Source organism: Cnephaeus nilssonii (genome assembly GCF_951640355.1).
Source record: "Cnephaeus nilssonii genome assembly, chromosome: 17".
In the NCBI taxonomy this organism is placed as follows: Eukaryota; Metazoa; Chordata; class Mammalia; order Chiroptera; family Vespertilionidae; genus Cnephaeus; species Cnephaeus nilssonii.
The window spans coordinates 32,506,277-32,767,536 of NC_137088.1; the positions used below are offsets into that span (position 1 = coordinate 32,506,277).

The following is a 261,260-nucleotide window of genomic DNA, read 5'->3' on the forward strand; positions in this document are numbered from 1 at the left end:
ACAGGGGCATGGGCAGGGTTCAGGAAACCAGCAACAGGTGAAGCACCTGGGCTGGTATCCGTGGAAGGGGAAAACTTACCATCCCTAGGGGCAGAGGGCTAAGGGAAGGAAGCGGTAATTAGTAAAAGGAAACTGTACCTATAAGAGAGCCACCCACCCAACTGCCAATGCCAACCACAGCCTGGCCGGGAGGGAGCCAGGCATAAATACCCTGACCTGTCTCTTGTCCCGCCTCCCATCTTCGATCAGAGCCTCCCATTGGCTGAAACCCTTGGGAGCATAGCAGGCCAGGGACCCTGATTGGTGTCATCCATAGAGGTCCTAACAGAGCAGGGCAGGGAAGGAAGGATAGTAGACCTATGGGTATCAAGAGAAGAATATGTGGTGGACTTTATCCTGTAGATCTGCTATGTTTATTTATTTTTTTTAATGGCAAAGATCCCAAACTTTAGTGTATAAATAAGGAAAAGCTAATTTGTTCCAAACGTGTGTACTAAGGGCCCAGTAGCTGTCCCATCCGAACATCAGATGCTAAACACCTGAAACCTCTCCAAGACGCCTTAGGCCACATCACAATGGCATTCTTCCCAAAGTACAATCCACGGTGTAGCAGGAAGCAGCAGGGCCAGGGCCTGGAACTGGGTTTTTAAAATGCTGTTGCAGGAGCCATGGCAGGTGTGAATACTCCCACCACAGCCAAGTTCCAGCTCCACTGTGATGCCACTAAATGCAGAGTTGGGAAAAGGTGATCAGTAGTATTTTCACCATTTAGATACAATACATGGAAATTACCTGAAGGGCAAAGATGATAGTAAACGAATCGAAACAGGATGAATTTTGAGTATTACCTTGGTGTGTTTTTTAACCTTTGTTTTTAATACCGCTTACTTAATGGTGAGTTTATATGATTTAATTTTTAATGTAATCAGTAACCAACTTGCAAAATTTCTGAACGTTTAACCATCGGCTGTTGCAAGAGCCAGCTCCAGGATCCCAACCGAGGCTGTGGGGGTTGGATTTAACCGGTTACAGTTTAATTCTGATCGCCTTTGGGTGCTCCATCAACTTTGCACACATTTCACTTGGCCTATGATTTAAGTGGTCTCTTTCCTGAAGTGCCCCTCATGTACATATACCTAAGTGTACACAAAAAAAAAAGGAAGGAAAGAGCAGGATCCCTAAATTTCTGTTTTCAAAAAGGTACTTCTTTCTCACTAGAAAGGCTTTGGATGCAATGCAGTATTTCCCTTGGCAGCAACGTTAGCACAGTTATTACATCTGAGAACAGAGATGGTTCCACAGCGGGGAAAATGAAAAAAAGGAAGCTGAGAGATTTGAAGGTTTTGAAGAACAAAGAATCCCAGTGTCTCGTGAAAACATCTCCAGAGAGCCGATGTCCTAGAGGCACTCACAGGAGCACAACATCTGGTCCGCGATTTCCCGTATCAGGTGGCCTCCTTCAGCAAGTGCGGATGCCCCTACGAGCCGACTGCGCACAGGGACTAGATTCTAGAATTTCACATTTCCATCTAAAAATGCACATTCCTTTCCTGGATAATGGTCGTGTTACTCAACGACCCCTGGGACTTCCACATAGAGCCTGAAAGGATATCACTGCCACTAGTTACAGAAAAACCAACTTTTTTTTTTGTAAACAGAGAAGATAAGCCTTTTTTTTTTCCTTAAGGAAAATTTCTTGGCAGGTAAACCCTTCTCCTTTATCAATGTGTGAGAGAAGAGAGTCCCACATTCTTTCTAAACCCCGCCAAGGTTTTCAGATGAAGTTGCCAGGACTGGTTCTGAATGATTAGGAATTTAAAACAAAGACTGAAAATAATTTGTTTCTTGTAGAAATACAAACAAATATTTCCAGGTGAAATGGCAAGATGTCGGGCCTGATACGTACATGAAACAAGATAGGCAATGAGCTGAAAATTGTTGAAGCTGAAGAATGGGAGCATGAGAGTTTATTATAGTGTTCATTCTACTCTTACTGTTTAAAATTGGAAAAAAGGACGAGTTCTCTGCAGGTGACTTGATTTGGAAAGATGAACATTTACATCTGATCACATGAGTTAATAATCAAGGAGACTCTGACTGTTGAAATCAACTTGCCATTTCTCACCAACCTTTGAAAATAGAAATAAAATCCCCTGGTTTGATCTCCAGGTCACTAATAATTTTCTGTCATTGATGTGCTCGTCAGTACTGGTATCTAAGCTTGGAATTTAGTATCTTGTTATTTCCATTTTTAATCACTAACAAACATATTTGGGTTTTAATGTGCTCTTTTTATCTAGGTTCTTTCATTCAGCATAATTATTATTTTTTTATTATCTTAAGTTTTACATATGTCTCCTTTTCCCCAATTGACTCCCCTACCACCACCACCACCACCACCATTCCCACCCTGGACAAGCCCCTACCGCGCCAGTGTCTGTGTCCATTGGTTATGCTAATATGCATGCATACAAGTCCTTTGGTTGCTCTCTAACCCCCCCACCCCCCACCTCCCTTCTTTTTTTATAGCGGCATAGTATTCCATTGTGTAGATGTACCACAGTTTTTAATCCACTCATCTGCTGATGGGCACTTAGGTTGTTTCCAAACTTTAGTTATTGTAAATTTTGCTGCTATGAACACAGGGGTGCATATATCCTTTCTGATTGGTGTTTCTGTTTTCTTGGGATATAGTCCTAGAAGTGGGATTACTGGGTCAAATGGGAGTTCCATTTTCAGTTTTATGAGGAAACTCCATACTGTTTTCCACAGTGGCTGCACCAGTCTGCATTCCCACCAGCAGTGCACGAGGGTTCCTTTTTCTCCGCATCCTCGCCAGCACTTGTCATTCGTTGATTTGTTGATGATAACCATTCTGACAGGTGTGAGATGGTACCGCATTGTGGTTTTGATTTATATCTCTCGGATGATTAGTGACTTAGAGTATGTTTTCATATGTCTCTTGGCCTTCTGGATGTCCTCTTTCAAAAAGTGTCTACTTAAGTCCTTTGCCCGTTTTTTGATTGGGTTGTTTATCTTCCTTTTGTTAAGTTGTATGAGTTCTCTGTAAATTTTGGAGATTAAACGCTTATCTGAAATAGCATTGGCAAATATGTTCTCCCATGCAGTGGGCTTTCTTGTTTTGTCAGCATAATTATTTTACGATGCCTCCATATTTTTATTGTGCAGCCATAATTCATTCCTTTTTACTACTGAGTAGCATCCCATTGGATGGATATACTATAACTTGTCCATTCACCGTTGATGGGCATTTAGGCTGCTTCTGGATTGGGGCTTTTACAAATAAAGCTGCTATAAATATTCACATATGGTCATATGCTTTCTTTTATCTTGGGTAAAAATACCTAGGAGTAGAATGCTGGATCATATAGTAGGTGTATATTTAACTTTTAAAGAAACTACCAAAGTTATTCGGTCATTTTACCTTTCTACGATGAGAGAGTTCCAGTCCCTTCACAGCCTTGCCAACATTTGATATGATTAGCCTTTAGCCTTTAGAAGTTTAGGTATGAAGTGGTATGTCTTTATTGAAAAATATGTTTTTTTTATTTCGGAGAGGAAGGTAAAGAGAGATAGAAACATCAATGATGAGAGAGAATCATTGATTGGCTGCCTTCTGCACACCCCCTACTGGGGATCAAGCCTGCAACCCCAGCATGTACCCTGATCAGGAATTGAACTGTGATTTCCTGGTTCATAGGTCGATGCTCAACCACTGAGCCACACAGGCAGGGCTGAAGTGGTATTTGATTGAGGTTTTTAATTTATAGATCCCAAATGACTAATGATGCTGAGCATCTTTTCATGTGCTTATTTACCATCCATCTATCTTCCTTGCTGAAATATCTGTTCAAATCATTTGCTCGTTTTTAATTGGTGTGTCTTCATTATTAATTTTTGAGAGTCCTTTATATATTCTTGATGCACATTCTTTATCAGATGTATGCTTTATTTTCTCCCAGTGTAGAGACTGTCTTTTCATTCTCTTAGCAATGTCTTTAATTTTAATAAGGTCCAAATTACTTATCTGTTCTCTTATAGACTGTGGTTTGGTGTCTTATTTAAAAAAATCTCTGCTTTACCCAAGATCACAAAGATTTTATTCTATGTTTTCTTCTAGAAGTTTTAAAGTTTTACGTTTTTCATTTAGTTCTTTGGTCCATTTTAAGATAATTTATGTATATTGTATAAGGCATTGATGAAATCATAGTATTGCATATAGATATCCAAATGTTCCAGCACCAATTGCCTTTGCATCTTTGTAAAAACTTAGCGGTCCAAATATGTGTGGTCTATTTGTGGACTCTATTCTGTTTCATCGATCTGTTTGTGTACCTTGATACCTTAGTAGTCATTGTCTTGACTCCTGTAGCTTCATAATAATAAGTCTTGAAATCAGTTAGTATTAGTCCTCTAACTTCATTCGTTATGAAATTCATTTTGACTATCCTAGTTCCTTTGTATTTCCATATAAATTTCAAAATCAGATTGTTAATTTTTCCTGGAAAGAAAATTTGCTTGGATTTCACTAAAGATTGTATTGAATCTGTAAATCAATTTGGGAAGAATTGACATCTTAACAATACTGAGTCTTCCAACTCATGAAAAACATAGATTTCCCCATTTATTTGAGTCTTCTTTAATTTCCCTCACAGGTGTTTAGTAGTGTTAGTGGATAAGTGTTACACATTTTTTTGTGTGAGATTCACCTCTAAGTATTTAATATGTGTTGATGCTGGGAGCCATTCAACCAACAGCGAACAGCACTTGGCTGGTAAATACGCCATCTCCTGGCACCTGGGTGGGATGACACCGAGCTGTGCTTCCCACAACCGCCCAGTCACCCACGCAGCATGCAGCCCGGAGCGTGTAACCTGCTCATTCACACACCTGCACTGGCTCCCTTTTCCTCGTGTTCTCACTTCGTCACTTTCCTGTCAGTGACTCCTGGGATCACCTCCTAGACTGTCCCCAAATGCTCGTCTCAGGATCTACTTCTTAGGATCCAACCTAATACTCCTGGGAGTTTCTGTTCCAGCCTTGAATCCCCAAAGCTCTTAACATGTGTGTCCAGAGGCAAAGGCGTGCAGAGCCAGCCTGCCCTCATCTGTTACCAAAGGAAAACTACCTTTTCCTCCTCCTGAGAGTTTCCTGGTGTGAAGAGGAGATGAGAAATGAACAACACGACCCATTTTGCTGCCATAGAATAGTTACTTACTGAATACTCACTGCAGGTCCAGCTTGACCCACAGCCATCGGGAGATAAGAAAAATAAAGAGAAATTGCTGATGACCCAGACCTCAGGAGAAGAGAATCCACATTCGTGGAGTGGGAATGAATGATTAGAGATCACCTAGTCTGTGTGGTGTGTCTTCTATTCACAGCATCAAGTATTTACGGGGAAATGAGGGCTCAGAGGAAGGCAGTAATCTGCTCGGGCTGAAGGCCAACAGCTCCAACCTTGGTGTGACCAGACATTTGTAGAGTTTATTACCCTGATTTGAGGTCTCTGGGCAGATAGGAGGGGACCATGGCAATAGCAGCCCTCCCCCCCCCCCCCATTTGCTAGCTTTTTAAAAACATGTACTCCAACCCCACCTAGCTCTTCTAGGGAAGGTGTGGTTCAGGGAAGAAAATAATGAATATTCGTGAAATGGGTAAACAGCAGTTTACCCATTTCCTACCTGCCTCATTGCCCACCTGAGTGACCCCAGGCTTATAGGGTCATACATAACAGAGGGAATTGGTGGACACTTCTCTGTATTCAAGTCAACAGGGGCCCAAGTCACTGAGATTAGGGACCTGTAGGCTCCCAGAGCCATGATTGGTGACTGTCCCCTTATTCTAACCTCCTCACCTGTAACTTGTATCAGAGGGCCTGGCAGGTTGGAGGTCACTGCTGAGACCAAGTACAGGCTGTGTTTGGCTTCATGGCTTTGATGTACGGGGAACTGGGATAATGGCGAGGATTAAGACTGAGAGGATTAGGGCTAGTACACTGAGCGCCTTCTCAAACGCACCGTCTGTTTGGAGCCTGGTTTCCCTCGCTTTCCCTCTTCTAAAGGCCAAGAGCTTGCAAACACTGCAATGTGAACTATGCATTAAAATTTTATACACTAATATATATTTTACTGAACTTTTTAATAACCCAAGGAGAAATGGCTTTAAATAATTCAATATGGTGTTGGCCCCGAGCTGAACCATGCTACAAGTAACCATGTATAAAATATGACACTAATATTGCATACCTTAATATAATAAATGTTTATCTTGATAATAAGCCATTTGAATTCTAGTAATATGGGAGTAACGGTTGCCATGGCACGGTCTTGTTAAGGTTTTAAATGAGACGTCAACAGCAACAGCGACATAAATGCACGCATTCACCTACTTGCTGTTTATAAATGAACCAACTGGACAGTGAATAGCTTATTCATCAATAAAAAGTTTTAAATGCTATTTATGAAGCAATTGAATGACTGGAGGAAGTGTGGTGCCAGTAAAGTATGTTCTTTCTCAGAGCCAGCTTTGGGATTTTACAGAAAGTCCAGCATGAGGGTGGAGGTCACCCTCCCCGCACAACAAGAAGGCCATTGTCAGAAGAAGGTGCCACTCACACATAGTATGTGCTAAGTAAATTCCTTTTGGATGGATCTTTAAATGGCTGCCTTAAGAAAAAGAACTTAAGCATCTGAGTGGTTTCCAAACCTGGAAATGTATCAAAACCACCTGGACATGGCATTAAAATTCCAGATTGCTAAGCCCCACCCAGATGCAGAGTCAGAATCTCCAGTTTTGCAGCCCAGGAATCCCATCCCAAGTCTAGGGATGGGATTTAGGCCTTTCTACCTAAATTCATGAAATTTGCCTTTCGCTAAAATTTCATGAAATTTTCAGGCAGAGGATCTTACAGTTGGAAAAAACACCCTGGAGATGATCGAATCCAACCTTTAAAGTCACACGGCAAGTGTGTGGGAAAGCTAGGACCCGAATCCAGTCTTCTGGATCCCATGCCAAAGCTCTAAACTTCTTTCCAACAAGCCTGGGCCTCCATGGGGGCATGTGTCCACCAGTTGAATTAGTCAGAACTCTTTTGGTTCCAAGGGAAAGAAACCTAATGCAAACCAGTTTAACAAACAAACAAACAAATTACACGGCTTCAGGGATGGCTCGACCCAGGGACTCACATGGCCCGTGGGGACTACGCCTCTTTCCCGGTTTCAGTTCTGCTCTCCTTTGGGTTGCTTCCTTCCCAAGGCAGCTTTTCCGTACTATGTGGCCTCGAAGCTTCTAGGCCGTTTCCCAGAAGTTTAACCGTCCTCGCTGCACAGGCCTTTGGGACAGCTGGTCTGATATAAAGCAGCAGAAGCCCTAGGGCTGATGCTCCGTGGTGTAGCTCAGGCCTCGTGTTCACTCCTGAAGCAATCACTGTGCTCAGAGGAATGTACGCTGAGCTTTGGGTCTACCCCCGGGACAGAGGGCAGAGTCGGCCTGTGGACAAAGAAAGAGGAGGGTTAGTTCCCCTAAAAGGAAAGTGGACCACGGTACCAGAAAGTGGTGGGAGCCGGGCAGGAAGAACAACAGAACGGCTGTCTCCTCACCAAGCCTGTGCCGGCAGATTGCAAAGTCACGGGGGGGACTCAGGCACCCGTCCACAGCTTCTATTTCATTCATGAGGAAAGTAATTTAACGCAAGATGTTGCATTAAAACAAGCCCAGAAGGAGAGTGCAAAATTCTCATGAATTTTTAAGGTGAAACAAGTCATTTCAAAGAGCCCTCCAGCTTCTAGCAGGCGGTCTCCCAGGGGTCCCCGGCAGGAACTCAGTAGACACCTCACTGGTGGAGTCTGGGAGGCCGGAACCATAGGGTTTGGCCCTGAAACAATCAGCGGGTCTGCGTGATTCAGTATGTATTCTCATCACAAGTCTCCCATCTCCCCACCCGGGCTATCCCTCCCCCTGGCAGGGCCTGTCCCGTGTGCCCCCTTTGCTGTGGGGAGCAGATCTTCCTCTGGGTAGAAAGGCCTGGAACGCCCCACGCCCACCTCCAGCCTCAGGTGCTTTGCCGAGACCGGGTCCTCCTGGAGGACAGAAGTGGGGGAGGTGAGGTGCTCTGAGCCCGGGCTGAGGGAGCTGGAGACTGAGCCACTGTGGCCCTGGCACCATCGGGCAGGCCGGCGGGGAGGTGCAGTCCATGGGTTTTCTTGTCCTTACTTTGGCTGCTGGGCTGTGATACGGCTGTGAGGCCATCCATTCATGCCACTGCGTGCCAGGCCCCGTTCCTGGACACGGAGCGTCAGAAATGAACGTGGCCGCGTGGGAATGGAAGTCGGGAGGCTCAAAGAGAACGTCCACACACCTGTCACTCAATGCACTCCACTGGCCCCAACAGGAGGAGAGTAGCGGTGCATCTCCCCCAGGAAGCGGTGCTCCGCTACCTGGGCAGGCAAAGAAGACTCCTCCTGCCCACAGCTGGGCCAATGGGAGACGCCATAACTCTGCCAATGGAAAGTCGCCACTTTCTGTTTCCTCCAGTGAACGCTTCGCATACAACAGCCTCTCCCGAGTCCGCAGGAGAGCGCTCTTCTCCGTGTTCCTCTGGATCTCTGCAAGGTTTGCCCGTGGGCCGCGTGTCCCTAACCTACAGTTCATTCTGCCGGAGAAATGGCTGGCTATCTGTTTATTTAAGGTCAGCAGCAGTGCCTTTGCCCTCAAGGTGCTCCCTGCCCGAGCAGAGGGAGGGGCGGGAGATTGGGCATCAGGACGCCAGGTGTGGGCTCTGCACAAAGGCTCCCCCTGAGGAGCTTGCTCCTCTGTGAACCCTGGCCCGGGGTTTGCCCTGAGGAGGAGGAGGTACCAACCCGCCAAGTGGGAAGCCCTGAGGGTAGGGACCATGGTCCCAAGACCAGAGTCAGATATGAGGAGGAAGCTGGAAAGCGGAACTGTGGGGGTCCGAGGCACTGGCCCCCAAAACTGCGTCTCCAAATCCAGCAGCAGGAAGAGGAGAAAGCAAATGTGTGTCCGTTAAAAACCGGAAGCGAGAAAGAGCCAGGGAGCCAAGAGAGACGAAGAGAAATCAGAGGAAGCAGGCTGGTGGGGAAGGGCAGACTAATGCCCGTTTGCTCTCTGGCCCCTGCCTGCCTTCCCCCGCCCTGCTCTGGGGTGCAGGGACCGCCTTGCCCGGTCCTCTTGGCCTGGCTGCTGGGTACTCTTGTCTGCAAACTCCCTCTCTGCCATTCATTCCAGCCCTGGTTGTTGCCTCTCCCTTCTCCACCAGCCTAACTTCTTCAGAGCTCAGCCCAGGCATCACCTCCTCTAGCCAAGCGTTTCCTCCTGCCCAGACCAAGCAGCACCTCTCTGCTCTGACCCCCAAGGCCCCAGCCATAACCAGCCCCTATGTCAGTTTCTCCCAGGGCTCCGACCTCTCCAATGGCATGAAGTCATCTCCCATCTCAACATCTACATCCCTGGCCCAGGCCTCCAAGATGAGAGCCCAATAATGTCTGTTGGGTTAGGGACTTGCATATCTTCTCATTGAAAAATAAAACCCCAGTGGTAGACACTATCATTCTCATTCCACAGATGAGTCTATTGACATGCCCAAAGTCACCCTCGTAAAAAGTGGTTCTTGAGTTCACCTCAGTCTGTCTGTCTGTCTCTCTCTCTCTCTCTCTCTCTCTCTCTCTCTCTATATATATATATATATATATATATATATATATATATATATATGTGTGTGTGTGTGTGTGTGTGTGTGTGTGTGTGTGTGTGTACTGATTTCAGAGAGGGAGAGAGAGAGAGAAATATCAATGATGAGGGAGAATCATTGATCGGATTCCTCCTGCATGCCCCCTACTGGAATCAAGCCCACAACCCAGGCATGTGCCCTGACCAGGAATTGAACCGTGACCTCTTGGTTCATTGGTGAATGTTCAACCACTGAGCCACATTGGCCAGGCTTCACCTCAGTCTTGAGCCCTGTGAGTTTTCTAGAGTCAGATCACCAGGCTTCAGACCCCTGCTCTTTGCTGTGTGACCTTAGGTAAGTTGCTTGATCTTTTTTCAAACGTTAGCTTCTTCATCTGTGAAGTGGGTTCAATAGAGTCCCTACCGCGTGAAGCCGTGTGAAAGTTAAATATGACAAGACATGAAAAGCCTTAGCACACAGCCTGACACATAGGAAGCACTTGAAAACGTTGGCTAGTTGTAACAGTGTAAGTTGATTTATCAGATGGTGTATTCTAACTCACGGCTTCTCGGACATTAATGTGCATGTGAATCACATGGTGTTACTTTTATTTTTTTTATATTTATTTTATTTATTTATTTTTAAATAAATCTTTATTGTTCAGATTATTACAATTGTTTCTCCTTTTTTCCCCCCATATCTCTCCATCACCCGGTTCCCTCCCCCCCCCGTTGTCCTTATCCATAGGTGTATGATTTTTGTCCAGTCTCTTCCCGTACCCCCCACACAGACACCCCTTTCCCCCTGAGAATTATTAATCCACTCCCATTCTATGCCTCTGATTCTATTATGTTCACAAGTTTATTCTGTTCCTCAGATTTTTAATTCACTTGATTTTTAGAATCACTTGTTGATAGATATGTATTTGTTGTTCATAATTTTTATCTTTACTTTTTTCTTCTTTTTCCTCTTTTTAAAGAATACCTTTCAGCATTTCATATAATACTGGTTTGGTGGTGATGAACTCCTTTAGCTTTTTCTTATCTGTGAAGCTCTTTATCTGCCCTTCAATTCTGAATGATAACTTTGCTGGGTAGAGTAGTCTTGGTTGTAGGTTCTTGCTATTCATCACTTTGAATATTTCTTGCCATTCCCGTCTGGCCTGCATAGTTTCTGTTGAGAAATCAGCTGACAGTCGTATGGGTGCTCCCTTGTAGGTAACTAACTGTTTTTCTCTTGCTGCTTGTAAGATTCTCTCTTTGTCTTTTGCCCTTGGCATTTTAATTATGATGTGTCTTGGTGTGGTCCTCTTTGGATTCCTCTTGTTTGGGGTTCTGTGCGCTTCCTGAACCTGTAAGTCTATTTCTTTCACCAGGTGGGGGAAATTTTCTGTCATTATTTCTTCAAATAGGTTTTCAGTATCTTGCTCTCTCTCTTCTGGCACCCCAAAAATTCGGATATTGGTACGCTTAAAGCCATCCCGGAGGCTCCTTATGCTATCCTCACACTTTTGGATTCTTCTTTCTTTCCGCCTCTCTGGTTGGGTGTTTTTTTCTTCCTCATATTCCAGATCTTTGGTTTGACTCTTCGGGTGCGGTGGTCTACTCTGTATATTCTTTATTTCAGACAGTGTATGCATAAGTTCTGACTGGTCCTTTTCCATTTTTTTGGTATTCTCATTTAGGTCCTTGAAGGTCTCTTCAAGTTTCTCAGCGGTTTTTAGAAGATTCTTGAGTAACCTTATAAATATGGTTCTGAACACTGTGTCGTCCATTAGTTTGCTTTCATCCATCTCTCCTACTTGTGGCATACTTGGATGTCTCCACATTTTGGCTGCCTCCCTGTGTTGATGGAGTGGCTTTGTGTGGTCGGTGACCTATAGGGGCCGGTAGCTCAGCTTCCCCAATCACCCTAGGTGGTCGCTCTTGGTACTCCCCTTTGTGGGCTAAGTGGAAAGTCTTGGTGTAGTTAAAAGCCCTGATTGCTGTTGGTACACTGGGAGGAACTGACCTCCAGTCCAATTGGTTGTGAGGGCCTGCTGTGTCTATAACGGAAGAATTGCTGTGCTGGAGACACAGTAGGGCTTTGGTGCTCACTGAGTCTGCCTCTTGAATGTGTCCCTTCACATGGTGTTACTTTTAATGCAGAGTCTGATGCAGGGGGTCTAGAATGGAGCCCAGGATTCTGCATTTCCAATAAGCTGCCGGGTGGTGCCTGTGCTGCTTGTCCAACAACCACCCTTTGCGTAGCAAGTTTCTGTATAACTAGGAGCAGGACCCTGAGAGTCGGGGGTTTGGAGGGGGGTAGTGGTGCATTATTTTAAAATCAGGGGCCTTGTCCTTGGGCGGAATCTGGGTGTCTGGGCGGGGCCTGGGTGGGCCGAAGGGAGTAGTAGGAGGGGCTGGAGGATGCAGTACAGACTCGTGTCCTCAGCTCTTCACATTGGGGTGGGCGGGGAAGAGAGGAGAGGAGAAGGAGCAGCCTTCCTGGGGCCTGCCCTCCCACCTGCAGATGGACAGGCCTGTCTCAGTGTGCGTGTGTCTGGCTGACAACTGCCCGGGTGGAATGCTGGGGCTGCAAAATGTGCCAGCGGCTGGAGCAGCAGGTCCAGCAAGCAAGTAGCCCTGGTCCTTGTTCACTGGCCAGGAATGACCCTCACCCTGTACTCCCCCTGCCCTTCATCCTAATTAGGGGTGTGTGGGAGGTGCGGGGTGGGGGGCAGATTTCTGAGTGCCTACTGTGTGGGATCTGGTCTGATTCCTTCCCTGCCCCCACACACAGTATGCAACCCAGAGAAGAGCCCTCAATTCTTTTCTGACCTGAGCAGCAGCCTTCCAGCCCTGGGACCCCACCTGGCCACTTCTGTCAGACCTCACTTGATGAGGCCCAACAGGGAGAGAGAGGGCAAGGTTTTGCGGGGAGGGTCTTGAGTTGCAACAGATTTCTAAGCAAAGCGTCAATACGTTTTGATTTCAAGAACCACCATTGAATGGAGTGTTGTCAAATAGCCTCCACTTCATCCACTTTAATCACAAGAAAGCCCTTGCTCGTTTTGAATTTTTAGCACATGCACACGGTTGGTTTAAAAGTCAAGAGCACAGAAGAGCTTGTAAGGGAAAGCCCCCCCGCCCCCCACCAGCCCCCAGTGGGGCCACTCTGAGCTCTTGCTGGTGGTTCACTCCATATCCCCAGGAAATATAATTTTAAGATGCTTTTTAAAAATATTTTATTGATTTTTTACAGAGAGGAAGGGAGAGGGATAGAGAGTTAGAAACATCGATGAGAGAGAAACATCGATCAGCTGCCTCCTGCATACCCCCTACCGGGGATGTGCCCGCAACCAAGGTACATGCCCCTGACTGGAATTGAACCTGGGACCCTTCAGTCCGCAGGCCAATGCTCTATCCACTGAGCCAAACTAGTTAGGGCTTAAGATGCTTTTTAGACTTATCAATGTTAGGCATTATCAGTTAGCTTACTGATTAACCTGAATTTAAATGATCATATGCATTCCTTTGTAAGTGTAAATACTCTGATCTTTCTACTCACAGGCCCACCATCATCCTTCCACAGTATCTTTCTGACACTCCCTTGGTGAGGTGAAGATATTAGTTTCTCTCCCTATTTAATTTCTCTTCCTCCCAAGCCTGGTCAGCTTTACTTAATGATTTTAAGATTAATGTTTCATTCTATAACTACAAGAATGGTTTCTGTTCTTTGTTTACAGCTTGAGTCTAAAAATGGAAAATCTGGGAGCAATGCTCACGTGATTACAACTAGGCAAATATCGATGGGGGTTCAGCAAGGTAGGGTACCATACTATGAGCACACTGTCTTTCTTTTTTTAAAAAAATGTATATTTTATTGATTTTTTACAGAGAGGAAGGGAGAGGGATAGAGAGTTAGAAACATCAATCAGCTGCCTCCTGCACACTCCCTACTGGGGATGTGCCCATAACCAAGGTACATGCCCTTGACTGGAATCGAACCTGGGACCCTTCAGTCCACAGGCTGACGCTCTATCCACTGAGCCAAACCGGTTAGGGCCGTGGTTGGCAAACTGCGGCTTGTGAGCCACATGCGGCTCTTTGGCTCCTTGAGTGTGGCTCTTCCACAAAATACCACGGCCTGGGCGAGTCTATTTTGAAGAAGAGGCATTAGAGGAAGTTTAAGTTGAAAAAATTTGGCTCTCAAAAGAAATTTCAATCGTTGTACTGTTGATATTTGGCTCTATTGACTAATGAGTTTGCCGACCACTGGGTTAGGGCTACACTCTGTCTTTCTTGCAAGCTTTTTGTTTGTCCTGGAGTTTCTCTTTGCCTTTGTTTTCCTGTCCTACTTGCCTATAAGGCATCCTCATTCTTTCTTCAAACTTTCCATCATATCGGATGTTCTAACCACCAGGGAATCACAATAAAAATATTTAATCACCAACCAACCCGATTTAATTCAATAATTAAATTGGATGATTTATAGCAGAGAGCAACCAGAACGGACAAAGCACTGGCCACCAAAGCTCAGGGCAGAGTGCGGGAAGCCCCCTGCTCTGCCAGGGATTAACTCCTCAGGATCTGCGTTGGGGTGAAGTCCAGGGGCAGTGGAAGAAGAGTGGCTCATGTTAGCTGCTATTTAACAACCAATTCAGCAGTGCTCCATTTGGCACGTCCTGTCTAAACACCGGGCTTGCCAAAAGTCCTTTTCCTCGAGTTCTCCGGCCATCAGCTCCATCTGAGCTGGCTGCTTTCTGGGACCTGCTGCCCAGTAGCTGGCCATTCTGGACTCCCCTGCCCTGCTAGGCTGTGTCCTAAATTCCATGCTTTCTGTCTTGGTTTACCCTCTTGTTTTTGGTAAATATAATGCCCAGTTTTGCCCTTTGATATTCAATTCAGGGGACGATGTTAAACACATTTAAACACCAACTAATTAAAAAATGTTAATCACTTGACATCTTGTTACAAAGTCACATAAATATTCTAATATTTAAAAATCTCGCTTTTGTAAAATTAACATCAATGACATAATATGGCTGAAGAAATACTGCATTTGCAATTGCTTGAAAGCCAGCGATGCAGGACTATCCAATATATCAGCTGTGCCACTACCAATCAGGGTATTAAATATCAGGAGATGATTAATCGTGCTCTTGTTATTTACTCAAAAATGAAATGCAAATGGAAGATCTAATATTGTCCTCCTGCATTCCAGTGGATCATCTTAAACCCTAAGGTGCCAGCTCCCACTTGGGGCTTCTCTGCTTTATTCAACAGCATTTACTGTCTCATGCCCCAGTCTCCTGTTCTCAGGTAGCTCACTGTTTAGAAGGGAATACAGCAATGAGAACAGACTATTAGAACCAAAGCAATCAGTGATGTGATAGGGGTAAGCATAAGTAACTGTGGGAGCATTAAGGAGAGACTTCACTCAGAGGAAAGAATACCCAAACCATTGTTTAGATGGATGTACAGACAAGTGGGTGGATGGATGAATGGATGAGTGAATGAGTGAATGAATGAATGAATGAATGAATGAATGAATGAAAAAATAGATGGAGCCTGGCTGGCGTGGCTCAGTGGTTGAGCCTCGAACTGTGAACCAGGAGGTCATGGTTTGGTTCCGGGTCAGGGCACATGCCCAGGTTGCAGGCTCAATCCCTAGTGGGGGGCATGCGGAAGGCAGCGGATCAATGATTCTCTTTCATCATTGATGTTTCTGTCGCTCTCTCCCTCTCCCTTCCTCTCTGAAATCAATAAATATTTAAAAAATAGGTGGAAGCGTGGATGGATAGATAGGTGGATAGATGAAGACCTCAGGTGAAGGAATTGGTGGATGAATAGATAGACTGGTAGGTGGGTAGATGGGTGAGTGGATGCATGGGTGAATTGGTAGACAGGTCAAATAAAGGGATGTATGCGTGAGGTGACAATACAGAGGGCAGTGGGGATGAGAACATAGTCCTGATGATGACAATCATCTTTTCCCAGAACACCTGAAAGGAGGGGACAGTGTGTGAGTCATCCCTGTTTTCCGGTGCCTAGCACAGGCCTGATACATGGTAGTCTTCAAAAAATGTCAAGTATGTGAGTCAATGAGAATTAACGAACACCTCCAATTCAGAAAGTTCAGCCAAATCTTTCCCTTTCTGTGCCTCAGTTTCTCTGTGTAAATCAGGTACAAAAACACCTGCCATCAGAATTTATAATGCTCCTGGTGGTGCAGAAGGGAGACTGCTTGGGGACCTGTTTTAGAATTCACTACGTGACAGACCTCAGGTGACTAGCATCTTCTACTTCACCCACCTTAGCAGCCACATCCGTGCCCTCTCTGAGGCACTTCATCTACATTATCTTATTCAACACTGGGATGTGTGTTATTATGATAATGCCCACTTAACAGATGAGGCTATTGAGGCTCAAAGAGGCTAAGAAACTTTGAAGTTGGACTGATTTCGATTGAAATCCTGGTTCTGCTGTGTAAACTTGGGCGAGTTTCTTCACCTCTCAGAACCTTTCCACGATGTACAGATTAAATGAGACAATGCATGTAAAGTCTCTGGCACTGGGCGGTAATTAATGGCGCTCTTTGTTGCTCAAGCCAGAAGTTACACAGTGAGAGTCTGGTTTTTTCTATTAACCACACTGATGACTTTACGTTAAGAAAAAATATTAAAGTTCTGCCTAAGACTTTGGTGCTTCGTTATATGTAAGGAAGATTTCAAGGACACATTTTGAGAAGTATGTTGAGAATAACTAAAATCATCAGTGAGCTACTCTGGCCTTCCCCAGTTGGAAGGTAATGGGGTCCCTAGTTGTTTGCAGCTAGGCTGCCCCTTGTGACCCTATGTGCCATTTCTTTTCCCCGCCTGCCCCCTGGTGGTGAATATGGGCACCTCAGGCTCAGCATCCCATCAACATTACCGTACTTCCAAGGAAGCCTGGCTCGTGGTCGCCTCGCGACGCCATCTAGTGACTGTTACGAATTCTGCAGAGCAGGAAAGAAAGAATTAATGCCTTGCTTAGATCTCACTCCCCTGCTCCATCATTCACTGGCTGTGCGGCTTTGGGCACATCGCGTAACTCCCCTGAAGGTTAGTTTCTGCATTGATAAAATGGGCATGGAAAATTTTTGTGATGAATAAGATAACTGAGGTAAAACACATAGCATAAGGCAGATGATCCATAAAATTTAGCTCCTCTTCTAATAAAATGAAAAGTTACGTAGCCTGATTAAATGATCACATACTGGCTTATCAGTTTCATAGAGGAGTAAAGGGCCACAGAGCAGGTCAGTTTTGAGGGCAGGTCAAGAAGGGCAAAGGGTATTGTTAGGACAATCCAGAGGCATAGCGGGGGAGTGTGTAGGTAAGGAATCAAGAAGACATTCAAGAACTGCCTGATGACCTTGAGAAGTGACCTCTGCTTGTTGTTAGGACTCAGATGTGTGAAGGTCACAGGACACAGCATAGCAGGAGACAGGAACAACAGCGAGTGTTCCAGGAAGGACTATGGGCCAAGCCAGTCAGGGAGGGCACCCTGGAGGAGGGGATATTTAAGCTGAGATAGGATCTGGAGAGAATAAGGAAGATCTCCGGTATTGCGGGTCATGGAGGGGAAGAAAGGGAAGAATGAGCAAGGCTCCAGGGGTTTTGTGAAAGAGACCACCTGGAGAAAAGGCAGGAGCAGAGGTCAGGCCATACTACCCTGGGGCCAGGAGTTTCACCTCTAGATGGGAAGGAGCCCATGAAGGTGTTCAAGTGGAAGGATGGGGGCAGATGCTGTGCACAGCAGCTTAACTTGGCTTCTCTGCGCAGGACAGATGAGAAAAATGATTATATTTGGTCAAATGCACAAAAAATTCCAAGTAACAATCCCTGAAACTGGTATTGGGCAGGAATGGCAAAGGGACACAGCTGTCTGCCAGCGCCTTGCAGGGGATTCTGCTGGGCCTGCTGCTGGGCACAATTTTTCATACTTGGCCAGACCTCCATGCAGGGCTGCAGCTGCCCTGTCAGGGCCAACAGAGGGGCCCCTCCCCGCTGCTGTACCGGGGGAAGCGGCAGCTTCTGTCCCTGAGAGGCAGTGAGGCCTGAGGCAGAGCCAATCCTAGACCTACTGAGCATCAGGACTAACTGGGACAACCGGGGCATTTGTGAGAGCACAAACTCCCCAGCTCCAGCCCCAAACAGCTGAGGCAGTTTTTAAGTCAGTTTTCCTATTGATGGGCATTTGAGTTGTTTTCAGTTGGGGCTATAATGGAAACGGCTGTGGTGAACATTCTTATACATGTCTTTTGACAGATGTATGCACTAATTTCTCTTGAATATATACCTAGATTTGGGACTTCTGGATCATGGAGTAGGTATTTATCTTTCGTAAGTACTGACAATCAGTCTCCCAGTATTGAACCGATTTATACCCCATCCACAAACCTCATTTAAATGGCATGAAAACCTTAGTTACTGGCGTGACGGCTCCTAAAGGTGAACTCACAGGTGTTAGTTAGTAAATGACAGGAGTGCCAGAACCAATGGACCTGGAAAGGCAGCAAGAAGGTGGGTGTGCCCACCTGGTGTAAACACGGATCAACTGGATGGCATCAGTGCCGTATACAATGAACAGTGGCTCCCTGCACCACCTGGGGAACTCGGGCCAGGCCTGGGCTCAGCTTCTCAGGCCACTCAGAGTGATGTCTTTCCGTGTTTGGCTCACACTAATCATACTCATAAGACACTGATGACTGCCTCCTGCAGAAGGGCATGTATTCGCAGCGCTGGGATCCTGATACGGACCCGGGAAGGTTCTCAATGTGTCAATGTGCTGAGAAGGCAAAGTCTTCATTATTCAGCTGCTTAGGAAGCATCTACCCTGAACCAGAAAGTCCTAAAATAGTCTCCCACTCCATGACTGAGGTCATCTCCTGTGGCAGCCCTGTCCAGGCCCCCTCTTTGCAGGGTCTGTCTTCCTTGGACAATAACATAGTTTTCTCTTAGGTTCTCTCTGCTGCTCACCCTTTCTCTGCTGTATGCTTCTTAAGATCGGTTCTTGTTCCTGAATTAGCTATGGTCTCTCTATGCTAATCTGGTCAGCCCAAAAGATTTTCCCAGTGGATTACATTCGTCAGATCTTAGAGTTCTGGGATACTTGCCAAAAGAGTTTGGTTTAGGACAGATTGAGTTTCTATCCCCTTTGGGACATGTGAGTCCAGCAGGAAAATAGATAACACAAATCCAGGGCTTAGGAGATCAGGTCAGACCAGGACTCAGCTCTGGTAAAGGAAATGGATGAGATCACTCAGGGTCCATAAAACGGAACACTTCATCTCCGGGAACACACCAACATTCTAAGGCGGAGTGGGTAGAGAAGCAGGACCCAGAGAGAACCATGTACTTTTTGAAAATAAGGACATACCTGTCCATCCCGCCAATATGTGACAATTAGTCAACATCTGTGAATGTTTCTTTCTTTTTATATATATCTATATATATAGATTTTATTGATTTTTTACAGAGAGGAAGGGAGAGGGATAGAGAGTTAGAAACATGGATGAGAGAGAAACATCGATCAGCTGCCTCCTGAACACCCCCCACTGGGGATGTGCCCACAACCAAGGTACATGCCCTTGACCGGAATCGAACCTGGGACCCTTCAGTCCGCAGGCCGACCCTCTATCCACTGAGCCAAACCGGTTAGGGCAACATCCGTGAATATTTCTTTCGGAAGGCTTTGTGGTACCTGGAAGAGCCTCCCCATTCGTTAGGCACCAGAAGGACTTTTGACCAGATGCTGAGATCTCTGATTGTCCACTCTGACCACATCCAACTCAGAGAGTGCTTTGAAGGAATCCCTTCGAGTCTGCTTCCCAAAGACTGGGGAGCAAAGTTTACCTGGAGTGACCCAGCAAGACTGAGATGTGTGACTGCATAAATGGGAGCTCAAGGGAAGTGGAGGAAATGGTGCTTTAGAGAAGGTTCCCAGCGTGGCGTGGAGAACAAAGATTAGACTATATGAGGGCAGAGGCCATGGCTGCCTTGTCTCCAGTTTTCTATTACAATGTTTTCTATTACATGTCTGGCTCTGTTTGGTTCTTAATAGATATTTGTTGCCTGAATGGGTGGGTGAGTGGATGGATAGATGGGTGAATGGATGCTGGGTGGATGGTTAAATGGATGTATGAATTAAGTGGGTAAATAGATGGATGAGGGAGTAGATGGAGAGTGGGGTGAAGTTTCAGTCACTTATCTTCCACTAAGGTTAGGTTTGGTTCCCTCCTCTCCTGTGGCCCACTAAGAAAACATAGAGGTCCTTTACTTAATCTCTTGAACTTCAGAGATAATAATACAGGTGTCTCTTTTAAACCTGAGGTTTACATTGATTAAAAAATATTGTACATGTGGGACTCAAATATTACAAAAAATAAGGTCAAAGAATTAATAGTATATGTGAATATATAAAACTTGTAATATATTTATATAGCCTGTAAAAGAATAATACAGGGTTGGGTAAAGTAGGTTTATAGTTGTTCACATGGAAAATAATATAATAATTAATAATAATACAAGAATAAACTTTGTGTTTCGAATACTCACAACTATAAACCTACTTTTGCCTCACCCTGTATAAAGAGAGTACCACTGAAAACACACACACACACACACACACACACACACACAAATAAACAACAATCCAACATCTTAATGGTATTTGAAACATTTTAGGTTAACAGTAATGGGCCCAATATAATTCATAAGAAATACTTTCAAGATATTATTTCTCTGAAATTTCAAAAAGATTCCTACCGACTAGGTATCTAATCAAGATGGTAGAGTAGGTAGATATTGTACTCATCTCCTCCCATGACCACAGCAAAATTACAACTAAATTATAGAACAATCCACTTGGATAACCAGCTGAACAGAAGGAAGACAAAGAAGCATGCCCCAAATGAAAGAACAGAAGAAATCACCAAAAGAAAGAGCTAAATGAAATAGGATTACAAGCAAGCTACTAGATACAAAGTTCCAAACACTGTTTATAAAGATGCTGAAAAGGAACTTAGTGAGAACTTCAACAAAGACATAGTAATCATTAAAAATGACATAGGAATTATAAAAAAATAACCAGTCAGAAATGAAGAATACAATATCCAAAATGAGGAATACACTAGAAGGAATTAATAGCAGGTCAGATGAAGCAAAGAATTGAATCAACTATTCAGAAGACAAGGTAGGAGGAAACACCCATTCAGAAGAGCAAAAAGAAAAAAAGAATTTTTAAAAAGGACACCTGCAAAAAAATAAAATAAAGGATTTCACCCACTAAACATCCTGGCTGCAAATACTGTGCATCTGAGAATCACTGTTTTTCATCTGTTTCATTTCCCACGCAAATGTTCAGAGCCTCTTTGACATTATGATCAGTCATGAGTTGGATGACTCACCGTTTGTCCTGCTTCCATACTAATAACTCCTGAGTGTGGGGAAAGGACCCAGAAGTCCAGCCACAGAGACCAGCATTTGGAACTATAGGGATGTAAAGTTGGGAATGAATTCCTGTACCTGCCCCATCTACATCAGAGGGTTTCTGAAAGAATCCCTGAAGAAAATCGACGAGAGGCTCTTTGTCACTTTCCAGGCCCTGTGCAGCCTCTGTGTAATTCGTGTTGTGAATATTAGATGAAAATCATTCTTTCAAACATACAGTCAGTCGCTTGGCTGTTCAGAAGCCTCTGCCACCTCCTCTCATGGCCCTGCAGGACCGTCTGGGATCTGACTCTACTAACTGAGTTCATTTCTTACGACATTCCCTCTGCTAATTGGGACTCAACTTGCCCAGCTTGCTTCCACCCCAGGACCTTTGGACTTGCCATTTCTTCTGCCCTGAATGTCCTCTGATATTCCACTTCTTCAGTTCTCTGCCCAAATGCCTCCTCCTCATAGAGAACCATCTCACCAACCCTATCTAAAATACCACCCACCTCCTGCTCTAGTTCTTTACTCTTCTTTCTTTCTTTTTTTGGCAATGATTTATTGATAAACTAGTGGCCCAGTGCATGTAATTCGTGCATGGGGGGTGCTCCTCAGCCTGGCCTGGACCCTCTCCAATCTGGGATCCCTCGGGATCCCCTATAGGGATCAGGCCTAAACCGGCAGTCGGACATCCCTCTCGCAATCTGGGACCGCTGGCTCCTAACTGCTCACCTGCCTGCCTGCCTGATGGCCCCTAACCACTCTGCCTGCTGGCCTGATCTCCCCCAAATGCCTCCCCCGTCAGCCTGCTCACCCCCAACTGCCCCCCCACCAGCCTGCTCACCCCAAACAGCCCCCCCAACGGCCTGCTCACCCCCAACGCCCCCCCATGCCAGCCTGCTCGTCCCCAACTGCCCCCTCAGCTGGCCTAATCGTCCCTAACCACCTCTGCCTTGGCCCCGCCACCATGGCTTTGTTCGAAAGGTCTCCCGGTCTAATTAGCATATTACCCTTTTATTAGTATAGATAAATCAACTAGAAGGGAGTGTCCATAAAGGCTGGGAATTGTCTATCTTGTTCACTGGTGTGTCCATGGCATTTGAACATCAGTAAGTGCTTGTATTAAAGATCTATTGTAGTGTAACAAGTCATCACAAAGACAATGGCTTAAAACAACACATATTTATTATCAAAGAGTTTGTGTGGATCAGGATTCCAGGTCTGGTTTAGCTGAGTACCCTGCTTCAGGATTTTTCATGAGGCTTCAATCAAGGTGTTGGTCAGGGCTGGAGTTTCATCTGGAGATCTGATTGGGGAAGAATCTACTTCCAAGCTCATGTGGGTTGTTGGTCTAAGGGTTTCAGTTCCTCGCTGGCTATTGGCTGGAGTCCGCCCATAGAATAGCTCACAGTATGGTATCTTACCTCATTATACCAGCAAAGGGGAGAGTTTGCTAACAAGACAGAAGTTAGATTTTATGTATTGTGATCACAGAAGTGTCATCTCATCACCTTTGCCATATTCTATTGGTTAGAAGAAAGTGCAGGTCCTGACCACACTCAAGGGGAGGGGAATTTTCAAGGGTGTGAACACCAGTAGTTAGGGTCATTGGGGGCCATTTTAAAGTCTATTCACCACATTATTAGCTCAAAAAACACTGAATCTTATTAAATCCAAATGTCAAAAGGTGATACCACGACAGGAGAGGAGTAAAATTCCAAGATTCTTGCAATTCAGCTCTTGCACAATGTACAGCTAGTGTGAGATTTCCTTGTTCTCAGCTTTCCTCTGAGACGTTGTGACCAGCCTGATCCGCTGGCCTGTGTGGGCTGCCCCAGCATTTGAAGATTCATCCAACAGAAATGACCCACACACAGTCCAAGCCCTTCAAGTATCTACAGCCCAAAGAACACCATTCACAGAGCTTCTTCCTTATCCACCAGCATCTCTGAAATTGGTGAGCTGCATCCTTATTCATTCCATGCTGGAAGTGGTGTTCTTTATGAATGGGCACTTTGCATTGATGAGGTCTTGCTGCTAGCCAAGTTAATAATGCATCTAATCAAAAGAAAGAAAGAAACACATTGTTCAGTCGAGTAGATCTTATTAATATGATTCCATTTTCAAAGAGCCATTACTTCAGAGTCTTGATGTCTGGGATGCTGATAAAGAGAAGCCTTTGGGTTTGTTGTGTGTTTTTTTTTTTAAGCATCACCATGACAACAGAGAGACCCCCACACCCCCAGATCTGATTAACGATTTGTCCATGGAGAGGGCTGCTGGAACACATCCAGCTTATTGGGTATTCTTTGCTGCCTCTGTTGGCAAAAGCCCTGGCTTGCTGTCCAGAGGGAGCAGCAGTCCCATTTCATCAATATTCACTGATGAAGCCGTCTCTATTCATTAACAGCGACTTGATCAACAGACATTGATCGCCAGGCATGTGCAAGGCACTCTGCAGGATTCAGGGAGTCCTCTGAGGAGTTGACAGGCTCACCGTGGTGACAAGTCACAGCCACGTGAGCCATGTGGGTGCTGACCTCTGGGTGGTGCAGACCCTGAGGGACCTGGGACCTGAGTGAAGACCCTGGTGAAGAATCATGATGTCACGATGTGCACACTGGACAGTTCTGACCTGTAAATGGATTCTTTTTTTTTTTTTTTTAATGTTTTTATTGATTTTTTTTTTTTTTTTTTTTTTAGAGAGAGAGAGAGGAAAAGAAAGTGATAGATAGAAACATCAATGAGAGAGAAACATCATCAATTGGCTGTCTCTACTGGGGATCCAGCCCATAACCCGGGCATGTGCCCTGACCAGGAATTGAACCATGACCTCCTGGTTCATAGGTCAACGCTCAACCACTGAGCCATGCTGGCCGGGCTTCAATCTGTCCTCTTGTTACACCTTTTCTCTTCAGAGGACACTTGTCTCCCTTATCCCAGTGCCTGCCAATTACATGCACCCCCTTTCCAAGTCAGAAATCATATCCATCAGAATGACTGAAATTTAAAATATTGACATACCCAATTGTTGGTATGTTGCAACAGGAATTCTCTAGGCTACTGAAGTGTTCACGAAGCCTACATCCTAGTCCTGGCTCTTGCATTATATCACTGTGACTGATTTTGAACAAGTAGATTACCCACTGTTTCTTGTTTTCTCTAGAATTCTGTGTCGGCAATGACTTTCTTTCAGCATTTTAAGATTGTTTTCAAGCTTCCATCTTTTCTGTTTTGGGTCCTATCTGGAAGTCTGGGGTGTTATCTGGTTCCCAGCTCTCTCATGAACAGGGAACTCGTTTTTGTCTCCCAGGGGGCCATGAGACTGCAGATTCCCACTCTCCTCTTGTCTCCTTTCTGATTGGTTTCTAATTATAAAATGAGAGGGATGGACTCTTGGTTCATTCATCTGTTCAGCCAATTTTTATATGGTATGTGCCAGGCACTGTTGTTGATGAAATTGCCCAAATCCTTGTTGTCCTTTTATGATTTCTCAATGAGATTTTTGTGAGTTCACCAAGTGCTTGTTTCTTTTTTCTTTAGAAACATTTTTTTTTTTTTTGGTTGGGCTCAGAGTTTAGAGGACAAAATGAATATTTAGACCTATGATTCACCAAATTGCTTCAGTTCTTTATAATTTTTTTATTTTTTTGCTCAGGGTCAGTTTTGAGAGCCATCTTTTATTTCTATTTAACATGGTCATTTTGTGTTCTGTTTTTCTGTATTTGCCTTTCTAATTAAATTTCACCCAGAAAAAAATGGTAAAATGAGTTTGCCCTCCCTAGATGCTCTCAGGAGGAGAAGGGGCTAGTATAATAAGCCTGCTGGGAGTGGGGAGAAGGGATTGCAGCTGGTAGCTGGGAAAATGAATCATGCATACATAAATAATAGAGAGCAGACCACCCTGGAGCTGGGAGGCTCAGATTGCAGTCTTTAATCATATACATGTGCCAGGGAGAATCCGGCATTTTTGCAAGAACCTAAGAAATGACCTTTAGCCTTTTACAAGATATCTATTTCCCCATAAGACCCTGCGTTTGCCAGCAGTGGTGTGGAAGAATATCTTGGTTTGATAGTCTCTACTATATTAATCAACACAAATTTATTTTGGATAATTTTAATTTTCACCTTTATTTTTGTGAACTTTGTATTTTTCCAGGGTTTTTTTAAAATAAGGAATGGGCACTCCTTTTATAATCAGAGAAACAAAATCCATGGTAAATGGGATTTAAAAATATTTGTCACCTAGATACTGTAGGAGACACAAATAAAATGTTTTGTGCAGATGTGGACTTCTGTTGTAAGGCAGGGTTGCAGGCAGCACAGACTTTGGAGCTTAGAGCCTGGTCCAAGCAAAGCACCCCGCTCCCTCCCCCAAAGGACTCCCTGGTATTGTTACCTCCATCTGCATCCTAGCCTACTTGTTTTCCCCCCATAGGAAAATCCCTTTAATGGTGAGGACAGAAGCCCATTGTTCCTCTAACTCTACAGCACAAACCAAAGGAGGCTGTGCAAATATTGGCTCAATTTTTGCTCAATGGATTGAGACGGAATTGAAGATGGGCACCTGCTCCTAGCTGCTCTCTGCCTGTGCCGGTTTGCTTGTGTAAAAGGCATGGGCATGACTTGGGTGAGCCTGGGACTGTTTTTACAAGATGGGTGGGTTCAGATTCCGATGAATTCTGAGATTTTCCCTGGGGCCAACATGTGCATGTGGAAAGGACAAAGCCGCAGGCTGGGGATGGAGGGGGAGACCGTGGCGATAAGCCAAAGACACTGCACTTTGTCCTTGCTACTGTTCTACAGTCATCAGTGGGCATGTTTGCTCCTTTAGCAGATGAATGATGACGATAGTTACTGTTTTTGCAGGAACCAATGCGCCAGGCACCGAGCTATGGGCTTGACCTACTCTGGGCTTTCTTGCTTGCAAGTGACAGAAAAAGCAATTCTAAATCGTATGGGGTGATTATTGGACATGGAATTGAAAAACCCAGGTCCTAATTTCAGGCATGACAGGAAGCTGCCTGTCTGTTGACTCTGCTTTCCTTTGGGTCAGCGACAATCTCTGACACGTGCTAGCCAGATGGTCACTGGCTACCTACCTCCTCAACAACCACAAAGGAAAGAGATTTGACAGAGGTGATGGTCTTGGGATATTTATATTTATTTATTTATTTATTTCCCTGTAGGAACCTTTTCTTACAGCCCCTTCCTCCTCTATGGCTCAGCCATGAGGTGTTATTGCCCTGAGGGGCAGGGCAGGGTGGGTACCACTCAGAACCCAAAGTCCACAGGGAGGAGGGTGTGGACACTTCCTCCAGAATGGGAGGGGCATAGAAGCTCTCAGGGAATAGGGGTGATAAGGAAAGATACTGGAGAGAGAGAGTCTAGAGAGAGCCTACCAGGTTCCCTGAGGGGCCGAGGCCACCTCTGTGCTAGGTCTCCACCTAGGGAGGCACATGGTACAAAGACAGACATGCCAGGTAGTTTGAGGAGGAAGATGAAAGCGGAGAGAGCCCGTGCCCCACCTCCTGTTTGGAACTCTACCCCAGGATGCCCTGTACCAGCACAGTAGGGCTGCAGCCAAGGGAAGTGGTGGTGTGGCAGGTTTAGTGGGGGAACGGTTCCAGATGGTGTCCCTGAGTCACCTTTAGTCCCCGTGACCGAGAAGGGATCCAGGAGCAGCCACACGTTCCCTGCGAGGGATGAGGAGGTAGCTGAGAGAGAGGGGGAACCACTCACCGTGGGGTCACAGTGGCTGGGGAGCAGGATGGACAGGTGACTTAATAGGTGCCGATCCGAACCAGGCCCACGGCTTGTGGGATGGTTGGCAAAGAGAAGCTGTTTTTCTGCTGGACTTGATGCTGTGAGGTTGTGAGCTTGGATCTGCCAGGCTCTCACACGTGATGCCCGAGAGTGTAGCTCACGTGGAAGGAAGCAAAGCTGAGAGAGGGAGAGTCCCTGACATCGTTAGTCCCTGGAACTAAATCCAGGGCCTTTCATTTACATGAGTCAACCAATTCTTTGTTAAGCAAGTGTGAGCTGGCTTGTCTGTCATCTACAGCAGAAGGTGCCCTGACTGACGTCTGTCGGGGAGAGGGAGGCAGTGCCAGCCAGGGGGAGAGCCTGGGATTAGTGGGAGGACACTGGGGAGAAGCCTGTTTGGAAGGAGAAGTGCTGGGTGTGGTGGGTGGACTGAGAGCCAGGTGGAAAAGTCTGGGGTGATGCTAAAGGGACAGTGAAAGATGTTGTGCTGGGAGATACAGGGCTCACTGGGAGGGGTTGTCCGTAGCCAGGGCAGGAAGGAGCTGAGGACAGTGTGGCACCACGGAAATGTGAGACTGGCAGGTTAGCGGAGTTTGGAAGCAAACACTGACTGGACATGGAGCCCCGAGGTGAGGAAGGCGTCCCAGGTGGCAGGGGGAATGGCGACACCACAGGGTAGATGAAGTTGGGTGTTGGGGAAGAGATAGAATTTGCTGACTTGAGATGGGGTGTTCTTAGCAGAAAACCAGAGTAGGTAGGAATAGGGGTAAAATACGCAGGGGTAGTGTGTGGCTTTGGGAGCCATCAATACAGGAGTGGAATTGGGAGGCCAATGACAAGCTCCTCCAGATAGTGCGCCTGGAAGGGAAAACGTGGTGACACGGATGAGTATCTATTTTGCTCAAGGCCAGCTGTGCTGGGCACATAGGGTCACTGTCGACTTCCCACTGACACCGAAGACCTACCCTTGGAAGAAATGACCCACAAATATGGTATCAAATCAAGTTCAACTCTCGGATGCCCAAGTTAGTTACAGAAATAGGCCAAATGCTCTGTGAATCTTCAGTAGCCTCGGGGGAATCCACGGAGCAGGGAGGGGGGAGGGGAGACCGGCTGCTCAGCCGCGACCTCCCCCGGCGCCTGCAGACTGTCCCGGAGACAGAGCCGCAGGGAGGCCTGCAGTTGACTCACGGGCCGGATGTGGTTGGCGCCGGAAGAGAAGCGTGGAGTAGGTGAAAGAGGGAACGGGGACACGGGGACGAGACTTGTAGCAGCAGTTTGAGTGCACGCGGCAGCAGTCACCCAGCCGTGGCGGACCCCAAACATGCGCACCAAGCCCAGCACCGGGACCAGGGCGGCGCCAGGCCACGCGCACGGCCCAAAGGCACCCACACTAAGGCCCCAGGCCCGGGCCGGGGCGGTGCATCCCGTCCGTCCGCACAGCCCCAGATCCCGAGTCCGGCGGTGTGTGGCGCGCAGCGGCCCTGCACGCAAGTGGCCGCGGTCTCTGTGCACTCAGACGCCCGTGACCGTAGCTTTCGCCCCCCGGGGGGGTCTGCAGACTGGACCGTCTTTGGGGGCTCCGTTTGGCTTCCAAGAGTCTGCGTCCTCTCCACAAGCACTTCTGCACCCTACTCGCCCGCGGGGCAGCGGGACCGCCTCTCCGCCTTCGGGGCGGAGCTCGGGGACGCCGGACGCGGGGCGGGCCGAGCGCGGGGCGCGGCGAGGTCGGCAGGGGGCGCTGTGGGCTGTCGCGCTGTCCCGCGGTCCGTGCGCGCGGTCCCAGCCTCCCTCCGAGCCCGGCGAGCAGGCGGCGAGCGCTGAATCGGCGCGGAGCGACGGAGTCGGGGCCGGGACTATGGGCGGTGAGCGTGGCGCGGGCCGGGCCGGGCCGGGCTTGGCTGGTCGCCGTTGAAGCTGAGCGGCGCGGAGGCTAGAGGCGGGCAGGCGTCCCAGGGCCCGGGGTTGGGAGACCGAGGGGTTCCTCTGGACGTGCCGAGGCCGGGACGACCCGTGTCTCCCGTGGGAGAGCCAGTCAGGCGGGTCTGAACCCGCAACTAAGCTGCCTCCCCCTACCCGCGTCCTCCCCAAACCCCAGCCTTACTCGCTCCCTCTCCCTAAGCCACCCCCTTCCTCAAGCCTCCCCCGCGCGCCCCTCGTCCCAGCCCCCGCCCCCTCTCCAAGCCCCAGCGCGCCCTAACCCTGCCTGCGATCCCGCCGCCCTCTCCCCCGGCTCTCGCCCCCTGCCTCCTCGCCGGCGCCTCGCCCACCCCACCACCTCCCGCTTCTCCCGGTCCAGTCCCGCGCCCCTCTTGCCTTGCCAGCCTCCACCCGAACCCCCGCCCCTCCAACCCTCTCCCGCTCGGCCCCCGCACTCCTGCCGCCGGATTCTAGCCCCAACTCGAGCTCCCCGGTACCCCTTCCCGGGCAGTGCCCAGCCCGCTGGCCTCCGGAGGAGAAGGCGGCGGCAACTTCTCCGTGGCCTTGCTGGGGGCGGCTCTTCTTGGCTGCTCCCTGCGCCCCGCGCCTGCGGGCGTCCTGGGGCCCCGCGGAGAGGTCACCCGGTGCGCGCGCGCCTGGGAGCTCAGGTTAGGACCCCGCGGCGTTGCTTTTGCGGGCGAACTCGACTAGGTCGCGATCTTTTAAAGAAGCCGGTTTTGTCTCTCTCACACACAAAACTGCATCTGCGTAGAGCAGGTTGCTCTCTTTGTGGCTGCGGCGGTCTTTCAAGTTGTACCTGCGGGTGGTTCGAGGATTAACGATGGAAGCGGATTGGGAGCCATATTTTCCCGCTTCGGCTGGGCGTTACGCAGAGGAGCGAGGCTATACCACCGCCTGCGTGTCCAGTGCCTTCGTAGGAAAGCAAGGATGCTTTGTGAGCATTCCAGAAGTAAAACCAGGAGAGATGTGGCATCAGATCGGTGCGAGGGGGGAAGGAAGGGTGAGGTGAATGGCCCGGGGGGGGGGGGGCCTCAGTGGGCTCTCGTCGTGGGGACATTTTTTGCAGAATGCCCTCGGATGAACCCCAATCTGTGGAGCTGATAGTGCCCAAGCCAGCCTTTACAAACGTGACGTCACCGCAGCCGGGGCTTGGCAACAACTCCTTCTCCTCAGGTGTTGGTGCCCAGCCTGGACTTCTGTGGGAAGAGTTTAAAACAGATGGTTTGACAAGCCTCGTGCTCCCTCCCTGGAGAGAGGTGCAGATGCAGGGCTGCGGCCTGAAAGCCAGTCCCTGCATCTCTCCCTTCCCCTCTCCTGGCTTTCATTAGGTCTCGGATTGAATTAATTGCCTATTGCAGAGAAATGACATGCAGGGGGTACATCTCTGTTAGGGATTGGCTCCTGGCCAGCCCACCAGCACAGATGCGAGGGAGGCTGCCTTTGGGCACCAGGGACAGGCTGGTCCACCTGCCTCTGGAGCACCGTGTTTGTGAGGCTGCAGAATCAGCAGCTATTTTTTATTTTTATTGATTGGCTTGAATAGTAATTAGCTCACTATCCATTCACCCCTGAATGGTGAATTAATAGAGTAATTAGTCCCAGATCACAATGGGACACAGAAGACTCCCTCTGAGTGTCCACAATTCCGGTGGGCATCTCCTCAGCCCTCACCACTCCTCTCTGTGATAAGGTGTTGACTCTTGGATGCCCCACTGGCCAGAGACGGGGTGAAACTATCTCTGTGGCCCCCTGCACCCAGCCCCTGGCACCCTCTAAATGCTGGTACTCAGTGTTTGTCTAGAAAAATGGGTCACCCTCTTAAATCCAGTCTGAGACCATAACCCATGTTTTTCCATTGTGCTGCACTATTTTCAAAATGTTATCCTTAAATTAATCAAACACACACACACACACACACACACACACACACACACATTAGTCTTACTAGAGACAAACTCATTTCTGTGTGTATTTGGGGCAGAGAGCTCAATTTATGGGTTAGGCTCTGCGAGCTGGGTTTCTAACCTGAATGGGGACTCCATCATTTCCAGGAAGGAAATTAGTTGTCCTTTTCACAGAATTGGGCCCGTTGGGGAGCTAAGGCTGTTTGCTGAGAGGTGAGTCCTCCCCAGCGTAACCAATAGGACCTTGAGCTGTGGCCACAGCCCCCTTCTGCATCCCTCATCCCTGCCCATGAGGGAGGAAGCCCTTGGAGATGCGGTGTGCTGGTGGAGCCTGCGGGCTACTTCCGATTGCACCATCTTCACTCCAGTGGGCACTGCCCACCCCACATAACGGCTCCCCACGCAGAGCCGGGAGTGCCCCTCCTTGCACAGGCCTGGCCGTGTGGTTGGCAGCTCCGTTGGGGGCGGGGGGGGGGGGGAGGAGGCAGGTGGTTCTGTCAGAGGTGACCGTGACCACTGGCAGATGGAGCCAAGTGCAGCGCTGTGTGAGTTGGCTTGTCTGTCCAGGGTCAGCTTGGAGAACACAGCCAGAGGCTGAGGGGGCGGAGCCCCCGGTGCCCCCTTTTTCAGAGGTCCAGGAAGAGCTGGAATTCAGAACAGCCCCTTGAATGCGGGAACCCGCACTGCCCACAGGCTCGCGCTGTGGTGGGCTTATCTTTCTTCCCCAGACGGTGTCTGTCTCCAGGTCTGGCTCTTACCCAGGATTCCTGAAGCTGGTGAAAAGCTGTTTTCTAGAAGAGGTTTAATTAATGCCTGCAGCTGTGGGTGAGGAAGGGAGGGAGGGAGGGAGGGAGGGACTGACTGAGACTGACTCTGCTATCTGGAGGTGGGCAGGTAAACGGTCCTACACACTCAGAGGGGAAGACTTCAACCCTGGAACAAGGATCTTGGTGGGTGGATTAGGACTGTGTCCACATTCAGGTCTAAGGGTTACCTTTAGGAGCAAAGGCACCGAGGGGGAGAATGGCCCTGCAGTAACCTGAAATAAGGTTTGCCGGGCCCTCCATCCTGGTTTCTAGAAGGCTTTGAAAGGCCGGCCGAGAGTTGAGCTTAGCAAGGTGGGGGAGCACTGAATGAGGGCTGTGGCCCCTTTGGAAGTGATGGCTTGTGTAACATTGGTCTGGGGGAACCACCTTACACCCAAGATGCTGAAGCGGGAGTCCAGGGGATTGGCAAGGGGCGAAGCAGCCAGTAGGGCTTGTGCATCTGCGCTTAGTGGGTGAAGAAGGGGCACCAGCCGCCTTCTGCTAGGGTTGTGGCGTTTTGACAGAGGTCATCTCCCACGGCCCCTTCTTGAATCTCCCGGGCGGCTTGGTAGATGGACTATGGCCTGGAGATACTGCAGAGCAGCTAAGGGGAAGCAGGAATGAAATTGCAGGGTCTGCTGAGTCCAAAAGGTAGGTAGGCCAGGGTAGCCTAATTGAGCCACAGACTCTGGCCCGCTAGCCTCCACCCCCAGCTCTGCATGCTAGGGCCTTCAGTGCGGCAGCCACGGGCTTTTGGAAAGGAACAGGCCAGTCAGCTTTATTCCCGAGCATGGAGGAAGTTAGTGATTAAAAAGGCACCGAGAGCCCCACCGGTGGCTCAGCGGTTAGAGCTTCAGCCTGCGGTTTTGCTCCCTGCCCCTGGTCAGGGAGCAAGTGGGAGGCAACCAGTCGATGTGTGTGTGTGTCTCTCTCTCCCCCTCCCTCCCTCCCACTCTCTCTGAAGAGCAACGGAAAAAAATATCCAACAAAGGCACCGAGGAAAGAACTTGGAGGCGCCTTGTGAAGTAGTTGTGCACCCGTATCCTCTTGGCTGGGTCATCTGTGCATCCCTCTGTCCTTCCGCCTTCTCTTCCTCCCGCTCCCCCAGCCCTGTCCGTCTGCACTTAGCACATCAGCGGAGCCATCTCTGTGCTGGTGCTCAGGGTAGGGGAGAGTTTGGGCAACTCAGACACCTAGTGGTAGCAACGGGTGGAACTTGAAAATTCTGTTTGTTTGCACAGTCACTTCCCCAACTTCTACATTCATGTTTTTGTAATACGAGGCATCCCTTTGTCATCTGCCTGCCACTCTCGGCCTCCGTGTATAACTGACTTCCTCAGAAACCAGAGCTTTAAAAAACAGACTGAGTTGAAAATTATCGCACCTAGTTTTGACACCCCCATCCCCTCCCCTCTTCTACACTCCTTTACGTGGTTAGAGGTATCATTTATATCAAATTTATGAATAGTTTGAATATGACTTTTCCTCCCCCTCAATTATATGGAGACACATGTCTTTCCAACCAACAGAACCACAGCTGACTTTCCTAGACTTACCTCATTCTTGGGTCCAACCCCAAACTTCAGGCCTTCAGAGCTACAGCAATATCATTTTGAGCTTTGAGCCTTTTAATTATATTTTAAAAAATGAAGCTCTTGCTTGCTAATTTTGTCATCTGCTAATATAGGAGAATCTAAAGTTAGACTAAAACATTTACTGCCTTATTAACTCTTTATGCTTCTTTTTTTAAAATAAACATCTTTTTATTGATTTCAGAAAGGAAGGAAGAGGGAGAGAAACATTAATGATGAGAGAGAATCATTGATTCTCTGCCTCCTGCAGGCCCCCTACTGGGGATCGAGCCCACAACCTGGGCATGTGTCCTGACAGGGAATCAAACTGTGACCTCCTGGTTCATAGGTCAGCACTGAGCCTCGTTATTCAGCTCTTTATGCTTCTTAAGTGAATGAAGCCGTTGCATTAAGGTAGAGAAAAATTATTAAAGTTATAGTAGAAATGTACAGAAGCTCAGAGATAATAATAAAGGGAAACCATCTTGTAGGAATAAATTGTTAAGCTTTAAACATGGTTACTAAAACGTGGAGAGATAAATAGGAACTTTCAGAGTAGTATAGATAAGTATAGAATTTTGACAAGATTGATGAGTATAGAAATTTTGATCCACCATTGTATTGAAATATACTAATTATTATGATCATCCATCATGCTTCTATAATACCTTATCATATAAATAGGCAACCATCTCTGTGATCTGGTTCAATCCTTCCAGCAAGTCTGGGACCTTCTTAGAGATGGGAGAACAGGACCACAGGGTGTTTAAAAGACTTCCCCTGGAATTCAGGTATTTTGAGCAGCAAATACTATGTAAACCTAGATATTCCTGCTAATGTGGCTTGATAATCAAATATACTTAATAGTTATTTGAGCCCGGCCGGAGTAGCTCAGTGGTTGAGGCATTGACCTATGCACCACGAGGTTGCTGGTTCGAGAGCTGGTCACGGCACATGCCTGGGTTGCAGGCTCGATCCTCAGTGTGGGGCATGCAGAAGGCAGCTGATCAATGATTCTCTTTCATCATTGATGTTTCTACCTGTCTCTCCCTCTCTCTTCCTCTCTGAAATTAATAAAAATATATTTTTAAAAAATAGTTATTTGAAAATTGCAAGTGGTCTCCTGCTTAGGTATCAGCTTTCATTAAAAGTCAAGCAAACAGAAACAGTGTGTGCCTAGCACCACCAGAAGCCGCCTGGGAGGATGTCTCCGGGTTTGTGGCTGTCGGCTGTTCTCCGCTGATGACTTCCTAATACTAGAGCGCCTGCGTTTGGTTGTGCATTCAGCGCATTGCCGTGGTTAAGAGAGTAGACTCTGAAGCTAGACTGGCTTTGAATCCTGGATCTACCATTACTAATCCTGTACTAGGCAAGTTACTTCACCGTTCCGTGCCTCAGTTTCCTCCTCATTTATAAAATTGGGATGATGATAATGATACCTACCTCGTGGTATGGTTGTGAAGCTGAAATGAGATTGTACGTGACCGGACTTAGAGTAGTGCCTTGCTCATGGTACGTGCTTAAAAAAACGTTAGCTGTTATTACTATTTATTCGTTCCTTAAGAATACATCCTTGGTGCGACGAGCTGTACTGCTATAACGAATCTATGACAATGGATAAGACACACAGTCTCTGTCCTCATGGAACAGCGGACACTATACTGAAGTTCATAGCAAAGGGCGTGAATGGTAGTGCAGACATTTCCCAGGCACTCGCCTGGCTCTTGGCCACCTGTCATGGCCATTAGAGCCTAGGGCGTGGCCTGCAGAGGGTTGGCCTGGGGGTGGTGTGTGATGATCTTTACCTGGTACACACTAATATGATGTGGCCTTGCCAGCTATTTAAGACAGGCGCTCATTTGATTGGTACGTGTCTGACACATGCTGGTTGTTAATGTTTTAACTCTCCCTCTTGGCCTACGGTTGTTAGTGGGAAGTGTAACACGAGACCATAAACTCAATATTTACTTACCTGGTTTGCCAGCACTGTTCTTGGTCCTGGTCGACCGCATGCTGGCCTGGCCACGTTTTTGGACTTGGATCTTCAACAGCCCCGGAAGCCCACGAGACCGCCGGGGGCCCAGTTCCCTGAGTGAGGAACGGAACAGCTGCTCCCGGGGGCAGGTAGGGCGCCCGAGGCGGAAGGCCAGACCACCCCATTTCTTGGCTCTGCCATAGCCGGAACCTCCTTGACGGGAAGGTCTCTGGGAAACTGTGCTGATAGGCGTGCGTTTCATAAACGGGTCCTGGAAAGGGAGGCCCTTCCTCCTCAGAGCTCGCCCTCGCGTGTTCCGTGTGTCCTACAGAGACACTCCCGGTGGCAGCCTGCCCAGCTAGCCCCTGCCAAGGTAGAGCTGGCTCAGGACTCGGCCATGGGCTGGGGACTAGAGAGACCTCCCGTGATCGCTGCCTCGGGACCCGGAGCGCCGCTCTGCCTTGTGAGTGTGGTTAGCGCGCGTCTGCTCTGCTGGGCCCTGGAGCGCTTCAGACCAGTAAGTGAGCAGTCAGATCCGAAACCTGATCATCAGGTCTCTTAATAGGGAGCCTGCTTATTTTTATTCGTGTTTAATCTACTGGACTTTGAAGTCAATGGGGCTTTGTCTTTGTTTTGTTTTTGTTTTTTTTAATACTTATCCCACACTTGGAAAATAAAGAAATGGCAAATTGGCCCTGGTTGATGTAGCTTGATTGGTTGGAGCGTCATCTGTACATCAAAAGGTGGTGGGAGTGGGATGGGGGGCGGGGAGGCAATGGGAAGATATGTACACATGTAATACCTTAATCAATGAAATAAAAAAAATTGGGGGAAAAAAAAAAAGGTGGTGGGTTTGATTCCCAGTCAGGGTACATACCCAGGTTGCAGGTTCGATTCCTGGGCAGGGCATGTGGGGGAGACAACCACTGATGTTTCTCTCCCCTTCCTCTCTCTAACATCAAATTTTTAAAAATCTTTTTAAAAATGACAAATAATGCCATTCATTTTTTTTAAAAAACATTCATTTGTGTGAAAGATTCATTGAATTAAAAGGAGGAAAACCTTTTCTCTAGTTTCCAAACAGTTCCCCAGGTGCTCTGACTTCTCTGGTCTCGGCTGCCTCTTGATTTCCCAAACGGGTCATCTTTTGTCGCCAGTTTGTCTCCATCGAAGTCCCTAATGGAAACACAGACCTGAACGATCAAAGCTTGGACGTTTATGGTCAGAGGTCATGGCAATGAACAGTTGTTGGTTATTTTGTGGTGTGTGTGTTTTTTTGTGGTTTTTTTTGCTCTGTCTTCTAAGTGAAAAATTAGTGTGTCTTCTTTGAAAAAGAAATTATATTTTAGACGATGGCTAACGTCAGCAGGCAAGATCTAATCAAGGCTGCCTCATCCACGGTTCACATAATTTCTAAGTTAATGGTGTGTGATTTTTTTTTTCTCCTCTTCTCCTTGCTCTAATGACTGCTGATTATTTTGAAACAGCTGCATTAATTGATGGTGTTTAACAGCTCGGTGTACAGTGAGTAAGCGCAGTTGGCTTGACTGAGCATAGCACATTCTTCTCGCTTGCTCTTTAGCCTGAGGAGTGTTTGTTTGCTCTGCCAGAAAGGGAGTTGGGAACTCCTTGCCTCTGCCCGCCCACCACCCAATGCTCACACTTCCCGGCGACGACGTGTGTCCTCACGGTATCCAGTTCCCACCGCATTAGGATTGTCCACTCAGGGGCCTGTCCTCCCCCCACCCCCAGCTTGACTGGGAGCTCCTTGGCCACCCCAGCTCATCTCTAAGTCTTCAATCCTTAGCACAAGGACTGGCATGAAATAAGCCTTGATAAAGGTTGGGGGAATGAATGAGCGGTTGCCACGCAGTTAGGATTGGGCTTGGCTTCAAGTAACGGAAAGCCCTGCCTCAGTGGCTTAAGCAAATAATGGTTTACTTTTCTCACGTGATACGAAGTCTGAAGGTAGGTGGTTGCTGGCCTTGGTTTCAGCGGCTGATGTCTGTCTGTCTGGCTGGCACTTCTGTTATGGCCTTGGCCTTTCCTTCCGGAGGGCGGAATGACTGCAGCAGCAAGGAGGCGCCAGCCACCGTGGTACCTTTTATCAGGAAAGCAGACAGTCTCCTCAAAACACCCAGCAGACTTCCCCTGACGTTTCGTGGCCAGAACGGTCACATGGCCATTCCCAATTAAAAGGGCCGTGTGCGTGTTTAGCCAGGCACATTGCTGCACAGGATAGTTCGGTAGGCTCACTGCTGAAAAGCAACCCCAAAATGCTTAATGGCTCAAATATGATAGACATTTACTTTTTGTTCGCGTAAAGTTCAAAACGGCTGTTCCTTCCAGAGGTGAATTAGGGACCCAGGCTCTTAAGGCTGCCATGCCCGTTCGCATTCATCAGCACCAGAGGAAGGCGCATGGAGGATGGTGCAGGGGAGGAGCTATGGGCCAGGCATGGAGGTGGGGAATTATTCCATTAACCAGTGCTCTGGCACAGGGTCACACCTCCTGCAACAGAGGCTGTGAAAGGTGGCCCAGCCCTGTGCTTAGGAGAAGGAGGGTACGAGTTTCATGATTAGCTGGCAGTCTCTGATACACTCTTCTCCCCGCCCCCAAATCAGGATTCTCTTAGCCAGGAAGAAGAAATGAATATTGATGGGCAAATGGGGGCCTGTCCGAGAAGGAAATACTGCGCTAAGCAGGCTCCAGCCAAAAACAGGCTTTATTCCCAGATCATCTGTCCTCAATCCCTGCTTCTGCTCCCACTTTTGGGAACTGGGCCAGCAGGACAATGGAAGGTCCTCATGATCCCCGTTTCTTGAACCAGGGCATGTTCTTAACAGCTTTGAGGAAATGAGTTCTAATCGGTGTCCCTCAGCAGTTGTAGATGACCCCAGGAAAAAAAAAAAAAACACTAAAAACAACAGTCTCGGGCACCCCCAACGCCAGAGGAGCCTACGAGAGCGCCAAGCCTGAGAGCTCCTTGCTCGTGAGCCTGCAAGTGCCCCTACTCACCCAGCCTCCCAGAGTTCCTCCTGCGATTCAGCCCTCGCCCCAGCCCACATCTGGGGGCAGGGTACAAGGTTCCGAGGTGAGGACACAGCAAACAATGACCTCTGCTTCCCACTGAGATTCACTGAGAAACGCTTTCTCAACTGCTTCCTGCTGTTTTCCCCCGGTAACATTAATGAATGATCCATTTATCTATTGGGTTTGAATGATTTGTTCTTATTCGGTTTGTTGTAGGTTTCTGTGGCAGCTCCGTTCTTGGTGCCCTCCCTTCCTTCCCCCCCACACCTACTGAGCACCTGCTGTTTACTCAGCTCCCTGTCCACCCAGCCCTGGGGGAGGCAAGCAAAGAAGCTGACTCGAGCCTGTGGTGGTGATGAGGGTTGTGGGAGGGCTGTGGTTGCTCAGTGCTGGAGGAACTCACCCAACCTCAGGGTCAGGGAGGACTTCCTGGGGGAGGTGGCATTTTGAGCTGAGTTTAAGGATGAGCAGGAGTTAACCAGATCAAGAAGAGTGAAATGGACACAGACTCTGAGTTACGGGAAGGGGAATGTGGGGTTTCAGGGAGCAGCGTCCCGGAGTCGGGCAGCTATGGTGTGGCCCTTCACTCATTGAAGACAGAGCTGAACACGGCAGATGAGGTGCCAGCCAAAAGGGAGCCAGGCTCTGGGGCTAGAAGGGCGACGGGGCTGCAGAGGACGTCAGCCAGGATCGGAGGAGCCCTGGCTGCTGTCCTAAACAATGCTCCCGAGAGTTTGCTGTTGGAGGCTGAGTAGGATCTGGGCCCCGTTTCTTGTGCCGTCACCTCTCTTGCCCTGCCCCCCTGTCTCCGATTCTCATCTGGTCCTTTGCCCAGGCATTACTCAGGCTGCAAAAATAGAGGCTGGCATCAGAACACCAGCATGCGGTTGGTGGGGAAAGCTGAAACTGTCATTACATGTCACCCTGTGTGCCAGCAAGTTTTTTGATGGAGTGCTTTCTTGGAACCCCAAGGGCGGTTCTGAAGTTGGCTTACAATTTATTTTTTTTCCTTTTAACTCATACCAATAATCCTGACCACTCGGCTCAGAATATGTGCTGCCTGTGCCCATTACCCACTCCATGAGCGCATTGAAACGAACCTTTAACGCTGAAATCCACCAGGTGAGGCCTTGCCTTGCCATGGGCCAGCTGGTTGGAGGGGCCAGGTCACCTGCCTGAGGCCCCTGGGTGCTGCCCTGCAGGGTTCTCCGTCAGTGAGTTGAGGTCGGTAGCCCGCACTGCCTGAGCTGTCCGGGAAGGGACGGCCCGCAGTTTTACTCCGTCTCCCTGAGGACTTGAGGGCTGAGAGGGTTTCTAAGAGCCGGCAGCAGCATTTATTGTGATGAATGGCCACAAGGGTGATCTCCTTCATTCTCGATGCCCTGCCCTGTGTGTTAGTGTGGGATTGACAGTGCTAGGGGCGGGGCAAGGCGGGGGTGCAGAGAGAGGACCATCGGGCTAGTCTAAGTAGGGCCAGTGCTAATGGTAGGGCACTTTGTTTCTGGGTAGAAAACTTTCAGAGCTCTGCTGTTTGCTGGGTGCCTTTTTGGTATGAAGGGCTGTAGGGAATGCATAATAATAAATTACTACTTTGATATTGTGACTTATAGTAAGACATATATATATACACACACACACACACATATACATACATACATATGTATGTATATATATACTAGAGGCCCAGTGCATGAAATTCGTGCACAGGTAGGGTCCCTAGGCCTGGCTGGCAATCAGGGCCGATCTGTGGGGCGACTGGTGGAGAGATCGAGGGCCCCCGCTGGTACCTGTCTTAGCCGGCCTGGCACCGCCCGCTCATGGACCCCGCCCCAACTGCCACTACTGGTCGCCTCCCTCTGTGGGGCGATCTGGGAGCCCATGCTGGCACCCACCTTGGCCGGCCTGGGGCCTGCGGGCTGGGGGCAGCTCCTGCATTGAGCATATGCCCCCTAGTGGTCAGTGTGCATCATAGCAAGTGGTCATTCTGCCAGTAGTTCCACCCTTCAGTCGATTTGCATATTAGGCTTTCATTATATAGGATATATATACACATATATATATATACATATACATATATATACATACGTGTGTATATATGTGTGTGTGTGTGTGTGTGTGTGTGTGTATATATATATATATATATATATATATATATTCTTCTCCCTGTTTCTGGCACAGAGCTTCAAAAACCCATGGGATTTCCTGTGATGAGAGCAATAATGGTGTAATTTATGTTAATGAGGTGACTTTGGGCAAGGCCTCAGGCAGCCTAAGGATGGGGCTGGTTGCCAGGAAAACCAAGCTTGTGATCAGAGGGTTGGACTCCGTCGCACCCCCAGAGCTCTGGAGAGAGGAGCTGGAGGTTGAGGCAGTCACCAGTGGTCAGTGATTTAATCAATCCTGCCTACGTAATGAAGCCTCCTTAGAAACCTAAAGGATGGGGTTTGGAGAGCTTCCAGGTTGGTGAACAAGTAATATGTTTGTTTAAGAAAATTTGGAGAAATGTGGAGATTTGAGGAGCGTGGCACCCCAGGAGAGGGCAAGAAGACTATGCGACCTTTCCCACATACCTGCCCTGTGCATCTCTTCCATCTGGCTGCTCCTGAGTTATGTCCTTTTACAATAAACCAGTAATCTAGTAAGTAAATGTTGCTTTGAGTTCTGTGAGCCACCTTAGCAAATTAATCAGACCCAAGGAGGGGGTTATTGGAGACTCCAGGCGATAGCTAGCTGGTCAGAAGTACAGGCACAACTGGATTTGTGGTGAGGGGCAGTCTTGGGGGACTGAGCCCTTCACCTGTGATGCCGTCTCCAGGTAGATAGTGTCAGAATTGAGATGAACTGCAGGACCCCCAGCTGGTGTCAGAGAATTGGTTGGTGGTGATGTCGGGGGAAAAGCTCACACAGGTTGGAATTAGGTGCAGAATTGTTACTGCCATCAGTGCTTTCCAGGAAACATCCCATCTAGTCTCGTTCACAACCCCATGAAGTGGGTAGTTCACATCCCACTGGAATATAAGCTCCATGAGGGTAGGAGTTTTGGAATGATTTGGTCACTACTGACCCCCAGTTTCTAGGACTGTATTTGGCATATAGCAGATGCTCAGTAAATACTTCTTGTATGAATAATTGAATCACCATTTACAGGAGCAGAAACTGCAGCTCAGAGAGAGTAACGTGCCCGCGGTACCACAGCTGCTAAGGAGTGGAGTAGGCCTTGGTCTCAGTCCCAGTGAGGTATGTACCATGAGCTGTGACTTGGGGTACCCAGCCTGGTTGCCCTTAGAATGTAGGTGGCCTGAGGCTAGGACTGTAGGAAGGTCCCTAGCCGGTCTGGCCTGTCATTCTGACCAAGTTCAGCACAGCCTTGGCAAAACCCATCAGTTATGTAGCAGTGAGCTGCAGGCCCTCATATATCAAGGCCTAGAAGGTTGCCTGTCTTCTTGCTGCCAGTGCCTGGCTATAGCTCGAGGGGAGGGAATGAATATGCAGGAGCATGTTCATCAGCAGCTCCTTTGTTCTGTCATGCATGTGTTCAGGAACCTTCTGTGACTCCCTGTTCCTAGAGGGAACCTAGTCTGGCCCCAGCAGTTCTCCGCCCTGATCACAGATGAGTCACTGCATAAAACCTGCTGTCAGTCAGCAGTGCTGGGAGGGGAGGGCTTGTACCGGAGTGCACACATTTCTCCTCCTCGAAATGCCTGTTCACATCAGGCACGCCCACGGACATCCTTTTAGCTTTAACACTGTTTCTGCCTCCTCCCTGAAGCCCTCTCTGACCATCCCAGCACTCAGCCTGCCCCCAGCCCCTGAAGCCTCAGTCTGTCTATAACAGTGCACTTCCTAATGGTGTCCTGGAACCCTGGGTTCTGCAGGTGAGTGGGGCACGAGGCCCCTCCCAGTAAACTCTGCGTTTGTCTTTCTTACACATCAGGTCCCATGTTGGGTTGAGTTTTGAAAGGAGGTGCTCTTTCTTTCTTTCTTTCTTTTTAAAATATATTTTATTGATTTTTTTACAGAGAGGAAGAGAGAGTGATAGAGAGTTAGAAACAACGATCAGCTGCCTCCTGCACACTCCCTACTGGGTATGTGCCCACAACCAAGGTACATGCCCTTGACCGGAATTGAACCTGGGACCCTTGAGTCTGCAGGCCAACTCTCTATCCACTGAGCCAAACCGGTTAGGGCAGGAGGTGCTCTTTCGAAACATCTGATCTCTTTATAATTTATCATGTACCTGCCTGGTGACTTCTTGCTTGACTACATTCTTTAAAAATAATTTAAATGAGTTTACAGCTTTCTTTTTTTTTCTGATTGTAAAAGTAAAAAAAAATAAAACGAAAAAATAAAAGTAATATGTTTGTTTAAGAAAATTTGGAAAAATGCAGAAATCTACGAAGGAGAAAATAAATCTTCCAGGATCCTATCACCTGCTTAAGTGTTGTAAGTCAACCTTACATCTTGTAATTTGTTTTAAAGAAAATTAAAATTACTTGTAATTCCAGCCATAACCACACATAACATTAAGGGCATATTTTCTCTTTCCAGTTTAAAAAAAATTGTTACATTCACTCACCTTAAAAAATAGTAATAGGTTCAAAATTCTGAAGAGTATAGAATAAAAAGTCCTATTCCCACCCTGTTTCAAACCACTCAGTCCAGTTTTGTAACATATCTTTTTATAATATAACTAGAGGCTGGTTGCAGGAAGATTCCTGCAAGAATAGGGCTTCCTGTGGCCTCCTCCGCCACCCCGCCTGCTTCCCTCCCTTCTCCGCTGCCGCGCCTGCTTCCCCGCTGCCCTGCTTGCTTCTCCGCAGCTTTGCTCCCTTCTGCAACGCTTGGTTTCCTTCTACACTGTCTTCAGTCTTCGCTCTGCGCCTGGATATGCAAATTAACCGCCATCATGGTTTGGTTAATTTGCATACTCGCTCCTGATTGGCTGGTGGGCATGGCTTTGGTGGGAGTGGCTTATGGGCATAGTGGAGGTACGGTCAATTTGCATGTTTCTCTTTTACTAGATAAGATTGAGCTTCAACTGTACATGATGTATTGTAGCTTGAATTTTTGACTTAATATAACATTTTCTTTTGTCATTACAAATCTTACTTTTTGTTATTTGTATACACCTTGTAAAAACAAGGCATTAAACATATAAGTGAAATTCTGAAAAGTCCATAATAGAGATGATCACTGTTAATTTGGGGGCTGTCTCCTTCCAGACCTTTTTCTATAAGTTTATATGTTTCCTTAAAATTTCCACATATATATCAAGATATGCAAGTGTATGTTTTACCTACATGAGATCATACTTATCTTATCTAATAAAAGAGTAATATGCAAATTGACCATACCTCCACTACACCCACCAGCCATGCCCACCAGCCAATCAGGAGCTAATATGCAAATAAACCCAAACAAGATGGCTGGGGCATGGAGAGCAGAAGGGAGGCTTGGGTTTCCCCAGCAATGGAGGAAGCCAAGCTTTCCGCTTGCCCTTGCTGGCCTTGGCTGGGAGCCTGTCGATCAGAGCCAGCTGGGGGTCCCTGCCCATTGCCCGAGCCTCGACCAGAGGTTTGCGGCCTTGGCTGGGGGTGGAGCCAGGTGATCGGAGCCAGCTGGGGGTCCCCTGCAGGCGATTGGAGCGAGCTGAGGGGTCCCTGCCCAGGGCCTGAGCCTTGGCCAGAGGTTTGCGGCCTTGGCCAGGGGCAGAGCCGGGCAATCGAGCCAGCTGTGGGTCCCTACCCAGGGCCCGAGCCTTGGCCAGAGGCTTGTGGCCTTGGCTGCAGGCAGAGCCGGGCAATCGGAGCCAGCTGGGGGTCCTCTGCGGGCGATCTGAGCAAGCTGGGGGTCCCTGCCCAGGGCCCGAGCCTTGGCCAGAGGCTTGCTGCCTTGGCCTGGGACGGAGCCAGGCGATTGGGGCCAGCTGGGGGTCCCCTGCCCAGGGCCAGAGGCTTTAGGCCTTGGCAGGGGTGGAGCCAGAGATCGGAGGAGATAGGTGTGAACTACAGAGGAAACACCTTTTCTGACCACTCATTGGCTAAGCTCCTTGTATGCCACTGGTAATATTCTTAGTAACTTGGGTATAAGAATCCAAAAAGGTGATCTAGGGCTTTTCTACCACACTCCTGGAGAAAAAAAACAAAGGTCCCACTGCTGGAGGGCTAAGAAATGTCATAACCTGCCCTAGGCGGTTTGGATCAGTGGATAATGCATAGGTTTGCCAACCGCAGGGTCCAGGTTAGATTCTGATCAAGGGCATGTACCTAAGTTGCAGGCTCCTCCCTGGCTGGGGCCCAGGTCAGGGCTCATGCAGGAGGCAACCAATCAAAGTGTTCCTCTCACTTTGATGTTTCTCTCTATCTTTCCCTTTCTCTTCCACATTCTCTAAAAATCAATGGAAACATATCCTCAGGTAAGGAGAAGGAAGGAAGGAAGGAAGGAAGGAAGGAAGGAAGGAAGGAAGGAAGGGAGGGAGGGAGGGAGGGAGGGAGGGAGGGAGGGAGGGAGGGAGGGAGGAGAAAGAAAGAAAGAAAGAAAGAAAGAAAGAAAGAAAGAAAGAAAGAAGAAAGAAAGAAAGAAAGAAAGAAAGAAAGAAAGAAAGAAAGAAAGGAAAAGAAAGGAAAAGAAAAGAAAAGAAAAAAGAAAAGAAAGGTCATATCCTGTGAAAGACACATCTTGAAAATGCCTATAGAAAGTTGTCATTTTTTCATGGTGAAGGGACCAGAGTTCGTGTTGATGAAAACACCTTGGTGGCTGTGGTGACTGGCAGTGGCTGCAGCAGTGGGGTGATGGGGCTGGTGCCTTTCCCTGATCAGCCCGGTCGTCTCCCATAAAGGGAGCGGGCCTAAGCCGTCAGTAGGACATCCCCTGAGGGCTCCCAGTATGTGAGAGGGGGTAGACTGGGCTGAGGGACCTCCCCCCCAGTGCACGAATTTTGTGCACCGGGCCCCTAGTCTATTATGCTGCTGTTTATACACTCGTGTATTTTTTTCCATTTTTTAAAAATATTTTTTCAGTTACATTTGTCACACAATATTATATTAGTTTCAGTTGTACAACATAGTGATTAGACATTTACATAACTTACAAAGTGATCACCTCAATAAGTCTAGTACCCATCTGACACCATAGATAGTTATTATAATACTAGAGGCCCGGTGCATGAAATTCATGCACTCGGGGAGGAGGGGGGTCCCTCAGCCTGGACTGTGCCCTCTCACAGTTTAGGACCCCTCAGGGGATGTCCGACCGACGGCTCAGGGAGCAGGCCTAAGCAGTCAGTTGGACATCCTGAGCGCTGCCGCGGAGGTGGGAGAGGCTCCCACCACCACCGCTGAGCTTGCTGTGAGCCCGGCTCAGGGCTTCTGGCTGAGTGGTGCTCCCCCTGTGGGAGCATCTGCCCCCTGGTGATCAGTGCGCGCATAGCGACCGGTTGTTCTGCCATTCGGTCAATTTGCATATTAGCCTTTTATTTTATAGGATTATTGACTATATTCCCTAAGCTGTACTTCACATCCCCTTGTCTATTTTTATAATAGGCAATTTGTACTTCTTAATCCTTTAACCTTATTCACCCATCCTCCCAATTCCTTTCCGACCTGGCAATCATCAGTTTGTTCTCTGCCTCTATGAGTTTGTTTTCGTTCTGCTCGTTTGTTTTTTAGGTTCCACATGTAAGTGAAATCATATGGTGTTTGTCTTTCTCCGTCTGACTTATTTCACTTAGTGCAATACCCTCTAGGCCCATCCGTATTGTCGCAAATGGTAAGGTTTTATTCTTTTTATGGCTGAGTAATAGTCCATTGTATATATGCAGCACATCTTTCTTCATTTGTCTAACGATGGACACTTAGGTTTCTTCTCCTCATGTATTTTTAACTTGGTAGTATCTCCTGGAGGTTTCTCCCCGTGCTCACCTAAGTCCACCTCTTTCTTTTTACGGCTGAATCACGTTTCATGGCATGGACAAACTTTAATTTTTCAACCATTACCCTATGGATGAACATTTTTATAATTAGTCCCATTTCTGCTTTGTACATATGAGTGGGCATATTTTGAGGATACCCAGAATGTGAATTCTTGTGTGTTTATTGTTTTAATGAGACCACCACTTTTTCATGAATTCTATCCTAGTTAACCCTGAGGGGGAGTGAAACCAAACAACTAATGGGTCCGGGCTGCCTGTCACTACTTAGGCAGAGACAGGGTTGAATCATATGTGAGCATTTATTCCAGTAATGCCGGCAGTATGGATGAACAGCAGGTCACCCACGAAAATCTGCTCTACTCCTCCTACTAGCTGGCTGTTTATATAGGGAGAAGGAAGAGAGAGAGGCTGTATGCAAAGGGAAAGGGGAACGGGGTGGGGGGGTGGGGGGGTGGGGGGAGTGGATGGCAGGGATAGAATAGTTGCAGGGTCTGTGGTCCATGTGTCTCTTTCCAGGATCTTGAAGTCCAATAACAAGGTAGTTAATTTTCAGTGGTGTTAAAACCAGCTCAGGAATGGTCAGTATTCCTGAAGCAAACTCCCAGAGAGGGTCAGTGTCCAGGCACAGCAACCATATCAAAGCATGTCCTGGCCTTTGTTCTCAAAATGTATTTTCTTTTCTGAGCAATGGACCCATCTGGGCCCCAAGGTGTCTCTTACCTTTCTCCAGCTCTGGTTTTCTTCCTGCAGCACATCCTCCGGTTTCCTAAGATAGTTAGGAAAACGTGTCTATAGTTAGTAAGGTGAATAATGATTAAGTAACTGCGGCTCTGTTCTTATGATGAGCCCGTCCCTATCAGGAGCAGTTTGCCAACCACAGATTTACCTTTTTGGGAATTTCACTCTTTTAAGTTGGTTACTTTTAAGACACTGTAGAGGTTCAGAACGAGTCTCCCAGAATGTGTCACCCTAGCATGCAGATTATTTCCAGCTAAAGACAAAGTCTAACAAACTTACGAAGAGCTTCCCCCGCTTACCTGCCTAAAGGATTTCCGATAGAAAAACCTGCTTTAAAGCCAGGGAACTAGCTGTCACCTTAGCATAATATGAACTAAGTGTGGCCAACAGGGAGGGACCTCGCAGTCTGTTCTTAGAGCCCTCTCGGTGTCCCCTTGCTTCTGGGTGGCCCAGCAAGAATTTGTTCACCAAATGTTTGCTCCTTCTCATCTTCCTGTGAATTGCCGACCTTCCCTTTGAAGTCTAAGCCACTACCCTTTTTCTCCTTAGCTCAAGATGGCCTCGAAGCCCCAACTGCCTGATTTTTCCCAGGGTCCCATATTTTCACAGACACCCCCCCCCATATGTACATATGTAATTAAATTTGGTTATTTTCTTCTGTTAATCTGTCTCATGTCAGTTTAATTATTAGACTAGCCAGAAGAACTATGAAGGGAGAGAAATGTTCCCTTCCCACACAACTCTCTCACCAACAGTGTGTGAAAGAATTCATCCTCATTGATACTAATATTCACTAGACATGAATGATGTTTTTATCTTTTGCCAATCTGAAGCATGAGAAATGTCATCTTAAAATTTACATATCTTTCCATCCTAGTTTTCTAAACAGATACACATTTATTTATGTATTTATTTTTGTTTTTATTCCTCACCTCAGGATATTTTTCTGTTGCTTCTTTAGTTGTTTTTGTTTTTAAAGAGTGCAGAAGGGAGGGGGAACGATAGAGAAACTCGATGGAGAGAGACACATCCATTGGTTGCCTCCTGTATGCGTCCTGACCTGGGATGGAGCCTGCAACCGAGACATGAGCCCTTGACTGGAATCAAACCTTCGACCGTTCAGTCCTTGGACCGACACTCTAACTACTAAGCCAAACCTGCTAGGGCTACATAAACACATTTTTAAAAATTATAGTCATGCAGTGCATGGTTCCGTGTCCTTTTTTTTTCTTTTTCACATTAAAGTTTTCACATTTTCTTTTCCAGGTCATTGCCTTGTCTTCAAAAACTCAGTTGTTCAGGGCTGCTGTCTTACTGAACTGTTGCAATCACCTGGAGTATTCTTTACCTTAGTTTATGTCTTTAATCTTCAAAGATCCAGCAAATGACCAGTCACAGGAAAGCAGAAGGAGCATCCTCTGTCCAGTAAATAGGAATCAAATTAAAATCTGAATTAGATGTTTGCTCAGGGGCCTGTCCCTTAGGCATTTGTCAGGGAAGTGCCTAGAATATTGCCGTGAACTCTTGTTATACACAGACACTGAACACTATTTGTTAAAGAAGCTTCACCTTTTTCATAGTGTCCATTATGAAAAGTGCACAGCTTGTTTGTTTAGATGGAGGGATTGTGATCCTTCAGAGCATTGAACATCAGTGAAAATGTTGGCGATGAAAATAGCACCAGGTGTTAGGTCGGTGGAGTCAGACAGGAACTTGGTTCAGCAATCTTGGTACTTGATGCAAGAATTCAGAGCCAAGACTCAAACTATAAGCCAACGTTTACTTAGAAAGTCACAGAGCTAGAGCCCTAGCCGGTTTGGCTCAGTGGATAGAGCATCGGCCTGCGGACTAAAGGGTCCCTGGTTTGATTCCGGTCAAGGACATGTACCTTGGTTGTAGGCTCCTCCCCAGCCCAAGCCCTGGTCCGGGTGCGTGCAGGAGGCAACCAGTCGATGTGTTTCTCTGACATTGATGTTTTTCTGTTTTTCCCTCTCTCTTCCACTCTCTCTAAAAATCAATGGGAAAAAATATCCTTGAGTGAGGATTAACAACAACAAAAAAGAAAGTCACAGAGATAGAAGTGAGCTGTAGAAGAAATGGGTTCAGGAAACAAGTGACAGAGACAAAAGAAGGGGCCCTTGGAGCTTAGGAGAGAGAAAGAGCAAGGTAACACACCTAGGGGAAGAGGAGGAGGATGGGAAAGGTTTGAGCATGCTCCTGAGATGGAGTGAGGGCTGCATCCTCTGTCCTAAGGGCTTTTAAGGGTGGGGACTTCAGGGGAAGTCCCTGGGGAGGATCCCAATAGACTACTCAACAGCTTTCCAGATGTGTCCTTTCAGGGTCTCTACTGATGGGTCGGCACCAGGGCAGTGGGTCATTAGTCAGTGAGATTGGTCCTGATGTCAGCCATGGCTTCGCTTGTCTGATTTTACTGCTCTTCTGGGCCTGGAGCTGAAATACAGCTGAGGCCTAGATGTTATTCTTAGGAGTTAATGTTTAAGGGAATGGTCATGCAAGGGCCTGCATGGGAGTTGAAAGAGGCCACTCTTAGGCCCCTTGTTCTTCCTCCTCTGGGGTCTACCACATGACTAGCTACATGCCAGGGGAGAAAGGTCAGGGGAGGGTCCAAATCACATGACCAATGATATGCTAGGGGAGGAAACGTTACTCTGGTGGCAAAGTCCTGGTTTTCCCAGTCTTGACCATTGCTACAAACCTGGAACTTTCCACCCTAGATGATCTTCTGTACCTGGCCAATCATACTTGCTCTGCTTATGTCTGTCCAACTGCCTACCACAAAAATATCCAGGAGGCAGTGTGGTGTAATGGAAGCAGTCTTGAACTGGCAAGTCAGAAGAGCTGGCTTAAAATTCTAGCTCTTACTCTGACTGTGGTGTAAGCCTGAAGAAGACACTCACCCTGTTGGGTTCTGTGTGGTGAGGATGACCTGGGTGTAGGTTTGGAAAGCCTGATAGAGGATAGGCAAGTAGTTAGAGACCAATTCTAGCTCAACGTTAATGAGAATTCTAAGAATTAGCACCTTCTGATAATGGAATTGGCTATTGTGGCATCATATAAAATAATGGTCTTTGTCTCTGGTTCCTGGCACACAGCTCCTAAAACCCTTGCAATCGCCAGAGTCCTGAGAGTGTCTTTTATGTGCCAATGAGATGACTGCAGGCTGGGAGCCCCCAAACAGCTTTAGGATGGGGGTTGGTTGCCAGAAAAACTCAGGGAGGTAAGAGGGGCTGGAGGTTGAGTTCAATCACCAATGACCAGTGATTGGATCCACAGTGCCTACGTGGGGAAACCTCTATGGAAACCTCTAAGCAGCAGGGTTTAGAGAGCTTCCGGGGCCGTGAACATTGAGGTGCCAGGAGAGAGGGCATGGAAGCTCTGCCTTGCCCCACACCTTTCCCTGTGCATTTCTTCCATTGGGCGCTTCCTGAGTTGTATCCTTTATAATAAATCCACAGCAACAGTGAGTAAAGTGTCTCCCAGAGTTTTGTGAGCTGTTCTAGCAAATGATTGAACCTGAAAGGGGTGGGGGTTGTGGGAAATCGCCCCGCTCCCTCCCCAAACTTTGTAGCCACGTTGACAGAAGTGGGAAATGTGAGGATCCCATACTTGCAACTGGCATGTGAAGTGGGGGCTGTCTTTGGGACTGAGCCCTTAAACCTGTGGAGTCTGATGCTAAGTTGGGGTAGTCAGGGTCAGAATTGAATTGAATTGTAGGGCACCCAGCTGGCGCCCAGAAAATTGGAAAATCAGTTGATGTGAGACAGAGGAAACCCACACATTTGGTGTCAGCATTGTTGTGAGTAAAAACAGCTGAACTCTATGTTGCTGGTCTCCAGAAATGTTCTGACGTGGTCAGCCAGCCCAGTGCAGGCTTTGTCCAGCCCTGGAGATAGGCTTGTGACCAGGCCGACATCATCACCACTGTCAAGTGGCTTATGATTTAATGGCAAGAGACAGCCAGCCAAGAATGTCAACGTGATTATTTGCTTGTGTAATGACAGTCCTGGGAAGTGTCATGAAGGAGAAACACAAGGTGACTTGAGAGTGTCAGGCAGGATGCTGATCTAGACAGGGGAGTTCAAGGGCAGCTTCCCGGAGAAAGTGGTCTTTGAGCTGAGGTCAGGGTTGATCAGGAGTCAGCAAGACGGGAAAGGTGGAGGGTCAGAGGAGAAGTAGCATGTTAGCTGGGGGAAGGCAAAGAAGATGGACTGCTGTTGACTGTAGTGAGCCTCTCCTCTGTTCATTCATCTATTCTATTCATTCATCCAACAAATACTGACTATCTGCTCCGGGCCAGGCACTGGGGATACAAGAGTAGAAGCAAGTCCTAGCCGGCTTGGCTCAGTGGATAGAGCGTTGGCCTGCGGACTGAAGGGTCCCAGGTTCGATTCCGGCCAAGGACACATGCCTGGGTTGCAGGCTTGATCCCCAGTAGGGGGCGTGCAGGAGGTAGCTGATTAATGATTCTCATCATTGATGTTTCTACCTCTCTCTCCTTCTCCCTCTCTGAAATCAATCAATCAATCAATAAATAAATAAATAAAAAAGAGTAGAAGCAAGACTGACAAAGTTCCTGCATCATGAAACTCACTATTGCTGCATAACAAATCATCCCAAACCTGGTGGCTTCAAACGACCAGCATTTTACTGTTCTCGTCCTGGTCTGGAGGGGGACTGGGCCCAGCTGGTGCTTCTTGCTCCGAACTCAGTTATACAGGCAGTGGCTTGACTGGAATCATCCGAATGTTCCCTCACTTAATGTGTGTGATGCCTGGGCTGGGAAGACTCTAACCGTGCAGGCTACTTGGGCATTCCTGCCTCTGGGTGGCCTCTGGCATGGTTTCTCCAGCATGGTAGCTTCAGGGCTCCAAAGCAGGGTTCCCAGGAGAGAACAAATCAGATAGAATCTGCGTGGAATTGTCTAACTGGCCTCAGAGGTCATACATCATTTCTACCCCATTCTACTCATCGAGGTGGTCCCAAAGCCAGCTCAGGAGGCCCAGAACCCTCTCTTGATGGGACACGTGACAGAGAATTTGTGAAAGTGCTTTAAAACTACCACCCTCTACTCTCCTGAGCGTTTTCACCTTGGCTTCAAATCTTCCTACCTGCCTTGGCCACCCAAGTCCTCCCAAGAAGGCTGTATGGCCTTGTCTCCTGGCTCTAGCCTGTTCCTTGTCCCCACTCCCCCATCCCAAGCAGATTCAGAGAGGCACAGGTTTCTTCATCTCAGGTTCTTTCTTGTAGGGGGCCGGTGCCTCTTGAGGACTGGCACCCCAGGTGCCTGCCCCACTGACCCACTTCCTAATGGGGTTGTCAGAGGACATGCACGGATGGACACAGGTCCCCAGTCCCCACGGAGCAAGGCTCTTTTGTGGGTCTGAGAGATGGCCAGGATGGCTGGAGGTTATGGTGTGGGAGCTTGAGGTGAGGCTGGACTGATAGTGGGGCCTTGTAGGCAGTGGGCAAGGTTTGATGGTTATCCTAAGAAAACATAAGAAACCACTAAAGGGTAGAGTTCCAATGCCACCTGCCGGGAAGTTTATAGAAAGCAGTTTTATGGGCTCACTTATATGTGGAATCTAAACAAGTGAACGAACAAAACTAAGTTCATTGATACTGAGAACAGATTGGTGGTTGCCAGAGGCAGGGAATGGGGATGGGTGAAACGGGTGAAAGAGGTCAAAAGGTACAAACTTCCACTTATAAAATAAGTCATGGGGATGAAATGTACAACATGGTGACCTTTATTAATAATACTCTATTACATATTTGGGAGTCGCTAAGAAAAGAGATGTTAAAATTTCTCATCACAAGAAAAAACAAATTTCATAACTATGTATAGTGACAGATGTTAACTAGAGTTATTGTGGTGAGCATTTTGAAATATATACAAATATCAAATCATTATGCTGTGCATCTGGCACTAATAGAATGCTATATGTCAATTATACCTCAAGTGGAAAAAACAAAGAAGTCAATTCTTCTGGAACAAGATTTTGCATTATGTTTTAAAATTAATCTGTTAGAATGATTTCTTTTTCTTACAAAAGAAGGCTTTCAGGTATGTTCCTAACTTGGGAAGGGGAAAGGTAGATCTCCATCCTGACTGAATCCCTGATTGGCAGTCTGTGGTTAGTTATCACACGGTTGGTGGACAGAGCCAGTCTTCCGTAACCAGCAAAACTCACAGCACCATCCTTCTTCTATTCTATTCATTCATCCAACAAATATTGACTGAGTATCTGCTCCGGGCCAGGCACCGGGGATACAAGAGTAGAAGCAAGACTGACAAAGTCCCTGCATCATGGAACTCACTATTGCTGCATAACAAATCATCCCAAACCTGGTGGCTTCAAACAACCAGCATTTTACTGTTCTGTTCCTGGTCTGGAGGTGGACTGGGCCCAGACCGTTACTAGACACAATCTATGACGTGATGTCCTATAACACCCAACTAATAATGCAACAGTTGACAATGAATAGTGCCCAACTAACACCGTAACAGGCCTGGGAAGATGATTGTTTAAACAATAAATACCCTCTAAATATTGCAGGATAACTCTTTACCTTATTTAGCACACATCCTCAGAAACACAATTTAGAAACTAAATTTTATGGTGGTAATGCAGAATACGTATTTGCTCATTTAGCTTAGGTTTGTGGAAACGGTGTGTAAACAAGGATCATGACCACCCACCCCAGTGCTTTGCATTCTCAAAATCACTTGCGTCAACAGCTTCTTCCCCCGCAGTTTCTCATTAAGTTCTGTTGACATTTTTTAGAACCCCTAGTAATTTACAGGTCAGTGTGACTTGCTCTGGAAAAAAGGGCCCACCATCCACTGAGTAGGGTGGCTCTCTTAGTTTCAGGATCTCTACCTATCTCAGTTTCAAGTTAGGTTTCAAGGTAAGCATCATAGCCCAGATCACAGTGGTTTAAAGATGTAAATGATCAGAACTCTTCCCAAATGTTGCCTGATAATAAGCCTAAAGGGGTAGCCTCAATCTCTACATTTAAATCTGTACTAGAAAGCTGTTACTCCAAAGCAACAAAATTGATCTTCTTGGTGTATTTTCACTCTATTGGAAGACCCATGAATGGGAAGGAATTAACTGTTATTGTGCTATTGTGATTCAGGTATAATAAAATAACAATATATAACAAAATATATTATTTTGTTTAATCTTTATCAAAAGCCTATATATGGACAAGTATTAGTATTGATGTTAAGCTACTATAACAAATAAATCCCCAAATTTCAGTGGCTTAACATAATAGATTATTTTTCCTTCATTAAAAACAGCCCAGTTTGTTTCCAAGACAATGGTATCAGGATGGGAATGAGTGATTATTCCTGGAAGCAATGTTGCAGTGAACATGGGGTACAGATATCTCTTCAAGATAGTAATTTTGGTTCCTTCAGATCTGTACCCAGAAGTGGAATTGCTGGACCATATGGTATTTCTATTTTTATTTTTTTTTAGGAATCTCAATACTGTTTTCCATAGTGGCTGCATCAATTTACATTCCCACCAGGAGTTGCACAAGGGTTCCCTTTTCTCCACATCCTCACCAACACTTGTTATCTCTTGTTGCTTTTTATGGTAGTCATTCTAATAGGTATGAGGTGGTATCTCGTTGTGGTTTTGATTTGCATTTCCCTGATGATTACTGATGTTGAGCATCTTTTCATATACCTGTTGGCCATTTTTATGCCATCTTTGGAAATATGTCTATTCAGTTCTTCTGCCCATTTTTAATCAGAGTGTTGTTGTTGGTTTTTTGGGGGGCTGTTGAGTAGTATAAGTTTTTTTAAAAAATATTTTTAAATTTATTTCAGAGAAGAAGGGAGAGAAAGAGATAGAAACATCAATGATGAGAGAGATCATTGATTGGCTGCCTCCTGCATGCCCTCCTGGGGATTGAGCCCACAATCAGACATGTGCCCTGATGGGAATTGAACCATGACCTCCTGGTTCATAGGTTGATGCTTAACCACTGAACTGCACAGAGTGGGTGAATAGTATACGTTATTTATATATTTTGGATATCGACCCCTTATCCGACATATGATTTGCAAATATTTTGTCACACATCATAGATTGCCTTTTCATTTTGTTGACTATTTATTTTGCTGTGTAGAAGCTCTGTAGTTTGATGTAGTTCCACTTGTTTATTTTTGCTTTTAAGTGTCAAATCCAAAAAATCATTGACAAGACCAATGTCAAAGAGCTTACCCCTATGTTTTCTTCTAGGAGTTTTATGGTTTCATGTCTTACGTTCAAGTCTTTAATCCATTTGCAGTTAATTTTTGTTTATGGTGCAAGATAAGGGTCCAATTTCATTCTTTTGCATGTGGCTGTCCAGTTTTCCCAAAACCGTTTATCGGAGAGACTGTCTTTTCTCCATTGTATATTTCTGGCTCCTTTGTCACAAGTTAATTGACCACATATGCATGTGTTTTGCTTTGTGTTTTTAATCTGGGTTCTCTATTCTGTTCCATTGAACTATGTGTCTGTTTTTATGCCAATGCCATACTGTTTTGATTTTTGCTTTGTAATACAGTTTTAGATCAGGAAGCGTGATGCCTCTGGCTTTATTCTTTCTCAAGATTGCTTTGGCTATTGTGGTTCCATACAAATTTTAGGATAGTTTTTTTTTCTATTACAGTGAAAAATGCCATTGGAATTTTGATAGAACTGCTTTGGTTAGTATGGACATTTAATATTAATTTTTCCAAATCATAAGCAAAGAGCATCTTTCCATTTATTTGTGTCTCTGATTTCTTTCATCCGTGTCATATAGTTTTCAGTGTATAGATATTTCAACTCTTTAGTTAAATTTATTCCCAAGTATTTTTTTCTTTTTGATGCTATTATAAATGGGATTGTTTACTTTCTTTTTAAAAAAATACATTTTTATTTATTTCAGAGAGGAAGGGAGAGGGAGAGAGAGATAGAAACATCAATGATGAGAGAGAATCATTGATCGGCTGCCTCCTACACACTTCCTACTGGGGATCGAGCCTGTAACCCAGGCATGTTCCATGACAGGGAATCGACCCATGACCTCCTGGTTCATAGGTCGATGTTCAACCACTGAGCCATGCCGGCCAGGCATGGGATTGTTTTCTTAATTTCTCTTCTGAAAGTTCATTGTTAGAAATGTGTATAGAAATGCAATTGATTTTTGTCTTGTAGCTTTACTGAATTTGTTTATTTTAACGGGTCTTTTTTTGTGTGGAGTCTTTAGATTTTCTGTATATAACATGTCATCTGCAAATAGAGACCTTTTTACTTCTTCCATTCTGATTTGGATGCTTTTTATTTCTTTATCTTGCCTAATTGCTCTGGCTAGTACTTCCAGTACTATCTATCTACACTAATAAAAGAGAAACATGCAAATTGACCATCACTCTGCTACACCCACCAGCCAATCAGGAGTGAGTATGCAAATTAACCCAACAAAGATGGCGGTGGCCATGGAGCTGGAGGAAGCAGGAGGCTTGGGTTGCCCCTGGTGATGGAGGAAGCCAAGCTTCCCACCCGCCCTGGCCAGCCCTGGCCTCCGCTCAAGGCTACAAAGTTTCAATTATAGAAGATAAATAAATCCCAGATACCTGCTTCCAGCCGGCCCTGGCCTTCGCTCAAGGAGGCGCTGAAAAAAAAAAAGAAAAGAAAAAAAGGAGGGGCTGGAAGCTTGGGTCACCGGGGGGTGTGGCCAGCCTGCAAACAGCCCTCAGCCCCTCACCCAGGCTGGCCACACCCACATGGCCCGATCCCTGTAAATGGGCAGTCGAACATCCCTCAAGGGGTCCCAGATTGGAGAGGGTGCAGGCTGGGCTGAGAGACACCCCCCCATGCACGAATTTCATGCACCGGGCCTCTAGTATATATATAAAAGGCTAAGCGTTCATCCATCTGACCGGTAGCTATGATGTGCACTGACCACCAGGGGTAGCAGACGCTCAACGCAGGAGCTGCCGTGATGCACACTGGCCATTTAAAAATAAACAGTACACAGACCTGGTGCTGACAAACCAACACTCAGCTTCCCCAAGTGGGACACAGGCCCCGCCACCACCCTGGAGCGACCCCCTCCCCCCCCAAATCACAGCCAATGCTGCCAAGACCCCTGGGGCAAAATGCAGCCCGCAGCCCACAGCCCAGCCCGGAAACGGTTGCTGTGGGTGCCGGGTAATGACGTCATGTAACAACACCCGGCTTTCTCTCCCTAGCCACTAGCCTCCTTGGAGTTTCTTCAGCCCAGGAACCTGACTTGCTTTATAGCCAAGTGCAAACATTTTACAGTTCAACCAAATGTTTGTGAGGTGTTTTCACGTGCCTCGTCTCCTTTGATCCTCACAGAAGTCCTAGAGTAGGTAGATAGGAGACTCGGTAGAATCTTATTTTCTTTTCATTAGCCAGAAAACAGAGATTTCGAAAGTTTAGAAACTTGACCTTACAAAAAAGAAGTAAAAAATGGTGGAACTTAAAAATGACTTTAGGTTTTCTCACTGCACAAAATATAGTCAAACACTGCTACAGTAAAATATTTTACCCTTTATTTTCCCTGCGTGATCTACAATAATAATCTGCTTCATGTTGATATTTACTGCTGTGTTGCTGACAATGACCTGAAAGAGAAGTTGGGGTGCTTCACTGGGCTGGAAAATCAGAAAGCTAAACCAGAAAGCAGATCTAATTAAACAAGTTTATCTACATATATAAAAGCCTAAGTGACCATCCTACCGTTTGGCCGTCCGATCAGTAGCTATGATGCGCAATGACCACCAGAGGGCAGATGCTCAATGCAGGAACTGCCGAGCTGTGGTGACTTGGCAGCTGCGGTTCTCAGATTATGCACCTGGACCCAGAGAGGAGGGAGCCCAATTACGGGGTGCATCACCCGAGAACACCCTCTCGCAATCCGGGACCCCTCGGGGGATGTCGGAGAGCCCATTTCGGCCCGATCCCTGCAGGCCAGGCTACGGACTCCACCGATGCACATCGTGCACCGGGCCTCTAGTTTATATATATAAAAGGCTAAGTTGACTCGCGCATGCGCTATACATATAAAGCTCTCGCTGGCGCCAACCGCATGCGTGTGTTTCAATCTGTCATTGTCGATTGTGAATTTAGTTGACACTTCTATTATAGAGAAAGGGGAAATAGCAATATTAAAATATTTCTTCTAATTAATTTCCTTTCAATGTGCACGAATCCATGCACCGGGACACTAGTGTTGAATAAAAGTGGTGAGAGTGGGCATCCTTTTCTTGCTCCTGATCTTAGAAGAAAAGCTTTCGTTTTTTCACCACCGTGTATGATAAGAACCACTGATGGGCTTGTGTTTCATTACAGCTTTAACCTAAGCTAAATCAGAGTTTTGGAGCTTATAACAGTGTTCCTCCCTGCTTTACTGTAAGGGAGCTGGAGCTAGATAGTAATTTGCATTCCTCCCCGAGCTAAATGCCTGTGATTCCTATGTGACATCACTCTTAGCTCTCTTTGTTCTACCTGTCTTTTCATAAGTGCAAAGGCAGGGGAAAAGGTTTTAGAAGCTTGTTTTGGTATCTGAATCGGAGAATCCTTGGATCTCAGCACATGGAGGGCTCCTAGAGGCCACCCATGTCAGCTCCCCAGAGCACCCCCAGCCAGTAGCTGCCCACACTACCTCTTCGAGCAGGAGGGCTCATTCTGTACTGACGCCGATGCTGCCAGCCTCCCACCGAACCACCCAGCCGTTCTCTAAGAGAGATTTTAAGGGCATGGAGCTCCTGCCCACGGGCACCAGCATTGATCACTGTCCGTAGACAACCTGGAGCCCTTGTTTTGTCATGATCAAGCCCTGGAATGGGCTGGCAGGGAGCACAGGGTTTTGTCAAAGCTCTGTCGGTGAGTGTGCTCCCAGCCTGAAAAAGATCGGGCGCCGTGCCTTGATCTGTGGCGTGCATGAGTGCTCCCGATCACGTATCCATCCAGAGCAAAATCCCGTTTCTGTGTGGTGTTGTTAACCTAGGAAATGCCGCCTTCAGAGTGGCCTGGGCAGCCGGGCCGGTCAGGTGTGCCCGGTTCTCATTGCACAGCTGTGATTCTCAGGCCCTGCTAAGTGAGCGCTTTGTTTTCGCCTTTCAAAACGTGGCTTTCACCACAGGAACCTTCATTGTGCGCCACTTGTATTTGTAGTTTTACGGCCCTGCCTATTTAATCCTCGTGTGTTTTCCTTGACATTTTGATACAGTTTGCTGGCAGAATAAGAAGGATCAGCCATATTTTAAAAGTGGCTTTGTGGTGAGTAAATCCTGCCAACTGCGTGTTCTTCTTTTTTGTTGCTGACGTACTCATAGTGGTCCTCGGCATATTAATGTAAGAATGTCGGTTTCATCTGTAGCTATTCCTAAAACTTAAGAAAGAACAAAGCAGCGAAGTTGGATGGAACACAGCTTCTCCCAAAATGTCAGGGGGTGCGGGGGTGGGAAACACTGAAGTACATAAAAGTGGAAATCCTGGCTTGATGAATTAGTTATTTCAGTCTGGTCTGGTGCTAAGAAATGCTCAGCCACCTTGAACTGGAAAAAAAAACCTCAAAGGAGAGAGCGGTAGGAACGTGTCGTTCACACATGAAGGGAAGAAACGTTAATGTTTCAGAGATCTGAAAAAAATCTAAGTCTGCAGATTATCTGCCTCCACTCCTTTCTGGAGAGAAACGGTTGGTAAATAATTCATGCTGCCCATCTAAACACATGTCAGATAGGCATCAAAGGCCTTGTTAGTGGGATGTATACCATCAATAGGCTGACGGATGCTGCTCTGCCGTTTGTCACTGCTGAGTTCTGCCTGAGCAAACCAGCACTGATGTTTCTCAAACATGTAATTATGACTGTATGCGCTTTGGTCTGAAAAGTACTGGGACCGTCCTCAGCAGGCTGGGTTTGAGGAGGAGTTTTTAGAATAATTGTGTGTGTTGCCGAGTCTTCTCCACATGCGGGCTGTTGCAGACACCCCCTCGTTCCTAACAGAACTCCCATTCAGTTCAGGTCTCCATCCTCTCTCTCCTGGGAGCCTCCGCCAGGAGGTGAATCCCGATGGTTTTCACCCGATGGTTGTGGCTGGTTCCTGGGGCCAGCGATTGGTTAGGGCATGAGCCCGTGACCCAGCGCTGGCCCTTAGACGTTAGGGGAAGTCCGCTGGAGAGTTTCTGGAAGGCCTTCCTGCTCCCAATAGGAACGTGCAGCTTGCCAAGTGTGGCTGTGTGGCCACTGTCTTATGGTCCTTGAGGGTAGCTTCGTGGGGCTAGGACAGTGGTCGGCAAACTCGCGAGCTGCAGTTTGCCGACCACTGGGCTAGGACAAACACAGAAGATGGCAGAGGCCAGAGATGGAAGGAGCCTGGCTTCCCGATGGTGCCTTTGAGTTGCTGAATTCCCTGACCCTAGAGCTGCTCTTGCTAATACGGTGGCTCCTGGTGTGAGAAGGTTGACCAGTCCCATTACATTATCTAGTGTTTCCTGTTACCTGTAGCCAGGCCATCATCATAGATGCATGAATTAAGATAAAACAAAAAATAGAACCCCCAAAGAACAAAGGTTACCATGACCACGTCTCATTTATGTCACATCTAAGAGTGCCGTTCAGCCTGGTCAGGGACCCAGCTCCCTGCCTGGTGCCGTTCATCGTGACCGTGTACAGTACGTGCTTACTCATCACTACCCAGGAGGGGCCCCAGGAGGGGTCCAGTGCTCCTAGTGCCAAGGCCAGTTCTGGTGAGGGTGTTGGTTTGGCTGCTATAACGTAAGTTGAAATATCAACTTAAAAAGGTTGTGAGACGGGTTGTGCTCTCGCCAAACAATGTGAGACAGTAGGCAGTCAAGAACATGGGTGGCCTGCACCCCGGGGTCATCCATTCGGATGTCTCTCATGTGCTGCAAGAAAGCTGGCCCAGCCCCACACCAGTGGTTCCAAGGATGGGAAGGGGAGGAGGAAGGTCAGAGTGGGATTCTGACCTTCCTCTTCCAGTCACTATTCCTCGGCCAGGACTTGGTCATATAACAAACTAGTGACAACCGGAACCGTGAGCCGCGGTGTTTTCCCCCTGGGTCTTGTCTCGCTACGCCGAAGAATGAGCTCCATGGACCAGATTTATGCAAAAGTGTGGAAAACTCATTCCAAGCAGATTCAGACTTCCCACAGGGAGGGGGCCCAAATAATGGGTTGCCCCCCTTGAAGCCTTGTGGTCTAGGGGTATATATTTGCCACAAGCCTGCTCTGTAGCTACCTGTGTCGCCACCTGATTGATTCCCTTAATTCTTGCCCAGCAACAGACCTGGACTTCCCTGTTTCTGTGGATCAGTTCACCTTATTGTTGCAGTCCCTCCCTAGTTTCACATTCCTCCCGCTTTGAGTCCGAAAACATTTTGTTATTCCTGCATGGCTGGTTTCTGTGGTTAGGCTGCTCAAACTGCCCGGTCTGCCCCTGCCTGTGTTCCGTCTGCCTTTGTTTTCCACTGGACCCCTGCCCTGTCTGCCGGGGTGTCGAGCTAACCCTCTCACTAGTTGCACGGGAGTCTGGGGAATACGGTCTCGAGTGGGGTGGCCCTGTATCCAGCTAAAGCCTAGAGGACTCCGTTAGGAAGAAGGAGAGAATAGACTTTGGTGGATAGTGTGTCCTCCACAGTGAAGAGGAATAATGTGACAGAGTGCTGGGTGCCACGCTCTGGTGTGCAGCCAGGGTCTAAGCCATGAGAGCCAGGCTCCCCGGGGCCACCTGGAACTTGGTGCTACTTCTGACCTGTCCTGGCCGCTCTTCTGGTCAGCCAACCAAGTGGCGTTTAGAACCTCTCAGAATCTGACTTTGCCTGTCATGGTCCCACAGGCATTCTGTTTCCGAAGGGGGGTAAAGACAGGGGCAAGAAAGGTGAGTATTTCGTACGTGGGTGGTGGGTATTAAAGCCATAGGAGAAATCATGGCTAACTTTTACCGAGCGCGTATTAGGAGCCAGGTGCTCCGCTGTGTCCCTTACACATGTTAACCTCCCCTTACGCAACCTGTGAGGTGGACTCTATGCTTGTTCCCATTTTATAGATGAGAAAACTGTGGCTCAGTAAGGGTTGGAGATGGGCTTTAGGCCTAGCCAGCGGACCCCTGAGCCCGTGTGTTAACTATGTGGTAAAGGAAGGACTGGGACATGGAGTGGGATTTGTGGGGTGAGGCCAGATCATAATGAGCCCTAAAAAGCAGGACCAAAAAGCATTGGGCCTGATGCTACCTTTGCCCTGAGCCAGCTTTGGGACTGATCTGCAGCATTGATGGCCCCCCCACCCCAAGTGGTTACCCCATAGCCAGGAGGTGGTTGTTGCCATTCCTGTCATGGATTACGTCACCTCTCACTGGCCCAGAAGACGGGCTGTTCCACAGGGGCGAGGACACGTGTGAGAGAGGAACCCTGGGAGTGTCCGCCGTGGGCCAAGTACTGCGTGTTCAAGGGGAGCCCCCATGACTAATGGGCATCCTTTAAGGTGTTGGGCCTGCTCCTGTCCAATATTCCCGAAGGAGGCTGGTGAGAGAAGAGACAGAACCCTGGCTGGAAAATGAGGGTCAGTCCACAAGGTGGTTCTGTCTCTCAAGCTGGCACTGCTTGGTGGCACGGATCCTGGGATCAGTCCCCCAGCCCCGCTCAAACCTGGAGGTCAGTGGCTTTGTGTCCTGAGGGGACTCCAAAGGGTATGTTGGGTCCCCTTAGTAATGCCACTCCTTGGGGTCAGTGTGCATGCTGGCCCGGGCAGGGGGAGTGTGACCTTTGCAGCTCCCCTGCCTGTGGGGGCCAGGCCAAAGGCAAACCCTTCCTATGGGGAAGCAGACCCAGACAAGGAGGGGTTCCCCTGTCCAGTCCCAAGGGGCCTCTGGGCAGCCATCTCTCCCCTGACATGGCAGACTCAATTGCACATGCAGCTGTTGAGTCGTGTCTGAACTCACCCACCTCCCTGCTCTGGCTCCTCTCATTCACAAACGAGGCAAACTCTCCCGCTCCCCCAACAGTCAGTCCATCAGTGCAGTCTTACTCAGTGCTGTTTCTTTGGTTCCTTCTGTTTCTCTAAAATGCAGTTACAAAGGCAGTCGCTCCAATCTGCTCTTCAAGAATGAGCTCTGGCTGAGCCTCCTCGAGGAGACCTACCACCCTCTCTGGGCCTGGGTAGGCCTCCTCCCCTCCCCCATCCTGCTTCCCGGTGCCACTGGTTTCATATGGCCTAATGGTCTCCACATATTAACTCGCTGTTCCACTGATCAGACTGGGAGCTTCCTTTTATTTTTACACCTTTTTTTTTAAAAAAACACAACTTTTCATTTCAAATGTACACAAAAGCAGAGCAGATCATATAACACACCCTCAATGTTCACCCAGTTTCAACCGTTGTCAACATTTTGCCAATCTCGTTTCATTAATTCCTCCTTCACCCCGCCTCCCAGTATTTTAAAGCAATTCCTAGCTCCCGTATACTTTTTACCATAAATACTTTTGTGCATTTCAGCCGTGCCCTCTAAGATGGCAGAACCTGTGCTCGGGGTCCTGCTTCCCGTGTCCTCGGCACTTGAGATGCTGCCCGACACATACCGGCTCTTGGGAAATACGTTCTTTTGAATCGACTGGTTCAGTGGTCGGCAAACTCATTGGTCAACAGAGCCAAACATCAACAGTACAACGATTGAAATTTCTTTTGAGAGCCAAATCTTTTAAACTTAAACTTCTTCTAGCGCCACTTCTTCAAAATAGACTCACCCAGGCCGTGGTATTTTGTGGAAGAGCCACACTCTAGGGGCCCAAGAGCCGCATGTGGCTTGCAAGCCGCAGTTTGCCGACCACGGGACTGGTTGACTATATGAACAAATTGCTTTCAACCGTTAGAACTGAGCCTGCAAATGAGCTGGGATTTGAATAGCTGGAATGTGAGTAGCTGCTGGGAGCCCACGGCCTCCTTGGTGCCTGTCCCCCTGCCTGGGGTTTTCATGAGGTTCTGGAATCTGTCATTCAGCAGACTTCACAGTTGGTTTATTCTTAGCCAGGCATCTCCGATATTGTAGTTAAACTCTACTTTGGGAGGTGACCTTGGACAGGGAGGACTATTAAGATACAGACTTTACCTTTGCTAAGTTCATATTTATTTCACAATTATAGACTTGGGTTTGGGTTTTTTTTTTTTTTAATTATATAACGCTGTATTTACTTAGGCCAAAATGATTAGGACCAAAAAAATAAAATAAAAGTACATAATACATCTAAAGCATTTTCTTTAATACCACCTTTCTCTCTTGGTAACGGTATTTTAACGACACAATCGAGAGGAGATAATTGGATACACGTTTTTCTTTCAAGCAGTTATGGTCATATTTCAAACCCGGACTTCTGTACACATCCGAGGGGACCCTGAGACCAGTCACTAGGCGTGGCATGTCTAGCTCTGACACGGCGACAATCAGGCCAGGGCTCGGGCTGTGGACGTCTCTGGTGGCGGAATGGTGGCTTGTACAAATGCCGTTGAGGTGTTCCTTTTTCCTCTTAATTCAGAAATACTGTTTACCATAATATAATGGGAAATGCCTATTAACTAGTACTTCTTTTTTTCAAAATTATATTCTAAAAGATTTCCTTTCACTGTTCAAATCTGTTGTAAAGTTGCGTTGCAGTTGGCTGTTTTATTGTTTGCCGTTTCACCGGGAATTCAGAGTTAACGATTTTATTTCTGGATTTAAGATATTTTTACCGCGTGGGTTTAGCACACCAGACTCAGGCCGTGCCCAGCACACATCTGATGACTGGCCACTGTTGTCTGTTCAGCCTCGGAAGTGTTTACAGGAATTGGGTTTGGCCGTGATGCCATCTTGGGTCTAGAGCACCTTTTGCACGCAAGGCCCTGGGGCCTGAGAGGTGCTGGGATTAGCAGACGGGGGAGCCACGCCGAGGCAGGTGGCAATCCCAGCGTCTCCGCCTGCTGAGGGGCCAGCGCGTCTTCCCAGGGACCTTATCCTCTGGGCTGCGAGTGAGCAGGCTGTGGACCCAGAGACGTGGCTGTCACTTCGCATGATGTGGACGGGTCTGGTGGAGTGTCCAGAGGAGCTGCAGCCTCCCCTGGGGGGTGGGGTGCAGGCCCCCGTGGAAGGAATATGGCCAGAAGGGACCCCCAGATGGTGTGGCTCCCTGCATGGCGGCCTGAGCCTCCTTGCGAGGGACGGAAAAAGAGAAAGGGGTCTATGGAGAGTGGGGCCCGAGCTTGGGCCAGAGACGGAGAGAACAAAGTAAAATAAAAGTGTATAATTACATGTAAAGCGTTTTCTTGAGTACCACCTCTCTAGCTTGGTAACGGCATTTTAACGACACCAATGAGAGAGAATTGAATGCACATTTTTCTTACAAGCAGTTATGGTCATCTTTAAAACCCTAAATTCTGTACACCATCTACAGGACTTAGGGTTTTAATTGGTGATCTCCTCTTTTTAGGATGGGGCCCAACAGAAGTGGGCACGGATGTGCCCGGCCGGAGACCCCGCGGCACTGTCGGGCACCACAGCTGAATCAGCCCCGGGGAAGTCTTGCCAGGAACCGGCTGCAAACGTGGCTGCCTGCCCTGGCCGTCGGGGCTGGGCCGGGGAGTAGGGACGTGGCCAGTGGCCAGGGTTTGGAAGAGGAACAGCCTGGGACAGAAGCAGCAGCTCCAGGGAACGGGCAGATCTTTGTGTTTTGAGGGTGGTACGGAGTCCCCGGGTCCCTGTGATTCCCCCAGAGCGGGGGAGCCCAACACAGGTGCCACGGTCCTGCAAGTGACCACAGCTGTTCCTCACCACCCTCCTGCTTCGTTATACTCTCAGCCCCTTCTTCGTGAAAGAGCGGATCCTAGGGCCTGAGCAGCGAAGTCAGTCCGTTGTGAGGAGGGCACCCAGAAACCACGTGGCCGAGCAGGGAATTGTCACAGGTGTGCCAGTCCCCTTTCCACTGTGTCAGGGCTCCTGTCAGTCCCTTTCGCCAAGGAATTGTTCCCCGTGAAGACACACACACACACACACACACACACACACACTGGATGGCGTCCTAGTTCCAGCTGCAAACACAAACATCTTCCAGTCCGTGTGAATTTTGGATTATGTCATCATTATAGTCATTTTTTTTTTTAAAATTAAGAACAAAGCATGGCCTTCCTCTCCCAGTTACCTGAGGAAATAGGCTCCAGAATCAAGCATGTGTTCGTCACTCTCAGGGCTGTGGTCACGCCAAGCTGGTCCCTAGCACAAGCGGAGGCAGCGAGACCCTGACCATCACCCGGCATTTGGCAGCTGCCTGGGGAGAGTCAGAAGGGGAGTGGGGCACAGAAACCCAGGCAGCATCAAGGGGAGGGGTGGGTGCTCCCAGATCGAGGCCCGTGTCATCAAATGCAAAGCATCAGATACGCAGAGATGTCAGTAGCCTGAAAGCTAAAAGCAGTAAGGCAGTCACGTGATCCCAGCCATCTGGTTAACCCAGCATGTCCTCAGTATTTTAAGTCTAGAACTAAATATAGCCCTTTTTTTTCCCAAATAGCGCTCAGCATATTGAAGAATGCAGACAAGAGGGAGCTTTGCAAACGACGCCTGCAGATGAAGATGTGGGGACTAGACCCTGGCTTAGAAATTCCTAGTGCCCTACCTGGTTCGGCTCAGTGGATAGAGCATCGGCCTGCGGACTGAAGGGTCCCGGGTTCAATTCCAGTCAAGGACACATGCCTAGGTTGCAGGCCCGATCCCCAGTAGGGGGCGTGCAGGAGGCAGCCAATCAATGAGTCTCTCTCATCATTGATGTTTCTATCTATCTCTCCCTCTCCCTTCCTCTCTGAAATCAATAAAAAAAAAAAAAAAGAAGAAGAAGAAATTCCTAGTAAAGGTGCTAGGCATTTCCTCTTTATTATATCAGTTTCTTTGTTTTATATCAAGCTCCCAGAATGTAGTGGCTTAAAACAGCACCCGTTATATTTGCTTGTGCTGTGTGGGTTGGCCACGTGGTTCTTTTAGTCTGGGCTGACCCTCCTGATATCCATCTGCCGGTGGCGTGGCTGGGCTGGATGATCTGGGATGGCCTTGCTCACATGTGTGGTGACAGGCAGGCGGGTTGTCTGCAGCCCGGCCTGCACCTGGTCTGTCACCCGCCAGCTGCTGGTCCGGTATCTTCACATGGTGGTCTTAGGGTTCCAAAAGCAGCAAAGGAGGACAAACCCCAGTACACGAGGACTTTCCAAGCCTCTGCTTGCTGCTCACTAGCTGTTGTCCCATTGGCCAAGACCCCTGGTCGGCAAACTGCGGCTCGCGAGCCACATGTGGCTCTTTGGCCCCTTGAGTGTGGCTCTTCCACAAAAGTCCACAGCCTGGGCGAGTCTATTTTGAAGAAGTGGCGTTAGAAGAAGTTTTAAGTTTAAAAAACTTGGCTCTCCAAAGAAATTTCAGCCGTACTGTTGATATCTGGCTGTGTTGACTAATGAGTTTGCCGACCACTGGCCAAGGCCAACACCTATGCTAAGCTTAGAGTCCGTGTGGGAGGAGACTATACAAGGCCATTGATCCAGAAAGGCGCGAGCAAATTGGGAGTCACCACGGCAGTGAATCCACCACGCTATCAGCCTGAGATTTTACTCAGCAAGTAGCAGTTGTTTCCACCTAATGCCCGCGTGAAGACAACTCGGAGCCATCTTGCGGCTCCTCCCCGTATGCAAAGGCAGTGTCTGGTAAAACCAAAGGGCGCAGACTTAGTAGTTCCAATAGCCGCAGCTGCCAGTAAGTGTGATGGAAAAAATCCCCTGAGTGACTGGAGGCAGGAAGTGGTGGTGGTGGGGGGGGGGGGGGCGGGCAGACCGGGCCCAGCATCAGAAGGAAGGCCCTGACCTCCCCCGCCCAAGTGCAGAGCAACCAAGAGGCAGGTCTGCTCTCCGAGGGGCTGAAGCAAGAGACCCCACCAGGGCAAGGAGTGGAGTGTCCCAGGACACGATGTCCTGGGACAGGAGGCACTGGCCCTTAGTGGGGGGCAGTAACTAAAGGGACAGAAGCCGTGTTCCTTTGAAGGTGTAAAATGGGGATCTGTTTGTTGACAGAAATGCTGGTTGCCAGATGTCCAGACCCAGTTGTGAGGTACGTGTGTATTTACGTCGATCTTTGAGCAAATGTTCTCTGACATAACCCTGAAAGGAGTGGTTCTCAAACTCCTTTGCAGGGCCCTTGTGGGGGTGGGGATGGGGACGAGGGGACTCCAGGGCTCTGGCTGCTGCTTCATGCCCTGCAGATAGGCTTTAAAAAACAAAACAAAACAACAGCTTTATTGAGCTAGAATCCACAGAGCGTACAAGTCACTTGGTGTGCAATTTAGTAGTTTTTTGTATATTCACAAAGTGGTGCAACACTCACCACATCGGCAGGTGAGCTTTTATCCGACCGTGTCTGTCTGGGCTCTGAAGGAGATTGTGTTTGAAGGTGGAAAAGATTCTGCTGATAAAATCCAGTTGGAAATGACTGTTCTAATTTTATTCTGGTTGAAGACCCTTTTCTAAAGAGTGTGATGTTCAAGTTCTACTTCAAATGCAAATGAGACCAGGAAATAAACTTGGTATCTAAGAGTGATGGGGGAAAAACCTATAGGGAACATTAACTTTTTCTTTCCTTCACAGCAGGGTCATTTAGGGCCGTATGCAACATTTTTTTTAGAGCCCTTGTGCACAGTTCTGAGGTGGGTGGGGCTGCAGGAAGACCTGTAGATGCAGCTGAAATAGCTCAATGGTCAAGTGGGGGGGAAGGTCTCTAGTTAACAGAAAGGGCTGCTTATAGGAACAGGTCCCCAGGTACACCCCACCTGTCCCTAAAGACATTACTGTGCCATATATCGCAGTGATTGGCGTTCAGGTTAATGTGAAAAATAAAGAAGACCGGGGTCATCTTAGCAAAACGTTCATCAAAAAAAAGAGAGGCAGCCTTAGCTGGTTCGGCTCAGTGGTTAGAGCGTTGGCCTGCGAACTGAAGGGTCCCAGGTTCGATTCCAGTCAAGGGCATATGCCTGGGTTGCAGGCTCAATCCCCTGTAGGGGGTGTGCAAGAGGCAGCCGATCAATGATTCTCTCTCATCATTGATGTATCTATCTATCTCTTCCTCTCCCTTCCTTTCTGAAATCAATAAAAATATATTTTTAAAAAGAACATAAGACTGGAAGCTAGGGTAATTTAAAAAGAGAGAGAGAGAGAGAGAGTAGTTGGGGGTCAGAATGGGGTGATCGTGAGCTGGTCCCAGAAACACTTCACTGCCCTGCACACTGTACTAATAGGTGCTCAATAAACTTCCTTTACCTTTTTCTCTGGAAAGGTCACGCTGTAAAGTATCTCATTCCCTGTCGATATCAGATAAACGGACCATTCACGAACTGGTTTCCTCTTATTAACTTGACAGACCCGTTCTTGGCGGCCTCATTTGGGGGCAGAGACGGAACCCGAAGCTCGCCATTGTTCTCCCGCTGGGACTCACGTCTGCCTGCCGGAGGCCTGGGCTGATTGGATTATTTTCATCAGTTGCCAAACTTGGTTTTTCCAGGTCAGAACACATGCTTATTGCCTCTGCTTTATTCACAGGGCACGTTCCCGATTTGAGGTGAAACCATGAGGAGGAGACAGAACAAATAATAATGCTTTTCCGCAATCGCTTCTTGCTGCTGCTGGCGCTCGCTGCGCTGCTGGCCCTCCTGAGCCTCAGCCTGCAGTTCTGTGAGTATCTGGGAGGGAGTGGGGGGCTCACTCTGAAACCGAGGGCCCTCCAGGTGAGCAAGTAGGCCCAAAGCCCCGGTCCTCCAAGTGGGCAGTGGGGTTGAAAACAACCGAGTCTTTTTATTTTTGGTGCTAATGGCGGATGGCTGGGAGCAGGAATCCTCAGCCCCTGAATGGTTCTGGCATCTTTCTTGGCCGAGGGACAAGCGTGCTCACTAGGCCTTGTGACCCATGTTTGGCTTCTGCACAGATTCCTAAACTGCCTGGTTATTCCCGGATTCTTAGATTCCCGGAGACACTGAGTGGCCCAGCTTGTTTTCTCGTCATGCCAAGCCACTCAGAGCTGAGGTATTTGACCCTCTGGCTGGTTCTTTGTGGGTTGTGTCTGTTTTATGTTCAGTGGGCAGTGGGTTGGAGTTGTTGGGGAGGGTGGGGGCATTAGGTATGAAACTCAGCCCCCTGGGCAGCAGGGAGATTGCGTGTGGCGAGGCAAGAGTTCGGCCGGTGAAGCCAGGCCCCAGACCTCCCTGCCCAGCACTTTGCCCTTCACTGGGAGCCCGTGCTCAGGCTGGGCCCAGATTCGTGCACCATCCTCAAACACAGATCCGGCCCTACAACCCTTGGTTGTAACCTCTCAGTGGTGGCCCATGGTCTCGGAGGCTCTTCGCATTCCTGTGGCCTCTCTCACCTTGGACTTGATGACACAGCCTTGCCCAGTTGCCTGGCATTCTCTCCATATCCAGCTGTTCTGTGCCCAGATCCCGCCAGCCCCTCCGCCTGGAGTGCTCTCCTCCTCACCTCCCTACCTTCCTCCCCCTCTCCCTCTAAACTCAGCCCTTTTCGCCTCCAGGAACCTTCCAGGGCCCCCAGTTGAGAATGGTGCTTCTTTGATGTACATCGTCTTGACCCTGTTTCCTTTTTTATTTTTTGCTAGAGTTTTTATTTATTTATTTATTGTCTAAAGTTTTACATATGTCTCCTTTTCTCCCAATTGATCCCCTCCCCCATCCCTTCCCAGCCCGGGCAAGCCCCCACCACCCCAGTGTCTGTGTCCATTGGTTATGCTAATATGCATTCATATAAGTCCTTTGGTTGCTCTCTAACCACCCCCCCTACCATTTTTCTCTAGATCGATCTATTCTTATTCATCAAATTATGTTGATCATTATATCCCACACTAGAGGCCCGATGCACGAAGGTTCGTGCAAGAATGGGCCTTCCTTCCCCTGGCTGCCGGCACCGCCTTTGCTCCGGCCCAAGCCGCCATTCCACCTTTGCTCTGGCCTGGAGCCGCCTTTCTGCCTTCCCACGCTGCCCAGAGGCCCAGAGCGGCTGGGGCGGTGTGGAACACCTGTGTCCACAAGTGTCCTGCCCCGACCGCGTGGTGCCTGTGTGTGCAAATTAACCCACCATCTTTGTTGGGTTAATTTGCATACTCACTCCTGATTCGCTGGTGTGCATCACAAAGGTACAGTCAATTTGCATCTTTCTCTTTTATTAGTGTAGATATGAGTGAGATCATGTGATATTTATCTTTCTCTGACTGGCTTATTTCGCTTAGCATAATGCTCTCTGGTTCCATCCATGCTGTTGCAAATGGTAAAAGTTCCTTCTTTTTAATAGTGGCATAGTATTCCATTGTGTAGATGTACCACAGTTTTTTAATCCACTCATCTGCTGATGGGTACTTAGGCTGTTTCCAAATCCCAGCTATTGTAAATTGTGCTGCTATGAACATAGGGGTGCATATATTCTTTCTGATTGGTGTTTCTGTTTTCTTGGGATATATTCCTAGAAGTGGGATTACTGGGTCAGATGGGCGTTCCATTTTTAACTTTTTCAGGAAACTCCATACTGTTCTCCACAGTGGCTGCACCAGCAGTGCATGAGGGTTCCTTTTTCTCCGCATCCTCGCCAGCACTTGTCGTTTGTTGATTTGTTGATGATAGCCATTCTGACAGGTGTGAGATGGTATCTCATGGTTGTTTTGATTTGCATCTCTTGGATGACTAGTGACTTTGAGCAGGTTTTCATATGTCTCTGGGTCTTCTGTATGTCCTCTTTCGAAAAGTGTCTATTTAGATCCTTTGACCATTTTTTTATTGGGTCATTTATCTTCCTTTTGCTAAGTTGTATGAGTTCTCTGTAAATTTTGGAGATTAAACCCTTATCAGAAATATCATTGGCAAATATGTTCTCCCATGCAGTGGGCTTTCTTGTTGTTTTGTTGATGGTTTCTTTTGCTGTGCAGAAGCTTTTTATTTTGATGTAGTCCCATGTGTTTATTTTCTCCTTAATCCCCATTGCCCTAGGGGCTGTATCTGTAAAGATATTGCTATGACATATGTCTGCTATTTTGCTGCCTATGGAGTCTTGTAGGATTTTTATGGTTTCCCATCTTACATTTAAGTCCTTTATCCATTTTGAGTTTGTTTTTGTGTATGGTGTACGTTGGTGGTCTAGTTTCATTTTTTTGAACATATCTGTCCAAATTTCCCAGCACCATTTATTAAAGAGACTATTTTGACTCCATTGTCTACTCTTACCTCCTTTGTCCAATATTAATTGAGCATAATGGCTGACTCTGTTCCCTTCTTGCACTAACCATGCATTATCATCATTTTCAGTTCTTGTATCTTTTCCTCCTACGAGACTGTCTGCTCTGAGAGAGGGGTCCACGCCATGTTTCCCTCGGTACCCGAGGAACTGCACTGCCCACCACGCAGCAGGTGTTTCATGATGTTTGTTAGGGGAATGAATGAATCTCTGCCTGCTCTGAAAAGCAGGCTGACCCTGCTTCCCTTTCCCCGTCTGCGTCATGCTGGGAATGGTGTTCTCGCTGTCGCCCGCCTTCCCTCCGTGTACCTCCTCACCCTCATGGCAGGGAGACAAGTGGTTGGCACCCGTCACCGCCGCGGATGGCTCTGTGAGGAGGTGGCGTTTCTGCCGCAGTTTGAATGATGGAAAACGAGCAGGTGGCCTGGCGAGTGGGATGTTCCACGTGCGCCGAGGAACGTGGGAAAGACGTGGCATTTGGAAAAAGTGGTCTGAAGAGAGGAGGCTTTGAGCAGGTTTCCCTGATTCACCTCCAGTTTGTGGCAGATTCCATGCGCCCCTCTGGTGCCTATGACAGCCTGTTTCTAACCCTAGAAAGAATTTGAAGTACTCATTTATCCGTCCAGAATTGGAAAAGCCTTCAAGATTAGGCGCACATAGGAAGTTTAAAGATACCCCAGATGGCTAATGAACCATAAAGTAGGAATCCTTTCCAAAAAGCGTGCCAGGACTCTCGGTTGTTTAATTGTGTATAACTTTTCATTAAAAATTTTCCATCCTTTGGCTGCAGAGGTGGGAGGTTCCAGTCGGCCTGGATTTTTATTCTGAGAAGCTGCCGGGATCTGGGACGTGAATGGGGGTTACTTGTGTTCGCCGCGTTGCTTTTGCATGAGGTGGTTCCCACGTCACTGAATTGGCCTGTGTGTTCTGCTTATATAACTCTTGTGAAAGTCCCTTCTGTTTTAGGAGAGCCAATTTGCAGCCATACTTTCTGAAAGGAAAATTTTTCAGGGTAAATTAGCCTGCGTGGGTCTGAGCTCTCTCCTTCTTGGATGCGTTGCGGTTCGGAACGCTGTTGAGATATGGATGCTCTTACTGCTCTTCTACTTCTAGGTAACATGTAATTTTGGCATTTACCCATGTCTGTGGCAATGGAGTGTAATTGCTTTGTTCATTTAATTGCTTGGTTGGGTGCTCGTTTTTAGGGTGTTAGAAACTTCACTGATTTATGATACAAAGATATATGCTTGCGTACCCCTTGCGTTTTTATTCCTACCCTGAAATACGGGGACTTTTTCTTCACCATTTCTTTTGACGAATTTTTGAATATCAGATTAGCACTTACAATTATTTTAAGGAATATGGTTGAGGCAATCAGATAGAACTTGGTTTTCTCTTGCTTTACGTAAGCCGTACAGTTTTACGTCTGCAAATTGGACTGTGTATTTTCTTTTGTCCTGTTGGTAATTTTCTTCTTCTGATGTTTTGAACATGAGAAAGTTATGACACGGGTTACAGTTTTGAAAATCAGGTTTTTCAAATAAGCTTTTTTCTCCCCCTTGATGCAGAAAGTGTGTCCGTGAACCCACGTATATTTATTAAGTGCTTATGTGTGTTGGGCATTTCTCTACAATGTCAGGGGTAGAGGTGGTCGAGAAAGGATAAAAAAAGGTTAAGATAGTTCATAGTTTCTCAAAATACATTTATTTTAAGTGGTACTAATATCTTGCTATATGCTAATAGCCTTTAATGAAAATCATTCATTTTGTATTTTCAAGTCCTTGATGTTTTTGAGTTTTGAAATGGGGACATTCCGAAATTCCTGATTTTTAAATTGTAGAAGGGAGCCACTAGGCATGAGTATCTTTAGTTGTTCCGGTTAAAATGAGCACAAGGGGGAAAAATAACACCACAGACCGAGGGACTCCTTGAGCACAACAGGGAAAGGCCATCGGGCTGCGAAGACTCGTGAACAATTCGTTGTTTTTCTTTTTTCTGCTCATGTGTCATCGTCCATTTTCCTGCTTCCGCGCAGCCTTTCCTGGGCGCTTATTTCATGCGCATTTCACTGTTCCAACCCGCATTCCCCAAATGGCAGTGGGACAGGAGCAGGCAGGCTCTGGAGTCAGCGCCCTGGGTCTGAAGGATGCTCTGCCTCTTGGCAGCTGTGTGCCCTTGGGCAATGCCCTTGGGCAAGCGTGACCTCCTGGAGCCTCTGTTTCTCCTGTAAAATGGAGTTGATCCTTGTTGTTGTTATCGTGGTTGTTGCTTCGCAGTGTTGGTGTGAGAACAGAGCGCTGTGGGAAACCCCTTGGCTCCTGAAGCCTAATCAGCACAAACCTTTTCAGCAACAGTACAGAGTCCTGGGCGATGCACCGTCCTCGGAAACCAGGGCTCTTGCTGTTTCAGAGGCTGCAGAGGCTTATGTTACTTTAGCTGAGTGTGTGTGTGTGTGCGTGTGTGTGTGCGTGTGTGTGTAAAATACATCATACTTTTATTTGTTTTTTTTATCAGAGTTCATTGGCCGTGGTAGGAGTTAATCTAAATTGGCACATGGCACCTATGTCTGGGGTCACCTTCTTCGGCCCAGTTGACCAGAGCAGGTTCCAAGGGAGAATCCGATCCCCAGGCAGTTGCCCTGCAGAAGTGAAAGCGAGGGTTGTCTGTAGGAGCAAGAGGAGTCGGGCCTGTTCTGCGTGGCCGTGGAGACACACTTCAGTCACGCGTCCGCGTCACTCGGAGGTGGAGCGGGTGGTGTGCCATCCCTGGAGCGTCGCTCTCTGAAGAGCAGACTGTTAGGCAGCTCATTGCACCTGATGCCATTTGAAGTCACTTCAGACACTGAGGTTTTGTGACTTGTGTGTTCCTTGTCGATCCAGGGTCCTGAGCATGCACAGCTGTGTCCTTCAGCGGAGGTTCCTTGAGTTTGCAGTTTGCGAGGCCCTGGGCTGGAGGAAGGTTGATCTCCCCCGGGCTGCAGGAGCTCTCTGCCTAGTGGAGAGTCAGGAGCAGGTGCCTGGGACACAGTGTGCAATGTGCTAGGACCCGTCAGAGGCGGCAGCATGAGAAAGAACAGGGACTCTGGAGCCAGACTGCCTCGATCGAATCCCTGTCCTCCACTCATTTCCCTTCTCTGTGCCTCAGTTTCCTCATCTATAAAATGGGGATAATGAGAGTTCCTATTTCCTAAGGTCGGCAAAGGATTAAGTAAAGCGATAATTATACAACACTTAGAGTAGCGCCTGGCACAGTAATCACTGTGTGCGTGTTTGTTAAATAAAATGAAATAGAGAATTTATGGCAGGGTGATATGGGAGGGCAGAGGACAAGAAACTAACCTTGGGGGTCAGAGAAGACTCCCAGAAGGGATTCATCTGAGCTTCATCCTTGAGCGATGAGTAGGAGTTGGCCAAGGAGGAAGCCGGGATGGGCATTCCTGGCGGAAGGAGATGGGAATGCAAAGGCAGAGCAACAGACATGGAGGTTAGCCACCTGTGTGTAGCTGTGACAGTGGACACAGGCCAGGGCACCGCCACCATCACGTTGTATCTTGCAGGTGCGGGGAGCCACGGAAGCAGGGACGACACCATCAGATTTGTGTCTGGGAAAGGCCCCAGTTCGGTAGAGCGTTTGCCAAAGTGTGGTCTCCCGAGCACCTGATCAGAGTGGCCCAGGGGCTTGTTAGAAGGCATGTTCCAAAAACACAAAGAGAGAGCACCTTCTGGACCCCTCGCCGCAGACTCGCAGTCTTGGGATGAGTGGGACCCAGAATCTGCATTCCTAACAGGCCCCCGGGGTGAGTGTAGTGAACACAATGTTGGGGGCTCCCTGTTCAGAGGCTGGTGGGTGGGTAATGCTGGAGGCAACCCAGGGGCACGTAGGAGTTTGGCCCGGGTAGTTCAGTAGATGCTTCCTTCACCCGTGCATCCACGCATTCGTTCACTTAAACGTCTCATGTCCAAAGGGGATACGTGTGCTGAAGGCTGAAGGAAATGCCCCGGACATAGACTAGGAGGTCAGCCATGCAGGGATGATGGCTCTCGGGTCTGGACGAGGAGGCCCAGGGGGAGCACGCTGAGCAAGAGGAGAGGCAGGACAAGGTCCAGACAACGAGGAGCTGGGGGCAGAGCAGGAGGAAGAGCGGGGGCACTGGGGTCCTGAAGGCCCACGTGGGTGGGGTGTGAATGGGCGTGGTGTCCCGCCAGAGGGTGGACTTCAGGGACTGAGCGAGCCCAAGAGACCCTGTCCGGAGCTCCTGTTTGGGGACTTGGTATCCTCGTGGGGAGACCAGGTCTCCCAGGAGCATGTGGAAGCCACTCCAGACCGACAGCCTGTAAGTTTGTTTTTGTTTGGCTCAACCATGTTTTCACATTTTAAAATTTATTTACCAATGTTTTAAAACTAGGCAATTTCACCTAAACCTCCAACCCCTCCTTTAAAAGCCAGACTGCCCAGCAAGCCAACACCCACAGTCCCTGAGCAGCTGGGTGGGGCCGCCTCTTAGGGCGAGTGAGCTCTCTTTTTCCGCATTCCCACCCTCCCAGCCTCCTGGGCTCAGCTCCAGGTTTGGTGCCTGGTGGTGCAGATCCTGGGCAGATGGGGGAAGAGAGGCCGTGCAGGAGACAGAACAACAGCAGAGGGGTGGGGCCTGAGCCACGGGAGGCAGGTAACTGCCCCAAGTTCTCAGGTGGGCAGCTGAGGAGCCCAGCTTACCCAGCTCTGTGTGTGTGTGTGGGGGGGGGGGGGGGCGGTATATGTGGGATGTGAGTGTGTGAATGATGTGTGTGTTCTGAGTCTGAGTTGTGTGTGTGTATGTGTGTGTGTGGTGGTGTGGGAGTGGGTGGTATGTGTGTTGGGGTGGTGTATGTGGGGTAAGTGTGAATGATGTGTGTGTGGTGAGTCTGAGTTGTGTGTGTGCATGTGGTGTGTGTGTGCGCATGTGGGTGTGCGTGCGTGTGGGGGTGCGCATGTGGTGTGTGTATGCATGTGGGTGGGTGTATATGTGGTGTGTGTGTGCATGTGGGGTGTAGGTGCATGTGGGGGATGTGTGTGTGTGCATGTGGGGTGTGTGTTTGTGGTGTGTGTGTGTATGTGGAGTGTGTGGGGGTGGTGTACTAGTATGTGGTACGTGTGTGTTTGCATGTGGTGCGTGTGTGTGTGCATGTGGGGTGTGTGTGCATGTGGGGGATGTGTGTGTGTTCTGTAGTTCCCCAGCACCTTTCTTCCCTGCAGAGCCATCATTTTCCTGAGTCTTCCAGCCCCCATATCCCCTCCTTAGGCTGCTTTGCATCTACTATATGCTAGGGAGGAGACCCGCCATGCTTGGTAGCACAGCATAGAAATTAGAAGAAAATTGCCTCTGAATAGGAAAGCCGGGGTCCCTGCAAGGACACACACCACGCCGGGGGGTGTGGCATGCGCCTTGCCTGGTCCTTCAGACCCTGGCTCCTTCAGCCGCCGTTGCTCGGTAAGGCCGCTCTCCTGAGCGCTTGCAGCTCCAACTACTTGTGGGCGTCCCTGAAGGTCCGAGGCATGTGGTGGGAGGCACCAATTCCGTAACAATGGCCGAGATTGAGCTCCTCAGTTGCTGACCAGGCCGCGTCCCACCGTCCAGTCGGGGGACTTTGTCCTTTCCTCTGTGTCCGGTGTATATTTTATGCAGAAAAACATATGCCCCAGGGGTATGTGCAAACTTGGGGATTCATGAATATCGCTACGTTTTGGTGGCAAAGGTTTGGGGATGCAACCCTTAGAACACAAGGGTGGCATGTCCTGTCTACTCTATTTTATTTTATTTTTTTTTAAATATATTTTATTGATTTTTTACAGAGAGGAAGGGAGAGGGATAGAGAGCTAGAAACATCGATGAGAGAGAAACATCGACCAGCTGCCTCCTGCACACCCCCTACCGGGGATGTGCCCGCAACCAATGTACATGCCCTTGACCGGAATCGAACCTGGGACCCTTGAGTCCGCAGGCCGATGCTCTATCCACTGAGCCACACCGGTTTTGGCTACTCTATTTTAAAAGCTACAATAAGGTGCTTCCCAGGTTTTTATTTTGGTGAGTTCGAGTCAAATAGAATGAGGAATTAATAATGAGGGCTTGCATTTTTAACTGAAGAGTCCTGCCATGATACCCTCATAGCGTCATTATCACTAACATTTTTTATTTAGTATTTTTAAAATTAACTTTGACCCTTTTCTCGGAGGTTTATTTTCTGACTAATTTCTGAGTTTCCTCTGAACACTTCATGTGCAGCTACCACAGAGTTAAGTGTCTGTGGGTGAAGAAAATTCTGTAGATAAGCGACAACATTTATTCTGATGAATCAACTTTCATCGCAACATTTTAAGCTCAAGTACTTACATGGAGGGGGTGGGAACACATGGAGCAGGGCCTTCGGACACAGTGTGTCTGTGGGTCATGGCTTCTTTCTTCCTAGGTGGCCTCCCTCCTTCCTTCTTTCCTTCCTTCCTTCCTTCCTTCCTTCCTTCCTTCCTTCCTTCCTTCCTTCCTTCCTTCCTTCCTTCCTTTATTTCTTTCTTATCTTAGAGAATTTCTCCTAAGAATAGGTGTTTATTGGCCTTGCTTACAACAGGAAGAAGGGGGAAGGCAGCCAGTGCCCAACAGTAGACACTCTTACATCCTTTACACCGCGATTACGTAGACCTGTCTCCATCGACTTGGAGGCTTGTCATAAAATATTAACTTTACATGGGAATACATGTGTGTGTTGTGTGTGCACGTGTAGTCAGCAGTATTGATAAGAAGGGAATCTCCCATTTAGAGGAGATAAACTAGTAAAACTAGAGAGTGCTAGTGACTTAGGGAGAGTATTTGCGGATCGCCAAGGCTGTATGAAGAGAGACAGATTAGGAGAGAAAGCTCCAGGACGTGTTTACATGGCGGTGTCCACGGAGGGGGCGAGCCAGGCACACGGGGAGCCTGCCCAGGTGGCGCTGCGTCACTGCGCGCGCTGACCAGCTCGGGACCCCACTCCCTGCTGTCTTGGCCGTAGAGCTGTTCCAAGCTGATGGCATTTTTAACAAAGAGAGAAAGTCGTGGTGAGTGCAGCAAGTGGTCATCACAGTGGACCCCCGTGGTCTTGACAGCACCCCCCCTTGACCCCCCCTTGAGGGAAGGGTTTGGACGGGGCAGTGTGGGAAGCTGATCAGGAATGAGGGCTTGAGGGCAGACTCTTTTATTTTTTTTTTACATTTTATTTTATATTGGTTTCTGGTGTACAGCTTGGTGGTTAGATAATCATATACTTTACGTAGTGTTCCTTTTGATATTTCCGGTACCCCAGCTGGCACCATACATAGTCATTGTAATATGTCTTATTAACTGTATTTCCTGTGCTTTGCTTACTTCCCTGTGACTGTTTTGTAACTACCCATTTGGGCTTCTTAGTCCCTTCACCTCTTCACCCAGAGCAACCACCAGTTCTCTGTTTCTATGAATCTGCTTCTGTTTTGTTCATCAGTTTATTCTGTTCTTTAGATTCCACATATAAGTGACATCATACGGTGTTTGTCTTTCTCTGGCTGACTTATTTCACTTAGCGTAACGCCCTCTAGGTCCATCCATGCTGTCACAAATGGTAAGATGTAATATTTTTATGGCTGAGTAATATTCCATATATGTATAGGTACATATATACCACAGGTGTGTTTTTTTTATCCACGAGGGCAGAATCTGAACCCTGAATAAGAGGGTCAAGTCAGGTGTGCACAGAGAGCTTGGGTCCTTAGCCTGAGTCCACAGATGTCCATATTGTCTCGTGTGTTTTCAGGGGTCCCAGAACCCCCAGAAATCAAAATCAAAAGTTTGCGTATATGGTCCTTTTTCCAGGGTGAGGATCAGTAGCTTTTATAAGATTCTCAAAGACAAGGCAGAGGGGATGTAGGCCCTGAGATGGTTAAGGAGGCTGACATTCTCTCCACTGTTATGTGGGAAGGGGGTGGGGTCCTGTCCTGGAATCTCGGTGATGTCTAGTTTCTGTCTGATTTGGAGACCTTGGTGCTTGCATCATGTAACCCAGAGGACCCCGTTAGGTCGAGGCCAGTCGTCAGGGGCCCCCTGAGAGGCTGCACACGGGCTCGGACGCAGGCCGCGGTGGGCTCTGCCCCTGCACTCTGGCAGTCCCGGGGACTTGGGTCTCAGTGGCAGATGTCAGAGGGAGGGCTCGGGCAGAGAGGAGATAAGAGCTTGGGAACAGCCTAGGGCAGGAGCTGAGCCCCCAACCCCGGGCGTCACCCCTGTTGTGATTTCCTGGCTCTCATCACGGGCACCCACAGCACTGACTGGATTCTGACAGTGGTTCCCCGTGAGGCGACACGAGTGAGGAACGGGGAGTGATGAAGAGTGAGGGTAACAAGAAAAGGCTGGTCTTCTGTCGTGGCCCAAAGTGGGTAGGTCACAGTGGGAACCGTGGATGCGACTGCTCCGCCTTGTCTGTGTGAAGCCAGATGTCTCAGCATGTACCGATGGGGGTTTGATTTTCCCATTTTACCTGTAAACCCGATTTCTACCCAGGCCTTTCCAAACAAATAGCCTGAGGCAAATAACAACGCAGTGGGCTCTGGCGTTGTGGTTCTGGTTGGTACTTGAGAATCACACGCAGACATTTTTATATGCAGTGCACGGTAGAGACAGATTGGGCATTTAAGGCAACTTAGTGGATTGAAGAGCACTGAGGGAATTGTGGGAATTGCCTGTGAGAACAAATCATTATTCCTTGGCAGGCGGCGAAGGAGAGGGGATGGAGGAGCTGTAGATTACTGGGAGGAAGAAATCAGAGAAATCGGGTGGCAGCACTAGGGGCCATTTTACAGACGAAGGACGTGATCCACAGCAAGCAGGAACGCTTGCCTGAGGTCACGGGTAGCGAGGCAGTCACAGAGCCAGCACCTGACCCCAGGTCTTCGCGACGGTGAGCCCCCAGCCCCACGCCGCCTCCCTGCCTTCAGGACCATGGACAGCTGTGGGGCAGGGGTCACTGCGGACAGGCTATGATGACCCTGGAAAAGAGGAGTCCCCAGGAAGAGGTGACTACAGACCCCCAAGGAGGCAACCAGCTCAGACGGAGGGTGAGGCAGGCCCGGGAGCCAGGAGGGTAAAGGCCGATGGTGGGGCCACACCTGGGTCCCCTGCTCTCTTCTGGTGCAGTCCGTGGTGTGACTTGTGGGACACCTGAGCCCAGAGCAATCGAGATAGAGTTGAGCCAACACTCCAGCCCCACCGTGCTTGCCTTCACTGGACACCTATGGATCCCCAACAGCTGCCTTTCATCTGCCAGGTGTCTGTGTGATCAGACAAGAGCTGACTGACTAAACAACGTGAGCAGGTGTGGTGGGGGCAGCTCAAGGCACGGGCGGCAGGAGGCAGGGGTCTGGAGGCTGCCTAACTCCCTGTGAAACGGACTCTCCCCGTGGGAGCCTCTCTTTCTGGAAAGGGCCTTTATCGGCACAGTTGGCTCGTGTCAGGCCCCCATCCCTGGAGCAGTCAGCATGGCAAGCACAGGGTCCTGGAGGAGCAGCCTGGCACCCCCCCACACACACACACACCAGGCAGCTGGCATGGGGGAGGAGCCACTCCACCGAAGGAAAGGAGGGGTGGTAGTCTGACCCAGGGGTGGGGGCCCCCACAGTGCTCTATCGAAGTCAGTATTGAGCCCTGGCCGGTGTGGCTCCGTTGGTTGGGTGTCGTCCCATGCACCAGAAGGTCGCCAGTTCAATTCCCTGTCAGGGCACGTGCCCAGGTTGCAGGCTCAAGCCCCAGTAGGGAGCATGCAGGAGGTAGCCATCGATGTTTCTCTCTCATATCAATGTTTCTTTCTCTCTTCTTTTCTCTCTAAAATCAATAAAAACCTATTTAAAGGGGGGAAAAATCAGTTTTGAGGCACTTGTAAAGGGCTTGCATACAGCAGGTTCTTAAGGATGAAGAAGGCCAGGTATGCAGCTAGATTTTTGTCCTCTGCCCTGGCCAGACCCCGATGTGGGGAGATGAGCCAGAGACCACGGGCATTGGCTTGGTGCCCTGGAGGAAAGGCGCCGGCCTGTCTTTGAACACATCTGTGACGTCCAGCTAACGAGCTGGCTGCAGACCCCTGGCTGTACCGTTACCTGCCGACCCTGAGGATCGCTGCGTTTGGGGAAGTAACTGCGGTGGCCTGAGGCCCCAGGCCAGAGAAGGGCTGTGGGCTAGGTCCTGGCCCTGCCTTTCTATCCTTTTCTCTATTCCGTGGGGACCATCAATACAGTAAACAAAAATGAAAAGAAGCAAATCATCATGAGATGAGCCATCTCCTTCCGGACACGTTCGTAGTGCTGGGCTTGGGCTCTGGGGGCCACACAGTGCACAGCAGATGGCATTAAATGGGATATGTCAGACACCTGTGCCTAGCTCTCCGCAGACACTCAAAAGGCGATGGTTTCCTTCCTTCGTATTTACTAGAATTCTAAAGGGTGTTGGGAAGGAGTTCATCCGTCTGAATGAAGTTCTTCCTTCACCACCGTGAGGGAGGCCCCTCTGGTGTCGCATAATTATTAGTGAGCAGAGGGTCACGGCATCGAGAAAGAGGCAAGGCGCAGTGGGGGCTCAAGAAACAGTTCTTGGAGGGCACGCGGACTTCTTGCTGCACTGAAGTCTATGCCGAGGGAAAGAATCGTTATTCAAGGTGGAAATCCAGCCACGCTCGGTGCCCGCCTGTGACTGCATGTGCCGTGACCTGCTTGACTTTCCTTGCAGTCCACCTGATCCCGGTGTCCATAGCTAAGAATGGAGTGAGTAGCAAGAGTCGAAAGAGAATCATGCCCGACCCTGTGACGGAGCCCCCCGGGATGGACCCGGTTTACGAAGCTCTCTTGTATTGCAACATTCCCAGTGTGGCCGAGCGCAGCATGGAAGGTAGGCCTGCCTGCGCTGCCCAACGTGGTACCTGGACGGACACCCCTCTGAGAACTGGTTCTTCACACAGCACAGCCTGGGGGTGAGGAGCTCCCCGGCCGGGGCGCAATTCCTGCAGCTGCCACTAGGCTGTGCCCTTGAGTGAGTTCCCAGGTCTTCGCTTCCTCACTTCTAGTGCATCACCCCCAGCTTTTCTGAGTAGACACTCTGGGGCTTAGGACGTCCTGCGGGTGTCTTGCAGGAAAGGTGTGGGGAAATGTGATTTCCACGTTGAATTTTGCTTTTTTGAGAGTGTGCCAAAGAATGATGTTGAATCTGTTTGTGCCCCGCCTTGTTGGATGAGAGATTTCAAGAAGACATGTGTTCTCTGTTCACTGTTTCTGGGCCTCCCGTAGTCTGTGGATGTGAGCGAGGACACAGGAATATTCCTGCCCACGTTTCCCTGGCCTCCAGTTGGCCACCATAGCCTCCCCGTGACCTCTGGTGGCCTGGGGCATAACCAGCCCACTCATGTCCCTCTGCCCTGCCAGTGAGTCTATTCAGAGGCGCCCCACTTGGACCCCAGCACAGCACCCTGCTCCCAGTAACCCCTCCTCACTTTAGTGCAGTGAAAAGAATCGACACTTCGGAGCGATAACAATACAATGCATCCGTCTCTCTTTATGTCTGTCTGTCTCTCGCAGGTCATGCTCCGCATCATTTTAAGCTGGTCTCCGTGCACGTGTTCATTCGACATGGGGACAGGTACCCACTGTATGTCATTCCCAAAACAAAGCGACCAGAAATTGACTGCACTCTAGTGGCTAACAGGTAAATTGCACTTTTTAAAAAAAGTTCCTTTCAAGAATCTGTTCTCTCTGTCCGAATCATGATGCTGATGGGGAAACGAATGACAGGATGGGGAGTGGCCTGTCATGGAGTGAGTACAGTTCACCAGGAGTCTGACCTTCAGAACAATCCTGCATGTTACTGCCGTCCCACAGTGGAGAAAACAGAGGCCCAGGGAGGTGAGGACACCTGTGTGAGGCCACACAGCAGATAAAGCCCTGGCCAGTCTGAGGCCCGCTCTCCCATCCTGCTGTTCTTCAGTTTGAGAAATGGCTGGAAGTGGTGCAGTGAACACTGGGTTAGGAGTCCTCAGACCTGGCTCAGCTATTCCATTCAGAGCAACAGGTCTCTGTGAGCCTCAGTCTTCTGTCTCTGAAATGGGATGGCGATGCTGACCATGCAGAGTTGGGCTGAGGAGTACGTGAGATGACAGAGGAGAAAGAACACTATCATTTACTTGCAAAGCCATATAAATGGATGATGTTACTTTAAACGTCCACAGGGGTAGAGACAGCCTGCTCTTGGTTGAGAGTGAGCTCTTAGGATGAGAAATGATGGAAAAGAGTGGGAACAGTGCATATGGAAATGGCATGGCTCTAAAATCGGAGGCACAGTTAGCCATGAAAGTGATGGGCCAGGCCTCCGCAGACGTGTCTGGGGACACGTAACACCCCGCACAGAACGTGCTGAGCGCGGAGAGGAGACGGAGGGACGTGCTCCGTGGGGAAGAGGTTATGTCGATGGAATGCTCCTGGTTGCCAGCCTGCGCCGGGCAGCCCGGTGGGACCACGGATTGCCTCCCCGCCGCCCGCCGGGCTGTTCTTTCCAAGTGGGCCGCAGTGTGAACCGGGAGGTCCAGGTTAACTCTTCGACTCTCAGGCCGTCTCGTCGTCCAGCGTTACGGAGAAGGTGAAGCGAACCATCTTTGGTAGAAACATGAGATACTGTGTGACCTCCTGTGTGGTTTCATTTCCCGCTGGAGGTCGCGATGCTCGCACTCTGGGTATGTGTGTCTTCTGTGCTCGGCGAGCCTGGAGGCGTGTCCCAGAGCCCGTGCCAGGGTGCCCTGCAGGCCCTGGCTCTCCTCCTCCCTTCTCCAGCCTTCCGTGCCAGCCTTCCCGGGGAGGTCCTCTGCCCCTGCCACTCCCACCTTTGCACCTGCCACCTGGCTTGCTTGTCCCCCAGGCCTGCGTGGCCCACTCCCACAATTCCTGCAGGGCCCCCGGAGATGCTGGCTCCTCGAGGAACCCTCTCCCTGTGTGTGAGGATGGGTCCTCGGCTTGTATCAGGCACAGCCAGGGCCTCGCTGCAAACCAGACAGAAGGACACATGGGAATGGTCTCTGAACAAAACGTTTCATCCTCAGACCTTAGCTGGCCTGAGGACGAGGGCAAGGGTGGAGGTCACTTGCTGTGCTGGGCATTAACTTCTTCGTTCCTGGATCATGGGGATGGGCTAGAGCCGTGGTCGGCAAACGGCGGCTCACGAGCTACATGCGGCTCTTTGGCCCCTTGAGTGTGGCTCTTTCACAAAATACCACGGCCTGGGCGAGCCTATTTTGAAGAAGTGGCGTTAGAAGAAGTTTAAGTTTAAAAAATTTGGCTCTCAAAAGAAATTTCAATCATTGTGCTGTTGATGTTTGGCTCTGTTGACTAATGAGTTTGCCGACCACTGGGCTAGAGCATCCAGAGTGGCAGGAGGGCACAGGGTGGGGTGCAGGGAAGGCAGCTTGGGGACGTGGGTTTGCTAGATCGGGCACAGCAGAGGTTCTTTGTGTTAACAGCTGGCACAGTCCTACCTTTGCATGCTGGCTGGATACCCACCCAGTGAACAGCCCGGGCACAGATAGGCTCCTGGGCCTCTGAGCTGGCCGGACCCAAGACAGCCTCCCGGACTCATGGACAGCGCCCTGCGTTGTCCCTGGCTCCTTGCCGCTTCTGGTCCACTTTCTCTGTCTGCGCTTCCACTTCTCAGAAGTGAGAATTTGAGAGGCTCGGCTCAGACTAGAGGTCAGTCCCTGTTGCTAGAAGGTCCCCGGTCACTTGAAGCTCGGGCAGGGCCACCTGGCAGCGTGCAGGGCCCCCCCCCCCCCCCCCCGTGCAGCCTGGGACTTTACAGCTTGCCTTCCCAGCGTGATTGTCTCCGCCCTCCCCCCATCACCAGCTTCTCCCGGGCATTGGGTCTCACTCCTTCCTGTATCATCCGTGCCCAGCTCGAGCCTGGCATGTAAGTAAGAGTTGTTGGACGGGTTTGGTTGCAGAATGAATTCAGGATCTAAGTGAGAATCACAAGTCATAACTGCCTGTCGTGTGCTCCTATCAGACTGAAGGCTCAGCACGGACCCCTGTGAGGCCGATCAGCCTGTGTGTGCAGGGAAGATCCTTGCGCTCTCTGAACCTCAGTGTGCAGACCTGGAGCATGGGGGCAGTGATGCCTCCCTTCCCACGCCCTTGTGGCGTCTGACTGAGGTGGGAGAGCCAGGCTCTGAGCCTGGTCCATGCTAAGAGCTTGATAAGGGGGTGACGTGTCATTTAGCACCGCAGCCGGGAGGTCTCCTAGGGCCAGCCTCTTCCTCCCTGAGTGGCCGTGGTCATGAAGCAGGACAGGTCCCAGGGCCCCTCGTTCTGTCAGGGCGATGGCAGGAGGCACGGATGGGGCCGTTTCTGGGGCTCCCATTTGAGAGGCCATAGTTTCTGGGGACCAGCTGCCCTGGCTGCTTCTGCCTTCCTTGTCCCTGGCCTTGATCTTGCGGCCTAGTTTGATCAAACATTCTGTATTTTTAGGATCTACTTTAAAGTCCTTTGCAGAAAGTGGGTGGGGCATGCATGTTTAATTAATTAGTGTCATTTAATTAAGTCCATCTTTAAATAAAAACAATAAATGTCCATTCCTAAGAGTGGACAGGACTCCCAGCCGTTAGAATCCACTTCAGGCCTCTGAATCCGCTGGGACTGTGGGATCGGGGTCACCAGCAGTGCCTGCCGCCTCCCCAGGTGCTAGTTCAGCTTCAGGAATTATTCATTTTTACGGCCTCCTAAAAGGCCGTGAGTACCAGGAGTGTGGCCGTTCCTCTAGTCCCGTGGAAGGGGATGTCTGGGCCGTGGACAGCGAGGAGCTGGATGTCCGTTCCAGCCGGCCACCCCAGCGTTCCCCTTCACAGTGACACATTGCGTGGCTCCCTAAGTCTTTGGAGTAGAAGCCGTGTCAGCGTGAATGCCCTGTGCCTCATGACAGAGGTGCTCTTTTTACCCTCACGGGACTATGGTTAGCCAGCAGTGAGGTTATTAGCCATTGCTATGTTTAGTAAATGGTTTCTTTTGCATTCGTGAATATGAATTTGATGTTCTTTTCTACACCCAAAGAAGAAAAAAATAAATCACTATTTTTATCCAATGAATTTTATTCTTAAATGCATGTTGTGTGCCAGGTGCTGTCCCATGTACCTGGCTCATGTTCCAGGAAGTGGCATGTGAGCAGGCACCTAAAGGAAGTGAAGGAGCCGGCCCTGTGAGGATCTGGGGGAAGAGTGTTCCAGATGGCGGGAACAGCACGTGCAAAGGGCCTGAGGCTGGAAGAGCTGGGCATGTATGAGTAACAATAAAACTAGTGCCTGGCTGAACAGGAGGCGTGAAGGGGAGAATGGGCTTCTAAGGATTTAAAGAAGGTGATGGCCCTCAGGGGGCCTTGGAATAAATAGCACATCAGCCATTTGTCTTCTCTTCCATAAGCGAAGTTTTTCTTCTGTGAATCCTCATCTCGCCCTACCAAAAGCAAGTTTTCATGAATGCAGTTAGAAACAGACGCCTCATTAAGCAGTCGGATTCCCTGAAAACCCGGGACATCTCAGCAAACACTTTCAGTCGTGAAATTCTGTTTCTAAAATTGGCGGCCACGCTCCCCCAGATCCTCAGACCTCACCAGCCGGAAAGAGTGGCCCCAGCAGGGCATTCGCCTCCTGTTGACGGCCTTCGTTTTTGTGCATGCCTATCGGCGGCCTCGTGATCAGTTGGAAATTTTATTTCCGCGTTTGCAAATATTTACACGTTTCAGCCTCGGGATGAAAAGCACACCCTCCGTCTGCATGCAGAGACAGCCCGGCCCGGCACGGTCCCGGTAAATCACCAGGCCGTCCTGAACGACAGGATTCACATTCTCTAGTTCCAAAGCCTATTTTTATGAAAGATGGATATTTTTTTTTTAGCTTTATGTTTTTGAAAGATATTAAACCTATTCTGGCAGCCATTTTTAAAGCATTGTCAATGTTAATTGGGCTTTCAACAGCAGGGGTCGGCCATTAGAACAATTTCTCTTTGCTGCTTTTCATGCTGATTTGGTTTAGCTGGGACTAGTCTATCCGCTTCTGTTCAGCTGGAAAATGTGTACACATTCGTAGGCCATTCTACTATTCAAAGAAAAGGTGTAAATATTCATAAGTCACCTCATTATTCAGAGGAATTGTGTCTATATTCATAGGTCATTTCATTATTCAGAGAAAATATGTATATATTCATAGGTCATTTCATTATTTAGGGAAATTGTGTATTAGTGACTAGAAAGATAAATTAAATCTTGATTTACCACATGTACTCCATGGGAGAAATATTTAAAAAGTCAGGTCTCATAAACATACCGGTGTTGTTATTGTTTTGCTATTTGTGACCACCCCACATGAAATACATATTGTATGTGCAAAATATATAGTGAATTGTATTGAGAGCTATAGAGATCTTGGTTATCTTAATCAGTTCATTTTCTTCAAAAGAGCCTTTCCAGAGGTCAGATAAGTTAAGGATTAAGAGTTACCCAGGTAAAGGTTGGGGTGGGTTGTTTTTTAAAAAAATATTTGTTTTCGTTGATTTTAGAGAGCGAGGAAAGGAGAGGGGATAGAGAAATAGAAACATTGATGAGAATTATCCATTGGCTGCCTCCTGCACGCCCCCTGGTGGGGACCTAGCCCACAACCTGGGCATGTGCCCTGACCCGGAATACAACCAGTGACCTCTTGGTTGATGAGTTGATGCTCAACCCCTGAGCCACACTGGCCGGACAGGGTGGGGGTTTTTAGGAGGAAGAGGCAGCATGTGGGAAGTCTTGGAAGCATGAAAGAACAAATATGTTGGGGGAACAGAAGTCGGTTGGTGGCTGTGTGTGTCCAGAGCTCAGCATTAGAGTGGAAAGGGCTGGGGAGCCCTGAGCCTCCATGCGAGGTGGGGCCAGAGCGGACCAACGGGAACGCGTGGCCCCTTCCAGAAGGCAGCATGTGGAAGAGCAGTGACCAGTGGGGTTGCCCTTTACGGAGATCGCGCTGGCAGTGGAAAAGGCAGATGAGAGGGGCAGGAATAGGCTGCAGGCAGTCCGAAGAGGAACCCGTGCCATCCAGACAGAAGCTGCCTGAGCCGGAACCCAGCTGGTGGCTGCAGGGATGCAGGAGAGAGGTGTGCATCCCCTAGAGGACACGTGTGCAGGATGGGGGCGGGCAGGTGGCCTGTGTAGGGGCAGGGGAGGGACAGGTCGAGGACTCCCAGCCTGGGCATGGCGTCTGGAGAGGGAGCCTGGAGGGGCGCAGGTTGGGAACCGACAGTGGAGGGCAAAGCTGACTCCCAGCGTGATGGGCACTTCAGCAGAGGAGAGCGCTCGGCTGGCCTTGCAGAGTGGGTTATGCGTAGCCATCGGTGGTGGAGTAATAACGAGATTGGAATGTAGAAGGGATAGAGCGATTGCCTTTGTCGGGGAGGAAGGGTTTTGTTTGCTGAAGCTGAAACCATCGCAGACTGCTTTGGCGCGTGCTGACCTCCGGGTCTGTGTTGTCTCTTCAGGAAACCGTATCACCCGAAGCTGGAAGCTTTCGTCAGTCACATGTCAAAGGGATCCGGAGCCTCTTTCGAAAGCCCCTTACACTCCCTGCCTCTCTTCCCCAACCACCCGCTCTGTGAGATGGGAGAGCTCACACAGACAGGTACGTGTGACCCCCTCACACACACTGAGCGAAGAGCCAATGCCCCTGGGCCAGGCGCTGTGGGCTCAGAGGGCAAAGAAGGACTGGCACGCCACAGCTCTGAGTCCACCAACATTCCTAATTAACATCTGATTTCTCAAAAAAACAACAAAAAACTTCTTTGTTATTACAAAGGCGGTATATGTTCATGGAAGAGAAATTAGGAATGACAATTAAGCAAAAGGAAGAAAAATAGCACCCATAATCCCACCAAAGTAATTAGTTCTCTTTCTTTCTGTGTTCATGCATGTGCGTGCATGTGTGTGCGTGTGCGTGCGTGTGTATTCGCGCGCGCACACACACACACACACAGTGGTATCTTACTAAACACACTATTTTGTTACCCACTTTTCCACTTAGTATATTGTGATCATCCTTCCCTATTCATCAACAACACCATTTCTGATTGCTCCATATTATCCCACCGTGGCTGGGCCATAATTTATACAATTAATCCCATGTTCTTAGATTCTTCAAGCAAAACACCTGGTAAGTTTCAGTGTGCCAGGTCTCAGGGAGAAACACAGGGCAGATCCCCGCTGAGCGAGGAGTTTGTGTGGCCAGACCACCTTTTCCTGGCAGCCCTGTTTGCGCTGTGGTGCAGCCAGTTCCCTGTCAGAGTCGTTGGTGAGTTAATTGTGGGATCACCTTGGTCGGGAAGAGAAAGAACTGGTGGGTCCCCAGGAGCTTCCAGTTTCCTACTTCAGTCTGGGACCTCAAAGGACCTCTGCTTGGTCCCAGCTTTTCTGGAAGAAACGGGAGGGCCTGTTGGCCATGCTGTGTCTTCTTGTTCCCCAGCATCGTAGGACCTCAGCTTTGCTGGGAGGCAGGTCTCTGTCCTGTCGCTGGGGAAATGGTGGTGAGTGGCAGAGTGGGGCAAGCGGAAGGCTCTGGAGGGCCAGCCTTGGAGGAGGAGTGTTTTCAAAAGCTTTTGATAATTAGCCCAAACTGGTTTGGCTCAGTGGATAGAGCGTCAGCCTGCAGACTCAAGGGTCCCAGGTTCGATTCCAGTCAAGGGCATGTACCTTGGTTGCAGGCACATCCCCAGTAGGGGGTGTACAGGAGGCAGCTGATCGATGTTTCTCTCTCATCGATGTTTCTAACTCTCTATCCCTCTCTCTTCCTCTCTGTAAAAAATCAATAAAATATATTTTTTAAAAAAGCTTTTGATAATTAGTTCCACGCATACAGTTTCTGCATTGGATTAAAACAGGAGTCATCCTACTAGATCCAGCACCCCTTTTATTCACAAGTGAAGGCGCTCCCTTAACTATCCTCAAGTGAAATTCGAATGTAATATAATCTTCCTACATACATAATCTTAAAATATATCAGATGCCCTAACTATAGTATAAAGGAGGGGGAAAGGAAACTAATTTACTATAGAATTCTGTGTGCCTCGGTGTAAATGCTTGGGCACACCTACACTGGAAACTGGAATGACGCAATCAGTTGCTTACACGTAAATGCAGATTGCTGACTGACAGCTACGCATACAGACCGACGGAGAGGTGTGTTGGTGACTTTAATACCAAGTGTTGGAACATGTTTGTTTTTTTTACAAGTTCTGATCAAAACAAAATACAAGTGTCCCTCCATTAATATCATGTTTCTTGGAAATTCATTGGATGTTAATGACTTTGTGTTTATAGATTAAAAAAAAAAAAAAATGGGTTCGCCCTAGCTGGTTTGGCTTAGTGAAGGGTCCCGGGTTCGATTCTGATCAAGGGCACATGCCGAGTTGAGGGCTCAATCCCCAGTAGGGGGTGGGCAGGAGGCAGCCGATCAATGATTCTCATCATTGATGTTTCTCTCTCTCTCTTCCTCTCCCTTCCTCTCTGAAATCAATAAAAATATATTTTTCAAGTGGGTTCTAGGCCAGTGGTTGGCCAACTCATTAGTCAACAGAGCCAGATATCAGCAGTACAACGATTGAAATTTCTTTTGAGAACCAAATTTTTTAAACTTAAACTTCTTCTAACGCCACTTTTTCAAAATAGACTCGCCCAGGCCGTGGTGTTTTGTGGAAGAGCCACACTCTAGGGGCCAAAGAGCCACATGTGGCTGGCAAGCAACAGTTTGCTGACCACGGTTCTAGGCTATATAAACAGATTGTTCACGTGTGGGAATGTCTTATGACACATTCAGAAGTTCTGTGGGACCGAGAACAGTTCCTTGTGAAGACTGTCCAGCCCCCTGGCCACCACCACTGGGTGTCAGGAACATTATTGCCCATATTATTGTGACAGCTCAGCTGCCAAACCCTCCCTGAGGGCAGACCCAGGCTTGCTGAGAACCACTGCTTAGACCCTGGTTGCAAGTAACAGAAACCAACTCAAGCACAAAAGGGACATTATTGTAAGGATTCACAGTGAGTCACCGACTGTGAGGGCAAGAATATGAGCAGGCCTCCGGAGACTGGAGCCAGGAATAAAAAGTCTGCCTGTTGCTGCCTCCGTGGTTTTGCAGGGTGTCTGTCAACAGAGTGACAGTCCTAGCCACACCCACAGATGGGCTGGCAAGTCCACATTCTTGAGAGAGAGAGAGTCCGAAGGGGTCCTTGAGGGTCAGGGCCATCACCTGGCAAGAGATCAGGGTGACTGTGCATTGAGAGTGGGACCCAGCCTTTGGGTCCAGGGGCCGCCCCTGAGAAGAGTGGCGGGGGGGGGGGAGGGGGCCTGAGGGGTTCACACACTTAGAGACAGTCGTTCATTCTGACCTTTCTTCTCATTGATTTATTATCATCGTGATCATATTCTACTAATAAATCAGCATTGCTCTAGAAATTACTTTTGCAGTATTGTTTGCTCCTGTTCCCTTATTCTCTCTTAACGGCCCATTTCATCTCCTATTTTAGATTTTATTTTAAGAGAGCCTCGCTGTTAGAGCAGTCATTTGTCCCTGGCACACTTTGGCACCCACAGCGACTACGTAAGAACAGACTGATCGCTGGGGCCTGCTCTGTGCAAGGTGCTTTGGCAGCTGTTGAGTGTGTGTGGGGGGGCGGGGGGGATCTGGGGGAGGAAGATGCTCCCCTGCCTGTCCTAGCGGATCCCTCAGCTGCAGTGGGACAAGACGCACGGAGACCAGCCTACTGCTGCAGGCCGCAGGGACGTATAGGACACACACAGGCTTTGGAGGAGAGACAGCCCCGTAAAATGGGGCTAACATCTTCCGGGCAGGGCTGGTGGTGAGTGAAATTCGCTAGCATGTGGAAAGGGCCTCGCACAGCAGGAGGCTCAGTGAAGGCTGCTAAGGGCCCAGAGGTCCAGCGGCCTGTGGGAGCCGAAGGAGTTGTTTGTAGGACCTGGGGGAGGGAGAAGGAAGACCACAGGGAAGGCAGGAGGGGAGCCAGGCACAGGAGGGGGGTTTCTCTGAGCAGAGGAAGGTGAAGGGCAGGAAGAGCAGGCTGCGTTTGGAGAGTATAAGAAGTCTTCAATGGCTAAAACTTAGTATTTCTGCGTGAAAATGTAGGACTGTGACAAGGGACTAGGAGCACAAGGTTGGGGCCAGAGGGGGGCTCAGTTCTGCTACTTCTCAACTGTGAAGGGCCTCCGTTTCCTCACCTGGAAAATAAGAGAAGTGGGGGGAATCATAAGCCCTTACTGGCTTTTGGTGAGGAGTAAAGGAGAAAGGTCTGGCCTGCAGTTAGCACGCCACCTTTAATACATGTAGCTGAGAACGTGAGGCAGGCCCAGAGGTGAACTAGGCCCAGATACACATTCTTAATGTTCGTCACTCCAGGTTTGCCTCAGTTTGCAAATCGTTTTGGAAATGCTAAGGCTTGTCCCAGCCCCGATCTCTGAGGGACTTCCGCTCTCAATCCATATTCTTCATTCAGAGCAGGACATCCTCTGCTGGGGGGTTTTCTGAGCTGTTCCCCTTCCTGGGCCAACAGTGCGGAGGCTCCACCTCATGCATTTCAGCCTTAAGTTGTCTCATCTTGGCGGTGGAGCTGTTCAAACCGTGTGAGCATCTGAGTAAATGATACGGCCGGTCCTGCAGCCTGCATATGGTTCCCACTCTCAGACAATGCATGTTTGTCACTGAAATTGCAGTTACTGAAATTGGCTTGCCTTCTCACTTGAAGAGAAGACTTTTTTAAAAAAAGGCCATGGTTACTGTACTGTGGTTCAACACTAAAACATCTTAAAGGTAAACCTGAAATTCTTGCTCCTACCCATGTTCCAGCCACACCATTTCTGTGCCCCCATCATTCCCAGGTAACCACTGAGATCAGTTTCTTGTGCATCCTTCCCAATTTTTTTTATGCAGAGCACAGACACCTGCAACTATACATTCTTATTTCCCCCATTTTTATTTGCTGATTTTAGAGAGGAAGGGAGAGAGACAGAGAGAGGGAGAGGAAGGGAGAGAAAGAGAGAGAGAGAGAGAGAGAGAGAGAGGAGAGAAAAACATCAACCGGTTGCCTTCCAAATGGGCCCCAACCGGGGATCGAACCCACAACCTTTTGATGTATGGGATGATGTTCCAACCAGCTGAGCCACACCAACAAGGGCCCCCCATTTTTATTTAAAAGGAGCACAAAAACATACTGTTCTGCACTTTGCTTTTTTCCGCACATTCTCTCTGTGTATCTGCGAGATCATTCCATATTCATTCAGAGAGAGTGTCCTTATGGACGAGCTGGTAAAGCCCCAGCAGGGTTGGGCAGAACGTACCTAATGTTAGCAGAGGGGACTTCCCAGCACCGAGAGGACTAAGCAGCCAGCAAGCGGCCTTTTCTCTCCCTGATTGAGTTCCCGGAGTTCTCCCTGCAGGCTGAGGAATGCCGTGTCCCTGGGCCCAGGGACAAAGCTCTCCTTACACCTACAGCCTGGGCACCCACCCACCGGGTGACTCCTTCCGTCCGAGGCCTGCCAGTCACAGGGTCTCCCACAGGAAAGGGGCTGGTCTAGAGGGAGGGTTGAGGCAGACGGTCATTGTGCTCCCCAGAAAGGCTGTGGGTCCCCAGGACAGGGCTCCCTCGGCTCATCCCTTCGTGGGTACCTCCAAGGTGCCTCCCCGCCCCCCTCGTCAGGCTGGCGCGAACCCGTTCTCACAGCTCCCACACAGTGGGCAGCAGGCTCAGTCACATGACCTCACCCTGCGCTAAGGTGTCTGGCGCTGGGCCCTGACTCGTTCCCCTGGCCGTTCTCTTGGCTGAGCTGCCTGGTCAGGAAAGCTTGTGTCGCTCTTGTTTCAGGAGTCGTGCAACATTTGCAGAATGGCCAGCTGCTGCGGGACATCTACCTAAAGAAGCACAAACTCCTGCCCGCTGACTGGTCCCCCGACCAGCTCTACTTAGAGACCACGGGGAAAAGCCGGACGCTGCAGAGCGGGCTGGCCCTGCTGTATGGCTTCCTCCCCGACTTCGACTGGAAGAAGGTTTATTTCAGGCACCAGCCCAGCGCTCTGTTCTGCTCCGGGAGCTGCTACTGCCCGGTGAGAAACCACTACCTGGAAAAGGAGCAGCGTCGGCAGTACCTCTTGCGCCTGAAGAACAGCCAGCTGGAGAGGGCCTACGGGGAGATGGCCAGGATCGTGGACATCCCCACCAAGCAGCTGCGGGCCGCCAACCCCATCGACTCCCTGCTCTGCCACTTCTGCCACAACCTCAGCTTCCCCTGCACCAGGGACGGCTGCATTGACATGGAGCACTTCAAGGTGATCAAGACCCACCAGATCGAGGACGAGAGGGAGAGGCGGGAGAAGAAACTGTACCTGGGGTACGCGCTCCTGGGCGCCCACCCGCTCCTGAACCAGACCGTCGGCCGCATGCTGCGAGCCGCCGAGGGCAGGAGAGAAGAGGTCTTCGCCCTCTACTCTGCTCACGACGTCACCCTGTCCCCGGTCCTCAGCGCCCTGGGCCTGACGGAAGCCAGGTTCCCGAGGTTCGCGGCCAGGCTGATCTTGGAGCTCTGGCAAGACCGGGAAAAGCCCAGGGAGCACTCCGTGCGGGTTCTCTACAACGGGGTCGACGTCACGTTCCACACCTCCTTCTGCCAGGACCACCGCCGGCGCTGGCCCAAGCCCCTGTGCCCCCTCGACAACTTGGTCCGCTTTGTCAGGAGGGACATGCTGGAGGCCCTGGGGACTGGCAGCACCAGTTATTACGACGCCTGTCACCGGAAAGGACTCTAAGAGGCACAGAGTCCAGCCCTTACAGAGTCTGTGCCGAAACAGAGGGATGGGGAAGGTACACTTCTAGTCCTAGCCTTCGCTAAGGGTACCAGGTTGTTGATCTTCGTGGCTAGGAACTGTGCTTGGGAGCCACCCAGATGGCTTCAGTTGAACAATGAGTACATTGTTGAATTCGGGTTCGGGAGTTTCTTGATACACAATGGCCAATTCACAGAAAAAAGGAAGGTACTTTATCATAGCCAGACTTTGCTTACGATGCCAGACTGTTTGAATGCTCCAAGCTGCCAACCCACGTGTGTATTCTTCTGACCTGCCGTGGTACTTAACTGTACAGTGGGACCAGCAAGCCTCAGCCCACATGTTCTTAACCTGGGACCATCTTACCTTATCCTTGTTCTGTGAAAAATTTCCCCAAGTAACTTATGTAAAACAGGGCTTGACAGACTTTTTCTGTACGAGGCCAGAGAGGACATAGTTTAGACTGTGCAGGCCAGAAAGCCACATCCCAGTCTCTTGTCACAGCCATTGCGTTCTGCTCTTGTCACGGGAACGCACCCACAGACGGTACACAAAGCGTGCACAGGCCGCACCACACAGGCCGCGTGTCAGGCGTGGCCCCGGGGCTGTCGCTGGCCGGCCCCTGATCTGAGACACAGGCTCTCCTACAATTGCACTCTCAGCACTTTGAGAACCGGGTGGCTGCCAAGAATTCTTCAGCGGTGCCTCCAGTCACTCCTGCTAGAAACACAGAATTTGGTCTGTATCTGTTAGAACACAACAAAGGGAAGTACACATTGAATCAGAAGCGATCACAGGAAAGTTGCCAGAATAATACTTGATGTTCACGATGATTGTGGTATGATAGTTTTAAGGGTGTTTTAAACATGTGTCTGCTGTCGTCTGTTTGCTGTATATGCTGAAATTTTTGTATTCCATTTGGTATTTTTATAGCCTAGGAAGATATTTTCTGAGACCAGTTTTAGATGTGCTCTGATTGCTACGTAATATCCCATTTGCTGTCCCTGGTTGGTGTTCAGAAGGGAGCCAGCACCTGAACACAGGCACTTCCTCCCAATAAAACGAATGACGGCTTATTCCCTTGGACAAGCTGTAGAGTCGGATCAACTTTTAAATCCTTTTTGTGAGTTTCAAAAGGTACATTCTCACTGATTTTTAAGTACGTTTTTGGAAGAACTTTGGTACTAGATAGTGAAATAATCTTTCTAAGGTATTTTATATATTAGAAGCAGTGATGAAATCTGTGGTTTCTGAACGAATGGTGCTAGCTCTGTGCGAAGAGATGTAACGTGCAAGTGCGGTTCTCCAGCGTCATTGATATTCCCGTCACTTCTCTTTGTTTCTACCCAGTGTTGCGGTTTAAATACATGTTTCTATGAATAAATTTTGATGAATACGTGTTCGTGCCACTAACGGTTTGTACCTCTAAGTCACTCTGGTTCTTTTCAAGTGAGTGCCAATATTTTTTAAATTTATCTTTTTTTGTGTATAAATAAAAATGTGCTAAATTAGAAAACTCTAACAGCACAGGTGGGGAAGGGAGGGCCAGGCCCCCGTGGCGCGCTGTGGCCGCTGACAGGCTGCGCTGGGCCCAGCAGGGACAGCGGAAAGGGACGTCCTGCTTCCTTCTCTCGGGGCAGCAGCGAGCTCGCTGGGCCAGGAGGACGCGTCCCAGCCGGTGGCCGAGGGCCGGGTGAGCATTTATCTTACCTGCTTCTGTTAGGGCTGACCATCTTGTGTTGTCTCTGGAGTATTTAAAGCCTAAACAGGTGTGGGTTTTTTTTTCTCTCTCTCAGTATTTGCATTAGAGCTGCTAAACACAGCTTGAAGAACGTAGAATTGAATCAGATGTTTTAAAAATTAATTTGCAACATCTGTTGGTAGAGGTAAATATTTTGGAGAAGAGCCCACATTAAAAGTGTTGTCGATACAGGTTTTGCCTCTGTGGTGAGAAAAACGACCTTGGAGGAAAACAGCTTTGTTTTTCTGAATGGTTGCCACGGTCTTTTACAACATGGCAGCCCTGCTCACACCCAGAGTCCAGACACTGAGGTAAGAACTTGAGCTTAGGACGCCCACCGTCAGTTCCCGCTTGACTTTTCCAGGGCGCCTCTGAGGATAACCGCTTAGAGTTAAGCCCGCAAAGGGTTCGTGGCCCCCGCCCCAGCCACCTTATAAGTCCAAGGTGTTTGCTCTGCCGCTCTCTGCCTCCTGCTGCTCGTGACCCGGATGGAGGACGGCCATTCCCCCAGCTCGGTGGCATCCCCCTAACTGGGATCTGTAAGTAATAAATCTTGTGACTACTTCCTTTGTGCGGATGTATTGAAACTGCGCCTTCAATCAAAACAACCCGTGGGTGGGTTTCACTTCCCCAAAGTGGGCGCTTGGATGCTGGGGGAGCTACCTGCTGCCTCCGTGGGGGTGGCTTGTGCTTCCTCATTCAACAGATCCCAATCTGTGTGTTCCTCCCACCCCCTCCCCCAGCATAAAATTTTTTAAATTTTTATTTTTTTAATTATGGTTCACATACAATATTATACTAGTTTCATGTATACAGCATAATGATTAGACATTTATATACTATTCTTTCTTATTTTTACTAGAGAGAGAGAGAGAAACATCAATGATAAGAGAGAATCATTAATCGGCTGCCTCCTGCACGCCCCACACTGGGGATCGAGCCCACAACCCAAGCATGTGCCCTGACCAGGAATCGAACCGTGACCTCCTGGTTCATAGGTCGATGCTCAACCACTGAGCCACCGAGGCTGGGCTATACTATTCTTAATATGCAGCTCCAGCTTCTCAACACAGCCTCCCAAGACATTGTATGTGCACAGCATTAAAATGTCTTCCTTCAGATCAAGTGCTAAGACATTTCATTCCATAAACAAACACTGAGCATTGAGCTGAGCTGAGATTATTTCATTCTTGGTGTCTGGGTTCATAGCAAGTGTGTGTACATGGGTATATTCAGCTTTCTGTTTTTTTTATTATTAAAATCAACACAATGCACATTGGAAAACAATCAAATAATGCTGAAAACTTCTAAGTGAAATTCTCTTCTAATCCCTCCTCCAGAGGGAACACTGTGAGAGCCTGGCAGATGTTCTTACAGAAATTTTCCATGCAGATGCAGAAATGTATAATTTTTAAATAGGAATCATTTTATATATATTCTATGACTTGCTTTCCTTATCAATATTTTTATCTGGTTGTTTCCTTTAATAATGTGCCTTATTAACTTGCTCCTCTTAATCTGGAAGATATTTCCACATTGAGATAGATTATAGATAGATAGATAGATAGATAGATAGATAGATACCATATTTTCCGGCGTATAAGACGACTGGGCATATAAGATTTTCCTGGGTTAAAAAGTCGTCTTATACGCCGGAAAATACAGTAATAGTAAATAGGCTTTTCGCCCAAGTCTCTCTCATGAATAGAGTGTCAGGTACCGTATTTTCCGGCGTATAAGATGACTTTTTAACCCAGGAAAATCTTATACGCCCAGTCGTCATATACACCGGAAAATACGGTAGATAGATAGAAAATAGAATAAGCTCTTTTTATAGCCACTGTATAATATCTCATGATAGAGATGAAACATTTTTAAATCTTTAAAGATGTATGAAATTGAACCTTAAAACCAAGGCACCAAAACAGGATGACAAGGCTTTTGATCAAAGTTACACAGAACAAAGCAGAGGCCAGCAAATGTATGTGTTGATTTTCTAGCTTACCTGAGCAGTTAACCCCTTTCCAGTGTAGCTATAGGTATTAACTAAGATAAGCAGTGCATTTCTCTAATTTCACTAGTAAACAGAATCGAAGAACTTAATCTGATATTGCTATGAAGCCTTTTTGAGGATCTTCGCAGCTGTAGCAGAATTAGGCTTTTGAAAGATTTGAGGGATTCCCTCCGGTAGAGCTCATCAAGACCGATGCAGGAGCTGCAGGGATGCAGGCTTCTGTTTCTCTGAGTCTTCGGGAAGCCTTCAGAATGGACGTAGCAGCCCAGGCCATGGTGGGTGGACCTAGCGTGTTTAAACACAACCGCAGTAGAAAGCAGAAAACAGGTGGGGTTTGCACTGCAGTCCTGGCTTTGATAGTGGCTGGCACGGAGTTCTGGCCTGGGCATCAGTTAGCTCCCACTGCTCAAGGCCACGGACCTGAGTGTTGGGGTTGTACGCCTGCGGAGTGCCTGCCCAGTGGCCAGCTCAGATGACTAATAATAGCTTCTGTTTAAGGGGAACCAGCTGAATTCATCAGAGTGGCTGGCCAGGCCTTCCTGGTCTCTGGAGCTGAGAGTGGCCTTGAGGAGGTGGAGAAGGTATGTCCCTGAGGGGCCAGCACGGAGCTGCAGAGCCCCAGCCCCTGGCAGAGATAACTGTCAGTAGTAAAGGCATGTCTATTAATCTAAACAACTTTCTGAGGAAGGTCCTGTTACCCCTAATACAAATGAGGAAACCGGCTCAGGTGTGAAGTCACTTTTCCTAAAGGAAAAGTCAAAGCCCAGAGAATAACACAAATTTATTAATCTTCCCAATAGCCATACAAGATACTGTATTTGCTGGTGAATATCAGTGAATATTAAAACATAGTAGGGTTGCAACAGTTATAAATGTAAAACTAAATGGTTAGGACAATATCCTTACCCTGCTTCTTAACGTTTTTTGTTGTTGTTTTTATATATATATATATTTTTTATTGATTTCAGAGAGGAAGTGAGAGAAACATCAATGATGAGAGAGAATCATTAATCGGCTGCCTCCTGCACGCCCCCTACTGGGGATTGAGCCACAACCGGGGCATGTGCCCTTGACCGGAATCGAACCAGGGACCCTTCAGTCCGCAGGTGGACGCTCTATCACTCACTGAGCCAAACCGGCTAGGGCAGTGGTTGCTGGTTATTTTTTGTTGTTGTTTGTTTGGTTTTTTGGTGTGTATTTTTTTGTTGTTTTGTTTTTGGTTACTATTTTGTTTTTTTGGTTGCTGTTTTTTGTTTTTTGGTTTTTTTTAATATATTTTATTGATTTTTCACAGACAGGGAGAGAGAGGGATAGAGAGCCAGAAACATCGATGAGAGAGAAACATCGATCAGCTGCCTCCTGCACACCCCCGACTGGGGATGTGCCCGCAACCAAAGTACATGCCCCTGACCGGAATCGAACCTGGGACCCTTGAATCCTCAGGCCGACGCTCTATCCACTGAGCCAAACCGGTTCGACTTTTGGTTGCTGTTTTTAAGAAAAAACTTTTATCATGTAAATCTAGCCTTTGCAGTGGTGTTATATTATATTCAGCCACTAGGGGCAGCATTAAATATAATTTTTAGACTTCAGGACCCAGTCTTCCACATAAAGGAGGTAGGGTAGTTTTGTGATGTGTTTAATATGGCAACCAGTCATCTCGGTTTGTCTGGGACTGAGGGATGAAGGAGTTCCAGTAATAAAAATAGTAAAGTTCCTGACAAACCGGGACAAGTTGATGACTTTAGTGTTGACATGCATTAGATGCCACTGTTAGACTTTATAGAAATGGGGACGCTTGATGGAGTGACTAATCTGAGATTTCACATAGCTAACTAGTATGCATCAGAGCTTGGACTCAAAGCTGTTGTCCATTAACTTGAAGGACCATATTCTTAAGCAAGGTATGAGAATGCCTCTCTCAACCATTTGGGACTGTTTGGTCACGTGCAACGCCTAAAGCCATGGATAATACTGAGTCCTATATATACTATCTTTTTTCCTACACATTCAGACCTATGATAACGTTTAACTTATAAATTATGCACAGCAAGAGACTAACAACAATAACTAATAGAACAATTATAGCAATATACTACTGTAATAAAAGTTATGTGAATGTGGTCTCTCTCTCTCAAAAATGTAATTTTTTAAAACTTTCCACCCACAAATGTAATGCCTTTTCCATCTTAACTAAGCACAGCACTTATCATGCACTTTGGCTACAACTTTTGAGTTTGAGGTGCGACAGCAAAACTAGCATGAATTTCTTTATTACCAGAGATCTTAGCAACCTCAGCATACAATTTTTTTTCTTTCCCTATTAAGTCGAGAACTTTCACCTTTTCACTGAAAGGAAGTATTTTACGGCTTCTCTTTGGCATTATCTGAATTGCCAGCACCACTACTCTTGCACTTTGGGGTCATTATTAAATAAAATAAGGGTGACTTGAACGCAAGCACTGTGATACCACGACAGTCCATCTGATAACCGAGATGGTTACTAAGTGACTAACAGGCGAGTCGTGGATACACTGGACAAAGAGATGATTCATGTCCTGGGTGGGATGGAGCAGAATGGTGCGAAATTTCACCATACCACTCACAATAGTGGGAAATTTAAAACGTATAAAGCTTATTTCTGGAATTTTCCCTTTGATATTTTCGGACCATGGGTAACTGAAACTGGAGAGGGAAACCGCGGATAAGTGGGAGACTCCTGTCCCATTATAGTAAACATTTCTCACAGGGCCAAATTTAAGGACGTATGATGGCTTACTAATACATACTAAATATATACTCAATATTTCTATCCAACATATATAGGTTGTACATTTGTGTCAGCACAAATCAAACCACTCCTTGTTAAAAATCCTTGGCCCCCCCATTGCCTTCTAGAGAAAATCCTTGCTCCCTCAGCTGACTCACAAGGCCCTTCAGGACCTGGCTCCCACTTACCTCTGCAGCTTCATTACCTGCAATAGTACAACGCGGAAGGGGCTGTACCGAGACGGCGGTGTTGCATTTCTTGCACGCCTGGGAGAGAGAAAAACGGGTGTCAGTGCCATCACATGGCGTATCAGATCTGCAGACTCTCTGAAGGGGACAGGCCTATCCAGAGCCCCCTCAGGACCTAGAAACCTCCCCAACTTGCCCCCTCCTCCCTTTCCCCATCCGTGTCTAGAGTGTGATATCCAGGCAAAGGAAAGAACTTTAAAACTGTGCAGACTTAGTTCAAATCCGGTTCTGTACCCTCCCAGCTGTGCGAGCTCAGGCATGATATCAAGCCTAGGCCTCAGATTCCTCCTCTGTAAACCAGGAATGACATCTCTCATAAGAGACCGTAGATAAAGTGTGAGGCACGTGGGGTGTCTCTACCATGGTAGCATTCATTATGCCCCAAGTTACTCTTTTCTTTTAACTGCTCTGAGTCACAAAAACCAGCTGGAACCAGAGTATGTCCCTGCCCATTTTTGTAAGCCAGGAGGCCCCCCTGGAGGCCTAGCATTATGATCTAAGCATGACTAGGAGACACTACTTTCTGGCCTCATGCACTTCCCTTTGCGGGAGAAAAAAACTCAAATTTTCTGACTCTTGTCTTTGTGCCCAGTGGCATGTTTGACACCTTATAAAAATACTAGAGGCCCAGTGCACCAATTCGTGCACGGGTGGGGTCCCTCGGCCTGGCCAGTGATCAGGGCCCATCAGGGCCGGCCGGCGGGGGAGAGGGACCACGGGAGGTTGGCTGGCCGCAGGAGGTTGGCTGTGGGAGCGCACTGACCACCAGGGGCAGCTCCTCCGTTGAGTGTCTGCCCCCTGGTGATCAGTGTGCGTCATAGCTACTGGCCGGTTGTCCGGTCCTAACGGTTGCCTAGGCTTTTATATATATAGATCTGTGATTCCCAAGGTAAATGAAACTCACTGTGTGTCCTTTCCCCGTGTTTCCTTCATTGTCGGTAGCTAACCGCCACACTCCTGCTGTAGTCAGACTTGCCATTCGTTGCAGAAGCAGCAGCTAACCATGGAGTTCAGCCAAGGAATGGGAGTCTGGAGGTTTCAGGCCATTGGTCTGGCTCCTCCTTGGCCCCTAGAGATGCTGAAGGAGACGCAGCCTGGGAGGTGACAGGTCCTGCCCTCCATGCCTCAGCTTCAGGGAGCTGCTCCCCTCCTTGCTCCTGGGGCAGACTGGTGAGGCGCGCCTCCCCCTCCATTCCCGCTCTTCCCCGGTGCTGGAGTGCCCCTGGCCGCAGCAGTGCCCAGGAAAGGCAGCTAACCAGTTTCCTCCCAGCTCAGAGCCAAGCATGTCTTGCTTGGTTAGGCATTCCCCAGATGAGAAGTCCTCTCAGGAGCCTTTCCTCAGAGGCTAGCCGGAGACTGGAGCTCCCAAAGCCTGAAGTTGAACCTCCGGTGTGCCCAGCGTGGAAATTAAGGGATGCCACACTGCCCTCTAGTGACAGCTCGCCCTGGCCCTTGCTCTGCAGCTTTTCCTTTCTTTGTTCCCGGCACCAGTTGAGCCTTATTTCCCAGCAAACCAGAGCCTCCTCTGGTGGCCTCAGAGTCTGTTCCTCTCTCCACCTTCCTACATTGCCTTCAGGATGTAAAAGTGGAAACACGAGCCAGATGTTCCCACCCCAACTGCCCTTTTGTCTCATTGCTGAACCAGCTGTTCAGCATTCCCAGCCACTGGCTCCCTGATGGACAGACCAACCACTGCATTGACTGATGGATACTGTCCATCTGAAAAACTAATCCTGAGTGACTAACAGGATGGTTGGCTGATTAAGTTTTTAAACTACAAGTGATTTTCTTGACCTACTGGCTCTCTAATTGACCTACTAACCCTAAATAACTAAACATCTGATAAGTTTGAACTGATTGCCCGGCCGACTCTTCCACTCACCCACTGAACGACAATGCCCAGCAGAGGGCCTGCAAGACTGACAGTCTGGGTGCACAGCTAAGAGTAACATAGATGGGAGGAGAAGGTGCCCTTTTCTCATGCCCCGACTCCTCTAGGTGCTTGGAGCCCCCCTCTAGAGCCACTGGAAGGCTGCGGAGAGGGCAACCAGGAAAATGCCTTCCGACCTACCTCTAGTGAGGTTCCTAACCAGAGCCTCACAGATGGGTTTTCATAGTACGGATATGAAGATGTGGTTTACTGGGAAGAGGGCTCAGCTTTCAGTGGACTCTGAAGAGTCCAGCACATACAAATACGTTCAGAACTACTGCTCTGGGAAGACTCTCAGCAAATCCATTCAGGTATGCAAAACCTTTGCCTGAATTCAAGCACCATTTCTCCCTCCCATCAGGCCAGGTGGCAGGACGGTGACTAGGAAGAGTCAAAGTCATAGTGGACATGGATGTAGTAGGAAGGACAAAGGCTGAGCTCTATGTGACGTTTCCAGAAAGAGGCCCAAAGAGGCCCAAAAAGGCCCATTGTCCTTTTGGGCGAACACACTTAGCCCAAGATGGCAGGGCACTCTCAGCTCTGGGCAGACTGTCTTTGAGCTGAGATGAAAGATACATTTACCAGGACCCGTGTCTGAGGCAGTAAGTACGTGTGTGTGATCATGAGTAGCTATGTGGCTGTGTGTATTTTCATACCAGTATGCTCACAAGGGTGGGTATAGCTGGGAGTTGTGTAGCTCTGTGCATGAATGCCCTTGGGGTCAAAGTGTGCATCTCAATAGTTTTGTGAATGGATTTGCACATGCGTGCTCAGTCCTTGACCCCCTCAAGTGTTTTTTTGGAGGGGAGGGGTTGAGACAGATTATGAGTAAGAATTTCACTAAGTGTAAATATCTGCAAACATGCAAATATTTCCAGAAATCTGGAAATCCTCAACATGTCCCTCTCCCTGAGAAATCATCACACTGCCATTGCCACGGTTGGCTCTTATCTCCCTGGACTAGTGCGAGGTCCTCAATGCCCTCCCCTCCCGACCCTGCGGAAAACAGCCACAGTGACCTCAGTAACATGATGTTAGGGTCACAGCGCACACCTGCCTAAACCAACAACAGCTTTACAATTTCAGGGGATAGCGCCCATCTCTACAGTCCGTGTCTCAAGGGTCCTTTCAAGGTCATAGCCTTGCTCATTGGTGACTCTGCACTCTCGAGGCCCCAGAATTTGGGGGTGTCTCCCCTCAGCCTGGTCCTATGCCACCAAAATTCGGCTCAGATGCCTCTTCTGACAGTAACACAATGCCGCTAGGTCCTGCATCTCGGAGTTAGCACCTGCCGCTGTAATTGCCCAATTACAATTGGCAATTGTAATTGACAGGCACCCAAGTCCATCCGTCACATTCCACCCCGGGTCCCCTCCCCAACGGACAAGGAACCCGAAGGGCAGACGGTCGGAGGCCGGGTGGGCTTGGACGCACATGTCTCTTTCCTGTCCCTGGCCCCCTGCCCCACGCCCCAGAGCAATAGACCCTCTGCTGTAAAAACGGAAATGCGCATGCGCAACGAACAGTGTGAACTACGACTCCCAGAATCCTCTTGACCGAGACTCCATTTCCCAGAAAGCTCCTGGAGTTCCTACTCCGGAACTGCGCTCTTTTTTTCCAAAGCGGAAAATGAGGCAAACCTCACCGTAGAGACGGATTCTGAAAGGGGTAGAACGCTGCGAAGTGCCGCGGAGTATTTGCCTCCAGGGGTCGTACTTGAGTCGGAGAGACCCGAGCTCGGGGGAAAGGACCGGGCCGCAGCCCTTCCCGCGCTTCGCTGCGCAGGGTCCTGGTTCCCTCAGCCGCGCCGGCCGCCCGCAGCCCGTCAGCTGCTCCGGCTTTGTCGGCCTGAAGCCGCTGCAAACTCTCTGCCCACCTCCGGGTGTCCCTGGAGACTGAGGCCAATAACTAATGCAAATAGTTCCTGGGACCCCTTGTTCCCAACCCCGCATGGCCCGTTTTCCAGTGGGAAGAAGCGAAGACCTTGGCCCTAAGGGCATGACCCACAGGGCTCCCCGTGTGAGTCCCTCAGCTCTTCTGCTCCTTCCAGCCATGGCCGCGGGAGTGCGAGCTATGGGGAGGGGGGCGGGGTGGACAGGAGCGGGGAGGGGGAAGATCTATGGCTCCTGACTGCCGCCTCTGTTCTCAAGAAGATGACCTCCGGTGACACTGGCCCTGTGGCTTTACACAGCCCGTCCACTGCGTTTCCGATGCCTGGGTGCTGGAGAAAGCCTCCTTCCTCAGCCCCCAGCAACGCCTGGGCTCCCACTGCCTGTTTCTCCTTCCCCCCTCAGAGGCCGCTTAGGTCACTGACCCAGAAATGAGAGCAACTTGGTGGGATTGGGGTTGAGATAGGGAGTCTGGAGCATTGGAAGGAAGGAGTGGACTGAGAGGGAACACCTGCAGGACATTCGGGCTGGAAGTGACTGGGTCAAAATAGGAGGGTTAGGGTACAGGGGCGCCGGAGTGAGGGAATGTGACCTGTCATCACTGTATATCTCAAAAGGAAGAAATATAGGCAGGCAGAGGATGAACACATGTCTCAGAGCTCTGTTTCTTTATGAGAGGCACGAGTCAGTAATTTAGTTTTGTTCCAAACTTTTTAAGTGAAGTAAACACTTGCCCATGGGCCTGTGGAGTTAAAAACCACTCCCCCCACCTTCTGCTAGTAATTCTAAGTTTCTCAATATTGCCCCACTCCTCCATGCTAGCTGTGGAGGTCCCAGAGGCCCTTTTAGGGGACCTGCAAGCTTAAAACCGTTTCACAGTAATACAAAGATTTATTTGCATTTTTCATTGTATTGACATTCACGTTTAAAATGGTGTGTACCGCCCCTCCCCAATAGGGGGCGTGCAGGAAGCAGACAATTTATGTTTCTCCCTCTCTCTGAAATCAATAAAAATGTATTTTTTAAAAATAATAAAATGGTTTGTAGGCCCTGGTGGGGTAGCTCAGATGGTTAGAGCATTGTCCTGATATGCTAAAGTTGGGTTTAATCCCCAGTCAGGGCACATACAAGAATCAACCAATGAATGCATTAATAAGTGGAACAATAAGTCTCCCTCTCTCTCAAATCAATAAATAAGAAAACTTTTTAAATAAATAAAATGGTATATAAAACCGCTAGCACCTTGGCATGAATCAAGGCAGTGGCATTGAGCTATATTTGCAGTTATTGTGTTTGTCGCCAATGCTCTTGGAGGGAGGGAGAGCCAATTTCACCTAAGAATGTCCTTAATGAAGCTGTTGAAAGTAGTCATTATACTACATTTTGAACCTTGAGTACATGTCCTTCCATATTCTGTGTGGCAGGATGAAAAATAGGCGTTAAAGCAAGTCTGCTGCATACCGTGTTCTATATTTGTCTTGAGGAAAAGTGCTGGGAAAAGCAATCACGTATGCAGTCTTTCAATCCCTGTACAGTTGCGTAAGAATATGCCTGTGCCTAGAGCATTTCCTTACAGAGAGAAAGGGCTCTCACAGCCCGTGCTGGCCACCTCTCTTCTGGGGACATCTTTCCCTGTTCTGGACTTGATGTGTACTTCCTCCTCCTGCTAAAGCACGTGTGTCATATGGCACCTGACCAGCCCTACTGCTGTATCTGTTCCCAGCAGGGAGGGAGCGGGGGTCCTTCAGTTGCAGCCAGAGAGGAGTACATGCAGTTCATACATGCTGACCATGCGGGAAACTCACGATTGAAGCTGATCTTGCTCTTCCTCTTCTCTAGGCGAGTCAAGTGTTGCTCCATCCAGCGCCTGTGTGAGTCTTGCCTTCCTTGGCAACCCCAACACCTGCCGACGATGGAGTGGGTTGATGTCCCGGGACTGCTGGTCCTGATGGCAGGTATTGTTATGCTATTTGCAGTGGGATGCCTCCTCCTGTGGAGGTAGTCATAGGTATCACTTGGTTGGCTAAAAGCAGTCCTGTGCTTGTTCAATATGCTAGCTGAACTAGACTCCCAAAACACACCTCTTTTACTTGGATGACTGACAGTGTGATTATTTATTTGGACTTGGTGTTTGGTAGACATTTTCCACCAAATGAACAAAATGAGATTGTCACTTCAAGGGGAAATAACTGACATTATTTGTTGCTAATGATAAAATTTGATCTTTCAAGCATAAATTAGAATTTTGAAAACCACATCTGCCACATAACTTGACAGTTTCCCAATGTTTAAAAGATTCTTCTGAGGAGCTGGGTGATGATATCTGCAAGTGTGATTTTTTTTTCTTACATTGAATCATGTGTCAACATTTGGAAGACCTGCATAATTCAGATATCTGTTGTTGCAGAACAAATTACTCCAAACATAGTGATTTAAAACAGCAAACATTTATTATCTCTCCGTTTCTGTGGGTCAAGAATTTGACTCAGGTAGACGACGGTTCTGACTTAGGGTTTCTCCTGCAGCTGCAGTGAAGATGTCTGTTGAGGCTGCCGTCATCTGAAAGCGTGGCTGCATGCAGCTAGAGTATGTGCGTCCAAGAGGCACACTCACATGATGTTGGCAGGTGGCCTCAGTCCCTCACCACCTGGACTTCTGCACGGGGCTTTGAGTATCCTCACAACATGGCAGCCAGCTTCCCCCAGAGCAAAGTGACCCAAGAGAGAGGGTGGAAAATAGAAGCCTTATGATCTACTCTCAGAAGACACACTGTGTAATTTCCACCACATTCTGTTCATTAGAAGTGAGTCATATGTACAGCCCACATGCAAGGAGAGGGAAAATAAGCTCTGCCTCTTAAAAGGAGAGGTACCAAAGAATTTGTGGACATGTTCTAATAACACTTTGCCTAGTGATCCAGTGTTTTCCAAATGACCTTCATGAAACAACAGAACCAGGATGCATGGATAAAAACTATATTCCAATTCAAAATGGCCCAGTGGATTTTTATTGTAACAGCTTGAAAAGTTCATTGATATAGTTATAGATTCCACATTGCTACTAACCAATAAGAAGCTATCATTTTTGTGTTTTGGTATAGTATCAAAAAAGAGTACCCATACTTATCTGAAAAGGCTATTAAAACACTTCTATCATTTCCAACTACATATCCCTGTGAGGCCAAATTTTTTTCATGTACTTCATTCAACCAAAGCAACATTAGAACAGACTGGAATGCAGAATCAGATATTGAACCAAACAGAGATTTGAAAAAATATAAAACTGAGGCTCTTCTCACTAATTATTTTTTGCTTTGGAAAATATGTGGGGGTTTTTATGTGGGGTGTGTGTATGTGCATGCACATGTGTATTAACATGTATTGGATTTATTATTGGATTTTTAAAATGAATTAAATATTTTTAAATGTTCTGTTTTAATTTCTAATATGGTAATTACTGCTAGATATAACCAATCCTATATAATAAAAAGGCTAATATGCAAATAGACCAAACAGCAGAACAACTTGTTGCTATGACACGAACTGACCATCAGGGGGCAGATGCTCAAACAGGAACTGCCCCCTGGTGGTCAGTGTGCTCCCACAGGGGGTGTGCCACTCAGCCAGAAGCCGGGCTCACGGGTGGTGAGTGCAGCGGCGGTAGCGGGAGCCTCTCCCACCTCCAAGCAGCGCTAAGGATGTCTGACTGCCAGCTTAGGCCTGCTCCCTGCACGGGCCTAAACTGGCAGTCAGATATCCTCCGAGGGCTCCCAGACTGTGAGAGGGCACAGACCAGGCTGAGGGATCCCCCCTCCCCCGAGTGCATGAATTTTGTACACTGGGCCTCTAGTATAAACAGAAGCTCTTTGGGGTCCTCAATAATTTTTAAGAATGTAAAGGGGTTTGCAAACCAAAAAATTTAAAAACCTCTTGTTTAAGCAATCCTGATGGTCCTGTCACCATTGAAATAATATGTTTTGGTATGGGCATGTGGTGCAACTCTGCCAATGACATACAAAGCGAAGGTGTGGTGTTCAGTTTTCAGTTTAGGGTATTAAATAGAAAAATATACCTGGGTCTTCAAAGAGATTGATAATGTTCTGTCTCTTAAGCCAGATGACTGATGTTTATTAGCCTTCTTTATCTCTTACATATTAAATTATTTGAGGTGTGAAATATTTTATAAGAAAAAGATTAAAAGAACATGTGGAAGAAGAGTCCACATCTTCTATGTAAGCATCGTGTCTATTTTGCAGCATATTCATCCGTATTTAGACCTGAATGTGCATTGTTTGGCTCTAAAGAATTTTGTGCACATTTCATGGCTCTCTGAATCTGTGTCTGCAACATGTTTGTGATATTTTACTTGTAACCTGAGAGCCAGTCCCCAGACCTCTAGCCACGTAGGCAATCTCATCACATTAACAAGACTACCATTTCAAGCCATACAAAGTCCCTCATAAAAAGACATTCTCTGCTTCTGGCTTAGTCCCTCTCTTCCCTAGGGTCAGGCAAGATACCGACATCTGTCCTATGTCACATCGCATGCCAAGTTCTCTCACCTAACACCCTCATAACAGTAGATGTCTACTGAGCTTGCCAGTCCACCAGTTCTGAAAACTGCCCCACTCAGAATCCATTTTAGACCTTTTTTAGGAATTTATCTAGCACCTTCTAACTGGAACCACAACAGATACAAAGGCAGGCTCACTACACTGTTAAATGTAAACTTCTCCCTGTATGCTCACCCGCCCCCCTCAGCCCCCGTAGTTCCAGGCCCCTCAGTCTCACTGAAGGACCTGAGGCTAGGTTTTTTGGTTTATCCTACCCCTCCCCTTAATGTAACTTTTTCAGAACTTCATAAATCAAATAATAAAATTAGAGAATTACATAATCCAATTAACAAGTTTGAGAGGCTGCCTGAACAAAATCTGGGCTTTACCACCATGGATGGGGGAATGACTATTGGGTAGGCAGAAAGAATGTCTGTTATTGTCTATACATATGCATATTTTAAATCTTTACATGTGGCGCGCCGGCGCCGGCACGGCCATGGCATACTCAGCCCCAGGGCGCCTATGTGCCGCACCAGCATGGCCAAGGGTGAACCTGAGTGGGGGCGGCTGAAAGGCTTAGAAAAGACAGACAAGAGAATGCAAGCTGGGTCTCGGTGAGAAGCTGCTTCCCTGGTAGAGAGACAGAGCCATGAACTACAAGCCGTGTTTTTATTTTATAGCGATGCCACGAGGCAAAGTAAGGGCATGGTCAAGATGTTTACAACATTCTCGTGGGTTTCGATCCTACTCAATTACATGCACCTGATCAAGCTTTGTTTACTTGCAGCCTATATCACTTAGGCACGTGGGGCCACGTGTTCGGGCCATAGGTTCAAGCTTACAACTACAGCTGTTGGCTATAATTGTGCGGGGAGGGCTCTGCCCTCCAAGCTGGGACTTGCACGTGGCCACGAGAGGACTGTGCCCTCTCGTCAGTCCAAGGCTTGAACCTGTCCAAACACTGTAGCCGCGCCCCACATTTCCACAATAAAATATATTGCTTGTGTGATTAAAAAAGAAAAGAAAGGTAATGAATATGAGGGGGAAATGCATATATACAACTAAGAAATGCAGTCCCACTGTGAGATTTTAAGACAGATATACTGGAAAGGAAGCAGTCCCATTTGTTGAAATCCAATTCACTGATCAATGTACCGTATTTACTTGTTTCTTTTACCTTATAAAATTTACAGCAATTCATACTGGATGGAATTCTTTTTTTAATATGTTGTTTTATTGATTTCAGAGAGGAGGGGAGAGGGAGAGAGAGATAGAAACATCAATGATGAGAGAGAATCATTAATCAGCTGCCTCAAGCATGCCTCACACTGAGGATTGAGCCTGTGCCCTGACAGGGAATTGAACCATGACCTCCCGGTTCAGCAGTCAACGCTCAACCACTGAGTCAAGCTGGCCAGGCTCATTTAATAGCATTTTAAGGAATATTCAATTTGTCAGCCCAGATAGTTAGAAGACAAGGGACATCAATGAAAAAATATTCATGAGATATATAAATGATAAAAGTCTAATAATCTGAATATATAAATCAATGAAAAAGGCAACCCAATTGAAAAATGGACAAATATGAACAGGCAATTCACAGAATTAGAAATACAGTTAACCAAAAAACATGTGACAAGATTTTCAACATTACTAGTAAGAAAATTACAAGATAAAACAGCAGTAAGATGTTTATTTTCACAAAAATATTACCAGCTTGTTATAAAAGAGTGATAATGTTGGTGAAGAGGTTTCTGAGATCAAGCACTTTCATATAATTCTCTGTTGATGTGAGCATAAATTGGTACAGTGTTTTTGATAGGCAAATGGGCTTTATTTATCACCATTAAAATGCCTGTGTTCCCTTTGAGGTAGTGGGAGAGTCAAGGACTAGTGGGAGGTGCTAGGGCAGTGATGGCGAACCTATGACACGCGTGTCAGCACTGACACACGTAGCCATTTCTGATGACACGCGGCCGCATGCCGAGGATGAAACATTTGCTGCTCCTGAGGATGAAACATTTGCGACTAGAGTCTTGGAGTTAGTTTTTTCCTCAAAGTGACACCCTACCCGAGTTATACTCAGTTTTTTGGCGAAGTTTGACACACCAAGCTCAAAAGGTTGCCCATCACTGGGGAATGGATATAATGTAAGCATGTCAAACTCAAAGGCTAACACGGCCAAATAAACAAAGTTTAAGTTTATGTGGGCCGCAAAAAAACAAAAGCTTCAACTTTTATAGAAACGTAGATTTATTTCAAGAGACATGCTGAATACAAAGAGCTGAAATAAATGAGTAATCGTTAACATAAAATAATAGAACATTTTAATAAAAATTAATATTTTTCTTAAACATTAACTTACCAGACACTGAATAACTGCACAAGGTAATAACCATAACGCAAATAAACCTATTTTTCTTGTTCTCCGAAAGCGAAATATTTCCTGTTGCACACACCTAACAAGTCAATCCAAGACTAATGACATGGCAATTGGCTGCTAAAATGTTTGCTGCTAGTATTAGTGGAGGGAAATGGTGTGCCTGAGCGTAACGTGCCTAAGGGAAATGAATGCAACAAGATTATAGTAATCAGTCATTAGTGAACATTGTAGTTCGTTATTAATAATTATGTATAACAGGATATTGTAAAAATTAAGTTATGAAATTTTTATTAAAACGTTTCTTATGTACCATTATATTGGCTGGGCCACAAAAATATTCGTTATGGGCCGCATGCAGACCATGGGTCGCAAGTTTGACATGCTTAATGTAATGGGAGGTCCTAGACTAGAGGAAATGGGTTTAATTCGAGGGGCTAAAGACTGGGGTGTAAAGGGAGGGATCTGTGGGACTGGGAGTGATTTAGGACCAGGATTGATAAAGAAAGTGGGAAAGTGACAAAGGCTTGGAGGAACCAAGAGGTACTTGAAAGGGGAAAGTGAAAACAAATGGCAATGGGAGGATTGGAAACAATGAAGAAACTTGTTGGGAAGGACAAGGAGGGAAGGGGTGGGATTGGCCCAGACTACACAGGTGAAATGGAAACAACTGGTTTTCAGTAAATTGACCCAGAGCCACTGGCAAACAGGACCTGAACAAGGCCCCTTTGGAAGAATGAGGTTTGTTAGCAAACAGGAAACAGTAACTTTCGTAGTGCTGCTAACTGTGCCTTGCAGAGTTCTTTTTGCTTCCTCTCCTCTTGACTCTGTTTTCACATTGTAGTTTGCTTATAAAAGCAACCTGAGATCTTTGAAGACTCCTTAGTCTGAAGCCTCTGATAGTCATTGGTTTGTATCTTTCCCATGTGATCCTAAGGTGTAAAATACAGAGACATTTGAGCTGTCTCTAGTAGAAACTGTCAGGGAGATGCCCCAAATCCTGGAAGGTCATGAAAGAAGGTTCTCTCTGCAATGTAGTGCAGGTATGCATAAGGGGGTATAGAACCCAAGACTTCCACTGCTCTATTGGTTTGAGGTAGGCATTCTCTCATGAAGTAGAGGGCCCTATGGCCACTGGCTTTCTCTGTGGCGCATGCTGCTTTCCACACAATGAATCACAAGGCAATCAGCAAGAATCTGCGGAGGGGGGCTGTTATGGACTGAATTGTGTCTCCCCCAAATCTACATGTTGAAATCCTAATCTATAATAATAAAAGCATAATATGCTAATTAGACTGGACGTCCTTCCGGATGACCTTCCAGAGGAAGCCGGGTCCCAGGTGCCAGAGGGAAAAACCCTGTTCTTTGGAACTCTACAGAAAGGTCTCTTCCTTGGGAATGCTTTCTTTGACCTTTCTGCAAAGTAAGGGATTGCCTACCTTCTGAGGTCCCTAATTTATAGTATTTTAATTAGTTGTTTATAAGCCTGCATTTCTCATTAGTCTGCGAGCTCCAAGAGGGAAGACATTATCTTGTCTGTTGACTTCAATGGTATCTGGACCTACTCTTGCATGAATTTCTTGCATCGGGCCTCTAGTACTTTAGAATGTGACTGCATTTGGAGATAGGCCTTTAAAGAGGTGATTTAGTTAAAATGAGGCCATGAGCGTGAACCCCAATTCAAACTTACCTGTCTCTTTATATAAGAAGGGTAAGTTTGAGCACAAAAAGATACACTAGGGATGTGTACACACCGAGAAAAGGCATGTTAGGACACAGAAACAGGACAGCTATCTGCAAGCCAAGGAGAGAGACCTCAGAGGACACCAACCCTGCTGACACCTGATCTTGGACTTCGAGCCTCCAGAACATAAGAAAATTAATTTCTGTTGTTTAAACCTGTGGTATTTTGTTATGACAGCCCTAGCAAACTAATACAGGGCCTTCAGGTATGAAGGCTTAGGCACTAGGGAAAATAAAAATTAATTCAAGTCCTCCCGCTATTACTGAGAATTATTTGGAAGTGCTTCCTTTAAGTGTGGAAGAGCCCCTGCTGCATTCCCATACACATTTTACTTTTAGTTCAGGAAATGTGGAGCTTGCTCTTACATTTTCCTAAAGCTCCCAGGTTGATCCAGTTACCAATCATAAATTGGTAAAGAGAAATAAGGATCTCTGGCCAATCAGGCCAGGTCTCTTAGTTACTATGTCTTCTAATGCTGCTTAAGGATTTAGCCCTTGACTTTGGAGATTCAAAAACTTTTTTTCAGTTCCGGCCCAAGTGAGTGATTTCCATACTGGTTCTAAAAATGAACTGGAATTTTAGTTTAACAATGAGAGCTATACTTGCCTAGAAAACTGTACTATTCATGTAGACTAGTTCTTAAACAATCTTTTCCCATTAGGAAGAGCTAAGTGGAGACACACACACACACAAAATTCCACCATGGAAAAACCCTGTTCTTTGGAACTCTACAGAAAGGTCTCTTCCTTGGGAATGCTTTCTTTGACCTTTCTGCAAAGGAAGGGATTGCCTACCTTCTGAGGTCCCAAGGAACCTAGAATCAAAAACCCTAATTTATAGTATTTTGATTAGTTGTTTATAAGCCTGCATTTCTCATTAGTCTGCGAGCTCCAAGAGGGAAGACATTATCTTGTCTGTTGACTTATCTTCAATGGTATCTGGACCACACAGTATATGCTAAAAAAACAAAACAAAAACTAGGGGAATGGCTCTGGCTGGTTTGGCTCAGAGGATAGAGCGTCGGCCTGCGGACTCAAGGGTCCCAGGTTCGATTCTAGTCAAGGGCATGTACCTTGGTTGCGGGCACATCCCCAGTAGGGGGTGTGCAGGAGGCAGCTGATCAATGTTTCTCTCTCATAGATATTTCTAACTTTCTAGCCTTCTCCCTTCCTGTCTGTAAAAATCAATAAAATATTTTTTTAAAAAAAACAAAAAACTAGGGGAATGAATAAATGAAATAAATTATTATATTACATGTCTCTTGTATGGGATATGCCTTCCAGATGGACCAGAAGACCAGTCACCTCCCCACTTGCATAGTATTGGAGACATAATGATAAAACCCTCCTCCTCAGTTTCTCCTTCTCCGTTCTCTTCAGTGATGGTCACCTTTCCACAAGTAGTTTTCCATCCTATATTCTTTGTTTTGTTTGAATTTACAAGTGGTCTTTTTTCCCAATTTTATTTACAAAGAGACCCTTACTCTTACCACTAAAGTATCTCCAAACCACAACATGGGATGGATTATTTCCGGGAATGTCTTTCTAGAAGCAACATGTCCCTACAAATAGATTCCTATGGACTATTCTTACATTTGGGTTTGCTCACCTCTGTCCCCGGCTATACTCCCTAAGGCACTGCCCAGGCTATCATACTCCACACTCCAGTTCTTCAGGGCTAGGTTAGGGATTTGAGTGGGATCATGGAGATTGATGGGTATCAGTTAAACAGAGGATGTTGGGTAAATATTGAATCTGGATGTCCAGGAACTTGAACTCAATTTGTAGAAGTCAAAAAGAGTGAAGAAATTAGAAATTAGGGAAGGATTGGAGGCCTGAGTACAGAGGGACTGGAGACATGACAGGTCTTGCTAAGCTCAAAGAATTAAAAAAAAGGGGGGGGAGACAACCTCAGACTAGGGAAAGGATGAGGGGGTAAGGGACAGCTTGTTACACTGGAAGGTTTTTGGAGCTCTGGTATTCAAAGCACTAGGCAAACTCAGACTTAAGTTTGAACATTGCCATTTTCCTTATAGAATCTCTACCTAAATTCCAGTTGATTACTCAGTGTACCTTCCATATATTGCTGAATTTTAAGGTCCATGAGGGTATTCTCACTGCTGTATCCTCAACACCATAATCTAAAAACAGTAGAACTCAACAAGTATTTAATGAAATTATCAATAGTTGTATGCATGAATATGTAGAGAGCAATGAATGTCCAGATCTATGATGGTCCAGTTTACAGTGCCTGCTCCTATTTCTCACAGCAATTTGTGATTCTCTCTGTGATGGTTTCATTTCTCCATCCACCTGCCCCCTCATAGCTATGAAAGCCCTTAGTCATTTGGTTCAAATACCCTAGCTTTGGAGAATAGCTATTTATTAACTAAACCGTTGCACCACTCGCTCTTATAGCCTTAAATGAATTTGGGTTAATTCTTAACTGTTTCCTTTCTGTACATGTGTCATTTAATGGCTTGCCTTTATCTGATTTTCTCCAATTTCCTGTGCATTTGTGGTTTTCTACAGGAGCTCTCTACCAGAGGCCTCAAGCAGCCACTCCAAACTAGTGTGGGCACCTACGTTTTCTAGGAAGGCTCTCCTGCTGCTCTGGGTTTCATCAAACTGGTGTCCATCCAAGTATTCCCACCCAATGTTATTTATGCTAGAAGAGGAGGAATGCCCTCCCCAGGGCCAGGTCTTGGAGAAAAGAAGAATTGTTGATATAGCCAGAGCCCCAACAGAAGAAAGATTACTCTGCAACAGCTAAAGGTTGGTGACTTATTTTTTTTCCAACTCAGTGAAAGCTGCCCATGTTTGCTTTCTTTCCCGTGAATTTCATTAGTGTATTTTCTGCACATGACCTTTGGAATAAACAGGAAGGAAAGGTGTTAAATCAATAAATAGCTTCATGGGGGACAGAGAGTTTATCCATCATCGATTCCCTACATCTAGCGTAGTGCCTGACATGTAGATTCTCAATAAATGTTTGATGAAGGAAGGAAAGCAAGGTAGGAGGGAAAGAGAGAGAGGAAGAGACTTAAAGAATTGGCATGAATGGAAAGGATGTGAATGTATTATTCAGAAATAATACGATGATAACAGTTGTATTTTCAAAGTTAATCAAGTCCATTGTCACTGACACCTAGAATCAATTAAACAAATAAAGCCACTTTGTAAAATGAAGGGTGTATTTATAAAGGTAAAAGAACAGTAGACAACCAGAATAGCAACAAATGTACTCTGGAACTTAGGCATAACAATAAATAACTGGTTATATTTTAGGATAAATTCAAAACTCTGTGATGGGATAGTCATTTGTTCTGTCTATGCCCAATTCTCAAAAGCAAATTAAAACAACCAAGAACTTTATTTATGGATAGATGCAAGGTGATCAGGGAGGTGATAGAATTGATGGCAACTGGTCGGTTTGGTATTTAGAAAAGGTTAACTAATCAGAAATGGTGCACTGAGGAAATTTACAAATACCTAGGCTTCCTGCAGTTGAGAGGAATTAACCACATAGTAATTCACCAAACGTTCAAACATATGTAATTATGTGTTAAGGAAGAACATCTTGGTGCAGAAAAATATTAAGGAAATTAGCATCTTCTTAATATTAGTCTTGCAATTATTTGATATCATATGGGCTACACAATGCAGGTCCAGCGAGCCAACCCTAATGACACATACATCACAAAAGAACACACCACCATGGTGGAGGTAGAGAGGAACAAGTAAGACAGATCATTTTAATAAAATCAAGATCTCAAAACTAAGGGCTCGATTCTTCAGCAACATAACTAATGTTAGGAAATGTCACTATAATCTTATATTATTTTAATTTGTGGCAAATAAAGTGTAGCCTAGGAAGAAATCTCAAAACATATCCAAAGCAAATGCAGAGAAACCTCCCTTTTCCATACCAGTCTTGCAGAGATTGTGTTCATGAGGCATGTGATTTGTTTTCAAGGATTTGCCTGAGTGGTTTAGATTCTAGCGATCAGGACAATTGTATTATAAAGGAAAACTGTTGATAATGTGTTTAGATAATGACTGGTGACTAGCAAAAAAATAGAAAGGTACCATCTTAGCTGCTGTGGGTTCTTCCCAAAGTTATAATAAGATGATTCAGGCTTTCTGTGTGCAGTAAGTTGGACCTGTGAAACGGATTAATGTAAGAGTTCAGTGGGTTCCAAACTTCAGCCAGTGTGATCAGTTTTGCCCATCTGTACTGCTATTCAACATGCTTTTTTAAAAATCAAATTACTATTTTTTACCTTAAATATATTTAAAAAGCAACTTAATAGATATTTCCATCTGAAATAATCTCTGATAGACATTCTTTGGAAAACACTTCAATTACAATAATAATGATGATGATAAGTCAAGACTATTTTAAAACTAATTCTATGCGATAGAGACATGATGGCAGAGAGAAAATTAGAATCCTTAGAGCTCATGGGCAAGTATTTAGATAAATCATATGCTCAGGTCACAGTTTGCTCTTTGTGGCTTTATTTAAGAAGCTAGTTAATGTTTACATGACATTGAACTTCAAAGTCCCGGCAATAAGGAGGAAAACGAGTGTAAGAGAAAAACGGTTTATGTTTGTTACCTCCTTGCTTTTCCTTACTCTGTGGAGAGGCCCCAGAGGGCAGAGGACACAAACTCGGGAGGGAACCCAATTAGGGTGGTAGGGTCTTAGCTTACCAGAGTACAATAATTTTTTAATTAAATTATAAAAATGTATTATGCTAAGTTCCCTTACATGGCAAGTATTCTTGTTGGAGTGTCATTGTGTTTTTAAATTATAATCTTCTTTCCTACAGTCTTGGTATAAAAAATTTTTTTAATCCTCACCCAAGGATATGTTTGTTGATTTTTAGAGAGGAAGGGAAGGAGAGAGAGAGAAAAACATTGATGTGAGAGAGAAACATTGATCAGTTGCCTCCCATACATGCCCCAACCAGGGATCGAACCTGCAGCCTATGTATGTGCCCTGACTGGTAATCAAACTGGCAACCTTTTGTGTATGGGATGATGCTCCAACCAACTGATCCATCCGGCCAGGGAGAAATTCTCTACCTTACTTTTTTTGTAGTGATATAGTCTCTGGTCACATTGTGTGCCTTTATTGTGATGCTCTTGGTTTATAGAAGTGAGTGCTGTTAACGTAACAAAGAAGGACATTATCTGCAAAACACAATGAAACATCCTTATTTTTCTCAAGTACTTCTTTCCGATTCCTCCTCTTTTGGGGGTTCTTAACTTATTCCTGACTTTTAAGTTAGGCCCGCCTCATGCATGACAATTCAGTAGACAACCAGAATAGCAACAAATATACTCTGGAGGGCTTGCCAGATGGGCCCCTAGACCAGACATCCTTCCAGGCTCGCCCCCCGACCGAGGATCCAGCCTGTAATCCCATCATGTGCCCTGACTGGTTGTCAAACTGGCAACCTTTCGGTGCACAGGACGATGCCCAGCTAACTGAACCACACCGGCCAGGGCAAGGCAGGATGAGATTTAGAAAGCTAACTTCCTCCTCCCTCAAGAAGGGGAAAGAAAACTCTTTACTCTGTAAGTGTGGTCTGCACGTAGTGACCTTCCAAAGAGCACAGTGTGGGAGGAGGGTGGGGAGTAACTGTACAGTGGAGAGACCTGACAGACAGGACTCAGTCACGTGACCAACGTCAACATCAACTGTGATAACTCATGTTGACAGCATATACCTTGAAATGATAAGATGAAAATGCCACCTAACCTCTATGTGCTTCCTCTTGACAACCTATAACCCCAGTCTGATAATGAGAAAAACATCAGAAAAATCTAAACTGAATGAAATTCTATAAAACTTGACCAGTACTCTTTAAAACTGGAAAGATCATCAAAAACAAAGAAAATGTGAGAAACTATCACAGCCCAGAGGCACCTAAGGAGACATGACAACCAAATGTAATGTAGTGTCCTGGGTGCTTTCCTAGAACAACAGAAGGACATTGCTTAAAAACTAAGGAAATCTGAACAATGTATGGACGTTATTTAATAATGCATCAAAATTAGCGTACTAGTTATGACGAAGGTAGCACACTAAGGTAAGGTGTTAAGAATAGGGGAAGCTTGGGTGTTGGATATATGGGAATTCTCTGTACTGTCTTTTCTACTTTTTTCTCTACCTAAACTATTTTAAAATTAAAAGACATTTTTCAAAAATCAAAACGAAGTAACAGAGAAACCCATGGTTGGAGAACCCATGGTTGACTTCCAACATTTCCTAAAAATCCTAGAGAAACTTTATAATCACATCCAGAACTAAGTTGTGTCTCTCATGGCTGTTAATCCAAGATTAACGGGGACAGATTCTGGTTTACAATCTAGTGCTTGAAGCTACTTCAAGGAGGGAAACCCAGAAGGAGAGGCAGGGATGAGATATACAGGGTGGGACAAAGTAGGTTTACATTTGCTCATATAGAAAATAATACAGTAATTAATAAATAATAACACAATAGTAAACTTTGTATTCTGAGTAGTCACAACTGTAAACCTACCCTTGTCCCACACTGTACTCATTCCTTCATTCATACACCCTGCACCGAAACAGTGACACCCTCTCCCAGTTCAGCAATCCCAGTCTACTTCATGGACTTCTCTGAGTCTGTCCATCCTTATAGGTAGTGTTTCTCATTCACTTTCATACTGCCCTACAGCTTTCTGCCTGTGGCTTTACCTACCACTTACTTGCCAATAATTCTCTGATATGTAAATAGACCCACCTGTCTAAAGACATCCCCAGCCCTGGCCGGTTTCGCTCAGTGATTAGAGCCTCAGTCCTCCGACCAAACAGTCTTGAGTTTGATTCCTGGTCAAGGGAACGCACATACCTCAGTTGCAGGTTCAATCCCTGGCCCTGGTCGGGCTGCAAGCAAGAAGCAACCAAATAATGTTTCTCTCTCTCTCTCTCTCTCTCTCTCTCTCTCTCTCTCTCTCTCTCTCTCTCTTTCTCTCTCTCTTCCTTCCTTTCTCCCCCCCTCTCTTCCCCTCCTCCCTCCCTCCCACTCTCTCTAAAAATCAATGGAAAAAATATCCTCAGTTGAGGATAAAAATAAATAAAAAAATAGAGACATCCCTAGTTGGATATCCCATGTACACAACATACAGTGGTACTTACTGATTTCAGAGAGGAAGGGAGAGGGAGGGAGAGATAGAAACATCAGTGATGAGAGAGAATCATTGATTGGCTATCTGCTGTACACCACCTTCTGGGGATTGAGCCCGCAGCCCAGACATGTGCCCTGACCAGGAATCGAACCTCGACCTCCTGGCTCATAGGTCAACGCTCAACCACTGAGCCACATTGGTCGGGCCCACTGCTCTTCTTTCAGTCCCTCTCTTTATAAATGATGCCACCACCCCATCAGATCATGAGCTCACCCACAAAGCCCCTCAGCTACCAAACTGTCCAGATTCTACCTTCTCCATGTTTTTCAGGGCTGAGCTCTTCTCTCCATCCTCAGGCCTTAGTTTAGCTTCTTACCTGTCTCATTCCAGAGACAGCTTCATCCTCTAGCTGGACTCCCACCTCCAGCCCCATCTACCCCAACCCTGCCCAAGCAGGGGTGTCTATAAAACACAGACCTGACCATGCTGTTCCCCTCCTGACAGTCCTCCAAGATTCTTCCTCTCACCTGGAGTAAAGGCAGTCTTGTCAGCCCAGCACACAAGTCCCTTCATGAAATGCTCTCTCTTGTCATTCTCATCTCATTTCCTGCCATGTTCCCATACTCACCTTCTGCTTCTATCCTACTACTGGGAATTCCCTTTCCCATTTCTGCCTCCTACTTGGTCTTCAGTATTCAACCCAAACTCTCTTTGGGAACCGTCTCTGAGCATTCAAGCCTGAATCACATGCCCTCCAGACCTTCTCTTACTGATGTCACAGGCTTCCCCTCCCTCATTCTCCCTTCCACATTCCATAACCTCCCTCCACTATTAACTCTGGCATTCATTCATTCATTCATTCACTCATTCATTAAATCATTGGCTAGTCTAACTACAAAAAATACAACAATGAACAAAATAGAAAAAAAATTCCTGCCTTCTAGGAACTTTCACTCTTTGTACACGCTTTGATTTTCCTTTCTCTTCTTTAGGAGCTCTTTGTAGGCAGGAAATGTTCTCCTATGCATATTAAGTGCTTCTCATTGTATCTTGCACATAGTTGGTGTTTGAAAAATACAGAGGAATATGTAAATGAGGGCCCCTAGTTTTGTTCCTTCCATCCTTCATGATCAGAGTTAGAGAAACGCTTTCAACTTCTGAGGAAAAATAACTTTCATACACTCTCCATCCCCTCCCCAAGTCCTCCTCCCAACTCAGCTGGTTTTATTCCCTCTGGGCAACACAACTTCAGTGACTTGTCTGCATGTCTTCCTCTGAGGGTCTCTACTTGCCTCTGGAGGGAGCAACTGGCACAATCAAAACATTATAAGTGCTGATTGTTGTTGTTTTTTAAATTTTAAGAATCAAGCTCTAGCCTTAGTTGGTTTGGCTTAGTGGATAGAGCGTCAATCTGCAGACCAGAGGGTCCCGGATTCAGTTCCAGTCAAAGGCACGCACCTCGGTTGCAGGCTCCTGCCCTGCCTGGGCCCTGGTTGGGGCTCGTGCAGGAGGCAACCAATCGATGTATTTTTCTCACAGCAATGCTTCTCTTTTTCTTTCCCTCTCTCTTCCACTCTCCCTAAAAATCAATGGAAAAATAACCTTGGGTGAGGATTTAAAAAAAGAATCAAGCTCTAGATGAAGCACGAATACCTATATTTCTAGAACAGAGCATAGAAGTTGTAAACCTTGGTGCCATGTAGCAGTGATGGTAAAGAGGTCAGCGGTTAGGGGCAGGACAGGGTGGAGGAGAGCAGAAGTGGAAGAACATGCAAAGCGGGTTAATTTCTTCATCTACAAAAATGAGGTCACATGATGCTGCCTTAAATGGATGCACCGAGAACTAGAAAATTATACTTAAACTCTTGCTTTTCTTTCCATTGGACTGCCTTTTGTCGCTGTTTGAAAATTTTAAAAACCAGGTATACATTATTGTATTAATAATTTTTGGAAAACTAATTGGCACAGAAAACCAGTGAAGGAGAGATTGCATGTTCATTGTGGAAGAGGGCCTCAGTCACCAGGAAGTTGGTTTAAGAGTTTCCTCCTGAGTGTGGGACCGGCGCCGGGTGAGTCCAGTGTTGACAGCAGATGGTGACATCAGAGAGGTCTCAACTTCCCAACAGTGCTGAGTCACTGGCTGAACTGTGGTTGACACGCTCTCCTGACTGTAAGGCCACCACAGGTGCTCCCTCCCCTGGGCCCCCAGAGCCTCAGGAACAGGCTCCTGCGAATTCAGAGGGAGGTGCTGGGAAGTCCAGTGCGACCTCCTGGAAGGCCTTCCTCTGCTGATAGAGGATGTACGGGCAGCTCTCTTCTTTCTGCTTTGTCCCCTTTTCTGATGATGTCATTCTCATCCGCCCTGCAGAGCTCTTAGACAGAACACAGTGTCTGGGACTGGAGGACTGGGACAGGAGGGTGGCCGTTCACCACCTCGTCCATGAGCCTTGTGTAGGGCATTCAGACTTTTGATGCCTTATCCCCACCCCCAATGTGCCCTCTTCATGTTTCTGGATTATGGAGAGAGAGAGAGAGAGAGAGAGAGAGAGAGAGAGAGAGAGAGAGAGAGAATATGAGAGCGCGCTGACCAACCCAAACGTGTCACCATCAAATTGTGTCTAGTGAGGGAACATCTTATACCGTATTCCCACGGAAGTTTGTAGCATCCGGCCCTTCCTTTGGGGCAGGCCGGATAGAGTGCAGCCCCCACCTTTCCCAGTTCAGCAACGATGCTCATGCCTGCTTCAGGGATGACTGTGTGCACCTGCATGTGTGTTCCGCTGTGATGGTTTGGGCCATTTTTCTTTGAATTCTTTGGCTCTAAGTGTGCCGTAGTTGGCTCAGGCTGAGGCTGGGTGAGAGTTTGGGTGTTTCCCTTTCCCCAATTTGAACAGAAGGAAACAGATCTGAGAAGCACGGGTCACAGACTATTCTCACTGCTGCTGGTGACCAGGTGTTCTTGCTGGAGAGGATTCTTCTGGGAAGGCTTGTGAGTCAGGATCCCCGGAGTCCTCTAATGGGTGACTTCAAATGAGTCAGCTTGCTCTGCGATGCTTGATGAATAAGGGGAAGATGATGCAGCTTGCCTTCACCAGTCCAGAAGGCTTGTTACCCGTTTGGGGGGAGAGTCAGCAATGGGGAAATGTGTCATCGCCGTTGACCCTTCGTCTTTCAAACACCACATCTGAGCAGCGTGATGTCTGATATTGGTCTTACCTTGTTTTTCTTTTTCCTAATGTGTTTTTCCTCCTAAGTTGAATCATGCAGGGCTCTTACTGATTTCCCAGATGAGTTGGATTTTCCTAACCTGTCATTCAAAATATGGCCCCTTCTCATCTTCCCAGTTGGAATGCCCTCTTATCTGACCTAATTCACGAGCTAATTGGTCCCTTTTTCACCCTTATTGTTGCTTCTCCTCCTGTCTGGATGCATCCATTACCCACATCCCTCAGTTTACTTTCTCTTTTTATGTAAATCTGTTGAAATCCTACTGAAGCGCCACTAGCTCTGTGGAGCTGCCAACTGCTCTAGCCCTGGCCACTTCTCCCATCTCTGAGCCTGGAGGCCTAACTGTACTTGTGGCTGCCTTGTAACTGGGCACAGGCTCTGCTTGCGGGCTATTGGCGTCTTATCTACCCCTCCTCTCCTTTGTGTTGGGGACATGTCTTTCATTTCACTGTGTTTCAGGACCATTTCCAGAGCTTGAGATGGGCTATAGTATGTCTATAACATGTAATGGGTGCCCCTGGGTATTTGTGAGATAGGATGAAAGGATCTGCCACCCTGAGCAGTGCACCAAATGTTTGTTCCTAGAGCACCTGGGTTCTAGAAGAACCTTTGGCTGTGAGTGGGGGGAGGGGTACAGAGAGAAGAAACCCAGAGGTGGTTTGTCTTATATCGCTTCTGTACTGAGGTTTCAAGTAACATTAATTAATTAAAAAAAAAAAGATTCTGTGCTGAAAATTCAAAAACCATTGGGGAGGAGAAAGTCATGCTCGCCATTAAAGAGTGTGCAGGTAGCACTGAAAAGCCATCAGAAAAGGAAGTATTTGGCCCAAAGAGTTGGCATTATAATAGTACCAAGAAAAAATATCTGTCCCGTAGAATGGGATTTCTTAGGCAAATGCACTTGCCCAAGACCTTCTAAATTTTAGAAGTTTTCATTTTAGGTGACAAGTGATTGAAGCTTCACAGTGAATCATCCAAGTGGTTAGAAGACCTGTCTCTTCAGTACAGGCCTTCACAGGCCTTTGAATCCCCAGGGTACAGTGTGAGGCACGCGGGGAACAGTGTAAAGTCCAGGCCTCATCCTGTTCGCTCCAGTAAAACCATGTTTGTATGCAGGAGACAGAATCCGAGGCCAACCAGCTCATAACAAGGGGGTGAGGTGGTATAAGGACACGGTAAAGGAGACCTAGGACAGTGAGTGAGGTGCACCCAGGCATGGAACACTGGGTGGGAAAGCCGCTCAGCAGGATGATTGCTCCCTGCATCCCTGCCTCTCTCTGCCTGTCTCTGCCTGTCATTCACCCACCTCTGTGTGCTTATGGTGACCACCCGCCCAGGGACTACAGGTCCTCCTGGCTGCAGAGCCTGCTGCCATCTGATCACCTCTCCGATCTCATCTGAACGAGGGCAATCCTGGGTTGACTAGGTGCTGTCCGTGCTAAGTGGTTCACTTCCTGCCCAATCAGTGGAGAGGGCGGGGTTGCACAGGGTCAAGAAGCACCAATGGGGCAGGCCAGCAGCAGGAGGTGAAGGGTGGGAGCCCTGGTTGTCCAGCACAAGAGAAGTGTGGTGGGAAAACCGTGCTTAGAGTGACAGTGATCCCTTGACTGGCATTTTCAACGGACACAGACACTGGTACTGCAGTTTGCTTGGGTATTGAGCACCTCTACTGGGCAAGTACAGTGATGTCGCAGCCAATATTTTCACTGCCAGATTCATCAATGATTGTAAGGCTCTCCTCCAAGACTTCATCTCCTCCTCACAGCATGGACTTTGCAGCATAGGATGGGGCCTGCTGGCTAGTTTCTCTGCTTTGGCAACATAAAAAGTCAGAAAATATGAGGCCTCATCCAAAGTTGCATCTTTACATAAAGGGTAGTGACTCTGGACCATGACTGGAGAAACAGTCCCATGTTCTCATGCAAGAACTACTAGTAATGATAATAATACTCCGCAGTGTCTGGCATTCAGGTTTGTTGTGACAACAAAATGATATAACATTTACAAAGTGTTAAGAGCAGTGCCTGATACTAAATAAGTGTCATACAAGTGTTAATTATTAAAGTAACAATAATTTTTGAAATCCCATGCCAGTTACACTCTATTCCTACACTTTGATTCAAATGAAATCAGCTTCTTCAAGATGTGTGTGAAATCTTGGGTGGAATCAGCTGGAAAATAAAATAAGAAGCAGCATGAATGTTCCTGTGATGAGTTTACAATGAACTGCCCAGGAGCACAGACCACCCACAAGATGTGAGCCACATCTGCTGTCCCAGATGGCAGGATGCCCTGGCCGGGCTGGAAGAGACAGGAACAGCCCCCACAGGCATAAGCCTTCCACAGTGGCCACCCCCTGCACAATTATCATTCTCCCCAGAACCCAGCCCATGGCCTCAGCTCCCCTCCCAGAGAGGGCTCTGCTGAACTCTATCATATGCTGTCCCCACCAGTCTTTGTCAATCACATCACTCATGTTGTTTCATCATAACAATTATCATTATTTAACATTGTCTGAGCCCTGGCCAGTTTGGCTCAGCAGATAGAGCTTCAGCCTGCAGACTGAAGGGTCCTGGCTTCGATTCCGGTCAAGGGCATATACCTCAGTTGCAGGCTCGATCCCTGGCCCTGGTCAGGGCACGTTCGATGTGTCTCTCTCACATCGATGTTTCTCTCTCTGTGTGTCTCTTCCCCTCCCTTACACTCTCTAAAAAAATCAATGGGGAAAAATATCCTCAGGTGATTAACAACAACAACAAATTTTAAATCATCTGATTACGTATATCTGTTTATGATGTCTTCGCCAATAGAATGTAAGCATATCTGTCCCATTCTCTGTGTCCCAGCACCTGGCACAGTGCTGACACTTAGCAGATGCTCCATAAATATTTGTTGAATGCCTATACCACAGTAGTGTCAGAGAGGATGGAATTGAAAGCACGCATAGAACACATTCTTCTGTTTTGCCTGTTATCACCATTCTGTCTCTCATTACTGGGAGCTAAGAGCTGCTTCCCAAGGGCTGGGGGTCTGAAGGCAGACGGTCCTGTGTGGAAACAGCTAACCACTGGAGAAGGGCCCTCCCAACTTTCTCTTGAAGGCTCTCAGCTTTTGCCTGACTACTGCTCCATGGGACCTATGCCTTAAAGTCCTGGCTAAGTACAGAGTTGCTGGATGGTGCCTGGACAGCCCTTTTTCTCAAAGATTTTGCATACTCCTGAAAGGAGACATAAAACCCAGGCCACTTGGGCTTCCTGGCCAGAGCACCTGCCATGCTTTTCAACTCACTTCTCTAGCCCATTAGTTATAAAATTTTATATGTCCAGATGGAACAAGGGCTGGCATCTCAGTAGTTCAAATCAAAGACAGGAAATTCTTAATTCGGGGTCACAGATGAGTTTATAAGTACAACCAAGCCAAGATTTTGTTGCTGTGCCTGAGATGCTACCTTGTGGAGTGGGACTTTCTCTCACGCTCGTCCCCGGGGAACTAAATGCCAGCAGCCTGGCAGTCAAATACTGCCAGCAAGCATTCCTACACACCCACTGGGGTGAGATGCCCCATCTGAGGACTGCTAGTTAGGGGAAAGTAAATTGCTTCACTTACTTTACTTTAAAGGTGGTGTTTTGGTATCATCTTGTTTGGGCAGTTTTAAAAATTGGTTACTTACAGAAGAAATACATTCTCTTTGAAAAAGTCTGTTTCAGATAAAGCTGAAGCCTTCTTTGATATCTGCTTCCAGTTTTAATAACCTCCTCACTTTTCTGAGGAAATGAGTGTCACTGGTTAGTTTCTATCGTTCCAGACCTTTTTCTGTATGTTTACATACATATATAGAAACCTGTATACAAAACAAGTATAGTGGAGCGTTCTGTGTGTGTGTTTGTACCGTGCGTTTCATCTCAACTTGAGCTTTGTCGCAGCAGCACCGTATTTTACTGTGTCAGTGAGTCTCCTGGTGAGAGCTGCAAAGGACATTGCTACCCTGGATGAGGTGTCCTCTGTGGTCTAGTCACAGGACCAGATTAGACAAAAGCTGAGGTCATTTTGAATCATTGCCTGTAACCATGCTGCTGTCCCCAGGACAAAGCGGTGCCTTGACTTGAATCTGAAGTAGCATCTCTAAGCTCGGGTATTCCAACTGCTGCATACACCCAGCTCTGCATCTCCTGCACCAAAATGGGTTAATTTCCTGCCCTAGCCTCTCATGTGCCGCTTTCTGTCAATAGGTTCTGGCTCTAAGAGTGCAGGTTTGATGATCATCTTTGTCCCTTAACCAAATAATGCATAAAGAGGAATGTCCGCTTTCATGGTTAATTATTTGTCTATGAAGTGAGCGCCTAATCTCAGGCACTTTCATCACATCTCTAAGCCTCACAGCAGTCTTTCCCATTAGGTATTTCTAGCTCATTTTTATAGATGAGAAAACTGAGACAGAGAGAGATTAGGTGATTTATCTAAGTCTGTTTCGTTAGTAAGTGGAGAGCCAGGGCACAAACCCTGGGCTTGATCTCAGATGATTAATAATGATCCATCAATTTATTTACTTATTCAACAGTATTAATGAGTCTGTATAACATGCTGGAAATGGTACTCAGCACTAGGAATAGAGCAGTAAACAAAGTAATAAACAAACTTGAGATCTCTGCCCTCATAGAGCTTACATCCAAGTGAGGGAGACAATTAAGAAGTAAACAAACACATACTGTAATTTAGGGACTGTTAAGTACCATGAATGAACATAAAGCAAAATTAGAAAATAGTGAGCTACAGAGGGGGCTTCTTTAGAAAGAGTGTTGATAAGGCCTCCCTGAGGAGGAGACCTGAATGAAGCAGGAGAGTGAGCCATGCTGCAGTCTCAGGTGAGCCATGTTGCAAGCAGAGAGCAGTAGGTGCAAAGGCCCTGAGGTAGGGCCTGCTGGACATGTTCAAGGAACATAAGAAGCTGGTAAGATCAGACTGGAGTTGGCGAGGCAGAGAGGTGGAGGGGAATCAGAGAGGAAACTGGGCCCTGATCACTTGAGCTTTCTAGACCATGGTTAGAACTTTGGATTGATTCTGACTGTGATGGGAAGCCTCTGGAGAGTTTTGAACAGGGGAGTGGTATGATCTGGCTTCAGATTTTAGAGAATCATCCTGGCTCCTGTGTGAAGAAAAGATTGTAGGTGGAGTAGACTAGATTCGGGGACATAAGTTAGGAGGCCACCGTAGGATTCCAGGGAAGAGAAGATAGCGTCATGGGCCAGAGTGGTCAACTGTGGTCAACTCTAAGTGTGGTTGGATTTGAGATGTTTTGAAGGTAGAACTGGTAAGGATTTTTGATAAATTATAACCTTTAAGGAGGAAGAAGAGCAGTTAAGAATGACTGCTAGGTTTTTGCCTGAGCATCTCATTGGAGGAGGTACCATCTACTGAAATTAGAAAGCCTGGTCTGGGGTGGGGAGTGGGGGAGCAAGTTTGGGGAGGTGGAGAAGCAAGAGTTCTATTTTTGACACATTAAGATGTAAGGGATGAGGGAGACCTGCAGATTGAAGTGCTAAGATGACAGTGAGTCCATCGGGAAAAGAGTCCAGGCTAGAGAGACAAGTTTAGAAGTCATCAGCATATTTACAGGTATGGGACTTAATGAGTTTAATGGGGACTGAATGGAACTATTAATTTAGTTTATTGCCTACTGTGTGTAGGTCACAGTGTTTTGTACTGGGAACATAGCAGCAAGAAAAACAGACATGCTGATTATTTGTAGTGGCTTGCCCTTAGCCCAGCATGCCACCAGGAGTGGTCTTGACTTTTGTTATTATTAAACTTATTAAATGTTAGAGTAAAAACAAGCTTAGAGATGATCAAGTAGAAACTCTAAAACCTCTCTTCCATTTACAGCTGAGGAAACTGGGGCCCGGAGAGGTCAGGTGATTTATTATCAAGTAATAATAAATCTATTTAAAATCTACTATTTCAAAACTGCTTACATGGCTCTCACAGTAAGTCCAAAACACAAAATCTATTTACATGTCTCATTTACCTTAGGACCCTAAGTGTACTTGTATTCTAGTAATAGCAGTAGAGGAGACCTCAAACTGTGGTCAGCTTTAGCCATGTTTTAATCAACTCTGCATTAGTTTTCCATTGCTGCTTTAATAAATCACCGTGAACTTGGTGGCTTAAAACACACATTTATTATCTTATAGTTCTATGGGTCATAAGTCTGACATGGGTTCCACTGGGCTAAAGTCAGGGAGTCTGCAGAGCTGCGTGTATATTTCTGGAGGCTCTAGGGGAGAATTCGGTTCCCTGCCCACCCAAATTTTAGAAGCTGTCCCCATTCCTTGGCTCATGGCTTTCTTCCTTCATCTTCAAAGCCAGCGATGTTGTGTCGCTGTGGCCCTTCTTCCATAGTTACATCTCCCTCTCACTGACCACAGCTGGGAAAGGGTCTCTGCTTTTAAGGACTCCCGTGATTACATTGTGCTCCCTCAGATCACCTAGGACAGTGGTTGGCAAACTGCGGCTCGCGAGCCACATGCGGCTCTTTGGCCCCTTGAGTGTGGCTCTTCCACAAAATACCATGGCCTGGGCGAGTCTATTTTGAAGAAGTAGTGTTAGAAGAAGTTTAAGTTTAAAACATTTGGCTCTCAAAAGAAATTTCAATCATTGTACTGTTGATATTTGGCTCTGTTGACTAATGAGTTTGCTGACCACTGACCTAGAATAATCCCCCATCTCAAGGTTCATGACCTTAATGATGTCTGCAAAGCCCCCTTTTCCAGGTAAAGTGACATATTCACAGGTTCTTGGGATTAGGATGTGGACATCTCCGGGGAGCCATTATTCTGCCTACCACAGCTGCTTTTGCCAATCCTAGGGAAGAAATGAAGGTAATTTCCCATCATCTCAAGAGGATAGGCAGACCTGATGTATTTCTAGACCCTTCTTGTAATCATGGATCTAGAATTTACTGTATATTGTCAAGAGTTAGCAACCTCCTGTAGATGTGCTACTGAGGACTTTTGCAAAAGAAAGAAACTGGATAAAACTGCGTTTGGGTGAGTTGAAAAGATGAGGCTCCACTCTGGATAGATGTCTGGCCCTGAAAAAAGCTCTGGTGGTTTCCATGGGAAAGAAAGATGCAATGTTCTTAGGATGGCAGGACATAAAAAAAGGCTTTGGGGAGGTTGGTCAGGGTCAGTCCTGGGGACACAGGTATGGAGTGATAACAGGGCTGCCTGTGGGTGAACGTATGGGCCTGGGCAGCTGGTATTGGATATGTGTGAGAAAAGGTGAACTCTGGCGTAGGGGGGGATGCAGGGATGTGAGCATTAAGGAATGATGGAGTTCTGCTTGGGCTGCAGCTCATGCTGTCCTGTGTATCTAAAATGAAGCAGAACTCATGCTGCAGGATAGATTTTTCTTTTCCCAACCCCTTCCATCTGCATTTGAGATTCACAGGGCGTCTGTTAATTCAACGTTGACCCTATTTCATGTGCATAATTATCCTGGCCTTTTATGCAAGGGCAGTGTTCTCTCATCTCGTCCCTGGGTTCCATCTCTGAGCTTCCCTGCACTGGCATATTACTTTTCCCTGAACTTAGAAGAGCTGTATAATGTGAGGTGTGTGAGTGTATGTTGGGGTGAAGAAGTGCGAGGGTGGACCTCTCTCAAGGGCCCATCCATAGTGCCTAACAAACAACAGGTTTCCAATGTGAGTTTCCTTCTGAGGCCCTGCCCTCACCCATTCTGGCAGCTTAGCTTTTCCCCATCCCTGGCCCGCTGATGATGGTGGCAACTAAAAACAGCCCCAAGGCCTCCTGGGGGCAAGATCATTCCTACTAAGCACTTCTGTTCAGAGCACGTGAGTGGAAGGCAATGCCAGTCCTCAGCAGGGCTGGGGGTGGCACTTTCTGGCTTACTAAGGGCGCCGTGCGGGGAAAAATTTCCTAGGACAACTCCCAACTGGAAGCCATTGCTCTAAATAGCGATTGTGATCTCTTACCAGTTAACACAATCCCCCCCAAAATTCCTGCTACTCATGTTTGGCCACGCTGTACCCAAGTGGGGCTCACCTCAGAGGATCTCTTAAAAAATACTGACACCTGGGCCCCACCCTAGAGAATCTGATTGAACTGCTTGGAGCAACTATTTTCATGTTCCTGGTGACCAGTTAGCAGGAGACTTCCTTTGTGAATAGTGTTAAGGCTGGGGTGAGGGTGAGGGTAGCAGCATTGAAATAAACACTTCCCTTTGACTGGCCAAGTTTTTCATTAGCTCCTTCCTTTAATTTATTCTACTCTTTCTTCTTTCTTCCCTTCTACCCATTTTTATTATAATTATTTGGAATTCATTGTACAGGTCCCTTTTGTTCATCCAAGCTATTATTTCATTGCAACAAAAGGTGAATGAAAAGGCAGCACAATCTACAGCTTCTTTAATGTCTTTGTTTCCTTTGGCTTTAAGTCTAGCCGAGGGAGCAGAGGGAAAGTTGGGGTGAGATGCTCGACTCAGAATAAATAGGAAATGAGTCAGTGTCCAGCTGGGCTCAGCCTGGGCCACTCCATGTAGCCAGCCAGCCGACTTTCTAAAAAGCACAGGTTGAAGGCATTTCTCAAACTCTCCAGGTTTCCTTTATGACTTTATGCTCAAATCTGAAGGAGACCAAGACTCAAGACTTCTCCATGTGCCCCGTATATTTCCGAGTCCCTGAAAGAGGGCACTGTCTACTGTGACTGTTTTATTCTGCCATCTGCCAGGAGGAAAGGAGTGTGGGAAAACAGCCAGCTCAGCATTTCCACCACTCGCATTTATAAAGGAGGAATCAAAGATTCTTCTTATTATTTGTGAAAAGTTTTCAGAGTAGTATTATTTTATAGTCTTACCAAAGAATCTTAAATGTAGGTGATGTTGGTTTTAAAAGCCATACAGGCCCTTGCTGGTTTGGCTCAGTGGATAGAGCGTTGGCCTGCAGACTGAAGGGTCCCGGTTCAGTTCCAGTCAAGGGCACATGCTCAGGTTTCGGGCTCAACCCCCAGTGGGGGGTGTGCAGGAGGCAGCTGATCAATGAGTCTCTCTCATCATTGATGTTTCTGTCTTTCTCCCCCTCTCCCTTCCTCTCTGAAATCAATAAAAAACATTTTTTTTTAAAAAAAGCCATACAGTCTGTGAGTTCTATATGGGTGGGCATTTATGGGAATTGTAGTTTTGCATCTTAGACTATATGCCTGCCCCTAGTGTAGGATTAGAGATAAAATGAGAGGAGGAAAAGTTGCCATGTCCAAAGGTGGCTGGTTGATGTGTTTCCTGAGTTTAAAAATATATATAAATAAATTGTCATTTAATTGATAGATATATTAGCAATAGTCTATGTGGGGTAGGCAGTTAGACAAACATGAGCAGAGCTAGTACGATGGGCCAGTACAGAAAGTCACCAGGACAGAAAGCTAGCAACAGGTGCCTAGCAACAGGCAAAACTGGGAAAACAAGGCCCTTGCCCCAGGTTTACCCTCCCCCCCACCCCCCAGCACATCGCTGGGTCATTCGGTTTTGACTCCCAGACCTTTCATATCTCTGGTCATGCAGTTCAGACCCTCCCCTAACCTTTCCTCCCCTGGCATGTTGCTAGTCATGTGGGTTAGACCCCCTTAGAGGGGAACAAATGAGAGGGCTGGAGAATAGCCATTAAGCATTAAACCCCTAGGACCGTGGTCGGCAAACTGTGGCTCGCGAGCCACATGCGGCTCTTTGGCCCCTTGAGTGTGGCTCTTCCACAAAATACCACAGCCTGGGTGAGTCTATTTTGAAGAAGTGGTGTTAGAAGAAGTTTAAGTTTTAAAAATTTGGCTCTCAAAAGAAATTTCAATCGTTGTACTGTTGATATTTGGCTCTGTTGACTAATGAGTTTGCCGACCACTGGTCTAGGACAAGGAGGTTCTGACCCTCATCAAATACATCTAGGCCTCAGTTGCGTTTCAGCTCTAGGCCCAGAAAAGCAGCAAAACCAGGCAAGCGATGCCATGGCTAACGTCAGGACCAGCTCCATTAACAATGACCCCTTGCCCTGGCGCTGACTAAGTGGAGACCAGGACCTGAAAGGTCACACCTGGAAAGCTGATTGGGGTCCTCCCCTGAGACCTCCAGATAAATACCCTTAAGCTGGAGGACCCAGTGCAGCTCTCCCTTCTGGGAGCATGCCCATGCCTTTCCCTACCCTTGCTCCCTCCCCCCAGGAATGTTTTCTTTGCCTCTCTCTTTTTCCTAAGCTCCAAGGGCCCTTCTTTTGCCCCTGTAACTTGTTTCCTGAGCCCATTTATTCTACAGCTTACTTCTTCCACCTCTCTGACTTTCTAAATAAACTTTCCCTTATAACACCTAGTGCTGTTTTCGTTTTGCTGCCAACATATGGCTCATTTGAACCAGATCTTAATCCATTAAGATAGTCCTTCTCGCCCTTGGCTCAGTGGAGAGAGCAGTAGCCTGCAGACTGAAGAGTCCCAGGTTCGATTCTGGCCAAGGGCACATGCCTGGGTTGCGGGCTCGATCTTCAGTGGAGGGCGTGCAGGGAGCAGCCGATCAGTGATTCTCTCTCATCATTGTTTCTATCTCTCTCTCATTCTCCCTTCCTCTCTGAAATCAATAAAGAAATTAAAAAAAAAAAAAAAGATAGTCCTGCCTATGGCTCCAATTTAATCTGAGTACATACAGAGCTGCAGAAGTATATGTACATATAATTAGACATCCACACTTGTCATCTATCTTAAAGAGTATTCATTACTGTGTAGAATACTACGTATATGCTGTGCAGGTGGTGGGCCCATTTGCTTTCAGATCCATTTCTTACCTTCACTTGCTCTGCTCCGTGTCTCAGGGGAGCTGACCACTGCAGCCGCTGAGAAGCAGTGGAGGAAGGGGAAGGCCAGGGTGTTTCTCAGTAACTTCCTGCCCTTGGATGGCATCTCTCACAGTAGCTGCAGCGAGGCTCCAGCCCCAGCCAGAAAGGCCTTCTGTGGCTCCAGCTGTCATCAGTGACGCCCACCCCTGGGCTCCCGTGACGCCATCTCTTCTGCCCAGGGTTGGGAGTGACTTCCCACTCTCACTAGACTCCGTAGGTCATCATCAAATGTGTAACCAATCCCCTGCACTGGATTCCCTCTTTTATCAATACGTTCGTGGTTTCTGTTATTCTGGTTAGACCCTGACTGCTAACATGTGTCAGGCTTAAAACACCTTTTCCTTTAACATAGATTAGCCATTAGCAAATTGTTTAATTAGGGTTGTGGTTACCAAGCTATTATTATCTGTAATTGTTTGTTTGAAGGGTAGTATGTAATTGGTTGGCGTTATTATTACTTGCCAGTAAGATTTTAAAATACTTACATTTCATAAATGTGTGTGAAATTCCACCATCTAGAGCTTCAAAGCAGTGTCCTAATTTTACTCAGTATGTTCATATGATAAATGTAATGGAAATAGTGTGTCATAAGCCATTATTATGTTTTTCATAATAGAACTACTATTGTATTTTGCAGAAATAGCCCACATCCATTCTTGAATTGATATACATACTGGCTTCCAGCAATAACATCCTGGAGGAATGACTGGGTAGTAGTTACAGTAAAATGCTCATAATAACTTGCAACTCAGAAGTACTTTATATCTCCCTCTTTAAGTGATTTATTTTGATCATTACTTGCAAGATCTTTTCTGAACCTTTGCCTAAAACCCTTTCTCCTGCTAACTGCAAATTCATATTGACTGTATCATTCCAGGAGGGGAATGCATTAGTAGGCTGTTTTCTAAGAGCCCTCAACAAAAGCAAGTCATTTTGGCTACCACTTCCTTTCTCTCCTCCCTTCCTCATCTTGCCCAAGTTTAAAGGATCCTACAAGTGTAGCAGGTAAAAGAGCCAGGATTTCAAACATGGGACCTGGCCCTGTATCTGTCAAGAGAGTATATGACTATCTGATTAAAGATGCCAGATTAAGCATGCTTGATTTTATCCTCACTGAGATTCCCCCAAAAGATAATAAGTGCATTTAAAAGGTGATAAATACCCAGTTATGGCAGAGGAACTCTCAGCAGATAAAGAGATTTCAAAGAATTTCTGGTGGGTAAACAGAAGATGGAGGAGCAGTGGCAGAAGAAAGAGAACAGAGGAAGCTAAACTTATATTACATAAGTGGAAGGTTGGAGAAGGATAAAAACGAGAAGGAAATCTTTGGCAAAGCAGAACTTGGGACACTAGGCAATTCATTAACATCAATTGAGTGAGTGATGGGGCTGAAATTATGGTGATTGACAAAATAGCACAAAGGAGCAGTTGGCTTCTCACCTCACTTGGCAGCCAGATGGGCTCTCCCCTCTACATCCCCTCCCCCAATAAAACACAACAACCTTATTCTCTAAAAAACGCAGTGGTCCCAAGGATAAACCCCCTGACATACTGGCATTTAGGAGCTCCTCAGCTAACAGCAGGGTGTCTGCCAAATAATCATAGTAAAAGTAATAGAAGTAGCAAATAGTTACATAGCACTATAGTAAATATATTATACTAGTAGCCCTGTGCACAAATCTGTGCGCCAGTAGCTCACCAGTAGCTCGCTGCTGCCCTCCAGTAGCTCTCCGCCCACTGCCCCACCCTCCTGTAGCTCCTCCCATCCCCCCTCTCCCCACACCCTCCTCATAGCTTGCTGCCCTGCCCCCTCCTGTAGCTCTCCGCCACCCTCTTGTAGCTCGCTGCCCCACCCTCCTGCTGATCCATGATCCAGTCGTTACGCAGTCCATCGTTACGCTTCATGGCGTAATGACCATTTGCATATTACATCTTTATTATATAGGATATTAATTCACTTAATGCTCACAACAACTATAGGAAGAAACCAAAGCACAGAGTGCTTTGAAAACTTGCCTAACACCACACAGCAAGGAACTGGTGGAGCTAAAGTACCACAAGTAAAGGCCCAACTAACAAGCCCCACCCAGGTGCAAAAAGCACAAAATATCAATTAGCATCTTATAGACTCATTTTGAAGTAAAGACAACTAAAGATGACCAGATATTTGAAGAAAGACCATAACAGGAAAAATGTGTAAAAATCAACACAAGAGTGACCCAAAGGAAAGAGTAAAGATAAGAAACAGAAGAGAAGAAAGAAACCTCCAATTAATATTCTCAGAGATATCTGAGGAGATATTGCATCCTGAGAGAACAGGATGCAATGAAAATATTGTTTGCTGTATGGTTAATAATCACTGAAAATAGCCCTAGCTGGTTTGGCTCAGTGGATAGAGCGTCGGCCTGGGGACTGAAAGGTCCTGGCTTCGATTCCAGTCAAGGGCATGTACCTTGGTTGCGGGAACATCCCCAGTAGGAGGTGTGCAGGAGGCAGCTGATCGATATTTCTCTCTCATCAATGTTTCTAACTCTCTATTCCTCTCCCTTTCTCTCTGTAAAAAATCAATAAAATATATTTTTAAAAAATAATAATCACTGAAAATATATATCTTATCTTGTGATCCCTCTTCTCCAGCCTGTTTCATTTTGCATCCCTTACCTCAGCTCAGACAAACCAAGACCCTTCCTCCAATCCACACCCCTTAGAAGGAAGGGAAAAGTAAGGAATTTTAGAAACTTCTCATTGAATGTCCCCACGCCTGTTACTAACCAAAAAGCAAAAGTTGACATTGGAACTCATGGAGGAAAACTGAGAACCAACCACCTACCAACACAACAAATATTTCACTTTTCCAGTGCATGGGGGAGATGGGGATGGGACACAGGGGCATGAAGGAAAGAGAGAACAATGGCTCTGAACTGCCACTATTCATGTGCATGTCTGTCTCTGCCATTGATTGTTGAAGTCTGCACCATTCACAGTGCCCCAGCAGATATAAATACTTGAATGAATGAATGAATGAATTTGAGTGAATGAGTGAATTTGAGTGAATGAGCAAATGAATAACTGAACATGGCAAAATCTGACACTGGGTGCAGTGAGGCTGCTCCCAGATGTTACGTTACTTACCTTTATCTTAGACTAGTGACCCAGGGCACATATTCGTGCACATTGAAAGGAAATTAATTAGAAGGTGGCTGGCAGGGTGGGACTGGGCAAGATGGGCTGGACATGCCCTAGAGCCAACCTCCCATGGTCCCTCCCCAGCCAGCCGGCTGGATGCAGCCGTGGCTCAAAAGGCTTCTGTGGAGTGAGCAGGGACCCTCCGGCAGGTGGGTCCCTCGGCCTGGTCTGTGGGGAGTGGGCCGAAACCGGCTCTCTGACATCCCCAGAGGGGTCCCAGAGTGTGAGAGGGCACTCTGCAAAGTTGCTGTCATACAGGGTGTGGAATGCAAATGCAAGTGTGCAGTAAACCAGATTTGGGGCCCAGCAAAAACATAACCCACGGCCAAAGGTAGAATTGCACGGCCCCTCTCTGGTTTCAGGGTGCATCACCCGAGAACTGCCGCTGCGAAGTCACTGCAGCTCAGCAGCTCCTGTGTTGAGCATCTGCCCCCCGGTGGTCAGTGTGCATCATAGCGACCAGTCAGACGGACACTTAGCATATTAGCTTTTTATATACTAGTATATTGATGGTTTCTCAGAAGCTATCTTGGACTCCAGCAGTTGTCTCTAGGGACACTCCAGTTGTTCCTCCTGCAAGTGTGGTCTTACAGAACAACATGGTGTCAGCCAACTTCTGCAGCTTTTCATAACCTCCTGATGAAGTCAATACTTGTGCACCTGGTCTTAAGCTAGCTCCCAAATTTCTTCAACCCAGCTCCGCCTGATTGCACTTGTTGATTTCATAAGTCAATAATTCCTCCCTTCTCTCTTACTAACTGCATGGATTAAGTCATATCTTGGTATAAACCTCTTTAGAAGTTCTATGCACAAACACACACAATGTTTGCATCTCAAAGTCAACTTTTAAGAAACACCATAAACATTATTACAAAGAAATCATTATAAAACCAGGGAACTGCTAACACTTGGTATCTCCCATGGGAGCTGCCTGCTAATCACCCTTAAATCCTGCACATCGTGTAATTCCCATGCTTTAAACCCAACTGCTTATGTCTGAACTTTTCTGCTCAGTGATGAAAGCCATCTACAAGCTGGTCTCACCTTCCAGGTCTAACTCCATGTATTCCCCTTTACTCCCAACACGCATTGTCTACCTCATAACCAAGCAGTGACCTTTCTCACATCTGTCACTTTGTTCAAGTCCTTGAAACGTCCTCCTCTTTCCCTTCTACTTTCCTTTCCAGCCAACCGAAATCAGGACATTGGATGGTCAAGTGTTTTTTCCCAGTGCCCCTCCTCTAGGAAGACATTCCTGACTCATCCAGTCCTTTTGGCTCCCCATGTCCTACCTACAAGCTCAGCCCCATTGAGGACTTCATGGTTCACAGTCTTATATCTCCAGTGAGCCGGTGCCTTCCTCCTGGCAGGACCCATGCCTTTTTCTTCTTGGTATCTCCAGAGTGCCTAGCACTTTGCCTTTTTGTGTAGTGCTGTTACTTTAAAACTCAGAGTCAAAGGAACTCAATCCATTTGCCTAGGGACTTGCAGTCCACTTAGTTGTTCCCCATTTGGTTCCTACTGGGCACTGGGAGAATCGCTAGTGTAAGCGAGATCTAGGTGTAGGCTGGCGGGCCCCAATTTCAGGCCGCATTTTCATGATTCTTCTTGAAGATCTGTTTTTATCTATTTTAAAATGGGGATTAGAGCACTTGGGAAGGTCCTGAGAACTCGTGTTTCTGATAAATTAACATATGCGTATTATAATATGCATAACTATATCTGTTGTTTAGAAAAGGGAGGATTTCTATGAGGTAAAGATTATGATGAGAGGAAGGAGTGAAGGAAGCTCTGCTCAAAATTCAGGAGCCCCTCTCTTCCCAAGGAGACATTCCATAGATTACATTATAGAGAGAAATGTGGGTACCAGATAAGAATTGCTACACAATACCCAGGTGCAAAGCATGCCACATTTCTATATGTATCTAACATCAAATTAAACTTGGCTTCAAGTTCCTACCCCCCAAGGTTGGGGAAGAGTTTAATATCAGGATTACAGGGTCTCCCTGTCCCTGTCCCCCAGGCTTTCATGGGCCCAGGAAAGTGGGACTATCCTGATGGGTACCATGGTGGGTGCCATGGTTACCACTGCTTCTTCCTCTAACCCCTGTGATAGCCTCTTCCGCCAGTCAGGGAAGGCCCTGGGAGGACCATGGAGCGGCTTTTTGGTGCTGTGCTCCTCTCTCCACTGGCCACAGTTTATCCATGGAAACCCTCACCCAGGCTGTCAAGCAGGAGAGTGTAGTGTCCAGCCTCTGCAGGCTTTTAGGTAGCCTCCCACCTGAATTCCTGCAGGGGTGGGGGTACACGGACCCCTGCCACCCTGGAAACCTGCACCCACTACCCCTACACACACACACACACACACACACACACACACACACACACAGGGATTTCTCCATCTCAGGGAAGCACCATAGGGCTGGGTCACACTTCTCTTCTTTAATTGCAGCAACTGTCTTCCGCGTCCTGAGTAATTCTTAGTAAATATAGTTTCCGAACAAAGATCGGCGTGGAGGGGCCTAGAAACTTCTCTCTTTAAGACTCTGAAGCACAAAGGGCCATTTGTTTTTCCCTGAGGAAGGGAAGCCTAGAGCTTAAAACTCAAGGCCAAGAAGCAAATTACCTTATCATTCCTCTTTGCTGATAAGAGCTCAGCAGTAAAAGGGTGAGATACCAGTTAACTTCTCCATCACATTCTGTCTCACGGGTGAACACTGAGCCTGCAAGGGGTGTGTTAGTGTGCGTGTGATGGGGGTGGGGGCAGGGGGACTAAACGCATTAACAAAGGACCCCTGATGAAATCTCAGAGGGCCCCTTGGAGGGAGAAGCCATGGAAAGAAACCCGAGCCACGTGTCTGCAGCATTAACTGTAGCAGGTGCCACTGTGTCCTGTGACCATTGGAGATGAGGAAATGGCAATTTGCACACATTTCCTGTGCAGCCGTTGGACTATGGCTGGTGTGAGGAACAGGATTGCTAGTACAGAGGCCCGTGAACAAGGGGGCCTGGACTCCCTCCCCTCACAGAGCCCTGCAGCCTGGCTGGCACTTTTCTAGCTCACATAAAGAAAGGTGTTATAAGGCTGATAAGATCCTGTTCAGAAAGGATAGTGGGTTAAGGGAATGTGCCAGGCTCAGGAAAAGTCTGGGTATTTGGCTGACTGTAAAGATCGTTAAAACTCTGTTCTAAGACCCAGCCTTATATTAAAGCTCAACCAAACAGCAGGGGAACAAAAAGCATTTATACAACTGAATGTTGATAGAGGGAAGCCAGGGAGAGAGAAACCCAGACACAGTAGCTCTGCCCATCCTCCCCTCCCCTCCCCCCAGCCCTCATCCTGCACCCTCCTTCCACCCCCCACCCCTCATCCTGCACCCTCCTTCCACCCCCCACCCCCAATTCTCCTCTTCCTGGACCACCAATCAGTGGGTGATGCACCCTGTTAAGAGCCAGGTAACAGCTAATATTGCTCCAGGCAAATATGGAGAATGCTTATAAGGAATTCTCACTTAGATAGAGTTGGGCTTTTTTTTTTTTCCTTATAATATTTTTATTGATTTCACAGAGGAAGGGAATGGGAGAGAGATAGAAACATCAGTGATGAGTGAGAATCATTGATTGGCTGCCTCCTGCATGCCCTCTACTAGGGATCAAGCCTGCAACCCATGCAGGTGCCCTTGACCGGAATCTAACCCAGGATCCTTCAGTCTGCAGGCCGACGTTCTATCCACTAAGCCAAACTGGCTAGGGCTAGAGTTGGGCTTTTAAAGATGATTATCACTGCCAGACTTCCTTACTCAGTATTAGAAGCAACCTGAAAATTATCTCTAAAAGTGTGTTCTATATAAACCTCTTAGAACGAGGGAATTGGAAAAGAAAGGATTTGAGATTTCCTCCATTAATCATTAAGAGTGGCTTTTTAGGAGTTCACTTGGGAATTATGAATGTGCTACTGTTCATTGTAGAAAATAATTAGATCCTACCAAATTGCTCTTGAAAAATATTATATATGTTATAATATAGTATATGCAACACTACTATTTATGTGAGATCTTTTCCCCATACACTTGACACCTATGGATAGTCTCAATCTTTTCCATGTTTGCCTGTCTGATAGGCAGATGACCCTCATTGTATTATTCTCTGTTTCCCTGATGCTGCCAATGTTGAATTTATATTCTATGATAGTTTGTCATTTCTATTTTTTCCTACACAAATTACTTGTTCATTTTCTTTGCCCTTTTTAAAAAAATGTGTTATTTGTTCAGTTAGTACTGATATCCATCTTAACCAAACTTAAATCAGTCTTAAAACATTTTTATTTGAATTGGCTCCAGCGTTCTCCTGAGAAACAGAGCTAATAGATACATATAAAATGCAGGCAGGGAGGGAGAGAGGGGGATTGATAATTGATTATGAGGATTTGGCTCACACTTTTGTGGAGGCTGAGACATCCAATGTTCCACCATCGGCAAGCTATAGACCCAGGAAAGCCATTGTAGTCCCGAGAACCAGGCGAGACCATGGTGTAAGTGTGTAAATCTCAGCCTGTGGGCGCGAGAATAGGATGACTTCGCTCAAGCAGTCAGGCAGAGAGGCCAGATTCCCCCTGCCTCTGCCTTTTTGTTCTATTCAGGACCTCAACGAATTGTATGAAGCCCACCCACACTGGGGAGGGCCATCTGCTTTTACTCAGTCCACCCATTCAAATGCTCATCTCATCCAGAAACACCCTCACAGACACACTCTGAAATAATATTTAGCCAAATATCTGGGCACCCTGTGATCCAGTCAAATTGACACATAACATTAACCAGTACATGTAAATTAGTTATAAAACAAAGTTTTATAATACCACAGTCAGTAGAAAACCAGCATTACTTTATCAAACTAGAAAGTTCCTGTAATAATAAATACAAAGGCAAAAAAAGGATGTTACTCATTACTAATTAGCTAGCGTGGCCTACAGTAGATTCTAATCCTGAGCCAAGCTTTCTAGAAAAGTGTGAAATCTCAAGTGTCGGAGAGATGAATATTAAAGACACACACTAGGTGATTCGGTGTCATTTGAATGCCCTGCCATAAACCATCTTAGCTCCTTGGAACCCATATTACTGAGCATTCCAAACTTCTGGAAACGTACAAGAGATCGTTATTTTTTATTTTACAATTTATTAAATAGAAAAAGTAAGTTGTAAAGTAATGTGTGTTTTTAATCCAACTTTTGTACAACAAGCAAAATCAAACGAATCCTTTTGTTCGGTACAATGGAGAAGTGGATGAACATCTTAAATATAACCAGAGGAAATTGCCATTATTGTAAGTAAAAAATGATCTAAAGTTGGGATTTCAATATAGTCCCACCTAATAAATCACCAGGGATGTTAACATTGATTATGGGAAGCAGTGATAGAAAGATTTCTAATATATTGCTTTAAATTATAAGCATGTATTGCTTTTGAATTTTTCACAATCCTAATAAAAACATTCTAAAAGAAATTTTTAAAAAAAGAGAGCACTTAGCCTTAACTGCCAAAAGCTCTGAATAAGCTGCAAATCTTTGGTTATATGTCAATCTACACTAATAAAAGAGTAAGATGCAAATTGACCATACCTTCGTGACACCCACCAGCCAATCAGGAGTGAGCAAATTAACCCAACAAAGATGGCGGGTTAATTTGCATACGCAGGCTCCGAGCGGCCGGGGGCGTGACGCTTGCATCTTCACCATGGCGACGACGCAGGCGTTCTGCACTGCCCCAGCCGCTCCAGGCCTCTGGGCAGTGTGGGAAGGCAGAAAGGCAGCTGGCAGCCAGGGGAAGGAAGGCCCATTCTTGCATGAATCTTTGTGCATCGGGCCTCTAGTTATCTATATTAATAAGAGCTTAATATGCTAATTAGACTGGATGACCTTCTGGACAAAGCCGGGGCTGTAAGGGAAGCCTGGGTCCCAGGTGCCAGAGGGAAGCTGGTGCCAGCAGCAGGGGAAGGAAGGCCTACTCTTGCACAAATTTCGTGCATTGGGCCTCTAGTATCTTCATAAAGCTGGTGGGGAAAGCTGCAAGCCCTAGGTTAGATCACACCATTTCTTTAACCCACCTAACTATTGACATTTTGGGACAGATAATTCTTTGTTGTGGGGCATTGTCCTGTGTATTGTAGCATGTTTAGCAGCATGCTGGCCTCTACTTATTGATAACCACAGCATCCCCACCCCCTAGCCAAATAACAGCTAAAAATGTCTGCAGAAGTTGTCAAATGTTCCCTGGGGACAGGATCAACCCTGGTTAAGAACCACTGCTCTGCCCTCAAGTTTTCATCATTGACAGGGGACCTCCAACCAAGTGCTCCTGCGCTCCCTGGAAGCACCAACATCCTCTGATTGCATCAGCATTGACTCTATAAATGTTTTCCAGAGGCTGTTTTCCTCCAGAGCCACTAGAGGGGACACTGCCACACAAAGGACAGAGCAGAGCACTCAGGGAACTTTGTTTTCCTCTCCTCTCAGACTCGGTTGTCTCTGTTTCCGGTGGCCTGGCCTCTAATAAATAGCCTTTGATGTTAAGAGTGGTAACCTTTAACCACAAGGCATGAAGAGCTATCTGTCTTTGTGCTTTGTGCCATAAAAGTCTGTGTTTTTAGATTTGGTGAAAGGGAGCAAAATGTTATTTGCTTTTTAAACATTCTTCATCAGGCAGTCATAGATGAGTCATAGCTCTAAAAAGTTAGGCCTTATAAATACAGGAAAAGTTTTCAATGCCCCCAAATCCTTCACTGCTGCTGAAACTTCATCCCTGGGACAAAAGGGTTTGATCCACATCAAAATGGACAGACCACTTGGTGGAGTGTTATTTTATGCTCTTATGAGTTGTTTAAATATTGTAATACTGAAAGCAATGGAAGTGAAAGATCTCCAACACTGTTTTTTAAACATGTTTTAAAACCCTGAACCACAGTAAGAAATGTTTCACAGAGAGACCCAGCTTACACACACATTACAAAACTGAAACAGAAGTCTTACTTGTAATGAATGCACTTGGACACTTCACGTTCTGTTTTATTTTGTCACTTGAATCAATACTTGTTCTGACTCAATAAGCAATGGGTCCTAACCTGTAGTTTTTTTTTAATAATTTTTTTCATTATAGTTGACATACAATATTATATTAGTGTCAGGTGTACACTCCAGTGATTAGACATTATAAAACTTCTAAGTGATCATCCCGAATAATCTCACATCTGAGACCATACATAGTTATTAGAATACTAGAAGCCCGATGCACAAAATTCGTGCAAGAGTAGGCCTTCCTTCCCCTGGCTGCCGGCACCGGCTTCCCTCTGGCACCCAGGACCCGGGCTTTGCTCTGGCCCCGGCTTCATCTGGAAGGACGTCCAGTCTAATTAGCATATTACCCTTTTATTATTATAGATTATTGACCAAATAACCTAAGCTGTGCTTTACAACCCCATGACTATTCTGTAACTACTAATTTGTACTTATAAATACCTTCACCTTTTTCACCCATCCCCCCAACTCCCCTTCCATCTGGCAACCATCAAAATGTTCTCTGTTTCTATGAGTCTGTTTCTGTTCTGCTTATTCATTTATCTTGATTTTTGGATTCAGTTGTTGATAGATATGTATTTATTGCCATATTATTGTTCATATTTTTTATCTTTTTCTTTTTTTTTTTAAAGAAGACCTTTAACATTTCATGTAATACTGGTTTGGTGGTGATGAACTACTTCAGCTTTTTCTTGTCTGGGAAGCTCTTTATCAGACCTTTGATTTTAAATGACAGCTTTACTGGGTAGAGTAATCTTAGTTATATTTCATCAATTTGAATATTTCTTGCCACTCCCTTCTGGCCTGCAAAGTTTCTTTTGAGAAATCAGCTGACAGTCTTATGGGAGCTCCCTTGTAGGTAACTAACTGCTTTTCTCTTACTGCTTTTAAGATTTTCTCTTCGTCTTTAAACTTTTGCATTTTAATTATGTTGTGTCTTGGTGTGGGTCTCCTTGGGTTCATCTTGTTTGAGACTCTCTGCAGTTCCTGAATTTGTATGTCTATTTCTTTCACCAGGTAAGGGAAGTTTTCTGTAATGATTTTTTCACTTAGGTTTCCATTTCCTTGCTCTGTCTCTTCTTTAAGCGCCCCCATGATGCAAATGTTGGTACACTTGAAGTTGTCCCAGAGTCGCCTTACACTAACTTCATATTTTGGAATTTTTTTTTCCTGCTGTTCTGATTGGGTGTTTTTTTTGCTTCTTAATATTCCAAATCACTGATTAGATTCTTGGCCTCTTCTACTCTACTGTTGATTCCCTTTATTTCAGTTAGTTATTGTTCATTTCTGACTAGGTTTTTAAATAGTGCCTATGCCCGTTTTCATGCTGTTGAAGTTCTCACTGAGTTCCTTGAAGTTATCACTAAGTTCTTGAGCATCCATAAAACCATTGTTTTGAACTTTGAATCTGGTAGTTTGCTTACCTCCATTTAATTTAGTTCTTTTTCTTTATATTTCTTCTGTTCTTTTGTTTGGGACATGTTTCTTTTTCTCTGCATTTTGGCTGCTTCCCTATGTTTGTTTCTATGTATAAGTAGAGCTGCTATGGTTCCTGGAATTGGTAGAGTGGCCTTGTGTGGTAAGTGACCTGTAGGGCCCAGTGATGCAGCCTCCCTCAACAACTGAGCTGATAGCTCCAGGTGCACCCCTGTGTGGGCTGTGTGCACTATCCTGTTGTAGTTGAGCCTTGATTGCTGTTGGCATCACTGGGAAGAATTAACCCTCAGGCCAATCAGCTGTGAGGACCAGATGTGACTACAGGGGAAGAGCTGTTGTGCAGGAGTTGACCCTATGGAGCAGGTCTTGCTTCAGTGGGGCTTTGGTGCTCACCGGGTTTGCCCCTTGAATGTGTCACTCATGGAGGCAGTAGGGTTATAATCCAGTGTAGGCTAAAGTTTTCCACTGGATGCCCTGGCTTTGGGGCATCCTGGAGGTGCAAAATCACCCTGCCTGGGGACACTTGGCACAAGCTATAGAGTGATCTACAGATGCCTGCTAATTGTGTTGGGCTTGGAGTTGCCTATGAGAGGCTAAGCTGTGAACCAAGGCTGACTGCCACTAGCGTCAGAGCTGAGGCCACTTAGCAAGAAGTACAGGGTATGCAGAGGCTAGATGCTGCTTGTTTGAGAGATTTTAGGAAAGTTTGAAGCATGAGCCAAGACAGGCCAATTGTATGGAAAAGCCACTGGAAGCAGCTTAGATGAACACAAAATAGATTGGGGCAGGGTCTCAGGGAATTGCCAGGGTGGGGCAAAGAGTGTGAGCCAGGTTGACAATGACTCAGATATGGCACCTGCTTGTCGGCTCTTTGGGGGAGAGGCTTCAACAAAGGAGCAGTGGCATGTGCCAGCACTTTTGTCTGACAGGAAGCTGCTCCCTTCCAGCTTTCACTCCGATAATGAAACAATTGAGTACCTCCCCATATGTCCCTGGTTTCTTTCAAGCTGCTGCCCCAACTCTGGAATTTGAGTAAGTCCTCACATGGGCCCTTTAAGAGGAACTGCCTGGGACTCCAGCAGCCTCTGTGTCACTCAGCCACAATAACCCACTAGTTTTTACAGCCTAAAGTTATGGGGACTTCTCTTCTTGGTACTGAAACCCTGGGCTGGGGGGTCTGGTAGGGGGTTGAGACCCCTTGCTCCTCAGGGAGGGCCTCCACAGCCAAGATATCCCTCTCAATTATAAATTGCCACATGTGGGTGTGGGACCAGCCTGTCCTGTGTCTCCACCCCTCCTACTAGTCTCCATGTGGCTTCTCTTTTAATTCCCTAGTTGTAGGACTTCCATTCAGCTAGATTTCAGGCAGTTCTGAATGATGGTTGTTCCAAGTTTAGTTGTATCTTTGATGTGATTGTGGGAGGATTCAAGTACTGCATTTACCTATGCCACCATCTTGATCGGAAACCCCTGACCTGCAGTTTTAGAAGCACTGCACTAGGAGGTTTTGTGAGAGGAGAGAAGGAAGCATAGGGTTCTGGTGCTGGGTGGGTGGAAAGAAATAGGAGATAGGTCCTCAAACATTACTCAGGAAGCTTGAAGATAAACTTTTTAAAAAATATATTGATTTCAGAGAGGAAGGAAGAGGGAGAGACAGATAGAAACATCAATGATGAGAGAGAATCATTGATCAGCTGCCTCCTGCACTCCCCCTACTGGGGACTGAGTGTGCAACCCCGGCATGTGCCCTTGACGGGAATCGAACCTGGGACCCTTCAGTCAAAAGGCTGATGCTCTAGCCACTGAGTCAAACCGACTAGGGTGAAGATAAACTTTTAACAATTTTCTAGGAGTTATTCTCTGAGGAATGATGTAAGACAAGCATGTCAAACTCAAAGGCTAACACGGGCCAAATAAACAACGTATGTGGCCCACGGGCTGCGAGTTTGGCATGCTTAATGTAAGAGGAGGAAAGATGAACAACAACCCCAAATTCATCTGAATGAGTGAGGATGGGCACCTGGATAGTAGCCTCTAGGCTAGATTCTCAGAAGCCATGATCTAAAGCCCACACAATTAACATAAAGTATAGATGGGCATAATGCAACAATTTTCAACGTTTTTTTAATCTCATGGCACACATAACTAATTATTAAAATTCTGAAGCACACCAAAAAAATGTTTTTTGCCAATATTACAAAAAAATAGGTATAATTTTGATTCATTCACACCGGACAGCTAAGGTTGTGTTGGCTGTTGTCATTTTTTAATACGACAATCTAAGGGAAAAGAGGTCGGTGCTCCTGACTAAATAGTCAGGTATTGCATTTTAAAAATTCTTGCATCACACCAGTTGAAAATCACTGACATAATGCAACCACCACCACAACAAAATTAAAGCCTGAACATTTATTGAGCCCTTATGACATATCAGACATTGCACTAAACACTCTATATAAGTGATGAGACATAAGTTAAGTTTGAGTGCTTCTTTTCTTTTTTCCTGCCCACTAAAAAGGGTCCTGGCTTTGTCCAGTTTCTTCTCCTGCCCCATCAGTACTGGGCAGAAGGAGAAGGACTTGAGAAACATTGGGTAGGGCTGGAGAAGAAGCTTTGTAGGGAGCTTGGGAGAAAGGAGAGGCTGACGCTGTGGGATGTAAGAGGCTTAGGTAGAAGGGAAAAACACGTTAGGAAGGATTTCAGGGGCCTCTATATGGTGCTTGAGAAATGCAAGTATTGAATGTGACTGGCCCGTGTGGGTCATGGTTCCAATAGGATAGCATAGCATTATCTTATTTTATCTGCATAACAAACCCATGAGGTGATACGTTATTTCCTTAGCTCAGATTAAAGAAAGGAGGCTGACACAGGCTAAATAATCTTAAGGTCATAGAGCTTCCATAAATGGTGGAGCCAGGACTAAAATTTATGTCTTTCAATCTCCAAATTATAAACTCTTAACAAGATCATAAGCAAAGATTATACTATCAATTAAGAATAAAATACAGCCGAAACCGGTTTGGCTCAGTGGATGGAGCGTCGGCCTGCGGACTCAGGGGTCCCAGGTTCGATTCCGGTCAAGGGCATGTACCTTGGTTGCGGGCACATCCCCGGTGGAGGGTGTGCAGGAGGCAGCTGATCGATGTTTCTCTCTCATCGATGTTTCTAACTCTCTATTTCTGTCTCTTCCTCACTGTAAAAAATCAATAAAATATATTTTAAAAAAAAGAATAAAATACATAGGATGAGATTTAACAAAAGGAGGGTAAGACTTGTACACTGAAAATGGCCAAACATTGAAATTAAAGATCTAAATAAATGGAAAGGCTACCCAGGTTCATGGATCAGAGGACTTAATATTGTTAAGACAGATATCCTTCCCAAATTTATCTACAAATAGAACACAATCTCTATCAAAATACCAGCTAGATTTTTTTCATAACTTGAAAAGATAATCATAAAAAATATGTAAATGCGAGGAATCCAGAATAGCCAAAATAGTCTTGAAAAAGAACAAAGTTGGTGGATATGAAACTATAGGAATCAAAACAGCATGGTACTAGCATAACAACAGATATCTAGGTCAATGGAATAGAATTAAAAGTCCAAACATAACCTTTAATATTTATAGTTGGTTGATTTTTTACAAAAGGCCAAGGCCTTTAATGGGGAAGAGAATACATAGCGTGTATCAAAAAATATATATACACACTTTGATTATAAAGTCAGTGTTTATTAACATACAGTTTATTTTCAAAATCTAAAATAAACTACAGAAATTAAAATTTTTTTGGTCAATGTCTGTTTTCGAACTGATGACCCTTCTGGTCCAGGCACTGCTGATAACATGAAGCAATGGAATCGCAAAACATCAACAATCATTTCATTTGGTAGTTTTTAGCCCTCAATTTGTCAACTGTTGTTGGTTTTGTACTGTAAACTTTATCTTTTATGTATCTCCATAAAAAATCTAGTTGATAAATTTTCTTTGTTCAAAGTTTAGTTTGGCTTCACCCATTATTTGAAGTCAGTTAAACCTGAAAAGGAGTGAAATTAAGTGAGTTATCAGCTATTAAAGTGTGTAAACATTTTTGGGGGACAGAGGGTGTCCCAAAATAATTATAAAGGCAGTGTTTGTACTTCAATTGCATTTTCAATTTTCCAGTAGCATTTTAGGATGAATTTCCTTTGTTCAAAGCTTAGTATGGCTGAAAAGAAAGAAACATCAATTGAGTTATCAGCTATTGAAGTGTGTATATATGAGAACACCCTGTATTATTTTTAAAATAAACTTTTAATTTTAGAACAGTTTTAGATGTACAGAATTATTGTGAGAATCGTTTTTTCAACAAATGCTTTTGGGACAACTGGATATCCACATGATAAGAATAATTTGAATTCCTACCATACACCATAAAAATTACCTTAAAGTGGATCACACACCTAAATGTAAGAACTAAAACTATAAAACTCTTAGAAGAAAACTCAGGTGTAATTCTTTACAACGTTGGGTTAGACAATGGTTTCTCAGATTTGATGCCAAAAGCACAAGTGGTAAAAGAGAAGATTGATGAGTTAGACTTCGTCAAAATGAAAAACTTTTCTACTTCAAAGAATACCATAAAGAAAGTGAAATGGTAACCCACAGGAAGGGAGATAATATTTATAAAGCATATGTATTTATATCTGGAATATATAAAGAATCCCTACAACTCAAAAAATAAGACAATTAATCCAATTTAAAAATAGACAAAGGATTTGAATAGATAATTCAGCAAAGAAGATATACAAATGGCCAATAAGTTCATGAAAAGATGCTCAACATCATTAGTCTTTAGGGAAATGCAAATCAAAGTCAAAATGAGATACTACATCATACCCACTAGGATGGCTAGAATAAAAAAGATAGACAATAAGAGTACAGGTGAGGGGAGGGGCATGGAGGGATGGGTGAAAATGTAAAGAGGAATAAGAGGTACAAAATTCCAGTTATAAAATAAGTAAATCATGTGAATGTAATGTATAGTATAGGGAAAATAGGCCATGGTATCGTGATAACTTTGGAAGGTACAGATGGTTATTAGACTTATTGTGGTGATCACATCACAAGGTATATAAATGTCAAATCACTATGTTGTATACCTGAAACTAATATAATATTGTATGTCAGCTATACTTTAATAAAAATAATTTTTGGTGAGGATGTGGAGAAATCAGAACTCTCACACATCACTAATGGGAATGTAAAATGATGCAGCACTTAGGGAAACAGTTTGTCATTTCCTCAAAATGTTAAACATAGAGTTAGTTACCTTATAACCCAGCAATTCTATTCCTTGGTATCTACCCAAGAGACATGAACACATATATCCTTATAAATTCTTATACTCAAACATTTGTGGCAATATTATTCATAACTGCCAAAAATGAAAGCAACTTTAATGTTTACCAATCAGTGTATGAATAAACAAAATGTGGTCTATCCACACAATGGAATACTATGTGGGCATAAAGAGGAATGAAATACTGATATCATCTACATGAATGGACCTGGATAACATTATGCTAAGTGAAAGTAGCCAGACATAAAAGACCATATTGTATGAATCCATTTATATGAAGTGTCCAGAAGAGGCAAATCTATAGAGACAGAAAGAAAATTAATGTTTACTTAAGGCTGGGGGTGGAGGCAAAGGAGGCATGACTGATAATGGGTACAAGGTTTCTTTTTGGGGTGATAAAAATGTTCTAAAATTAGATTACGGGTCACACAATTCTGTAAATACATATACTAAAATCCATTGAATGACACATTTTAAATGGGTTAATTTTATGGTGTGTAAATGATATCTTAGCAAATTGTGTTTGTTTTTTTAAGTGAATGGGATGAGAGAAATTGGGGGCAACAAGTATAAACAAGTCTTTCAAGGAATTCCTTGAACTTGTAAACATTTTATTTTTATAATTATTAGTATAACTTCATTTTTGTAACCAAGGAGGTGGGTTCTCCAGATGGAGTAGAGGTTAAGGGTGTCATCACTTACTCCTCTTTGTCCCCAAATTCTCCAGTTCTTTGATTTTTATCCTTTGTTTGAACCAACCCCAGAGCATGCAGTGCAAGGATCTACACTGAGTGGCCAGATTATTATGATCTCTGAACGCATAATAATCTGGCCACTCAGTCAGTATATATATATTTATATATATTAGAGGCCCGGTACATGAATTCGTGCATGGGTGGGGTCTGGCCAGCCTGGCCAGGGGGAGGGGACATAAGCAGTTGGCCGGCCTGCCTGCTGGTTAAACTCCTGGTCAAGGGGACAATTTGCATATTAGCCTTTTATTATATAGGATATACACTGAGTGGCCAGATTATTATGCATTCAGAGATCATAATAATCTGGCTACTCAGTGTATGTCTCACTTAAGCTTTCACTCGTCATTTCTTCTCTCCTTTCTTCTTCTCTTCACGTTATCCTGGTCCCACAAGAGAGGCTAAAAAAATAATCAGCCTCTGTTCATTTAAAGGAATAAATACCTGTGTATGTGAAGCAAGCAAGGCCACTGAGCCTTTGCGGAAACAGAGTAGGGAGGTGCCCATAGGCATTTTCTGCAGAGAGAGTAGAGAAGAATAAACAAGTCCTTCTGCCAAAAATGCCTGGAACTTAAAGCGCTTTCCTCAGCCCAAGGTCAGGCTCTGTGTGCATGTTGACAGTGACCCTGGCCAGTTGTTGCTACTCTCTTGATTAAATGGTGGTGAATTTCTCCCTTCTGAAATTCACCTCTGCTGATCCCACCTGCTGGGGAGTCTGGCCCCATCGCACAAGTTTAATTCCTCAGAGTGGCAACTAGCAGAGCTCCCAGCACAAGGTAACTGCACCGACTTCCTGAGCCAAGGAGAGGGGTCCTGTGACCAGCCATCTGCCCCACCGTGGGAAGGAAAGCTATGGCGTGACATTACTGAGGCCACCCACAATTCCCTACCCCCTTCCGTAAGGGGCTGGAACTTCCTGGCTTTTCCTAGAAGAATTGTGGAAAAGTACAAACCACAGAATCATAAACCACGGAGGGAGAAGGTACCTCCGAAGCCACCCCTCCTCGCCTGGGCTTGAGCACTGCCACTGAGAGCACGCTCCCCCAGTCCCAGCAAGGCGGCTGAGTCCTGGTAGGACGCTGTTAAGGACAGTAACTGCTGTGTCAGGTCCCGTCTTGCTCCCTGTCACTTCCAGCCCCACCCTACACTTTGAAGCCATGTCATTGTTCCGTGCCCCTCTCTCTCTCTCTCTCTCTCTCTCTCTCTCTCTCTCTCTCTCTCTCATTTTCAGGCTTTGAGCGAGCTCTCATGTAGTCTTTGGGCCTGCCCCAAACTTGGGCCTTAAGCTGCACAGACCCTCCAGCCACACCTCTGAGGGACTCTGTCCACTGTGCCCTCGACTCCTCATCCACCACATGCCACCCGACCTGCCTGGCTTTCTGTTCTCGTGCTAGCTTCTCACCCCGCTCTTGGACCCGAAGACAGATTTGCCCTCCTGTCACTGTGGGTATCCCACCAACCCTCAGACCCAGTGTTGACTTATGGAGAGGGCATGACGCCTTCTACCCCAGAGAGGTCATCCCTAATTGCTCCACCAGTTTTTGAAGAATTTGGTTTTAAACCCCATCATTACCTTTCTCCCCCCTCACCTGGAAAGACTGCCCTTGGTCATTCTTCATTCACTCACTCCAGCCACTCAGCATAGTGAGTAAGAACACAGGATTCGAGACCAGACCATCCAGGCTCTGCCACTCACCAGCTGTGAGGCTTCAGAGACGTGTCTGCGTCTCTCTGAGCATTCACTTTCTCAGCTAGAGAACGGGAAATGATAACAGGGTAATAAAAGAAATAATCTTTATGAAGTACTTGGCACAAAAGCTCAAACATTCACCGTAAGTATTCCATATATGTTCTCGCCTATGTTTTAAAATAATCGTCCATTCACTCATCATGTACTCACTGAGCCCCGCGCCGAGCCCTGGGATATAAATACCCCTTCTAAAGAGCGGTTCCCTCTTAAATCCAGGAAGTGCCAGCTCACACCGGCACCCAGAGAGCAGAGAACGGAAGCCCAGGACCTTCGCACACAAGCAGATGAGAATAGACACTGACCCCTGGGTACTGCCCGGCGAGGGCGACAAGACCGTCCTCTACATTGCCACGTCTCCTTTAATACCCCAGCAACTCCCTGGGTGAGTGAGTGCCACCAGGAAGGGGGGGGAGGTGAGAATCCCCAGAGAAACACTCTCCCTTGCTTCTCTCTGACAGAGAGCGGCCATGCCTCTGCCACGCAGGAGGGCGACATCCCTCGGGGAGGCCTTGCTGAATTGCCCGGTTCTGTTCCGGAAGGAGGAAGGGTGGCCGGGGGTGGGGAAGCGGCTGGAATGTTCTAGCCTGCTGCTCAGTACAGCCGAGAGGAGGGCCCTGGACATCAAAGGTTCCTTTTGTCCCCTTCCGAGTGGCAGGGCAGCCCGGCCTCTGGTGATGACTCAGGCCTGGCCCTGACGTCACCCACGCCGGCCACTGGCCTCCCTCTGCAGCCAGGAAACTGCCTGGGGAGTGGCACTCGCAGCTGCAGCAAACCTCAAAATCAGGAGGCACGGCCTCTCTGCTCCTCGCCATCTCCCCACAGCACACTTTTCTTTTCTTTTTTTTGTATATTTTTTAAAGCCTCATGGAAGGTTTTACTTGTAGATTAACGTTCAAAACGTAAGGAGTCAGAATGGTTGACCTCATGAGAAAAATATGTGCAGCTGATTTCGACGAGAAGTGAAGAACCCAGAGCAAGAAAGCGGTTCTCACCCCTGAGCCCAGGGAGTTGGCAGCATCTGGGTTTCAGAAGAGACAGCGCCTCTGAGTAAGTGAAGGCCCACCTGGGCCCCCTCACTCCGTGCCCCTCACGTGGGCACCTTCACGTGGGTGCCATCTTGTTCCCTGACACCTAAGGCTCAGCAGGCCCAGGCCAGAGGGGTGAGTGGGGACCCTCCAAATACAGCACTGAAGGGACCTATCTAATCTCTCTCTCGTCTCCACAGGCCCAGACAAGGACACATTTCCTCTCAAAAACATTTCTATACACTAAGACTGAAACCCTGGGGGAAATGGCCCAGGCCGAGCCTTCCCCATCGCCACTCTTGTTTTGTCTCCTCTTCCTCCTCCCGCCCGCCCTGGCGCTCTGTGTTGGACTGCCAGAGTTCTGAACTGTTTGCTTCCTGGAGCTTATACTGAGTAATCGGATACAAAAATAAACCCTGTTCTAGGCAAATATGTGCCCTGTGCTGTCAAATGATATTTTCGCACTTGACCTGGTAAACGATGGCAGCTCTGATAAGACAACATCCCCAACCTGCCGCCTTTACAGAGCGTGTCTCTGGTTGCCTCTGTTTGTCCCTGGTTGTCCTGGTGCGGGCACCTCCATGTCACATTGCCCTGTTTACACAGAGCTTATTTTCATTCCTTCTTGTGCCATCTAGGGTGATATAAAACACAAAGACACTATAATGTATCCCTGGGGTCTGTTTTAACTTCACCTATAAAAATCTTAAGCCTTTGCATGGCCTATAATTTTACAAGCTCTGGAAGTTCCTACCCGGGAAAGGTAAGTTCCTGAGAGAAAAGTCTTAATGTGTATAAAAGAACTGCAGAGCACGTAGGCATGGAAATCATACCTAGTTTTCCTAGCTTCCAAAATCATTCCCTCAGTCAGCATCTACTCTTTGTATAGCTTACTTAGCTCAGTAGAATTGTTCTTTATAAATTCTGTTTTAGCCCTAGCCGGTTTGGCTCAGTGGATAGAGTGTCAGCCTGCGGATTGAAGGGTCCTGGGTTCGATTCTGGCCAAGGGCACATGCCTGGGTTGTGGGTTCGATCCCCAGTGTGGGGTGTGCAGGAGGCAGCTGATCAATGATTCTCTCTCATCATTGATGTTTCTTTCTCTCCCTCTCCCTTCCTCTCTGAAATAAAAAAAAAACATTAAAAAAATAAATTCTGTTTTATAATGATTGGTGTGTGGAGGGTATATTAAACATGAATCTTATTTTAAAGGCAATGGGGAAGCTTGTCATTTACTGCAAAACTGGTGAATTCCTTTGGAAACTGGCAATTCCCTTTAGGAATTAACCATTACACTCTAAAATATCTGTTTTGTAGATCTTACGTTTTACTTTTTGTTTTATTTTAATACATCAGGTTGTCTTGAAGCGACGCTCTGCTAAACTCCTGTTCATCTGGCTACAAGATCTGAATACTGTGACCACCAACTTGGTAAGTGTCATTTGTATCTAATGGCTACTTAAATTAAGTTTACTAATTCAGTTCTTTTGGTTTGCAATGAAATTTAGGGAAAAGGGAGAAGGCATGGGGACTTCTGCACACAGTGATAACATCTGAGTATCAAAAAGGATATGTAGCTATGGCTGGTGTTGCTCGATGGTTAGATCTTTGGCCCAGGCACCGAAGGGTCACAGGTTCAATTCCTGATCAAGGGCATGTACCTGGGTGGCAGGTTCCATCCCCAGTCCAGTCAGGGGCAACCAATCAATGTGTCTCTCTCACATAGATGTTTCTCTCTCACTCTTGCTCTTTCCCCATCCCTCCCTCCCTTCTTCTCTCTCTAAAAATCAATGGGAAAAAATATCCTCTGGTGAAGATTAACCAAAAACAAAAACAAAAAACAAAAAAAAAACACGAAGAAGAAGAAAATAAAAAGGATATATAATAATTAGAATAGACTAATTTCTGTAATAGACCAAAAAATGTTTTTTTTTTTTTTGTTTTTTTTTTTTTTTAATTTATTTATTTTTTTTTTTTTTTAAATTTCTTTATTGATTAAGGTGTCACATATTTGTCCTCATCCCCCCATTCCCATCCCACACCCCTCCCCTTGGATGCCCCAACCCTCTGTTGAACTTAAGCATTGGTTAGGCTCATATGCATGCACACAAGACCTTTGGTTGATCTCTCCCCCCTCCCCCCACCCTCCCCTATCCTCCCTCTGAGGCCCGATAGTCCGATCGATGCCTCCTTGTTTCTGGTTCTGTTCTTGTTCATCAGTCTATGTTGTTCATCATTTCCCCTAGATGAGCGAAATCATGTGTCACTATAGATATACTTATAAGAATTGAAAGTGCGACGAGCAATAATAGTTATGCTGACAGGCAAATGAATCAGTCTGTAGTGAGTTTCTTTCTGGACCAACAGTTCTTTTGAGACCCAATATCAATGTCCACCGGTTCCCTATGAGTACATGTCGGCACTGACCCCTCAGCTCTGGATGGTGGACAAATGGTGGTAATGCAGGTCCGACTCCCTCTGGTTTGGTCTCGGCTGGACCCAGGGGCACTGCTTCACCCGGATCCAGGGGTCCACGGCCTCGCCCGGACCCGGGGCCAGGCTCACCCGGATCCAGGGGCCCGCGGCCTCGCCCGGACCCGGGGCCCAGGGCTCACCCGGCTCCAGGGGCCCGCGGCCTCGCCCGGACCCGGGGCCCAGGGCTCACCCGGCTCCAGGGGCCCGCGGCCTCGCCCGGACCCGGGGCCCAGGGCTCACCCGGCTCCAGGGGCCCGCGGCCTCGCCCGGACCCGGGGCCCAGGGCTCACCCGGCTCCAGGGGCCCGCGGCCTCGCCCCGACCCGGGGCCCAGGGCTCACCCGGCTCCAGGGGCCCGCGGCCTCGCCCCGACCCGGGGCCCAGGGCTCACCCGGCTCCAGGGGCCCGCGGCCTCGCCCCGACCCGGGGCCCAGGGCTCACCCGGCTCCAGGGGCCCGCGGCCTCGCCCCGACCCGGGGCCCAGGGCTCACCCGGCTCCAGGGGCCCGCGGCCTCGCCCCGACCCGGGGCCCAGGGCTCACCCGGCTCCAGGGGCCCGCGGCCTCGCCCGGACCCGGGGCCCAGGGCTCACCCGGCTCCAGGGGCCCGCGGCCTCGCCCGGACCCGGGGCCCAGGGCTCACCCGGCTCCAGGGGCCCGCGGCCTCGCCCCGACCCGGGGCCCAGGGCTCACCCGGCTCCAGGGGCCCGCGGCCTCGCCCCGACCCGGGGCCCAGGGCTCACCCGGCTCCAGGGGCCCGCGGCCTCGCCCCGACCCGGGGCCCAGGGCTCACCCGGCTCCAGGGGCCCGCGGCCTCGCCCCGACCCGGGGCCCAGGGCTCACCCGGCTCCAGGGGCCCGCGGCCTCGCCCCGACCCGGGGCCCAGGGCTCACCCGGCTCCAGGGGCCCGCGGCCTCGCCCCGACCGGGGCCCAGGGCTCACCCGGCTCCAGGGGCCCGCGGCCTCGCCCCGACCCGGGCCCAGGGCTCACCCGGCTCCAGGGGCCCGCGGCCTCGCCCCGACCCGGGGCCCAGGGCTCACCCGGCTCCAGGGGCCCGCGGCCTCGCCCGGACCCGGGGCCCAGGGCTCACCCGGCTCCAGGGGCCCGCGGCCTCGCCCGGACCCGGGGCCCAGGGCTCACCCGGCTCCAGGGGCCCGCGGCCTCGCCCGGACCCGGGGCCCAGGGCTCACCCGGCTCCAGGGGCCCGCGGCCTCGCCCGGACCCGGGGCCCAGGGCTCACCCGGCTCCAGGGGCCCGCGGCCTCGCCCGGACCCGGGGCCCAGGGCTCACCCGGCTCCAGGGGCCCGCGGCCTCGCCCGGACCCGGGGCCCAGGGCTCACCCGGCTCCAGGGGCCCGCGGCCTCGCCCGGACCCGGGGCCCAGGGCTCACCCGGCTCCAGGGGCCCGCGGCCTCGCCCGGACCCGGGGCCCAGGGCTCACCCGGCTCCAGGGGCCCGCGGCCTCGCCCGGACCCGGGGCCCAGGGCTCACCCGGCTCCAGGGGCCCGCGGCCTCGCCCGGACCCGGGGCCCAGGGCTCACCCGGCTCCAGGGGCCCGCGGCCTCGCCCGGACCCGGGGCCCAGGGCTCACCCGGCTCCAGGGGCCCGCGGCCTCGCCCGGACCCGGGGCCCAGGGCTCACCCGGCTCCAGGGGCCCGCGGCCTCGCCCGGACCCGGGGCCCAGGGCTCACCCGGCTCCAGGGGCCCGCGGCCTCGCCCGGACCCGGGGCCCAGGGCTCACCCGGCTCCAGGGGCCCGCGGCCTCGCCCGGACCCGGGGCCCAGGGCTCACCCGGCTCCAGGGGCCCGCGGCCTCGCCCGGACCCAGGATTCAGCCTCACCCGGACCCAGGGGCGCACGGTCTCGCCCGGACCCAGGATTCAGCTTCACCCGGACCCAGGGGCGCATGGCCTCGCCCGGACCCAGGGGCACGTGGCCTCACCCGGACCCGGGGCCCAGCCTCACCCTGACCCAGTTCCCAGCCTCACCCATACCCAGGGGCATGCGGCTTCACCCGGATCCGGGACCCAGCGGGGTTTCGTCTTCTTGATCCCAATTCCTGTTGGTCAATTCCCTCTCAGCAATTCCTTCGGCCATTTTCTCAGAGTTCCAGGGCAGCCACCGCAGAACTCGTTGGGCGGCGGGCTCGGCGAAGCTCCGGTGTGCCCGGTGCGCGGCGACGGGCTGGTCCGGGGTGGCTGCGTCGGCCCTTGGGTCTGCAGCGGTGGCCGGTCGCCGAGCGTGTGCACCTGGCCGCTTCCGGGGTGTTGAGTTTCTTGAAGGACTCGGAGGTCAGCAAGCGCGTAGTCTCCCGCCCCATGTCTCCCAGGGGCTCGTCTGTCCGTGCTCGGCAGCGAGTGAAGCCTTCCCCTCAGCCGGAGACCGCTGGGGGAACTGCACCGAGCACGTTCCAGGCCACCATTGTGTCGCCTGAGCCGTAGTTTTTAAAGTGTGGTCTTTGGGTCACCGGCATCAGCTTCATCCCGCGTACCCCTCTCTTTTATTCTAGTTGTATAGCATCCGCTCAGTTAGCCCTCCGGTGGTTCTGGATGGTGTCTGCTCTGCTCTCCCGTTGTAGTCTCAAAACCGTTGTGGTAGGCAGCAATCAGGCTTCTGCCCTATGCCTCCATCTTGGTCCTTGTTTGTATAGTTAAGTCTTGATTGTTGTTGGTGTCACTGGGAGGAATTGTCCTCCAGGCCTATTGGCCGTGCGGACCCTCTGTGTCTATAAAGGAAGAGTTGCTGTGCGGAAGACACGCCTATGTGCTGGGTCTTGGTGCAGCAAGGCTTCGGCGCTCACTGCGTCTGCCTCTTGAATGTGTCCCTTATGGGAGTGGTCGAAGTCTGGTGTCATCTCACACCGACCACTAGATGCCCTCATTTCTGGGTCTCCAATGTAGTGTAGGTCAGCTACTGCCTGTGGCCCCTCAGCAGGAATTACAGCATCCCTTATATTCGTGACCTGTTTCGGTGCCTTCCCCTTTTGGCTGCCTCCCTATCGCTCAGCTTCCCCAATCTCCCTAGGTGGTCGCTCTTGATATCCCCCTTTGTGGGCTGAGTGCAAAGTCTTGGTGTTGTTAAGCCTTGATTGCTGTTGGTACACTGGGAGGATGTGACCTCCGGCCCAATTGGCTGTGAGGATCAGCTGTGTCTATGCCGGGAGACAGCCCCATTCAACTAGACTTGCAAAATTGTAAAAGCCTCTGTGTTCAGCTTGGATGGGGCGGAGTTACAGGGCGGAGCCTACCGCCTTGGCTTCCTGTCAGCCCCGCCCTATGAGGTTCCTGTGTCCCTCCGTACTCCCAGCAAACACCTCTGAGAGAAAAGTGCCCTGGAGTTTCGCGCGCTGCCAAACAGTCTAGTCTCTCCCCCAATGAATCTGGATTCCCAGATTCTCTCCCGGAACTGGGTTTCCGTGTAGTCAGAATTGGGGCTCACCTCAGTCTGGCGCTTTTGTCTCCTTCCCTCCAGGGCGACTCAGCGGCACAGTCAACAGCCCATCCTCCGCGCACAATCCCCTGCGCGCCTCCGGTGCTCTGTTCTTCGCCGCCTCTCTGCATCTCTGCCCCACAGCCCAGTTTTCCCCAGTATGAGCCTGGCTTCCCCGGGTCTTTCCCGGAACTGGGGTTCAGTGCAGTTGGAACTAGGGATTCAGCACAGTCCGGAGCTTTTGTCTCCTTCCCGCTAGGGCAATCCAGCGGCACAGGCAACAGACCCTCCTCTGCGCGCATTCCCGTGCGCGGCTCCGGCGCAGCTCCTCTGTGTCTCCGTCCCACAGCTCAGACTCCCCCAGCATGAGCCCGGCTTCCCAGGGTTTCGCTGGGAAATGGGGTTCAGTGCAGTCGGAGCTGGGGTTCAGTACAATCTGGCGCTTTTATCTCCTTCCCACCAGAGAACGCCAGCCAGGCCGTCAGCCGCCCCTTCCTCTCCGGCTCCGTCTTCCCCGCACGCTCGCGGGCTCGTGTCTCCGCCTGTGTCTCCATACCTCAAGCTTTTACGGCTTCTCTGATTTTCCTTGTGGTTTTCTTTTTCCTTCTAATTGTGGGCATTTCAGTCAGCCAGCTTTCCTGTGGTTCTGGATGATGTCCGTTTTGACTTTTAGTTGTGTTTTTGATATTGTTGTGCCCGGCTGTAGGTTAGGTGTTTAACCTATGCCGCCATCTTGGTTTCTCCTTCCAAAAAATGTTTAATGGCTCTAATAGAAGTTTATTTCTTTTTTCTCTTCTTTTTTTTTTTAATTGTTTAAAGTATTATATATGTCTCCTTTTTCCCCGATTGACCACCCCCCCCCCCCGCCACTCTCGCCCCCCAGGACAAGCCCCCACCGCCCCAGTGTTCATGTCCATGGGTTATGCTAATATGAGAAGTTTATTTCTTGTTCATGTGACAGTGCAAGTTAGTGGGGCATCTCTCATACATTCAGAGACAGAGATTGAGAGAGGCCCCACCTTCTTCAGCATGTGGTTTTAAAGGTCATCTGGGACTATTTCCACTTCCCAGTAGAAGAGGAAAAAAGCATGAAAAAGTGCACACGGAGGTTTTCATGGGCCATGCCTAGATGTGATGCACATCACTTCCGCTCACATTCGGTTGACTAAAACTCTATCCCATGGCCACAGCTGACTGCAAATGGGTCTGAGAAATGTAGTCCCTGGGTGGGGGTGGGAGCCACTTCCCAGAGATGGTCTGGAGAGTTTCTGGAGAGGAGGTAGTCCTCTTTGGCCCAGCATAATACAGAACTTAGAGATTCTCAAGGATAAGATAGCAGAATGAAGCAGCGAGAGAAGTAAAAAGTTATCAGATGTTTAGAATTCCTTTAACTGACACTCTTAGGTAACATCTGGCTATGTGGACAAAGAGCAGTGGGTAAGATTTTTCAAGATGCCTCTGTCCATTCTGACCCTGAGTCTTTCCATGAGCGCCACCATGTCACTAGTGGCCATGAGCCAGGAAGGACATTCTTCCCCTTATTTTCCTGTACAGGGTCCCCTTGGGGTAGGGTCATTCTGGCTTTGTCCCCTGGTCCTGGGTCTAGTCATGCTAGTTGGAATTGTCCAACAGAATTCTGTTCCCCCAACTTGGAGCCCAGTGGACTATGGGAAAGCTCATGGTTTCTTTACCTTACTGGTGTGGTCTGACTGCCCCTAGGAGCTCAGGAAGCTACTCTGACTGACTGATCTGCTCCAGATCTTGGCACACTTTTTAATGTTGGCATGGGGGGGAGGGTGTGTGTGGAGACAGAGAGGAGAGGGAATCCCTGACTAAGATCGGATCTCCAAACCAAGTTGTGAGAGAAACATTTAAAAGTAGACCAGAAAGGCTCAAGCTGGGGAGATTATTGCTACCCTAAGGATTTGATATATAATTCTAGCTTTTTTCTTTTCAGAACAAGGTTTGAAATATTTACTAAAACAATGAATGATAAAGTTATAAGCCCTGTTTGGAGAACCCTGTAATTAAATTTATATTTTATTTAGACTTTCCACCATTGTGGGTCTTAGTGCAGTATTCCCCTCACTGGTAAATACTACGTGGAGGATGCCTTGTGATGCCCCTAAGGCAGTGGTCGGCAAACCGCGGCTCACAAGCCACATGCGGCTCTTGGCCCCTTGAGTGTGGCTCTTCCACAAAATACCACATGTGGGCGTGCACGAACAGTGCGATTGAAACTTTGTGGCCCATGCGCAGAGGTCGGTTTTCGGCCTGGGCGAGTCTATTTTGAAGAAGTGGCGTTAGAACACCCAAGGGGCCAAAGAGCCACATGTGGCTCGCGAGCCACGGTTTGCCGACCACTGCCCTAAGGCATCATAAAGATCTGCAATAAAAATGGACTATATATGCTTGCTTCAGCAGCACATATACTAAAAGTGGACAACAGGCTTTGCCTGAGCTGTCTGGTACCCAGTTCTCCAGTTGTGTTGTCAATATCTGGCTAGACACTCTGGTTTCTGATTTAATTTCACCCTGAACTGGACATCTCTGGCACCCACACCCACACCCTGAAGAATACACATTGTCCATGTGCGGGAAGACCAGCTACTGCTGATGTGACACAGCCTCTCAGGCTCTCGTGGAGTCTGATGTCTGATCTCCTATTACTGCTGCCTGGCCTTAGCCGAGGCCCTGTCCGCCCACCCTCCATCGGGAGTGGGCTGAGGAGGAGTGGAACAGAATAACAAGTTGAAGTGTTACAGAAATGCTACAACTGCTGAAAGTCCATTTTCTTGGGTTGCTGGGTCCTGAAAGTGTCTACTGAGCTAGAGCTGGCTGGGCTAGTGGGGTAAGCTAAAGATAAGACCAGGTTGATGGGGGAATGCAGTGCCTGCTGGATGGATTCAGCCAAAGGAGTAAGTTGAGAACCAGGGCCAGGTTTCAAAAGCTGGAGCCAAGTGGGGATGATCTGTTGTTGAAAGTCCCAGCCTAACGGAGTCCACCAGGAAAGGCAGGGCCAAAGGCCACAGTCAAGAAGGAAGAGCGTCAGGGTCCATTCAGCTTGTTCATTTCAACTGCCATGTGATCATGACTCCTCCAAGCACTTCATATGCAGGAATTGACCGAGGAGTGTGTGTCTGGTGGAGGCAGGGTGAGGTCAACCTTCTGATTTCTAATGTTTAGCTGAATGGCATGGCAGGGAGAAGTATGCGACCACCAAATCAGACTTCCACTACTGTCAACATGACCCCATCGCAGTGTTGGTACAGACACACCAGCAAGGCAGGGGTAACAAATACCCGCGTTGTAAATATTTGGGTCTCCCACATTTTCAAAAAAGCATCAACGTAGACACCATGGGAGAAGCTAGATTTTATTTTAATTTTATTATTTTTAAACTTTTAATTCCACATGAGGAGTAGAGTTCAAATTTGAGGCACCATTGTCTTTTCAGAATCTTGATCATCCAACGGGCTTAGCCTGCACATGTTGATTCACAATGAGTAGATGTGGACTGAGCGTAGCAGCTAACATAGGCCGTGCCCACAGACCAGTCGGTTCTTTTTTACCCCCAGAGGTTTTATAGTTTTTATAGCACACAAGTGCAAGCTCCCTTCTTACGCTGGGTCAGCATATAAATCTTCTGTTGCTCCCTTTAGAGAATTTTGCAATAATGCCACATCATAGTCCTCAAAGCTAAGAATTCATGGTAATAGGGCTTCGTAATGTCTCATGCTGAAATCCCCTGATTTCTTGTCAAGAACTCAGTTGGAAAACACCACACGAAGACTTCAGGGTTTTGTTTTTAACTCAAAAAGCGTCTGGTTTTCATGAGAAATTTAAAGCTTCCTCCCGCCTCTGAAATGGTATTTTTTTAAAATGTAAAACTGAGATTCTGTCAAAGTAAGTAAGGTAATAAATGTGAAACGGTGTGGGCAACTTAGAAAAATGCATGGCAAGTCAAGGTGTTAATGAAAATAATTACCATAATTATGGTCAGCATTGGTGTTTTGGCTTGTGATATTGCTATTAGTATTGTAAGTATCATTATTTTAATTTTTTTGTTTTGGTCTTTCTAAATTGACTTTCATCTGAGATCTTTGGCACCACTCCTTAACTCACCAAAGCATGCGGTGTGAAAATGTCAAGGCCGTTTGGAAAGGTTTGACTCTAGGCCAGAGGCCTAACTGCAAGTCTTCTAATCTTATCAGAGAGAGTTCTGACCAGGATTCACTGAAATCTGTGAGGAGGACATCTCTCTGCCAAAAACATTTGTTTCCTGGCATTTTCTGGAGCTCCCAGTGCATTGTCCAAAGGAGGCTTTGAGATCACCCCATAGAAGCATTGACCCTGGGTGGTGTCTCTCATGCCAGAAAGGAGCCCACCATCTGTCCGAAGCCTGTAGTCATGACTGCAGTCTGTCTGCTTGGTGTTATGGGGTAAGGGTGTGTGTAAGGGAGGTGGAGGGGGGGAGGGGGGAATAGACACAGAGGCAGCAAGCATGAGTTCAACCCAAGAGCAGTGAAGACGTCCTTTCAGCTGTGTCCCAGACCCTATAACCTGTGATCCTTGAATGTGGCAGAAAGTAGCATCCAGTGAAAACGGCTTACTCCTTGACCCAAATTCCTGGGCATCGACTATACCAAACTACTTTGCAAAAGAGAATCTGGCTCAAAATTCCCTCCAGACACTGGACTCAGTCTGTCCATCATGTGAGTCCTCCTCAGCAGCCAGGCTATTGCTGGCCTGGACTCCTAAGAGACCTCTCTTCCCTCTGTTTTCATTCTACATGAGACAAATTCCTTGTCTTTTCTTTAAAAAAAATTTATCACTGTGTTTCAAGTAAAAAGAGCCATAACTACCCACTACACAAAATCTGGAAAATACAGAAAAATATTGAGAAGAAAACCACCACCAAACAGCAAACAAATCATTATTGACATTTCAATGTATTTCTTTCCAATTTTTCATACATATCTTTTCTTCTTTTAAAAATTATTGAAATGATATATTACATGCTTTTTCTCGCTCCACTTAACTGGTATGTCGTAAACATTTTCCAAGTGACTAAATGGTCTTTGAAAATGTGACTTTTAGCGACTGTGCTTTCATTGGACTGATACATCTTAATTTATCCATTCTTTTTATTTGACGACTATTTTGATTGCCTCTAGTGCTCTGTTATTACAAATATGTAAACATTCTTAAAGATAAATCTTTTTGGACATCTTAGGGAAATTTTCTAGAATTGAATCAGTAGGTCAAATGACCTATGTTTAAGGTTCCTAATACATATTGATAAATTAGCCTCTAAAAAGGTACCAGTGTCTATTTCAAATCCTAGGTCCTCTTCAGTTTCTCATGTTAAAATGCATGCTCCTAGGCTCCAGTGGTCCCAGATGCTCTGAGGAGAGGGCCTAGGAACACGCATTTTAATGTAGCCTCCCAATCCTTATACACATTAGAGCTTGAGAACTATTGTATGTTGTGTGCAAGTCAACATTCATTTCAGCAGATACTTATTAGAGAAAAAATTAGAGAACCCTGAACTAGTATATCTAAACCAGAATTTAACTTTAAGATTCTTTTTTGGCTTCTAAATTTTAGATTTTCCCTTATTCATGGTATGGTATAGTTGAAAGAGTCTCAGCTAGGAAGTCAGAAAACCTTAATATAAATATGAGATGACTGAGACCCAGAATAGTTCACTTACCTCCTTGTGGTTACCCAGAGATTTAGTGGCAGAGGTAGAACTGGAACTTGAGTAGACAAAGGACTCGGATCCACCCAGCCTCAGAGGAGCAGAGACAAGGCGCCGGCGAGAAGACTAACTCCTGAAGTGAGCTCCTGCCTCGGCTAGAGGACTTCTTATCTGCCTTCTGATGGGCCATATCTCAGGACATGTGTGGGCAGCCCTCTGGGGTCGTCCGCTTTAGTCGCTTAAAGAGATCAGCCCACAGTGTGCCCTAACCAGAGGTGGTGACATAAAGCTAGATGGAGGAGGACATAGTCAGCCATGCACATCCATGCCAGGAGAGCAGAGTAAGAGGTGGAGTCCAGAGTCAGAAGCCAAGAGAGCAAGGACAGGGCAAGGGCAAGACCCACATTGTGGGCAAATTTTAGGTCAAGGCAGGCATGAGTTGAAAAGAAGACAAACTTAGAGCTAGACGGGAACTGCCATGGATTCAGCCTCAACAATGGGAGCTCCCGTTACATAACTTCAGGATCAGGGGAGGCACCTGCCCCCAAGTTGCGCCTGCCTCTTTAAATCTGAGAGGTGCTGTGCACTAGGCTGCCTTCAGCTCATCTGGCCGAAGGAGGGGCAATGGGACAGAGAAGAGGCACCTGAAAATGAAAAATTGGAACATTCTGTTGCAGCAGAGAACGTGGTAAACAAACAACAACCAAACTGAAAAATTCTCACCATCATCTAAATTTTAGATTCTAAAAGGAAGTATGACTATTTGTCCTGTCTGCATAGCTCTGCTCATCCCACTGGTCACCTGACAGTATCTGGCTGCCCTTCTTCTCACTCTACTACCTCAGCTTCTGGGGGCCAAATGATCAGCTCATTTGACTTTCAGGTTCAACCTCCAGACTGTTCAGCTGCTGACAGTCCCATTTATGTTCAGGTTCTGTAAATCACCATCCCCAAGTCCACATCCATCTCCTGTGATGGCACCGGGTGAAGCCCAGGAGCTCGAGCCCAAAGGAAACTGCCACACCCATTGTTCCACAGTCTTGGGCCCCAAAGGGTTTGCCTAGGATCGCCACACTATTTTTGCGACTTTTTGTGAATCTTAAAGTATTTCCAAAAAAAACGTTATTAAAAGCAAATTTTTTAAACTTTTTTTTTTTAAGTTAAAAAAGAAAATAGGGTGTTCCCTGCCCCAGGAAACAGGGATCGGCCACTGGTTTCTCTTTCACAAGCAACTCCTATTGTTTATTTTGCCGCTTTCTGATTTATGGGTAGGCTTCTACGGCGGTGCTCCGGTGGCTTTGGCTTCACCCTCTGCTTCTCAGAGACGCCCATCTCAGAGGGAATCAAAGCTCAAGTATTCCAACCCTGAGTGTGAATATGCCCCCTACCCCTCCCTGAGACTGTAACTTCAAAGTGAGGTAAAGACTCAGATCTCAGAAATGGCCTCACGGTGAAAATCTAGGACAAATCATCCTTCTCGCCCTGCACAATCATTTCTTTTCCGGAATGGCGCTTTGTCTCCTCTGCTCTTCATACAGATTATTCTCTTCACCTTCGCCAAACGGCCCCTCCTCTAATGGAAGCAGATTAACCCTTCTTTGCCCCCTCTCCATCTCATTCAGCGGAGGGCTTTCTGTTAACTGCACGGCTCTCTCCCCGGGCCGTGTGCCCAGCTGAATACTAGTGTGAGATGGCTGCCTTCCCTTTGAAGCACTTAGCCTCTGTCAAACACCTTTTTGCCACACTTGGCCCTGGAAAGACAGTTTTGAAATTAAACCTATCGTGAGCCGCCTGGGTGTGCAGTATGGAATTGCACAAGGCCATGGGCATTTAGGGCAAGGGGTACTTGCCACGCTCACTCCATTAGGGCCCCATCTTAATGAGATTCTGGCTTTATTAACTCCCTTGCTCTGCAAAGGGGTCCATAGCGTCACCTAATATTGAGGCTGAGCAAATAAGGCTGATGTCTATGTGGCATCCTGTCCGGATATAAGACACACACAAGCCACTGTCCCCCAAGACTGGCCTCAGCCCCCAATTTCCTGCTATGCCTTATTTATTAGGGGGATTCACCTCAAGAGACCATGCTGAGGTGGACAGTAGTGTACATTTCTTGGGCTGGCTGTGAGTTGCAGATCAGGACGGCGTGCTAGAAAGGTAACAGTTTGAATTGTTGAACTTGAGTAGGCGTTGGTGAATCTCCTAGTTATGTACCTTTTGGTTTCAAAACCATACTGAAGGGTGGAAAATGAAACCTGCAACTTATTTTTAGCTGCTCATGATAACTCATGAGATTTTTCTTTGCAAACCAAATAGGATAAAGGCTACTTCCGCTGACTAAACTTAATCTGATTGACTTAATACAGCAATCAAGCCTATGTCTCTGATATTCTCAAGGGACTCTTGGTCCCAGGTGATACTTTGGCCAATATTTACTATTTTGCTTAAAATTATATTTAGTTGAGCTTTTTTATTAAACAAAATTAAACAAGTATAACATTTTTCTTCTGAGAGGAATTGGGAAATAAGTTATAAGCCCTCTATATTGGCATCTATTCATTAATTCACTTATTCTATTGCCATTTATTAAGTACCCATTTAAGTGAAAGTTTGGAATAAAAATCTTCAAAAGTTGAGCCAGTATGTTGAATGACAAAGAGCAGAATGCCAGAGATTAAGTAATATGGCTTTTATCCTCAGCTTTTGCTGAGAACTTCAGTTTCAACAGGCTCCTTGAACCTGACTTGCTCCTCCCTCAGAGAGAGAGTTTCAGTGACATGCTCTGTAAAATGCTGTGAAACACGCGGTGCCACCGAGCGCCTGAGGAAAGGCTGAAGCATCTTGTGAAGGCAGTGGTGTTGCTGATGTCTATGTGGGGTCACTCTGACCTCCGTCTCCCTTTCCCTGCTCTAGAAGGGACAGATTTCAACAAAGCCTGTGGTCAGCTTTCCAGACAACTTGTGGCTCCCCTGAGTAAACAGTGATTAAGTGTTTGAAAGACTCCCATCGGTAATGCCAGCCCCCAGGTCTATGCCTTAACTCACGGAGTGAGTTCTCTAGTTCTGGGAAGTGGCTTCATGGTACAGAGCTGAAGATCCCGCTGGTCGCGGTGGAAGCAAAGCCCCCAAGTTTCAGGCTCTCCTGTGGGAACATCCTCCATGTCTCACCCCCATTTCCGATATCACTCCCTCAGCTTTAGCAGCAGAACAGTTCCTGCTTTCATTTCCCCGTGCACTTGAGATGGGGCACTAATAAAGGCCTTGCGTGCTCTCGGAGACCCAGAGCTTTCCTGCGTCCCGAATCACATGCTCATGTGCGGCCATGACCGTTTGCCACTCCCCAAATGGAGAGCAAGTAGAACAACAGGGTCTTCTAGATCCTGAATTGGCAAAAATAAAAAAAAATTTTAAAAAAAGTTTGGTGTTGGTCGGTGAAGAGCACACCCACAGGAGCCCCTTTGTTGCACCAGTCAATGCTCTGTGTACCGTGGGAGATACGTAGATCTTGCCAGAGGCAACCCTGAGATACGAGTAAAGATAGATAATTCGATACAACATAAACTTCTTGTGCTTTTATCTTCAGCCCAAAGGAAGTGAAAATTCACTGAGGCTTGTTAAGCTGCTCTGTGGAGAAGAAGTGCATGGTTGTGGCCCTTCTGAACTACAAAGTCATTTATCTGGGGAAAAAAGAAAGCAAATGAGTTTGTTCCCAGGGGGAGTCTTGGAATATTTGTCGCCCAGGATGAAGAAAGATACAAAGAGAGGATTATGCACATGGGGTGGATCTTACTAATCTGTCAGAATTCTTCCTTCTCCACCTTCATTTACAGCCACCCTCCCTTTTCAACTTAGTAGCCAATCTCTCTAGAAAGAAGAAACTCAATCTTCTTGCTGACTATGTTTATTATTTTTTTATTTTATTTTTTTATTTTTGCCAATTCAGGATCTAGAAGACCCTGTTGTTCTACTTGCTCGCCATTTGGGGAGTGGCAAACGGTCACGGCCGCACATGAGCATGTGATTCGGGACGCAGGAAAGCTCTGGGTCTCCGAGAGCACGCAAGGCCTTTATTAGTGCCCCATCTCAAGTGCACGGAGAAATGAAAGCAGGAACTGTTCTGCTGCTAAAGCTGAGGGAGTGATATCGGAAATGGTGGTGAGACATGGAGGATATTCCCACAGGAGAGTCTGGGCTAAATTTAAGGTGTGGTGGGGTGGGATCGTATCCACCACAGTCTCCCTTGCAGCCCGAAGTCACCACTTTTTCTCTGTTGCAAACCACATGGTCCACATTCCCCTTCTCCCTCCAGCTCTTTCCTGGAGGGTAACTTTAGTTTGGGCCCCAAGGCTTGCTGCCAGATCCTTGCCACCAAATGTGTGTTCCCTTCCCACGTCTTACACACAGAAGCTCATGGATGGGAGTGAGAAAGCTCCTGTCTGAGACCTGGAGGGGGCTTCCTGGAATTCAGACTTCTCCGGCATGTCTATTCACTCAACCCTTCCTTCTCCTGCCTCACGAGCAGAGGAAGATAATCCTCCTCTCGTATTCCCAGGCAGGGTGGAGCTGATAGAGTTGATTAGAAAGCCCCCTTTGAGAGCCATCTGGTTGGCATATAAAATTACTGCCAATGAGGGAGATAGTCAGCTGGCCATATAACCAGGCGGCAGGGGACTTGGAGTCCAGCGCTTGGCCTAACTGACCTAGAAAGCAAGCAGGGCTGGAATTTTTAGAATCGCACACTTTCCGAGGTGGAAGGGATCTTAGAAACAGGGGCAAAATGTACAGTTGTCAGCAGAGAGTCGATCATTAAAATGATGCATTTGAGACACTGACCGTGATGGAGAAACATCTCTTATTCAAAATTTAGGCTTTTTAAAAGCCCATTTTCAAAATCTGTTGGGGAAGGAACTCATAATACCAACTTGAGTTATCTGTTCAGGCCCAAAGCAGTATTTGTGGAAACCAGGTCAGTCCTGATTGTTACACTGATTTTTCTTTAATTGATCATATGCTTTTTAATACAGCAAATGGGTCAACTCACTTATTATGTGTGTGATCTTATGCAAATGACCAGATCTCTCTCAGCCTCAGTTTCCCCATCTGTAACATGAAAATATTGGGCTTCACCAGGGGAGGTAGTTTGCTCAGATGGAAATGTAAGCTGTTCCACTTATTCATCCTCATGAAACATTTCCAAATTATGACAAACCTCTGAAAAAAAATTGTTACTGCTTATTTGTTACTGCTTTCTAACCTTAACTTTCCAACACAGTCTAGTTCATTCCTCCTCTTTTATTCTGTCTTTTCCACCTCCTGGTCCAGTATAACGGGTACCCCAAATTCTCAGGAACTGGGGAGTTGAGGCTGGTTCTTATAAACCTGGGTGGTTGTGGCTTCAGGGAGGGCGTTCCCCTTGACGAGGTGTCTACACAGTAAAAAGATTCCTACGTCAGGGCAGAATGCAGAAGGAGGAGGTTTTATCCTGTCAGAATTGGTGGAAAGACCACAAATGAGCGTGTGACTTTGGAATTAGTCAGACTTAGGTTTAAGTCCTCACTGTGCTATTTACTGTGTGACTAGCAATCTCATTTGTTCCTCACCTAAAGTTGTTGATAACTAAGTTCCACCTTGCAGAATTATTGGTTTAGAATTAAATAATATAGTTAAAATATTGAGAATAAAGTAGGTTCTCAATAAATGGTAGTTCTAGTAGACAGCTCTGATCAAGGTAGAAAACAGAAGTTCCTGCCCAGATCTCTAGGCAAAATGTACATGATCGAAGTAGCACTGGACTTTCCAAAATATTTAGGCTAAAATATCATCCAAATGCACATTTTCAGCCATTGAGAGATTGTAACCTTGTTGTTTCCAAGGCTAAATACACTATAGATAGATATGATAACCAAGCTCATCAAAAGTTTTTAAAACTTTTAAATTCTAAGAATTTAAACAAAAATGTTATATTTGGTAAATATTTTATTTTTAAACATTTAGATCAAAACAGACTAACACTATAACAAACTTACCCACAAATGTTGAATATCTATATTAGGTAAAAACGGAAACCAGCTGTAATTTTTAATGCAGTGAGTGGAATAAAGAAATGTGCAAACCGATCCAAATGTTTATCAACTAAGGATCCCTCTGGGACTCCGTGCCCTGACTACATTTTTTTTAAAACATGGAGACTCAAGCTTGGCTTGTACTTGAATTATGTTCTTTGCGTAAGCCATGCAATTTAATTTTAACCTACAGGACTGAAAATAAAATGAGCTCAGACGGCAGAACAATGAGACTGGGAGCAAGTGAGAGCCTTCATCTAAGTGAAAGACGCTTCCTCACTGCTGTTCTGCCTTCTCCCGCCTGCTCCTGCCAGACTATTTGGGGTTCCCAGTGCAAAAACAGGTCAACATTTACAACATGGGAAAGGGATTTGTCTTTTACATTAATGTTTGTGCGTAAGCCCCGAGGATGTTGGTGAGGAGCATGAATTTTTAAAAATCATTATGCTAAGTGAAATAAGTCAGTCAGAAAAAGCTAAAAAGCTTTTATATGTGGGATATAAAACTGAAACTTATGAACACAAACAGCAGTGTGATGGTTGCCAGGGGAAAGGGGTGGGGCGGGGGGAGGTGAATGGGGTCCTAATATAAGGTGACAGGAGAAGATTTGACTTTGGGTGGTGGGCACACGGTGCAATATACAGATCTTATAATATGGAAACCCACACCTGAAACCTATATGTTCATGTGGACCAGTGTCACCCCACTCAATTTAATAAATAAAGCAAAAGAAAGACAAAAATCATAAGAGAATGCCTACCCTTGCCACATGTAATCAGGACAAAGCTTGCGTAATTCAGGCATGCACATGATTTTTTTAAAGTACAAAACAGGATTTACTAGTCAGAGAATGTCTGCCTAAACAAGCTCACCCACCTGAGCGCTTTCAGCTACAGTTCAGATGCGTTTAACACAATCAGCTTTGGTAAACAGGCCACGTTAGCTCGTGGAGTGTTTTGGGAACACCACAAAATAACCAACACGTCGCTTTTGGGCTCGTCTTGGCAGGGCGTGGACACAGAACCCCACAAGGAGGTTTGGAAGCCACTTGCCCAGGCACCGGCTTACCAGTACCCGTAGGGGACCTGAGCACATTCACCACCCTGCTCCTGTGAAGGGGACATAACACTGTTCACTCCTCTCCTGGGAGCCTGATATGGATTACTGTCCTTGTCGCTGTCATTTATTTTCCCAGGAAGAGGCGGCATCGACTCAGTTCCAAGGGGTTAGAGTTGATTCTAGTTAGCCTACATGATAATAATTTGTGAGTATTTTAATGTAAATGTTTTTAGCTTTCAGATGTTATTCATGGGGAATATCTGAACAGACACTAATCGAACCCAATGCCTAGGTGTTCGCTTCAGCCTCCTCCGCCCCCACTCTCAGGACTCTGCTTTACAGATGACCTTCTATTAAACCGGTACCTTGTAACTCAGAGCGATCGTCTCTAATTCCCGACCCCCATGGTGCAGCAGGAATTAGCCTAAGGACACTCCATTCTAATTTTCTGTCGCTGTCAATGCTAACCAGAGCTCATAGGGCAACGAGGTGGGGGTGGGGAAGATGGTTCCACCATGGGTGTTTCCGTTAGAGCCACGTTTATTTCTGGAATAGTTGTGGGAGGGAGAGATGTGCTCCAAAGAGAAGAGGACTCAGTGTGGTTCAGGTATGATCGACCATCTGGACAACCCCATTCGGATACTCTAAAATGTATGGGAGAGAGCTGGGCGGGGTACTTTCCACACATTGAGCTAAAAATCCCTTGGATTCTGGGAGAGGAGAGAGAATGAAAACCAGAAACAAAAGATCGGTTGTGAAACCTAGTACCGAAGTAAGATGTTCGAATACATTTTCTTCTTTAAAAAAAAATTCTGGGGAGCTTGAATGTTTTGCTAACCCAATTATTTTTAGCCAGTTCTTATAGAAAATAGAGGCGCTGGAAAACTAGCAACTCCAGAAAATATTAATTTCTTTTCGCATGAGTTAAAATTAACATTAGCATATTCAGTGATGCAATAGGCAGTGAAAGACTTTTGAAGAGATATGAAGACGAGAAGTAAATATTATATATTCAAAATCAGTCTCATAGCATTTTATAAAAATGTTGGCTTATGTCCAGGATCTAAGGGTGGGGGTGGGTATGGTTTTTTGGTAGCTGAAGAAGGAATGGAAAAGAATCTGCTCTATTTTCTTAAAAATAAAAGACTTTTTGTTTTATGCAGCGTGGTAAATGCTTTTCTGTTTTTTACCTGCCGGCAGGAAATGGAGGAAATTTTTCTAGCAAGCTATGCTGTTTTCCTCTCTTTGGGGACATGGTGACACTGGTTCTGTAGCAAAACAGTATTTGCTTATTAGGCATTACTTCAAAATCCTGAATAAGCAGCTCTTTCCACATTTTTTTGTTCCACATGTTAAACATTTCATTGCAATTTGAGCTTCAATTGTGTGTGTGTGTGTGTGTGTGTGCGTGTGTGTCTCTGTGTGCGCGTGCGTGCTTGTGTGCATTGATAGAAAAGATTGAAAGGGGATGCATAAGCATTCTTAAAGGTTTTTGTTTTAAAAAATTAATTCTTACAATTATGTGTTGGAATCTCTACAGAAGGCGATTCTAGTTTATTACATACAGCCAAACTAGATCCCATCAATCTTGTGCAGCGAGGGTAGAGAGGTGGTATTGAAGAAGACATGAAATTTGGTGTTCGAGTAGATGAGATTTAATTTTCAGAAAACATTTCACTCATAAAACGGATAGCACCCCAGTGTCAGCCCTGACCTCCATGATGTCAATGTCATCGTGCAAGCGTAGCTAAGATAAGCCTCAAAGTGAAACAAAGAAACGTTGCATCTCAGCACCACACCATTTCTTCTCTTACAGTATGTACTCTCCCTCTCTATAAATATAGCCTTTTGGATTTCTGTTAATGGCTGGTTACTTTACAATTTAGCTTTTGCAGGGGGAGGGAGGAGAAAAATAATTTTGCACGTCCTATGTTTTGAGCAAGTACAGTAGGCTGCTGCAAGTCAACATTATTTAGGTCAGTATCCTGGTTAGCTTTTACCGTCCGTGCTGGTCAGCTATGTATCCAAACGAACTCAGCATCAATTTATTTTTCTGTCCTGATTGTATTCTGCTTCTAAGTTTAAGCAAATTTATTCACATTAGAATACCATTCCAGCTGAGGAGGTATCTGCCGTTCTGTACTGCAGATACATTTAGCAGGATACATTTACACGCTTGTGGTTAGAGGTTATAGCACTGATACAGACAGCTGATCATGCATTCTTCTACAAGCCTGCCGGCACCAATTAGGATTTTTAAAAATAATCCAGAAATGCTACACCTTTTATAATATTATTTTTGACTTTGCTACAGCTTAACAGTTTTGGTTTTTTGTTGTTGTTATTATTAGCAGTTCTATGAAATTAACAGTCTATAAAATGCATCCCAAACCAGATACATACTGTATTGAAAGCTTTCTTCAAGGAGATGACATGACAGTATCCGTTCCAGCTGATTTTCTTCCTTAGCAAAAGGATTATTTGATTCTCAGAAGCAGAAGGACACAGTCATTGTGCAGCAGCTCTGCTTAAATGTATGAAATGCCTTCTACTGTCTGGTTGCAGAATTTGGAGTTGGCTAAATAGTGTTTAGTGATTGGGCTCATCTTGCATCACCAGTTGATGACATTTTTCTTTGTTCCCTCCTACCCAGTTGAACCAGGACTCTGAGGCTGATATGCAATGTCACTTCCAACATTAATCAGATACTGCATTTAAGGTGAGCCGTTCCTTGCCTCCTCCTTCCCCAGTGCTCGTGTGCTGCATGCATTGCGTATCTTGCTCCTGTGAGCCTAAGATGGCAGGCAGGATTAGCTGTGCTGGTGCTGTGTGCATGCTGTGTATAGAATTCATTACACGTTGCCTAGTATTTCAGATGTGAGTATGTAAATGCTCTGTATGCCATATCATCTGGTAGTGAAGACTTGTTTTTGCCTCATTACAGCCTTAGATATTTCAACATCACCTTTCAGTTCCGATTCATTTGCTTCTGGATGTTTGCTTTTCATCACATTCAAAATAGGATTTTACCTTTTTTTTTTTTTAAACAAAGCCAAAAAAAAAAAGCCCTAAAAACAGAAACAACAACAAAACTCTGCTACCAGATGGTGTCTCCCCTTTCTTCTTGCATTTGCTGTCTTTTAAATAATGTATGTTGTATTGTTAATTAATGTGAATATCAAATTAAACACTTGAAACTTCCGTGTTTATTATGCAGGTAGGAGGTAAGGTGGGACCTATTTTTAACTCTTATGCACGCCATGGTGTGCAAACAACTTGGTTCTCAAATTTGTATTTTCAGTGCTGGTATCAGTGGTTTGATTTTCAGCAAATGTGACAGTGGCCTTTGCAGTGGTCAGCTTCGGGCTTTGAACTCTCAGAGGAGGAAGGGGGAAAAATTCAACACACCACCTTCTTGGTTGCAGCCTCAGAGAAACCTTGGATGAGAAACTTCCTTTTTTCAATCCTGTTTTCCTGTTGATAAATTCAGTTCTCGTGATCACAGTGCATCCAAGCTGTTCTGCGTATGATTTTTTTGTGTGTGACAATTGCATCTAAAACTTGTGAGCAAGAAGACGGAGAAATCGGTCTCCATCGCTTCACATAAAAATGGCTGAGTGTCTTGTCATGCTAGCATTGCACTAAGTGATACATACAGGTAGGTTGAAATTTGCATGTTTTATAGAATTTGAGCCATGCAGCAAGAATATTATGGATTAAAATATGACTTTTAAAACAAAAATTAAATAAGACAGTTGTAATTTTTTTTGGGGGGGTATTAAATTGGATAGCCTTTTCTATTCAGATAGTAAAGAAATATGTAGCTTTTATAAACTTATAAAATGATTCTGCAATAAGATGGTTTCTTTTTTAAAAACCATATGTATAGTAGGTGTGGCGCCGTTAGACAACAAAAGAATTTTTTGGAAAAGTCTGTTGATTCAGTTCCATTTTAGCTTGAAACTAAAAATAAATGGGTTTCTGGAGGTAATTTCGAAGAGCGCAAACAAGCTTAATATGAAACATTTAAAATATTTAAATTTTAAGAAGCGGTCTTTAAACGTGTTATATGAAAGATGAAAATAACATATACTTAAAAATTAATTTTAGATAATATGCAAAAATAAATACACTTTTATATACCTATTACCAGGGAGAGGAAGAGTTATAATTTTTAAAGGGGGAAATATTAAATGTAGAGGGTCCTGTTAGAAGAAAAAGAGCTTCATTGAATGAAACAGCGTCTAGGATGGTTCATTGCAGACCATACAGTTATGGTTCTGCAAGTACCAAATTCTGGCACTATTCAAAATAATTTCATGGGCTCTTTCCTTTGAGGTTAACTTCTCAAATATATTTTAGTTTTTTAAATTAACACTGTGCCAGAACCTGTTTCCTTGGTAACCAAATCTTATTTTTAAATGCAATAACAGATATGCAAAAGATTGTCTTAAAAAAAGAAACAAATGTTTAATGAAAAATTTATAGTTCTTTTTCCTCTGATATAGAGTCTGAACTGGTTTTAGACATTTTTAAAATGCGGTCTTCAAGCCTTAAAAACAAGACATATTTCTGCACATATAGAGAAAGCTTGCACAGTGAGAGCTTTTTTCTTCCCTCCTTTGTGCTCAGTCCTTTCAAAATTAAGGTTTTCTTTGAAATGTGCTCTAGAATGCTGGTCAAGGTTTGTGTACAAAGGTGTAGTTTCATTATCACGAGTTTACCAGCGCCACCGAAACAAAAGGCATCTCAGAAATTCTGAGAATCAGAAAATGCTTATGCTCTTGTTTTCCTTGATCCCTCCATGGGTAACGTCGGAGCTCTCGATAAAGACCCAAAGCCAAGCCCACCCCAGTGATAAGTGCACATTGAGCCTTTGTGGAAACGTCCTTGTAGATGTGTTCGGAGAAAGATGCTGTAAACCCCAAACCTCCCTGAGGTTTGCTCCGATGTGAAGAACCTTGAGATTCAGAACCATTTGTGCAAATAGTTGCTGTATTCCAGCAGCTTGTCATATTCGAAAGCACTGTCTGTAAAATCTAACCTCTTACGGGCTAAAGGTTTGTTGTTGCTGCTGTTTAGAGGCCAACTTAAATATTTTGCTTAGAGTCTTTGTTTGGCTCAGTTATATGAGATCATGATTCATCTCCCAGTGATTTCGTTCTTTGGGCTGCCATGAAAATATCCTTCCTGCAACACCTCAACACCCTTCCCCCCCCCCCCCCCCCCCGCCTTTTTTTTTTTTTTTTTTTGGTTGTTCGGGAGCCATTTTCCTTCTTGCCTGTGACTTAAATGACTAAGTACATTTTTAATATAGCATCAATCAGAAGATCATAAACTGAAGGGAACTGTCAGAAACCTGATTCAGTATTTCCTACTTATTTTAATACCAGTAGCATTAACAGTTGCAATAGGAGCAAGCTAATTGTCATTTGCTCTTGAGCAAATAATGAGCCAGGCATTTGTAATTAATATACTATTGCTACTCAGAAAGATACAACTACAATGCCTTCTGTTTTGATAGGCTGGTACAGATTAATAATTTTCAATCTTAATCACAAGATTAGATGGATGCCATGGAATTGTTTTACCATAAAAATGAATGCCTGATAGATTCAACAGTGTATCTCTTCTTTATAAAATGTCAATCGTTTTGTTTATAACTCCAGCATGATTGCATCTTCTTGGAGACTTTCATCCCTAATAATTTTTTTGAGGCATTACTCATTTATGTTGCTCTTGGTCTTGCCTAGAAGAATTTTAAACACAATTCAAGGAGCTTGAAGTATATTGTACTATTGTCATTCTAATAAATAGAGCAGTGAATGGAAGACTAATTATTATTTATTACATTGTGTGTTTTGCCTTAATGTCTTGCCTCCATATTTCACAGAAATCTTTACAAGGCACAATACTTTTCTAAACTTACCCATTTACAATTATTATTGAATTTGCTAGATTAATAAAAAAAACACTGCCTGTCAATTATTAAGGGTGGCACTTAGTCGTTCTCATTGTTCAGAAGGCTATGCTTAACTAATTTACCCTTTTTGGCTAAGGTGTTTATACCGGGCAGGCCAGAGCAGGTGCGACATGAAGAATGTGCAAACAACTGCTTTGTTCTCACCAAAATGAAACGGGAAAATCTGTGGTTTTCTGCCTGAATGATTTATGGTATAAAATTCTCAACTCTTTTTTTCTTTGGAAAATAGGAAATGTTTTCCCAAACCTTAACTTGGGCTTTTTTTTTTTTTAACCTGTCTCTAGTAATGATCTGTTTAGTCATGTAAATGGGAAATATTACATTTAGTCATCCAAAATATATTCATCCAGGTTGATATTTATTGTGTTATATCTTCTAATTAAAAGATTTCAACTCACCCAGCCAGCATGGCTCAGTGGTTGAGCGTCATCCTATGAACCAGGAGGTCACAGTTCAATTCCTGGTCAGGGCATATGCCCGGGTTGTGGGCTCAATCTCCAGTGTGGGGCGTGCAGGAAGCAGCCAATCAATGATTCCCTCTCATCATTGATGTTTCTATCTCTCTCTCCCTCTCCCTTCCTCTCTGAAATCAATAAAAATATATTTTTCAAAAAAAGAGATTTCACCTCTTCCTACTAGAATGATGTTGATCTACCTCAACCATTACTATGGCTTCCTCGTAGACAGATGGTAGCCAGGCCATGTTTTAGAGCTGGTTGATATAGGGAAAAGAATCTGGACAAAGATCTAGCATTTTTCTCTTTAGTACTAAATCATGCTAAGCCTTTGAGTTCCTGGTTGACACACTTATTGAGCACCTGCTATATATGCCAGGCATATTTTAGAGGCTGGGAATACAGTAATGAAGAAGAGATACCAGGGCCTGTTCTCAATGACCTGCCTCTAGTGTGATAGAGGAAAATAAATATGTAAACAATTAATTAAAGAAGACAAGTGCAAAGACAAAAAAATTAAATTAAATTTAAAAAAGCAATGTGATCCCCAGCAGATATGACTCAGTGGTTGAGTGTCAACCCATGCACCAAGATGTCACTGGTTCGATTCCCGGTCAGGGCACTTGCCCGGGTTTTGGGCTCAATCCCCAAGTAGGCGGCATGCTAGAGGCAGCTGATTGAGGTTTCTCTCTCATCGATGTTTTGATCTCTCTATTCCTCTCCCTTCCTCTTTCTGAAAAAATAAATAAGAAACATTTAAGAAATAAAAAGCAATGTGACATGTTGGGAGGAAGAGAGACACTGTAGAATGATGAGCGAGGGAAAGCCTTCTTAAAGAGAAGGCATTTCAGTGGAGACCTACATGGTAAGATAGATCCAGCCAGGAGAGAGCATTAGCAGCCAGAGGGGTGCTCATGCTCAAACTGCAAACTTTCCTTTCCTGGTGTAATTACCACGCTATCAGAGCCAGGTTTGATGACTTCGTGGATTGAGCCTTATTCAGGTAAGCTTCCCCTGCAGTGAGAACGTGGGTCAGGCCCTCCTAGCTGGTTTTAGTCAAATTCCCAGGACATGGTGCCTGTGGGGTCATTGCCTGCGCCCCAGTCCCATCTGGAAACACCTAAGAAGGTGCACTGAGATTCTGCACATTGCAGTCCCAGGTGGCGATGCAAGTTTGGTGCAGGCTCAGTGCTAACTCAGGAAATCCACCAAAGAAAGGCTTCTCAGAGCAAAATAACTATCTGGGAAGCCTTTTGTTTTATTTTTCATACGAATCCCAGCCGTTAGGGCCAAATGTTGAGCTAGTCATTACTTTTAATTTTTTTCAAAGGCAGAAACGTCTATCCCAGTGGTTGGCCAACCGCGGCTCGCGAGCCACAGGCGGCTCTTTGGCCCCTTGAGTGTGGCTCTTCCACAAAATACCACGGCCTGGGCGAGTCTGTTTTGAAGAAGTGGCGTTAGAAGAAGTTTAAGTTTTAAAAATTTGGCTCTCAAAAGAAATGTCAATCGTTGTACTGTTGATATTTGGCTCTGTTGACTAATGAGTTTGCCGACCACTGGTCTATCCCATCTTGCCAAAAAATTGTCATTGTCTCCCATTGCCTAAAACTCTTCAGTTCTGCAGACCTCTTTGACAGCTGGTGGCTTTCTAAAGACCTTACTACTTGGAGTGATATTTCTTTACTTCAGCAAATAACACTAAGAAAATTCTTCCTAAGAACCAAAACTCTTTCATGCCTGATAGGTTAGTCTATTGCTTGATGAAGGCCCAAGAACTAAGGGATAGGTTTGCTATATATATGTTTCAGAAGTGTCTTCTAAAATGGATTCATAATTTAGTGGACTTTGCTTATCACACGTTAGAAGTGGCCTGGCTGACTCTTTATACTTTGGTTTTGACTAGCCATGAAACGTTCCACTGCATGAAGATTGTTCTAGTCCAGTGGTCTGCAAACCGCGGCTTGCAAGCCACATGCGGCTCTTTGGCCCCTTGAGTGTGGCTCTTCCACAAAATACCACCGCCTGGGCGAGTCTATTTTGAAGAAGTGGCGTTAGAAGAAGTTTAAGTTTAAAAAATTTGGCTCTCAAAAGAAATTTCAATCGTTGTACTGTTGATATCTGGCTCTGTTGACTAATGAGTTTGCCGACCATTGTTCTAGTCCTTCATGGTAGAGTATCACCCATTAGTGGGAGAGGGAGCGCCAACAATTCAATTTAGTTCTTCAAGCATTTGTTGAGCTTCTGCTGTGTGGCGGACACTGCTATAAGGCAGAGTGGAATCTGACATGAAACTCCCTATGGAGCTCTAGTCTAGGTCCCTACACAAGGACAGAACATTGTACGGACAGGCACAATTGTGTGTCCTCTCTGTTCCAGAAAGAATGAAGTGTGCTGTTCTCTTAGTGGCCTTTTATACTGTCCCCTGAAAGCCAGCCTTCCGTTTGGGGCATCTCAGCTAATAGCAACGATGGTTCTTCCCTGGGACACAGTGTCTCGTCCTCATTACCTCCCCAAGATGTCTTGGCTCCTAATAAGCCACCGTATGCCTGGCTGCCCTGCTGCAGGCTGGTCTGCCTGTACTGCCAGGTGACCTGGATAACGGCTGCCACTCTTCCGCATTCATGAGCAGATGTTAAGTTGAGAAGCCCTTGAATGCAAAAATTTGAATTTGTGATGCAGGCAAGATGCTTCTGTTTTTTTCACCTTCCCTGGCTGACAGTGAGGGGTCTCCCTGCTGGCTTTGTGGGCAGCAGGTAAATCAAAGACCAGTCACCAAAGCACTTGTCTTTGTGAGGTGATCCCAGCATGGCTCTCCGTGGCCTTAAATGTCTCAATGACCAGAAAATTGCTCTTTTGATCTTATAACTCATTCTACATCTTTTCCCTTAATGGCTTCCTTGCCCCTGCAGCTATTCCTGCTCAGGGTTCAAGACGAGCACTTGCGTCTACCCTCACTGTCTTTGGCCTGCGGAGGGGGTTTGTTTCCTGGTTCTGTTTTGCTTTAAAAATGTGAAGTGTAAATATTCTTTCTGTGTTCATGAAAAGAGTGAGACCTTTCATGATTTTCTTTACATCATGAAATAAACTTCTCTCTTCCTTGCCCCGTGGTCATTGCTGCCAAGTGGATATTTTGAAATTTATTTTCCTTTTGCCTGCTAAAATCTTCTACCCTGGCTGAGGCCTTGCTCTAATTAAGGCCTAACAGCCCTGCCCCTCTTCCCCAGCGCTGAGCACCACGTGGAGTCCCTGCCCCAGGGCCTTACAAGCCAGTGAGATGAGAAAACAAAAGCCACCAGCTGAGAATGTGGTTAAATCCCAGAAGGGCAGTGCCCTTGTAATTTCCCCCCCTTCCTCATGTTTCTTGAGCTGTGGAAGAGAAGAGGGGAACCTTTAGTAGGGAAAGGAAAGGGTCACACCATTGAAAGAGTCTCTAGAAATTGCAGGATATCAGGAAACAATGTAGAACAGAACAGGGTGGTCATCTGAGAGGCAAAGTGGGGAGATGGAGATGACCGCAGACTGAGAGGACAGCAAGGGGGTGCAGAAACTGAGAAAGAGGGAACAAAGGGAGCGGTCAGGAGGCAGGCAGGCAGTGGGCGAACAAAAGCAGATGCTGCTGTGCTGCACCAGAAGCTGGGGGGTGTAATCCACCCCCCCGCTCCCCGCCGGGTCCCAGGGAGAAAGAATGGGGAGGAGTTTCAACTAGAAAACGAAGGCTTGGGAGAGCCCCTGAAAGGCAGGCTGCCGGCCTGCTGCACAGGCACTGGGTGTTCTGTTGTTCTCTCTGGCTTTGGTCGTAATATTGGCCTTGGTGCTTAATTGTCCCACGTGGGCTATTATGAAGACCCTGCAGTCTTGGAGGTGATTTATCTGAGTCTTAAGAAGTCTCCATCCCAAGGCCTGCATTCCACATGCTGAGGATGCCAGAGAGCCCCACCCCATATCGCTTGACTAAATCTGGTTTAACCTTTAAATTAAATGAGCCGAGTTTTCACATGGGCTGTGACCTAGTGCTTTTGGTCTTCTACGAAGCTCAGGCTGGAGACAGACCCGAAAATACCTGCGTTAAGGTGCAGAGTTTAGAAGCTCTTTTCCCCAAAGTCATGTTGCCCACAGCAGGCATGCTGCTCTGCTTTTGCAGCGCCCAAAGCTGGTCCTTCCTTGCTCTTCACCAGCCTTTCCCAGTCCCCGGTCTGAGTGCCTAGCAAACCATCTGCAGGGGATATTTCGTATGTCTTTTTTGGTCTCCCGGAGACCCATACCTGGCTGGCACACTAGCACTGAATGCTGTCATCATCCCTGTACTTCTTGCTTAGCTCTTGCAGGAATGTGAACCACAAACTTCAGTTGAATTGTGGACCTCAGGCCCACTTGTTCTATCGTTGAGAGAACTGTGACCCAGGGAAGTTGTCACTCTAGGTCACTCGGATAGTTAAGGAGCCATGCTTGACTCTTAGTCCAGTGCTCTTTGCACTAATGCTTTTAGGTCACAGAGGAAGTCCAGTTCTAAGCTAGGGGTTTGGAAGCTTTTTCTATAAAGGGTATTTTTTAAATTATTTTTATTGATTTCAGTGAGGAAGAGAGAGGGAGAGAGAGATAGAAACATCAGTAATGAGATAGAATCATCAGTTGGCTGCTTCCTGCAAGTCCCACGCTGGAGATGGAGCCCGCAACCCAAGCATGTGCCCTAACCCGGACTCAAATCATGACCTCCTGGTTCATAGGTCGATGCTCAACCATTGAGCCATGTCAGCTGGGCAAGGGTAAATATTTTAGGCTTTGTGGGTTAAAGCAAAATTGAAGATATTATGTATTTATATAACAACAGAGAAAAATTTCCAAAAACTTTTTAATGGTGAAATTAAAAATATAATCTATACTAATAAAAGGGTAATATGCTAATTAGACCAAGTCAACTGGCCATCTTCAGACATCCGACTTCTTTCCGGACAAAGCCATGGTGGTGGGGGCCAAGGCAGAGGCAGTTAGGGGCAAGATCAGGCTGGCAGGGGAGAGCAGTTAGGGGCAAGATCAGGTTGTCAGGGAGTTAGGAGCAACCAGGCTTGCAGGGGAGGGCTGTTGGGGGCAACCAGGCCGGTAGGGGAGGGCAGTTGGCAGTGAGATCAGGCCAGCAGGAGAGGGCAGTTAGGGGCAATCAGTCAGGCAGAAGCAGTTAGGGGCAACCAGGCAGGCAGGCAGGCAGGCAGGTGAGCGGTTAGGAGCCAGCGGTCCAAGATTGCGAGAGGGATGTCCGACTGCCAGTTTAGGCCCGATCCCCCAAGGGGTCCCTGATTGGAGAGGGTGCAGGCTGGGCTGAGGGAACTTCCTCCTCCATGCACGAATTTCATGCACCGAGCCACTAGTATATAATATTAAGTATAACAATAATAATCTATGCACTGGCATAGGTACAGAAAGGACTGTGGCTGGGTCCCAATAAAACTTTATCTATGGACACTGAAATTTGAGTTTCATGTAATTTTCATGTCATGAAATATTATTCTCCTTTTGGTTTTTTCCCCAAGCATTTAAAAATGTTAAGAACATCCTCAGCTTGTAGGTTATACAAAAACAGGTGGCAGGCAAATTTGGTACAGAGACCATAGTTTGTGTACCTATTTTCTAAGTCAAAACCTGTAAACTGGTGGCTCATTGGCAATTCTAGTCCACATATGTATTTTGTTTGACTTTTAACAATAGTTTTAATTGAATCAGTTACCATTGTTTTTGTTTTCTAATTTAAATATCCTCAACAGAGGATATTTTTCCATTGATTTTTAGAGAGAGTGGGAGGGAGAGGGAGAGACAAGAGAGAGAGACTTCAATGTGACAGAGGCACATGGATTGTTTGCCTCCTACACCCGGCGCCAGGGATTGAGCTTGCAACCCAGGTATGTGCCCTTGACCAGAATCGAACGCGGGACCCTTCAATCTGCAAGCTGCCGCTTTATCCACTGAGCCAAACAGGCTAGGGCTCTAATATTTTAATTGTATTAACTTTTCTCTCCTAATTATAAAATTAAATTTTACTACTAATGCAATAATATGGAATATTAACATTTTGGCATGTATTCTTTGAGTCTTTTGTCTATGCCTTGTGATTTTTTTTTTAATAGTTGAGATAATATTTTGTGGACAATTTTGTATCTTTTTATTTATTTATATAATAAGCATTTTATGTCATTTTAAAGTCTTTCATTAACATAATCTTTCAAAACTTTATTATGAACATTTTAAACAGATGGAAGCACCAGTTAAATGAACCCTTGTGTAGCCATCACACAGCTTCAACAATTCTCAACTGCTGGCCAATCTTGTTTCATGTAAATCCTCTCTTGTAGTATTTTAAAGCAAATCCCAGATCATATAAGTTTTTCTCAAAATATTTTTGTATCATTCTCTAAAAGATAAAGATACTAAGAGAAAGCCCTTCTTTGGGGGTGGGGAGAGAGAATAAATGTTGATGTATTTAGGTGTAAAAGAGAATGATGTCTGCAACTTACAAATGACAGGAAAAAAATAATCTACCTAATAAAAGAGTAACATGCTAATTGACCATACCTTCGCGACGCTCACCAGCCAATCAGAACTGAGTATGCAAATCAACTCAACAAATATGGTGGGTTAATTTGCATATGCGGGCACCAAGCGGCCGGGGGCAGGATGGGACTCTTGCGTCGTTGCCATGGCGATGATGCAGGCGTCCCGAACCACCCCGGGCCGCTCAGGGCCTCTAAGCAGTGTGGGAAGGAGGAAAGGCAGCTCGGGCTAGAGCAGAGGCAGTGCCCGCAGCCAGGGAAAGGAAGGCCCATTCTGGCATGAATCTTCATGCATCGGGCTTCTAGTAGATAAATAGATATGGGTAGAGTATTTTTGGTACTATTAAGTATTTTTGGTACTATTTTTGCAACTTTACTATAACTGAAATATTTCTAAAATAGTTTTTAAAATGTAGATTACTAAAAAATACATTTTAAAATGTGGGTTACTAAGAAACAAAAATAACCACAGTGTCATTACCACACCAACAAAAACAATAATTCTTTAATAACATCAGATATCGCCCTAACTGGTTTGGCTCAGTGGATAGAGCGTCGGCCTTCGGACTGAAAGGTCCCAGGTTCGATTCTGGTCAAGGGCATGTACCTTGGTTGTGGGCACATCCCCCGTAGGAGGTGTGCAGGAGGCAGCTGATCGATGTTTCTCTCTCACAGATGTTTCTAACTCTCTATCCTTCTCCCTTCCTCTCTATAAAAAAATCAATAAAATATATATTTAAAAAAATAACATCAGATATCATAGTCAGCATTCATATTTGTCCAGTTTGGTCATTTTTTTAAAAAAAAAAATGTGTTCAAAATACAATTCTAAATAAGGTTCAAACAGTGAAATTAATATTTCCTCAAATTTCATTTAATCTATAGATTTTCCTACCTCTCTTTCTTTTATTCTTGCTATTGCTATAAAAAAATTTGTTGAAAAAACATTTGACCCATAGATTGCGTTTCTTGGTGCTGTTTTACATGTTCCTCTGTCTCAGAAATTTCTTGTAAGTGGCTAGTTACAAGTAGAGACTTGATCAGATTCAGATTCCTTTTGTTTTTTAAGTATTCAACATTTCATATATTTTATATAAAATCCCTCGTTTGGGCTTCATTGGAAAATTATGAGGACCTGGGATTCCCACCTGGCAACAGTTGCTCTGGGGCTGGGTGGTGACCACCCGCACTCCCCATTTAGGTGGGACACCGGTTATCCTGTTGGCCTCGGTTCACATTACTTCCTGCTGGCTCCTGTGGGCATTGGAAGTTGACACCCCTTTTCTAAACACTGTCTCTTCCTGGGCTTTGGTAGACTTCTCAACACAGTATCACAAGAGGCCTTTCAGGAACGTGGTGGAGATTAGAGAAAATGGTTTAGACAGGCACTTTCTTAAAATGCTTGAAGAAAAGAGATAAGCAGCCACATCAAGGGAGGCCAAGTGATAGAATCTGTACCCAGGATGAGGGAAAGAGAGGAAAAGTAAAACAATAAATTGAGTTCACAGAGTGCTGCAAATATGGGAGGCAGAATGAGTCAAAGGAAGGAAGTGGATTTAATAGAGACACTGCTTACATCTATTTATATATTATGATAATATTGAAACCTTAAAAAATAAAGAGAAGGGCAATAAATGTTAAATTGGCCAATACTCCTAAATCAAAAAGTGCGAGCAGACAGTTGTAACATAACGGAAATAGTGGGAATTAAAAGAAATGAGGTAGAAAACAAGGAACGCCTAAAAAGGCCACTGGAAAAGGATCAGGAGCCATGCTGTGGAGATGTTGAAGAATGGATAGAAATTTAAGGAGAGAGGAGAAAATCTTAAAGTCTTAGGTATTTTTTGGTGATTAGCAAATGTATTACAATGAAAAGTATTCCACAGCTATAGAAAAAGAAACCGCATTGAGTTGTTTTGAAAAGAATAAACCTTTCCAGAAAAGAATAAAATCATGACAAGTTAGGAAGTTCCGGGAAATTTCCAGCTAGTTCCCCATAGTCAGAAGAATGATTAAGAGAGAGAATTTGCGACTGGTTATGAGGAAGGTTGGAAATTTTTGAAGGACAGGCTGATTATGTAAGGTTTAGGTTGTGGTGTTTAAAACTGTTGCCATGATATTTTAGTTATTAATAACAATTTGGGGAAATCTGCTCACTTCTGGAGAAACATTTAGCTCTAACGAGAAAGAAATGCCACTGTTTGTGAATTCCCAGGTGGATGTTAGGAGCCATTCATTGGCTAAGCCTCTTAGGAAAGCCAGAGCCGATTTCACCCTTGACAAGCTGTTGACAGCTTCTGATCAAGGTACCACCTTGGAACATGTTAGCAGCACAGAAAGTGGACTGTGGAGTCAGACCTGCGTTTAAATCCCTTTATGTCAGTCACCACGTGACCCTGGCAGCTTACCCGTGGAAAATTTCTAGGGTATAAAGGTTGCTTTACACACTGAAGCTATGGCTCTGACCGCTTGGACTTAGAGCTCTGAATACTTGACTTGCAGCACTAAGAGCCACAACTGTTTACACTTACAGAGCACTTACTATGTATGCCAGGCACTACTGTAGATGCTTCTTGTGTGCTACCCCATTTAATCATCAAAAAGCCCTACGAGGTAAGTGTAATATTAAAAACAGCCTCATTTTACAGACGAGGAAGCCAAGCTCAGGGAAAGTGAGTAATTTGCCTAAAGTTACATAGTGAGTGACCTCGTAAGTGACAAAGCTGGGCTTTAAACCCAGGCAGACAGAATCCAAGGGCCAAATTACTTTGCTCTACCACCTCCCACCTTCCAATCTCAGAGAAGCCCAGAGAGCAATGCCCGTGGCTCCTAATTCAGGTGCCTCCATTTTGTTGGAGGTCCGTATGATTTTCCAAAAGCCTCAATAGAAAACACATAAACTTGCAATCAAACCACAGGTTTCATTAGGTTGGAATCCACAATTAACAACAGGTTAGCTCAAGTTTTGTAGAAGCTCTGATTGGCAGTTACTATTACATTACCAAAAACACTGCAGGATCATTTTTCTAAGTGGGAAGATGAATCATTAGTTAATACATGCAACTTGGTGGAATAGATCTTTCTAGACATGTGGCCTAGGGAGAGAGAATAAAGGGTGCTTGGCTTTGAGGGGGTTGGGAGCTGCTAGTGTACATGTGTATGCATGTTGTCCAACCTGCCAGTGTTCAAAACCCTGCCTACTTATTTATTTAGTTATGAGGTCTGGTGATAAGATTTATTTGTGGCACCAAATCCTGCCTTTATTTTTTTTTTAATTTCATGACCCTTTAATTTGATTTTAAGGCAATATATTTTCCCTGATTATTTAAAATCAAAAAAGTTTTATTGGTTTTGTATTTAATGTTGGAATCTACTTTATTCATCAAAATGATCACGTACTGAAAACATGGTCAGGACCTGGGATGCAGAATTGCGAACACGGCACTCCAAGCTAAAAACAGGATATAAGCGAAGCAAAGAACAGACTTTCCATCCTAAATTGTCACCTGGGAGTGAATCTTTTCTAAAAGAAAAATTTAAAATAAGACTCATACTACCAAGACACAGGACACACGGATGGGTTTTTAAAAACAAGCAAACAAAGCCTGTACGTTAGTGCACTAGGCTGTTAGCTACATGACGAGTGTGTAAGGCCTCCCTCAGTAAATAACTTTCTCCAAGAGCAGTCCCTGGATCTCAGAAGAAAGAGCCTAGCAGTCAGTAGCCTTTATATAAGGAAGAGAGCTGGATCTTTTGCGTGAAATAACTTTTATACCACGTGCGGAAAATCAATCTAGGCCCTGACAGCCATGGGAAAGCGCAGGTGATACCCCTCGTCCTGAGAATTTAACTAAATTGCAACTGCACTTGACTTTCTCCAATGCGCAGGATTTGGCTGCTGTCTGGGATCTGGGTCAGGGACCCGGGGACCCTTCTGCGGGCCCAGGCCTTCTTCTGATGGCGACTGTGCTCCTCGGCGGCAGACCCCCCAAGCGGGTTGTCCTTCCGCGGGTTCTGGCTTGTGGAGGCGGAGGCCGCTGTCCGCTGGGTAGGTCTGGGGCCTCCGTCGGTGCCCCCGGGTCCCGCTGCTGCCCTCCCGGGGCCCCGGTCAGGGCGCAGCGGGCCCCCTGCAGCACCGGCCCGCGGTGCAGAGGGTCGGACCGACCTTCTCCCGGACGGGCCGCGGCCAGTGCCCAGCGCCGGGGGCGGGCCGGGCTGGCAGAGCCCAGCCGGCGTCCATTTTCTGGGCGGTGCTGCGCGGCGCGGCGGCCTGGCGGGTCCGGAAGCGCCATGGACCCCCCGGGAAACGCGCGCGCGGCGGCGGAGTCCAACCCCGTAAGTGCCAGTCGCTGGGTCTGCGAGCGCGGCCGGTGGGCGCTGGGCTCCGAGCGCGGCCGGCCTGCCCCTCCCTTCCCCGGGGGGAGATCGAGACCTGGCTGGGGAGCCTGGCGCGGGCTGTGGGCTCCGCCGGCGCCGGGAGCTGAGCCGCTGCAGGGACCGCGCGCCCGCAGGTGCCCGGGCTCCGGGCCTGCGCCGCCGGGGAGGGGGCTCCGCTGCGGAGTCGGTCAGGTTGCGCTGCAACTAGCGGCCCAACTGCGCAGCTGTGCCGGAGGGCGGGGGGCCGGGGAGAAATGCGCACCCAAGGGACGTTCTGGGCGCGGGTCCAACAGGCTCGGGCGCTGCGCTGACAGTCGCACCTCCCCACCCCCAGACTGCGACTCGGACCCCGGACCTCACCCTGCGGAGACCTGATGATTTCCCTGGTTCAACACCAAAACCCTGGAATTGAATGGAAAATGCAAAGGCAGGGCCCTGCCCGCCAGGGGGGTGCAATCCCAGCCTCCTTCTTCTGCAGTAGAGTTAGGTCTGCTCAGTTGGTCCAACACAGCCGCCCGCTGTTAGGCACTTTTTTGCAGAGTGTATACTAATCACCTTAGATTTTAGACCATCTGCGATTCCGCTTTATAACTTCCGCTCTGCTATAGGTAAGTGATTAATACTATTCTGGACTTTGGCCCTAACTGAATATAGCTTTTAAGGATTCGTTATAGATGATATGCGTTATGGTAACTTATACCTATTTTAACGGTTAAAGACTTTTCTCCTAATTAAAAAGCTTAACTACTCGGTCAGGTTCTCAAGGCTGAAAAACATAGGAGGGTTTAGTGCGTGCTTTCAGAGAAACTTCTAGTGAGGTGCTGTATCTAAGCTAAGCGTGGTGTTTTTCCAATGGAGTAGGGACCCATTAGAAGAGTGTGAAATCAGTTTAATGGGTTACTCTTGGAATTTTTGAAAAGATATAGAGAAGAATCGAGTCTTAATGCATTGCACATAGTAAAAGTAAGCATTGTTTTGATGTTTGAGATTTTGGAGTTTGTTTATATAATTTTTTAAAAATGGTGGGTCACTGTCAAAAATTTTTTAAAACCCCGACTTACAGGTTAATAACTCAGGCTTTGGAATCAGTTGAACCTGGATTTAAGTGCCAGATCAGCATAACCTAGTTGTGTGACCTTGAGTATATTCTGTGACCTCTCAGAGTCTCTTAGTATGGCTGTAAAGTGGGGAATGTCTGCTATATTTCAGGGGTGTTATAAAGACTAGATGAGGTCGCTTATGTCAATCACTTTGCTCAGTGCTTGACTTATAGTAGGTGTTCAATACGCATGCTAATTGTAATTACTATTGTTGCCGACACATCAAATCCTGGCAGCTCATCTTGAGACACTGCGCTTTTCTTTTTTAGATCTTGATGTGGAAGAGATGGAGGACTCAGAACCAAGGATTTCCAAGTGATTTCTTCCAAAGCACGAGAAACTAATTTCGTTAAGGCTGATCCGTTCTACCTGAGGTAACTAAATTTGTGTGTCTCCGAAGTCTACCTGAAAGAGGAAATGGTTTTTCTAAGGGACTGAAGGACTCCCCAGGGACATGTGATTTGTGCCAGTGATCCACCAGGTTTGGGGATGACACAAAGTGACAATGATATTTAAGCGAATTGTTATTAAGGAGACGTGTGTGAGGCCTCTGTGACGAAGGGTGAACTAAGTGAATGAGACTCCAGGATCTGGTTTCTCCTCTCAGTTCTGCCAGTGACTGTCATGAGAGCGTCTGTAAGTCTCCTTATAGATTGCTAGCTTCTTGAGGCCAGAAGGACCGACAGACATCATTGAGGCCCAGATAGTTTAAATGACTCTTCAAGGTGACCCAGTGGGCTGGGATAGAGGCAGGCCTTGAACCTGGACCTCGATTGCTTAGTCATGCAACCAGCCTCAGGGCCTGCTGTGGAGTGAGCACCGTGCTAGGCACTGAGCACAAAAGGATGAAAAGGCCGCCCCAGGACACTTGCAACTTGTGCAGACAAGTACTGACAACACAGTCCAGTAAATGCTACCTTTGAGGCATATACAAAGCTTCAAAGATGATGATGATAACAACTACCAGTTCTCAAGTACGTGTGTGTGTGTGTGCGCGTGTGTGTGTGTGTGTGTGTAAGGCAGTGTCCTACGGGATTAAGTGTTGTCTTTTTAACTATTCCTATAAGGTAAGAAAGAATAGATGTGAAGGACTGAAATGTAAACGTGCACAGGCAGCTCATGAAGGCCTTTGCATCTCATACTACGTTTATGGTGCACGTTTTATATGCAAAGCACAGTGTTGGGCCCCAGAGTGCTTGCCCTGGAGGAACTTGCAACCTAAACTCCAAAGAGACCTAGTCAGACGGGCAGTGCCTGACATTCACCCCTCCTCCACCTGCTTCGCCAGCAGCCAGAGTAGGATCCATCACAAGAAGAGTTGACATATCACAGTTCTTGCCCCTCAACGCACTTTCCCCTTTTTTCAGATTTAACATATCCTTCCATTCACCTATGAAACTTACACTTTCAATTTACTAACAATAGGAAGGCCTTCTCTGAATTCATTCATTTACTTTTTCATTCAACAAATGTTAATCGAGCTCCTCCAAGGCACTTGGGCATTCAAGACCATCATGTTATTAGCCATATTCAGTCTCTTAGCAAGGATCGTTCAACAGTTAGAGGTTTTTTATTGTTAATATGCTAGAAAACCAACTCCAAGAATGTTGGAGACTGACGCAGAAATAGGATTCCAACTGGATAGATAGGAGAATCTTTTCAGAAAGGAATTTCTTCCCTTTAAAATTTTGATTTTGCCATTACTCTCATCTGCTTATAGAGGCCTTTCATTTGTGCACTTAACCTGTAGGCAGAGAGAAAAACCAGTTTGGCAAGTGGGCTGTCTTTGACTCAAAATGCTGTTTTTTAGCTTTGGAGGCCACATGGCACTATGAGTGTTCAAAGTAAAACAATTTAAGAGATACTTTCACTTAAAGGTACAAAGTTATACCTTTAAACACTTGCAACTTGTGCCTCAGTGGATAGAGCGTCGCCGGTTTGCCTCAGTGGATAGAGCGTTGGCCTGTGGACCATAGGATCCCCGGTTTGATTCCGGACAATAGCCGGTACAGGCTCCTCCCCAGCCCAGGCCCTGGTCAGTGCTCGTGCAGGAGACAACCAATCAATGTTTCTCTCACATTGATGTTTCCCTTTGTCTTTCCCTCTCTCTTCCACTCTCCCTAAAAATCAGTGGAAAATATCCTCGGGTGAGGATTAACAACAACAAAAATAATAAAGTTACAAAGTTAGAGATAGTGCCAATAATTGCATTAAGCAACAGAAATCAGATTGTAAGTCTTGAATGCTGCTTGTAATAAACTTAAGCTTTGCCAAAACCGGTTTGGCTCAGTGGATAGAGCGTCAGCCTGCTGACTGAAAGGTCCCAGGTTCGATTCCGGTCAAGGGCACGTATGTTGGTTGCGGGCACATCCCCAGTAGGAGGTGTGCAGGAGGCAGCTGATCAATGTTTCTCTCTCATCGATGTTTCTAACTCTCTATGCCTCTCCCTACCTCTCTGTAAAAAATCAATAAAATATATTTAAAAAAAACAAAAACTTAAGCTCCAAATAGAACACATGAGATATTGAATGTAAATGTGCTTTGCAAACTTTTAGGAGTCCTATAAATGTAATGCCGCAAGTCCCCCTTGAGTAACTGCTATGAGTGTGGCACTGTGCTAGAGAGAACGGAGGAGGATTCAGCATCAAAAAGATCTGGTTCCTTCCCTCTCAGACCATTTGTGTGTGTGTGTGTGTGTGTGTGTGTGTGTGTGTGTGTTTGGTATGTTTTTATTGATTTCAGAGAGAGGAAGGGAGTGGGAGAGAGAGAGAAACAGCAATGATGAGAGAGAATCATTGAGTGGCTGCCTCCTGCATGCCCCCTACTGGGGACCGAACCCAAAACCCAGGCATGTATCCTGACTGGGAATGGAGCCGTGACCTCTTGGTTCAAGAGTCGACGCTCAACCACTGAGCCACAGGGGCCGGGCCTGTCAGACAGTTTTGTAGGTGAGGAAATAATATACACAAAAATAACTGCGTGGTAAATGCCAAAAAATATATATATTGGTGATTTGAAGAGATAGAGGTCCTCTGGGAGTCAGGGGACTCTTTTTTGAGGGGGGAAAAACACATTTAAGCAAGTCCTTGAAGAATGTGGTTTCTATCAAAGAGAGGAGGAGGAGGCATTTGAGATAGGAGAAGTAGCAGAATGGGAAAGCATGGAGCGTATTCAGGGAAAGGTAGTAAGCCCAGTTGAGTTAGAACTGGTCTATGGAGGCATCTGGTGAGAGATACAACTGGAGAACATTTGGTACCAAATGATACTGGTCTTGAATGCCAAGCTAGGAAATATGAGTGGATTAGCCAGTAGGAGACATTGAAGGTGTTTGGACAGTGGGGTATCATGGCTGCGCATGAGGGGTGTGCTTGTGGTAGCTGTGGGGACATGGGGAGGAAAGGCAGGGCAGAGACTAGAGACAGGAAGACCAGTTAGAAAGGATGGGGGAAGGCCTGCAATGGGTGATGGCAGTGCAATGGGAAAGGCACGGATGCAAAAGGAAGGACGGACACAATCTGCCGTCTCAGGAGAGAAGAAACAGCTAACGCCAACACATTTCCAGAGCAGTGATGCCTGTGGAAGGAGCTTGGAGGGAGGCGAGGTGCTGTGTTTTAGAGGTGCTGAGTTTGAAGTGTTGGAGTATGGCATCCCCCGGACAGATGGGGGCTTTATGCCCCAGAGCCGTGGTCGGCAAACTGCGGCTCGCGAGCCACATGCGGCTCTTTAGCCCCTTGAGTGTGGCTCTTCCACAAAATACCACGGCCTGGGCGAGTCTATTTTGAGGAAGTGGCGTTAGAAGAAGTTTAAGTTTAAAAAATTTGGCTCCCAAAAGAAATTTTAGTCGTTGTACTGTTGATATTTGGCTCTGTTGACTAATGAGTTTGCCGACCACTGCTCCAGAGGAAGGCCGGGGCTAGTTTGGCAGTCCTTGCAATATAAATAAGTCAAGAGGTGGGAGAAGAGATTGTTTTCAGAAAGACTATATGGAGGCAGAAGTTGAGGATGGAGCCTTATGAGAAAAGAAGGAAGGACCCAGGCAGGATCTAGAGAGAATTTTGGCAAAAGAGCAAGGAAGAACCATGGGAGAACACGACTCCAGAAGCCAGCAGAAGGGGGTTTCCCAGTGGAGGGGACCTGGAGTGTCAGATGCTAGGGGTGGAGGGGAGGCCCGGAATGGTCATTGGATTGACATGTGCTAGATCACGTTTGTTGGCGTTTTCCTTTGTAAGGTAATACGACTTACAGAATGAATATGAAAATGTTTCATTTGCAAAAATTTGTAGCTTGAGCAAATCAAGAATCGCTGTTAAATTTGACCCTAGCAAGCCTCAAAACACACTTCTGATTACTAACATTCAGGCTATTAAATGTGGTTTTGATAGTAGTCATACCCTTTATTCTGTTGTCAGCAGATAGACCAAAGAAAATTCGTTGATATTGTAAGTTCTTTAAAACTACATTTCTGTTTATGCAAAAAAGTTCTAAAAATAATTTAATTCCTATGCCTTTTTACCATATGGCTATCTTATGACGTGTGTGTGTGTGTGTGTGAGAGAGAGAGAGAGAGAGAGAGAGAAAGAGAGAGAGAAAGAGAGATTTCATAGGCACATGAGCTTAATACAATGGAATGAGAAGATTGGGTCAGATAAATCTAGTTTCACAACCGTGCTGGTCCCTATCCCAGGCTTGTGACTTCGGAAAAGTTACTCTGTCTAAGCCTTAACTTGTTTCATCCATAACTCAAATAGGATTATTTTGAAGATTGAGTAATATGCCATAGTTCGGTCAAGAGCTATACTATCGTAGGCAGTTAGTAAACGTTGATTCCCTTCCCTTGACAGCCTTCTGTGTGTATGCAAATTTCTGCATAATGTGCATCTCTACACAAAGCCTTATCTTTATGACTCATTTTAATGTGTTAGTTTTATCATAGAAAGAGCATACCTCCCACCACGCTAATCTATCCTGTGATAGTTCAGGTGGCTTACAGTTTAATATGGATAAGAATCAACCTGAGGAACTTGCTGAAATGTAGGTTTCCAGACCCCTGGCACAGAGATTCTGATTCAGTCTATTTAGGGTGGGGCCCCTGGGAATTTTCATTTTAAAGGATCACTGCTGCGATGAATATTAACAAATGCCAATTGCTAGGAAGGGATAAACTTGAGACTTGATATGCTGATTACAACTCCAATTTCTATTAGAGACATTCTGTGCTCAAAAGTTCTATATTTGTTTCATAATGTTTGTGAATTATATTTGTAATAAGATAAAAACGAACGGACCCCAGATAATCAAGGAATGGTGGCATTATCACACCCACCTTCACTGTCTGCAGTGTATCTACAGCAGTACTGTGCAACACACAGCCCCCAGATCAGCTTCCTTTCCTATAGAGTGAGTTGCGAGACCCTCTCCCTATGCTCAGAGTTTGCAAAACCAACATAACTATAACTGTTGTTACCAGTAATATATTTAACTAGAGGCCCCCTGCACGAAAATTCGTGCACTGGGCGGGCTCCCTCAGCCTGGCCTGCCCCCTCTCACAGTCTGGGAGCCCTCAGGGGGTGTCCTACTGATGGCTTAGGCCTGTTCCCCCGGAGGGGCTGTGCAGCTCATGTGGGATGGGCCTGGGCCCACCGGTGCCGCCCCGCCTCTCCCAGTGCCCGCCTCTGCGGATGGAGGGGCCCTGTGGTGCGGGTGGGACTGGCCCGGGCCCACTGGCGCCGCCCCGCCTCTTCCGGGCCACCGGCTCTTGGACCTCGCAGCTGCTGCGGCTTTGTCTGGAAGGACATTCGGAAGACATCCGGTCTAATTAGTATATTACCCTTTTGTTAGTATAGATGGCAGCAACATTGTACAGTCATACCACTAAGACATTTTATTGCATTTATCTATCTGACTCTGTGTCTTCTGGTCAATAAACATCTGTTATTATATCATAGTTCCCTCATTCTCTGCATCTTGGGATCATGTAATTTTGAGGCTAGTTCATGTTGTTCATCTCATCTATCCTAACCTTATTTTATGAGATGAGAAAATAATTATTTCCCTCCTAGTCCTCGCTCTCTGCTTACTCACAAGAAAAGGTTGAGGCATACATATATGTTTGGTGTCTAAGCTATGTATGGAAGATGTAAAACCTGTTTACTTGTATGTATTGAATTGTGTTTTATGCTTCTTGTACATGTTTGAAAAATCAGATGACTTAATGGGAATATATTTATTAAAATGATACTGAGTCATTTTATAATGTTGCTGGCATGCGTTGATGGTTTGCTTCTCTTGGAAGAGGATGCCAGTGGCCTGGAGCTTTGCCTAGAAACAGGGTTTCTCTGTCTATACCCCTAGCTCCCGAGAGGAGAAGACAGACTGACGTTCATGGAGTCGGCTCTGCACCTTGTGTGCATTAGCCCAGCCATCTAATTAGAAACTCAGGATAACTGGGTGTGGTGGACTCGAGGCGGAGAGGCTCAGTGATGCGGCCACTGTTGTCGAGATTTTCACACCCTGGGCTTTATCTGACTCCCAAGTCCTGCCTCTTCTCCCCACACCCAGCCACATACTGAGAGTAGGCAGTAGGTCATTGTTTCTGGTTTTAGGTTAGAGACTTAGAGACCCTTGTCTCCGGTGTTATCCTAAGCTCAGATTTTTTTTTACAAGAAGCAAGTGGAGCGGAGGTATTATGCAGACTTGAATCTGTCCAGTAAATATCAACTCTCTGTGCCAGGTACCAGAGTAGGACCCCACCCTTGTGGGGCCTCCCGTCTCCCTCACAGGCCCTTATCTACCACCTAGGTGCTGCTGCAAGCTTTTCTTATAGCCAGAATACTAACGGATTTCTGCACCGATAAGATCAGCCAGTTTGTGTCTCACTAGAGCCGTGGCCGTCCCTATGCCTAAATGTTCCCAGAGTGGCCAGGCCAGTTGAAAGTTTAAAAGAGTTCCTTGAGGTATTGCCCAGAGGTGTTCGGTAAGTGTTTGTCGATTACCCTCTGAGGCCCTGTGGAGGGAGGTGAAAAGTCCTCTGTGTGAGAGAGCAGCCTGGAGGCCTGGACTTGCTCCCTTGCCCCATCTGCAACCTTGGGAAAGAAAGTCGAGGAACTTTACTGGCTTGGATTCCTCACCTGTCACCAGAGGTGTGGCTCAATGATGGCTAAGGTTCCTTCCAGCAGTACTGTCTTTCCTCTCCAGCAGGAAAAGCAGATAAAGCCCACATCTGAGGCCTTCTGTGGCCCCCATTTCAGGATTTCCTCTGACTGTCCTCGTGGATGCCCTAATACTAGCCAGACTTAGCTGGGAGTCAGTTAAAAGGTAGCAAAATGGGAGGTAGGGAATCATGGTTTTCACACGTTATGGCTACAAAGAACCTGAGACACAAACTAGCCCAACCTCCTCACATTCCAGACTGGGAAACGGGAGTTCCGGGAAGTCATAGGACTTGCTCCAGGTCACACTGTTAGTGGGCAACTGGGAGCAGAACCCAGTGTCCTGTACCCAGTCCCGTGTGCTCTGCAGAAACAGGCAGGTCCTATCAGGAGAGCGGGAGGTGGCCGCCTGCAAGCAGAGCTTGGAGGGACTGCCTGGCCCGCTGGAGAGGGCTTCGAGCAGCCACAGTGGACACCATGACGCAGACTTCCATCCTGCTGAGCCACTGACGCTCTGGGATGGTTGCCATTTAAGGTGGTAAAGAAAAGGTCTTTTTAAGCTGGGAGCAGCAGAAGGCTCTTTCCCATTTTGTTAAAGCATTTTTCCTTTCATTTAAATGAAAATTACTAAGCCATACACTAATTTAATTGTGGAAGGAATTAACCATACTCTCAGGGAGGGTGAGGAAGAAGACGCAGCTTGCACAACCCAGTTTGCTGGCTACTGCCTTGAGCCGTGTTCAGCCCGGGGTGCGTTTTTCGTGAGAAATCCAGTGACGGTTTACCTCCTGGAGGGGCGTCCTGGGGCTGTTTCTGCAGCGGTGAAGGCACGCTGTGTGCTAGCCAGGTGGAGATGAGCTGTCACTTCCTGCTTCGTGCGTTGACTAGTGTTTCTAGGCCCCGTTTTGTTTGTGTTCTTCTTCCTGCTCCCGCGTCAGAACAACTTCTGGTTATTTGTGGAGTTGATTACAGTGAGACCAGAAGGCCAGCAATTCAGTAAGCACAGAGCTGAATGTATTACCTTACCAGGCATGAGAGGCTCGTGTTCGAATCTCAGGCGCCCCCAGCTCACGTGCATTTTCATTTTAGGCTTGGAGGTTTCTGATTAGCTCTACTAGAACGTGGATTCGCTCCGAGACCGAAGTGAGATTTCCTTTTTACAAACCTACTCAGCATTCTGGTCTGTCCCTGCTCTGTGCCGGTTTATCTGGCCCTGCAGTCCCTGCCATGAACTCAGAGAGCAGTTTCTCGGGGGCTCACTGCTGTCTCTGATGCTCACCAGTGGGAGCAGAGTCACAGTGGCCACAGTCACCCCTGCGGCCTGGGTTCCTGTGGTGTGTTCTGCCCTTTGCTTGGACTTACGCGAGTTCCACCTCACCTTAACGGGAGAGGAAGGGAGGACCATTTTGCGGAAGCAGAAGGCCCTAGGACAGACGGAAAAAGCGATGACGTGGCAGTGAAATGAAGCCCCGGATGGGGCTTTACTCACACGTTAGAGAACTGGCCTACCCCAAGCGCTATGCTAATAAATTGGGTTAAACATTTTTTTCCAGTCAAGGTCGAGCAATCCTGGAGTTTCTTGAGCCACTACACACTATAGGTTGACTTTTTGCACAGAAGCACCGTAAATTTCCCGAGAGAACATTTTTTTTTTCCCTAAATGAATATAGACTACAAAGTGAGTTTCTCGTTGTCCAAGTAGAGTATATGGGGTGTAGATTGATGTCTGAAGTCGGGGACCCGTTTTCTAAGTCTGTTCTGGCCCACGGCAGTCTAGGTGGCTATCAGTAACATACGTCATCACACAAGTGTTAATCAAAGTACAAGCTGGTTATCAGTAACATGCGTCATTCCTATGGATGGAGTGCAGAAGGAATATGGGGTAAGTTTTATCTATGTCACACACACGCGCACACACACACACACACACACACACACGGAGGTGGCTACCTCAGTGGTCAAGTCTGACCCTTAATATGTCACTCTAAAAGTTCACCCTAAAATTACAAACTTATAAACTAGAAAATTATTACTATTACACTCATCCTGTTTGTTGTATATGTATATATTTTTAATCCTCATCCATGGATATGTTTTTATTTTTGTTTTGTTTTTTATTGATTTGAGAGAGAGACATCGGTTGGTTGCCTCCTGTACGCACCCTGATCAGGAATTGAACCTGCAACTTTTTGGTGTACGGGATGATGCTTCAACCAACTGAGTCACCTGGCCAGGGTCTGTTTGTTGTATATTTAATATTCCTAATATATGTTTTTTATTTTGACATTTAAAAATAACCAAGAGCTTTTTGCCACATCTGACTGATCTATTTTAATACTTTCTTCCCTATTTAATGATACGAGTTTCTGATAAGATGATTTGCACTTCTCCGTATTTTAGGAAATACTTTTTGAGGTCTTTTTTTCTTTCTTTCTTTTATTCAGTTTGAATGGGAGTCTTACCTCCAAGCCCAGCAGCTACCTTACTTTTAAAATGACCTCTTTGCCCCCCAGGAGGTTCCCTGAGCAGGGAGGATAAAAGTGGGGTGATTAGTCACTGTGGCGTGCAGCACACACTTTGAAGACCATGATTTATGTTACGGGGGGGGGGGGGGGGGGGGGCGGGGGCAGTTATCTCTGTCCCTAGATAATGACTCTTGTGAAAGGTCAGCGGCCTGTGTTCCCAGAGCGTCCGTCCAGTGCCCTGTTGGTTGTGTTCAGTCTCCAGAGCCGGGGGCCATTTTCTGTGAGTTTGAATCCCCGAGTGGGGCTCCTCCCACTGTGGCGTCTGAGTGTTTGTTTTCTAAAATGAAAGCACAAGCAGAAACCCGAGCTGTTCGACAGAACAGCCTGTTCTTTAGATTTTTTCAGGTCAGTATATTTAAAGCCTAATTTTTCTAAACAGCCTGTTGGTGTGTTTCTGTCTGCAGTGGGTTTGGATTTGTTTGGGGGAATTTTTAACTTTTTAAAATCTAAACAACTTACTATGTCATTGCTCCCTGGTCCTCCTGCCCCCAGATAATTTCACTCTGAAACAGGTGAACAGGGTAACTGTTTGGACACCTGACTAGGGAGAGACCATCATTTCGTTTTAATTACATTTGTTTTGGGGTAAAGTTGTCAAAAGCTAACTGGAACTTGAATGTTCTTCCCTCTCCCCGCCCAACCACTTGCCCCCGTCGATTTCTTTTGTCTAAACCATGGTGCGTCCATGCGCGTGGCCAGCCGCAGCTTTTGCAGCATTTCCACGCCAGGAAAGCTGTTGTGCTTCTCATTGTCCGTCAGACCTACCTGGGCTGCTTGACAGCTCTGCCAGTCACCTGCATCTCCTGACCCCTCGGCAGGGTGGCTGCCTCACATTCCTGGGCTGCCTCAGCCGCAAGGCCACGCCTGGCCTCCCTCCAGAGATTGCAGTGTTGCCAGCAGTGGCTTCAAACTGGAAAAATGGGAGGTGGAAGAGAAGCGATGGAAAACACGGGAGGAGGAATGGTGGAAAACAGGGGAGAAGGAAGTGCGTGGACAAGGAGAGCGCGTACGTGGACTCGGGTGACTACAGGAGAGCCCCGGCTCATAGAAATGATCTCTGTACAGTTTGCAGCTGGAGCCAGGTGGGAAGCTGCTGCAAATGTGGGGCTGTTTGCTGACAGCGGGGGAGGAGACAAGGCAGAACTGGCAGCCTTTCTCCAAGGGGTCCCCACCCGCCCGAGATGGTAGGCTGCGCTCCATACCAAGCTGTGTGCCCTCTACCCCCCATCCTAGGTCTCTAGAGCAGAATTTACTTCCTCGGGTTGGCCACCATTGTCCGCTTCACGAAGATTCCCCGAGGACATGGGTGATCTTGGCGGATGCATTGTGTTGTGTTGACCCCATTGTTTGAAGTCCCAACTACCAGGTAGTCCATGCTCCAGTTCTGTGATCTAGTTTCTGGAATTGTTGTTGCGTGTCGCAATGATGGAGCGTGATGTCAACTCGGAATGCTCTGACTGAGCAAGCAGCTACTGAGAAAGGTCGGTGCATTCTCAGCAATTGCTGCTTTTCTCGTTGCATCACCTGCTAATGATGAAGATGGGACCCTCCTTTAAAAATGAGAGCTGGGTGCCTCTGGGAGGAGTCTGGTTTTTTGGAGTGCCGATTAGCAGTTGAGTATCATTTCCTTCTCAAAGCTTGAGCTGACCCTGTCATTAAAGTGATTTTTGAAGCAAAGTGCAGAGTTTGGTATTTGCCCCTCTGCCTCCTAGGATTCATATATTAAGAAATGTTCCACATGGGAATGAGCAGCTGGTGGGGTCCTGAAGAACTGTTATATGGTTGTTTTGAAAGCTTGAATACTTATACCTCATCATTTACATTTTAGGGGAACAATGAATCATTGTATAGATACTGAAATGTTACAAGCGGAACAAAACTTATAAATGATTTATTCTCATTTTATTATAGATTAGAGTCTGAAATTCAGATACATTACAGGGACAGGAAGGTGACATGAATGTTCAATGTGGGCTGGGTATGAGAAGAAAGAGTGTTTAGAATGTGGCAAACTGGAGGGCATGAAATTTTAGAAAAATAATGTGGGGCTGAGAGAAACAGGTCAGCAGTTGACAGTTGCAGAGTTACACCATCTGACTCAGTCCACCAGTCTGGATTTCCTCAGTGGCAGCCTGCCCAGTCTTTTCCTGCCGAGTGTTGGGTTTGACGATCTCCGAGACCCTGCCCAAGGAAAAGTCACAGCAAATAAAGAAGCCACTTTGGATGTAAACCATGTCCATCTCATCCAGGCAAAGGGATTTGTCAGTCGAGTCAGCAGCAGAACACAGCATGTATGTCCAAGGACATCTGGAGGACAGCTGGAGAGAACCAGGCACAGCCTTGATTCAGCCGCCCAGGGCTGCGTGTGCCCATCCTGGGATGGAACAGAGGAGCCCACCAAAGGAAGCCCTCCCTGTGCGGGCATGTCACTCCCAAGGCAGCTGAAGGGGGCCAAGCCCACAGAGGCTAACCAGGATGGCACCAAAAGACAGCAGGCATATCGTAATATACCTGGTCTGTGGTGTTGACCTGTTTGGCCCCAGGATGCTTTCTGGAATATCAAGCGCTTAGAGCTTGCTAACTAGTGCTGGACTGGGACAATGTGAGAATCGTCCTCTCTCTGGTGACACTTGATTGACCTTCTGCACATCCTGGAATTTGTAATATGTTTCCTTTTTTTCTAAACATCTTTTAACCACTCCCATTTTCCTCAGCTCTCCTGGTGCTAAGGGAGTCATAATGTCTGTAAAGCACGTAACCCAGGGCCTGGCACGTGGAAAGTAAATATATTAGCTTTTGTTGTCATTGGCATCATCACCACCATTATAGCTATCGTTTCACCAGCAGGTAAGCAACTTTGGTTTCCTCCCCCCTGACTTACATGAAGATGGGCCACACATACCTGGCCCCCTGTGTCAGAAAATGCACTTATAATCAATCCCCAGCTGACTCGTGCATGTTAATATTCAGGCAGCTCTGCTCTGGATGCTGTGGTCAAACACGGAGACAGCCTGGCCTAGGGACTGGTCCTTGCAGATTGCTAGCTAAGGGGTGCTTTGGGTCAGTGTTTGGGGGTAGGGGGTGGGGGGGGTGCCCTTTACATTATACTGTAGGGACGTATGATGAAATCATTAGGAATCTGATTCTGAGAGCTGTTGTCTCCTGCCTGTGACTTTAACTTCAACATAGAACCTGATTCCTTTCCACCCTCCCCACCACCCACTGGCCTTCTGGCCTGCAAACCTTGTTGCCAAGCAGGGCAGTTCCTTTGTGAGAGGGCAGAAGACCTTTGCAAGTCTGGGAACTGACACATATAATTATACTGTAGGACTTTAATGTTGGTACATGAATCAATGTAAAAATGAGGGGCAGTCCACTCTCAGTGAAGATTTGGGGCCGCTGGTGGGTGGTGAGAAGGGAGGTGTAACATTGGTGACCAAAAATATTGCCTGCTCCTAAGGAAACAATTTGAAAGACAAAAATAGCCAATCCCATGCTACCACAGTGACTTGTCTGGACCGGAAGCTGCTGGGGTGGTGAGGAGAAAGTGTCCACAGTATCTTAAGGATGAACTCCTAACTTCATATAAAATTAATTTAGTTTAGAAAGTGAATTAACTAAAAGCCTTTTCAGCCCTTCAAAGCTCTCACCTAGCCCTGGCCGGTGGGGCTCAGTGGTTGGAGCATCACCCCTCTCACCAAAGGGTCGAGGGTCGAGGGTTCGATTCCCGGTAAAGGGCACGTACCTGAGTTGCAGGTCCACTCCCTGTTCCCAGTGGGGGCATGTGCAGGAGGCAACTAGTGTCTGTTTTTCTCTTTCTCCCTCCCTCCTTGCCTTCCTTCTACTCTGAAAAGCAATGGGGAAAATATCCTCAGGTGAGGATTTAAAAAAAAAAAAAAAGCTCTTCCCTATATTTTGAGGGTAACATAGTCTAGAATTTTGTTAGTTTATGATTGTGATGATTTTTTACATCCCGCATATAGTACATTCTATGCGCCTGAGACTTGGACGTGTAGCCGTGGGTCCGAGTAGTCCTGAATTGCTCTCTCCCCCTTTCTTCCTCTCTCCCTGCCACTGTCAGGGAGCTTAGCTTAGACCTCTGCATCCTCATCCCCTCTCACACTCATCCAGATGAACTGCTGCCATGGTATAGGCCAGTGACGGCGAACCTATGACACGCGTGTCAGCACTGACACGCGTAGCCATTTCTGATGACACGCGGCCGCTGAGGCGGCCGCATGCCGAGGATGAAGCATTTGCTGCTCCTGAGGATGAAACATTTGCGAAATAATGTTTTTTTCCTCAAAGTGACACACTACCCGAGTTATGCTCAGTTTTTTGGCGAAGTTTGACACACCAAGCTCAAAAGGTTGCCCATCACTGGTATAGGCAGTGGTTGAATGGTGGCCATCCCAAAAGATAGGTCCCAACGCTATGAATGTGACCTTATTTGGAAAAAAAGGCTTTTGCAGAGGTAAGCTAGTTAAGGATCTTGAGATGAGTCCATTCTGGATTATGGGGCGGGCCCTGTGAGAAGCACACAGAGGAAAGACACATACCGAGGAGAAGGCCAAGTGGAGATGGAGGCAGAGGTTGGCGTTGTGCAGCCATGAGCCAAGGAACTCCTGGATCCCCCAGGAGCACAGCCCTGCAGGCACCTTGACTTTGGACTTCTGGCCTCCAGAACTGTGAGAGAATAACTTGGTGTTGTTTTGAGTCACCAGGTCCATGGCAATGTGTTATGGCAGCCGCAGGACACTCATACGGTGTCCAAACCTAGCCTTGATTCTGAAGCGCCTGGGAACTTGCCAACCGCGGGTTTCTGGGGCCGTGCTCCTGGCTGTTCAGATTCAGCCAGTCTCGGGTGGCACCCAGAAACTAAATTTTTTTTCTCAACTACAGTTTACAGTCAATATTATTTTGTATTAGTTTCAGGTGTACAGCATAGTGGGTAGACTTTACAAAGTGATCCCCCCAATATTTCAAGTACGCACCTGGCACCATACAAATTACTACAATATCATTGACCATATTCTCTATGCTATACTTTACACCCCCTGACTGTTTTGTAACTACCCATTTGCACTTCTTAATCCCTTCAACGTTTTCACCCAACCCCCCAATCCCTCGCCCATCTGGCAGCCATCAGTCTGTTCTCTGTCTCTATGAGTCTGTTTCTGTTTTGTTCGTTTATTTTGTTTTTAGATTCCACATATAAGTGAAATCATACGGTATTTGTCTCTCGCTGTTTGACTTATTTCTCTTATGCTCCCTGTCTTTCAAGACTCAGTTCCACCTCTTTTCACTGACCCTTTCCCCAAACTCAGTTTAAGCTGCCTCCCGCTAGAGCAGGGGTCCTCAAACTTTTTAAACAGGGGGCCAGTTCACTGTCCCTCAGACCGTTGGAGGGCCGGATTATAGTTAAAAAAAACAAAAAAAACTATGAACAAATTCCTATGCACACTGCACATATCTTATTTTGAAGTAAAAAAACAACACGGCAAAAACACCTGCATGTGGCCCGCGGGCCGTAGTTTGAGGACGCCTGCAGAGCGTTTCAGTCATTGGGGAGGGGCTGTTAAGTCTGCTTGTCTGTTTTCTCCCCTGGACTGTGGACTCCAGAGATTGCTGAATGTGGGAAGAACTAAAGAATTAACAGGCCAAGGGGATGAAATAGTTGTTCTGCTTTTCTGAGTTATTGGACCTTGCTACCTTATACCTCATCAGACACTTGTTAAGAAAACAAAAGTACTTGGTTTGAACGAATGTAATGAAGATGTAGTAGTAGTATACAGTGGTCATATGTATGTCTGTGAGTAATACCATTAATTGAACATTTGGTAGCTAAAGTCTCGATAGTCATTGCTTCATCTCAGTATGACGGTAATCATCTCAGGAGTCATTCCCATTTTACTGTGTGAGCTCAGCACCATGCTGTGCAGTCAGGTAATGCAGGACGGCAGAGTTCACAAAGTGGAATGCGCAGATGATCACCTCGCCAGCAGTGTGTTAATGGTGAATAGACTGATCAGGAAAAATCGGTTTTATTGGTTAAAAAAAAGCTAACGATATATAGGTGTTTGGGGGTTTTTTTTGTATGGCAAATACAAATACATTTATGGCATGAAATTTGACATAAAACAAGCACAACCATAAAACACCAAAAGATGAGATTGGTGACTTATGTCTCCTAACATCTGAAATCCCATAAACGTAGTCTCCTTTAAGTGCGCTGAGAAAAGTTTGTGACCCAGAGTCACAAGACCTGGGGTGACAACCCAGCCCTGCCAATGACAAGCTATGTGGTGTTTGGGTTTTGGCTTCATTTCTCTGAGCCTCAGTGTCTTCATCTTTGAAATGGAAATATTTCACAGTCCATAGGGGTGTCATGAGAAAGCAAATGAGATGGTGTGCATGCAAATAATTTGTAAATGGAAGAGGGTTAAACAGGAATTAAAGGACAGGTGTTCATGAGGTAGAAAATGCAATGGTGTGCATGAAAGTGATTTGTAAATGGTAGAGGGTTAAACCGGAATAAGGACAGGTGTTCGTGAGGTAGAAAATGCGATGGTGTGCATGAAAGTGATTTGTAAATGGTAGAGGGTTAAGCCGGAATAAGGACAGGTGTTCGTGAGGTAGAAAATGCGATGGTGTGCATGAAAGTGATTTGTAAATGGTAGAGGGTTAAACCGGAATAAGGACAGGTACTCTTGCTTTTGTTTGGTGCTTGGGTCCAAGAAATTGGCCTTGGGGAAGGTGATGTTCTGGGGACGTGGATGTGGGCACTGGGCCACTGCAGACTGTCTGAACTCCCTGCTGAGGTAGGGTACGATGATGCTGGGATAAGAGCCCCAGAAAAACAAGCTAGTTAGGGAGGATGCAGGGATGGAGAGGAATGGTCAGAAAATTAGAGGCTTGCTGTGCTTCCTGAAGCAATAATAAGAGAGAATGTAACTAGTCAGGGGTTAGATCCGGTCACCTGTGACCGAGGACCAGCCGGAGGACCACAGTCAGCTCCCGGGAACTTGACATCTTGTTCTTTTACTCTTAGGTTATTCCCAGTCATTCTGTTTTCAGCAGCTCTTACGTTTCCCGGCTCTCAGTGCAAGCGCTCACCCCCCCCCCCCCCCCCCCCGTGGTCTCAGCATCTCCATCCCAAACATATGAATGTATTGACGTGGCCCCAGCTGCTCCTCACAGGGCCACTTCCTGCTAATGTGGATTCAACCCCCTTCCTCTTTAAAGATGAAGCCAAGGCTTTATTTTTGTATTCTAACCGGTTTAAAAATATTTTCCAAGTTGTCATTAGTATAACAGTCTTGATCTTGAAATAATGATCCGAGTGGGAGGTGAGCATAGAGAACAGTCATGCCTTTTTGTCACAGACATCACCATCCTAATCTTACCTGGAAGTTTCTAGAGCAGAAATCAGCATAACATGTCGAAGGAGTCACTAGATATATTTTGAGATAGAATTGACATTGTAAACATTCCATCAGACTGGAGATAATGGACTAAATGGACTTGGTAAAACTTAACCGGAATGGAGAAGGGAGTTTTTGAGTTTCGGTTAAAAATCTCAGCCTTGTTAGATTGGAAGGGAAGGAGGAAAAAGAAAACGAGGGGAGAACGGAGCCAGCCATTGGCGGAGGATGGTATAGGAAGGCGTGTGGAACCGGAAGTCTAGACACCGGTTTTGGTCACACGTGGAATCTTAGGCAAGTCACTTAACTTCTCTATGCTTTAATTTTCTCATCCCGGAAATGAAAGGATCGGAATAAAAAAACCTGTAAAGTTCCCTTTGTCAGTAACATTCTTTTTAGCAGGGAACAGTTGAAGGAATTTGCGATGCGTAGCCCAGGGTCTGAATAAGCAGAGTAAACTTTCAAAGGGGTGTTGTGTGGCAGAGGTGACTGTTCAGAGCGCCTTGATTGTTCCCAGTGAATACTGCTCCTCCAAGGAGGAAATTCCCGCACTGGGTGGAGGGGCCCCCACCCCAGATCTGAAGAATCTCTAGAATCCATTTATGGCAAATCAAGACGAGTTGGAGTGCACGCTCCACTAACAAGCACGCTCTTTGCTCCTTGTTATCGAAAACACCCGATGTCTGTTTATTTGGAAGTGATGCTTACTATCTGCCCGTGTCCAGAATGAATTCGGGGACCGGATTCCCGGCTCCTTGGAACACAAGAGCATGTCTTTGTGTGGGCTCAGCACCATCTTGTGGGCACAGCACTGTGGGCTGGAATGGGCTGTGGCCCTCCAACGTAAAGGAACCAGAAGACACAGCCCTGAGAAAGCCTCTGCTAGGGAAAGACTGTCTAAGGGGTCGTGTTTTTGAGAGGGGCTGCTCACTCTCGGAGCTAGGAACCGCCTGTGGGACTTCCTTTTGTGACTGACCCCATGGCAGCTGGAAGAGCAGAGTGGGCAGGCTCAGGGGCACAGTAAGCCAGACCTTCCCACGAGTTGAGTGCACCTGGGTTCTGTTTATTGGGGTTCTGTCTATTAGGGAGGGCGTTGATACAGAGGAGGGAGTCCCAAACCCTTTCCTCCGTGGCCTCCCTCCCCCTGTACCCTGCCTCCAGCCCCACCTCTCCTGGTCCAGGACACCCCTCTGCCCTGCCTCCTCTCTCTCCTCCCGGCTGGCATAGATTGCCACTCAGAGCATAACTTGAATTACGTGCTTAAAGGTCCCCTTCCCAGCAGCTGAGGATGGAACAGAATGAGGTGTGATGGGAACAGAACACTCGGGTTGTAACAGGCTTTGCCTTCTCCAGCTTTGTCTCCTAACTCTATGTTTGTGTTGTTTCTCTGTGTGAAGAAACTCAGTAATAATGCAATCTGGGGCTAAGATGCTGGTCTGAGGGCCGTCACACTGCCTTTACCCAGACAGGAAGGAGCAATCTGTGGACCTAGAGAAACCACCTAAGGCAGTGGTCGGCAAACTGCGGCTCCAGAGCCCCAATTTGCCGCTCTTTTGACTAGTGAGTTTGCCGACCACTGACTAAGAGGCGCTCTCTGGCTGTTCAGAGTTCTTATTCTCTACTTACCCTTCCCAGTAGGGCTTCAGGGCGGTAGAGCGGGGAGGCAATATCTTTAATGGGCATGCAGGATTCCCGGGAACAATATGTTACTGATTTTGTATCTGTTAATGCACAATTATTGGCTTTATTTATCGTAATATTATATCCATGTGCCTATTCTTTAAACGTAAATGTTCTTTCAATTACATTACCATATCTATAATTAACCCACACTAAATGAACATGATAAAATTTAACCAGAATTTTAGTTTGCTAAATATTTACTTTTTAAAAAATATTTTTTATTCCTATCAGAGAGGGAGAGAGAGAGAGAGAGAAACATCAGTGATGAGAGAGAATCATTGTTCAGCTGCCTCCTGCACGCCCCACACTGGGGATGGAGCCTGTAACACAGGCATGTGCCCTGACCAGGAATCGAACCGTGACCTCCTGGTTCATAGGTCGATGCTCAACCACTGAGCCATGCCCGGCTGGGCCTAAATATTTGCTTTTGCACTTACCTTCCTCCAGCATGTTTTAGCTGACTCCCTTCTTTTGGGGTCAGCCTGGCCTGAGCCCAGTGGCTCCGGACGGTCCAGCCTGCAGAGCTAATCTGCCCGGGCTCACTGAAGACCTGGGAGCTTGAGACGCTCCAAGCCACTCATTCTCCACTTCAGCTGCAGGGAAATCCCAACTTACACAATACCCCTGCTTCCCACACCCTTTCCACCAACAAGCATTACATTGGTTGCTGGTATCATAATGAGATGGGCTAGAGAAAGAGTTGTAGGTATTGTTTTGTTTTCTGGAATTTTCACAGAAAATCATCAGGGTGAGAAAGAGCAATAGAATGAGATGCTACATTGTGTCTGTATTGTCTTATCTAATCCTATTAAGAACTAAATTGCACTTTTCTCCCATTTAATAGATTAGAAAAACAAAACAAAAAAACAAAAACAATGGGTCTTGAGATGGTAATTAGCTACTAAGTGGCAGAACTGGAATTTGAACCCAGGAGTGTGTGAGCAGAGGCCCTGCTCTACCCTCTGAGGCCAGAGATAACCAGCTAGGAGGAGTGGAACCGGAAAAGGGAAGCTTGCAACTATTGACTATTTCTGAAAGTTGTCAAAAACTTTAATCAAGGGCTTCAGTGGAAACCTGAACCAAAATCTAAAGTAAGCACATAAGTGTGCTAAGCCCCAAACTGAACCAAAATTTTTTTCACATTTTTTCCTGAACAAATGACAATCTAATGAATCCATTAAACTGAGACTTAAACTAAAAAGAATAAGCAACCAAAACAACAAAGTATTCACTTAAAAAAATCATACCGAAACTGACATCTTATTAGGTGCTGGTTTAAAGTCAGAGAGAAGAGACTTTGCCCTCCAAACATCCCCTTGGTGTGAGGGGAGAGGAGCAAATGGTTGGCCAGGAATCGGTAAACAGATGGGAGAGGGGATGAGGCAGGGCCCAGGGAGCCTTTTTTATGAAGGTGAAGATGACGCTATGTAAAACAGGCGCGTGATCCAATGAACAGTAGCCTAGCCTTGTTTTATCTGGCCAGATTGGAATGATCTTCTGACTCAGGGGACAAGGAAGTACACATGATGGAACTTTATCAGCGATTTAAGTATTTGTCTTCAACAAATTATGTTGGTCTCCTTCCTATCGAGCTTCTTACCAGAATGAGTAGTAAGTAGCCAATTTGAATGATTTTTATTTAAATTCTGTTTTTAATATGGAGAGAGGGGGGGGAGGAAGAGGGAGAAGAGAAAAGAGAGGAACATTGATGTGAGAGAGAAACATAGATCATTTGCCTCCTATATGAGCCCCAACTGGGGATTGAACCCGAAATCTAGGTATGTGCCTTGACCAGGAATTGAACCCGCAACTTTCTGGGAAACAGGGCAACAAACGCTCCAACCAACTGAGCCCCCCTACCAGAGCTATTTAAATTCTTAATGCCTTTTTCTGCATGTAAAGAAGTGTTAACAAACAGTGCAACTAAAGAAAGAAAATCATTAGGTGATAATTGTAATTGAATGCCCAGATATGAGCTGAGTCTCAGATGTCACCGCCCTCTGCTTCAGGAAGAACGCAGTGAGCCCCTCGGGGTGTGAAGCCCTGTGAGGGGAGTGGGAGCCGGGCACACAGAAGTAAAGCATTTTCCCTGCCACTGAGGAGCTTCACTGCCCCCAGATTGGGGGCCTGGGATAAGACGACTAAGAAGAATTAATTAGTAACAGTAATACCAATAATAGCTGATATTTATTAAAGCTTGATTTTGTGCACGACACTACGCCAAACATTTCATAAGTATTACCGTTTAATCCTCACATTAACCCTGGTAGATTCTTTTATTAGCTCCATTTTGCAGATGAAGAAACTTGTCCTGCCCTAGCTTTGTGGCTCATTTGGCTCCAGGACACCAGAAGGTGGTGGTTCGATTCCCAGTTAGGGCACATACTCAGATTGCAGGTTCGATCCCCAGTCAGGGCGTGTTTCTCTCTCTCTCTCCCCCCCCCCCCCCCCCCCTCTCTCTGAGATCAATAAAAACAAACAAAAACATTTTTTAAGAAGGAAATGTATCCAAGGTCACAGCCAGAGGTGACAGAGCCAGGTCCACCTGACAACAAAGTTGAGGCTCTTCGCCACTGTGCAGGACTGGACATGGTCTGGCTGACCCTAAATTAACCCAAATTACCCTTAGGGAGAGCCCTGTGTCATGAACGGACTAATCCAGTGCCTTGGGGTCTCAGTTCTCCTCGTTCAGCAGCTTTAGTCTCCCCATTACGCCTTTTCTATACCTCCATCCGGTAGTAGCTCCTGTGTTCCACTCAGTAACTGGTGGATGATAGGCATCCGACAAATATGATTTTGAGATGGAAGTGGATCAAAATCAAAATAATATCTTTGAATGTTATACATTACTTTGAAGTTTATGTTTTTTAAGAAAATAAAAGTAGAATGTTACGGAAAATTATCCATGTCCCGTTAAGTGTCCACCCCAGGGCCACCGGGTGGTCCGTATTAAAGTAAAGGCGTGGCCCCCTCTGGCAGGGGATGCAGGCCTCACCAGGGCACTTTACTGGCCACGCCTCCCCTCACCCCCACAGCACACCACAGGCATAACCTGCCCGCCTGTGCGTGGCAGCCCTGCTCAGGGCCAGGCTACAAGTTTACTCAACGTGCACACACTGGCAAGTAGGCTGGGTCGTGAGCTGATGAGGCTTCGATAGTAAGAAGGTGTGGAAAAGCCAAGTTTATTTCCTGGTGCCCCTCAACCCAACACAGAGAGTGTGGTTTTGAATCATAGCTCCGGGTGTGGACCCCAGCTCTGCCGCACAGTAGCCAAATGACCTTGGTCAAGTTGCACAGCTCCTCCGGGTCTCGGTGTCCTCGTTTGCTAAGTAAGGTTGCTGTGAGGCTTAAACGGGCTGGGGTGTGTAAATGGCACCGGGCACGTGCGCGTGCCTGCTAGGCATCCAGAGGCACAGCGCGTGGCTGGCATATTTAGGCGACCTTCGCCTGCCAGATGAGTAAGTCACGTTGGGGACATTGACGCAAGTGTGGTGGGATGGCAGTGTCACTCTACAGCAACCCTCCGGAAAGCTGCCGGGAGGGGCTCCGTCACCAGCAAGGGACGTCTGCACAGTGTAGTTAGGAGCCCTGGGCCAGCTCTTGTGCACAGCATGACGCGGTCATTTCCCGCAGCATGCAGAAGGCACCCCTGCCCAGACCCTGTCTGCCACAGCTCCGACTCAGTGTCGGGGGCCACCCAGCTCCCATTCTGTCTGTGGCTCCCCGGGTGCGTCTGCCATGCAGCTCTGCGGAGAACTGCCGTTATAGGCACGCGTTATAACGCCTTTTCCCTCTGACTGATGATTGCCCGATGGGGGAAGAGGGTTTGTGTCTGCTTTTGAGTGGGTCACCCATCAGTGCGCTGGGAAGCACAAGCACCCAAGGTCAGTGACCCAGAAGCAGGCCCCAGGCCCTGGGGTGCTTGGCTCAGCCCAGCACCCTCTCCCAGTCAGCTCCTTGGGAGAGGAGGCTGAGGGAGGGCGACGCAGGAAGGGCCTGAGAAGCCGGTCCAGGGAGGGAGACCCCTGGGGGTGCTGGGAGGGAAAACATCGTGTGGAAACGAGGTTCTTCACAAACACCCCACACCGAGGCCTCACACCCCACGTGTTGCCAACTTTACATTTTTAGTATTAAAAAAAAAAAAAAGTTGATTTTTAAAAAGTCCGTTGCCAATTCATCCCAAGCAGTCAGGAGACGAAGGCCAAACCCTTGGAGTTTAAAGGGTAAAAGAACAAAATTCAACAGAGTGAAATGTAAAGGTCTTACTGGATTTATTCCGTGACTCATGAATCGGGCAGCCTCCAATCTAATTGAAAGGCAAGAGATGTTACGGGCAGAAGGGAGCAAACCAAGGAAATCACACGGAGCCAAAATGCAGGTTGGTTATCGCAAGGTTACTTTCCACATAGGCGACAGCAGGGGTGTGTCAGGAAGGTGACCTCACGAATGCTGGCCGGTCCGTTTCTGATTGACTTGTCTAAGACTGCACTTCTGGGAGAGCCACAGCTAAGTTAGGTTTCGTTTTGGTGGCGTGAGGGAGACACAGGAAGGTCCTGAGCAACTCCATTTTGGGCCTGTGGTCTTGTCTTTAACAGCACAAAGCCTATCAGTAAAGCCTGAAGGATTGCTCTTTTCCTTCCTTTGAGCCACGGCAGTAAGAAGAAGGCATTTCTGGTGTTTCTAAGTTGTGTTTCCGTGTTTGAACTTATTTGAAGAGGAACGACTTTTTGGGTAGTGGACGGCCCTGGCTTGTCTTTATCAAGCTCAGCTTTAGGCAGTGTTGATTTGGGGTGTGTGTGTGTGTGTGTGTGCGTGTTTCTTTTTCCTTTTACCAGGTCAGAACAGCCTTCTTGACTTATTTTATGTTCGTCGAATATATTCCCATTTTAGCATAGTTGACAAATAGCATTGACCTAACACTGGATCCAGAAAACTCGGTGGCAGTGCCAAGGGTGGTGGGTCAAGCTTAGTGTGTGGCTGCCTCTTCTGTTTGCATTCATCTAATTAAAGGCCCGTTAACACCTGGTCTGTGCCACGCGCGGTGCCGGGAGCTCGGGAGACTGTGGCAAACGGTCTCTGTCCGTGCAGAGTTTATCCTCCTGTGATCGAGGCACACGTTTGTCAGAGGATCTTAGGAGCCCTGGTAAAGATGCTGGGACTTGGATTTAGGGTTTTAACAAGCCTTGCAGACTGTATCTCTGCTTCATGTTAGCAGGGAGACCCTCCCTCTGTCCTAGAGAAGGCTCAAACCCAAAGCTCGTGCCCACGGATCTCATTCTGTGCCCTGACTGATGGGTCCCCAGCAGGGCCCCTGGTCCGGGCTGCATGATCCCCAGGCCTCTAGTGAGAGAGAAGGCTCAACACTCGTGGTGGGGAGGGGAGGCACATGAATTCACCTCGGATTAGCCAATCCTGATCCTCTGTCTCCTGAATTCTCCGACTGAATTAGCAGCAAACTGTTAAATATCAACTTTTTTAATACTAAAAAATTTACGTCGACAACGTATGGGTATCGTGTAAGGGCCTGGCATTGGGGACACTCTGTGCTGTAAGTGATGCTGTGATTGACGGCATGTTCGGGTGGCACCTTGAAAACGCCGGTTGTGCCAACCAGCCGCAAAGGGTCCCAGGCCCGAGGCTCGTCATCCAGCAGTGCTCAGGTTGCCCTGGTGCCCGCTGCCCCTGGTCAGGGGTCTGCTTGCCTTCCTTAACTCTGGCCCTCAGCTGCCCTTCTTGGGGGCCTCTCTGGAACATTCTGCTCATGACAGGCAGCATTTCTCAGTGACTTCCTGGCACGTGACTCGGGCTGGCTGCCCCGGCAGCCCTAACTCGTGAGTCTCAGCCTGGGTCTATTCCTGCTGCGGGCTTCCGCAGTGCTGACCCTGCCCAGTGAGCCTGCAGCTGGCCTCGGCGCAAGGCCGTTGTGTGCCAGATGGAGCAGGTCAGCTGCTCTGACTTCACTGCTGCTGCATGTGCAGGTGCACGTGAGGCGGGGGATGAGCAGGGCGCTGCCGTCAGAAGGCACGGGTCTGCCGCCAGCCAGGCCCTTCCCTGGGGGTGGGATAAGGTCAGCTTCCGTGCGTGGGGCTCGGACTCTGGTAATTCATTTAACCCTGTGGATACGCAGTCGTTTCTCCATATTATATGCCTGCAGGATTGTGGAGGGAATTAAATGAAGGAATATGGGGAGTGGATCACACAAAAGCAATTTTATTCCAAACCGATGGGGGAAATTCTGGCAGAGGAAAATGGTAATGGCAATATTTACGGTGCCTCTCCATGCAGAATGCTCATTTGCAAAACCATGTCTGTTTGCAGTACAGATTGTTCATTTAGGAAAGGAGCATGTATTGGGGGCCTGCTATGCGTCAGGCCTGTTCTAGGGCATTCCGATACATCAGGGCAGGTACGTTACTGCCCGGTAGGGCTTCAGTCTGGAAGACCGCTGGACAGTAAATAGTGACGAATGGTGTGCTCCACGGGCACGTTGTGAGTGCTGCGGGAGAGAGGAAAGCAGAGCAGGGTGAGGGGATCAGGAGTGCCAGGTGGGAGCAGGCTGCTTGGTTAGTCGGGGTGAGCCTTTTTGTGTTTTATGTGCATAGCCACCCCACGTGTTCATTCAACAACTATTTCCTGAGTGCCTGCCATGGCCGCGGCCCGGAGGTGCAGCGGTAAACAGGGCGGCTAAGGTCCTTCTCCTCCTGGAGTTTCCTTTCTGCTGGGCTGAGTAGACAGCGAGCCTGCAGACAAACCCACGTGGTAATTGCAGGTGAGGTTAGGTAGTACGGAGGAAGTAAGTCAGACAGTTTGAGGGCAAGTAGAGGCCAGGCCGGAGCAAACAGAGATGGGGTGGTCCCTCAGGTGACGTTTGAGCTGGGCCCGAAGCAGGCGAGTGAGGCCGCCACGGGTGGTGCTGGGACTGGCGTGTGAAGGACCAGGGCCGGTGGAGCCTTGGCAAGTAGAGCAAGTGGAGCAAGTGGAGGGAGGCCTACGTGGCGAACACAGAGAGTGGACAGGACCCGGGGACAGTGCAAGCCCTGCAGTCCACAGTGAAGGGTTTGGGTTGTATCCTCACATCAGGGGAATTTGACCTCCCTTGTGTTTTCAAAAGACCGCCCTGCCTGGGGCATGCAGTGTGGACGGCATGAGCGGTTCTCTCCAGGGCCACCCGCTGAGCCAGACAGTCAGTTCTCAAGCTGACTCCAGCCGACACTCACTGACCCCTTCCTGTGTGTCCAGCGCTGCGCCTTGTGCTTTCAATGACCTTTATCCCGTTCACGCCGCTCTGCCCAGTTTCTGGTTCACCAGGAAGAGCCAGTCTAAAGTGGATTCGTTGCCTTGCAGGAGTCCCCAGAAAGCCGGGGCGCAGAGCGGGTTGTGGGTGGGGAAGGAGGGTGCAATGGGAGGTGGATGTAGCTAGTTGGACACCAAAGAAGCAGTTGGTGCTCGGTCCATTTTAGGATAGCCCGTCCTTGCCGCTAGCGGCAGGGTCATTCCTGTGCAGAAGCCAAAACGTACAGCAGTTCTTCCCTCCGCCTCCCTGTGAGGTGGCGGGCAACTGAGGGGAGCAGGCCCCTTTAGGTTCACAAGAAAGTGGAGTTTGGCTCTTGAAACCAATTCTTGATGGTCTAGGGCTCACCCCTCAAATGAAAAGTCCCGAGGGTCAGGAATCCTGTCCTGGCCATTTTGGTAACTCGGTCCCTACCGCGTTCAGAGTGAAAACGCCTTCGTCAGGGACTTGGCGTGCCAGTGGAATTTGGTTGAGACAAGAAACGGTTACATCTCTCCAGGGCTTCAGAGAAAAGCCCGAAGCCTGTTTGCCAGGTTTCTTAAGCAAGCGGAGTCTGGGCAAGCTTGATCCTGAGGTGAACCCAAGGTACCCGGGCCGCCCTGAAATACTGTTTCCAAAAGAAAAAGGAAACCAAGGACTTTCCCCCCCTTTCATCTTTCCAGCAAGCAGCCTGAATATTTAGCTGGACACATTGCATCATTCATGAATCTGGAAATACTCGTTCTCACAATCCATATGCACACAACTACAAGTCCAGAGAGCGAATGTTTACCTTTCCAAAATAATATATTCAGGTAAGGCCGTGCGAGCCAGCTTCCCTCTCTGTTGAATGCACTCCAGCAGCTTCCTGATTTTAGCCTTTTGAAGGGCCCGGATTTCAGTTGAAAAACAAAATTCCCTTGTCATACTACGCCTTCTTGAATCTGATAGCTTAAGTGCATTGAGGTCTGATAAACCCAGCTCTTCTCGGCCCCTCTTGGGCTGCCTGGAGAGGGCAAACCGAGAGGATTTGCCTTTTCCTAGACACAGCTGAATTCTATAAAGGGCTTCTGTTTTGTAATCTGTTTTCGAGATCTGATGCGTGTGTTTCTAACACCCCGTCACGTGGGGCGGTCTGACGCAGGCAGCCGACATGACTATGAGAAAATGTCCTGCGAGGATGTGTGGGAAGGCGGAGCCGGGCCACTGAAGCACTCAGTGTCCGTTGTCAGGAACTTTCCACCGGGGACGGCAGACCCAGGCAGTAGATTCCATTGCGACATGGGCCGCGCACGGGCCCAAAATGGACTGTGGGTTTGACTTTTGCAGGATTCCAGGTCAGTATCCTAATGCAGCGTGTTCTTTTTTTAGTTGGGTTTTATTTCTAAGTTTCTTTTTATAGAAGGGGACTCGCAGGAGAGAGAGGAGAAAGTTGCTCTGTCTGTGCAGTTTTGTTATCACGTATGTACGTGCGTGAGGGATTGAGCGGCCCGGGTGCTGCGGAACTCTCGGCCTTTCCCTCTGATCAGAAGCTTCAGGAAAATGGGGTTCAGTCCGGCCCAGGAGCGTGGCCTCGAATGAGTGACTTCTGGTTCTCACTAAGAATGCGTACGGGATAGGGTTACTTCACTCTCGGTCTGCCATGTCTTAAAAAATGTACTGATGAAACTACACCAAATTTTATTAACAAGCCCTATGAAGTTCTACAGAGTAGATATGTTGGCTATTAACTTAAAGAGGTTTTTTCAAGATTGGGGCTTTTTTTTTTTTTTGCATGGTGAGAATTAGAATTTATATAGAAACTATCATTATAAGGTTTTTGACATCTGCGTACTTAATAAAGTTGCCTTGAGTAATTGGGGGAAGGAAGATTTAATCAAGCTGGAAATACTGGAATTTAGTTGGTCAGATCATTGCCAAAAATTTGTTTCCTTTTTTTAATCCTCACTCAAGGATATTTTTTAAAATGTATTTTAGAGAGAGAGGAAGGGAGAGAGAGAGAGAGCACCACGAAACATCGATATGAGAGAGAAACATCTAACAGTTGCCTCCTATGTGCGCCCCAACCAGGGATCGAACCCACAACCTCGGTATGTGCCCTGGCTGGGAATGGAACCCACAACCTTTGTTTCTTTTGTTTTCAAGTTCGATCCCAGAATACTAAAAGCAGGGTATCTAGGATATACTGGGGAGGAGGCTAATTTAATAGGTGAGTGCAGCCTGGGGGTGGGTGGGAGGGAGGGGAGTGGGCTGGGGGAGGTTGATGGGGGAAAAAGGATGACTTACGTAATACTTTCAACAATAAAGATTAAAAAAAAAAAAGAATCACTTAGGCAAACAATGCTGTGATCAAGCTAACCTTGGAGACGGAGGCAAGGGTGCAAGCGGTGATCGATGGCGCAAACGGAATATGGGCAGCGGCCCTGCAAGTCAAGGCCCCGTTTGCACCCGAGTGCAGAGTGGAGAGGACTGTCCGTCCACCTGGCTTTTCAGCCATGCTCAAATTCAAGTGCAGCAAGTCCTCGAAAAAGGTTTCATTTTAACACTGACGGGAAAAAAATCCGATGCCTGGCTGGGGCCACTGTATGGAGCTTGCACATTCTCTCATGTCTGTGTGGGTTTTCTCTGGGGATCCGGTTTCCTCCCACATCCTGAAGATGTGCACGTGATGTGAAGTGTCCACACTGTCCCCGTCTGAACGTGGGTGGGTGTGGGAGTGAGAGCGCCCTGCTGTGGAAGGACATCCTGTCCGGTGTGGGTCCCGCCTTGTGCCCTAAGCTGCTGGGAGAGGCCTTGGTCACCGGACACCCTGGACTGAAATGAGGGGGTTGGAAAAGAATGATCTTACTATTTTTTATAAATCTTTTAAAAATGTATGTATAGCTCACGTTTACTTAAATGATTAATATTATAAGTGTTTTTGGGTCTTTATTTAGAAGTTTGGTGATGTTTTTGTGACCAGAAATATGCTGGAGGAACTTAACTCTTGTGTATATCAATTAGCCTAGGGCCGTGGTCGGCAAACTGCGGCTCGCGAGCCACATGCGGCTCTTTGGCCCCTTGAGTGTGGCTCTTCCACAAAATACCACGGCCTGGGCGAGTCTATTTTGAAGAAGTGGCGTTAGAAGAAGTTTAAGTTTAAAAAATTTGGCTCTCAAAAGAAATTTCAATCGTTGTACTGTTGGTATTTGGCTCTGTTGACTAATGAGTTTGCCGACCACTGGCCTAGGGTAAAATTGTTTTCTTATATGTCATTTTGTTTAAAATTGCATATTTTCAAGAACCTATCGATGACATTAAGTGCTGGGGTGAGGAGTTGCAATTTTATTATTTATTTATTTTGTTGTTGTTGTTAATCCTTACCGAGGACATTTTTCCATTTATTTTTTTAGAGAGATTGAAAGGGACGGGGGGGAGAGAGAGAAAAATATCGATGTGAGAGGGGTCCATCGATTGGTTGCCTCCTGCATGTGCCCCGCCAGGGTGGGGGATGGAGCCTGCAACCGAGGTGCTTGCCCTTGTCCACAATTGAACCCAGGACCCTTCAGTCCACAGGCCAACACTCTATCCACTGAGCAATTTAAAATAAGGTGGGCACGGTGGGCCTCACCATGAAGGTCATATGCTTGATGATGCAAGGCAGCTGAGGGAGCCCTGTGGGTATCTAGTAAGAACATGCATTCAAGAAGAAGGAACAGCACATGCCAAGGTCCTGCGGGGGCGGGGGGGGGGGGGGGAGAGGCATGCCAGCTTCTTCAAGAAACAGCAAGTAGGCCAGTGAGGGAGGCAGAGAAATAGCAGGTGGGAAGGTCATAGTGGTCGGGACAGACTCATGCTTTCGCGGGGAGTGAGATGGTGGAGGTTAGGAGAGCAGCATGAAGGGGCAGGAGTTCCAGTTTGGATGGAGGTCCTTGTGTTCCCTCCTATTCTGAGAAGGCCTCCAGTGTTTTGCTGGCGAGAGCTCTGGAGAGTTAGTGAGGACTTGAATGTGATACTTTGAACCTGGAAAATTAGCATGTGTATCTGTGTGACTGGGTGTATCCATCTGTGTTTCTCTGTTCCTTGGTCTCTCCTGTCTCCTGAGGATTTCTGCCTTGTATTTTACCACACTTGCATTCGCTTTGTCTTCAGTTCTTTTGGGCTTACTAGTATATGTGATTTATTTTATTGAGTAAAATACTTTTTAAATATTTTCTTTTAAAATGATTTTGAACATTTTCTCATAGACTATAGCAGCAATTCTCAAATTTTTCTGGTCCCAGAACTCCCTTATACTCTTACAAATCATTGAGGGTCCAAAGAGCTTTTGTTTATCTGAGTTATAGCTATCAGTATTTACCATATTCAAAATTTAAAATAAGAGTTAAAAAAAACTATTAACTTCTGAAAAAAATGCTATGATAAAACCAGGCGTCTGACAAATAACATTTTATTTTTAAAAATAACTACTTTCTAAAGCAAGAAACAAATAGTGGGAAAAGTGGTATTGTTTTACATTTTTGCAGCTGGATTTTCATATCTGCTTCTGGATTCGGTTGCAATATATTATTTTAGTTGAAATATGTAAAGAAAATCTAGCCATACATGAATAGGTAATTGGACAAGGGAGGAGTTTTTTTAATCTTTTCAGTTACTTGTGGATATTCTTTGATACCACACAAAAACTCGATAAGTGCTTAAAGGGTTCTACCACACAATGGTAGATAGTCCCATGAAAGATGTCATACTTGGATTTTCCAAAGTTATGAGGATATTTCAATGACAAATATAATGATGCTTTCTATCTATATATATAAAAGCCTAAACGACCGGTCGACCAGTCACTATGGCGCACACTGACCACCAGGGGACAGAGCTCAACGCACAGGATCGGGCTCCCTCCTGTCTGGATCGGGCCTGTGGGGATTGGGCCGAAACTGGCTATCCGACATCCCCTGAGGTGTCCTGGGTGAGGGTGCAGGCCAGGCTAAGGGACCCCACCAGTACACGAATCCATGCACCAGGCCTCTAGTTATATATGTTATTCTAACTATAAGTGAGACTAAGATCTTATGCAATGTTAACAGTTGGCCTTTTGCTAACCATTCTAACTGAACAGTCTAAGACAGTGGTTGGCAAACTGCGGCTCACGAGCCACATGCAGCTCGTGAGCCGCGGTTTGCCTCTCTGTTGACTAATGAGTTTGCTGACCACTGGTCTAAGAGAAGGATCAGACAATCCCACAGAAGTCAGTGGGGCTTATAATCTGACACCCTGGAGCTCAATGTGAAATACCATATATCCCCAGATCCGGTGGTCGGCAAACTGCGGCTCGCGAGCCACATGCGGCTCTTTGGCCCCTTGAGTGTGGCTCTTCCACAAAATACCACGGCCTGGGCGAGTCTATTTTGAAGAAGTGGCGTTACAAGAAGTTTAAGTTTAAAAAATTTGGCTCTCAAAAGAAATTTCAATCGTTGTACTGTTGATATTTGGCTCTGTTGACTAATGAGTTTGCCGACCACTGCCCCAGATGAAGGCAGAGCCTTGTGGAAGGTTCAGAGTGCTGTGAAGTGGGGTGTTTTGGAACAAGCAGTAATTTTGAGGTGAAAGGACAAAATAGATGACACAGCATAGAACTAAGCCAAGATGGAAGGCAGCTTTTTTAATCACATAGCAGGTGTTTCACCAGATCTGAGACTATCCAGTCAGGCTGGATAAAGAATTGAAATAATAAAAGAAAGAAAAGCCCTAACCGGTTTGGCTCAGTGGATAGAGCATTGGCCTGCGGACTCAAGGGTCCCAGGTTTGATTCCACTGAAGGGCATGTACCTTGGTTGCAGGCACATACCCAGTAGGGAGTGTGCAGGAGGCAGCTGATCAATGTTTCTGTCTCATCAATGTTTCTGACTATCTCTCTCCCTTCCTCTCTGTAAAAAAATCAATAAAATATATTTAAAAAATAAATTAATTAAATTAAATAAAGAAAAATAAAATTAAAAAAATAAAAATAATTGAAATAATGTATGGGCCTTACAAAAACCAAACTGCATAAGAATATATGAGTCAGGAGAGAAAGTAGACCCTACAGGGCCCAGAACAGAGAGACCTCAAAGAAGGCAAAAGAAACATCGACAGAGTGTGTTAATGGTTTACAACCTAATAAATGTGAAGGACACATTCCTGTGATCTGTTCGGGGGCACAGAGGAAGCCATAAAGATTTCATTTCATTTTTATAGATTTAACACCCCCCCCCCTCCAGAGTTCTAGAAAAGATTCATGGGAGACGAAAAGTAAAGGCAGGGTAAACAAGAGTAGAAGAACTAACGTTAACTAAAGACAGTGAGACAGTTGTCACACCAGGAACCCAGGCTCAGTGGCTATCACAATTGATGATAAAGGTTAATTCTAACTTGTCTCAAGAATTAAGAGAAACATGGGGAATATACTGTTCTCATCGGAATTGAAGAAGTTGTTAGTAGAAGTGTACTTTTTCTTATGGCTGAATGAAATTTAACCAGTTAACTGCCACGATATTTTGAATTTAATTTAAAAAGGTCTGCCGCTTGCATCTATAGACACTTATGGCGTACAAATGGTTAAAAAATTATCAAATGGACCCTTACCTAAAGGATGTTGAGTAACATAATGGGCACAGCTTATATCAGCTCTACAAAAGGGTAAAAAGAGATTGTTTATGTGGCCATCTGGCCTTTCCGCCTGAATCAGCGCCGTGAGCTAAACGTAAGACTCCATTGCCACTGGGAGATAAAGAAATACCACCAAGCTCCGTGGCTTTCTGGATGTCACTTGACAAGGGATAGAGAGACTGAATGCGTGGCTGGTTAGTGTATCCTGTGGACCAGAGGGGGGTTTTGTTAGTTTTTGTGGGTTGTTTGTGTTTTTTTTTAACTGCAGGGGTGATATCTTACTGTACAGTGAAATTAGTTTAGTGAGTTGCTGTTGGCATTTTTTAAATGAAAGAAATAGAACAGAACAGACTGCGTCACACACAGTAAGGGTCACGTTTTAATTTCATTTGTGTCTTAGGTCACTGGTGTGCCATGTATGTTCGTGCCATGTACACGCTCGGCACGAACACCGCTGCTTTTGACTGCCCCTCACAAGGGTGCTAGTTGGCAGGCCCTGGCCATTCCAGACTGATTATAGAACATGTGTGGAAAATAACAAGAACTCGTCTCTGGGAGAAGACAGAGCTAGGATCCTCAGACCAGAACCACTGTGCCTTTAAATTGTGCTAATTTAGGAGCCTGTGATTAGACTCAGTATTGTGGGCTCAGAAACATACTTTCCTGGTTTCATATTTTTTGTTTGTCTTCAGTACCTCACAGAGTTCTATTTGAAAACCCTACTCGCCTTTGGCTGTAATGAAAGGGAAATCAGAGAAGGAACCAGGTGGGTCCCAAAGAGGGGCAGGGCGCCCCTGGTGGTCAAATATGGTCATGCAGGCTGTGACTTGGCATTGAGAGACCCTTGGAAGCCACCAATTAGGAACGGCTGCTCCTCCAGATCTTGCTTCTTCTCTGAGCAGGTAATAATACCTTTACATACAGGCACTGATTACTTAGGGAAAACTTAAAGAAAAATCATTTTCCTGCTTCATGAACTCTGTTTGGATCAGATCATCAGGCCATCTTTGGAAATGATAGGAGGCTTGTGGCAGGACCATGGCATTGCCCAGCTCTAGGAGTTCCACGCAGCAGCCTGGAGTGATGATGAGACCCTTAACATTTTGGGAGGGGACCCTGCTCCCCCCGATTTGGACATGTATATATAGCTACAACTTCGGAGAAAGAGTTCTGAGAGGATTTCCAACTATGCAAGTCTTAGCAATTGTCTGAGAAACAGGCTGGGGCGAGAGAAAGATTTAGCTTCTCATGTTGATTCCCAAGTCTTGGAAGCAACAACAGAATGACATAAAAACCTGTCTTTTCATGCAAAAAAAAAAAATTTCAAAGAGGTTGAAAATAATCTAGACACAAAGCAGGTCCTTGTGGAAGGGTCTCTGACCATTTCTCTCCTCTCATTTCAGATGACAGTCATGTCCCTTTCCAGGGACCTCAAGGACGACTTTCACAGTGACACAGTGCTCTCCATTTTAAATGAGCAGCGCATCCGGGGCATTTTGTGTGATGTCACTATCATTGTGGAAGACACCAAATTTAAAGCCCACAGCAATGTCCTGGCTGCTTCAAGCCTTTATTTCAAAAATATCTTCTGGAGCCATACCATCTGCATTTCCAGCCACGTCCTGGAGCTGGATGATCTCAAAGCCGAAGTGTTTACAGAAATCCTTAATTATATCTACAGCTCCACGGTCGTGGTCAAGAGACAGGAAACAGTCACTGATCTTGCAGCTGCAGGGAAAAAGCTGGGGATATCCTTCTTGGAAGATCTGACCAATCGCAGCTTCTGCAGTTCCCCAGGGCCCTATGTATACTGCATTACTGAGAAGGGCGTGGTTAAAGAAGAAAAAAATGAAAAAAGACAGCACGAAGAACCCGCCATCACCAACGGGCCAAGGATCACAAATGCGTTTTCCATCATCGAAACGGAAAATAGTAATAACATGTTTTCTCCACTGGACTTGAGGGCGAGTTTCAAAAAGGTCTCCGACTCCATGAGAAACGCCAGCCTCTGCCTAGACAGGACTGACGTCTGCCACGAGGCGGAGCCCGTGCGGACCCTGGCCGAGCACTCCTACGCCGTGTCCACCGGGGCCGAGGCTTACCGGAGTCAGCCCGGAGGCGAACCTGCCAGCAGCCCGCCCGGCAAGGCAGGCGAAGAAAACGGGGGAGCTGTTGCCGAAACACCGGCAGCATGCCGGAAGCCGAAGGCACTCTCCAGACCCCAGGATTCTGAACCAGCCCCGGAGAAGACACCACCCGCTCCAGGAGCCAACGTGGCGGCTAGCCGAGAAAGGAGCCCCCCGCCCGCCGCAGTTCTTCCCGGCTCACAATCTCCCAGCGCGGAAGGAGATGTCCGTCTCCCCAGGGAAGGTGAAAACGTACCCTCCGAGGTCCCCGGGCCGCCGGCCGCGGAGCTCCCGCCTCTCGTGTACAACTGCAGCTCCTGCTCCAAGTCCTTTGACAGCAGCACTCTGCTCGGCGCCCACATGCAGCTGCACAAGCCCACCCAGCAGCCCCTGGTGTGCAAGTACTGCAACAAAGAGTTCAGCACCCCGAACAGGCTGGACCGGCACGAGCAGATCTGCATGAGGTCCAGCCACATACCCGTTCCAGGAGGAAATCCGTGCTTTTTAGAAAACTATCCTACCATTGGACAAAACAGAGGTTCCTTCCCAGGTGCAGAGGCTTTATTATCTGGAAATAGGATTGGTGACTTTTCCAGTACCGGAAGCACCTTGCCGGAGATGGACCACCTGGTTAAATTTGTTAACGGGCAGATGCTCTACAGCTGTACTGTGTGTAAGCGCAGTTACGTGACACTGTCCAGCCTCCGCCGGCACGCAAATGTCCACTCCTGGAGAAGAACATACCCTTGCCATTACTGCAACAAAGTGTTCGCGTTGGCTGAGTACAGGACAAGACACGAAATCTGGCACACGGGGGAGAGGCGGTATCAGTGCATTTTCTGCCTCGAAACCTTCATGACCTACTATATTCTCAAAAACCATCAGAAGTCTTTCCATGCCATAGATCACAGACTTTCCATCAGTAAAAAAACGGCAAACGGAGGCTTGAAACCTAGCGTCTATCCGTATAAACTGTATCGGCTGCTGCCCATGAAATGCAAGAGAGCCCCTTACAAGAGCTACCGAAATGCTTCCTATGAAAACGCCCGAGGGAACAGGCAGGTGAGCGAGCCTGCAGCTGGCCCCTATGCTGTTCAGAATCCACTCAGCTCTGAGTTGCCTGCTCTGAATTTCCCAGATGGCATGCACACCGTGACCCACAGTCCAGCTGTCCCGCTGGACACAGCCACAGGTCACAACAGACCCGCTTCTGCCAACGTTCACAGCGCAGAGGGGTCCAAATGGGGAGAGGAGACGTTGAAAGCTGATCTTGACAATAACTTTTACTCAAAGGAGGTGTCCCTTTCTTTCCCTGAAAATGCTGTCAGTTCCACCCTCCCGGCCGGGGGGATGCCTGCTTTGTCTTTGAGCCACGGCAGCGAGAACGCGGCGTCTGTCATCAGCTACAGTGGCTCGGCGCCCTCGGTCATCGTGCACAGTAGCCAGTTTTCGTCGGTCATCGTGCACAGCGGCATGGTGGCTGCCCTCTCCAGCAGCAACCACAGAGCCCCTTCAGGCCCGGCTGTCGGTCAGACCGTGAGAGAGGACAGCAAACCCGAGCCAGACAAAGTGGGGAGAGTGGTCAGCAGACACAGAGGCATTAAGGAGAAAAAGAAAACCATCCCCTGTGACAGGGGAGACGTCCCAGAGGAATCGAGACCCGCCGCTGATCCCGGAGGGTCGCTGAGCAAAACCACGAACGTCAGCAAAGAAACCAGTAAAATCGAAACCTACATCGCGAAGCCTGCTCTCCCTGGCACCTCCACCAACAGCAACGTCGCGCCCCTCTGCCAAATAACAGTCAAAATCGGGAATGAAGCCATTGTGAAGAGGCATATCCTAGGATCCAAGTTGTTCTATAAAAGAGGGAGAAGGCCCAAGTACGAAGCGCAGGAGGAGACGTTGCCACAGGAGGGTGACCTGGACACCAAGGGCGACGGCCCGCTCGACCTCTGCCAGTCCGAGTGCATGGACATGAGTGAGATGTTCGATGAGGCAAGCGACCAGGATTCCACGGACAAACCATGGCGCCCTTACTACAACTACAAACCCAAAAAGAAATCGCGACAGTTGAGGAAAATGAGGAAGGCCAGCTGGAGGAAGGAGCACGGGGGCAGGAGCCCAGGCACCAAGTATAAGTACCCGGCAGAACTGGACTGCGCCGTGGGCAAGGCTCCTCCGGAGAAGGCCTTCGAGGAAGAAGAAAACACAGAGATGCCCAAGCTGCAGTGTGAGCTCTGCGACGGAGACAAGGCCTTGGGGACCGGGAACCTAGGAAGGCCCCACCGGCACCTCACCGCCAGGCCGTACGCCTGCGAGTTCTGCGCCAAGCAGTTCCAGAACCCTTCCACGCTCAAGATGCACATGCGGTGTCACACCGGAGAGAAGCCGTACCCGTGCAAGACCTGCGGGCGGTGCTTCTCGGTGCAAGGAAACCTGCAGAAACACGAACGCATCCACCTGGGCGTCAAGGAGTTCATCTGCCAGTACTGCAACAAGGCGTTCACGCTGAACGAGACCCTCAAAATCCACGAGAGGATCCACACTGGCGAGAAGCGCTACCACTGTCAGTTCTGCTCCCAGAGCTTCCTGTACCTCTCCACCAAACGGAACCACGAGCAGAGGCACGTCCGGGAGCACGCCGGGAAGGGCTTTGCCTGCTTCCAGTGCCCCAAAATTTGCAAAACGGCTGCTGCCCTGGGAATGCACCAGAAGAAACACTTATTCAAAAGCCCGAGTCAGCAGGAGAAAACAGAAGGTGATCTGTACCACGAAAACTCCGATCCGCTGGAGAATCCACATTTCATGGATTCGGAAGACAGTGACCAAAAGGATCATCTACAAACCATTGTTGGAAATGTGCTTTGAGTAGTGGGGAAAAAACAAAATCTTCAAAAATATAAATTGGTGGGGGTTTTTTGTTTGTTTGTTTTTTCAGTTAGCTGTTGTGTGTGTGTGTGTGTGTTTTAAGTTTAGTTTTGTTTTGTTCACATAACAGTCATGAAGGAGTGAATTGTAAAAAAAAGAAAATCTCATTTGTGAAAATTTCAGAAAAAGGATCCCACTATCTAACTTTGGGTTTTAGCATTAACGTCTTACAAAGTGCATAAAAATGAAATGGCTGACTCCGCCAGTATCCCAAGTATCTTGTGAAAGTTTATGAAGTTCTGAGCTGTGGTATTTCTGCCAGTGGGGTGGGGGTGGGGGGGGAAGAGTTTAACTTTAGCCTAATTTAAAACTTTCTGGTTAGTGCTGTTAGGAACTGGCTGCTAAACGGTCTTTAGTCACTGGAGAAAAAGGTCAGACATCATGAAAATGTCAACTGCATAAGCAAGTTCAAAGGTAAATTGGCTCTGACAGTCATTCCCATTCAGCTTCTGCACTATTGAAAATGGTTTAAATTTAATGGGTACATATTAAACACTTAATATAGCTAAAAACTATGTATGAAATGAGTAACCTAAGTAGGACATTCACATATTAGAACTACTTTGCTGCAACACAAACCTTGTAAAATACATATGTAAATCACCCTAACTTTTAACTGTCCATGTCCCCTGTAGAGAATTATAACGATGAGCAATAGATCTGCAAATAAGGAGGACTGGTGTAAAAACCAGTAGAAAGCATTTTAAATATGACTTAAAAAGAGCATGTCTATGCTTTTAGATGGAATGCTGTTCTCTTGAGGTTATGGCTGAGCTGTTATTAGAACTGGTCTATTCAAGTCACAGAAAACATAGGTCATGCCTTATCTATGGGGGAAAGCCTTCCCAGAATTTACCTGTGGTTGCCTGTGCTGTGTATCACTTTGCAATGGCCTCACCTCAGAAAATGAAGAAGGTTCACATTCTTCTGAAACTCCCTGCAGTCACCCATCCATCACAAGGCCATAAATGTGGAGGTCTGTTCCAGACAGACTTCACCCGTCTCAAGGGGTCAAGTAAAACCTGACACCTCCGGTTCCACTGAAGGAGTGTCTAGGAAATTTAACGCAAAGCACGCATACCTTGGTGAGTGCCCAGCGCTTGAAAGGGACAGAAAGCCTAATCCCTTCCATGATAGCTCTGCAGCCCACAAGCAGACACTAGTATAAAACAAAAGGACCACAGAAACGCACACTCTGCCCCACCCGTTCCGGACTTGAGTTAGGCCACCGGAAGGGACGACCATCCTGGCCTCAAACAGCTTTGTTTGGGGGTGGCGAGGGAGGTAGAATATGGGGTGATAAGATTCCATCACTTATGTGACTCAGAAATATATCCACAAAGTCAGATGCCTTGTCTTCATGTTTACAGACATCTAAGCCCCCTTGCTTAAAAAAGCCCACTTACATTTTTTTAATGTTCTTTTATGTTGACCCACACCATCAACATTGCCCTCAGAGTCTAATTGCCCTACAGGTGGTCCATCATCTGGACTAGGTCCCGGAAGCTGGAACTCATGATTCTTACTTTTTAAGCTGCCGTCATAGGAGGCGGAGAGAAAGCATTCCTATCCTTGGATCACCAGTATGAGCAGAATCCGGAAATCGGTTCCAGGGTGACCTGCAGCCATTCATGTTCATGGGATTTGATAGGTGGAAACCCAAGGCTACCCAAGGTTGCCGAGTTACCATTATGAAGAAGTAGCTCAAAGGCCTCCAGTTTCTCTCTCCAAATGGGATGTCTTCGTGAAGAATGAATACGGATTTGGGTGGGCAAGAGCATTTAAACACCCAGAAAAGGACATGATCAAAGCTGACCTTGTAATACTGTAGTACTTTGCTGTTAAGTAACCCCAATATTGTATCTGCATTTATCTTTTGTTCAAACACCTTCAGTTACATACAGTATTATATAATAGAGGAAAATGGAAAAAATGCAAGCAAATTCAACTTTATTTTACACATTGTACATATATGTATACCTGCACTATTCATTTGGTTTTGTTAAAAAGATAGTCACAAAGGGCTGAAGAATTGATAATTAGAATATTGAATAAGCAATCCTGTGATCTACTCATTTGTTTGGTCCCAATTAGGATTATGAGTCAAGAAAAATAATTGTGTATTTTAGTCATTTTGATTTGAGGTAACTCCAAATAAGCAATTATTACATGTAGTGATGTCTCCCAGCCCTTACATGTGGATATTTTTTAAGTGGACTTGTATGCTGATAATTCTAGACCAAAGTAAATATGGCAGAATATTTATACATGAAAAAAAATAATTTTGCAAATATTTTCTATAATTGTATTATTCGTTTAAAACGTTGACAGCTTGTGTTAGTTTCAGGGAGGGGTGTATATTTTGATAAAAAATACTTGACTTTGTAATTCTGTATATTCTACACAATTTATAGCAGAGCCGTTTTACGACAGCCTTGTCACATTTTTTGTTAATTGTGAAAACTTTATTTTGAGTGATGTTTAAGTATGCATTGAGTACATAACGACCAACTAGAATTCAAGTAAGTGTAAACAGTGAACATACTGTATGCTGTACAAGATATATTGTAATTTGCTGTTTTAGCATCTGTATTTTGTTTAGAAGATATTATTAAATGCAGATGTTAAGGGTTGGAAAAAGTCTAATTTTATTTTTAGAAATAATGAATATAAATTTGCTTTTGCTTGATTAAAATAGCTTGTTCCTATGTTAAGTCTCTTTTTAATGTTTTAATGTTACTTCTTTTATGCAGCCAAGCAGCTATTTCATCGGTGTGCGTCACAGCGTCATGTTGCGAATTATTCGTCGATACATTTCTACCTCCTCACGTCTTTACATTCCGTGGTACCCACTTACATGCTTACTACTCAAATGCAATATGACATTTTTTTAAAAAAAGCAGCCCTAGCTGGTTTTGCTCAGTGGATAGCGCATCGGCCTGCAACTAAAGGGTCCTGGGTTCGATTCCGGTCAAGGGCACAGGCCGGGGTTGCAGGCTCGATCCCCAGGAGGGGGCATGCAGGAGGCAGCCAGTCAATGATTCTCTCTCATCGATGTTTCTATCTCTCCCTCTGCCTTCCTCTCTGAAATCAATTTTTAAAAAAAAAATTTTTAAGGCAGAATAAGAGAAGTTGAAGTCTTCTGGTAACTTAGTGCTTTGGATAGGCCTGATGGTATCATGATAAATCACAGAGTATTGGAAGTATTTTGCTGTGCTCATCCACAGGAAACAAATTACACTTGTGGAGTGCCAGGCACTTGACAATGGGCTGTTTCATCCAGTCCTTCCCCAACAGCCCTGGGAAGTAGATGTCATTATTCACATTTCATAGTGACTTTGAGAAGATCCCAGAGACAGGCAGAAGCCAGACCCCAGCCCAGGGCTGCCCAACACCACAGCCCATGTTTTGTCCCTTCCCAACACCTTAGAGAGAAGTGCTTACTGTAAACTGAACAGAGAGAAAAGACTTGAGAAAAGTAATTCAGCTTTAGGAGGGTAGCTGTTATAATGACAGCTTTGAAGAGGCCGTGAGGCTCAGCTTCCCCAGACTCATCACTAATCTACTTCCTGAGGCCTCACTACTTTGGGCATTTGGCTTTTTTTTTATATCCTGGGATATTGCCCCAATAAATTCCGTTTTTAAGAGTTGGTACACTTTTTTAAAGAATATGGACTGAAATGACAATTTAATGCTATTATACGCTAACATTTTTCACATTAAAAGCTGTTCCATCATCACATCCGGTCCTCTGAACTTGAGCTAATTATCTTCAAAAGCTTGCAGTTAGTCACAGTGGGCAAGGTGAACGGGAGTGTCGGTGGCTCACGCACCACAGTTCATCACCAAGTGAGCTGTGGAAAATAACCCAAATTTCCAGTCCTGGCTGGTAGCATCAATTTTGTATTTGAAGGGCAATTCTAAACTAATTCCCCCCAAATTTCATAATTGCTGTCTGCGAAAACTAACTTCACTCTCTAGCAAACCAATTGAATATTAAAAGAATTTGTAACAGTTGTGAAGGTAACTGGATTAAAAGGGTAACAGTGAATCATACAAATCAATCCTGTCTGTACATGTTCTTTTAGGTCTTCTGGATCTTTTTATTCCTGTTGCTACGCTCCCCTTTTCTCATCACCTGTTGATTGATTTGGTTCCACTCCCTCTGTCTCCATCAGTTCCTCTTTGAAGACCTCAAGTGATTTTTTTCCCCCATTTCAATTTCCTCCATATCTGAGGACTCTTCACCTTTCCCCTCCCCAGATCCTGGCCATCTATTAATCTCCCATTGGAAGAGAGCAGGTTCCTCCCTCCCCTCCAGTCTGCAACCCTTGCTCATGATTCTTCAAGCAAGATGGTCAGTGAGCAGATGCGCAATTTTTAAATTTAGACAACTAATGAAAGAACTGGTTACAACAGAAATGTGACTACATTTTTATTATTTAATTCTTGACATCTAAGACATCAAATAATTCTACTTTTTAGAATGTTTGGCTGAGAACTCAACAGCAACCCTTTTCTAAAGTAATTTTGAAAATTATTACTTCTATGTAATTATTCTATGTCAGCGATTTCAGCCTTTTTCATCTCATGGCACACATAAACTAATAACTAAAATTTTTGACACACCAAAAATTATAATTTTTGACACACCAAAAATTATATTTTTTGGCAAATAGGTATAATTTTGATTCATTCACACTGGACGGCTATTGTTGTGTTGGTCAGTGCCCCTGACTAAATAGGTTTTGTTTGTTTTTTAATTTCTTGTGGCACTCCAGTTGAAAGTGACTGTTCTATGTAATATTTTAATAGGAAAAATTGCAAACATATGCAAAAGTAGAATACCATGGTGAAACCCAGTGTACCTATTATCCAATTTCAACAATCAACAATTCATAGCTATTTTTTAAATATGTTTTTATTGATTTTTTTAGAGAGAGGAAGGGAGAGGGAGAGAGAGAGAGACAGAAATATCCATGAGTATCATTGATCAGCTGCCTCCTGCACGCCCCCTACTGGGGATCAAGCCTGCAATCCAGCATGTGCCCTGACGGGTCATTCAAAACTTTTGAGCTAGGTATTGGGGATACAAGAGTGGGCAAAACAAACAGTCCCTGGAGCTTGGGACCTACTGGGGATCGCAAAAGCTATATAATTACAACCGCAATGAGTGCTGTGCGGAAGAGCCACGTGGTGCTGTGAAGACATCTGATGGGGAGACCTAACCTAGTCTGGAATTTCAAGGGAAGTCATCCTGAGGAAGTAACTTGAGCTGAGGTCTGAAAGATGAGTAAGAGTGAACGAGAAGAGGGTGTCCATCCAGGCAGAGGGAACAGCGTGTAGAGAAGTCTGCTTCTAGAAGGAGCACGGCGCAGCAGGAGCCAAAGGTGGCCAGAGTGCGAGAGAGAGGGATCTGAAATGACCGGAAGACAGGAGCCATACCATGCAAGGCCTCCCAGGCCCTGCTAAGGATGTGGATCTTCTATTAAGAGCAATAATAAGCCATTGAATTGTTTAAAGTAGACTGGGACACAAAGAGGTATTTTAATCAGATTTGTATCGTGAAAAAGGCCACTGTGGCTGAAATATAGAGAATGACTTGGAAGATGGGAGTAGCCAGCGGTAGAGCAGATAGGAAGCTATTGCAGTGGCCCAGGCTGGAGGTGAGCGTGGCTGGGATTATGTATTGTCAGTAAAGATGGAGAGAAGGGGAGTGGAATTGAGAGATATTTAGGAGATAAAATCAGCAGGACTTGATGTTGGATTGATATGGAAAGGGAGGGGTTGAGGAGAACCTTTTGGTTTCAGAATTGTTGAAACACACTGGGGCTCGATCCCCAGAGTGGGGCGTGCAGGAGGCAGCTGATCAATGATTCTCTTTCATCATTGATGTTTCTATCTCTCTCTGCCTCTCCCTTCCTCTCTGAAATCAATAAAAATATATTTTTTAGATAAAGATGCTTAGCTATGTATGGGGAGAAGAAAAAGATAGGATTCACCATTTGCGGGGAGGGAAGAACAAAGGATGAAGAGGCAAGGGAGTTGCGGTATTGGCAAGAGACTGGTTGTAGCAAAGAACTATGGGGCCTGGGTTTAAGGAAGTGCAGACCTCAGTATGGGGTGTGTGTGTCAGAAATGAGGTGTCTCAGCAAAGGCTAAAGAACCTATGTTCTTCGAAGCCCGTTCACAACTGTTTTCCTGTTTCTCCCTCACAGCAGGCTTGTGGTAGCAGAGCCATAAGGGAGTTAAGGGGCTTGCTGGGCTCAGAGACAGGCCAGTACCTTTTGCTTTTCAGGACAGTATTTTCACCACCAGCAACTGACTCCATATTGACTGAAGCATATATATATATATTTAAGACCAGGGACTGGGACAGTGACAATTACTGTACTTTCCTCAAAATGAGTATCTGTTAGCTTGAGACTCTAATACCTTCGGAGTACTAGGTCATTCTTCTGCTGTTGTTGTTCAAAATGTTCTTATATGGCCATTGGAATTACCAGGCACTGTTCTAAGCATCTAATGAATATTAACAGCATTTAATCCTCATACCAACCCTTTGAGGTGGACATTATTATTATCACCCCCATCCATGTTTAGTGTGGTTATCTCTTGCTTCACGGTGCCACAAAACTTAGTGGCTTAAAGGAACCGTTGATTATGATCTCACAGGGTTCGGCGGTTTGACTGGGATCAGCTGAGTGGGCCTCCCGTGTGGTTGCAATCAGCGAGCAGTGAGGCCAGAGTCCTCTAAGGCCCCACAGCCCTGGGCATCCCGGCAGTCACCACCCAGCCCGCATGTAGGAGGGCGGAGGGATGGACTCTACCTCTCCACGGTGTGGGGGTGGCAGGCACATTCAGGGAGGGGAGGGAGGGATGCCATGCTGCTACAAAGGATGATTCCCAGTGAGAAGACCGAGGCCCAGAGAAGTTACATCACTTACTCGAGGTCACACAGCCGGTCTGTGGAGAAACAGAGTTAACCCCAGACAGGTGAGTTCCTGAGCCCAGTAGCACAGCACAGCCTCTCAGAGCAAAGCGGTGGTGGCGAAGGGCACAGCATTATTCACAGCAGAACCGGAGAGCTCCCGGGTTATCTTCCAGGGATTTGAGAGAGAGGAAGACATTCTAAAAATACTAGGAATGGAAAGAGAGGATGCGGGTACAGATTTTAAGGGCTAACTAAATAAGACTGTGTCTCTATCCAATTAGGAAAGAATGGAAATTGTGTGTGTGTGTGTGTGTGTGTGTGTGTGTGTGTGTGTGTATTGTTGTTGTTGTTTTTCCTTTATAAGTAACTGAATCTGAAACGTTTAGTCAGCTATCACAAGGGATATGGGGGAGCTCATGGCTGGGACAGGGAGTAGGGTGGGAGGTGTCCAGCAGCCTCAGAAAGGATCAAGCTCCTTGAGTGCCCCCTGCTGTGCAATGGCATAGCCCTGAGAGTCTGGGCCGTCGCGTACTTTATACACATCCTGGCTCCTCTGATGGGAGAACAAGGACACGACATCTCTACTTCGGAAAGGTTACTCCCTTCACATGAGCCAGGGGGTGTCGCCAGAGAGAAGCGGACTCCCGTCCAAGCGGCCAGTTTCTCTCCCAAACTCTGACACCCGGGATGGAGTATACCTCAGGTCCTGTTCATTTCCAGCGTCTCCGTTCCACGGGACCCAAAGGCCAGGTTCCACCCATCGACGTGGACATGCCCAACTTCTGTGGAAATGTGGTGAGTGAGGAGAACGGCAGGCCATTTCCCAGGTCATTTCTGACGTTTCTCTTCCTAAAAACCAAAATGCAGGGTCACTATTTGTGTCATCTCTCACGGGAACGGGAACCAGCCTCCGCCGCTGTTGCTGATGCTGAGTGTGTCACCGTCCCAGCCGGGGGACCTCCTGACCACTCAGCATCGTTCTTTTTTTTTTAAATACATTTTATTGATTTTTTACAGAGAGGAAGGGGAAGGGATAGAGAGCCAGAAACATCGATGAGAGAGAAACATTGACCAGCTGCCTCCTGCACACCCCCTACTGGGGATGTGCCCGCAACCAGGGTACATGCCCTTGACCGGAATCGAACCCCGGACCTTTCAGTCCGCAGGCCGACACTATCCACTGAGCCAAACCGGTTAGGGCTCAGTATCGTTCTTACACCAGGCAGGAAGTCCCCTCCCTGGCCTCATCCAGAGGTCCCCACTCCACGGGGCAGAGAGTCTGCAGGGCCCCCAGGGGTGCGCCCACCCAGCGTGTGTGCCCACCCCAGACCGCACTCTGAGCACCCAGGACCTGAGAAACCCCCACCCACCTCCAGGGCCGGCTCAGGCCTCTTCCCTGCTGAGCAAGCTGTTTGCAGGGGACGTGGACAGAGTTTGGGATGCAGTGCCAGGGTCCACATGTGTGTGCATGAGGCCCCCAGCAGGGTTTGGGGGTAGGAAGAAGCTATGGGACAAGACCTGGGCTCCGCCCTTCTGTGTGGTCTCCTTCCAGCCAGAACAGCAGAGGGCCTGGGGATCCCACTTCACCTGGCCTCCCAGCGGCTTATGAAGGTATGTCTGTCAAGGGAAGAGAATAGAGCATTTCTATTTAAGAGCATGTTAGCCTGACTTACACTTCGTAAATATTTAGACACGTGATGTATAGGCTTCTGTCGATGGGCTTGCCCTTGACCCTGCAAATGTTTGGTGAGGGGTAGGGGGGCTGTCACGAGTCCCCCCACGTGGCTGGTTCTCATCACACTAAGTCTGTGTGCAAGCTCCTGGCCATATTTATTTATTTTTTAAATATATTTTATTGATTTTTTACAGAGAGGAAGGGAGAGGGATAGAGAGTTAGAAACATCGATGAGAGAGAAACATCGATCAGCTGCCTCCTGCACACTCCCCACTGGGTATGTGCCCGCAACCAAGGTACATGCCCTTGACCGGAATCGAACCTGGGACCCTTCAGTCCGCAGGCTGACGCTCTATCCACTGAGCCAAACCGGTCAGGGCAGCTCCTGGCCATATTTAAATGTTCCTTCTCACCCCCAAGCCTGGGATGAGCATGGGGCCCCACCTCCAGACTTCCAAAATCCTGTCGTTATTTCGCATAGACTCCCTCTATTCTCGTTTCTCTGATGACCTCCTGGGGAACCCAGCTCATCATTCAACTTCCAGCTGCCCACACAAAGCACTGCATAGAGTCCACTCTCAGTATAAGGGACGGTTCGACTCTTTCCGTTCCTCTCCCGCCCCTCCACCCCAACCCCAGTCTGTCCTGCTAAGCGTGGTGGATAGCGATGGGTCTTCCTGCTGGGTCCTTTTCTATTTTTATGATGAAAGCACCTGAATTTCCTTTAGAAACCACCCCTCACTCCCTTATTCCTCAGCCCTACTTTCAGACTGTGTGGATCAGGTTGGGGGTAGCTGGGTGAGTGAGAAACACACGACCCAGTTTCTAGTGCACTGTGTCTCTACATCTCAGCACAAGAACAGGAAACTGAGTCAGAGTCTTCTCAAATACCATAGACAGAAGAATTGGCTTTAAGCAAAGCTGGGCCCAAAGCCTCAAACAAACAAACTTATACATATTCTCTTCCTCCCTCTCTCTCTCTTTCTCCCTCTCTCCCTCTCTCCCTACCTCCTTGTATCTCTCTCTCCTCTCTCTGCCCTACTTTCCTCCATGTTGGTTTTAGTCTCAGGCTGGTTCTCTCCAGTTGATGGCAAAGATAGTCATGCTTAAGGAAATAACGTCCCCCCCCCAAAAAAAAAAAATAGCCTCCAGAGAGCGTGAAGGACACTCTGGTAATAATCTCCCCTAAACATCAGAGCCTGAATTTAAACCCGTGGCATCCAACACCACAGTGACACCCTCAGAGAGAGGACGCACCTCCTTCTAGGACACAAAGAAGAAAAGTCCATCAAAATGACCACAGAGCACACTGCATGCAGCTGAGGCTAACCGAGCCGGCGCTCCCTCCGCCAGGTGCTCTCGTCTTTGTTCCTCAGGAGAACCCAGAAAGAAGGTATTGCTGCCCCCATTTAATAGATGCAGAAAGGCCCAGGCCAAGGACTTCAGCCACAGTGCATGCCGCTAGGGAGAAACCTGGGGACAGAACGAGAGGGAAAACGTCTTTTAACATACTATTTAAGAAGTGGGGTTTTCTGCTGTATTTACGTAGTAGCTCTTTACTAATACGTAATACATAAGCACATGCAAATGCATGAGCCTGCTTTCCTCTCCTATTACGTACAGAGCAGTTATTTCCCTGAACCATGGCGGTTCCTGGAAACTGGAGTAGACAGATCTTCATAAGTGTCCACATCGCTGGGGTCACCTGTAAGGGCCTCGAATGGCCAGATACAGGCGGTGAGAAGAGAAGGCCTGGTGTTCCTTGAGCAGCACAGGTAAGGGGACAGGTGAACGGAGAAAGGGCGAGGTCTGAGCACCAGCAAGTTGGTACCGGAGGGTGAGGAGCTGCCGGTCCCTGGGCTCCCGGTGCCTCTATGGTCCCCTTTCCTCCTCCTCGCTGTGTGAGCAGCCTCCCCTGCCGCTCCCTGACTCCAGGGGAGATGCTGCCCGCCCCACAGGACTTTACAGCGAAGTGTCCGTCAGGAATTGGCTGTCATCCCCGGGTCCTATTTGCCAGTTTCTGGAAAAGGGTATCTGGCAGCCATCCCCCTTGGATGGGTGCCCTTGGTCAGTTTACCCCCGGTTCAGTTAAAGGACAGAGCCTGTTAGAAGATGGCTGCAGAGCCCAGACCCCGAGGGCAAACTTCGACAATCAGAGAAGGCAGAGTGGGCTGGGAGAGGCCCTCAAGTGCCCACCAGGTGGTCCCCCGGGGACAAGAGCTGCGCACCCAGTGACTGCATCGGCGCGATCCTGGGGACCTGTCACGGTGGCTTCCACTGTGCCATCCGGTTATGGGAAGGGCCACCGGGCTGAGCGGTGGGCTCGGGCCCTGTCCCACAGCAGCATTCACGTGTTCGTGGGTGGGAGGTCACGTGGCAACGTGAGGCGCGGGCTTTGAGTAGGCACTTGTAGAGGATGCCTCATCCCCTGACCCACGGACATGAAAACGTGAGCCTATTTTAACAGAGTGCTTTCGCCTCACTTTGTCGAGTTGCAAACGTGTTATTCTTAAGAAATGTCATCAACTGGAATATGTGGGACTTGTTTTTGAATATGTTCTTTTTTGGGGGGAGAGCGTTTTTACAAAAAGAAAACGTGTTTGTGTCTGGGAAATGGGTAATGTAAGCCAGCCGCCTGCGTTTGAGAGAAAGCTGGTGGAGGTAGGGATTGGACCTGGGCTCAATTCCCAACCGCGGCGACCTCCAAACCCCTGGTTCACGCTCAGTGTGGAAGCCCGGGCGGCCCGCCCCTCGCTGGGCACGGGTCTCACAGTCTCTGAAGAACCATGAACCAGACAAACAGACCCGGAGGGGACCCGGCCTTGGTGTGGACCAGAGGACAATCTTGCCAGCAGAGGTCACTGACGCTCCAGCTGGGACTCCGCGCAGCTGAGCCATCACAATTACCCGCCTTCCCCGTCTCCCGCCTCTTCATTACCATGCTCCCTGCCTAGCTTTTGGCAGGATATGTCCATGTTGCCGTAACCAAGTGTGTGCATGCTATTACACCCAGTTTTTCTCCGTAGTACTTCACCCTTTGATATTCCAAACCTGAGGGTTTTTTGTTTAACATTAAGTTAATGCTCCATACGACAGGCACTAACATGAGACACAGAATAGGTTCTGTTTCAACCTTGGATTGTGCCTGACCAGGTGGAGTCCATTCCATAAACTAGTTACACTTGCTTCTTGCCGGGGTTACTGCGAGTTTAACACACACACACACACACACACACACACACACCGGCCTGAGGTAACATGCAAAGACCCCAGCGGAGTAAGGATGGGCGCTGTGGTACAGCATGGAGTAGTATAACCCAGTGATGGGAGTGACAAGAGAAGGCACCTGTGGAATGGCTGCAAAGAATGAGAAGCATCGGTGAGCCACCTGTGGGCCCAGAGCTGGCGTGGACAACAGCTGCGCACAATGGACCAACTTGCCAGGGTTCTCAGGCGGCCAGCAATAGAGCAAAGAGATGCCACCAAGGGTGGAGGGGAAGAAACTGCGTTTTTAGGATGAGGGAGGACGTACTTGGGCACCTAAAAACCTCTGGATTGCCACATGACAGCGCCCATCTCTCAGGGCAAAGAGGCTGCCATCCACAGAAGCCCGATGAGAATACCAACTTCATGAGCCATTAGGATGTGTAGCCTGTTCCTCACCCAGGCAGGCAGGTAACTAACTGCACCTCACAGACACTGGGCAATCGATGTGTGATGGTCCTGTGAAACCAGAAAGAGGCACAGTGGCCGCAGGAGGTCCCGTGGGAAGAGAAGGAAGCTGTCCATTTATCTGGGAGGAGCTCCGAGAAAGAAGCATGTGACCTAGGCCTAAGCCAATCAAAACATTGCATGTCCACAGTCACAGTGATTGGCTCAGCAATGTGCATGCAACTCACCTAGAGCCAATGAGACTTAATAGTCCCCGGGAATGCTGTAAGCGAGGAAGTGTTTCTCCTCTGACTGGACTTGAAGCTGAGGAGGTACCGAGTTTGGAGACCCTGACTCCTTCTTGTCAGCATGAGGAACACCTGGAGCTGAGTGGGACCACCTGGGGGTTCCTGAGACTGTGACTAACACAATGAGAGAACCTCAAGACAGGGGACATTGAGTCCTGATAGCATTGGTTGAGCCCTGAATCCATCCACACCTGAAGTTAATGCTACTCCTGGGTTTTCAGTGAGCCTGTGATCTCCCCTTGTGACAATTAGAACCTCACCCCTGTGCCTGCTGGGGTGGAAGAGATAAGGTAGGTGTCCTCCAAGCCCCTCCTGATGTCTGATACCTTTATTCTCTTCTGTCAACTCTGTCTGTAATATCTACCCTCCCAATCAGATGGACAAAGCCAGCCCAAGCATCAGGCCCTCACACAAGTCCAAGGGCAAGAAGAAGAGCAGCATAGCGCACTTATCCTCTTCCTCAAAGGCCTTCAGCAATCCATAATTTAGACCACTTCTTGGCGGAGAGGAAAGAGATGGCCATAATATGGGTTATCACCTGGGGTTGGGTTCATCATCACCAAATAACTGTACAAAGTTGGGGAACCTTTGAGCATGGAAGGAGGAGACATGAATTATGAGGGAGCAACCAATATCTTTGTCATAGGATGGCCACATTGGCGATCATCCAGGCCAGTCCCAATTCAACTAAACAAATTATTTTTTTGACTTTCAATAATCCATTGCCATAGTGAAACCGGATGACAGCCATTGACCGGCAGCCCAGGGTTCTGTGCAAATAGCTCTGGTGGCTTTTGGAGGCCCTTGGCGACAATAAGAACCTTCTTGCTCTGTTTACCACAGATTCTCCCCAGCAAAGGCAGAGACTTGATAAGTGTGCTCAGCCTCTTCCTGGGTAAAGGTCACCCCTCTGGGAGAAAGCGGCCCATTGTGTGGCCTCACAGAACAGTCACCATTTGTTTCCTCTCAGTCTGGGAACAGAACTGAAAACCCTTTAACTCTCCTTGCTAGCTCCACCTCCAGAGCACACCCACATGCGCCTGGGTAAACGGCCCTGTGAGGGAGGCATGTGGGGGTTGGCAATGACCCTGCGAGGTTGAGGGCAAGGGGTGATTTCCCAGGAAGTAACAAAAATGTCACCTAAGAGGCTCACGTACTAACAACTGGCCTTTTATTTCCATTCTTTGTCCACAGTGATAGAGGCAGAACGAAGGCTATCCTAGCTGCAGGTAGAGACTGTGTGCGTGTGTGTGTGTGTGTGTGTGTGTGTGTGTGTGTGTTACAGTGAACAGGGTCTGTGTACGTGTATGAGTGGGAGGGAAGTGGGCAGGACCAGAGGACCAGAGAGTGAGTTGTGCCTATTGCAATTAACCCACTTCCCAGGGACCACCTGGTTCCACAGGATGCCACTGTTTTCCCTCCCTCCCAGGGTTGGGAGAAGCCTATGGGACCTACTGGGTGACAGAACAGGTGGGTGCTGGATCATGATCGTTGTACTGTACACAGTTGGAAACCTTTGAGCACGGAAGGCATGTGGCTTCTTTACTACCTTGGCCCATGTCCTGCTCTCCTCCTTTCTCCTTGTCTCTCCGTATGGCTGCAGTTAGGAACCCACTGCCCCCAAGAACAGAGTATGTGTACCACTAGGGGCGCCCGGGATAATCTCAGGGGGACACATCAAACATTTTATCGTTTAATAGGTTATGCATTAATTTTACTTTTTATTACCAAAAAAAAATTGTAATGAGAATCACAATTTGTAAGGAGGCCGTGAGAACCCATTGGTTCTTGAGCTCTTCCTGCAGAAGAATGTTGACTGTCCCCTAGAGGCTGGAGAAAAACAGCACCCAGATGGAGGGAATCTGAATGGCACCCTGGAGCATAAAAGCAGTGGCTTCAGTATTGGAAAAGCGCATCTTTGGGCTCCTAATAGAATGCTCTCTCCCTACACCATACTTGTGTTAAATACATCTATCTCGTCCTAAGCACTTTCTGTTTTTACATTAACAGAATTCTATAAGTTAATGGAAATAGCTGCTTTCTAGGGGACAGCACAGAGGGCTGTGAATTCCTGGATTCTACCCTGATTTCTGGTTCCACTTTCATTTAAGTCTTTTAACACATTTCTAACTATGTTTTTCTTTTTATTCCCCCCTCCAGGACATTACTGACATATTGATGAGTTTTTAGTTAAGAATTTAAAAGGAAGTAATTCTCTAGAGCCTGGTTTCAAAGAAAGTTTCATTGAAATTACATGCCAATGCCCCACATCATAAGCTACGTCCTATAGAAGATGGCACAGCCCACATGGGGTGGCGATCTTTTTCGTAAACTCCTCTTTTCTCATTGCAGACTCAATGCAACGGAGACATCTAGTGTCCAGTTCTAAGAAAAACAAATATCCATGGATTCTAGGTTTAAATAATTCACCAAATCTGTTTTATGGTACTTGAAAGTAAAACTTGAATTTTCCCCCATCCCCATCTTGGAAACCCAAGGTGTTTCCCAGGTGAAAAATATGTTCATATTTCAGAAGCTCAAGAAATGTTTCCCACATCTAGTGTTCTTATTATAACAGTGTTGCCATTCACGTGGATAAAATATACCCCCTCAGTCCCACCTCATTCTCCTCCAACTTTTTTAAGCACTTGTCCCAGATAGAACACGTCTCTTTTTAGTGTCATTTGAGTCCAGGTCACACCTTGTTTCTGGATTTCCAGCCACTAAGAATTCCCTCAAGAAGCATGTACAGATAAACTTAAGGTATGCAAAGTATTTTCTAAATACATAAACTACATATTATATAAATTTAAATTTTTTATAATATATGTTATATAAAATACATATGCACAAGTAATACATATTCACTTCTATCACATAATAAGTAATATTTTCATGTAAATTTGTAAAGTGAATTATATCTTAAAACTGACACCAATATCAAAATCAACAAAAGAAAAAAAATAGATAAATTGGACATCATCAAAGTTAAAAACTTTTGTGTTCCCAAGGGCATCATCAAGAAAATGAAAAGACAGCCCTCAGAATGGTAGAAAGTATTTGAAAATCATATTTTTGGTAACAGTCTTTCATCTAGACTAAATAAAGTACAATTACAACTCAATAATAAAAAGACAAACATAACAATCCAATTTAAGAATGGGCAAAGGATCCAAACAGACATTTTCCAAAGGAAATGTTAGGTCCCCTCAGGCATTTCAGTTGCCTCACAGAATAAAGTTATAAATTTAAAAAACAAAATCATAGTAAATTCATCAAAAAGTAATAAGTATACTAAATGAAACTTATAGTACTAAATCAAATTCACTTAAACACTCAAACTCTTCACAGACTTAACATTATCAAAATACTTTCTAATTAAAGTCTTCATTTTTCCAATAACAAATAAAAACACAGACTTTAATGATGATTATAAAACATAGAGTGAACCCTGTTTTTTAACAGCATTGGTCAGTTTACTTTACTGGTCCCAACCTTTTTCCTCTCTCTTCCCAAAACTGCAAAGGCTGTGTGTCATCCAAGCCAGGTGCAGAGGTGTGAGCTCAGATCCATGGTCTGTGAACCCGGGACCCAGGATGCATGGCGCTGATGCCAACCTGGGGCCTGTTAATGTGCCGTGTCTCATTTTATTTTTTTTATTTTTTGTAAAGCTAAATTTGTGATAATTTTTTAAATTTCTTTATTGATTAAGGTATTACATATGTGTCCTTATTCCCCCATTACCCCCCACCTCCCATTCATGCCCCCACCCCCCTGTTGTCTGTGTCCATTGATTAGGCTTATATGCATGCATATTAGTCCTTTGGTTGATCTCTCCCCCTTAACCCCCCAGTCCCCTACCTTCCCTGAGGTTTGACGTTCTGATTGATGTTTCTCTGTCTCTGGATCTATTTTTGTTCATCAGTTTATGTTGTTCATTATATTCCACAAATGAGTGAGATCATGTGATGTTTATCTTTCTCTGCCTGGCTTATTTGCTGTGTCTCATTTTAGAGTGTGGGACTCTCTAAGCCCACGGGTCCCCATTCCGAATTTCAGCCTTAACACTCTTCTGTAGCATTTAATGTTCTGATTCGAACTAAAGAGATTCTGAATCCTATGTGTGCTCCACTGGCTTAGTCCCCCCGCCTGGTTTACACTGAAGGGCTTTTTCCCTTCTTTACACCTGCCTGAAATGTCGTGTGCAGGTATTCTGAAACTCCTTGATGATGCCCCTTTAAACATTTAAAACGCCTTGCCAATATAAGGAAATATACACTTACAAATTTCGCTGCCATTATTGTTTGGTCAATATTTATTAGCTCCTTCATATCAGTTCTCAATCAACACTTGTTGAATCGGATGTAAAAGAGTGAGTCACAATGTTAATGGTTGTATTTTGGGAAATAGTTCATCTGGGAGAGAAAGCAAACATGGATGGTAACAAACGTGCCAAAGGGAACAGTGATGAGAAAGACTTAGATCTTGGAAGTTAGTGAATGGTTACTGTGGTGAAAAATACGTGGTGCTGGCACATAACTGACAGGCTGCTTAAGGCAGGCGTCCTCAAACTACGGCCCGCCCGCGGGCCACATGCGGGTGTTTTTGCCGTTTTGTTTTTTTACTTCAAAATAAGATATGTGCAGTGTGCATAAGAATTTGTTCATAGTTTTTTTTAAACTATAGTCCGGCCCTCCAACAGTCTGAGGGACAGTGAACTGGCCCCCTGTTTAAAAAGTTTGAGGACCCCTGGCTTAAGGGAACAGAAATGCAAGTCGTGAAACTGATATTGACATGAAAGATTGTGTCATTTATAATCAAGGAAAGAACACAAATCAGTGAAAAAGCAAATGGTCTGTTAAACAAATGATGTTGAGATTATTGCCTATTGGGGGGAAATATGTGAAGTTTGGTTCACACAATTCACTAAAGTAAATTTCAAATAAATTAAAAAGTAAAATAAAAAACGAAGTGCACATATATCTGATCTCTGGAAAGAAGAGATAGTCTGACCATAAAAATGATGACAGAAATTACCACAAAGAAAAAGACTGAGTATGCATTTATAAAAATTGACAATTTCTATATGATGAAAATATGACAAACAAGGCTACAGAGAGAGAGAGAGAGAGAGAGAGAGAGAGAGAGAGAGAGAATGTCAGCATATCACATATATATATACACAAATAGTTCATATCCATTGTGGGTAAATATTTCCTACATTCTCCCCCCTTTCACCACCCCAACTAAAAGGATCATAAAAAGCGTCTACTGCTGATATGGAGGCAGGAACCAGGAAAGGAAAGATAAAACATCAAATGCCAAAACCGTAAGATTTTAAAAAAAGAGTTTGGAAATCTGTCCAGAAGTGGAGACAAGCAAGCCAATAACCCCACTTACAGCACCGGCAGGATAAAACCACAGGCAGGAGACAATGGGAGCGCCACATCATTGGAGTCGATAAGCTTTTCTGCTGACACGGACACATAGGCCAAGGTGTGCGTAAGTATTTGACATAAAATGTTTAGAACATACCTGTCCTTGTAAAGCACAGTTAGTAACATCGTTGGCCAGGATTCTAGTACCATTATTTTTATGAGTTTCCAGCATAATAACAGATGTTTACAATAAATGGCTGAGGAGCGGCCTGTTTTTCTTTTCAATAATCTTGTATCAATGAAAGTCTTGCCACCCTGTCACTATAGAATGTATTTCTATCACAAATATCGGTGTCTCCAAGTGACACCTGCATGGCACACAGGTAATTCTATCGATTGTTCTCTTCCCTGACTACTTTTGCTACCATTTAATATAGAAGATTCCTTTATCTGAAATGTAGAGAACAGAATTAAACAAAGCAGCTGTTTCCTAGAGAAAGAGTAAGAAAACAGCCCGTTTAGCTGAGGACACGAAGCCAAGTTAAAAAATGTGCAAAGCCTCTAAATGCCAGAGAAGGACCGTGTGTATTTGCAGAGATTGTGCGAAAAGCTGCGTTTTCCCTTTTATCCCACAGGTGGCACTCCACCAGCACCCTGCCTGTGAACGCCAGCCAGCCGGGGAAAGAGAGCCAGGAACCACCAAGACCACTTCCTGTAGCAGCAATCATGGGACCCATTTTTTGTCTGTGTGTGACTGTGGCCTTGATAGCCTCACTCTCTCACAAACCATAGCAACACAGGACCACACACAGGAAGGCACTTCGTAAAGTGTATTTGGTGACGCTGATTCAAACCATGCTTCCTAGAGGTAAATTCATTTATTCATTCACTCATTTACTTTGTCAGTCAGTATGTTGGGGTTATCTATCATATGTCAGGCCCGTGCTTGGTACTAGGGATTTAATAGTTAAAAAAATACATGGGCCCTAACCCGACTGGCTCAGTGGATAGAGCATCGGCCTGAGGACTGAAGGGTCCCGGGTTCGATTCCAGTCAAGGGCATGTACCTTGGTTGCGGGCACATCCCCAGTAAGGGGTGTGCAGGAGGCAGCTGATGGATGTTTCCCTCTAATTGATGTTTCTAACTCCCTATCTCTCTCCCTTCCTCTCTGTAAAAAATCAATGAAATATATATTTTTTTAAAATTAAAAGAAATACATGGACCCTGTTTTTATGGTCCTTATGGTTTAGTGGAGGGAAGAGAGATTACTGAAATGCTCACATTAATGAAATAATCATGGACTGTGGTAATTCAAAGGAAAAGTAGAAGCCATATACCAATACAGACATCAGAATTCAGGTAGAAAGCCTATATAAATATGGACTAAATTCTGTACAGAATGAAATTGGAATTGTCTAAAATCTACCCTGTACATATCTATTATGTTATTAGGAGTATCTGTAGTACTATTTAAAATCACCTCCCAATCCTAGTGCACTGCTGGTGGGAATGCAGACTGGTGCAGCCACTGTGAAAAACAGTATGGAGTTTCCTCAAAAAATTAAAAATGGAACTTTTGTTTGACCCAGTGATCCCATTTCTGGGAATATATCCTAAGAATCCTGAAACACCAGTCTGAAAGAATATATGCACCCCTATGTTCATAACAGCATTACTTACAACTAGAGGCCTGGTGCACAAAATTCTGGCACGAGTAGGGTCCCTAGGCCTGGTTGGCGATCAGGGCCTATCAGGGCCTTTCAGCTGCTGGCTGGGCCTTCCTTCATTCCACGCCGCACCCTGGTGGTCAGCGCATGTCATAGCAAGCTATCGAACTCCCAGTCTCCTGGTCGAACTTCTGAGGGGACACTTTGCATATTAGCCTTTTATATATATATTAGAGGCCTGGTGCATGAAAATTCATGCACTGGAGGGGGCGTCCCTCAGCCCAGCCTGCCCCCTCTCACAGTCTGGGAGCCCTCAGGGGCGGGAAGCGACCCGGCGATCAGGGGAAGGCGACGCCCCATCACTCCTCTGCTGCTGCCACTGCCAGCAGTGCAAGCTTCGGCCAGCCCTGGTTACCTGAGCCTCGGGCAGCCCTGGGCAGTTGGGCAGCTGCCATCCGAGGCTTCCTGCACCTCAGGCCAGCCAGGGGGGGCTGGGGGGCTGAGGGGCCTGGGGGACTCTGGAGGGAGGCGCAGGGAGCCGCCTTGGCAGGGCTGAGGGGACTGGGCGCCGCCATCTTGTAACTGTGGGCACTGCCATCTTTGAGGGCGGGCAGTCAGCATATTCCCTCCTTATTGGCTGTGAGCGCCACCATCTTTGAGGGCAGGGCAGTCAATTAACATATTCCCTCCTTATTGGCTGTGGGCACTACCATATTTGAGGGCAGGGCAGTCAATTAGCATATTCCCTCCTTATTGGCTGTGGGCACCACCATCTTTGCGATGGTGTGAGGGTCAATTAACATATTCCATCTTTATTTGATAGGATTAGAGGCCCGGTGCATGAAAATTCATGCACTGGAGGGGGTGTCCCTCAGCCCAGCCTGCCCTCTATCACAGTCTGGGAGCCCTCAGGGGCGGGAGGTGACCCGGTGATCAGGGGAAGGCAATGCCCCATCACACCTCTGCTGCTTCCAATGCCGGCAGCACAAGCCTTGGCCGGCCCTGGTTACCTGAGCCTCAGGCGGCCCTGGGCAGCTGGGCAGCTGCCATCCAAGGCTTCCTGCACCTCAGGCCAGCCCTGGGCGGCTGGGCAGCTGCTGTCCGAGGCTTGTCTGCGCCTCGGGCCAGCCCTGGGTGGCTGGGGGGCTGAGGGGACTGGAGGACTCTGGAGGCAGACGCAGGGAGCCGCCCTGGTGGGGCTGAGGGGACTGGGCACCTCCATCTTGTGGCTGTGGGTGCTGTCATCTTTGAGGGCGGGCATCAATTAGCATATTCCCTCCTTATTGGCTGTGGGTGTTGCCATCTTTGCGATGGCATGAGGGTCAATTAACATATTCTCTCTTTATTAGATAGGAATAGAGGCCCGGTGCATGAAAATTCATGCACTGGAGGGGGCGTCCCTCAGCCTGGCCTGCCCCCTCTCACAGTCTGGGAGCCCTCAGGAGCGGGAGACGACCCAGCAATCAGGAGAAGGCGACGTCCCCATCACCCCATCACACTGCTGCCACATCCGAGGCTTGCCTGTACCTCAGGCCGGCCCTGGGCAGCTGGGGAGCTGAGGAGACTGGGGGACTCCAGAGGCAGGCACGCGAAGCAGCCAGACTCGCCTGGGGGTGGGCCCGGCTGTGCCGTGCGCCTGCCGCCCCAGTGGGGCTGAGGGGACTGGGTGCCGCCATCTTGTGGCTGTGGGTGCCGCCATCTTTGAGGGCAGGGCAGTCAGTTAGCATATTCCCTCCTTATTGGTTGTGGGCACCGCCATCTTTGTGAGGGCATCACAGTCAATTAGCATATTCCCTCTTTATTAGATAGGACTAGTGGCCCAGTGCACAGATTCATTCACATTGAAAGCAAATTAATTAGAAGAAATATTTTAATATCACAGCAAGCTAACCCCTGGCCAATTCTGCGAGGAATTGGGCTCCCTCCTCTCTGGTTCCAGGGCGCGGGTGAACCAGATTCAGGGTTGACAGGGCCCCAGCAGCAAGCTAACCCACAGCCAGCAACCTAACCTACCAGTCAGAGCATCTGCCCCTGGTGGTCAGTGCGCATCATAGCTACTGGTCGAACAGTCAAACGGTCGCTTTGGCTTTTATGTATATAGATAGACTAGAGGCCCAATGCATGTAATTCGTACACGGGTAGGGTCCCTAGGCCTGGCCAGCGATTAGCCGGGGCCTTCCTTCGTTCCACGCTGCCCCCTGGTGGTCAGCACACGTCATAGTGAGCGGTTGAACTCCTGGTCAGTCGAACTCCCAAGGGGAAAATTTGCATATTAGCCTTTCACTATATAGGACAGTCAAGATCTGGAAACAGCCCAAGGGCCCATCAGTAGATGAGTGGATAAAAAAGACGTGGTACCTATACACAATGGAATACTAAGTGACTGTAAAAAAGAAGGAACTCTTATCCTTTGAGACAGCATGGATGGACCTGGAAATTATTATGCTAAGTGAAACAAGCCAGTCAGAGAAAGACATACATCACCTGATCTCATTTATATGTGGAATCTAATGAACAAAAGAACCTGACGAACAAAATAGGACCAGAGTCATGGAAGCATGGAACAGACTGATAGATCTCAGAAGTGAGGGGGGCGGGGGGCACAGGAAGAGATTAAAAAGAGCATTTGCATATATGCATAGCCATGGGCACAGACAATAGTGTGGTAAAGGTGGAGGGAGGTAAGGGGGAGAAATGGGGGACACCTGTAACAGTGCCAACAATAAAAAATAAAATAAATTCAACTCCCAACCCCACCATGATAACCTATAGGCACAATAACCAACAGATACAGGAAAAGTGTCCCATTCATTTCTCACCAAACCTTACCCTTCAGCCAAAGTCTAGCATGGGTTCCAACTCTTCCTTCCTAAATGGCTTTCCTCCTCTAGCCTCTTGCCCTCAAAATGCAGTAACTCCACTGGAGGCTGCAATAATCTACAACCTAAATTTCCCAGGCATGGTTTCCTTCATGTCAGTTCCTTCTCATGGACCAGTCAGATCCTCTGACTCTGTCAGAGCTGACATTTTAGTTTCTCACCCGATTACTCAAGGATCTCTGAGACATGCTCTAAGTTCCTTTTAGTCCCGCCTCCCGTTGGCCCCTGCACAAATCCTGGAGGGAAAGAAGTATAGCTACACCCCTGGAAAAGATATGCCTCCCTCCCTTCCCTGCCTCTCTCCTATGCCTTTGATCCATGCTATTCAGGCATCTGAAATGGCCTTCTGTCTTATCAGTAAATGATGTCTTCCTTAAAATAAAACCACCAACTTTTTAGGTGTTGAAAGTCCTTTCTTTATTAAAAAATAATAACAAACCTTGATGGTAAAAATAGTGGTTTCTTTTAAAGATACTTGCTTGACAATGCCAGTCCTCCCACTGACGACATTTCATTACACCCATCTTTGAAATGGTTCGGTCGGGGAAGCACACTCCTACAGCGAAGTCTCCCTTCGCAGGCCCAGGGCCCAACTGCACTGGGGAGAAATGAGCCCACACCTGGGAAGTCCTTACTAGTCCCGAGGCCCCTGTGAGTCAAGGGACCTGGAGGATGGGAAGGAGCCCTTTCGCCTAGTTGCTGAGATTTGTCCTCAGAGTTCTGGTTTCCTGTCTGCAGACCTACCTCTTCTTCTGGCCATTCACTGGACAGATGCGGTCTACCCACAGGGCTGTGGTCCCGCCCTGCAGGCCTCTATGGAACATCCACCCTAAAACATGACATGTGGGAGGGAAAATGATCCATTTATATAATGGTGATAACAGTTTTGAAATACATATGCTGCTTTCCTTTATACAGGGGTGGACAAAAGCAAGTTAATAAATATAATAATTAATAATACAAGAATAAACTCTGTTTCCTGTATTCACAACTGTAAACCTACTTTTGCTCACCCCCATATTTCCTTATACTGACCTCTCCTTCCCCTTGCCCCGCTTTCCAGAGCTTTCCATTTGCCTTGAGGAGGTTTGGGATTGTTACAGAAGGAATACAAACAAAAGGAGAAAGAGGGAGAAAAAGTTAAGTATCAGCTTCCAAATAGGATTTTAGGATTTTTCAGCCAACTTATCTTAAAGGCTAGGCTCTGTAAGAGAGAGAAAAGATGTTCTAGATTTCTTTCTTTCTCTTGTTGGCATATCAAAAACTAACTTGATCACCGTTTCACACAGGGAAGTCCTGGAGTAGGCAGGAAAAGAAAGAGGAACATCCACCCTGTCCGTCCTGGTGGAATACACAGGAAAAAGGGAGAGAGGGGTGGGGGGGGAGCGTCAGAGGTGACTCTAATCTCCCGTCTCCAGATTCCGCCCACGGTGGGAGGTGTGCTGAGCCGGCGGAGGAAAGACCAGGGCTTCTGCAGACTTCCCCGGGCCTCTGGGAGGGGCTCCTCAGGCAGGTTGGCTGGCATCACCCTGGGAGTGGCTGTATCTAGGTTTAACTCAACAGCACAGCGTGATTCTGCAGGGGGGGAGAGGGAGAGGGAATATCATTTCCTAGGCTGCCCCCAGGACCAGTAGGGAACAAATTGCACCAAGAAGTTCTCACCTGCTCCTGATTAGAGGCCAGGGAAGTAGCAGATTTGACAGCCAACAGGCCTTCAGGCATCAGCGATCATGAGGAAAAGGTGAGTCAGCAGAGGGAAAGGTGAGTCAGCAACAATGGTGGACATTCTGGGCAAGAGTCAGATGGGGGTTGTGGGGGCTGCAGCGGCAGTCAGAGCAGAGGCTGAGTCATGAAGAAGCACTAGCAGGCCCTTCCAGCCCAGGAGGAACCACAAGTAGGTAGAGGCCCAGCAGCGGGCACTCACAGAACTCCGGGGGATGAGTTGGATACCACCCGGGAGTGTCCAGGCCACCCACCACAGCAGCAAGCAGCAAAGATGCAGAAGGTGCTAAGGACCTGAGAATCCCATCTTCTCTCAGTGCTTAGGGAGTGCATGAGCCACAACGCCACCCAAAACCCAGACACCATCTCGCAAAGACAGAGAGGGAGGATACAGATATCTAGACACTAAGCATGTTTTACATAAAGAGATGGGCCAGCCCTAACTGGTTTGGCTTGGTGGATAGAGCGTCGGCCCGCAGACTGAAAGGTCCTGGGTTCGATTCCAGTCAAGGGCATGTACCTTGCTTGAGGGCTCGATCCCCAGTAGGGGGCATGTAGGAGGCAGCTGATCAGTGTTTCTCATCAATGTTTTTAGCTCTCTATTCTGCTCCCTTTCTTTATGTAATATATATATATATATATATATATATATATATATATACACATTTATATATATATATATATATATATATATATATATATATATATATATATTAAAAGAGATGGACCATTTACCTTACATGCCTATTTATTTATTTTTAATATATTTTTATTGATTTTAGAGAGGAGGGGTGAGGGAGATAGAAAGATGATAGATAGATGATAGATAGATAGATAGATGATAGATAGATAGATAGATAGATAGATAGGGAAACATCAATGATGAGCGATAATCCTTGGTCAGCTGCCTCCTGCATACCCCACACTGGGGATCGAGCCTGAAACCTGGGCATGTGCCCTGACTGGGAATCGAACGTTGACATCCTGGTTTATAGGTTGACACTCAACCACTGAAGCCACACTGGCCGGGCCCTAACATGTCTATTTAAATTGTTGTGCCAGAGTATTTCCCAGCTCTTCGGTAGTTGGAGGCTCCTAAGGAAGATAAGAACAATTTTTAGAGACATAAAGATGGTACATTTTCTCTGCACATTTGTGAGCAGGGTGAAAAAACCTGCCACCCTTCACACATATCGGCATTGCCAGCTTTTCCCGTCCTCCTCCTGCTGCTAAATTTGGCGCGGCTTGGGCTGCTCGGTTCCTCCCATCCACCCACACCCAACTGTGGAGAAGAGCGTGGAGGGTCCAGACCAGATTTCTGGGATTTTCGATGCAGAATTGGAGACATGAGAGAGGGAGGGAAGTGGTATTAGCCACATGGGTAGATTCTAAGGAGAAAAGAATAAAAAGCAAGCTCCTCTTGCAAGAAGCCATGGAGAGCAGGGCCACGAATGTGTGCAGCCGCATCGGGTGGGAGTGGGAGAGGGACAGAGCGAGAGACATGCAGCAGAGAGCACGTTACTCAGGCAACAGAGTGAGGAGTGGAATGGTTGGACATTCAAGGAGAGGAAAGATTGCATACTTGGACCTCATTTATATTCCTTGGGATTAAGAGTAGGATTTCTATCAGGACTGCCTTCCGTTGCCTCCATCACTTTGTTGGAGACCTGGCTCCTTCCTCCAGTAGCAGCAAGTGGCAGGCAGGACCACCACGTGATGAATCAGAGCATTGCCCATCAGGTGACTCGTGAATGAACAACATGGACTCTAAGAGACAGTTTCATAGTATCAGCACATAAAATGGGCAAAAGTCCAGCTTGCAACAACTGGGATCATGCTTTGGGCCTCAATAACTGGCAAACGGTAGCTTAAACTAATGGGCATCTATTTTTCTCTCTCATAACAAGCCTGGAGGAAAGCAGTTCGAAGCTGGTGTAGAGGCTGGGAGATTTTGGGACAGGAATTGGCCTTTTTAAAAATGTATTTATTCTTGACACTATTACAAATGTCCCCCTTCCCCCCTCCCCCCCTTCTGCTGGCCACCCGCCTGCCCCCCCAGCCTTCGCCACACTATTGTCTGTGTCCACGGGCTATGCATATATACACTGAGTGGCCAGATTATTACGATCTCTGAACGCATAATAACCTGGCCACTCAGTGTATATCCTATATAATAAAAGGCTAATATGCAAATTGTCCCCTCGACCAGGAGTTCGACCAGCAGGCAGGCCGGCCAACCGCCCATGTCCCCTCCCCCTGGCCAGGCTGGCCAGACCCCACCCATGCACGAATTCATGGACCAGGCCTCTAATATATATATATTCTGAGTGGCCAGATTATTATGCGTGCAGAGATCGTAACAATCTGGCCACTTAGTGTATATTCTTCGGCTAATCTCTTCACCTTCTTTTATCCAGTCCCACCCACCTGCCTCCCCTGACAGCTGTCAGTCTGTTCCATGTATCCACGCCTCTGGTTCTATTTTGTTCGTCAGTTTATTTTGTTCATTAGATTCCACATATAAGTGAGATATGGCATTTGTCTTTCTGTGACTGGCTTATCTCGGCCTTTTTGTCCTGGTCACCAGAAAGCGGCTGCATTCCCAAACATTGTGTCCTGTTTAATGAAGGAAGAAGGTGAGGGGGCCACAGAGAGAGGTGTGGTGGCAGCCTCACCTGTCCCTTCTGCCAGGAAAAGCAAAAGCCTTCCGGAAGCCCCAGGAAGGCTCCCTCTTGTGTCTCATTCGGTCGAAGAACCAACTCCAGCCGTCAGGGAGGCGAAAACAGCAACATTTGCCTTTACGACCCCCACCCTGAAGGCAGCAAAGCAGAGCAGCCCTCGTGGTTGTGAACCCAATGGGAGCGGATCTCCACAAACGGACTTCCCCAGGCCAGGGCCGTTGTTAGTCTTCTCCTCGGTGTCTTCTTTCTGCCTTCCACCGAAAGGGGATGAGATCAGCAATGTAATTACAAAATGAAGCCCTGGCCCTTTATAACAGGAATAACTATCGCATTTCTGTTTTGTTTTTTTATCTAGTTTTATCTAGAGATGGGAAGTATCTGTTAACTACAATATAAAAGTCTCCTGCTTCCAGCCTGGCATTTTTGAGTAGTTGGAGGTCAGATGGGAAAAGAGATGAGAATCGGAGCTGAGCGTTGATTTTAAGAGAGATTCTGAGCCCAGGCTGTGCTGTTTGGGGGCCGAGAACTGGGAAGATGGCCTTTCTTATCAGCGTCGCTGACACCTGGGAGCTGAACAGGCTCCAAAAGACAGTGGTCTCGGTTTGGGCCTGGACATTCTCACAGCAGGCACCACACGGTGGTGGGAGTCCCGCAAGCTACTTCCGGAGTACTCACGGTGACAGAGGGAAGCCAGAGCAGGAAAGGAAGAACATACCAAACCCAGCAGCCCCCTCTGCCAATGGGGAGTCTAACTGACCACTTGGGCGCTCCTGGAAATAAACCGCTGGGGAGAGGTTGAATTATTCAGGCAAGTGGACGTCCGAGGCAAGACCAGGAACTTTGGGTTAATGATGGTAGCAAGGTTTCACGTGTAGTCACAGGCTAGTATGGTTGCCTGGAGATTCGACCATAATAACAAGTAGGAAAACAACCTGCTACTTTGAAATAGGTTCTTCCAACTTCCACAACAACCCACCCAACATGGAAGATGTTTAGAGCTAGCCCACCACTAGACAACAGTTCATGACCCGTGAGCTTCTCTCTCCTTGGTGTCTCTGCCAAAAAAAAAATGAGCTTCTTACGACATACACAGCCCCAGCCCAAGGGGAGGATTGCAAACCCCAAACCCTGCCTCCTTCCCTTTCTCCTTCCGCATCTGACTTCTGAGGTGTTGCCTTTTCTCTGCACCTAAGCTTCCTGCAAAGCCCAGGCTCAGCCCAACATGGTTATGTGGTCTGCTCTGGTTTCCCTTGCGGGTTTCAAATTCAGAATGCTGAGTTCATTTATTAGCAGCTTCTCTGAACAGGCCATCCCATTCATTTGCTCACTCATTCATTCGTTCACTCATTCACCACTCATCAAACATTTAGTAAGGGCCTTCTGTGTTCTTTCATGTTTTATATGCCTTAGAGAGGCAAAGACAAATAAAATGTTGTCCAGTCTTTGAGAATCTTACATACCGGCAAACAAATAGGAATGGTAAGTGTGTTCTGAGGACTCCAGTGAATGCATGCACAGTGTACTATATAGTGGCACAAAGGAAGAAGAGGCCAATTATACGTGGCAAACCAGGAGGTAAATCTTGGGTATTACACATATTGAAATATGTTCAGTTGAACTTATTATTGAGATATAAGTTGTATGGCGGTCCGAGTTGGCTGCCTACTCCACGGCTGTGGGTTTCCTTTCTTTCCCTGGAGAGCATTGGTTTGGTTTAGCTCTCGGGTCTCAGGCAGCATTGCACTTTTGGAACGAGAGTCCATCTCCAGGTCCAGGGACTATTTTCTCCTGCACGCCCCCTACTGGGGATCAAGCCCACAACCCAAGCAGGTGACCTTGACCAGAATCGAGCCCAGAACCCTTCAGTCCACAGGCCCGATGCTCTGTCCACTGAGCCAAACCAGCTAGGGCCAGATCCAGGGACTATTGGTCAGGCTAAGACAATTATACATTCGTGATGATTATGAATGAGATTTAAGGAAAATATACCTGGACAGGGTGGGAAGGAGCATGCAGGGAGAGGGAGGTGACTTCCAGAAAATACTATCTGGGAAGATTTAAAAGAAAGAGAGAGGGAGAGAGAGAGAGGGGGAGAGAAAGAGAGAGAGAGAGAGAGAGAGAGAGAGAGAGAGAGAGATGTTTCTTCCTGCCATTGGATGTGAAGATGTTTAGAGCTTCAGCAGTCATCTTGTGACCATGAGGCCAAAGCCAAAAGAATTGCATAGAAGCTAACACAGAACCTTACCGTCGTTGAGTTGATGAATTAATCATCCCTTAGACTGTGTATCT

General features: G+C 46.9%; 2 protein-coding genes and 1 long non-coding RNA gene across 16 annotated transcripts; all 3 read left to right on the top strand.

The window, feature by feature from the left end:
* The first annotated feature begins 28,697 nt into the window (after positions 1–28,697).
* PXYLP1 (2-phosphoxylose phosphatase 1) lies at positions 28,698–97,467 on the top strand. 4 transcript variants are annotated; one of them, XM_079795588.1, is made up of 7 exons: positions 28,744–28,801; positions 41,314–41,403; positions 69,480–69,611; positions 82,924–83,082; positions 83,766–83,892; positions 89,727–89,866; positions 95,112–97,467. In XM_079795588.1, the coding sequence occupies exons 3-7, from the start codon at positions 69,533–69,535 to the stop codon at positions 96,047–96,049; spliced, it is 1,443 nt and encodes a 480-aa protein (XP_079651714.1). In that variant the 5' UTR covers positions 28,744–28,801; positions 41,314–41,403; positions 69,480–69,532; the 3' UTR covers positions 96,050–97,467. The 4 variants fall into 4 exon arrangements, with proteins under 4 accessions (XP_079651713.1, XP_079651714.1, XP_079651715.1 ...); XM_079795589.1 differs by lacking the exon at positions 41,314–41,403 and adding an exon at positions 67,962–67,998 and having other exon boundaries at positions 28,788–28,801; XM_079795587.1 differs by lacking the exon at positions 41,314–41,403 and having other exon boundaries at positions 28,698–28,801.
* Positions 97,468–108,531: 11,064 nt separating this feature from the next.
* Positions 108,532–236,192, top strand: ZBTB38 (zinc finger and BTB domain containing 38). Of its 11 annotated transcripts, XM_079794664.1 has the most exons (10): positions 108,532–108,614; positions 117,870–118,112; positions 156,361–156,526; positions 157,029–157,191; positions 158,523–158,597; positions 178,544–178,609; positions 192,756–193,202; positions 193,579–193,852; positions 194,614–194,718; positions 228,425–236,192. In XM_079794664.1, the coding sequence occupies exon 10, from the start codon at positions 228,425–228,427 to the stop codon at positions 232,013–232,015; it is 3,591 nt and encodes a 1,196-aa protein (XP_079650790.1). In that variant the 5' UTR covers positions 108,532–108,614; positions 117,870–118,112; positions 156,361–156,526; positions 157,029–157,191; positions 158,523–158,597; positions 178,544–178,609; positions 192,756–193,202; positions 193,579–193,852; positions 194,614–194,718; the 3' UTR covers positions 232,016–236,192. The 11 variants fall into 11 exon arrangements, with proteins under 11 accessions (XP_079650790.1, XP_079650791.1, XP_079650794.1 ...); XM_079794665.1 differs by lacking the exon at positions 193,579–193,852; XM_079794668.1 differs by lacking the exons at positions 192,756–193,202; positions 193,579–193,852 and adding an exon at positions 227,714–227,923.
* Positions 236,193–246,517: 10,325 nt separating this feature from the next.
* Positions 246,518–250,873, top strand: LOC307113661. Its single transcript, XR_013814881.1, has 3 exons — positions 246,518–247,406; positions 249,897–250,145; positions 250,657–250,873. It is a non-coding gene; the product is annotated as an uncharacterized lncRNA (long non-coding RNA).
* Positions 250,874–261,260: the final 10,387 nt, after the last annotated feature.

What these genes read in the sequence shown, in the direction of transcription:
- PXYLP1 (XM_079795587.1), top strand. Translation starts at nt 69,533, where the DNA reads ATGCTTTTCCGCAATCGCTTCTTGCTGCTGCTGGCGCTCGCTGCGCTG. An exon ending in GAGCCTCAGCCTGCAGTTCT is followed by an intron (nt 69,612 to 82,923) that starts GTGAGTATCTGG and finishes CTTTCCTTGCAG; the next exon opens with TCCACCTGATCCCGGTGTCC. An exon ending in GGGAGAGCTCACACAGACAG is followed by an intron (nt 89,867 to 95,111) that starts GTACGTGTGACC and finishes CTCTTGTTTCAG; the next exon opens with GAGTCGTGCAACATTTGCAG.
- ZBTB38 (XM_079794664.1), top strand. Translation starts at nt 228,425, where the DNA reads ATGACAGTCATGTCCCTTTCCAGGGACCTCAAGGACGACTTTCACAGT.